The sequence below is a fragment of the Polypterus senegalus genome, chromosome 4 (genome assembly GCF_016835505.1).
Source record: "Polypterus senegalus isolate Bchr_013 chromosome 4, ASM1683550v1, whole genome shotgun sequence".
Lineage (NCBI taxonomy): Eukaryota > Metazoa > Chordata > Cladistia > Polypteriformes > Polypteridae > Polypterus > Polypterus senegalus.
Window position 1 is genome coordinate 144,290,282 of NC_053157.1, and position 288,358 is coordinate 144,578,639.

Here is a 288,358-nt window from a genome sequence, read left to right on the forward strand (position 1 = left end):
TGACCACCCTAACCCACTCTCACCTTGGAGTACTGCATCCTCCAATTATCCTTCTACTGATACTAGCATAGGAGAGACATCCCCACCCACAATTACAGTAGCGCAAGTGAGCAGAGAGCTGAGGAGACTTCGTGCCAGCAAAGCAGTGGGTCCAGATGGGGTATCACCATGACTGCTGAAGGCCTGTGCGCTGGAGCTGGGGAGTCCTCTACAGCACATCTTCAACCTAAAGCCTGGAACAGCGGAGAGTCCCAAGGCTTTGGAAAACATCTTGTATCACCCCAGTCCCAAAGGTATCATGTCCTAGTGAGTTGAATGACTTCCGGCCTGTCTCTCTGACGTCACATGTGATGAAGCCCACGGAGCGGCTGCTGCTTCACCACTTGAGGCCACAGGTCCGCCGCGTCCTCGACCCTCTGCAGTTCGCATGCCAGGAGAAGGTGGGAGTGGAGGATGCCATCATCTATATGCTACATCGATCCCTCTCCCACCTGGACAAAGGCAGTGGAGCTGTAAGAATTATGTTTTTGGACTTCTCTAGTGCCTTCAACACCATCCAACCTCTGCTCCTTAGGGACAAGCTTACAGAGATGGGAGTAGATTCACACCTGGTGGCATGGATCATGGACTATCTTACAGACAGACCTCAGTATGTGCATCTCAGGAACATTATTCAAAGTTATTGTCTGTTTTTACCTGCATTTTTATTACTCTTTAATTTTATATTGTTTTTTGTATCAGTATGCTGCTGCAGGATTATGTGAATTTCCCCTTGGGATTAATAAAGTATCTATCTATCTATCTTCTGGTGCTAGTCCCACATGATCCCTCCTCTTCCTGTTTCCTCGTCTATAAATCTGCCATATTACTTATGACATTCAGTTCCATCTTGAACTCAAGTCTGTAAAGACCTTTATTAATTTGCCTAATTTTAGAGTATATGGGGTAAAACTACCCAAACCTTTATGATTATTTTTGAGTCCTTTTACAATGGATAGGCATTACAATAACCAGCCTGTAATGCCCAACAAAATCTATGAAATTAAATACATTCTGTGATAAGACTTTGTTTTATTGTGCTGCAATGTCCCTTTCAAAGTTACTTCCAACCAACTGATATATTTAGCTCTACTTTCCTTTTTCAAGTTTACCGTCAAAGTGCGCTACAAGTTTTGAACACCCGCATAAAGTATCACTGTCAGTGGGGCCTACAGGACCTATGAGGTCACTCACTGGTCCTTGTGCTGTTTTCTAAGGACTTCTTCCAATGTGGTGTCTAGAATCTCCCATCACCACTCCATTATTCCATCAACATCCAGCCTGTGCATTCTCAATTTTCATTTTTAATCACTTATTAGTGCTTTTTCCCATGCTTTTTAGTATCTTCACTTTCTGCATGAATTTCAAAACTGACGTTAATATTGATATTATGCAGGCAGAGGAGCAGCTTCAGCAACAGACTGCTGTCACTGTCTTGCTCCACTGACAGACTGAGGAGATTGTTCTTCCCCCCACACTATGTGACTCTTCAATTCCACCCGGGGGAGTAAATGCTAACATTATTCAAAGTTATTGTCTGCTTTAACATGCATTTTTATTACTCTTTAATTTATTTTTTTTTTTTGTATCATTATACTGCTATTGGATTATGTGAATTTCCCCTTGGGATTAATAAAGTATCTATCTATCTATCTATCTAATAAAATAGTGAAAAGCATTCCGGCAAAATATAAAATTGCTAAAACATCCATCCATTATCCAACCCACAATATCCTAACTACAGGGTCATGGGGGTCTGCTGGAGCCAATCCCATCCAACACAGGGCGCAAGGCAGGAAACAAACCCCGGGCAGGGCGTGCGCACACACACAATTAATCTTTCATTGAGGAAAAATTATTTTTTCTTTGATTAACAAGCTAGGGCACTGTCACCTACAGTAAATCACTACATCAAACTTTTATAAATAAAAACTATTAAAAGAAAAGGCAGATAAAGGCATCAATGTGAAGAAAATGCAGATAACATCTTAAATGTACGTTAGACCCTATTTTATTATTAGCAGTATAGACAAATCTAGCAAAAAAAAGACATCCAAGAACAATAACTTTTAACACTGTACTTTTAATTTTCAACAGATTCTTAATTGCTGCAAATATTTAGAATGATCTGCTTCTGACAAACAGTCACCTAACTTGAAAAAGTCCAATTTCATTAAGTACTATTTCACAGAGACATGTTTAAGTAAACACTAAATAAAAATGTCTTCTGCTGGTATTACTGTATTTGTATGCTTCAACAACATTGCAGGCATGTGACACTGCTACTGAGTAATTGCTAGAAACACACCAGAGTTTTACAGTAAATACTGCACTCTGAAGGTAGGATCCACTTCTATTATTCAAATTTTACATTACTAGCAACATCAAAAGGACTGAATTAAATAAATGGCTGTAACAGCCAGCACAATTCCACAAACTGGCACCATAATGTATTTTTGATACTTCTGCCAAAAGGTCTCCTCAGTTTCAGTATCATCCCTCCTCTTGTTCTTCTTGCGCCGTCCTTTAAATCTCTTTTCAAAAGCTTCCAATTCCGCCTGTATGACAGAGCACATGAAACAAAGTCAGACTCTTGTTTTACTACTTTTAGCTTTTAAGATTTGGTATGTTTAGTTTTAAATTACCACAGTAAAAGAGAAATTGTTTTTATAAAAATCTGTAAAGTACAAAACACAATGCAGTAATGGAAGGCACTTTCTTAAAAGTGTTAAACATGCATAATTACTGTTAGGACAAATGTCATAGCCATCAACTACCATGTGGTCTCAACTCCTGGAAACAGTAAAATATGATACATTTCAATAGCTATTAGGGTTTACTCATCTAGCATTTCATCAGTAGCTGCAAAGTTAGCCGTGATGTACCACAGAATTACAGAAGCAAATAACTCTACCTCAGCTTCATTTTGTTACTTCATTTTGCTCATTTTGATTGGTTATTTTATACCAAAAGTGATTACCAGCGCTGTCTTTATAAAGGGCACATTGTGCTGTAAAGTCTGTTTTAACAGGCTGAATGAAAAACTGATCAGTCTGAGAAGTACAAACCATTATAGAATATTGCGATTATATAGCTCAAATATAACACTGTAACATTTTGGCACTTTGAAGTCAATGATTAAATTTTGGACTACGTGATCAGAGGAATACTGGGTACAAGAGGAATCCGCGTGTTTTTTTTTTGTTTGATTTTTTTAATTCTATGCTCTGTATAATGCAAATTCAAATCACACATATTTATAATAATTAATAACAAAACTGATGTTTACAACATGAAATAATGACTAAAACTATGAGATTAAAGTGGAAATTTTTGAGCATTCTAATGCTGTTATGACAGTGCAGAAAAAAACAATGGTGTCATTACAATGGGGAATTATGCGATGCTTGAAAAACATCATGAATACATTTGTATGTCAGCATTCTGCTTCACCACATCAAACCATTCCTCAAACATCGAAGCACACACATTGATCCTGTAGGATCTGCAAAGAGGCTTGCTGTCACTTTGATAGTAAACAGGGACTCTGATGTCACGTTCCAACTTGAAAACACTGCGTCCTTCTGAATTTTTGCTGATATCGCAACATGCACATGTATCAATCTCTGAGGACGTGCTCAAATGAATGCTAGGAACGCGTGGCAGCCATGATGTGTGCACATATGCATTCTGAGCATGAAGTATAAACCAGTTCTAAGACCATATATAAATTTTCATGAAACTGACCTGAAACTCAGCCAAATTTTATAATTTTCTTGTGTTTTACAATATGTTTAGTCATTCATGTGCTGTGAAGTAAACGATATCCATCCTTTTTTGCTATCCCAATGAGAGCCCAAAAGATTCATGGTATAAATACTGGCTGCTGAGCCACAAGATAACACATTTATTGCAAACAGATAGATAACTAACCAAAGTGATACTTATAGTAATGGGTTGCTGGATTGCATGAAGTGCACCATTTTATTTCTGGCTGTGCGATTATGTCCTGCAAAGGACTGGCTTACCATCTACCACATTTGCTTCTTGACTTATAAGCAGTAGTGCTGTGATAGTCAATGGCTCCCTGTGACCCTAAACTGGGCAGATTAAATTTGCCTCTCAACACATGCAGGATTAGTTATTTTCACTTGACTGCAGGCTACGCATATGCTTAACCTCCTCTTCACTTGCTGTCATCAGACACCAGAGGCATGCTTATATTAAATCTAGAGCAGTAGGCAATATCTTTGTGAAAAAAGGCAATACTTTCACAAAATACTGCAGTAATTTATTTTGTTGGAGTGGCAGAAATAAGGTTCAGCAGTAATGCATCATTTTTATTTTTTGATGGATGGAAATAGCACAGGTATTTTTGCTTCAATTAAATTTTAGGTTACTCGTTACTTTAAAAAGTATTCTGACCACATAATACATGTTACTTTTAACACATTACGCACAACACTGCTTGGATATATTCTTTGACGATATTAGCCTTGCTAATTTATTACATCAATAAATAGATAGTGAGTTTGTGGAGTTTTCACCAAGAAGCAAAGGCAATGATAAAAGAACTGTGTCATCTTAAAAATGAGAAAAATGGGGTTTCATGTAGACAATTTGAAAGTGTATCTTGCAGAAATTAAGAAAATGTTATAAATACAACATGGGCAAAACTGACATACATGGAATATATATATATATATATATATATATATATATATATATATATATATATATATATATATGTTAAAAATGTATATTTTATTAGTGAGGTACTATTCAGAGCACTGTGTCTGTTCAGCAGGGTATAAAAAAAAAAAAAGACTCAGTAGCACTAGAAGCAACCAGCTGGACAGAGTCATGGAGCTGAAGCAAAGACCTTGTGAATCAATTTGGCTGTTATTTAAGTAAATGTGCCCGACAGACTGAATGGCCTACATTTGTTTGTAAAAGATTTTATGGTATTATTGACAAACAATACTGAGTTTTAATGTAAAGCTCATTAATACTGCATATGCCTGTACTATTTCCATTCTCCTTGTACTCAGTGCTGAAGGTTAAACTGGAACACTTGATGCTAATTACTCTCTATATAGAAATTTACCCATTTTTTTAAACCCAGACTTTTATAATTATGCATTATATGTTTACAGTAATCCCTCCCTATATCGCGCTTTCGCTCTATCGCAGATTTTATATGAAAGCATAACTAAATATATAACGCGGATTTTTCGCTGCTTCGCGGGTTCTGCGGACAATGTGTCTTTTTACTTCCAGTACAGTACATGCTTCCTCAGTTGGTTTGCCCAGTTGATTTCATACAAGGGACGCTATTGGCGGATGACTGAGAAGCTAACCAATCAGAGCACGCAGTTAAGTTCCTTATTGATGAATGCAGTGTTAACCAGGAAGTCTCGTCTCGCTCATTCAGCATCAACGTGTTTCGCTGTGTAAAGAGTTGTGCTCTTTTATGTTTATCTTTGTGCATAGTCAAGCCCATCATTATGGCTCCAAAACGATCTGCTACTGCTTCAGGGGCCGTGCCCAAGCGCAAACGGAAGATGTTAACGATTGCTGAAAAGGTAAACGTTTTGGATTTGTTGAAGGCTAAAATTCTTTTTATTTAAAAAGTAGGAAAGGAATATAAGATCTACGGCCGCAGTGTCCTTTTAAAACAAGTGCAAAACAAATTGTAAGTGGATGTAATAAGGCAATAGTCTGGATGGAATCTGCTTTAGGGATTTGGATTGAAGACTGCCAGAAGAAGAACAACGGCAGTGCTACATAATCGCCTGAAGTGGCTCCTTTAAGGGCTGTAACGCTCTCCTTTGTTGTGCAGTAAAATAAAACTCATTGTTATCGGACAAGTCATCGTGTCATTGTTGGTGAGTAACCATAATTAATTTTCTACTTACATTACTTAGTACATGTACATACGTCTAGTGTCACTGTACACACACATTTACTGTATACTATTTTTGTTGCATTGTACGTATTTATTGCTGGTGGCATGTCTATCGTAATGGCTGTAACGTGATATCGGAGACACTCAATATCTTTAAAATAATATTTAGGTTTTACTGTATATAAACAGTGTGTTTATATACATAATTTCAATGAATCTTACCTAATATCTAAGAGAATACAAAGGGATTATGCTGTATAACTCTGCGGGGAATATTTATAAACAGTGTGGGAGAGTTTATAAGGGCTTAAAATATATAAAAGTAACCATAGAAACATATGGTTTCTACTTCGCGGATTTTCACCTATCGTGGGGGGGTCTGGAATGCAACCCCCGTGATCGAGGAGGGATTACTGTATACTGTGTCCACATCACCTGCTGTTTTTGTTTTTCTTCTTCAAGCGCTGCTCTTTCTTCTGCTTCTTTAATCTAAGTGAAAACACACAATAAGTAAAACATGAGCAGTGTTGTTTTAGTAATTACATAATCATTACAAAACTAGATCTTTTTTTAATTATATGAGCAAGTTATTGATTGACAATTAGTAAATAACTTGAAATAACTAGAGATTTATTTTGTATTTAATATGTTACAGACTTTAATGTTTTTCTCTCTCTGGCCTTAATAAGATATAGTCATCCGCCATGTTTTGAAGCCAATTAATGCTAATTTTTATTGGTTCACAGGTAGCCAAAGTGTTTCTGCTATATTTGCCGTGAGAAAAGGCAAACTTGAAAGAAATGGGGGTGACCTGGAGCTATCTAAAAAGGTCAAACTCTAACAACCAATACTCCATTATTACAGATATTAGGAGTTGGTAAAATTATTACCTAGCATCCATGGAATGAAAATGCTGGAATGTTTGTGGGCTAAAACATTAAGGTGGCCTGGGATTACGAGGTTTTTCGTAGGCTTCAGGGATTCTAGTGTTAAAAGGAACTGTCGTTTAGGAAGTTGACTGACTCTCTTTAAATTTGCTAGTTTTTGGAGTTACGTGGTTGACTATATTAATTAAGTTTACTTTTATGAAAACCTAAAACAGACTATAGATTGTCATTAAAAAAAGGTCTCAAAATTTGGAGAAAACATATCATTTACAAGAGGGTAGTGTAAACAAACTTTTCTAAAAACAAAAATAACATTACCTCGGCTGCTTTCTTTTTTATTTCATTGCAGACATCATCACACTCTACTAGTATCTGACCATCACTTGCTTTTAAGCAAGGAACCTCCTGGATGTTAAAAAAAAAAAATGTTTAAAGAAAAAAAAAAATCTGGCATAAAAAAACAAACTATGCACATCCTGGCATCAATCATTGACATATATTTATATATTTCTTGAATTTTGAACTAGTGCAGAACTGTGCTTATTATGGTTGTTTCTCAATTTCAGTTCTGGATCAAATCCAGGCCCAAATGTTCTCATTTTATACATGTGTTATGTGACTTTAATTAAACACTTTAAACTGACACTGTATGACTGAGTGTGCCCCAATGTGAACTACCCTGTACCTTTAAAAGCCTGATACACTAGCATAGGCTCCTGGCCCTTGTGTTCTTTATTGCAATATGTGGTTTAAAAAAAGAAAAATCAACAATAAGAAGCAGATGTACATGTCTACTCTGACTACTTCAGGCATGTAATTAGACAAAGAAATTAGACAAGCACGGAGTTAAAATAATGCTGTGTCACCCATATAAACCACAGTATTTTAAGGTGCTTATACAGTATGTAGTTAAATATATTTATTGTGATTATGTGTTTTATTCCATTTAAAATGTGTTGTTTGTGTGCACTGTAATCTAGAAAAGGACATTATTGCAATGAAAAATTGCAAAAATTATATATTAGTGCACAGAGTAAAAATGTTATACATGCACACACACACACACATATACATACATATATATATACATATATATAAAACATACAAAATACAGTGCATTTTAAAATATATGTAAATTAAAGTGACCAAGCACAAATACAGTACTTAATGACAGTGCATTACTGACTCTGACACAAGATGTGTTTTTTTTAACATTTCTGCTTGTTGATCAGGTATTTTCAGTATGGCCCAGCTTCCATCAATCCACCCATGTACTACACCCACTTAATATAATTCAGCATTGCAAAAGTCAGTATCTGCTCCAGCACCATCAAAAGTAAAGTAGGAGTTGACCCTGAGTGGGACAACAGTTCATTTGGAGCAAACATGTAAACGTCCACACCCACTCATATATGCATCCAATTTAGAGTCACCAATTAACATAACATGTGTGCCTTTGCAAAGTGGCAGAAAAACCTTAGTATTCAGGGAAAAGAAACCCACTGAGAAAATGTGCTTGCTCTACACTATGACAGGGCCAATTTTTGAATCTAAGACTCTGGAGTTGTGTGGCTAGAGCACAGAAAATGCTAACTATACACAGTTCTCTGAGGGAAAAGGAGAAAGAATCACTTCATGCAAGCTAAATATCACTTATTTTCATCATGTACACTTTTAATCCACTTTTAAATGAATGACATTGAAAATAAAATTGAAAAGAATACATTGCAATTTCTACAAATAAAATGAATTGATTACCTTTTTAATTCTTTTGCATGGACATTTAAGTTTCACCTTTTGATTGCAACTGATCTGACAGATACCCGGGTGGCATATTTCTTTACATCGATGACCACAAGGCAACTAAAGAAAACAAATTGAAAATGAAATTTCTAAATTATACTTTGCTTACCATTTTTGAGTTGCCTTTTAGTTATTTTAATCATTTGAGTTGAGCAATATAAATACATTTTTTAAACCTTATTTGCAATATAAAAAGAAGTATACTGCACTATATTACATTATCAAAATACACTATGTAAATTGTTGCAAAAACTAAAATCTTCCATGGGATCCTTTAAAATACATTTCCTAAGTGGCTGTAGTCTTACTGCATCGAGAAACTTTAAGTAGTGACCTTTCTTTTTTCAGAATGGAGCTTTACAATAGACATTTTTACTGCGTTTCTCTGCAACTACTGCCTCAATAGTAGAACAAACAGGGCCGCATCCATTCTCTCTCATTTTTGTAATAATGAAACATTACCAAAATGCAGCCAATGGGTTTCTGTCCTTATCTAAGCATTTCTCAGATGTTCAAAATCACACTTTACACATCGACAGTTGTCTCAAATGAGGGACCTTCAGAAATAAACACCTTATTTCTGATGAACCGCAGCACAAGCTACTTAACTTTGACCTTTTTCTAGCTAATTTCTAAAAATATTTATATATGACGATGATAATTTTCTCTTTAGTCACTCCACGAATTCCTGTGTGTAGATTATAATTTTCTTTAACACCATTAGGTCCTAGCTAAATGATGCAGTATAAGCTTATTAGGTACCCAAGAAAATGGATCCATGAAAACAATTTAAAGTTGATGCCCTCTGCCTGACCACACACACAACAAATAGACAATACAAGGTTTGTTAATAGTGAACTTAATACATAGTACAGAACATACTTCCAGGACCCACTGAAGGAATGCATTACAGCATTGATTGTTTTTCAGATTTGTCTGATCTTTTTTTTTTATCAACGGAGTTAAAGGCTGTGACTGACTATGACATTTTTCAGTGATAATATCCATCCTAGTTATCTACAGAGCAGAGACAGAAATTCACATCAGCAAATTAACATTCAATTATGTCAGTAATAACACTTGCAAATGAGTTTTTGAGGTGAAAAGTATATACTGGAGGAAACCGTTGATGGGGCAAAAAGGCTGCCAAGGAAGGAGACAAAAAGAGTGCTGATGTGTACAGTCTGAGTTTTACCTTAAAATGGCAAAATCTCACAAAAATGTTTTTTTTTTTCTTCCTAAAATGACATAGATATGCTGTTTTACAATATGCATACAATCTCAAGATGCGGATCAAATGCTCTTTAACACTCAGCTTGAAAAATGGAAATATGTTGTAAGTTTTAACGCTTTTGTTTTCACGTACCCCTTGAAACCCACCTTAAACTGAAAGGCATGTTTTTTTTTTTTTTAAATTAAAAAAAAAAAATGCTTCACTTTAAGACACAACGTCATGCGACAAATTAACTTATATTATGATTATGAATAAATGACTTTGGCTTAAAAAATACCAGACTTATTCTTTATGGTCCAGAAGTAACAACCAGTATCAAAGACAAATTTGAGCTCTTATTTATTTTTAATCATTTAAGTAAAAATAAACAAACAAAAATATAAAATGGAGATCAGAATATAAAAAAATCACCACAACAAAGCAGACTTTACACAAATGTACGCAGAGAATGCATTCTGGAAAAGCATAAAAATCACATTTTACACAATGTTTTTACATAAGAGTACATAGAAAAAGAAGGTATACCATATTGATCTATTAAATCGAGAGTTTGAGGTAATTAGTTCAGCATGATGTTTGAGATCACCTGAGGCATAAACACATTTTTAAAATACCTTCTCCAGGACATATATACAAAGTTTCAAGTGAATTTGGCTTAATGCAGGGCATACACTGTGTGAGATCATAGTCAAGTGACTACTCACACTGCATGACAGAATCACCAGTCTTATACATGCACAAACAATATGAACACTTTTGATCTGATTAACATATAGCAATGTGAGTACTAACACTATACGTGTACATGGCCTGTAAGAACAGTTTTACCCTTTGAAAAAAAAAATGATATTCACAGGCTTCACTAAATATCAGCAAAGAAAAGTCTTTCATATTTCATGTGAAACAATGGTCGATGATGCTGAAATATGGACCAACTTAGAAAATCTATTGGTGACTGCAAATCGGACTTAAAATTGTGCCAAAATCATACAGTGTATGCCCAACATAAGGGTTCTCAATCATAAATAACGAAGGACACTAATGCAGCAAACCTAATAGGAGAACAATGTTTGGCATGACACATCTCCACAAACATAATAGCAACATGAATCTATAGCTCTCCAGAAGGTGTGATGGTATGCCAAGGGAAAAGTATCAGTTTTTATTTTCTCATAAAAAAAGTTCCAAAAAACTAAAAGAATATGACAGTAGTGTAACATGGCAGAAACTGATCATTAACTCCTATTGAGCATCACCTTATGATTATTTTCATTGGTGCTTCAAATAGTGTTCTTCTTTACTTAATCTCAAATATGACTCATGCATATACAGTATCTTGAATTGTACACTTTATTGATTCATAAAATGTAATACTGAGTGCCCTATTGATGCAGAAATACAATAAAGGACAATATTAGACCAACAGCTTTTTATTGATCTAATAAATGGCTTACCAGCTTGGGGCACTGATTTTTACAAGATCCAAGAAGTTTTTTAGTATCTTCATCAGCAGCAGACATTTTTCTAAAAAATTAAGGAAAAAATTCATACCGAGAGAAAACATCCCATATCATTCTTCTCAATGTTCTCTAAATGATTTATTTTCCAGCTCAGCTGTTTTTACAATTTACTTGCTAGATAAGTGCATTTAATAATGGCATTTAATAATGCGTAAATTGTTTTTCATGGTTAAGAAAGTGTTATAAAACATCTTTGTAAACAAGTTTAAATACTTCAAGAAAAGAAAGTTGTTCCAGGTGAAAATCTCCAGATCACTTACATGCACTCAATGAAGAGGGATGTAATCTTGCAGTGGCATTTAACTCTTATCATTTGTGTGCATGGGGGGCAGTCTCCAGGGTGACAGGGCAGTAGGCAGGGATGGGAGCAGCCTTGGAGACGCTCTTTAGAACAGCTTTCTTCACATTGCTGGCACTCTCTTCCGGCCTGCAGTTAACAATTAGAACAGAGAGAGGTAAATAAAGAAAATTATGCAAAAATACCAAACAAGTATAATGATACAATTTAAAAACTGTATGTAAATGATTTGGCTTTGTTTATATGAAGTTAAATGAAATCCAAGTAAAGATATTAGGAGCTTCAACATATAACAAATTTGGGAAAAGTAAAGTACTTCTTAGCTTATTATATGAGTCGAAGTCCAGTATAACATACTATTCAGGGAGTTGGGTAAAGATTACTCTTTCTTTGAAAGTATATTATAACAAAAGGGTTTGCTCTAATAGCTAATCTACCTGAAGCATTTGCTTGATTTTCCACTGCCTGTTGAGTAAAAATCCACTCATTAAAAACTTGTTTATGATAATTCTGCTTGAACTGTAATGAAGGAGGAAAAAAAACTGCCACCAATACAGATATACTGTAGTGAGACACAAATGATTTACTGTCAGATTTTGGTAGCCTGTAGAACTCTTTTAGGAGTATGACACAGCAGACATGCTGTACACAGCCACAAAGTGTGGTTAATGTTTTTGTTTTTCAACACTACATTAGAGAGATTAATATATATTACAGATATCTAGGAGAGAGCATATAATGTCATGCACAAAGCCGTCCCAAAATAACAATAACTTAATTTTTAATAACAGCTTTGATTGTTTAAGAAGTTTTTTCTCTTTTTCCTAAAGGATATAATTAAACCAGATGGCATTACTGGTACTTGCATCCCACATCTGCACTCTCAGAACCCCCAACCATGCACACACACAATATTAAATTGATTGTAGCTATGTGTTTTTTGATATTGTTTGTATGCAGCATTATCGGTTAAATATGTAATTATTAACTGTTTGTGGTATGTATTTAATAATATGAATATGTGATTTTACTTTCCTGACATAAATTTGCTTTCCCTGAGTACAAAAGCAAATTATACCACGTTCTGGCCTTGAAAGTGCCTTGCTGCATTAAATGCCATACTCTAAAATGTTCAAACTAAGACATGCATTAATCAAAATTTTCAACACAACCACTTCAGGCATTAGAAAACACTATTAAAACCCCCCACAATAATCAGATTAGTAATGCAAAAGTCGCCAGTCATGGCCTGAGATTTACATATGGCTTTTAATTTAATCAATTTCTTAATCAACAGACAAGGACTTTATCTGGATGTTTAATCCTATTATAATATTACTGTATTTACAACTTAAGTATTCATGTATAGTTCATTTTTAACACCATCTCACTATATTCTTTCACAAAACACCAAGGACAGACTTCTGGGTCTTATAACCCGTGGCCCAGGAGAACAGATTAAGAAGTAAGTAAAATAAATTCTGACAGGCACCTCACTGTGGTTTATGATACAAATATACCACATTAAATAATTGAAATAATTATGATGCACAAGTAAACACACTCTAAATATAATCTAGTCTTAATCTATTAAATAAATACATTCAATGAATGTAGATTCAGATGGTTTTTGAGCCAAAACTGACCAAATTTACATTTTTTCCATTACAGGGTAATGACTTCATTGTGAAGGATAAATGGCACATTAAAAACCACAAATCTTGTAAACTTCTTTAAGATGACTATTTATACAGTACAACAAGATGCATTAGCCACATTCTATTGAAAGTAAGCACATTCAGATCTACTACAAATAAATATGTAATATACTTAAAGCACACTTTAAAAAGTTAACACTGCTACTAAACCTTTGAAGCTCTCCTGATGAAAATAGGAGTAGTAGTCTGCCAAGAATGTTGTATTTTTTTTTCTTTACTACAGTACTCATTTATTTGACTTAGATGGGCATCTTACTTTGAACCAGTCAGTATTTTTTGTGCTGTGTATCTATGTCAGCTACTATTAAATTTGCCATGTTGCCATCCATCTTCACATCTGTAACATTCATTTTAAATAAATGAATAGAAAAATAATAGCTGTGCACAAAATGAAAAAGTGAGTTGGCTCTAAAAATGGTAGAGCAAGGGAATTGGAACTCAGTGCAACTGATGATAATTTCTCTGAGCTCAAGGCCCACAGGATGTGTTTCTAAATGCTGAGTATGTATTTTGACTAAGTTGAGGAAGAGGATGTGGAGGATTTCAGTGTTTAGTTAATTGGAGGCCTCCAAACAAAATTCATATCCACCCTATGGATCTTTGCTCTGCCCCTGCACATCAAGATAATACAGTCCTCATCTGTATTCCACAAAAAAAGATTGCATTTCCACTGTTGGCTTAGTAACACACCATTAAAGAAACATTTTCTGACCACACGCCTATGCCAAGCACCAGTTTTATATGAGTCTAGAGTTTATTTGGCTTTTATAAGTAATACATGTTTGTGCTTATTTTAGAAAATCTCAAAAAGCAAATGTTCAGGGAAGATATCCTACTCAAATGTATGCCAAAAGAATTCCTCCATGTGTAATTACAGGTAGGATTTTTACATGATAAAATTGACAAAATGTACAAGCTTTAAAGTAATAGTGCAGAACGTAATAGTGTAGAACAATTTCTTTCATTAAAATATAGACAATTGATGAAAGCATTTGTAACTTTATAACATTATTAAATAATTCTTGGAAATGTATATTAAAAAGTGCTTAGCAAGAATAAAAGTAAATTAAAGTATAAAAATATACTAAGTATATTAAAGTAAAAATATATAATTTAATATCTGTATGTACTGTATTATAATACATAACACAAGCACTTTAAGCTATTTAAAAGAAATTTCACTTTATTTATGTCCTCTATATATTTGTTAATATATAATATTGTGAACACTATAGTAACCGTAATTTTCATAGTGTAATAAATACTAGACTCTCGATTAAGAGTAACAAGTTAATCAAAGCAAGATTTCCACTTATATATTTTTGTACTTTCATTTCTCCAGTAACCTCTTAATAAAGAAATACAAAAACTCATTCACCATCTCAGTTGGCTAATTTTAAGGCTTAATGCACAGTGTTAAAAATGTAACTTAACTGTGCTCTACTGGAATTTTAAAGTCTTGAGTAAAATGCTGAGGAACTGTTCATCATTTGGTAGCACTAAGGGCCGCTTTATACTTCAATCTCAGAATGCTCACGCACATGCATCATGGGGCGTCCTTTGACCACATAATCAGAAATTAACGTGACACAAGTTGCATTACCAGCAAAAATATGGGTGGCGTGTTTTTTCAATTTTTGGTATTTGACGTCAGCATTATTGTTTACTATCAACATGTGATGGCAAGCCGCATTTCAGCTCTAACAGGATCAACCTGCGCGCTTCGATGTTTGATGAACAGTTCGATGTGCTAAAGCAAATCATCAAACTTAAATGCTAAAATGAAAATGTGCTTTTCTTCATCTATTTCTTGCATAGGCAAAACAAGTGTTGCATATCCCCCATCATAATGACACGATACATTTAAAGGTCTCACATACCATCTATATCGCTGTTGCCATTTTTTTTTTGCACCTTAACAGCAGCATTAAAATGCAAACAATTTTTATTTTTAACATCTTTTGTCTCTCAACTCAGAGCACAGCAAAACTGGATGTTGTTTTCTCACCCATGATGATGTCTCAAAACACCACCTGCTGGAATACTCCAGATTCACTTAAACTATGAGTGCAAGTATACACAGTACATTGCTTGTGTAGTAGCATTGTCATCAAGAGCAAATGTCTCGTAAAGTATATTTCCCAGCCTAAGGTGAACGATAAGACAAAAACAACATTCTAAATTTCACATGGCTCACTTAAACATTTTGCCTTTCTCCCTAGTAGCAATAGAAGCTAAAAAGAGAACACCAAATGGATTCATCTCATACTGAAAGATACAAGCTATTTTGACTAGCTAAGAAGTGTTAATATCCTAAATCCTGAATAAAGAAGGCAAGTGGGGACCTAGGTCTTGAAAACTGTAACAAATGCATTGACAAAGCACTAACTAATTTTTGGGGTTCCATGGTGAAGCAAGTGGGTGTCATTGTGTGTTTATTTTTAAAAACAAATCAGTGCAGCTCAGCTTTGCTGAGTGTGGGTGGATATTACAGTGAAGCTGAACGGCCCCTGGAGATTAATGGGGAAACTGGCTGATCACTCATGACGTGATCTGTTTCGCTGATTTCTTTATTGATACTCCCTGTGTCATTACTGGAAACGCCTGCAACTATAAGTACAAAGTAAGCCAGAGCAGGATACAGTAGTAGGGATGATGAATTGGGAAGGAATCGAGAAAGCAAAATTGCTGATGAAAAGGATAGAATAGGGTTGGAAGCCAGCTTTGCAAAGGGGGTGAATTGGTCAAGTAAGCCCCACAAAATAGCCAAGTGAGTGAAGCTCCCGGGGTGGACAGGCTCAATCCTGCTACACTGTAGAGAGCAGGAGCAATCAAGGGACACCTAGGGATCCTGTGGATGCTCAGGCATAGGGAAGATGGAATCGAGCTTAGTCAAGGGATGGTGACTGGCAAGTGAGTTGAGGAAAGCTGCTTTCGCCAGGGTCGCATCCCCACTGAGCACACCTGGAACTTGCATGAGTGGGGAGAAATAACAGAAAGCATACATGTGCACTGGACAAAGAATTTAAAAGCAATTCTGGTTTTGTTTTATCTTTGTATTTATGGAATAGTTATTGGTTTGAACTTCCTTACAAACTGTTTTTATTATGGATTATTTAATAAACACGACTGATTCCTGAAGTTAGATTGCCAAAAACCATGGGTTTAAGGGTGTTAGGAACAGGAACCACTGAACCCTTATGATAGAGAACAACTGATGTGGTTAATGGATGGAAGACTTTGAAGGAGTAGAAGTAAGGAGGGAACAAGTGATGCAGTGAGAAACTGTAGCTGTTTAATAATAAGACTTCTTAGCAACTAACTTTTTAAGCACCATTTAGCAAGTCATGGTATATTTTACCTCAGTTTATTAATTAATTTATTATTCATCCAATCATGTATGTTATAATCCAGTCATATAAAAACTTTTATATTAACCTAAGCTCTCTAAGTTGGCTGGTAAGTTGTTTAGTTTCATCTTTTCTGCAGAAATAAAGAATTCTGACTCTGAACTACCGGTTATATCTTGGTATACTAAACCATCGCAAATCAAGGTTAAAAGCACTTGCAGATCATTTCACGGAACCCCAAAATAGGAAACCAAGCACTAAGTGACAAAAACAGAAATAAAGTATTCAAAATAAAAACTTGAAAGCCATGCTCCATAAAAAGGATTATGAAACTCTAGAATAAGTTACCCAGTCATATAAAGCATTTACAATAATGTCCTAGTATTTCACTCAGACAGTACAGCTACTGGGTTATCAAATGAACGTAATGTATTGAAGGGAAAATTACTCCTAAGTAAAATTCTGATTAAGCCACATTGATGGAAAACTATCTAAACTATCTATAAAACAGAATATGATTAAAATATTAATTTAAAATATGATTGCATCATTTGTATTTCATAACAGTTTTTGGAAACATTGCTAGCATTAACATATGCTTTTGGGAGATTACTTACTTTGATAAACACTGTGGCCTTATATTGGAAATAAGGAAAGGAACTTTATAAAAATGTACGACAACATGAATACCTTTTCTTTGCTTTCACAGTTATCCATTACTGTGACAATATGACACTCTCTCATGCAAGTGTGATTGCCACAGTTTAGAAGACGTCCACATGGTCTTTTGCAGGAGAAGGGAACAGCTATATGACAAGGCAAAGGGCTGATCTAAAAATAAATAAAATACATAAATATGTGACTTAAAATTTCATAATAAATGACTTCTTCACACAACAAATTTAGAATAACTTAGTACATATTTACAAAGTATTAATAACTGACTTCTATACAAATGAGAGAATAAAGCAAAAATATTCAGTTAATTAACAGGAAAAAAAGAAAATTCTCAAACCTGTTTAATTTAATTTAGGGTTATGGGAGGTCAGCACCCATCCCGGCACCATCAGGTACAGGGTTAGAACCAGTTCTGGAAAGCACTATTTATGTATATTCATATTTAAATTGTAAATTTAGAATTGCCAATTAAACTAACATACATGTCTTGTGGAAGAAAAACCCATACAGACAGAGAAGAATATGCAAAAGATAAAGATAAGGCGTCAGACTCAGGATACTGGATTTGTGAGGCACTACCACTAATCATTGTACTTGGTAAATACTGTAATACAATATAAAGTAATACATAAAATTAAGTTCCTTTCAACACAGGCATATTAATTACAATATACAAATTTTCATATTTTGAGCTAAGTCTAAAGAATGTTGGTTGCTAGTTGAGGCAAGGGGACCACTTCTGAAAAGAAGTCTGCTACATTAACATTTCCTGATTCGTTTTCACCACTCAGACTTGTTATTTGCTGATATCATCTCTTCTTATTTTTGTTTTAAAAAATCTGTGTGCAATATGTCCCACACAAAAAATCGCTTACACACATTTTGTAGCAAATAATGCCAGCAGGTGACAAGTGAAAATCAGCTGTATAAGCAGACCTCACAACCAAAGTCAAATAAAACACTGACTTTGAACTGTTTCAGATGTTCTTATTTTCTTTATATAAATCTAAATATATTTTATATAAATCTGTAAAAGGCATTCTAAATTATTAAAAACAATTAGCTTACTGTAAAACAATTTTTCAATATAAAACAAAAGAAGTGACCCATACAATGTTTTTTATGTTATTGTATTGTATTTGCAAATAAATGCCAATAAGGCACTTTAACTTGTAAAGTAAACCTACAGCATGTAAGCAATGGGAAAAACCTTATACAACTTATGCAGCTGAGAAATTCTGAAGAACAGATGCACAAGAATACAGATAATTTAAGATCAGATACAAAGTTGTATGCTTTATTGTTCAGAAAGATGCAATTTTGAGTACAAATACAGTAATTTAAAGTTGAATCAGTATATATGTCAGTACATTTCAACACAACAGAATCATATTGTTACATGAGCATCTTTTCTGTTGTGCAATGAACACAGAAAGCAGAAAATCTATATTGCTTTAATAACACTTAAACAAACCCATTTTATTTAGTTTGAAAACATGTTTGGCAGCTAGTAGTAAATTATTTAATATATATTTCCTTTTCACCATTAGCTGTATCACTAGCTACATCGATTTAGGTATAATCAAAATGGTGCTGAAAATACTTAATACAAGAATGTAGGCAGCAATGAAGTTCAATATTCCATATGTCACTGAGTTCTGTGCATTTAACAAGATTTGCAGTCACAAAATATATTTAAAATACATTCAGCCCCTAACCTATTGCATTCTAATATCTCAGATTATAAACTTAAACAATATATTAAGCTAAGAATTGTTCCAGTTCATCTACAAAACTGTGTACTATCATGCCAATTAAAAGAAACTAATTGAAAACATTTCACTTTGCTAAAAAGGAAAAAATCTAAATTGTTATATTTAAAAAGTATTCATATATTTTGTGAATATATGCCTAACTTTGCTCAGGTGCAATGTATTACCTTACCATTTCATCCAGTTTATTGACAGTCTCTACCAATGTAGCAAATGTTGTCAATTTATGAGGATAAATATCCCTTTTCTCAAACAGGTCCAAAATTATAGTAGAGGCATTCCACAAACCATTCAAACAGTTAACATTTTATACTAAGTCAGGCATATAATTATACAGTGGCACAGGTTTAGGGAAGATGCAAGACCATCTTAAAGGCACTGAACATACCTTGGAGCTCAATGCCATCCATCCATACTACCTATGTCAGCCATTCTCAGAGAGGCTATTGACACATCACTCTGAGTCGCAGAAATCACACCTCAACAATCTCCAAGTCACTAAATAAAAATGGCCTTCACAGAACAGCAGCTGGGAAGAAGCCTTGACAAAAAAGTGACCTTGCCTATAAGAAACTGTAAAAATTGTTACTTGGATGATGCTGCAAAGATATGCCAGGAAGCATTGTGGTCTGATGAGACTAAAGTGAATCTTTTTGGCATGCATTGTGTAAATCTAACACTGCACATCAGCCAGGTGACAGCATTACCACTGTAAAATGTGGTGGGGATACTTTTCACCAGCAGGGACTGGCAGTCTGGGCAGTTCTGATTAGAAGATAACTGCTGTTGAATTCAGACTGTTCCTTGAGGAAATTCTGCTTCTCTCTGCCAGAAAACTAGCTGTGGAGGAGGTTTGTCATTCCACAGGATAATGACCAAAGCACACTACCACAGGGACAATGGAGTGTCTTAAACTGTGCAAAAATAGATGTTTTCAGATGGCTCAGTCATAGCCCTGATCTCAACATTTGTAGAAAAACCTAAAAACTTCTGTCCTTTGCTGCTTCCCAACTAACGAAGTACAGCTTAAGAGATTTTATGAGGGGGAATAGCAAATCTTTCTCCATAACATTGCAAAGGTAAAATCTATTTATCCAAATAAAAAACAACTAATTTTTGCAAGAGGAGGTTCAACCAAGTTTTAAAGGAAGCAGTGAACACTTACAGTTTGTAGAAATTCTAGTTTTTGGAATTTAATACTTTAATGGTGTATAATGTCCTTTCTCTTTTTGGGCAACACTGTGAAAGAGTGTCTGATTCACAAATACAAATTCCAGGTCAAATGTGTGTATGTGTGTGTAAAAAAATTTCAAGGTACTGTATAGATAACATTTTTATGAAATATTACTCTTTCATATATTACATTTTATGTTTACCTATTGTTATTGTTGTTATGTTACACTGCTTGCGTGTTTATGTATTCATTATTATAATGTATCAGTCTGAGAAAGTATTTTGTTGGCTCAGCCAGGAGAAACATAGAAAAACTTCTGTCCAGCAAAAGGGAGGCAAGGTCCTATTTAAGAACTGATTGGTTTACTACACCAAAACAATATTAGTTTTAAAAGGCTCTAACACACCCTGACACTCTACCACCGACATGCTGTACCCATGAACTGTAGACATGTGGCCCTTTGTAATTTTTCACTCTTCACACTTCTGTATGTTCTAACAACACCTACAGAATATACTGTAACAGCTCGATCACTGACATCATCTTGAATAACAGAGAAAATAATGAAAGTGAGAGAGTGTCTCCCCTAATTAATTTTCAAATGGAGTGTTGCAGAGAGAACTGGCTGCCATTTATACTATAGTCTAACAGATAATTACATGATTTCTTGCAGCATAGAACATTTCAGTCAGATGTGCTGTAGCAAGTTCACTACAAAATTATTATGTGTTGTAAGATCTTAAAAAATACTTTCAGAACCTCAAGTTTAAGCTTAGTTCATGCTTTGGTACAGACATAATTTCTGTACAGGACTAAAATTGGCATTTTCTTCTTGTGGAGATAGATTTTTAATAAGAAAATGTATGTTAAATGTTAAGCTGTTATTTTTGAAGTAATACAAAAATTTTAACTCCAGTATTGTGGCTTTATATTATACATTTTTTAAAAATTTGAAAGGGCTGATTTGAATTGCCTTATATTTTCTAAACACAGATAGCCATGAAGCACAGTTACCTAAAATTGTTACACACAATTCACACAAGTAGTCTACTCTAGGACTTTACCAAGAAAATTTAATGTGTTAAATCTAGTCATAGTACAAATATGAGAAATGCTCTGTTTGTGCTGTTTCAATAAAACAATAAAATTGCCAGGAAAAAACATAATACCTTTATGTATGATGTTATTGTTAGTTAACCAATTATAAGACAATCAGCAAATGATATATATAGGTCTACAACTAGCTTGAAAGCCCACAAAAACATAAAATTTTATTAGTTTGCAATGCATGGTTATATAAAATAACTGAAAATATTGAAAATTCTGAAATAAGGACACTGCTTTAATTCTAAGCTAAAGAAAACACTGTAAGGCAAGCAGAGTTAAAGCACCCCATACAAAGAAAGGCACCAATTGAATGTTTGAAATGTTATAAAGATGATTAAAATCACTTAGATGTGATTTAAAACTGCCATCAGAAAACTCGCTTAAAAAATGCCGATGTTTGAATGACAGCCAATCAGAGCTAGACAATCATAATCAAGGCTTAGAAAAATAACTAATAGCCAGAAAAGCATTCATCCATTATCAAATCTTATTAAAACAACAAGGCAATTGGGTGCTACCATCAATCTTGTACATAAAAAATAATCAAAGTAAACATGTCTGCAAACCTGCTGATCAAAATCATTTAGCTACTTTTTGCAGAGGATAACGATAGACCTCACACCAGAACACCATGTAATTTAAACTGTTACAGCAGCTTTCCACCATACATATGTACACCCCTAAAGTAACTTCTGCCAGATTCATGGAGCATTTTTCAAATAAGACATTAGCTTTTTTCAGTATTTTATTTATTTTTTTGCTTCAATGCAGAGTAGTTTTTATAATAATAACTGTGACCACATACCTCATTTGCGTGTTTGATGTTTGCCATGATGAACTGGTGCCCTTATAAGGATTGTTCTTGCCTTGTGCCCAGTGCTGCCAAGATGTAACCACCCAAACCCCCCATCTCACCCCCAAAAACCGGAACTGGATTAAGGGGGTTAGAGAATGTTGTGTTTCACTTCAGATCTCTTCTGAATTTGTTATGCTGCTAAAAGTTGTAGTCAATACAAAGATTTATATGGCAGCTACTACACATTTCCACCACAAATGCAACTATCAGATTTAAGGACAATCCTGTCTACTGTATTCATTCAAATCCAAACATGAGGAACTAATAGCAGATCACAGCAAAGCTACAAATTAGGAAAAATAGATGTTTTCTTTAAAATGTAATTCAGCAAACCAAAAACAACTCATATAAAAGTACAGCATCTCAAGATATTAAAGCCTGTACATAATAACCAAATAATGAATATTCCAATATTTGAAGAGTTTACAAAACAAAGAAATATAACTTTTACACTTCTCATTAAGACTGCAAATGAAAACAAAACAAAGGATCACATCTTTTACTAATCCATACACAGTCATGTATTTTGTCTCTGAATGTTCAATAACAAAAATAACATAAAAAGAAAAAAGGTATTAAAAATTCATACAAAACAAGTAATACTTAGCAAGGAAAAACCATCATTCAACTGTGCACTACATTAAGTAACTCTAATTCAGTCTTTGATCTTTTTTCAGAAGAAACATGAAATGTTTGGTATAATCTAACTGTTAAGCTTCAGAGTATTACATTTAATGGCATGTTACTCTTCTCAGCACATGTTACAGTTCAATATTAACAATATGTCATGTAATTGGAAAAAAAAATCATGTGAAGCCTTGCACAAATTAGCAGGTTGTAAAAAATACCAAGAAGAAGCTGTTGAAAATATTATGGAAACTCAAGATAGCTACTACTCTAAACATTTTTGAAAATAGTGTCTCTCAGCTATAATTTTTATTTTACTACATTATACACCTTGAGGATAACCCAGAATAGCCTGGACTTCAGCTTGATAACATTAAAATACCATAGCAGCTCTGTAAAATTTCTGTTGTGTTTAATAACTGGTGTTTACTTTAATAGCAAAGCATGGCTCCAGTATTATTAATAAAATAAACTGATCAAAAAAACATGTCTACAGCACTTGTTCATTGAAGTATGAATAACACAATTCTATATAAGAACACGGCTCTTTTAAGAAGAATATAGTCTAAAGCAAACATTTTACCAGGAAAAACACATTAGTAGAAATCTAAATTCTAAATCAAATCTAAAATACACTGCAACATCATGCTTGAAAACATGTGCACTGACTGAAAAAACATACTTCATTTACACCCTATTTAATTTTAACTGTCTCATACAATTACTAGTACAGAAATGTGATTAAGGTAAGGCTTTGTATAAACAACAAAATTGTCAGCTTAAATTTAATCATATGTTAGTATGTACAATAAATAACATACAGCTTAAAAATACACTAAAGGGTAATGGAATACTAAAATTATAATAATGTGGAAACATATATACAGTATATCTATAGACTGAAAAGTAAAGTCCATGAAAAGAGCAGCTGGTGAGAAAAAGCAATAGAGATTGAAAGCATTTTGCTTCAAGAATGTTGGAATGTATTGGTATCACTCACAAGGCACAGGGCCAAACATTTGTTGTACGTGCGTTTAATATGCCATAGAGCGACTGTGAAGTTTAAAAATAAAAATAAGCCATAAAAACAACTTTCTTAATATATGTAAAGAAGTGAAAAATAATTTATTTTAAAGAGTATGCTGTAAAGACTAACAGTTTACTAAAATAATTATTACTCATATTATTTGCAAAGGCTGGAATAGGTAGGAAATATTTCAGAACAAGCCATTTTCACAAAATGTGTTTTGTCTCTACTAGACATTTTATTTTTTCAGTGCTGAAGTATAAAAAATATGAAAACTTGAAACTTGTTATTAATTGCAATAATTATAACTACAATATAAATGTATCAATACTGTCATCTGTTATGATGTTTAATAAGGTAAATTAAATGTGAAATATTTATGTCCACGCTCTTGCAATGTAAGATATTCTGCTCTTTTATCAGCACTTTGTCATGGCACACCGGAGGGCAAAAAGTATAAACCACCCAAGCTTTTATAAGCCTTCTAGATTACAAACACTGTCTGACTCAAAAGGATATTTTAAGGAACAGTACAGGCAGTATACATGGAATGAAATTTCAAATATCTGGGTGGGACAATTATTCACTGAATATTACTTTATTAATAATAGCCTCAATGATCATGGAAAGAATGTTGTTAAGAGTGGGTATAAACAAAAAGGACACAAGCATAATAAAACCTTTCATAAAAAAAAAAAAACCCGGAAACTGTGAAAACTTGAATATTGCTACCTGGATATTACTCTGAATCAAATAAGCAAACTAAAAGAGTGAAACGAGACCAAGAAATTTACTTGAGTTCTTAGTTTTCTCTTTGCATAATTATTGGAGCTACAGTAGCTGTTGCTATATGCCTAATTTGACAAAAATATGCCGAAGAATTCTTTAGCAAGTATCTACCCTTTTGAATGAGTTTGTGGGTTTAAACAAAATCCAATCAATTCTTTCTTGCATCCAATTTCTACTATAGTCTCCAAAGAAAAGTAACAAATATTAAATCAACAGGAGTTACAAAGTGCAGTAAACTGAAAAAAGCACCTACTCAGTACATTATTAATCCAAGCAGTTTTAAGTTAGGTTATAGCAAAAACCCTACATATTTATTAAACATACTATAATTAATTTTGGATAACAGAGGCATAACCAGTTAGCTGTATTATCAATATACTTTTTTGGCTGTTTTTTTCCAGGCAGTTTATGCATCTAGATAGAGCAGAGGCATAAAAGAGACCCATCAATTGCGTTGTCAACTTAGGTTATAGTTCAATGTTGCTCAGACACAGCAGACGGAACGCTAAATAGCATTAAAACATAAGAGAGCAATAATGTGTCTTCCACTGCTCCTTTGGTAGGTCGTTCCCATGCTTACTGCACACTGCTGAGACATGGAAACTAAATTTTCACTTTGCCACAGTCATATTTGAAAAAAGCAACTTATAAGAATTTGACTTCAAATTTAAATAAACATGTTGAAGTAAGCATTTTTTTTCTCCTCTTAAGTGGTCTTATATGGAGTCCCTGAAGTCCCAAAAAGCAGTGTCTTTTTAAACTTGTTCAAGCATAAATGCTTGCTTCCCCATGCCTCCAACACACCTTTTTCACTTCCTTAAAGGTAAAGCCATTTTATTCTTTATGTCTTGGTACCAACTAAAAAAAGATTTTCACCTTGTCTCAGATGACATGGGACTTCGGACTCCTTTAGATATGTGGTCTATCATTTTTCTCTCCTCTTCTTTCTCATCCACTTTGTCTTTTCTCATTATTCTTATCATAGAAAATAAAACAGCTGCCACTTTATCTGCTGCACTAAGCAAAGCCACCTACAAGCCCATATCCTTGTATTCGGTTTGGCAATGTGATCTCCCATCCTCCATTGCCATGTAATGGAACACTAACTTTAAAAATATCACTCTGTCTTCCAGGAACCCCAACCATCAGCATACTCAGTTTAATTTTGTCTAGCATTTATATCTTACTCACATATTTTTTTTTTTTTTGCTATGAGCTTATCCACTTTTGTCACTTTTCCTCCTTAAAGATCCCTGGAATTTTCCTCCACACATTTAGAAACTGCCCACTGTTACTCCCTATTGGTTTGATGTTTCAAATTCCCGTTCTTCAATGGTCTCTGTCTAGATTCCTTCGTCACCTCATATGTACCTCTTCATGGACTTTTCCATACACTCTTTCAGCCTGATCCAGCTTCACTCTCTGTACCTTGCTCTGCTAAATTTGCTATGGTCTCTTCATGGAATTCACCCTGTTCTGCCTCTTTTGATTCTTGAAGATGTTCTTTCTATAACTATCTTTTCCTGAACTCTTTGTATTGAGGATTAACCAAGCAGCTGATTCCAACATCAGGGAGTGGCATTTGTGACTTTTGGTCTCCAGACTTATGGGTGAATAGCTATCTGGTGGCTGGCAATGATCAGAACATATCCTCTCTTCTGCCTTTCCTTTTCAATCTGGCTGTACACATCTGCCCTTACTGATATAGTCATGTACAACACAACTTCATTGACATTATCTGTTTTTGTTTATTTGCTTGCTGACAAGGTTGGGGAGGAAAATGTTTTATTTCTCTTTATTGCAATTGCATATGTTTTGTTTCTTCCTGCATTTTATTTATTTTCTTTAATACAAATGTTGCAGACAAAAATTGTGGATAGATTAATCATTTACAAAATAATCATTTTTGGCTGCAATAACATAGTTATACAGGTAGGAAAAACGAAGTGCTAAAAGAAAACTGTTAAGCTGTTCTACCAGTACCATAGAGGTAGAGAGAGAAAAGTGATAGTATGGACTAGGAAATGAAACACAGGTTTCATTTAAAACAAAAAAGAATCAAGAATTAAAGTTAAAAGAGTGAAGATAAAGATCATTTGCCAAAAAATTACTGAGAAAGAATGCAGTCAACTATTAGGTTCTATCCCAAAACTTGGGACGATAAGAAATGTGGAATACTGGTTTAAATACCATTGAGTCACATCATTGCTCCAACTTCCAGGATTATGCCCCTTAACAAACCAATGCTGTGTCTTAGAAGTAATTGAACAAAATGTGGGCTACTGCCAAAATGTCATTATGGTAAAATAATAAAACCATGAAAGCAACTTTTTCTGGTCTTAGAGAATTGAAGAATTCTTAGAGGTTGGAGGGTGTCAATGTAGGTAATTTGCTAAAAGGTACAGCTGGTACCCAAACTTCTTAAAGTCACATTTCAAAATCAAATACTTTTTTAGAACACTACTGATGTGAAATATATTACTGTACTATAATAAATTGACATGAAATAAGAAAATTAAAAGAAAAATGCACTGAGGACAAAGTTAAGCATAAAGTTAATAAAGAATTAAAATAAAGAGTAAAGTAAGATGATCCAAACACACTGAACCGGATTATGCAGTGTATGCAAGATAATTTAACCTTTTTATTTGACAGGTTTCATGTAAAAGACCTAAGCATGAGAGTCTTATCATGCTGAACAGGAGTGAAGTATATTCTGTGACAGGTGAAAGACATAGTAGGGTTTAGAGTATTTTACATAGTTAAAAAGTGAAGCAGGACCTTAGAATGTTTTCTATAGCTAATCTATTAGAAACTGCAAACAGCTTTTCATTCCTATGTACATCACCCTGGAGCTTGTATGATAATGATTTACTAACATTTCTGTGTTTTGAGAAAGTTTTCATCCTGCTAGTAAAAGTATTCACACAGATTTTGGGTAAGAAGGTGAGGAAATTGGTTACCTTTTTATTAGAAATTTTCTTTCTCTTATTATTTTTTCAACAAGACACCCCTCTCAGTTCAGTTGCTTCTTGTTGCAAAAATGGAGCTTTCTCTCCTGTTCAGTTGCTGCTTTTCAAACACTACTGTAAAGAGCTCAGCTCTCAGTCGCTGCATGGGAAAAATGGCCACTTTGGGGAAAAAACATTTCTCTAGCTAAAATGGACACTTAAATTGACTTTTCTATCTGCTGTTCTTTAGCTGCTACACATTTTAATGGAGCTCTCACTCCAGCAAGAAATCATTCTTGTGATTTTTAATTAAGGATAAGTAATCTATAATTAAGGAAGTGGACCATCTGGAGTGTCCTGCTGATATGAAGACTGAACCCAATCTGGTTTTATAACTATTTGTATTGCTTATTGTTGCTGCTATTGGTTTTGATGCAAATAAACACAATATTTAAGTAAAAGCTTAATCTCAATGTCTACTAATGTGACTGAGAGCTAGATTATCAATTCCTTGTCTAGATGATTGGCTGGCTGTCAAAGTGCGGATTCCACCTGATAAGATAATCAACACAGCCTGAAGCAAACCATCTAAACTATTGTTTTCAAAATTGCAGATCTGGTACACCAGGACACTATCTAAAGATTGTTGCAGACCACGTATACCCTACCATGGCAAAGATATTCCCTTTCAGAAGAATAATGTGCTCAGCAGCACTGTAAGAATTGCTCAGGAATGGTTTGTGGAACACAACAAAGAGTTCAAGGTGTTAACTTGGCCACCAAATTTCACCAAATCTCAATTAGATAGAGCCTCTGTAGGAAATCACAAAAAAAAGGCTGATCCATGGAGGCATCACCTTTCAACTTACAGGATTTAAAAGATCTGTTGCTAATGTATTGGTCCTGGATACCACAAGAAACCTTCAGAGGTCTTGTGGAGTCCAGTTTTGGTGGCCAGAGGGAAGCCTATACAATATTAGGCAAGTGGTTTTAATGTTGTGGCTGACTGGTGCACATTTTAATAGTTTTTTTTTTTTTAAGTTCTTAAATATAAAAAATCCACCCATCTATGCATTTTCTGAATCTAAAATATCAGTCTTAGAATTCTGTAAATCATCCTGCTAGTTTCTACTGGCTTCATCCAACACCTATCACTCCAGAGCAACTCCACATAAGAGACACAAAATTTGTGAAAAAACAAATAAATATGGCTTTAAATAACTCATAAACAGAAAAATTACACAAACTACAAAATATCATTTAGGAATATAGAATTTGGCTCACCTCATGCTGCCCAAGACACATCCTACAAAGAGAAAACAACAAACACATTTAGTCAATGAGTACAACAACAATGCTAAATAAAATATTTAAAATAGATATTTATGTCAGTATGGAAACATTGACCTCACAAGTATAATTATAGACAGTTATGCTCAGTTTTGAAATGGAAAAAAAAACCTGAGGAAAACAAAAATGTTTTACCACTCCAAGCCTTTCACAGCAGTTCCTGACCTCAGGTCTTTCCAGTGGAGTGGCTCACCCATTTAACTACCTTAAAGTAACACTAAAGAACTCACTTTTTAACTAATATTTTTATCTTGTTATCCTGCCAATGCAACCTCTGCACCAACTCACCTGTTAAATGCCATCTTAAATGGACCTTGACCATGAAGTTGCTTTATAACTCCAAATAGGGTCACTTTCAGGCAAATGCTGGAATTAGGTCAGGGGTGCCTTCTATATGAACACATGATTAGCACACCCATGAACAGTCTTTCTGCATCTCAGTTGCTATTTAAGTGCTGGTTATCCGGAGCAGATGAGTTCTGGCCTAGCACCATTTGTCAACAATATTAGCCTTGAAAAAGAACTTTGGCCTATGCTGGAGCCATCTGCTGGTATTTGTCGGCCAAGATATCTTTCAGCCTCTTCTCTTTTCTTTTTAACCTCTCTTTTTCAAGCACCTGGTAACCCAATCCATCCCACACACACACCCACTGGGCAACCCATTGCTCTTTTGGACTGGTATACTTCTGTCTATGTTACATCTCTCTCTATCTTCTGCTGGTACCTTTGACTATCATCCCTTTTGTACCTCTTCACATAAGCTTGAACTAAGTAATGCTAAATTTATTTTAACACAAGTAAATAGATACTATAATGTATTTTGCTTTCTTTGCCTTTACATTTATAAGTGTTGCTCAATCTAGCAGGGGCCAATACATGGAACTGGAATAAAAGAGAAGACATGCATTCAATATGCTTCTGACTACAGGATGACAAACCATATGCTGATAGTAGTGCTGTGTTGCTTGAAACAAGAAGCATTACGAAAAGTGTATGAAGTAAGGGGACGTATTAGATTCCTTTTTTCCACTAATACAAATCAAGAATAGCTTTCACAGAAAATCAGAAATTTTCTTTTTACTGCAATTGACTGCTAAATCACAGTTACGTAAGTATTTTGATTATGAGTAAACAATAGAAATAAAAATTAAAAAAAAAAAAATTTTTGGTATTTGTACTTAACAAACAATCTACTATAGAAGAGAACAATTAATTTAGAAATCTGCATAATTTGCTACTTAAACCATACTGTTATTGTCTTTCTTGTGCATTAACTAAATTTTGACATTGACACTTCTGCCAATGAAATGTCACTAAGTGGTGATCAGAAAGTTTTGTGGCTGACCTATTAAGAAAGACACAGATGAAACCAAAGAAGTTATATTTATCAACATAACCCCTATGAACACGAATACAGTACACCCCCACAATTCGCGGGGGTTGCATTCCTAGAGCACCCGCGAATTGTGAAAAACCGCAACTTTTGGAAGTGGTTAAAAAATGCCTTTTAAATGCCTATTTTTATATTTTAAACCCTAAATACAGTACGCCCCCAAAGCACTTTAATTTCGTTTGTAAACTCAGCTTAATACATTAATACAGTACATTACCTAAAAAATGACCTTAATACATTACCTAAATACAGAATGTAAAAGTAAACCCATATACTGTACAGTACTGTACTGCTATACTGCTAGAATGTAAAATACTGATGTTACCGTTATACGCACTGTAATTCATGCAAGCGCGTTTTCTTTGGTATGCACTGTCGTTTTCTTAGTTATAAGTAGAGTAAATACATAATAATTTAATTAAAATACAGTAAAATGTACATGTACTCACCAATGATGAATAATATTGATGATGATGAAAACGATCAAACCATCCCTTATTGACTTGAAAGTCTTCAGGCTCCGGTGCTGTTGATGGTCCTGGTTGTGGTTCTTTGGTACCTTCTACATTGTCTCCTGTAGTGAACTGCTGGTACAATTTCCGTGCTTTCTCACGGATGATGTTACCGTCCAAGGGGTTGTTCTTCTTCCTGCAGTCGGTGATCCACAATGCCTAGGCAGATTCCATCCTGACAATATTTTTATGCCTTACAGTTATTACCTTTTTTGCATTATCACAAAAACGTACAGATACGGTACTCTGGATCGCTGCTTTGTTCTTCTTTATGTAGCATACGGTGCTTTCATTAATGCCATAGTGCCACACTACTGCAGCATAACTTTTTAGTTCCCGGAGCAAATCCAGTAGTTCAACCTTCTTCTGGAGTGTTTTAAACTTCTTCTGGCACTTAGGCTCAGTCCCGGAAGCCTTAGAAGGTGCAGGGCGTTGCGGCGACATCTTGTGCATTTAAGAATAACAAAATGAATACAGTAACAAAATGGAAAACACGAGAACACTCAGCTGGAGACGTGTCACAGGGCAGCAGTCAATCAGCAGCAAGGAGAAATGAATAACGCTCTCAGATTGGCTACTTTCACCATCCCAAACCGCGTTTCCTTCAGTGGTTGCTTCCTGTTTTCTCAATAGCACAGTATTGCTATGAAAAAAGCCAACAAAAATTGCGGAGGATATCGCTGCATTCCACTAACAATTAATACTTAGGTTCTAAGGAAAAATCCACAAACGACTGAGTCTGCGAACCCTGAACCGCATCTTTGCGTGGGTCTACTGTACACTTGTTATAATATTCACAATGTTTCTTGTGCTGCTTAACGGTTGCTTGTGTAATCACTCTGTATCATTCTGTAGCTAATCTGAACTCTTCACTATTGGCACAGGATGTTTCTTGTAGATGCCCATCAGAGTGAGAAACAGGGTGAGTGTGGCATCAGCTATAATGTACAGTTTCACAGAGCAGTCTTTACTACCTGTGTAGTGTGTTTGTGTATGGATAAAGGGAGTAATGGGGGTACTGCCAATCAGCAATATATTGCCTGGTTATGAGAGTTTTTTCAGCCATGTAATACATATAGACTATACCCTGATTGTTATAAAAAAAAATAGGCACAGTATATTTGCAGCACTAGCATGAAGTTATGGGAAAGAGTAGTGGAAGCTAGGTTAAGAAGGGAGATGATGATTAGTGAACAGCGGTATGGTTTCATGCCAGGAAAGAGCACCACAGAGGCAATGTTTTCTCTGAGGGTGTTGATGGAGAAGTATAGAGAAGCCCAGAAGAAGTTGTATTGCGTGTTTGTGGACCTGGAGAAAGCATATGATAGGGTGCCTCGAGAGAAGCTGTGGTATTGTATGAGGAAGTCAGGAGTGGCAGAGAAGTACATGAGAGTTGTACAAGATATGTACGAGGGAAGTGTGACAGTGGTGAGAACTGCAGTAGGAGTGACAGATGCATTCAACGTGGAGGTGGGATTACATCAGGGATTGGCTCTGAGCCCTTTCTTATTTGCAATGGTGACGGACAGGTTCACAGATAAGTTTAGACGGGAGTACCCTTGGACTATGATGTTTGCTGATGACATTGTGATCTGTAGCAAGAGTAGGGAGGAGATCAATGAGACCCTGGAGAGTTGGACGTTTGCTCTAAAGAGGAGAGTAATGAAGGTTAGTAAGAACAAGACAGATTGTATGTGTGTGTCTTGAGGGGAGGGGAGGTCAGAGGAATGATGAGGATGCAGGGAGTTGAGTTGATGAAGGTGGATGAGTTTAAATACTTGGAATCGCAATTCAGAGTATCAAGGATTGTGGAAGAGAGGTGAAAAAGAGAGTGCAGGGAGGGCAGAATGGGTGGAGAAGAGTGTCAGGAGTAATTTGTGAAAGAAGGGTATTAGCAAGAGTGAAAGGGAAGGTCTACAGGACGGTAGTGAGACCAGCTATGTTATATGGGTTGGAGTCAGTGGCACTGACCAGAAAGCAGGAGACAGAGCTGGAGTTGGCAGAGTTAAAGATGTTAAGATTTGCACTGGGTGTGACGAGGATGGACAGGATCAGATTTGAGTACATTAGAGGGTCAGCACAAGTTGGATGGTTGGGAGATAAAGTCAGAGAGGTAAGATTGCATTGGGAAAATGATGTTAATGATAGAGTTGTCAGGCAAGAGGAAAAGAGGAAGGCCTAAGAGAAGGTTTATGGATGTGTTGAGAGAGGACATGCAGGTAGTGGGTGTAACAGAGCAAGATGCAGAAGACAGGAAGATATGGAAGAAGATGACCCGCTGTGGCGAACCCTAACAGGATCAGCCGAAAGAAGAAGAAAAAGGTATTTGTGGTACTAGCGTGGACCTAGGAAGACATTCGACTTCATTACTATAACTGTCGTTTGGACTTTGGGTTATAGTTAAGCATCCATTTCATTACAGTTATAAAATGTTATTTACATTTCTTTTAGTCTGAACTCATTAGCTTGAGAATATCCTTAGAACACTGGACATGGCAATACTTTGCTTCAAAAGTCAACATTCTAGGCACACACTGTACAGAGAACCTGCCTTTGTTAAATTGTTTATTAGACATTTAATCAACTGATCCATAATTAATCCTATACTGACTATTATCTCATGAATCATCAACCTATAATTCACAACTTAATCTTCTCTATGGCTGCAAAATTTTTTTCTATTGGTGATGATGAAGATTGACTAGACCTTGGGTCATCCTCAACAGACCCCCACCATTACAACAGAATTCTGCAGCCCATCTTCTATCCCTGGCATATAACGTAGGCTGGCCCTACTATATGCTCACAAGTCAAGAACAAATCTCCCAAGGAATATTTTTCTATAGTTTTAGAAATGCTGCCATAGGATGATATATCACTTTGTAGCTTTCGGCATTAGTGTTTATCTTGGTTCTTAAGCAAGAAGTATATAAACCACAAGTGCAAAAACTTTTTATTCACAAGTTAATATTTTAACACTTACAAAATCAGAATACCCCCCCCTCATACAAGGGGTCAACATTTTTTGTATGTAAACAGAAACAAAAATGAAATGCTGTAAAATCTACAACATTTGGCAGCTGATCTAATCTTCACCTGACATTAGCTGGGAGATTTAACATTGATTAAATTAATATTTTACTAAAACATTTAGCAGTAGGGTGTTGCACCGTGTTAGCCATGATGGATGCAGTGAGAAGTCAACCAAAATGTTCTCAAAAATCTGCTTCCCTTGGTCAGATGTTGTGGCTAGGTTTTCTATTTAACATTAATGGACTAAATCTTTACCTACCTATCAAACAGTCTTCGATTACTATAAATCCTCATCTATTAGTATGTTTTAAGGATATCACAGAATAGAGCAGCAGTTTAAGGATAACTCTGTCCATTTGCTATATTACTTGTGTGCCACTTTATATCTGCCATGCTGGAAGTGACCAAAAATTCGCAAAGGAAAAATCATGCCCTCAAAATTACTTAAAATCAGATAAAATTAGATTTATATTACAAATAATAAGTGAGCAATATTTCAGGCTATAATAGTCCCTCAATATCATTCTCAGCTAAGACTTTAAAATATGATAGCTTTTGCCATATTCTAAGTATTCTTTTGCTTCTTTTCTTTTCATGTGGTCTCTCTTGTTTTTGGGGAAGGGGGATCTGAATACTTAAAGTACTATGCTTGTCTTAATTGTTAAAAGTATCTAATCATATTAAAACTGATTCAATAAATTAGTGGCATAAGTTGTATAAATATATGGTACACTTTTACTACCTAAATATGACTATATATAATATGAATAACTAGTACAACTACAAGTATTAGTTGCACCAAGCATAAAAAAAATACATTTTATTAAATAATAATACTATACTTCATTAGTTTCTGGTGCAGCAGTACAGTGGTTAGTGCTGTTCTTTCACAGATTATCCATACTGGGCTTGAATCCTTTACACATCTGTTAATTGTAAAATGTGTGCTTTCATCCCATATCTACGTGGTTCTTCTTCCATGTACTCCAGTTTTTCTAACACACTCTTAAAGACATGCATGTTAAGTTAGTTGACAACTGTAAACAGCCCCTCCAAAAACCAACTGTCCACCTCCATGTCAAAAGATCAGTGTTGCAATAAAGTTGGAAATAAAGGTGGTTTATCAAGTTTTTAATTCAATCTTGCTAAATAAAATTCTATTTCAAATTTACCTAACAATCTTTATATGAAGTATTCAATTATATATGAACTATGCATTTATACTGTATAAAATCATAAACAACACTGAATTCAAAATGTATACACAGTAACAATATTAGCTCATTAATACACACCACTATATACTATTTAAACTTAACAAATACTTAAATAATCATCGGGCAAGCTACATGCCTAAATAAATCACCCATCACATTTTGTTAACAAAGCTCTCATGATACTCTTTGCCTACTCATTTGCTGTCAGCTCTGCTTCAGCAGTCACTGAATTTGGCCTTTCTCCATGACATGCCAATTAGCCTGTGTGAATCTTTCATCCTTGCCATTTTTTACATTTTCCAATCCACTTGAAGCAGAGTTTTCTGAATCCTTAGAGGTCTCAGCTCAGCCAAGCAATTTCATTGAAAAGACCAGATTCAATTATGCACCAATAGTTTGGTTTTATTCAGTGCATTTCCCCTCTCCCTATCCCACAAAACTTTTGGCTGCACCTCTGAACTCCACTGTCAGCCCCCTTTCCACATATATTTCTCTAAACTTTCATTTTATCCCTCCTAGAACAAGCACAACACTGAAGCACATCAAACTGATACAATTTAACTACAAACTAATCAGACACTCTTACTGATACTTTCCTTTTTTCTATTTTACTCAAACTGCATAAATGAAATAACATTCTTTCAAGTGAGAGATTGAAATTAAAGTTGATAAGACACAGGCAAGTGCCCAACATGTAGAGTGAGATGAGGAAGATGGACACTGAAACATCATCTAACCAAGGAAAAATAGGGAAGCCTTACTAAAATATTTGTTAGCATTTCTGTAAATTAATAATTGACCATATTCACTTCTTCTCATACAGTGCAAAAACAAAAAAAGTTGTACAGTATTGATGAAAGAGAAGTTCAGTAGAACCATAATCTGCAATTACTAAATCGAAACAAACCATTTATGTTTACTTCCTTTTCGGAGTGCCAAAAAAATCATTAACAATCCCAGCAGCTTTCTGTCTAGTGACATCAAGTGATTTTTACATGGCTAATCCTATCCTCACCCAGAACCCCAAGTCTAACTCACAGGAACCTAAAGTCTCCCCTTCTTGAGTGACATTTGTGTTTCCTACAAGGTTTACTAGTCTTAAGAGACAAACCCAGCTTTTACTCAAACCTTATCAAAGAACAACCCCCAAAGTCTGCTATAATATGCATAAACCAGGCTGCACATATCAAGCGTGGACTCTTACAGATTAAATTATTGTAAATAAATTGACTAAAACAGGAGAAAAAAGTGAATTATAGCACAAGTGATTAAAAACTACCACCCAATTAGACTATTTCTATAGTGGAAATCAAATATTTAATAGTTAAAATAAATTATGTAACCACTACAACCTGTGAAATTCATCCTTGACTACAGATTAGTCCCTTTCGTGATGTGCAACAATGTGTGGTGTTTATCCAGCTGCAAATATGCTTTTATTGTGGGCTGTTGGTGAAAGGGATTGACCTTTTTTTACTGTATTACATTCATTCTACTGCTAGATTCACAATATATGTTACCCCATATCTATTCTGTATCATTTATGAGCTCTTCACCTTATATTCGTGAAATTGCTAAAAACTAACAGTTTATGCTAGCAACAGCTTGTGTGCGATACTGGCCTTGAAAACCTTCTCTGTAGACTTTGTCAAAGAAAAGCTAGCTGTTGTAGATGTTTAACGCTACACACATTTTACAAATGTAAATTAATGGTTTCCATTATAAGAAGTAAACTATAATGTGTCACATTGAAATGGTTGAATAATTCTCTGGACCTCAGAATTATGGCTCGCCCACACGGATGTTACGCAGGCCCATGCTAATTACAGATTCTAGCTCTGCACCCTTTTCTACTTCTAATATATAGTAAATGAGCATTCAGTCAATCTTCTTAAGAAGCAATAGTGTTTTCATGCCTTTCTCTAAGATATATTTTGGGCTAAATAGTAGCCACTACAACCACTAAATTATAGCTGGACTACACATTGAAGACTAACAATTAGGCTCATTCTTAATGGCAGGTACCTTAAGCTAGAGTCAAAATTTTTTACACAGCTTATGTCATGTCATTTATTCATGTCTGCTGATTGCCAAGAAAGCACACCACACTGAAAGGGCAGAGAGCAATCATCTAGTATTAAAGAGTGTTATTCCTTTTGATTTTATGTTGTATTTAAACAATTACATGAATGGATCATTTGCAAACAAGAATAAGAAGAATGACAAGGTGAGATACACCACAGCATACTCAATGCTACTTCCTGAATCACAGGAATTTCCTGGGCTAAACTTGGAAGCTGTACTTATCACCAAGGAATTAAAGGTGGTCAGATTAGCTGGTTTGTTATCATATATATTTAATATATTCACCAGAACATTAGAATATCGTGTTGTAAGAAGAAAATAAAATTTCTAAACACCAAGATTTAATTTAAGAATACAACAAAATTCATTTTAATGAAATAAGACTATAATGAACTTTCAAGCAAAAGCATAAGCATGGGAACCATAGCAATATGATTATGTAAAAAATCAATTTAGGCTTTGGCAGTCACCATTGTATTGATGCTTTAAATATATTTTATTTATTAAAACAAGCGCCAATTAAGGGAAAATTTTTAGTCTTCTTTTTGTAGCATCTACAAAACTAGCAAAACCAGTATCCCAAAGAGTCACAGTTATTAACAATCACACTAAACCGAAGTAATGTGATTAATTTGAATTTATAAAAGTGGAATTTTATGCCATAAGTCATGCAGGAGTCGATTTGTACATTTTCAGCAGAAGTTGAGGGTCCAAGAAATTAACCTTCAATGTCATAAAGCACCCTATTGTTAGTATGACTTGAGAAGGTAACTGAGGAGTAAGATAAACTTCCTTAGTGTCAACAACTGGACTGTTTACCAAACCTTTCTTTTCTGGAACCATAGTGAGGCATGTTATATCCATTATTTCTGTATGTAGTGGATTTTTTTGTGCCTACTGCCCACTCATACAAAAAAAAAACAACAGCATCTGGTGTATTTAAGTTGCAAAAATGTAATCACCTTTACATCTACACAGATACTCTACATATATTTTTGATACTGAATGTTTTCTAAAAGTAACGTCATGTTCTCATACAACTCTTTCAAGTTAATAGTATGTGATATAGGTAGAGAAGAGAATTTATTTCTTTTATGAAGAAGGACTGCTTTAAGGCTTTTGAAGAGTCAATGAACAAGCAAGACTCATTAATATTGTGTTTGTGACCAACAGTCACTATAACAGAATCAACAACAAATTTACTTTTAATGTAAAAAGTATAACATTTGAATATATATTTGTTAATATTTTTACATTACGATTATACTAAATGATGAAATACAAGTGCAATGTCACAAGAAAGCTTAACCTTTCAGAAAAAAGTGAGTTCATATTTAAATTCATTATTGTAATGCAGTGTTTCCCAAACTCGGTCCTGGGGACCCCCTGTGGCTGCAGGTTTTTGTTCCAACCGGATTCTTAATCAGTGACAACACCTGATAACACTGATTTCATTTAATTAGCTGGTATTTTTTTCTTTTATTCGACATTGAGAAAAGCACAGCAGCATGATATTTACATTTATAAGACATTTATAAATATTTGTGCTTTTGCTATAGATTTAAATGCTTAACTCTCTTTTGTTGATTTCATTATACTTTGCCCTTTCTCTGTGCAGTTTTTCTCCATTCGTTGTATCTTAATAATGACAATTTAAAACAAGCAGATCAGACACCCAGGCAAACAACACTGAATAATCAAAGGCTACAACTACTTTAGAGTCAGACCCACTAATTAGTAAATAATGGATTAATTAAACAATTAGAACACCTAGAAAAGTAGAATGAAAATCAAGATGAAAATACTGTTAAAAAGAAAACAAAAAACATTCCTATATAACTACTTGGTACATTAATATTTTTTTTTCGCAAACTTAGTTTTCTAATTTCTATATTAGTTCCCTAAACACAGAACTTGGGAAATATCAGTTCACTTAATTAGCCCAGGAGTTCAAATAAAAAAAGAAGCTGGTTGGATCAAAAACCTGCAGCCACAGGGGTCCCCAGGACCGAGTTTGGGAAACACTGTTGTAATGCATGCTTAGAACACCCATCACAGTATTAGGACAAAATTGTCATTGTCCAGTGTTATTAGAAGCCTGAGAAACACGTGAAAACTGACATTTAACACAAGATTGTCAAACTTGCCTAATCAATTCATTGTCATTATTATTATTTGATGTGTCAATCAAATAATAAACCAATTAAATGGTATGCTAAGTGAGCCAGTTTCCCCGGCAATTAATTACTTTTAAAGATGTCAGAAAGCAATCGAGTGACTGAGGGAAGCATTATATTATTTATACTGTGAGTTAGGATTTTAAAAAAGCAAATGAAATCAACAGCTTCATATAGTTCATAAACCCTTTTTCCAGAAATACATACTAATTTCCTTAGTTTAAGAAACGTCTATATTCTAACCCAGCCACAGGGGATGCACAAACCAGTGTGTTTCTTTGTGATGGTCCCAAGCCCTGATAAATGGAGATGGTTACGTACGGAAAGGCATTCGGTGTAAAATTTTGCCAGATCAATATATGAACAATAATACATATTTCATACCGGATTGGTCAAGGCCCGGGTTAACAACGGCTGCCACCAGTACTGTTAGCCAACAGGGTGCTAGTGAAAACTGGGCTACTGTTGGCCGAAGAAGGAGAAGACATGCCCGAGGCAGGAGGAGAGGTACTTTGAATGTTGGCAGATGACCAGTATTGGGAGAGAGCTAGCTCAAGTTATGGAGAGAAGGAAGGTTGATATATTGTGTGTGCAAGAGACTAAGAAGAGGAGTAAGGCCAGGTGGATAGGACGTGGATTCAAATTGTTCTATCATGGTGTGGATGGGAGGAGAAATAGGGAAGGGATTATTCTGAAGGAACAGTATGTCTGGAGTATGTTTGGAGGTGAAAAGAGTGTCAGACAGAGTGATTATTATGAAGCTGGAAACTGAAGGTGTGATGATGAATGTTGTTAGTTCATATGTCACGCAAATTGGGTGTGCGATGGATGAGAAAGAAGATTTCTGGAGTAAGTTGGATGAAGTGATTGACATTGTACTTAAGGGACAGAGAATTGTGATTGGAGCGGATTTCAATGGACATATTGCTGAAAGGGAACATAGGGGATGAGGAGGTGATGGGTAGGTATGGTGTCATGGAAAGGAATGAAGGTCAGATGACAGTGGATTTTGCAAAATGGCTACAGAGAATATGAATTTTAAGAAGAAAGAGGAACATAGGATGACGTACAAGAGTAGAGGAAGATGAACACAGGTAGATTATATCCTATACAGGAAGGTCAATCTGAAAAAGACTGAAGACTGCAAAGTGGTGGCAGGGGAAAATGTAGTTAGGCAGCATAGGATGGTGGTCTGTAGGATGACACTGGAGATCAAGAAGAGTAGGAGAGTGAGGGCAGAGCCAATAATCAAATTGTGGAACTTGAAAAAGATAGACTGCAAGGTTGAGTTCAGGGAGGAGGTAAGACAGGCACTGGGTGGCAGTGAAGAACAGCCAGAAAGCTGGGCAACTACAGCAGAAGTCATAAGGGTGACAGCAAGAAGGTTGCTTGGTGTGACATTAGGACAGATGAAGGAGGAAAAGGCAACCTGGTGATGGAATGGAAAAGTACATGAGAGTATACAGAGGAAAACATTGGTGAAGAAGAAATGCCGATAGTCAGAGAGATGCAGAAAGTAGACAAGAGAACAAGGAGATAAGGCGTAAGGTGAAGAGAGAGGTGGCGAAGGCTAAAGAAAAGGCATATGATGAGTTGTGTAAAAGGTTGGACACTAAGGAGGGAGAAAAGGACTTTTATCAATTGGCTAGACAGAGGGGCCGAGCTGAGAAAGATGTGCAGCAGGTTAGGGTGATAAAGGATAAAGATGGAAATGTACTCACAAGTGAGGAGAATGTGTTGAGCAGGAGGAAAGAGTACTTTAAGAGGCTGATGAACGAGGGAGAGAGAGAGAGAAATCTAGAAGATGTGGTGATAGTGAATTAGGAAGTTCAATGGATTAGCAAGGAGGATGTGAGGACAGCTATGAAGAGGATGAGAAATGGAAAGGCCGTTGGTGCAGATGACATACCTGTGGAAGCATAGAGGTGTTTAGGAGAGATGGCAATGGAGTTTTTGGCAGTTTAATGGAATCTTGGAAAGTGAGAGGATACCTGAGGATGGGAGAAGAAGTGTAATGGAAGCGATTTTTAAGAATAAGGGGGGTGTGCGTTGTTGTAATAACTACAGGGGGATAAAATCGATGAACCACAGCATGAAGTTATAGGAAAGAGTAGTGGAAGCTAGGTTAAGAAGGGAGGTGATGATTAGTGAGCAACAGTATGGTTTCATGCCAGGAAAGAGCACCACAGTATTATTTGCTCTGAGGGTGTTGATGGAGAAATATAGAGAAGGCCAGAAGGAGTTGCATTGGGTCTTTGTGGACCTGGAAAAAGCATATGACAGGGTGCCTCAAGAGGAGTTATGGTATTATATGAGGAAGTCGGGAGTGTCAGAGAATTATGTAAGAGTGGTACAGGATATGTATGAGGGGAGTGATGGATGCATTCAAAGTGGAGGTGGGATTACATCAGGGATGGGCTCTGAGCCCTTTCTGATTTGTAATGGTGATGGACAGGTTGACAGATGAGATTAGACAGGAGTTCCCATGGATTATGAAGGTTTGCTGATGACATTGTGATCTGCAGTGAAAGTAAGAAGCAGGTTGAGAAAACCCTGGAGAGGTGGAGATATGCTTTTGAGAGGAGAGGAACAAAACAATACATGTGTGCAAATGAGAGTGAGGTCAGTGGAATGGTGAGGATGCAGGGAGTAGAGTTGGTGAAGGTGGATGAATTTAAATACTTGGGATCACAGCATAGAGTAATGGGAATTTTGGAAGACAGGTGAAAAAGAGTGCAGCCAGGGTGTAATGGGTGGACAAGAGTGTCAGAAGTAATTTGTGACAGATGGGTATCAGAAAGAGTGAAAGAGAAGGTCTACAAGACAGTAGTGAGACCAGCTATATTATATGGGTTGGAGATGATGGCACTGACCAAAAAATAGGAGACAGAGCTGGAGGTGGCAGAGTTAAAGATGTTAAGATTTGCACTGGGTGTGACGAGGATGGAAAGGATTAGAAATGAGTTCATTAGAGGGTCAGCTCAGGTTGGACGGTTTGGAAACAAAGTCAGAGAGGCGAGATGGTGTTGGTTTGGACAAGTATAGATATATTGGGGAAAGGGTGCTAAAGACAGAGTTGCCAGGAAAGAGCAAGGCCTAAGAGAATGTTTATGTATGCGATGAGAGATGATGTGCAGGTGATTGGTATAAAAGAGCAAGATACAGTGGACAGATAGATATGGAAAAAGATAATCTGCTGTTGCAATCCCTAATGGGAGCAGGCGAAAGAAGAAGAAATGTCTATATTCTGACTCTCACATCCTGTAACTGCTAAATATATTTGTATTTGTGTGAAAATCTGGTTAATGGTGAACTACTAAATTTCTGACACTATGTCAATGTATAAAATATGCTTATAACTTGATCCTAACACAACCTGAAAAGCAGTGAAATATCTTCTGAGCTAGATACACAAACAAACACTTAAATGATATGTAGGAGTGTTACACCCAGAGTAGTGGCAAGGTTGTCACAAGACTACACACGGGCCCGTCTTGTTGTTTGGGACTGACTGGGATCAGACTTCAAAGATGTCAGACATGGGGACACAGACACAAAAGGACGGTATTTCTAAGAAAAATAGTGTTTTTTATTTACAGGTGCACAAATCACAAAAGAAATGTCCCAGAAATACTGAATAATATTTACAATTATTACTGCCAGTCCAAAAATGAAAATACTCAAACACAAAAAAAAAATATATACACACAAAAACCGTAGTCTTCCTAATTAAAAATGACAAGAAAAACTACACAAAATAAAGTTCTTACTGTATAAATACCTCCACCAACAATACTACAACTAGGAGATATCTATATCTACAGTATACATATAATAAAAATAAAATGCATACAAATAAGGCACAAGCTACTATGCTTGGTATATTGATAGAAACTGCTATACCAAGCTTACTCTCACAATGACTGAGTCAAAATAGACAACCCCTATAGGCAGGAAGTGCCTTTTATTCCTGGGATCAAAACCTTCAGAAAATCCTGTGTTACGCTGCTGTCTTCTACCTGTAGCAGCTGACACAGGTGCATTCTACATATGTGCTACACTCAACTACTTTAAGGAACATAATAAAAAGCACTGCAACTTCGCATACATGCGAGTACAAGCACACCTATGATGGGTTTCTGCCAAACCAGCCAATATACTCTCTGGAAAGTAAGTTACTTCCCTGTAACTTTACCAAAGGACTTTGTTTGGGAATTTAATCTGGGCTTCTTTTCTCAGAAGTAAGGCATGCATGTCTAAAATTATCTAAACTAAACTCTCTGTATTTATAACTTCTTTTTACTTTACCAAAAGTCAGTCGTTTGTATACTGTTCATAAGACATTTTCCTTAAAATTCTTAATTCCAGGGAGGCAGATTACCACAAGGAGCTGAAAATGAATTTAAGCATTCAAATGCTTTATATGCTACTTAGTAAGTATGACCTATTCACAGTAGCTAAAGTGTAAACAAAAATACAAAATAATATTACTTAAAATGGTTAAAATCATTACATACGTGGCAATTGGAACTTTACAAGGTGCACATGGCAAAGCTGTCAACACAGAAGTCGGTTCAGAGGGCTGCTCCCATGGGCCTGCAAGTTGAGGCTAAGGAAAAACAAGATAAACAAGAAATTATCAAACCTAAAAGTTGTAACATATAAATAAATGTCATCAGCCACCATGAATCTGATAACAAGCAAGAAGCCTGTGGTAATTTCTTGTGTTTTAAAAATATGTTTATTCCTTCATGTCCTGTAAGGTACATGACACCCATTCCCCCCTTTACATTTCCGACGTGAGGCTTCAGAGATTTGACAAATGAACACAGAATAAACCAATCAAACTGTTTCAACATATCTATAACAAATAGCTTGATTAAAACTAAACTAACACTTTATTTATATGTTTATGTTAGTGGACAGCACACAGCACACTCTTTTCTGCTCGTCTACATAATTTATCCCTGAAAAGGATTGCCATGCCTGTATATGTGCTTCTTCCCTTACACCCAAGTACTGCTGGGATAACAACAATGCAGGTCTTTTTACTTCAGTAAAATAAGATATTAGGTTAGGTTACTCATTACTTTGAAAAGTAATTGGACTATGTAATGCATGTTACTTTTAATGTGTTACTCTTCTGCTCCCAAAGATTGTGCTGCTGAACTTAGCACTGTATGTTCAGCTCATCAAAATAAATATAGCAATTTCTGAAATATTGAGATAGATTATTTCAAACTGGAGAAGGAATAATGCAATTGCCCGAGTACTTACCTCAGGAAATTTATATTGTGGATGCCTGTATCTGTGGTTGGTGATAGTGTGTTTTAAGCAAAGACGTGACCAGGTGAACAGATGCAACAAACATGCACATCCTACAAAATCCTTAAGTATACCCTTAAGGGTATACATTGCTAAGAAGCAGGTTTACTCAAAGAGAAATCTATGTGTGTTAACCTGGTTTCTTAGTTACCAATATCCCAGTCTCTCTAACCACAATAAAGGTTCACATGGCATTTTAGAAATGATGTTTCTGTGAGTACATGGGTTATTAAAGAACAAGTAAACAAACAATATCAGTTTAGCAGTAGCTAGTCTAAAATATTATGTAATCATGGTAAATATTCTTTATTAAATGGACCACTGCTTTAACAGATTACTTTTCAGACTATGAATATTTTATTTAACCTTTATTTTGATCCTGCTTTATCTATTATAGGGTCTTGTACAGAGAAACAGCCTACCCAGGCAACACTGGGTACAAATAGAAAACAGACTTATTTAATCTGGCCAATTTATATTTAGATATTAACATAACTTATGCATCTTTAATATCTTCAAGTGAATTTGAGTATCATGAATAAACAGATGCAAAGTAAACCAAACTCAACAGACATTGACCAGGCTGGGAACTGAACGTAGCTGTGTGTAACTGTACTGTAGCAGGACAAACAACTGCAAATCAATAGCATTAACTAAAAATGACCCTGTATGTTCTTTACTGACAAGAGATCTCAAGACTGTTCTCCAGTATATACACTTACTGTTCAAACTGTGTAAAGGAGAACGTTCAGTACAAAACAAAAACAAAAGCAAGACTGCTATGATTCCTTCTACTAAAATTATCTTTTAAAATCTGCAGGATATTATTTTTTAAAAAGTAGTACTACTTGGAGCAATTGTAAAAATGTAATTCCTTAGCATTCCTGATGAAAATAACATTTTCTTTTAATCAATGCTACATTTAAAAAAAAAAATCATGTACTCTCCTTTCAACAAGATTAATTCCAGTTTCTCCCATATTAAATGTGCCGAGCTCACTTTTAAATATAGCAGTTGAAGTACATAGGCACTACAGAAAGTAAATAAAGCAACCTTTCTTACCCCTTTTAGTAAATTAGCTGGCAGAAAAAAACATTAATGTGTGTAAATGAAAATGTATATGTTGCACCCATAAAGTAATTTCGAGTGGTTTTCTTTACCTTTTCAGTCTGCTTAATCATTACTTCATCATGGCATAAGGCTGGACAGATATGCCCACATTTACTCAATACTTTCTGACAAATTTGTCGACATGGTGGACAGGTGCCAAAGTGGCAGCGATGGCTCTCTCGCTTTGGGTGATGGCAAGTTGGAGAATTCCTGCACATAAACAGAAAGACTGTATTGGAGAAAACGTTTCTGACATTTTAAAATGTCTCCATTTATTTTTATGCAAGGTATCTTCTTTCAATATTTAGTACAAGTGATTAGTAAAAATCAAAACCATTTTCGAAAACAAAATGCAGATAGTACAGATGTATTTACTTGATTCACTTTAAAATACTTACCAATAAGAATAGCATTTTCATTTAGACAGTATGTTCAAGTTCAGTGAAATGAAATAGTTCAGAACAGTTGAAATGAACAATCATAATAAAATAAAATGTGGTATAGGTAACTGACTAACAGTTAGCACCAGCAGGACAAAAAGTAGAAAACCAGGACCAACACCTAAATATAATTCTGTATTTGTAGCACTGCTCTACCTATGTGGATGTAATATTTATGACAGTATAATTATATGAAAGAAGTGGTGTTTAAAATCTATCAAGCATACCTGTAGGGTCATCCTTGTTTCTGTCAGTGCAACATTTATTGGCTGCATTAAATCATTATGTGAATTTCATACAGTGCTGTAATCCTGTTAGTCCTAAAAACCATGACCACTTAATCATACAGGCTATATGGCCTACTGCCATGCAAGTCCTGGGAGTTTTCGCAACAACTGCCTAAGCTGGATTGTTCACCTTTTCTACAGTTTGGATACATGTCATAAAGCTTCTTTTCGTCTATTCTGCCCACCTATATGTATGATACACCTTTTCATGTATCATTCAGTCATGTTGAATCTCAACAGAGATGTCTCCTGGTAAAATTTGAGAATAGAGTTGGCAAATGAAACTGCAAGAAGAGGAAAAAATCCAGAACTAATACAATGACTGAAAGAAGGAAAAAAACTTAAATAAATTGCATATTTTGGAAGTGGTCAACGGGGTAAAATAGGAAACTAGTATGCAAACAGAAGCAGGACACTGACCAAAGAAGAGCTACCTTAAAGCACTCTAACCAAGGGTAACCAGCAATGATGTTTCTTTTGTAGGGCAGTCAGAGGAGTTGGAAGATATGTTAGTTACAGCAAGGAGTGGAGCATCATTGCAGAGGAGGGGGCAACCAAACCTGTATCAATTCAGGCTATAGTGTCATTGGATGAAAATAACATCAAATGATATTGTCTGCTGTGGAGCCACAGATGAAGAGTTATGAATGTACTGGGGTAGCAACAGAATAAAGGCATCCTTAATATGTCAGAATTTCACATGCATTAGTGTATTTATAAGGACTCAGAAGAGGCAGTGCAGATACTTTCATGAAAACCTGTTTTTGTCTTCTATAAGAAAGGGATCAGAAATGAAGAGAAGGCAGAGGAAGAGTGGGTAGTTAATTCCTCGTCAACTATATTAGACTACTATTCCTTACCAAAATGTGTCATTAATTTTGCCAACATAAAAGCTGATCATTAATTAACTGAGTGATATCAATCGATCCATTGACTTTCCCCAGTGTAGTTGAAGATACAAGTCCCCCCTGAGTTCATTGTAAAGTTCCTTCCATCTCTGTATGTTGCTGGGATAGGATCTGGATCCCTGTGAGCTTGTAACAATTATTAGGTTCAGAAAATTGAATTATTGGTATTAGCAGAAATGTGTGGAAAAAGTGCCAAGATAATTTTTACAGGAATCACTATATTATTGAATTAAAATCTAAAAATACAAAACCCTTTTTTAAACTGAGCAATATCACAATGCTCTTCACAAAGGAATTAGAGGAATTGTACATACAGCAGATATTCACATGTTTTCACAATGCAGCATCATAGATATATAGATAGACAGAACAGCTCCATCTGAACGGCTGACTTCCTCAAAGTTTAAAGAGTGACTAAAAGCCATACTGTTGTGTGAACATCTGTCAGATTGTTAATGAATGTTTTTGTGCTATGTGGATAGCTGTCATATTTCTAATTGATCATTTTTGTTTACAATTAACTGAAAAACAACAATATACAGTGCATCCGGATAGTATTCACAGCACATCACTTATTCCACATTTTGTTATGCTACAGCCTTATTCCAAAATGGATTAAATTCATTTTTTCCCTCAGAATTCTACACACAACACCCCATAAGGACAACGTGAACAAAGTTTACTTGATGTTTTTGCAAATTTATTAAAAATAAAAAAACTGAGAAATCACATGTACTTAAGCATTCACAGCCTTCGCTCAATACTTTGTCAATGCACCTTTGGCAGCAATTACAGCCTCAAGTCTTTTTGAATATGATGCCACAAGCTTGGCACACCTATCCTTGGCCAGTTTCACCCATTCCTCTTTGCAGCACCTCTCAAGCTCCATCAGGTTGGATGGGAAGCGTTGGTGCACAGCCATTTTAAAATCTCTCCAGAGATGTTCAATCGGATTCAAGTTTGGGCTCTGGCTGGGCCACTCAAGGACATTCACAGAGTTGTCCTGAAGCCACTCCTTTGATATCTTGGCTGTGTGCTTAGGTGGCACACCTATCCTTGACCAGTTTCGCCTATTCCTCTTTGCAGCACCTCTCAAGCTCTATCAGGTTGGATGGGAAGTGTCGGTGCACAGCCATTTTAAGATCTCTCCAGAGATGTTCAATCAGATTCAAGTCTGGGCCACTCAAGTACATTCACAGAGATGTCCTGAAGCCACTCCTTTGATATCTTGGCTGTGTGCTTAGGGTCGTTGTCCTGCTGTGAAAGATGAACCGTCGCCCCAGTCTGAGGTCAAGAGTGCTCTGGAGCAGGTTTTCATCCAGGATGTCTCTGTACATTGCTGCAGTCATCTTTCCCTTTATCCTGATTAGCCTCCCAGTTCCTGCCGCTGAAAAGCATCCCCATAGCATGATGCTGCCACAACCATTGGTATTGGCCTGGTGCTGAGCAGTGCCTGGTTTCCTCCAAACGTAAGGCCTGGCATTCACACCAAAGAGTTCAATCTTTGTCTCATCAGACCAGAGAATTTTGTTTCTCATGGTCTGAGAGTCCTTCAGGTTTCTTTTGGCAAACTCCAGGCAGGCTGCCATGTGCCTTTTACTAAAAGGAGTGGCTTCCGTCTGGACACTCTACCATACAGGCCTGATTGGTGGATTGCTGCAGAGATGGTTGTCCTTCTGGACCTCTGACAGAGTGACAATCGGGTTCTTGGTCACCTCCCTGACTAAGGCTCTTCTCCCCTGATCGCTCAGTTTAGATGGCCAACCACCTCTAGGAAGAGTCCTGGTTGTTTTGAACTTCTTCCACTTACAGATGATGGAGGCCACTGTGCTCATTGGGACCTTCAAAGCAGCAGAAATTTTTCTATAACCTTCCCCAGATTTGTGCCTCGAGACAATTCCTTTGACTTCATGCTTGGTTTGTGCTCTGATATGAACTGTCAACTGTGGGACCTTATATAGACAGGTGTGTGCCTTTCCAAATCATGTCCAATCAACTGAATTTACCACAGGTGGACTCCAATTAAGCTGCAGAAACGTCTCAAGGATGATCAGGGGAAACAGGGTGCACCTGAGCTCAATTTTGAACTTCATGACAAAGGCTGTGAATACTTATGTACATGTGATTTCTCAGCTTTTTATTTTTTAATAAATTTGCAAAAATCTCCAAGTAAACTTTTTTCACTTTATCATTATGGGGTGTTGTGTGTAGAATTCTGAGGAAAAAAATGAATTTAATCAATTTTGGAATAAGGCTGTAACATAACAAAATGTGGAAAAAGTGATGCGCTGTGAATACTTTCCAGATGCACTGTACCATGTCTACTTTGGACGAAATCTGAATAAGGTATAAGAAATCGAAGAATTTCAGTCCATGTCATCTGCTCTTTAGCTGCTTGGACATGGGTTGCGTCTGCACCATGCTGTTTCAGGTCAGATATCCCTCCATGGGCGACTGAAAAGGCTTGACGCTGACGGCAAGTGCATTTGTCACCAGGGAAAGGGCTGACCCATTGACATTCTGTCTCCCATTCAGAGCTATACCTCAACAGCCTCTTGCATTTCACAGACATCATCAGACATAACTGCATGTAGCATCTTGATCAGGAAGTTCCACTATACTGCATGAAGCGACTGCTTTAATTTTTTTTTTGCCATCATTTAATGAACACAGCATAATGGCCAGGATCATGGATTGTTCAGGGCTTGTCTGTCTGCAATATTACCACAACATGAAAATTCACTCTGCTTATATAACTGGTTTGATTTAACTGTTGTGCACTTAAATATGGAACAAATATAGGAAATTATCAAGTTAGGGGCTGCGTTAATATGTATAAGGTACAATAAGCTAATATGTGACAGGGCACAGCAGGTATGCACTAATATTATCATGGTAATGTTTGGTAAGGCTACTGTTTATTTGAGAGTAATAATGGCGGCATTTTTTGTGCTGTTTTTAGTCACCTGTAGTATTTGAGAGGCTGTGTATTCATTTTTCATTATTCCACTACGCAGTCCTCAACATTTTATTATTGCCCTTATTATTTTCTAAGTACATCTTAGGGAGAATCAAAAATTTCCTAAGCAAGCGTCACTAAACATCTTTATCCAGCCTTGCTGTAAAGTGTCTTAGAACATGAAAAGATTGACAAAAATAGATGAGACCATTCAGTCCATCAGGCTCATTTGGTTACCAAATACTGTAGTTCTGTTGTACCAATATCTCATTGAAAAAGTTTTCATAAGTTTTTAAGGTTTCTGCTTCAATGACATGTTCCAGATTCACATAACTCATTATTTTGTCTTGGTAGAGTAATATATTGCTCTACTTTCCCCTTTTGTATTATTAATAAGTAGCCTTTATCAGAAAACCTCAAGTCTCCCAGACTTACCACTGTTTATAAGGTATTATAGTATATAACTTCTCCCCACCTTCCCTTCTATATCTATAACCTCAGGCAATTAGGTGTAGTAAAAGACAAGCAGGAGTTAAGCTACAATTTAAACAATGTATTATCGGTAATATTCATAAATAATAACAATATGCAAAGTACATTTGAATATTGGCAACCATACAACCTGATTAAATGGTGGCACACAGACTTGTTTGTTATTTAAAATGTCTCTAGTTAAGGCATCTTTGGTGGTCAGCTTTCTTCAGAACAGGCCGCATGCCTGTTTCAATATGGCTGCCGAGCTGTGCTCTCCATTGTGTTGTCCTTTCAGGTCATCAATTTGGTAAGAGAGAGAGATACTCCTTCATCAGATGTTAGTAAGAGAGAGAGTGAGGTTAATCAAGCAAATTTTATAGATGTCCTGTCCAACCCCTACAGCCAATAGGGCGTCGTGGTACTTAAAGGTTTCTGATGCAAGCCAATTCCAAACAGCCATATTTCAGACCAATGGGGAAATAGAACATCTTAACACCTGCCATCACTCAAAACCATTTGTAGAGGTAAAGCTTGGCAGTTAGGCAACATGGCTTTGTGTGGGGGATGAGAGAGAGACTCTAGCAAAGAACATTTGTTTCAAGCACTTCTCCCAACTCGGTCGTAAAATTCACTTTCCTGAGTTAGTTTTGCATAAATTACAAATAAAGATTTACAAAATACAGTATTTATCAACTTATATGCAAAATCTCACATCAAAAAATTCATATAATGTATGCTTTATATAAAGACTTGGAACCTGGCTTCACTCTAAAACACAATTACCCTTAATTTCCATCGGTGTCCTCAAGTGTGTGATTTAATGGAAAGAAATTTGTTTGATAATCTTTATTGATGTATTTGACAAAAAGTCCCGATGCAGCATTCGCTGCTGAAGACTGACGAGGGTTAATCTTAGTACACTCCCATTTTGCCTGGGTTGTGCTTGTTTGCTTTCTTCTGCATGGCTTCAATTGCTGCTGTGCCTTTTTTTGCAGTGTGGTAAATAGAACTGAACACTGTATTCCAGATGTGGTACAGTCTTAATATAAACCATTAACATTACATAAAATAATATTTGGGAGAGAGATTGCATAAAAGTAGATATACAGCTAAAAATAGTAGACTTTGTGAGATCGTGAGTCTCATGGAGACACAGATAACGAGTCTCCTGGTGCCGTGGGTGAGGTTGGAGGAAAAGCCAGTGTATGCATTGTGCGACACGTATTTGCCTGCTTCATGTAACTATCTGCATTTTCAATATCATGCACCACGACGAGGAGGTGCAAGATCGGAAATAAAAAAAAACATATTCAAATGACAGCTCATGCTCAAGTGACATAGCATTTTCAGACAGTGATATTTTCATATATGAATGTGTGTGCGTGTGCACGAGAAACACAGAGACAGATTCAATCTCATTCAAGTGGTTACTGGAATATAAAATAAACACTTTCGCAAAGGTATAGTGAAGCAAGTGTGCTTTTATTCAGTGTTTGTGTGTCTGCTTATGCCCATTCAGCAATAGCTTTTACAGGTAGCAAAACTTTACACCGACTGTTACAGACTAAAATCAAACGTTTCTTCTTTTGGGCATATACACCATCAGCATGGCAATGCCAGATCTAAACACTAGCGTGGCAAATTGCTTGAGTACTAAAGTGACTATAGCTGTAGGTGGATGTCCCATTTTACGTTATGGTGCCAAGCGGAGTTGTGCTGCAATGCAGCAGCCTATTAGCCAGCAAAAGTGCTGTGAAGAAGCTGTCTGTTGTTATGGTCCTGCCTTTGTCCAGAAACGGCTCCATAAGCTTTATGACTTGGAAAGTCTTTGCCTTGGGTTGTAACTTAAACCACAGTTCTCAAGAAAATGTTGCCAGATGTCCGAAAAATTTTTATTTTCCAAACGTTCTGCTCAGGTATCTTTGTTGTCAAAGGACAAATGCCGGATGGTAGTCTGATAACGGTCAATGGCCACCAAATCTTTGACTGCCAGTACAACAAATAGTTCTGAACAGGCATCAACCACAGCACCAACTGTGGTCATCGCTGCTCTTGTGAAAAGAAAGGAAATAAATGCCATCAACTCAGAGAAGGAGAGGCAAGTTTGTTGTACCATGTGAATGTCACTGAGAAAATAAAACTGAATAATAAAAAAACAAGTACTAACTTTTACAAATAGCCAACATTTACATTGGGTGTTACAGACTCAAAACAAATGTATGTTTTTATTATATTATAGTAATAACAATAACATCATTAATAACATTAAACCATTTAAATTTCAATTTAAATGGGATGCTTGGAGATTCAAATTTGTTACGATAAATAACAGTAACCCAATGATGCTTATGAACAGTTAAAATTAAATGCAAAAATTAAGAAAGAAAGACAGGTAAAAGGTTGAAAAAGAAAAAGCTACTAACTGCACTTTTGCTTCTGAGCATTTATCATGAATTTACAGTAGCTACAGTTTAATGAGTCACATTAATTAACATTTTGATTTGGTGTGTTTCATGGCTACTATTGTTTTACCTGCTGTTAATTATCAAAAACTCATGCTCTGTACATTTTTACTGTTGTTATTTTGGTTGTTATAAATTCTTATTATTTTATTGACATTGCCATGTTTTTGTTGGCAAATGTGCCTGTTGCCAGCAATGATGACCAATATTCATGTGAACCATTATGGTAGTGACCCCAACAAACAGAAGACCGATTCTTTGACTTTCAAAACAATACCAGCAAAGAAAAACATTAGTTAAGATATGACACTCACTTTGGCTTTTGTTTAGGAATTCAATTTAGGAGTATTGTTGAGGTATTGAGCTCTTGGGACTACTCCTTTGGCTTATTCTAAAAGCAAACAGCTCTTTATTTCTGCTGCACAAACCTCTCAGAAGTCCTTTTGAAACAACACACTTAATAATAGTGCACAATAATCATCTTTTATCTGTATCTTTAAGCACGCTGCACACTGGCGCCTGTTATATGCACAGGAAGGTAAACATGCAGCCTCATCTACTCTTTCAGGGTGTATATACAAAGTTTATAGTTATAATTATCATTTGCGTGTGGCAAAAGTAACAGTTTAAATCTACTTACATTAGTAGTGGTTAAGCACATAATTAAAACTGTTTTTGTTCCTTAGTCTACTACAACTGCACAATTATTTATTTATTTTATTATTTTTACACTGGAGTGGAACTCAGATGGATTATCAGTTGTGATACTTTCATCCAGGATGACATACAATATGATAAGCCTCCTATGGTACCACTAATGAATTCTACTGTTAACTCACTGAGTGTAGCATATTTGTTACTCTGTATAAGTTGGGTCATTTACCATTCATTAAAGGTATTTTTAATACCTCGGAAACCATTGAAGGATAAGTGGATTTTTAAGTGACGGCTCATTCTCGACACACCCATAACACTGCTATGTGTGAAAACATCAACAAATTTACCGTGCTTGATAAATACATGCTGGCATATTTAGCACCCACTTTAATATTTTTTAAATTATTAGCTGTGACTGTTCTCCCTCAGACTTGTTCACATAGAATCAAGACAAAAAAAGATTAATGCTGCTATATAAAGTATTTTACACATAAGTCAAAAATAATAAAGTAAATAATTGTAACAAATACAACACATCTTTATATTCAGCTAAATTGACTATTAAAATTTTGTTAATTTCTGTTTCTGCAATCCATTAAAATTATCCAACCAAGCCAATTAGGCTGTTTTTAAAAATGCGTCAAGAAAATAAATAAAGAGTTTTTCTGCTCCAATCATATACCATTTCACTTTGCCACTTGTGTAGCTGTTTTGGTAAGCTTTCACTGTTATATTTTAGGCAGGTCAAAAATAGGTAAACAAAAAATCCCTACTAAAGAAAAGATGTATCTGAGAGATATCATGAATGTTTCAGAATGTCTTTATGCTTTGGTACTAGTGCTGTTACTGCAACCACATTAGGAACATTTAACACATAGATAAAAAATATAGTTAAGAAGTTTTGAAGTTTAGCACAATCTTAATAGTTACACTGTGTCTTGCATTATTGTAAACTGTTATAAATGCTGTTATAAAATGCACCACTGACAGAAAGTTAATCATAATGTCCTATAAACACATAAAACAAGCCAGGCTCTTTTTTACCTTACTTTTCTGATTACTAAAAATTGTCAGTTCATTCCCATGATTACTGTGAACGAAATGTTCCCTATATGTTACAAATATAAAATTTTTACATGTTTCTAACCCTGCTCTTGTGATGACGACAGTGCCTGGCACAGAACACCTTCAATTCCATCAATACCTCTTTTTCCATTTATAATTGTCTTATTATACGTTAAATGACTTTAGCAAGGCACAAATTTGACAACAGACCTGCAAGGTTCTTTACATTTGGGTGGTTTTGTTGTCTTCTCCCTTCCACAAGGAACAGAAAGTACAGTGCCACCACAGTTACATTTCACGTTAATCATCTCTGGGCAAGGATAACAACTCCCTTGAAAACAAAAGCAAAAACATTTAAAGGACAAATGCATATTTAGGCAAAATAAAGGATCATACCATAAAATGTCATAAAAATCAGGTCAGGAAAAGAATAAGCAGTTTTTTCGGGCAGCAGAGTTACACATGCAATGTGAAATATACTCACAGAGTTGATTAATCTTGCTTTAATTATCTAGTTAAGTATCTGCTGGAACTAAATCTGTATTGTTTTGATGCATATAGACAAAGCATGCTAAGTGTAGATAAAATATGACAAATACAATTTTTATTTGAAATCTTCACAGGAACATACAATTTTAATTAAATGGTTGGTGGAGACCATACTCTGGTTCATCTCTTCCTATTTAATTTCTCACTCCAACCTTCTAGGCAAATGGTAGATGTCTATTTGCACTCACATTATTAGATTCAGAGTCATTTCTTATTCATATATACTGTGTGTGTGTGTGTATATATATATATATATATATATATATATATATACTGCTCAAAAGAATTAAAGGAACACTTTTTAATCAAAGTATAGCATGAAGTCAATGAACCTAATGGGATATTAATCTGGTCAGTTAAGTAGCAGAGGGCAGCTCGATTGGCATTCGCCATAGAATACCAGAATTGGCAGATGCACCACTGGTGCCCTGTGCTTTTTACAGATGAGAGCAGGTTCACCCTGAGCACGTGACAGAAGTGAAAGGGTCTGGAGAAGCCATGGAGAACACTATGCTGCCTGTAACATCATTCAGCATGAGCAGTTTGGCGGTGGGTTAATGATTGTCTGGGGAGGCATATCCACGGAGGGTCACACAGACCGCTACAGGCTTGACAAAGGCACCTTGGCTGCCATTAGGTATCAGGATGAAATCCTTGAACCCATTGTCAGACCCTATGCTGGTACAGTGGCTCCTGGTGCACGACAATTCCTGGCCTCATGTGGTGAGAGTATGCAGGCAGTTCCTGGAGGATGAAGGAATTGATACCATTGACTGGCCACCACACTTTCCTGACCTAAATCCAATAGAACACCTCTGGGACATTATGTTTTGGTCCATCCAATGCCACCAGGTTGCACCTCAGACTGTCTAGGAGCTCAGTGATGCCCTGGTCCAGATCTGGGAGGAGATCCCCCACAACACCATCTGTCATCTCATTAGATGCATGCACCGATGTCGTCAGTCATGTATACAAGAAGTGCTGCGTACAATTTTGAGTTGCTGCAATTTAATTTTGGCAAAATGGACTAGCCTGTCACAATTTTTTCACTCTGATTTTTGGGGCATCTTTGATTTTAGGGCTCTGTAGGTTGATCATTTTCATTTCCATCAAACGATGTGGCATCCTTTCGTTCCTAACACATTACCCAGTCTATATCTGTATAGATATCCAGGAGGATTTCTTTTTCCCATTGAGATCTGATGTGTTTTCAAAGTGTTCCTTTAATTTTTTTGAGCAGTTTATATATTGTGACAGGCGCCTGGAGTCCACGCCCAGTCGGGACGCCCCTGCACACTGTATTCAGGGGGAGCAGCCCTGGACAGTGCAATACCTCCCCCTGGACGTTAGATGGCTGCCCCCCTGGCCTGGTGAAGTGCCTCAGTTTCCCACAGGGCTCCCTGGGAATTGGAGTTGGGGGTAGCCCTGTTGGGTCCCGCACGTACCGCCAGGGGGTGCTGTGTTTGTGACTCCTGAGCCCGTATGGGCAGCAGCTTCATCACACCTGGAAGTGCCGCCAGATCTTGGTGATCTAACACCTGGAGCACTTCCAGGTGACCTATAAAAGGAGCCAGTAACCACCACTTATCAGCCAGAGTCGGGTGGAGGAAGACAAGGTTGCGAAGGAGGAGTGGTGGTGCCAGAGAACAGAGTTTGTGTTTGTGCTTTACTGGTGTTTGGGACTGTGTTGTGGCTTGGGGGTGGGGGAGGATGAGTACGGGGAAACGTGCCCTCCAGCTGAAGAAGAATAAAAAGCCTTTTATTTTACAGGTGCCTCCCGTGTCCAATCTGTGTCGGGTCAGGCGCTATATAGTGCCGTTTACTCTATATATATATATATATATATATATATATATATATATATACACACACACATACACATATATATATATATATATATACATATACATACATATATACACTCACCTAAAGGATTATTAGAAACACCATACTAATACGGTGTTTGACCCCCTTTCGCCTTCAGAACTGCCTTAATTCTACGTGGCATTGATTCAACAAGGTGCTGAAAGCATTCTTTAGAAATGTTGGCCCATATTGATAGGATAGCATCTTGCAGTTGATGGAGATTTGTGGGATGCACATCCAGGGCACGGCTCCGTTCCACCACATCCCAAAGATGCTCTATTGGGTTGAGATCTGGTGACTGTGGGGGCCATTTTAGTACAGTGAACTCATTGTCATGTTCAAGAAACCGATTTGAAATGATTGAGCTTTGTGACATGGTGCATTATCCTTCTGGAAGTAGCCATCAGAGGATGGGTACATGGTGGTCATGAAGGGATGGACATGGTCAGAAACAATGCTCAGGTAGCCTGTGGCATTTAAATGATGCCCAATTGGCACTAAGGGGCCTAAAGTGTGCCAAGAAAACATCCCCCACACCATTACACCACCACCACCAGCCTGCACAGTGGTAACAAGGCATGATGGATCCATGTTCTCATTCTGTTTACGCCAAATTCTGACTCTACCATTTGAATGTCTCAACAGAAATCGAGACTCATCAGACCAGGCAACATTTTTCCAGTCTTCAACTGTCCAATTTTGGTGAGCTCGTGCAAATTGTAGCCTCTTTTTCCTATTTGTAGTGGAGATGAGTGGTACCCGGTGGGGTCTTCTGCTGTTGTAGCCCATCCGCCTCAAGGTTGTGCGTGTTGTGGCTTCACAAATGCTTTACTGCATACCTCGGTTGTAACGAGTGGTTATTTCAGTCAAAGTTGCTCTTCTATCAGCTTGAATCAGTTGGCCCATTCTCCTCTGACCTCTAGCATCAACAAGGCATTTTCGCCCACAGGACTGCCGCATACTGGATGTTTTTCCCTTTTCACACCATTCTTTGTAAACCCTAGAAATGGTTGTGCGTGAAAATCCCAGTAACTGAGCAGATTGTGAAATACTCAGACCGGCCCGTCTGGCACCAACAACCATGCCACGCTCAAAATTGCTTAAATCACATTTCTTTCCCATTCTGACGTTCAGTTTGGACTTCAGGAGATTGTCTTGACCAGGACCACACCCCTAAATGCATTGAAGCAACTGCCATGTGATTGGTTGATTAGATAATTGCATTAATGAGAAATTGAGCAGGTGTTCCTAATAATCCTTTAGGTGAGTGTATACACACACACACATACACAGTATATATATATATATATATATACATACACACACACACATATATATATATACATATACAGTATATATAGTGTATTTTCATTTATTATTTATATACAGTATATGTTGCATTCAGTGCAAGCTCTTGCCTTTTTTGGTTTCTTAATTGGAGTTATACCACTGTTACTATTCTGAACAGAAGTGCAGGTCAGTTCAATGTATTACCTAAAAGAAACTGAACATAAAACAATGTTCTCTACATTGAAATCTTCATGACATTCTGCCTTCTCAATAGGAGTGTATAAAAGCTATGTGGAGTGTAACACAATTGTTGGTATATCCTAAATGTTTCAACCAAACAATGAATATGAGATTAAAACTGCAAGTATATTTAATAATACAAAGCCACTCTGCTATCTATACAGTGTTTACATTTCTAAGTAATTCAACTTTTTGATCTGTACATTTTACTTCATATTAAATGATGTATAGTCTTTGCAGGACGGAATAGCTTTATGATACACATTCCTCTAAAAAGATATAATTTACAACAATAACTTTCTGAATACTGCATGTCAAATATGCTTTCAGCAAAAGTAAACAGATTTTTTTTTCTAAGAAATTTAGCATCATTAGTAACACCCTTTTGCATTACAGTTAACCTGCTCCAAAATTTCACCTCTCTTAATTGCTTCTGTTAAACCTTATGGGAATTGTTTGTCCTATTGCGCTACATGTTCATCATCATTAGAAGTGATGTTTGAAACTTTGCATTATTGGAACATTCTTTCCATGACATTTTATTACCAGGATTCTTTTAATTTCATTAACACTTCTAATAATACCCGATATATTACATTATTTTCATTGCCTTTTTGGGGATATAAGCATTTCAAATGTATTTACCATTCACTTTAATATGGCTACATCTTTTAAAAGAGATAAAAGAGGAAATTTTTAAATAACTACAGTACTAGTTAATGATTTAATTATTGAAAAACAACGCATTTTGCTTTAGTGCATTAGAAAATTACACATTGAGCTTTTTGTTTAGAATAATTTTGATGAGTACAGGCCAGTCACCCAATGTGCTCATCACTCTTATTTTCCTAGAATAACTAGGATAACATTTAATCAAGTTTTGAAGGTCCCTAAAGTCCTATTCTCTACCATACTACCTGGAAATTTACTGAACGTGTTTGCGCTTAAATGTGTGAAGAAAGCTTTCTAACATTCGTGAGAAATTTGCTTGTAAATTTCCCACTGTATTTTCGTGTTCATGTTGGAATGTATTGTAAAGTAACAACAAGGATCCACTGAAATAATTCCCTTCATAATTTTAAAAAATTCAGTCTTGTCACCTCTTAAACTCCATTTGCTTAAACTAAAAAGGTTTAACTCCTTCAATCTTTTCTCATAGCTCACACCTCTCAGTACTAAAATTAGCTTAATTGCTCTCCTCTGGACTTAGTACTGCTCCATCTTTTTTGTAATATGGAGACCAAAACTGCACACATGTACATAATATTCCACAGATCGCATTCATTCAGCTTGCATACAAACAAGAAATAGGCTTGAAATGTGCATATGCAGCTTCCCATGCAAATGTTGGGATTTATTGAAGAAAATTTGACAAAAAAGCTTTTGTATATTTATGGTAATTCTGCCTCATGCATAAATAACATTCCAGACAAAACTGGGATAATATAATATTCTTGATCAAGCTGGAAAATTCAGTCAAACCAACAAAATGATGACTAGCATGCATAATGATTCATATAATTGAACTGTTATTATAATGTGTGTTGATGTGACAAATATATTACACCTGAAAATTGATGAATGTAATGTACAGACTGTATTTTAGTTTCCTTCTAAAAGGGTCAATGCTGCATATTTGCACTGAAGATTTTATTTTTTTTTTTTTATTTATTTCAACTATCTGTTGTCACTTCTCTGTGAACTGGCTGCCGGGTCAGGAATATCTTCATCAAGCCTTCTGTGCTGGAAGTAATTAAAAGACCAGTGACGCACTAAATCCAGTTTTCATAAAGTGAGGGTGCAAATACATTAAAAAAAATCCAGTATCCCCAAAGTAATCAGAGCACTTTATTGCACTCATGTTGCAATAAAGGCACCTAGAAAGAATGAAGCTTCTTTTATTTAACCATAAGTAGTTACAGTCCATCAATGAACAAGTCATTCAAAATGTGACTGGCAACCATTGTGTCAATGGCCTGGGTCAACCCTGTGACTCATTTATTTTTGAGATACAGTAGCTTTGACAGACATGATGGTGTTGTCCATGATATCAGTGTTTCATGTGACCTGTACTGTTCATTGTAACAGCAATCATGTCATTAGTTGAGGCAGAGATGATTATGTACATATGTGTGTTACATTCGGTAACTGGGCATTCTCAACTTTTCCATGGACACTGTGTTAAGGTACCTGAATTCCATTTCAGCGATAAGGATACTATTTCTGTTTTTTTTACTTCAGTCAAACAAAAAGTAATAATATTCTGCATATTGATTCACATAAATGATTAACAATCCATTATACATTTCAGAAAATATCACAACACATTATATATTTTAATTACTTTAAAACCTTAAACTTCTGAAAGAATGCATCTATGGCTCTGAATATAAATAATCTATGTAAATTTTGCACTATGTGAACTCCAGCTGCTCTCTCTCTGACACATTCAATTGTAGTTAAAGGTGTTGATCATAGCACTTTTTATTAGTATGACCAAAACAATATTTCTAAAGGTCAATGGGAGAGTGGCTACTGAGTGCATGTTTATGGGAGAAAACCAATGGTGAGATGTTGTAGAAAGCAATGGTCAAAATACAGCAATTGTTAATCTCAAACAAGTGTTTCCAATGGCAAAGCCAAAGTCATAGCTTCTTTAAAATTGAAAGCCTTTCCTAAATTCTGTCACCCCCTTTTAAAGTTCAATCATGCCAAAAAATAAAATAAAATACAAATAAAAGCAACAAGAAAGAAAAATAAAAAATTTACTGAAAAAAAAATGAAAATACCTAAAAATCAAACAGTAATGTGTTTCTGACAATGAAACTGGCAAGCAAAATACATTTTAACATATGGCATTCATTCAATAAAAGAAACATCACTGTTATTCAACAGGATGCGATTCAGTGTTAAGATTTTCCAGCCACAGTTTTTAAAACGTGAAAAAAGAAAGCATTTTATCTGTTCATTTAAAATGCTTTTAACCCGACTTGCTAAATAGACAACACTGAATTGTGAAGGTCTAGGTGACATTTACTCCTGCTGCCATTTCAATTTGCTGCACATTATTCTACATATTATAAAAATTCACAAATTCTGATAACTGACAATGGTGCTTATCAAGCAACCTTTTCACTTTTGATAGCATTTCATCACCACCTCATTATTCATAAATCTACAGGAAAAAGGTTAATGAATTAATCAAATAGCATAAGCGTAAGTAAACAAGATTACAGTCTAAAAATGTCTATTATCCCCCAATGAAGTTTATTACACAATGCAAAATTTGCTTATGTTCAAAAGGTAACTATTTAAAAATGTGTAAATCATACAATATTACTCATTTGTTCTAAATCCAAAACTGCAAAATAAGTAGTGTTCCGATTAATTTTCCATTTGTGTTTAGAAATCTTGCAGACAGAATGCCTATCAGAATGAGAGGCAGGATTCCACACCTGGTAGACAACTAGCTACTCGACAAACATCTGCGCATGGCTCTCAGTTTTTTTGTTAATGTTGGTCTATTTTATCTATTATTTTTGTTTCCCTGAGCAGTAAATGGCCAAGCAAATTTACTAAAACTATAAGCTCTACTAGATTTTACAAAAAAGTAACATTGTTGATATTTATTGTTTATCTTCCTTGTTTAAATTACCAAACCTAAAAGGATGTTACTGCTGCAAAATAAGTTTTCTCTCCATTATGTTGGGAGAAAAAACTCAAGAAATGTGTTTTTGTCACTTTTGTTGACTTTTTTCAAACAGACTGGAAATATGGGAGGCAAATATAAAGGCCTCAGTGCTGGTAAGCCAGATGGACCTAGGTACGGTCACAGAAGCACATCATTGATTAACTTAGGGTGTGAAGTTATTGCTTGCAAAAATAGTGGATAAATGTCCAGCTAGAAAGTAGCCTGGTGTATGTTATTTCCAAAGTTGGGGGAATACAAAGATTTTTCCATTGTTACTTAGTCGACTAGCCCATCCAGGCTTTAGTTGGTGTGCTAAATTTTCAAGCTATCTAATATTTTCTTTCAAGAATGATCCTGAGTGGCCTCAAGCCCTCACTGACTGACTGACTGACTGACTCACTACTAATTCTCCAACTTCCTGTGTAGGTAGAAGGCTGACATTTGGCAGGCTTATTCCTTACAGCTTACTTACAAAAGTTAAGCAGGTTTCATTTTGAAATTCTACACGTAACGGTCATAACGGTCGACAACGTCCGGCATGTTGAACTTTCTTATTTATGGTCCCATCTTCACGAAATCTGATAGACAGCTTCCCTGTGCTAACCGAAACTGATATACGTATTTATTTTGGTGGTATGACGCCACTGCCGGCGGCATACCGAACATTCCAACATCAATAATTCTCCAACTTCCCGTGTAGGTAGAAGGCTGACCCCATCTTCACGAAATTTGGTAGGCGGCTTCCCTGTGCTAACCGAAACACGTACTTATTTTGATGGTATGACGCCACTGTCGGCCGCCATATTGAACTTTCCGACGTCACTAATTCTCCAACTTCCCGTGTAGGTAGCAGGCTGAAATTTGGCAGGCTTCTTCCTTACAGCTTACTTACAAAAGTTAAGCAGGTTTCACTTCGAAATTCCACACGTAATGGTCATAACGGTCGAAACCGATGTACGTCCTTATTTCGGTGGTATGACGCCACTGTCGGCCGCCATGTTGAACTTTCCAACGTCACTAATTCTCCAACTCCCTGTGTAGGTAGAAGGCTGACCCCATCTTCACAAAATTTTGGTAAGCGGCTTCCCTGTGCTAACTGAAACTGATGTACGTACTTATTTCAGTGGTATGACGCCACTGTCGGCCGCCATATTGAACTTGCTAACGTCACTAATTCTCCAACTTCCCGTGTAGGTAGAAGGCTGAAATTTGGCAGGCTCATTCTTGACAGCTTACTTACAAAAGTTAAGCAGGTTTCATTTCGAAATTCTACTCGTAACGGTCATAATGGTCGACAACATCCATCATGTTGAACTTTCTTATTTATGGCCCCATCTTCATGAAATTTGGTAGGCAGCTTCCCTGCGCTAACCGAAACCAATGTACGTACTTATTTCGGTGGTATGACGCCACTATCGGCCGCCATATTGAACTTTCCAACGGTCTTTGTTACTTATGGGCCCATCTTCAAGAAATTTGGTACACTGATTCCCAACGCTAACTGAATCGTACTTACGTACATATATACATCCATAGCCTGCAGCTCGGTCACCGTGTGAGGCGGCGTTGGGTCCCCCATCCCAATGTCTCCAACGTTGTTGGCTGCCTGCCTATATAAGGCCGTCCGTCGCTCCGGTCTCTCCATTGCTTTCCTTGTTTCGCCACAGGATTCACGTCTCCCTGCTGATAACTACAGCCTTTTTATTTAATCTACGGCTTCTCCACGGTTTTATTGTTTGTTGATTACAATTATAGCTATTGTGTAGGTATTTTAGACTTACTTTACATTGTTCAGGTACTCATTTGCTTTATTGTTCCAACCGTACCCCCATTAACATGTCTATCGAGGTGATCACCATCGATCAAAGAACTGTCACTTACCGAGTGGTTTCCATGCCCGGAGATGACACCTGCGTTTTCCATTCTCTTTGTTACATATTGCATGTCCATACCAGGCTCACTCTTGATATCCGGAGGAATGTTGTGTCTCATGTATTGAATGACTGGGACAGGTTCAAGGTGTGGACTGATGACGGTACAGAAGATAATTATACTACACAGGAGCACTATAAGAGTGAAATGCTTAAGCCCTTCACCTATCCTTCTGCATGTGAGTTGATGGCTGCTGCTGAATTGTTCGGTTGTCGCTTTCAAGTGTACCGAAATGGCCAAATATTTTACACCTTTCGACAACCACCAATGCCTCTTAAACATCTTAAGATTCACAGGTGACAATTTCAGTAGTGGACGCTTTGATGTTTATGAATGTTTAAAATCTCAAAAGCTGAATGTGAAGTTATCGATGAAACCGGTTGTATGCTTAGACAACGCTTGACAGATGCCAAATGTCACTTCAATACAAGTCCTGCAAATACTGTCATAATTGAAACAAACCATGAAACTCAAACCGATTATGACAGCAGCAATCCAAGCTGTCAAAGTGGTATACAAAGAAATCCTTAAATAATTATTGGTATATTTTCCCTCAGTTTAAAAAGGTTTCATTCTCTTCTTAATAAAAATTTTAAGGCAGTACTTCGCCGCTGCAAAGCGCAGGTATTTTGCTAGTTATTTTAATAAATGCTATTGTTGACCGACTGTAACCATGTGCTCCGCCAATGAATGATGGAGTGTCACCTCTCTCTGACCTTATTATTTCTACTTTATTTTCCATGATGATGGTTTTTCTCTTCTTTACTGTATAACCAGCACTTGCATCAGATATGTGTTTCAGAGACACTGTTGAAGGGTGACGACAAAAGATTAAGATGAGCTCTTCTGCATAGCACTGTACACAATATCACAGCAGGAAGGCACCCCTCACCTGCACGTCTGTTTTACTGACAAGAGAAAACTTCCTGCTATGTATATAATAGTACAAGCAGGCTTGCTATTGAGAACGAATGGGGGCGGTGAGGGGTAGTGAATCGCCCACCATCATTCAACAGGCAGCCAGCCGAGGCACACTATACAATGCTGCCGCCCACTGCCCCATTCATACTCAACTGCCTCCGTTCAGTCACAACCAGGTCACCACTTGCAGCATCACCAGCCACCCACCAAGAATAAACGGGGAATTCAGGAGCAGTAGCTGTGACGGCGTGGTGGGCGGTCAGCGAACTGCCTCATCAAGCCTCCATCCTGCACATGAGTGGTAGCTCTGGCCCCGGCAACTACGGACCCTGGGTCACTGCTTGCCACCCACCCAGCTGCCCACCAAGAATGAATGGGGTGCAGCTCCCACCGCCCCATTCATCAACCGGAGCCGCTCGAGGGACACTACACTGCACGAGCAGCGAAATTGCCCCCTCCAGCCACTGCTTGCAGCGTCCCCAAGCTGAAGATGACGGAGCGCCAGTTACTGAGAAGCCTGCATCGCGTCCCCCAGACAGATGAAGGAGCTGCTACGGCCCTTTTCATAAGTCATATGTCAGAGGTCCATACTTGGGGACTACCTGTATATGTAACTTTTGTGTTTAAATGCTTGATGTGTACATAGATGTGTGATTATGTAATTCCTTATTGAATTAAATTATATATCTAGGCAGAAATACTTTTTTATAAATAATATTATAAGTAAACACTTGGTTTGCTTTGGAAATCTGTTTTCCTTGATTTTATGGATCTATAACTTTTATTTTAATCTGTGCTCTCAAGTTTGTGTAAGAAAAAGCAGTATATACTTGGACACGTAAATACTTGTAATTTAAAATAAATACCAAAAAATTCATAAATCTGCCAAGTAATGTGCACACTGAAATTTAACACAAAAATGAATGCAATAATACAGTTATAAATACACACCTTTGCATCAGCCTTAAAATTTGTATAATTTACATAGGTTGTCCAAATAGGAGTTTCTGGTCTCGGTTCACTACTATCTAAAAATTCACTGCATTCTTTTACACATGCTGCATAACTTACACTGCTTGACAACATACATGCAAGATAAAAACTTGCAAAATCTAAAGTGTCACCCATGAGCTGTATATAGATACAGTATTAGGATTTAGAATTGACTTCTGTAGTTCCTTTGTGATTTATTGTTGATTTGTGCCTTTATTCAAAAGCAACTGGAATAAATAAAGAATAAGTCAAAATCTTCAAAAATATTAAAAGCATTAATGTATTTAAATTGTCAATACTCAAGCCACCAAGTAAAACAACTGCAAATTGTGTGGAAAAAAAACAGCTCAGCAGTAAAGAAAAACTAAAATGGCTGACAGCTAAATTACTAACAAACTTCACAGAATAAAGTGAAGGTATTAATACCAGAAAATAAAGTTCACAGATGACATTGGGAGCAGAAAAATGAGCACAACACAATTTGAGATGAAAAATATATTTATAATAAGACCACCAGTTAAAAATGTTTTAAACAGCACAAAGTTATGCAATGAGAGTTAAGTAATGTCAAAGACAAACTAGAACAACAAATGCAAGGTGAAAGTATGGAGACAAGAATGAAATGCAGATTGTTCAAATTATACCACTTCACCATTTTATGAAGGGAAGGGTACACTATCATGAAATAGGTTTCTATGTTCATATGTTATTGATTCTCTTTTACTTTAGGGGTTGTTTGTTTTTGTCAATTTAATTTTCTCTAATATCACAAAAAAGATATCCTTTTCACACTGGGTTATGTCATGAGGATTGATGATTCATTCAACACAGCAAGATAAAACAGCGTTCCTCCTGTTTATATGTAAGGATCAAAGGATATGGATATAGACATTATATAAATCTCTTAATTCCATAAGTCTATTAGTGTGTCTTTTATGGATGGTGAAAATATACAGTATTATTAGCTTGTAAAGGTGCAAATGGCAGTAATATCTCCTTCAAGTGTCTTTTTCACTAGTGTCATATTACTACTGAATATTCAATCACTTCATGTTGGATGTAATTATTGATAACACAGAGGAAAGCAAAAAGAGTAATTAGTACATAATTTATAAATCTATACTAATAAAAGGCAAAGCCCTCACTCACTCACTCACTCACTCACCACTAATTCTCCAACTTCCCGTGTGGGTGGAAGGCTGAAATTTGGCAGGTTCATTCCTTACAACTTCCTTACAAAAGTTGGGCAGGTTTTATATCGAAATTCTATGCGTAATGGTCATAACTGGAAGCTGTTTTTCTCCATTTACTGTAATGGAGATGAGCTTGAATGCCATGATGGCGGAGTTTCGTGTGACATCATCACGCCTCCCACGTAATCACGCAGTACATAGAAAACCAGGAAGACCTCAAAAAGCGCTGAAGAAAACATGCATTATATAATTGAGAAGGCAGTGAAACAATAAGAAGCGAGCAAGTGACATATACAACCATATTCATGAGTTCTGCTACTTCGGAAACAAAGCACGATGTAAACCTACACTTTAAATTAAGTTCATAGACAGGCTGCGCTGGCGCTTGTAATTTAGTGCCTGCCCATATAAGGCCGTCCGTCAGCGGAATCCAATAGCAAACTGCCACTGGTAAATATTCACGGGTGAAGGACTGTGCTTATGGAGAGGAAGATGAGATGGTCAGGGTGGTGTTTGACACAAACTCAGCGAAACTGCGAGAGAAAGTTTTAAGTGCCAGGACTAAGGTAACATTAAATACAGCCATGGACATAGCAGGAGATGGCACCAGCACAGCTGGGAACCTTCGATGCATGTACACCGAGTGGCTCACGTGAACTGACGCAGTGCACAGATAAAAGGCAACAGTTCCAAAGAGCGCTGAACAAAAACCGAATTACACAATTGAAAAGGCAGCAAAAAATATGAAGCGCCTCATACATACAAGCATATTCATAAATCCAACTACTGCGGAAACAAAGCACACGTTGGAAAAGTCAATGTCCCGCTAAAGGAAGACAGTGTAAAAACCCGTGCATGCAGTGTGTCAGGTCTCAGATAAAGAAGAAGACGAGCTGTTTATTGATGCAGTAAGAAACGAATCGATGAATGAAACCTGTCATCTTTACAACGATTGACAAACACGGAATGTAACTTGAACACAACACATCCTACAAATACGAACCTGATTGAAAGAAATAATGATAATCAAATCCTTGATGACAGCAACACTCAGTAACACTCACAAAACAAATACTGTATATTGACAGTCATGTTACGTTATTTTTAAAATGTTCCCTTTTCTTTTTCTAGCTTTTTTAACACACTACTTCTCCGCTGCGATACGCGGGTATATATATATGTATATATATATAACCCGATCTACATATTCGAATAATGGATACTTTATTCGCCATCAATGATTGTTTTGGTAAAGCCATACTCAGTGTATTCATTAGATGAACGGTAAAAAGTAAGAGCGAGGGAGGATGACTTATTGAGGCATGCAGGCTGTAGTGCGTCAACTCTATCTGAATTGCGCGATCACATTTGAAAAAATATATCTTTTCAAGTTCTATTTAGTCCATATGTGTCAAACTCAAGGGCGCGGGCCACATCCGCCCGGCGTAATTATATCCGCCCGAGATCATTTTATATACTGTATTATTGTTATTAAAGCCCGGGTATATGAAGCGCTGGTAACACAATAAACTACAGATCCCATAATGCAGCGCTTCAGCTGCCTTGCCGAACACTTACGCGCTAATCAAGTCTACCTTATGATGCTGCAAGTTATTGCGAAGCTAGCTCACATGATGCTGAAGAGAAAAGTTGATTCTGAAAATAGAGCCTTTAAAAACCGATGGGAGGCTGAGTATATGTTTACTGAACCCGTGTGTCTCATTTGTGGAGCTAATGTGGCTGTAATTACAGAATTTAATCTAAGACGGCACTATAAAACAAAACATCAGGCCAAGTAATGTTGAACCAAGTCGTCACTACGGTGTTCCCAAATACGCACTTTGCTGATAAACTGAGCGCACTGAGTTTGCACGGCGCTTTGGTGACTTTGAAGAACAAAAAAAGTCCGCCTACATGCGGCTCGAACCTTGTGCATGTTTGGTAGCACATATCTGTGTGAGAAGCTCTTCTCAGTGATAAAGACTAACAAAACAGCACACAGGAGTCGCCTCACTGATGAGCACCTGCAATCCATCCTGAGAATCTCCACAACACAGAACCTCACACCAAACAGAAACAAACTTGTTGCCAAAAAAAAGATGCCAGGCGTCCAGCTCTAAAATGACATATGAGCAAAGAAAACTGAATGATTTGATTTGTTATTGCTGAAAGGAACAAATTTTATTTATATTTCTAGGTTTTGTTATGCAGCATGTTCATATTTGAATTTGTATAATTTTGACAGGATATATTTTTATGGAGAGCAAAATCTTTTGGGATATTTAAAATCTAAGTTTATTTTTTATATAAAATTACATAAGAGTAAAGAAATTTGAATGTTTGTTCTTTTAATGTTTACTTTATTTCTAACTTGTATAATTTAGACAGGATATATTTTTATGGAGAGCAAAATATTATAAGTTGTTTAAGGTTTGAGTTGATTTATTCAGGAATAATATTCCTGTCTGTTTTTACCATTCCTACCAAAGATATTTCTGTCGACTAAATAAAAATTCCTTCTATTTAAAATTTAAATAGAACTTGAACAAATACGATAGTTCATAATATCCACGCAGACTTGCACGAAGAGCGGAGTTATCCGTTTTAACAAGCAGTGTATTGCACTGATACGAAATAGTTGTGTGTGTATATATGTAGATATGTATGTATATGTATATATATGTTTATATATGTGTGTGTGTATATATATATGTGTATATGTATAGATATGTATATATATATGTTTGTGTGTGTGTGTAAATATATATATATATTTATATTTATATATATATATATACAGTCATGTGAAAACATTAGGACACCCTTTGAAAGCATGTGGTTTTTGTAACATTTTTAATAAATGGTTATTTCATCTCCGTTTCAACAATACAGAGAGATTAAAGTAATCCAACTAAACAAAGAAAACTGAGGAAAAGTCTTTTCAAGATCTTCTGTAAATGTCATTCTACAAAAATGCCTATTCTAACTGAGGAAAAGATAGGACACCCTTGCCCCTAATAGCGAGTGTTACCTCCTTTGGCTGAAATAACTGCAGTGAGACGGTTCTTGTAGCCATCTACCAGTCTTCGACATCGGTCTGAGGAAATTTTACCCCACTCCTCAATGCAGAACTTTTTCAGCTGTGAGATGTTTGAGGGTTTCTTGCACGCATACAGCCCTTTTCAAGTCACCCCACAGCATCTCAATGGGATTCAAATCTGGACTTTGACTTGGCCATTCCAGGACTCTCCATTTCTTCTTTTTCAGCCAATCTTTGGTTGATTTACTAGTATGTTTTGGGTCATTGTCATGTTGCATGGTCCAGTTCCGCTTCAGCTTTAATTTTCTAACTGATGGTCTCACATGTTCTTCAAGCACCTTCTGATACACAGTAGAATTCATCGTGGATTCTATGATGGTGAGCTGACCAGGTCCTGCTGCAGCAAAGCAGCCCCAAACCATGACACTTCCACCTCCATGCTTCACAGTTGGTATGAGGTTCTTTTCTTGGAATGCTGTGTTTGGTTTACGCCAAACATGTCCTCTGCTGTTGTGTCCAAATAATTCAATTTTGGACTCATCTGTCCAAAGAACATTATTCCAGAAGTCCTGGTCTTTGTCAACTTTATCTCTGGCAAATGTCAGTCTGGCCTCGATGTTTCTCTTGGAAAGCAAAGGTTTCCTCCTTGCACACCTCCCATGCAAGTTAAACTTGTACAGTCTCTTTCTGATTGTAGAGGCATGTACTTCTACATCAACAGTAGCCAGAGCCTGCTGTAGTTCTCGAGATGACACTTTAGGGTTTTGGAGACCTCTTTTAGCATCTTGCGGTCTGCTCTTGGGGTGAACTTGCTGGGGCGACCAGTCCTGGGCATGTTGGCAGTTGTTTTGAAAGCCCTCCACTTGTAGACTATCTTCCGGACAGTGGAATGGCTGATTTCAAAATCTTTTGAGATCTTTTTAAATCCCTTCCCAGACTCATAGGCTGCTACAATCTTTTCTGAAGTCCTCTGACAGCTCTTTTGTTCTCACCATGGTGCTCACTCTCACTTCAACAGTCAGGAGCACACCAAACTAAATGTCTGAGGTTTAAATAGGGCAAGCCTCATTCAACATGCAGAGTAACGATCTACTAATTATGTGCACCTGGTGTGATATACCTGTGTGAGATCTGAGCCAATTTAAGAGGGAATACATGTGAGGGTGTCCTATCTTTTCCTCAGTTAGAATAGGCATTTTGTAGAATGACATTTACAGAAGATCTTGAAAAGACTTTTCTTCAGTTTTCTTTGTTTAGTTGGATTACTTTAATCTCTCTGTATTGTTGAAACGGAGATGAAATAACCATTTATTAAAAATGTTACAAAAACCACATGCTTTCAAAGGGTGTCCTAATGTTTTCACATGACTGTATATATATATATGACAGCAACACTCATCACTCACAACAGTGACAAAACAATTACATTGACAATCATGTTACGTCATTTTCAAAATGTTTCCTTTTCTTTTTCATTGCTTCTTTAACACACTACTTCTCCATGTAAGCTGGTATTTTGCTAGTGTATATATATATATATATATATATATATATATATATATATATATATATATATATATATATATATACACACACACACATATATACACTGTATCTCCATATATGCATATATACATATAAATAAATACATACACATACTGTATATACATACTAGGGGACTTTGCTCGCCAATCCCTGTGCTTGGTTAATCGACCATATAATTTTAATTTTTTTTTTCTTTGGAATTGTTTCAATTTCATTATTTGCACTTGTACTTTCAAGTTTCATTAAAAATAATATTTTTTGGAGACACATTGTGACAACACAATGTATAACTGCCCATGAGTGAATATTGTTTCTGTTTCTCTAATAAATAATCCGACTTTTTCTAATGTTTACCCCTGTGATTTATTGATTGTCATAGCAAAACCTATTCTCACGGTAGACTGTAAACATTTTAATACAAATGGCATATCATGATCTCCTTTGGTGTGTAATGTTATTCACGGAATATATACATTACCTTTCTTTTTGCCTGTTAAAATTTGCATCGCTTCTTCATGATCATAAATATACACCTGACCGAATTGTGTATTCTTTAAAATTCAACTTGTCATTGCCCTAAATTTTTTAGGGACCACAAATTCTCATAGCGTATGGTCTATTATTTTGTAAATCCACATTTTGTGCATTGAATGATGCGAATGCGAAGAGACTTTGTTGTCTACTCTTTGCCTTTTATTTCTGACTTCGATTTGTCCTGCTATTTTTTCAATTACACCTGGTTCAGATGATTAATCACCTTTTGTTTTGCGCTACTGGGATCTTTTCTATGATACTCTAACGACTGACTTCGTAACTCCAAACACAACTTTCTAGCACCCTCTCCAATCCCTCATCCCCCGCGTCTGTCCACCCCCCCTTACCGCATCAAACAGTACCCTGCTATCAGTCTTCCGTGCTGTACTCCGCCCTACATCAATCGGACCGAACAGTCACTTAAAACCAAAAGGGCCTCAACCTGACTGGGACGCTACAATACTTTCGAATTTTACTGCTTTCATATTATGTATTTTTCTATGCATGTGTATCGTGCCATCGTTTGTTTGAGCCTTTTGAATTCGACTACTTTCATAATCTCTTATATGCCTTTTTTTCTCTCCAATGCCTTTGGGTCTCTATTCTCCGTATTGTCCTTATACGCTTTATATGTGTTGAGAGCACAGGTTCTGTGTGTACTATGTGCTTTTACTGCGACTGACTGTTTTTTGATGGGTGTGTTCTTATATGATATCTTTTGTAAGTAGAGCATGTCTTTCAAGAAATTCATGTTCCACGTCCCCACGAGATGGCCCTGGGACAATCTCTTGGCACCAAGTCTCATGTTTACGGTCCCCACGAGACGCTCCGTGGCAAGTTTCTTTTGTCTTGCAGGTCTTTTAAATGTCTACCGAGAACTTCCGTGAAGATCACGTATCGTCACCTCACTTTTGCTATCCCGAATTTCTTTTTATAATACACATATATATATATACACATATACACACTGTATATATATATATATATACATACACATATATACAGTTTAAGATTTTTACAGTTAAAGATTAATGTGCTTTTTATTAAATAAATAACAAAATTAAACATATATCCAAAGCAAAACAGTGGACTCATTATTCATTAATATAAGAAAGTAACTAGACAAATATCAAATAAAGCATATATATACAGTGGTGTGAAAAACTATTTGCCCCCTTCCTGATGTCTTATTCTTTTGCATGTTTGTCACACAAAATGTTTCTAATCAAACACATTTAACCATTAGTCAAATATAACACACGTAAACACAAAATGCAGTTTTTAAATGATGGTTTTTATTATTTAGGGAGAAAAAAAATCCAAACCTACATGGCCCTGTGTGAAAAAGTAATTGCCCCGTGAACCTAATAACTGGTTGGGCCACCCTTAGCAGCAATAACTGCAATCAAGCATTTGCGATAACTTGCAATGAGTCTTTTACACCGCTCTGGAGGAATTTTGGCCCACTCATCTTTGCAGAATTGTTGTAATTTAGCTTTATTTGAGGGTTTTCTAGCATGAACCGCCTTTTTAAGGTCATGCCATAGCATCTCAATTGGATTCAGGTCAGGACTTTGACTAGGCCACTGCAAAGTCTTCATTTTGTTTTTCTTCAGCCATTCAGAGGTGGATTTGCTGGTGTGTTTTGGGTCATTGTCCTGTTGCAGCACCCAAGATCGTTTCAGCTTGAGTTGACGAACAGATGGCCGGACATTCTCCTTCAGGATTTTTGGTAGACAGTAGAATTCATGGTTCCATCTATCACAGCAAGCCTTCTAGGTCCTGAAGCAGCAAAACAACCCCAGACCATCACACTACCACCACCATATTTAACTGTTGGTATGATGTTCTTTTTCTGAAATGCTGTGTTCCTTTTACGCCAGATGTAACGGGACATTTGCCTTCCAAAAAGTTCAACTTTTGTCTCATCTGTCCACAAGGTATTTTCCCAAAAGTCTTGGCAATCATTGAGATGTTTCTTAGCAAAATTGAGACGAGCCCTAATGTTCTTTTGCTTAACAGTGGTTTGCGTCTTGGAAATCTGCCATGCAGGCCGTTTTTGCCCAGTCTCTTGCTTATGGTGGAGTCGTGAACACTGACCTTAATTGAGGCAAGTGAGGCCTGCAGTTCTTTAGACGTTGTCCTGGGGTCTTTTGTGACCTCTCGGATGAGTTGTCTCTGCGCTCTTGGGGTAATTTTGGTCGGCCGGCCACTCCTGGGAAAGTTCACCACTGTTCCATGTTTTTGCCATTTGTGGATAATGGCTCTCACTGTGGTTCGCTGGAGTCCCAAAGCTTTAGAAATGGCTTTATCACCTTTACCAGACCGATAGATCTCAATTACTTCTGTTCTCATTTGTTCCTGAATTTCTTTGGATCTTGGCATGATGTCTAGCTTTTGAGGTGCTTTTGGTCTACTTCTCTGTGTCAGGCAGCTCCTATTTAAGTGATTTCTTGATTGAAACAGGTGTGGCAGTAATCAGGCCTGGGGTGGCTACGGAAATTGAACTCAGGTGTGATACACCACAGTTAGGTTATTTTTTAACAAGGGGGCAATTACTTTTTCACATAGGACCATGTAGGTTTGGATTTTTTTTCTCCCTAAATAATACAAACCATCATTTAAAAACTGCATTTTGTGTTTACTTGTGTTATATTTGACTAATGGTTAAATGTGTTTGATGATCAGAAACATTTTGTGTGACAAACATGCAAAAGAATAAGAAATCAGGAAGGGGGCAAATAGTTTTTCACACCACTGTATATACATATAGGAGGGCTTGTACCTCCTCCAGACCGTGAGGGGGCGTCCGTCCTGGTTACGCTGGTGGCCTCGGGTAGAGGGCATGAAAGCCCAGCCCTGTAGGGGCCCGTGGTCACCGCCAGGCGGCGCCCCACTTCCAGACCATCATCTGCCACACCCGGCCGAGGCAGGAGCCCGGCCGGGACGCCCAGGAGGACAGGAGGAGGGCCTGTACCTCCACCAGACCACGAGGGGGTGTCCGCCCTGGTTATGTTGGTGGCCTCGGGTAAGGGGCATGGAAGCACAGCCCTGTAGGGGCCCGTGGCCACCGCCAGGCGGCGCCCCGCTGCCTGAACAGCCCTGGAGCCCAGCACTTACGCCACACCAGGAAGTGCTGGGGGGAAGACGACAAGGGATACCCGGACGGCTTCCGGGTGCGCAGCCGGCACTTCCGCCACACAAGGGCGTGTCTGCGGAGGAGTGCCGGAAAGCAGCTGGAGCCCATCCGGGTTCCCATAAAAGGGGCCGCTTCCCTCCAGTCATAGGCGAGAGTCGGGAGGAAGGAGGACGGAGCTGGAGTGAGGACGGGAGGCAGCCAGAAGAGAAAGACAAAAGGACTGTGTGGCCTGGACTTTGGGGGATCGGTGCAGGAGGCACTGGGGTTGATAGTGCACAAAGTTTGTAAATATTGTATATAATAAAGGGTGTGTGGTGAAACTATGTTGTCCGTCTGCCTGTGTCCGGGCCAGCGTTCACAATATATATACACACACATATATATATATATATACACACACACATATATATATATATATATATATATATATATATATGTGTGTATATATATATATATACACATATATATATATACACACATACATACATATACACATACACATACTGTACATATATATACAGTATGTATACATACATATATATTCATATATATGTATTTTATTTTTAATTTTTTTTTACAGAAGCCTTTTTGTACAGCAGTGAACTTTATGTGCCTCATGTTAGCCAACTGTGGTTTCAGACAGTTAATTTAAAAAAATACTTAACCAAAATGAAACATAACATAATATCAAAGCCACTCCATGTAAATCGGCACTCATCACCTAGTTTCACTGTGTCAGATACATAACATATATGTCTGCTGACAACCTTGAATAAATTTTACTTAAAAATGGGTGGAAACAATAATAACACTAAGTATTACATTTCTAAAGCAATCCAATGCCGATGAAGGTGGTGCTCAAAGAAGGAGAAGTGATTTTGTGCTGCAAAAGAGCAACGGTACTCTTGTTAACTTGATCTGACGTAGAACAAGCTTCTGATTATGATAAATTGTCTACATCTAAAATGTCTCCTAAAAAGACTGATTAAAGAGGTGTGTGTTGTGTTACATGTGTTAAAAATAAATATAACATGTTACAAGGGAAAATCCTTTCTGAACACTCAGATTATAATCCAAAGACATCAATGGATTAGTAGTAAAAGTAAATGACATTTTGATAGAGGTGCTATGTCTACTTTCTGTTGTTCAGTTACGATGATAGTATCGGAGTCAATGTAAGGATGAAATAATGGGCTGCCATGTTCCTAAAAATACAAATTGCAAAAATTGCATTCGGCATTAATGATATGTGACACTCCATCAAAAGGAGGTGAAAAGGACTACCGTTGAACAATGTGATCTTTGGCCGGCTTGTCATCCCGGCCAATACCCCCAGGCCGCCAGATGGAGCCCTCCCTGCAGTATGGAGGTGCCCCGAAGACCAGCAGGGAGTCATGGACTATGTAGTTTTTATACAAGACCCTGCTGGATACCACAGGGGCCGCAAGAGGGAGCTGCAGGGAGGACCAAAGACTTATTTGTGCCCTATAACCCGGACGTTTGTCAAAGGAAGAGCGACGGGCTTCCAGGGTGAAGAAAAGAACTTTTACCTGACCCGGAAGTGATACAGGATCACATGGACTGGGATTGGGAACACTTCTGGGTCAGGGAATATAAAAGGACTGTGAAAGCTCCCAGACGGCGAGCTGAGCTAGGTGGAAGGGTGGCAATGTGTCTGGGAGTTGGAGGATTGATTTATTGTGTATTTGTTATTGGTTTATGAATATAGTGGAGGACAGGGTGCTTTGTGCACTGTGGCGATTTAATAAAGTCAAAGTTTGGACTTTTACCTGGTGTCTGGAGTCATGGACAGGAGTTCAAGGGGGTGATAGCGCCCACTATCTGTCACAACAAGTTAATAACGAACAGTCACAGGAGATGCAGATTTCAAACTCAAAACATCCAAGTCAACACATCTGGCTAACAAGAAGAAGAAGCAGCACAACAAGGTACCACCTTCTGACTGCACGTCTAAAGAAATAACTAAAGAAAGTTAACATTACTGTGTAACTGTAAATGCAAATGTGCCATGATAGAATAAAGTCAGCACTTTAACACACAGTATATGCATAAACCAAAATGCTTAGCCAGACTTTGTTCAATATTATACCATAAAGTGATGCAACAGTCAGAAAGACAGATAGTTACTGTAGCAAACAGAAACACTTGGTGCATGGAGCCAAGCAGCCGTCTCTTCTATCACAGAACTCATTAAACTGTATACATTTATCATTAAGCTTCATTTACATTGTGCTACTGAATTAATAACATTAAATGTTAGTTTTTTTTTTACATTTTTTGTCAACGTCAAGGCTTTTGTTGAGTTTCTTTTGCTCCTCCTGTGAACCCTGATGGTTTATGTACTGTTTTCAATTTGTTTTGATTTACTGTTCATTATTGTGGCAGCATATTCCAGTGTTACAAGTATTCCATGAAAGTATAAGCCTGGAGGTAGTGCAGTGGTTAGTATAGTTACCTCACATTTCAAGGACACTGGATTAGCAACTGCACAAACTTTTTTTTCATTAGAATCCCTGTCCCATATACCAAAAATAAACATGTTAAATTAAAAGGCAACTGCCAAATGGCACAGTATTGGTCAGTGGGCCTTGGGAACAAAATTTATGAGCATGCACACACATACAAACACATACCCACTCACACACACAACAGAAGCAAAAGTACTGAGCAGGACTACAAGTTCATAGAAATAATTTTCTTTCAAGTTTAAATATTCATTGTTCCTTAAAACTGTATACTTAACATAATAAACCAAAATGGCATTGATAAAGCTGCACCTTTCTGCAAAAATAGCCTGATGAGTAAAGTAAGATGCATGTAATTTAGCGTTAAACTGCAAATGATGATGTTTTTTAATTATATTGAAATAATTGTATTATTCTAGTGATCTTCATTAGCCATAGGAATAGAATAGAGGCAGCTAGAACAGTGGCTGTCAACATTGGGGTAACAAAATGACCCCTTGCAGTGATAATGCACAAACAAACTTGATGGCTCCTTTTCTGGGTGTGAACATGACAGAATCAATGCAATGCATATTTTAAATGCATAGCTATTGGAAAAAAGATACTTTAAAGGGCCATCAAAATACTCACAAAATGCATGAGTGGTAAGAAGGTCAAGCTCTAGAGCCTCTTCAGGAGCTCCTACGGAACTTGCATCCTATTCATACTAGCCATTCGAAGGCTATACTTCTTGATCAGTTGTTTATTTTATTCAACAAAGTCAAAAATAAATCCATATTTCAAAATGTGAAACAAGTGAAACAAACCCAACCATTGCCCCACACTCACAGCTGTGAAGGCCATACTTAATAAATATTAATGTATTTATTCCAAGTGTTTCTACCTATTCATCTTTCAACATGAGAAGGTACTTTGAACTTAGTATGGTTATCTTTCAGCATTTTGCTGTATTGTGAAAATACTGTATTCTTGTTTAATCTGTTAACGTTTGCTATCTGTGTTTCATGACTAGAATATAGTCTTAGTTTTTCTGTTTTCTTTACAAATAACATTACTTTAATTCTGAGGAGAAAAAAGGACAGGTTAGCTTTCATGAATTTGTGTTTACAAATTTAAAGTTGAAGAACTTCAACTCCAGTTCTGTTATAATATTACATTATTCTATACATAGTTTATGCATGTCACTGTGAAAATTCACGAGGGCCATTCCTACTGTCATTGAATCCTCTTATTTGGAGCCTGTAGTACAAAATAAAGGAGAGTAGGGTTGTTTTTTTGTCGTAAATTACCTGTGTGTATATATAGTGTATATAAAAAACAACTTTAAAACAAATGAGTCAAATTAACTTCCAAAACATCTTCTGGGAGACATATGGCACCTAAATAATGTAAGACCACAATGTAATCAGCTGCAGGACACCAATTCACTGCTGTCATATTGATATACACCCACACCTGGCAAACTTGCTGTCACCAGTCTTTGTAAAGACATGCTTTACCATCTTACTTATAAGTAGCAATTTGTTTCACAGTAACATTCTAACCTGGATTGTAGCTCATCTAAGTAATGTAATTGCTTCACTTTTCATGAAAACAACATAGCTCTCTTTTGGTCCATGCAAACGCTACAAAAGACATACCCAGCAGAATAAAAGAACAAAATATATTACAGTAAAAATAACAAATAATTAAATGTATTGACTGTTTCCTGGACCCAATAGTTTTACTTAAGTCTAATTATATAGGAAGATAAGATGTTGAAGCCCTGAAATCCTGAACGTGTCATTCACCTCTTTTTATGTAACAGTCCAATTAATTAATTAATTAATTTAAATTAATTAATTAATTAATGGGAGGAGTACTTCGAAGACCTCCTCAATCCCACTAACATGCCTTCCAATGAGGAAGCAGAGCCTGGGGACTCTGAGGTGGGCTCTCCCATCTCTGGGACTGAAGTCACCGAGGTGGTCAAAAAACTCCTTGGTGGCAGGGCCCCGGGGTGGATGAGATACCCGAGTTCCTTAAGGCTCTGGATGTTGTAGGACTGTCTTGGTTGACACGTCTCTGCAACATCGCATGGACATCGGGACAGTGCCTCTGGATTGGCAGAGGGGTGGTGGTCCCCCTCTTTAAAAAGGGGGACCGGAGGGTGTGTTCCAACTATAGAGGGATCACACTCCTCAGCCTACCTGGAAAAGTCTATTCAGGGGTTCTGGAGAGGAGGGTCCGTCAGATAGTCGAACCTCGGATTCAGGAGGAACAGTGTGGTTTTCGTCCTGGTCGCGGAACAGTGGACCAGCTCTTCACCCTTAGCAGAGTCCTGGAGGGTGCATGGGAGTTTGCCCGACCGGTCTACATGTGTTTTGTGGACTTGGAAAAGGCATTCGACCGTGTCCCTCGGGGAATCCTGTGGGGGTGCTCGGGAATATGGGGTACCGGACCCCTGATAAGAGCTGTTCGGTCTCTGTACAACCGTGTCAGAGCTTGGTCCGCATTGCCGGCAGTAAGTCGAGCCCGTTTCCAGTGAGAGTTGGACTCCGCCAGGGCTGCCCTTTGTCACCGATTCTGTTCATAACTTTTATGGACAGAATTTCTAGGCGCAGCCAGGGTGTTGAAGGGGTCCGGTTTGGTGGACTCAGGATTGGGTCACTGCTTTTGCAGATGATGTTGTCCTGTTTGCTTCATCAGGCCGTGATCTTCAGCTCTCTGGATCGGTTCGCAGCTGAGTGTGAAGCGGCTGGGATGAGAATCAGCACCTCCAAATCCGAGAGCATGGTCCTCAGCCGGAAAAGGGTGGAGTGCCCTCTCAGGGTTGGGGGAGAGATCCTGCCCCAAGTAGAGGAGTTCAAGTATCTCGGGGTCTTTTTCACGAGTGAGGGAAGAATGGAGCGTGAGATCGACAGGCGGATCGGTGCGGCATCCGCAGTGATGCGGGCTCTGCATCGGTCTGTCGTGGTGAAAAGGAGCTGAGCCGTAAGGCAAAGCTCTCAATTTACCAGTCGATCTACCTTCCTACCCTCACCTATGGTCATGAGCTATGGGTAGTGACCGAAAGAACGAGATCGCGAATACAAGCGGCTGAAATGAGTTTCCTCCGCAGGGTGTCTGGGCTTTCCCTTAAAGATAGGGTGAGAAGCTCAGTCATCCGGGAGGGGCTCAGAGTAGAGCCGCTGCTCCTCCGATCGAGAGGAGTCAGATGAGGTGGCTCGGGCATCTGATCAGGATGCCTCCTGGACGCCTCCCTGGTGAGGTGTTCCGGGCACGTCCAACCGGGAGGAGGCCCGGGAAGACCCAGGACACGCTGGAGGGACTATGTCTCCGGCTGGCCTGGGAACGCCTTTGGGATTCTCCCGGAAGAGCTGGAAGAAGTGGCGGGGAGAGGGAAGTCTGGGCCTCTCTGCTTAAGCTGCTGCCCCCGCGACCCGACCTCGGATAAGCGGAAGAGAATGGATGGATGGATGGATTAATTAATTAATTAATTAATTAATTAAAAGGATGCACTGGTGCATGTTTATTTATGAAGCAAGAATGCAAATGTCCCCTGAAGCTGAAGATGGCACTCATGCATTTAACACATTTTGTATATTTACTTTATTTATTTATTTATAAGTTATTAAATATTTATTCAAATGATTTTACGTAAACTAAAATAACCAGCAGTTTCTGTACAGATTCCAGTGGTATCCCATTTATAAAATAAAGAAATAAATAGGGCATAGAGAACAGATGGACTTAAAATTAAAAAATGAATGTGTGGCTATGTTGCTGCATAGACAAAAAAAATGATCCTTCAACACCTCAGGTGAATGTTGATCTATGCATTGCTGAAATCTGACGTATGACCTTCTTCTATCTGTTATCACTATGAAGATGGAAAATGAAATTTACCAAAGCTATATAATTGCTACATATTCAGTAATTTAATTAAGTAATTCTGACCTTTATAGTACATGATATAGAAGAAAAAGGCAGTAAAGGTCAAGTTATATAAGGAACCACGCAAACCCCTAATAAAGTTAATTATATAGAAGTTTTACTAGCAAAATACCCGCGCTTCGCAGCGGCGAAGTACTGCCTTAAAATTTTTATTAAGAAGAAAATTAAACCTTTTTAAACTGAGGGAAAATATACCAATAATTATTTGTTGAAGATCTCTTTGTATACCACATTTTGAGTTCGGCCCTCCGGTTGTAATATGACCAAGCTGTGCGCTGAGCTTACTCTTGAGCATGCAATGTACAGTTGGCCATTTGAACAGTAATCTTGTCTCAAATCTCACAGCTTGGATTGCTGCTGTAATAATCGGTTTGAGTTTCATGGTTTGTTTCAATTACGACAGTATTTGTAGGACTTGTGTTGAAGAGACATTCGGCATCTGTCAAGCGTTGTAAGTATATAACCGGTTTCATCGATAACGTCACATCCAGCTTTTGAGAGTTTAAACATTCATAAACATCAAAGTGTCCACTACTGAAATCGTCACCTGTGAGTCTAAGATGTTTAAGAGGCACTGGCAGTTGTCGAAAGGTGTAAAATATTTGGCCATTTTGGTACACTTGAAAGCGACAACCGAACAATTCAGCGGCAGCCATCAACTCACATGCAGAACCATAGGTGAAGGGCTTAAGCATTTCACTCTTCTAGTGCTCCTCTGTAGTATAATTATCTCCTGTACCGTCATCAGTCCACACCTTGAACCTGTCCCAGTCATTCAATACATAAGACACAATGTTTCTCCAGATATCAAGAGTGAGCCTGATATGGCCATGCAATATGTAACACAGAGAATGGAAAAGATAGGTGCCATCTCCGGATATGGAAACCACTCAGTAAGTGACAGTTCTTTGATCGATGGTGATCACCTCGATAGACATGTTAATGCGGGTACGGTTGGAATGATAAAGGAAATGGGTACCTGAACAATGTAAAGTAAGTCTAAAATACCTAAACAATAACTATAATCATAATAAACGAACAATAAAACAGCGGAGAAGCCGTGGATTAAATAAAAAGGCTGTAGTTATCAGCAGGGAGACGTAAATCCCATGGCAAAGCAAGGAAAGGAATGTAGAAACCGGAGCGACGGATGGCCTTATATAGGCAGGCAGCCAACAACGTGGGAGGCGTTGGGATGGGGGACCGAGCTGCAGGCTATGGATGTATATATGAACATAAGTAGGATTCAGTTAGCGTTGGGAACCCGTGTACCAAATTTCTTGAAGATGGGCCCATAAGTAACAAAGACCGTTGAAAAGTTCAATATGGCGGCCGACAGTGGCATCATACCACCGAAATAAGTACGTACATTGGTTTCGGTTAGCGCAGGGAAGCCGCCTACCAAATTTCGTGAAGATGGGGCCATAAATAAGAAAGTTCATCATGGCCGACGTTGTCGACCGTTGTGACCGTTACGTGTAGAATTTCTAAATGAAACCTGCTTAAGTTTTGTAAGTAAGCTGTAAGGAATGAGCCTGCCAAATTTCAGCATTCTACCTACACGGGAAGTTGGAGAATTAGTGATGAGTGAGTGAGTGAGGGCTTTGCCTTTTATTAGTATAGATTTTAGTCTTATTTTTTCTTGGTTATATTTTATTTACATAGTTACTGTTGTCTTTCATGAAATGGACACAAAACCAATTAAAATATAAAAATGACAGGATACTTGAGTTTTATTTGTTGGGAATGCAGAATTTTAGGTAAAGTAGGCTAGAGCATTAAGATCAGACTTATAGATAATGATATCAGTAAGTTAGGAGCTTGAACACAAATGGGTAAATCAAGAACAAAAGGTTTTGAAAAATCTATAAATAGTGTAGTAGCTGAGGATTAAACAAGAATGAATATATCAAGATACAGAAAAGATAAAAAAAAAAAATAGGTTGTACACAAATCTCTGGCTTTTGAGGTTAGATAATCCTTTGTTTAATCAATTACTTTTGATACTGAACACAAGAAAAGTTATTAAAGAAAAGTAGTGATTAGCAATAAGCTGCATCTTGATCAAAGGGATTGTTAAATAAATTGAGTCATTTTATGTACAAACCGGATTCCAAAAAAGTTGGGACACTAAACAAATTGTGAATAAAAACTGAATGCAATGATGTGGAGATGGCAAATGTCAATATTTTGTTTGTAATAGAACGTAGATGACAGATCAAACGTTTAATCCAAGTAAATGTATCATTTTAAAGGAAAAATATGTTGATTCAAAATTTCACGGTGTCAACAAATCCCAAAAAAGTTGGGACAAGTAGCAATAAGAGGCTGGAAAAAGTAAATTTGAGCATAACGAAGAGCTGGAAGACCAATGAACACTAATTAGGTCAATTGGCAACCTGATTGGGTATAAAAAGAGCTTCTCAGAGTGGCAGTGTCTCTCAGAAGCCAAGATGGGTATAGGATCACCAATTCCCACAATGTTGCGCAGAAAGATAGTAGAGCAATATCAGAAAGGTGTTACCCAGCAAAAAATTGCAAAGACTTTGCATCTATCATCATCAACTGTGCATAACATCATCTGAAGATTCAGAGAATCTGGAACAATCTCTGTGCGTAAGGGTCAAGGCCGTAAAGCCATACTGGATGCCCGTGATCTCTGGGCCCTTAAACGACACTGCACCACAAACAGGAATGCTACTGTAAAGGAAATCACAGAATGGGCTCAGGAATACTTCCAGAAACCATTGTCAGTGAACACAATCCACCGTGCCATCCGCCGTTGCCAGCTGAAACTACAGTGCAAAGAAGAAGCCATTTCTAAGCAAGATCCACAAGCTCAGGCGTTGTCACTGGGCCAGGGATCATTTAAAATGGAGTGTGGCAAAATGGAAGACTGTTCTGTGGTCAGACGAGTCACGATTCAAGTTCTTTTGGAAATCTGGGACGCCATGTCATCCGGACCAAAGAGGACAAGGACAACCCAAGTTGTTATCAACGCTCAGTTCAGAAGCCTGCATCTCTGATGGTATGGGGTTGCATGAGTGCGTGTGGCATGGGCAGCTTGCATGTCTGGAAAGGCACCATCAATGCAGAAAAATATATTCAGGTTCTAGAACAACATATGTTCCCATCCAGACGTCATCTCTTTCAGGGAAGACCCTGCATTTTTCAACAAGATAATGCCAGACCACATTCTGCATCAATCACAACATCATGGCTGCGTAGGAGAAGGATCCGGGTACTGAAATGGCCAGTCTGCAGTCCAGATCTTTCACCTATAGAGAACATTTGGCGCATGATAAAGAGGAAGGTGCGACAAAGAAGGCCCAAGACGATTGAACAGTTAGAGGCCTGTATTAGACAAGAATGGGAGAGCATTCCTATTTCTAAACTTGAGAAACTGGTCTCCTCGGTCCCCAGACGTCTGTTGAGTGTTGTAAGAAGAAGGGGAGATGCCACACAGTGGTGAAAATGGCCTTGTCCCAACTTTTTTGGGATTTGTTGACACCATGAAATTCTGAATCAACATATTTTTCCCTTAAAATGATACATTTTCTCAGTTTAAACTTTTGTTCCGTGATTTATGTTCTATTCTGAATAAAATATTAGAAGTTGGCACCTGCACATCATTGCATTCAGTTTTTATTCACGATTTGTATAATGTCCCAACTTTTTTGGAATCCGGTTTGTATATGTTGTACACAAAAAAGTCGTGCAAGCATCATTTTGACTATTAATCCAAATAATAATCTGAAAGTTAAAATGTATATCCTATTAAGCATAAAAAGATAACCTAACACACATCTCAGTCAGAATTCTGGAAAACTGTGCCACTCTCAGTCATTTATTTTCTTTCATAGGTGCATGGAAAGAAGAAAGCATGTGCAACAGGGTACACTAACAGACTGGGATTACTGCAGGATTCCCAACTACAGGACACATGTGGAAATGGTATTTGCTAATGTTATAAAAGATTAAGATTAGGAAAATTATTTTAAAATTAGCTTAAAATTGGTATAAATCACAACTCTTTTCAACATCAAAGCCTAAAACCCAAAATTGCCTCATCATAACATGAACAACTTTCTACCGTTAAGAAACACTTGAAGTTACTAGCTTCTTTTATTAATTTATACACACCATGCTCAACTGTTCTGCTTCTCCCACCTGTATTCACAAGATGACAATCTCAGCATGGACTACAAAATACATACATACATAAACAAACAGGTAATTGGCTTGTGGAGCTACGTTCAGTTATAGAAACATCACATAATCTTTTTTGTTTCCTATGCACTGCTCTTGTTATACAACCACATGCCACACCACATTAATCCCATTGCATGCAGGTAATCAATGCTGTCGGCTTCTTCAAAAATCGTTTTCATTTCACAAACAATATGAAATTCAGCTCAGATTTAATTGCCACATATAGAGATTGCAATGGAATTCTCATTTGTATGCTTGAATGAAACACAACATACCACTAATCTTGCTCCACAGGTTATGTAAAATATACAGTAATATGAAAAACCAGAATGTTTGGAGGAAAACCAATGCAGACAAAATAACATACAAACTTCACACAAACAATGTGATGTGTTATGGGATTCAAACCTAGGACACTAGATACAGTGCAAGTTAAAGAGTTATGAATGAAACTGGCCCCTTCAAACAGACATAAATGGTTGTAAAAGTAAAAAAAAAAAAAACGCACAAAGCCACCCTAACCAAATTAACTGAATCAGTCTCATTTGTTTCAAAATGGATCCTCACTTGTGTGTCCTGAGCTACTGAGGCAAACTTTCACACAAGCTAAGATTCTCCCCACCTTCAAGAATGTATAATCTTCTGAGGAGGCAATTTTTACACCAAACATATACTCAGATGGTGGAAAACAAGCAATACACCGACTGGAGACAGTTCTATCCTACAAAATCTCCACTTCACCTTCTTCTCCTTCCATTCCTTTATCATAATGTCTTCTTATTATCATGCAGGAAGTGAGTTGCTGTGGCAACACTGAAACATAAAGATCTTCGCCTGGATGTTTTATTGTATGTAGCACTACCATGAGTCATCGACTCGCACATCTACATTCACACAGATGACAACCCTGCTTAATGCATGTGCACAGAACTGGCATAATACTGAAATAACAATTCACAGAAACCAGAAATAAATTACTGTGATGGAGTTACAATTTACAATGCATTTGACTGGTGATTTTCAATTGGCCTTAAATGGGATAGCAAGGGTCAACAAAGTGGCACCCATTTATGGTTAGTGCCTGTCTTATGCCCAATGATGCTGTACCACTGTAAATGAATTCAGAAAATCCAAAGACATGCAGGTTAGGTGGATTGGCGATTCCAAATTGGCCCTAGTGTGTGCTTGGTGTGTGGGTGTGTTTGTGTGTGTCCTGTGGTGGGTTGGCACCCTGCCCAGGATTGGTTCCTGCCTTGTGCCCTGTGTTGGCTGGGATTGGCTCCAGCAGACCCCCGTGACCCTGTGTTCAGATTCAGCGGGTTGGAAAATGGATGGATGGATGAAAAGATAGTTTATATTGGGTTATGCTTTCTTTTCTTCTTCTTGCCATAAAGTGGTCCGACTATCTCACAGTTCTCACATTGAGGTAATCATCATAAATACATAACATGCAGATTTTTCAGAGAAATGGTCATCATTTTTGGATTGTCAGAGTACAAATTGTATATAGTACTTAAAAAACACATACACCTGCCAAGAATTTACAGATACAAATCCTCACTGGATTAAAAAAAAAAAAAAAATTAAAAAAAAAATCATACACTGATTTTTGAAGTCATAAATGTACAAATGCCTGCATTAGCAAAGAACAGTAATTCAGTAAGTAGTATAATCATAATGGCCAACTTCATTATTGCTTAGTTGTGAAACGTGAAATCATCTCAGATAAAGAAATTCTAACTAATCTGATGCTCTATGAATACACTAAGTAAAACACCATAGAAAACTGATAAATTAAAATTTGCCATTCTCAACCAAATCCAAATCACACAATGTAATCTTAACTTTAAAGGTGTATCTTGCAAAACACACTCCAGCAAAGATGAACAAGCTTATCAGCATCCTCAAATGTTTACTTTGTATATAAATCATTAATCTTTAACTTTTAGAAAGACAATTGCTTCTTACATAAAGATTGAGTTTTGTGTTTTCTTTGTTTGAGCTGTCTGAATCAAAAAGTCTGCCCATGGTATAATTTTTAATATTGACTGGAAATCCCTACTCAACCAAATGGTGTCTTAGATTAAACAATGTAAAAGGTATCCTGCTTTTGACCCATCAAATAATTAAGTTCACTTCAAACTTCTTCCCTGCCACCTGATTACAGGCTTAAATATTGATATGTCTGGATATATACCAATCCCCTATTCTGCTATTGTGACAATAATATTGAATACACATGCTTGCAAATTTACAAATGAATTAAAGATTCTTTCACTCCGATTATTAATAGACATTTATTTGTTTTTGCATGGTCATCATTCATATGGTTTAGCATTCAAATTTGTGAACTCATACCAACATTCTTTAAATGGTACATTTTATAATATGAAATACTTGTTTAATCAAAATTAGACTTGTAAAAAGAAAATTTAAATATACAAATTCAATGATAATCACAGACTTTGATTACATCTTGCCTGAACAAGGGGCCTGAGTTGCCTCGAAAGCTTGCATATTGTAATCTTTTTAGTTAGCCAATAAAAGGTGTCATTTTGCTTGGCTTTTCTCTACATTCACAATGGCTAACACGGTACAACAACCTAGTACTAATGATAATCACAGAAATTTAATAGAATTATTTCTCTAACCAAATTGTGGGTAGATTATGTGATTTATCAATCATCAATAGTTACTTATATAATAGTTTAATCTTTTTTCCCCAGTAACGTGTAAAAGAACTTTCCCAGCTATATCTGTAATAAAAGAATGCAAATTATTTAGTTAGAAACATAGTGTCTCTGGTAAAAGCATGTACAGTACTGTTAAATGTGCTTGAAAATAGAATACCATGGCATATAGTTTTCTGACTGCATGATTTGTATGTTTAGATTAGAGATTTTTACTGTCACAAAGACAGCGACAGTATAATGAAATCACAGTTTCTGTGATGTATAAATACAGTAAATAAAAATTGAATAAAAAGTATAAGTAAATAAGATAAATAGTTAAGAGGTAACATACAGTACAATTACACATAAACCAGAAGGTGGGTACAGTGCACAGTGCATAGAAGGTAGGATCAGGTTTGTGAGAGTTCAGTAATTTTATGGCCTGAGTGGTGGGGCAGAAGTGAAAAGTGAAGTTTGTATTTATGGAAAAATAAAAGGAGCAAAAGAAGATTGAATAATAAATTGTTAATAGATCCAAATTATAGTAATGTTTCAAATAACTTTCATAATTATTTTAAGGTGCATTTTTACTTTACACTCCATTTCAGATACTGTAAATGTTATTAAATTAAAATTGTCCTTATCTAGTGATATGATTACAAAAGAAATCTTATGTTAGCTCAACTTTAAATAAAGTGCTGATTGCTACATTTATTATCATTTTAAACTTGGGATTGTTTATTAAATTTAACCCCAAATGAAAAGAAAATGCATTATTTAATTTAATTAAATTAAACTACTCAAAAAATCTCAGAAAATGTTAAGTTGTGCTGCCCTTCAGTCAGGCTAATTCTCAGATTTTAGCCCTTGGTGTACACAAACTTGAGTAGCACTGCTCTAGTGCCTAATGTGATAAATTCAGCTGGTGGATAAAGGGGGTCCAGTAAGATGTGTCGGGGGAGGATAGGCAGCATTATCAAAAACAAATCTATTTAAAAAAAAAAAAAAAGATGAAATGGACTTTGACTTTGTTGGGGCTTACTCAGCTATTTCATTAATGTATGCTTGCTTTACTGGGTATGGTTTGTAAATAAGGCCTGCATTTGCTACCCTTAGTCTGCAAGGGTAAACAGGACTAAATTTGGCTTGGCCTAAGTAACTAGGATGGTTTCACACATCCAAAAATGACACTAGGCAGAACCAAGCCCCACTATAAGGATTGTGTACAGAATTGTATGTTACCTGTTTGTCCAAAAGCAGAGTAAATACTTAAAATATATCCATACCATAGCATTAAATTCAAATGCAAAATTGGCATGAGCCTCTGAAGAGCTAAAATCAGAGGAGAAATCTGGCCTTTTGGATCACTGGTGTGTATTTTAGCATGAGTGAAACAAACCATTCATTTTTCTGATATAACAGAAATTAACAGCACATTTATTTACTGTATTTACAGTATTTATTTTATTACTTAGCATTATTTTTTATTTTTATTAATGGGTTAGTAATTGATTGACTGTGGTGCCTGGGACTGTCCCCTTTTTTTTTTTTTACACTACTGGGTTAATCAATGCATCTGTTTGTGTTTGTGGTTTGATGCATCACGTGGAGATCAATGGGTGATACAAACACAAAGTGAGATAGCTGACAGATACAAAAGCTTTAATTACAATACAGTATGAAATATCTTTATTATAGCTCATTTCTTCTTACATACACTTACCCCTGTGGCAGAGAGATGGACATTTGTGGTTTCTGCATCCAAGACTACGATTACAGTGTTGATCACATGGCAGACAGTTTCCAGAACAGCACTGTTAAATCAAAGTAAAATCATTTTAGTAAATCAGTAAGCATTTTCTTGTGCAGAAATATCATATGCAGGTAAATTGAAATAAAATGAAAACGAGTTTGTTTAAATGGAGCAAAAGACATTTGAATTAAGAAGAAGACCTTTTATGCTTTAAATAAGAGATACTAGAGTTATCGCCGGTATAGTTACTAACTTAAAGAAGCATAATTTATATAAAATTTACATTTAAATCGAGGTGACACCAAAGTTCTACCCTTTGAAGACTAATAACAATACATTTATTTTATAATAGGCCACTCTACCTAAAATAGCTTCTTAAGAATATTCATCCAAAAGAATGCAAAATACAAGGTTATCCAAAAAGAAGTACCACATTTCAAACATTTATTCTACAAAAATGCTAAAAGATAAAATAAATTTCATTACGACACAAGAAAGCGTACACAAAATTGATTTTTTCACTGTGTTTTAAAAATGATGTCTTCAAGGTGGTGGCCATCATTAGAAATACACTCTTCGAGACAATTTCTGAATGCTCGCATGACTCATTCAAGGTTTTAAGGTCGGTATGTTTATATCTTCAATTTGAGATAGGCTCACAAGAAGAAACAGCATAGAGCGAGATCAGGCGAATGTGAAGGCCAGCACTGCACAGGAAGATCAGCTTCCCTGGAAACATCTCCCGCAAAATTTGCATGGATCTCCACACCATATGAGCTGTTGCTTCAGGCATCCATAACATCTATTTCTTCCAGTTGGGGACGCAAAAAGTTAGCATTTCAATGTAATGTTCTGAAGTGACGGTGACCATTGCTTCCCCCCCCCATCACAAAAAAGTAAGGGCCTACAATGGCAAATTCTGCAACGGTGCAACTTTAACATGCTCACTGTGCAGGGGTCTCTAATGAAGTTCACGAGGGTTGGTTTCAGCCCAACAGGAAAGTTTTGCTTATTTATGCAACCATTCAAATGGAAATGTGCCTCGTCGCTCCACATGACAATAGCATCTTGATGAACGGTTTGCAGAATGTTAACACACAATTTTCTACAGCTCTCCCAGTCTCTCTCAGTGAGTTCCTGCACTACCATGATTTTGTATGGATGGAAATTAAGGTCCTCAAACAAAATCCTCCCCAAAGATGTGTTGGAATTGCCTAAGGCATAAGCATGTTTGTGCGCTGACTGTCTAGATAGATAGATAGATACTTTATTAATCCCAAGGGGAAATTCACATAAAAACTGCTAAATTGATGCCCTTACATCTTGGATGATTTCAGGTGTTCGTACAGTCCGAGGACGGCCTGGACATTTACTGTTCAAAGTTGTACTCGTCTCGTCATTCACTGAAGAATTGTTTTCTGGTTTGGGACGTCATTGATAGAAAGAATGCTGAAATGAGTTTGGAAGGTGTGTTGCGTAGTGATGATTGATTCATCGTTTTTGAAGAACACTTCGACAGTGAAAGCATGGTGCTCAAGTGATCAAGGCATGTTGCCGACTGAAAACTACAAGGGATCACCTATTAAAAGACACCCACCCCAACCCACTCGGTTGCCAATACCTCACACAATGACCATGAGAATTGTGGTACTTCATTTTGGCTCACCCTGTATAACAAAAATTTGAAACACACCATGGTGTCATATTTAATTACTATGAAAAAAACATTTTTTACATGTCTACAATTCTCCAAATAAAGAAAACATCTAATATTTATGTGAAGTAAAGACTCCAAACAGATAGCTAAAACCATACATTGTATAAATACTTGCACCTTGTGTAAATCTTTATACTTTCATACTTTTATCCTATAGTTCAGAAATTAGGCCACTACATTTTTCTCTAGTTTCTCCAGATGTTATTTGCTTACAATACTGAATCTGTTATCTGCACATCTCTAAGCACATATTTACGTAGGATATCACAAGAGTACATAGTACTGCATTAACAGGCATGAGTGCTTAGCACTATCAAAACACATATTATTTCCATTTTCTGTTACTTTAATGCCACACATACATTTAAGACTTTTGGCTAACAGACCACAGATTAGTTACATGTGCTGCAATTGTCACCTAATGAAGAAGATTACTTTTGTTTTCAAAAATGCTTAAATAAATTATACTGATTTCAACAGAACCTTTCGCTTGCATTGATGTCGTTCACAATTTCTCATTTTAGGGCACTTTGATTCACAAATGTACTCCTTGTGGCATGGCATGTGTCTTGAATATTTACCACATCTACATTGTTTTTCCACCTCCTGGAAAAGCAAAAGCAAATTCAAAAGATTAATATAAACTGAAAGATATTAACACCTAATTATAATACAAAAGTGATTAGCATATGAACACCATAACATTATTAGCATTGATTTTGCAAAATTTATATAGTTTAACCCGCTAAAAAACTGAAAAAAAAATCAAAAATGTTTAATGTTCAAAATAAGAAAAAAAAAAAAAAGTGAAAATTTACAATATTTCATACTAACTCTTATGAAAGCTCATAATTATAAACATAACTAGTAACACTTAAACCACTGCTCTTCAAAGAATGCTGGGTACATGCATCTGTCACAAAATATAACACACTAGATCACTCCACTGAGGTTACTACAATTTCCTTCACTGTCATCCAATGTCGTTGAAGCTCTTTTTCTGACAGAAATGCCACATGCTTGATGGACTTGAGGCTCAGTAACATGGTGGAGGAATCCTGCACCTCCAACTGTTTGGTTGTGTAGGACTTTCTTTTGCACTTGAGGTACATGACCAGTGCTTGAGATGAAAATGAAAAGTCAGCCTGTGCAATGAACTTCACTGTCACCAAAGTTCACCACAGTTCTTTTCCTGTATGCCACAGCTAGCAGCCATGATAACTGCTAGCTGTGAGAAGCCCTGAAGCCCAATTTAATGGACTGAGGTACCTTGCACATTAAAATCATGACTCATGTTGTGTATATCATGGCATTTGATGCTGATTGAGACCAAGAACGACATTCAAGATCTATCTATACAGTGCATCCGGAAATTATTCACAGTGCATCACTTTTTACACATTTTGTTATGTTACAGTCTTATTCCAAAATGGATTAAATTCATTTTTTTCCTCTGAATTCTACACACAACACCCCATAATGACAACGTGAAAAAAGTTTACTTGAGGTTTTTGCAAATTTATTAAAAATAAAAACTGAGAAATCACATGTACTTAAGTATTCACAGCCTTTGCTCAATACTTTGTCGATGTACCTTTGGCAGTAATTACAGCCTCAAGTCTTTTTGAATATAATGTCACACGCTTGGCACACCTATCCTTGGCCATCATTCATTGGCAGAGCACTTGGTTACAGTTGGTCAGCAATAGCATTTATTAAAATAATGTACCTGTTCCGACTTACATACAAATTCAACTTAAGTACAAACCTACAGTCCCTATCTCGTACGTAACCCGGGGACAGCCTGAATATATATATGTATACTGTGTATATATATATATATATATATATATATATATATATATATATATTTTTTTTAAATAATTGAGTGATTACAATGATTTACTTGGAACACAACATTTTCATATAAACACCACAGCAGATGGAGAATTAATTGTAAGTTTAAATTAAAGGGTTGTTTAAATCTTCCATGATCTTCCACACAGCTCTGCACTCAGATTTGCTGTGCCACATGCCAGTATATTCAGGCCACTGACTCTTCCTCACATCTTATTTTGTGTCAGAGGTAACATCTTTTGTCCCACTTTCTCCAACTCCATGAGCCAATTTCAGCCTCCTAAGCAGTTATAGGTACAGTGAGTGCAACCTATATGCACCCTCTCTTGTACATTCTACAATGGCTCCTTTTAAGGCCAGCCTCAATGATTCTGCGATCTGGCACTTCTTCTCTCCAGCCTCTACCCAATTTATCATCTGCATTTTAGTTAAGAAATATACAGTGTGTATATTTCAGTGTGAAAAACTATTTGCCCCCTTCCTGATTTCTTATTCTTTTGCATGTTTGTCACACAAAATGTTTCTGATCATCAAACACATTAACCATTAGTCAAATTGAACACAAGTAAGCAGAAAATGTAGTTTTTAAATGATGGCTTTTATTATTTAGGGAGAAAAAAAATCCAAACCTACATGGCCCTGTGTGAAAAAGTAATTGCCCCCTGAATCTAATAACTGGTTGGGCCACCCTTAGCAGCAATAACTGCAATCAAGCATTTGCGATAACTTGCAATGAGTCTTTTACAGCGCTCTGAAGGAATTTTGGCCCACTCATCTTTGCAGAATTGTTGTAATTCAGCTTTATTTGATGGTTTTCTAGCATGAACTGCCTTTTTAAGGTCATGCCATAGCATCTTAATTGGATTCAGGTCAGGACTTTGACTAGGCCACTCCAAAGTCTTCATTTTGTTTTTCTTCAGCCATTCAGAGGTGGATTTGCTGGTGTGTTTTGGGTCATTGTCCTGTTGCAGCACCCAAGATCGCTTCAGCTTGAGTTGACGAACAGATGGCCGAACATTCTCCTTCAGGATTTTTTGGTAGACAGTAGAATTCATGGTTCCATCTATCACAGCAAGCCTTCCAGGTCCTGAAGCAGCAAAACAACCCCAGACCATCACACTACTACCACCATATTTTACTGTTGGTATGATGTTCTTTTTCTGAAATGCTGTGTTCCTTTTACGCCAGATGTAATGGGACATTTGCCTTCCAAAAAGTTCAACTTTTGTCTCATCAGTCCACAAGGTATTTTCCCAAAAGTCTTGGCAATCATTGGGATGTTTCTTAGCAAAATTGAGACGAGCCTAATGTTCTTTTGCTTAGCAGTGGTTTGCGTCTTGGAAATCTGCCATGCAGGCCATTTTTGCCCAGTCTCTTTCTTATGGTGGAGTCGTGAACACTGATCTTAATTGAGGCAAGTGAGGCCTGCAGTTCTTTAGACGTTGTCCTGGGGTCTTTGTGACCTCTCGGATGAGTCGCTCTCGCTCTTGGGGTAATTTTGGTCGGCCGCCACTCCTGGGAAGGTTCACCACTGTTCCATGTTTTTGCCATTTGTGGATAATGGCTCTCACTGTGGTTCACTGGAGTCCCAAAGCTTTACAAATGGCTTTATAACCTTTACCAGACTGATAGATCTCAATTACTTCTGTTCTCATTTGTTCCTGAATTTCTTTGGATCTTGGCATGATGTCTAGCTTTTGAGGTGCTTTTGGTCTACTTCTCTGTGTCAGGCAGCTCCTATTTAAGTGATTTCTTGATTGAAACAGGTGTGGCAATTATCAGGCCTGGGGTGGCTACGGAAATTGAACTCAGGTGTGATACACCACAGTTAGGTTATTTTTTAACAAGGAGGCAATTACTTTTTCACACAGGGCCATGTAGGTTTGGATTTTTTCTCCTAAATAATAAAACCATCATTTAAAAACTGCATTTTGTGTTTACTTGTGTTATATTTGACTAATGGTTAAATGTGTTTGATGATCAGAAACATTTTGTGTGACAAACATGCAAAAGAATAAGAAATCAGGAAGGGGCAAATAGTTTTTTACACCACTGTATGTGTGTATATATATATATATATATATATATATATATGACGACAACACTCATAACAGTGACAAAACAATTACATTGACAATCATGTTAGGTTATTTTTAAAATGTTTCCTTTTCTTTTTCATATCTTCTTTAACACACTACTTCTCCGCTGCGAAGCACGGGTATTTTGCTAGTCTAAATATATATCACGGATTTTTCGCTGGTTTGCAGATTTATGCGGACAATGGGTCTTTTAATTTATGGTACATGCTTCCTCAGTTTGTTTGCCCAGTTGATTTCATACAAGGGGCGCTATTGGCAGATGGCTTAGAAGCTACCCAATCAGAGCATGTATTACGTATTAAATAAAACTCCTCAATGATATTCGATATGCTTCCTGTGCGGTGCTTGATTGTTTGCTTTTCTCTGTCTCTCTCACTCTCTCTGCGCCTGACGGAGGGGGTGTGAGCAGAGGGGCTGTTTGCACAGAGGATACGGACACTCCTCTAAAAAATGCCGCTTTATCCCGGTGCTTTGGCATACTTAAAAGCCCAACAGCCCTATTGAATTTTGATTGTTTACTTCTCTCTCTCTCTCGGTCTCTCTCTCTCTGACATTCTCTGCTCCTGACACGCATTATTTGAAGAGGAAGATATGTTTGCATTCTTTTAATTGTGAGAAAGAACTGTCATCTCTGTCTTGTCATGAAGCACAGTTTAAACTTTTGACTAAAGGGTGTTATTTCATGTCTAGAGGGCTCTAATAATGTTAACAGTGTGGGAGAGTTTATAAGGGCTTAAAATATATAAAAATAACCATACAAACATATGGTTTCTACTTCGCGGATTTTCATCCATTGCTTTGGGGCTATGGGGGTTTAGGGTTCTGGAATGCAGCCCCCGCGATTGAGGAGGGATTACTGTACACAATAAAAACAAGATACAGAGGCCAAATTTATGGAAGGTAGGTAAATTACTGATCACAATGTCATGAATATACAAAAGCATTTTGCCCTGCTTCTTGACATGGCTATCAACTCTGTGCTTCAATGGAACAATAATTTCTGTAATAATACTGATTTCACTGGTCAGTTTTCATCTGAGTTTTGAATTCAGATATACTTAATGTGAATAGTTGTGTTTTTAAGATATTTAGATCTTTTTGCTCAAGATAATTAATCATCTACATTGACTGGTAACATGTCTACTTCAATAAGTACACACATACGCTATATGATCCCGACTTCTGGTCAGCAGATTTTTTTCCTTGCTAGTGCTGCAGTCTGATCTCACAAACATTATGCTCGTTTTGTACTTGGTAATGAACTGCAGAAATGATTCTTTGTTATTTATTCAAAATACTAGCAGAATACCCGCGTTTCGCAGTGAGAAGTAGTGTGTTAAAGAAGCTATGAAAAAGAAAAGGAAAATTTTTAAAAATAACGTAACATGATTGTTAATGTAATTGTTTTGTCACTGTTGTGAGTGATGAGTGTTGTTGTCATATATATATATATACACACACACACATAAACATATATATATATACATATCTATACATATACACATATATACATACATATATATATCTACATATATACACACACATATATACACACACATACATACATACACACACATATATACACACAAATACATATATACTGTATATATACATACATATCTACATATATACACACACAGCTATTTCGTATCAGTGCAATACGCTGTTTGTTAAAACGGTTGACTCCCGCTCTTACATGCAATAACAAATCAAACCATTCAGTTGTCTTTGCTCATATGTCATTTTAGAGCTGGACGCTTGGCATCTTTTTTTGGCCACAAGTTCGTTTCTGTTTGCTGTGAGGTTCTGTGTTGTGGAGATTCTCAGGATGGATTGCAGGTGCTCATCAGTGAGGCGACTCCTGTGTGCTGTTTTGTTAGTCTTTATCACTGAGAAGAGCTTCTCACACAGATATGTGCTACCAAACATGCACAAGGTTCGAGCCGCATGTAGACGGACTTTTTTTGTTCTTCAAAGTCACCAAAGCGCCGTGCAAACTCAGTGCTAATAACTCTAACTAGCTGCGCTGCATTATGGGATCTGTAGTTTATTGTGTTACCAGCGCTTCATATACCGGGCCATTAATAACAATAATACAGTATATAAAATGATCTCGGGCGGATATAATTACACGCCGGGCCGGATGTGGCCCGCGGCCCTTGAGTTTGACACTAATGGACTAAATAGAACTTGAAAAGATATATTTTTCAAATGTGATCGCGCAATTCAGATAGAGTTGACGCGCACTACAGCCTGCATGCCTCAATAAGTCATCCTCCCCTTGCCCTTACTTTTTTACCGTTCATCTAATGAATACACTGAGTATGGCTTTACCAAAACAATCATTGATGGCGAATAAAGTATCCATTATTTGAGTATGTAGATCGGGATATATATATACATATATATACCCGCGTATCGCAGCGGAGAAGTAGTGTGTTAAAAAAGCTAGAAAAAGAAAAGGGAACATTTTAAAATAACGTAACATGACTGTCAATATACAGTATTTGTTTTGTGAGTGTTACTGAGTGTTGCTGTCATCAAGGATTTGATTATCATTATTTCTTTCAATCAGGTTTGTATTTGTAGGATGTGTTGTGTTCAACTTACATTCCGTGTTTGTCAATCGTTGTAAAGATGACAGGTTTCATTCATCGATTCGCTTCTTACTGCATCAATAAACAGCTCGTTCTTCTTTATCTGAGACCTGACACACTGCATGCACAGGTTTTTACACTGTCTTCCTTTAGCGGGACATTGACTTTTTCCAACGTGTGCTTTGTTTCCGCAGTAGTTGGATTTATGAATATGCTTGTATGTATGAGACGCTTCATATTTTTGCTGCCTTTTCAATTGTGTAATTCGGTTTTGTTCAGCTCTTTGGAACTGTTGCTTTTATCTGTGCACTCGCCAGTTCACGTGAGCGCTTCGGTGTACATGCATCGAAGGTTCCCAGCTGTGCTGGTGCCATCTCGTGCTATGTCCATGGCTGTATTTAATGTTACCTTAGTCCTGGCACTTAAAACTTTCTCTCGCAGATTCGCTGAGTTTGTGTCAAACACCACCCTGACCATCTCATCTTCCTCTCCATAAGCACAGTCCTTCACCCGTGAATATTTAGTGGGAGTTTGCTATTGGATTGCCGCTGATGGACGGCCTTATATGGGCAGGCACTAAATTACAAACGCCAGCCTGTCTATGAACTTAATTTAAAGTGTAGGTTTACATCGTGCTTTGTTTCCGAAGTAGCAGAACTCATGAATATGGTTGTATATGTCACTCGCTCGCTTCTTATTGTTTCGCTGCCTTCTCAATTATATAATGCATGTTTTCTTCAGCGCTTTTTGAGGTCTTCCTGGTTTTCTATGTACTGCGTGATTACGTGAGAGGCGTGATGATGTCACACGAAACTCCGCCCCCACGGCGTTAAAGCTCATCTCCATTACAGTAAATGGAGAAAAACTGCTTCCAGTTATGACCATTACGCGTAGAATTTCAATATAAAACCTGCCCAACTTTTGAAAGGAAGCTGTAAGGAATGAACCTGCCAAATTTCAGCCTTCCACCCACACGGGAAGTTGGAGAATTAGTGATGAGTCAGTGAGTGAGTGAGTGAGTGAGTGAGTGAGGGCTTTGCCTTTTATTAGTATAGATCTATATCTATATCTATATCTATATATATATATATATATATATATATATATATATATATATATATATATATATATATTTAGCAAAATACCCGGAATATATAAAGTCAAAACCTAATTATATAAAGTCAGCGTCGGAGTATATAAACTCACTCCTGAATATATAAAGTCAAAGTCAAAATCTATTGATTGAAAAGACCCTGAACTGAACTAAGTTAACAAAAACGTATTCAGAAAAATAAATTAAAAAAACACTGTTCAGTTAATGTTTTAAAAATGATGCATGTGCCCTGCCCAGGATTGGTTCCTGCCTTGTGCCCAGTGTTAGCTGGGATTGGCTCCAGCAGACCCCCGTGACCCTGTGGTCGGATTCAACAGGTTGGTATATGGATGGATATTCCAGCGCTGACTTTGTATATTCCGACGCTAACTTTATATATTGAAGTTTTGACTTTATATATTGCAGCGCTTACTTTATATATTCCGACGCTGAGTTTATATATTTAAGTTTTGACTTTATATATTCCAGCACTTACTTTATATATTCTGAAATATTCCAACGCCATCTTTATATACTCAGGTTTTGAATTTATATATTTGGGGATGACATTATATATTCAAGTTTTGAATTTATATATTCCAGTGCTGACTTTATATATTCAAGTTTTGACTTTATTTATTCCGACAGTGACTTTATATAATCAAGTCTTGACTTTATATATTCGGGAATGACTTTATATATACAAATTTTGACTTTATATAGTTAAATTTAGTCATCATTGCATAACTTTTTCTTTACCATAGAAATTTAAAGACTAAATTCAACTTCCATTCCTAACAAAGATATTTCTGGCGACTAAATAGAACCTACTCATATCCAAATTCGAGCTATTGAGCTGTTGCCTGCCTGCCTGCCTGAATAAGTCACCCTCGCTTCATTCTTACTTTTTTACCGTTCATTTAATCATGGCTAGTGGTGGAAAAATTATAAAATGGAAGGAGGATTACACTGAGTATGGCTTTACCAAAACAATTATTGATGGCGAATCGATTATTCATAAAGCTTCCATTAGTGATTTGTTTTTCTGTGTTAACCTCATATTTTTTCATACTTCTTCTCAAACCAAGGGGGTGTGAGGGTAAAATGAATCGGGAAGCGCTGATCAATGTAATCGGTGTACCAGGAAATCATGCATTGACAGAAGTTCCCCTTTGTTTGTAATGCAAAGTGTGATTAAATGCGTGATTTTTTAACGCGTTATGGATAACATGCATCGAAGCTTCTCAGCTGTGCTTGTGCTAAGAAAAGGAAACATTTTAAAAATAACGTAACACTATTGTCAATGTAACCTTTTGTAAGTAGTGCCTGGAGGATTCAATGTGGAGAAACTGTAGAGACAGCGTGTGTATTAACTTGTGGATTTTTCTGTGAGTATTTGGTGGCAGCGTCACAAAGTCGCTTCCGTAACACTGTGTTAGCTGCGGAGCTCAGAGCGAAATGAGGTGAATGGGAGGGGAGATGATGACGTGACTTCCCCACCCGCCTTAACTGTCAATCCCCCACAAACACAGTCTCTCGGAATTTGCATAAGCACACCCCTTCACCTGCAATTTTAACTTAGTTTCAAAGTGATTAAAACTCTTGTTTATATCCTGCGTCCTCTCATTAAACTTGTATCCCGCATTACCCGTGGGCATGACAAACGCCAGCGGCAGCCTGTCTATGAACTTAATTTAAACTTTAGGTTTACACCGTGCTTTGTTTCCGAAGTAGCAGCACTGATGAATATGGTTGTATATGTCACTCGCTCGCTTCTTATTGTTTCGCTGCCTTCTCAATTATACAATGCATGTTTACTTCAGCGGTTTTTGGAGCTCTTCCTGGTTTTCTACGTACTGCGTTGACAGTCAGTTCACGTGATTACATGGGAGGAGTGATGATGTCACACGAAACTCCGCCCCCCACGGATTTCGAGCTCAACTCCATTACAGTATATGGATAAAAATAGCTTCCAGTTATGACCATTACGTGTAGAATTTTGAAATGAAACCTGCCCAACGTTTGTAAGGAAGCTGTAAGGAATGAGCTTGCCAAATTTCAGCCTTCTATCTACACGGGAACTTGGAGAATTAACGATGAGTCAGTGAGTGAGTGAGTGAGGGCTTTGCCTTTTATTAGTATAGATTACACAGTTGGCAGTGAACCTTGTCATCCATTCTCTTAAAATGTTTCTGATCATTGCTACATTAAACATGTTTCACCTATCTATTCTTCTCCTGGATGTAAAACAATCTGATATATACACCTTATATACTGCCATCTTGTGTATATGTAAATCAACAACAAGTCTCAAGTCTGTAGCAGGCTTTGTAGTGCAGCAAAGAAATTCAATTTCCCAAGAAAATTTAACTTAATTGTGTAATCAATCAGTCACATTGTTTCATTTTAACTGTTACTATTAGATAAAAAGCCTCGTTTATTAACAAAGAAAAGCTAATGTAAAGATTAAGTTCTCTTGTGGCTTGACACCACCAGCACAGCAAGTGCTACTAAAAGAGTTTTTTCTGCTGATAGAGCACAGTACAAATACTTTAAACAGAAGCAAACATTCACTTGCCTGGGAAAAGCTAAATTTCACCTTTGCAAGTGATTAGCATCGTCTTGCACTTTCATTCAGAACAGGGGTTTTCAAACTCAGTCCTGGGGACCCACTGCAGGTTTTTGTTCGAACCAGCTCCTGTTTTTAATTAGACTCCTGGGCTAATTAAGTAAAATGTTATTTCCCTGATATGTGTTTTGGGAACAATATAGAAATTAGAAAACTAAGTTTGGTAAAAATAAGTAAATATTTTTTTATATATTTAAGCAGGTATATGGAAATAATGTATTCTTTTTAACATTTTCATTTTGATTTTCATTCTACTTTTCCAGGTGTACTGATTGTTGAATTAACTCATTTACTAATTAGTGGGGATGACACAAAAGCAGTTGCAGTTTTTCACAATTCTGTGTTGTTTGCCTGGATGTCTGTTATGCTAGTTTTTAATTGTCATAATTAAGACACAATGAAGGGAGCAAAGTGCACAGAGAAAGGGCAAAATATAATGAAATCAACAAAAGAGAGTTAACCATTTAAATCTATAGCAAATAGTCTGAATGGTGGATAAACAGCCTCAATCAACTTCAAAACAAATTCAAGCTGTTCTGCAGACTCAGTGTGCAACAGTGTCAGCTTGAAACTATCCGTCGACATCTGAACGAAATGAAACACTATGGCAGGAGAGCCAGGAGGACCCCAATGCTGACACAGAAACATAAAAAAGCCAGAATGGAGTTTGCCAAAATATAATTGAGGAAGCAAAAATCCTTCTGGGCGAACATCTTGTGGACAGATGAGACCAAGGTAGAGCTTTATGGTAAAGCTCATCCTTCTACTGTTTACAGAAAATGGAATGAGGCCTACGAAGAAAAGAACACAGTACCTACAGTCAAACATGGTGGAGGTTCTAAGATGTTTTGGGGATGTTTTGCTGCCTGTGACACTGGATGCCTTGAATGTGTGCAAGGCATCATGAAATCTGAAGACTACCATAAGATATTAGGGCACAATGTAGGGCCCAGTGTCAGAAAGCTGGGTCTACGTCAGAAGTCATGGGTGTTCCAGCAGGACAATGACCCCAAACATACCTTTAAAAGCACCCAGAAATGGTTGAAGACAAAGCGCTGGAGAGTTTTGAAGTGGCCAGCAATGAGTCCAGATCTAAATCCAATTGGTCACTTATGGAGAGATCTCAAAATTGCTGTTGGGACGAGGCGCCCTTCAAATCTGAGAGACCTTGAGCAGTATGCAAAAGAAGAGTGGTCGGAAATTCCAGTTGAGAGGTGTAACAAGCTTGTTGATGGTTATAGGAAGTGCTTGATTTCAGTTATTTTTTCCAAAGGGTGTGCAACCAAATATTAAGTTGAGGGTACCAATAATTTTGTCCAGCCCGATGTTTGAGTTTTGTGTGAAATGATGTCATTTTTGGCTTTTTTTCTCTGTTTTTTGTGTTGTTCCAATGCACATAAAGGAAATAAACATGTGTATACCAAAACATTTGTTATCAAAACTATTTTCTGGGAGAAATGGTGCATTTTATGGGAAAATTCCAGGGGTGTTGATAATTTCGGCCATGACTGTATATAATAGTACAAGCAGGCTTGCTATTGACAATGAATGGGGGCAGCGAGGGGCGGTTCACCACCCGCCCACCACACAGTCACCTCCACTACAGTATGCTGCCTGCAGCGTCTCCCCACCGAGAACGAACACGGTACAGCCAAAGGGAGGTAGGGAATCGCCCACCACCGCCCCCATTCAACAGGCAGCCACCCGAGGCACACTACAATGCTGCCCCCCACCGCCCTATTCACCCTCGATGGCTTCCGTTCAGCCACAATCGGGTCACTGCTTGCAGCATCACCAGCACACACGGCTGCCCCGTTCGTTCTCGGTGGGCGGGCAGTGAAATGCACCATCCAGCCTCTGTCCAGTTAGGAGCAGTAGCTGCGGCGGCATGGTGAGCAGGCAGCGAACCGCACCATCAAGCCTCCGTCCTGCACACAAGCGGTAGCTGTGGCCCTGGGGCCTATGGACCCCAGGTCACCGCTTGCCGCCCACTGAGAATGAATGGGGTGTGCCCAAGGGACAATACACTGTGCGAGCGGCAAAATCACCCCCTCCAGCCTCCGTCCAGCCATCTCTTGCAGTGTCCCCAGGCCGAAGATGACAGAGCGGCAGTTACTGAGGCGCATGCGTCGCGTTTCCCAGGAAGATGCAGCAGCTGCGGTCCCGTTCGTAAGTTGTATGTCGTATGTCCGTAACTTTGCTGTTGTGATATTGCATCAGTGTATGGAGGAGATACTAGCTAGTTAATAACCCTGATGAGTAATATTTAAAGGACAGGTCAAATTAACTCCATTTTCAAATGTCACCAACCCATAATGTTTTCATTTTACAAATCTTTTCCTCCTTTTTAGATCTGTTGCAACTTTAAGAATACCTTTTTTAATAAAATCTATTATTACTTTTATTAAATTAATCTTGGCAATTTAGAATATCTATAATTTGGCAATTGTTCTGTTGTTTTGAAGCTGCCTTACATATCTGATGAGCCTTTGCTATTATTTTTGAAAAGTTCCATCCTTCGCTCCCATACCATCTAATTATGTGTTGCTTGTACTTTCATCACGTTTGGCACATTTTAGTTGTTATAGTAATGATCATTACTTTGATATGAAAATGACTGAAATAAATGTTTGCAGATTCAATTTAAGCAATTAAGGTACTATGTTTTGCCTGCCCTGTTAGCAATAATGAATGCAATACATGGAAATCTAACTTAGATAAGTTACCTACAAAATTCATTAAAATCAGGGCTATGTATGGTGATCAATCTGGCAATATTTTTAACTCCCTCATTCAAATGTACAACACTACAAGTTAAAATGACTGCAGCTGATAGCTGATTCCTCTCAAAGCAAGCACAAACAGAGTATTCTTTGTTCCTGAATTAATTCCATAAACGGACAACAGCATTAATAATGAAAGCTTTCTATTGTCTCAAAAATATAGCAGGGTTGTATGCATTTGGAGGTGTAACTGAAACTGCAGCAGCTTCTCTCTCTTACACACAGTGAGGTTGGTTCCCCCTCTCTGTATCTTCCTGGCCCATCCCCCAACTCATCCCACACTTGCTGTGCTTTCTCGTGCCAACCCACAAATCCCTGAGGTGCACGTACAACAGGTTGAGAAACACTAACCTAATATATTACTACTATCTTGTTTTAAATTATACTACCTAATTTAATCAACCCTCTACCACTATATACCTTTCATCATTAACTGAAAAAGAAATATTTTTCAAAAGCATATATGATTCTAACATGAACATTTTTTCCTAAATTTTTTAATGACCATATAAAGTTTTCATCAAACAGTATCTGTCAATGACATTTACTGCATCTACGGCTACCAAGCACTTAATACTATATATGTAGTATATCGGTATGTGTGTTCACTGCAGTATTCCTGCTAACAGAATTGAAAAAAAAGTCACCTGTCTGCAGGTTTCACATGGACCACGATGGCAACGCATTGAGCATTTATGAAGTCCACAGTCCAGAAGTTTATCACAAGTATCACCACATGTTGGGATATCATCTGTGCAAGGAAGATAATATTCTGAAAAAAGAAATAAATAATATGCATTGGCAGAGTTCCTTACATATGACAGGTTTCCATAAAGGAAGAAGGAAAAAAAAGAAACAACAACAAAGTTCAGAGAAGAGCATATAACTATTATAAGGGTTTCCAGCTAGTAACCTGATTTAAGGCGTGTTACAAAGAGCTTTAATGTATAGTGTTTAAAACGCCAAGTAGGCCCTGCTGTCTGATCTGACCAAGATACCACTTGTGTACAGTGGCCTCCAGCTTTTGGTGACAATGCTTTAAAAATACATTGGCCTCTAGAATGTTTGAGACAAAGATACATTTTTCCTTGATTTACTCCTGTGCTCCACAGTTTAAAATTACAAATCAAACAATTCAGATGTGATTAAAGGGCATATTGCAGACTTTCATTTAGGGCTATTTTTATCAAACCATGTAGAAATTACAACACTTTTCAGGCCCTTATAATGTTTGGGAAATAGCAATGGTAGGTATATTAATTTATTCTTATTTAGTACTTTGTTACACTTCCGTTGCATGCAATGCACTGCTTGAAATCTGCGATTCGTGGACATCACCAGGTACTCAGTATCTTCTCTGGTGATGCTCCATCAAGCCTCAAATGCCATCTTCAGCTCCTGTTTGTTTCGGGGTTTTGTCCTCTTAAGTTTTCTCTTCAGCATATGGAAGGTATGCTCAACTGGATTTAATTCTTGTGACTGGTTTGGTCATACAAGAATTTTCCATTTTTGTTAGCTTTGAAAAACTCTTGTGTTGCCTTAGCAGTATGTAGAATTCATTGTGCAACTGCCGTCAGCAGTTACATTATCAATGAGAGAAGTGTGTCGATACCTGTGGCCATACATGCCCTAGGCATAACACCCCAATGTTTAACAGATGAGGTGGAATGTTTTGGATCTTGGGTACTTCCTTTTCATCTTCACACTTTGCTCATGACATCACTCTGATACAGGTTAATCTTTGTCTTGTCTGCCCACAAGACCTTTATCCAGAATACTGCAGCCTCTTTTAAGTACTTTATTACAAACTGTAATCTGACCCATCCTATTTTTGTGGCTAACTAGCAATTGGCATTTTGCAGTGTGGCATCGCTGTATTTCTGTTCATGAAGTCTTCTGCTGATAGTAGTGTCTGGCACATACACACCTGCCTCTTAAGGCTTTTTCTGTTCTGTTGGACAGGCTTTTCATGCTTTTTCATTATCATCAGTATCACTATCTTACTATTGTTAACAGTGGAGGTCTTCCTTGGCCTACCAATCCCTTTGTGATTACTGAGCTCACCAGTGTATTTCTTCTTAATGATATTCCAGACAGTTGATTTAGGTAATCTTTAGGTTTTTCCAATGTATCTAATGGCTTTACTCTTGTTTTTCAGCATCATAATGGCTTCTTTGACTTTCACTGGTACAGCTTTTGCCCTCAACCTGAACAGTGGTAACTTCAGACTCCAAAGGAAATCTGTAGGTAGAAGCAAGCCTAGTTATCTTATGTCTGTACTAATGAAGCAATGAAACACACCTGAGAAATCACCAACAGTTGTGACGCCAATTGTCCTAAACATTGTGGTGCCCTGAAATGGGGGGATCATATAAAAAAGATGTCATTTCTATGGTGTGACCAAAATGTATGCAAATACTGCTAAATTAAAATCTGCAATGTGCAGTTTACTCACGTATGAATTGTCTGATTGTAATTTTAAACTGTGGTGCAGAGGGATAAATCAAGGTAAAATGTCTCTTTGTCCTTTCTAGAGGAACTGTTTATTAGTGCTGGGCCTAGAAGGGTTTGAGGCTACAAAAAAACTCAGAATAATGAGACTAGGGTATTCTGTTAAACAGCTCCTTGCATGAATAAGATGAAGGTAAATTTACATTTCCCAAAGTTCCTAGACCTTACACTTTTGGCACCTGTCATACCAAAAACCCCAGAAAATGGCATTGAGAACGATTCATTTTAAATACAGTACATGCTATCAATACTAAGCCCAATGATGCAATAAGTCACACTGTAGGGCTGGAAACTCACATATCATGCTCTACTTTGTCATTTAACTAATAGTTTTCTATACCAATCAAAGCTTCTCATAAATTTTACCAAGTTTAGGCTTAAAGCAAAACTTCTTCAACTGAAAATGCAACAATAATGTCTAACGCACTCCACGTGAAGTAGAAGAGGGAGAGAGAATTTCACCACATTCTGACTTTAGATCTGTATCTTGATGGCGAGTTTTTTTGTGTAGTTTGTGCTCTCTTCATATTCACAGACTCTTTCTATGGCAACTCTAGCTTCATCCAACATTCCACAGAAATTCTGATACACTGATTAGCAAGACAGAATTGGCCTATTTGTGTATATGAGGAAGGGGAAAAGAGGGAGTGCACCCTTTCAAGGTTTTGGTAATACACTGTGCTGCCAATACCAATATAGGCTACCATTTCTTGTTTTCCCATGCTGAAATCTTGTACACAAAAATGGATAACTGGAAGAAAAATAACACAAGTAATGAGCATAAGCAAAAAAGATTCTCTAATGAAAAAGCAGGCAAGTAGTAAATGCTAGAGCCAAGTACTCCATGGTATATCTGAAGGTATACAGATGAACCAAGCAATATTCATCAGGATGAGATATTTGAACAGCTTAACTATTAGCTAAGCAAACTGGCTTGATAGACTGAATGGTCTCCTCTCATTTGTCAAACTTGTGTATGTTTCTGAACGTGCAAGATTCTCTGTAAAATGCATGTAAGGGACATGAAACAAATACAGATAGGCCTGTATACAATATACATTATCAGCATTAAATATTAAAACAGGCATCATATTTTAACTATAAAAACATTATTTTACTGTGCTCAAAACTCATGAGTGTAAGCATTACTTTTCAATAACCAGTACAGTTTTTTTGTTTGGAAAAAACATCGTCTAGATTACTGATAAATTGAAATTTCATCATTAATAATAAAATCGGGTATCTTGCGGGCTTAAATTAGCTTTTTTTTTTTTTATATATACCTGAAATATTTCAAATTTTACATTTCAAAATGAATACAAATTTACTCACTTGATTTACCGCATGGACAGACCCTATTTCCTGACCGAGGACAATCTCCACAAGAACCAGAATGGCATACAATTTCACATGTGTGGTATCCACAAGGAAAAACTTTTCCACAAACCTTGCATAGGAAGAAAGAAAAAAAAAAACAGGAACATTTTCTGAAGGAAAAAAACTCAACATTCAGGAAAGATTTCAATAGCATTACCGAGTTATGGCAATCATAGTGCCTATAAAAATTATTCACCCTCTTGGAAGTTTCACTTTTAATTGTTATAAAACATTGTTATACAACATAAACAACACAGTGGATTTTATTTGACTTGTTTGACACTGAACGGAAAAACACTCTTTAAAGTGAAAACAGATCTCTGGAAAGTGGTCTTATTTAATTACAAATGTGAAACACAAAATAACTGATTGTATATGCATTCATCTGCTTCAAGTCAGTATTTAGTAGGTACACATTTGGCAGCCATGACAACCTCCAGTCTGTGTGCACAGGTATCTCACTCTCATCAGCTTTGCACATTTGAACCTTACAATTATTTCCCAATCTTCTTTGTAATACTGCTCTGTCAGAATGCATGTTGATGGTGAGTAACCAGACCTTTTCAAGTCCAGCAAAAAATTTTCAATTAGACTGAAATCTGGATTATTATGTATACCAGCCAGCTTCTCCCCTCCAGGTGACAGGTGTAATTTTTTACACTAAGGGGCCCCTTGCAAAGTTTACAAGTATAGTATATATATTTGTAGCTTAGTAAGACGAGACAAAGTTAGGCAGTGCCAGGCAATATTCTTCTTTAGGTCTCTGAAGAGACATTTTCAATGCATTATTAATCTGCACAGATAAAGTTTATAAAAAAAAGAAGACAGATAATTATATACAGTATATGAATGTTCTGAAAAACATCCCTTTAAGTTTCAGGTATCTGAATCATTCCAAGACAATTAATGAAAGGATATCTAGTTTAATCTGAATTGAATGGATTAAGAACAGTCTTATTTAAATTGATTTTGAACCCAGTGATCTTATGAAATTCACCTAACAAATTTATTGTGAACAGCAACAACAAATGTTGGTCCACATTAAGGAGCATAATATCAATACAAGGAGATATTTTTATTCCTTACTAGTCTTTCTTTGACTGCATCTGAAAATGAATAGTTAGGGGATTCAATAGCAACTGCAAAAAGCACTGCTAATATGATAATGAGAAACCCTGTCTGGCTTTGCACTCTTATTTGAAATGGTCAGAATTTATATTTTTTGAAAACAAAGCTTCCAGAGTAGAATAATTTAATTCAGACACATATATTAGAACAAACCCCAAATCTCCATAATTCAATATGCCGATAACCCCATTAGACTTGATCAAAAGCCCTTTTTCTGTGTCCAAAAATAGTGGAACTTGATTACTAAGCACCAGTCTCACTGGATCACGATCTGGGAATTATCCACAGTTAAACATTATCGGAATAATATTTTTGCTTTTTTGTCAAACATTTTTAGATTCACAATAACGTCTAACAGCTCTGTTTTCTAGTAACAGTGAATGGGAAGTCACTGCTTAATGAACGATGCATTTAGATAGCTTACACTACATCGATGGCAAAATGTTTCATCGTACTCAAAAGGAAGAATATCAACCTACCAACTAGCATGGGAAAAGCATAAAATATTAAAATTACAAAATAAAATCAAATGCAGTTTACAAGGAAATTTCCAAATGTTATTGAGAATTTGCTATTTAACAATGGTGTCCTTAAATAACTAAGCATGCTGAACTTTAGAACAGCTCAACTTAACACCTTTGATTATCTGTTACTAAATCTTCCAATTTTTTTTCCTATGTAAACACATATTGGAGGGCAAGTCAGATTTAATTTAAAGATAAAACAAATAAACAATAAATAAATAAAGTGTTAAACTAACACTTAAAACACAAAATCAAAATCAATAAAGTAACTTTACACAAAATAACATACCCTGTCACATTGCCAAGCTGGGCTTGCACAAAGTCTTTCAGACACACTTGCTCCACACAGGCATTTCTGCTTGCTCACTCTTGGACAAAGCGGACATTCACCTTAAAAAGAATATAAATAATTTACAGTTAACTATAAGCAAAAATTTGGTGTAATTACTAAAACTATCCTTATTCATTAGATCTTCCCAAAGTGCTCAAAAAAACACTCAACTTAGGGGAAACACTCCAAACAATAACAATATTCACGAATAATTTCTTTGAGGACAAATAGAGTACTATCTATCTATTTGTATGCTGTGTTTTTGAAATATACCTAGTTTAAAAACCACACAGCATGAAAGTAGACACTCCAAAGTACACACTAGCAAACAGACCATGTTCATAAAGTTGAACTATGAGACCCTTTTGATTATAATGAAGAGATAATTGTAGCATGGCACTGCCAGATGTAAACATTAGTGTTGTGAATTGCTCGCATACGTGACTTTAGCTGTAGGTGGAAGTCCCATTTTACTCATGGTGCCAAGCAGAGTTTTGTTGCGGTGCAGCAGTCTATTAACTAGCAAAAGCACAGTGAAGAAGCCGTCTGTTGTTACGGTTCTGCCTTTATCCAGAAACGGCTCCATAAGCTTTAGAACTACAGACTGGGAAATTATTTGCCCTGGGTTGTAAATCAAAATACAGTTCTCTCAAAAACTTTCCCATATCCCCAAACTTTCAGCAAATCTGTCGTTTTTCACACATTCCGCAAGGGAGTCTTTGTTGTCAAAGTGCAAATGCCACATGGTAGTCTGATAGTGGTCATGGGACATTGTATCTTTGATTACCGGTATAACAAATAGTTCTGAGCAGGCATCAACCACAGCACCAACTGTGGTCATCGCTGCTCTTGTGAAAAGAATGGAGATAAATGCCATTAACTCAGAGGGGGAGAGGCAAGTTCATTGTACCACGTGAACGTCACTGACAGAATAAAACTAAATAATAAAAAAGCACCAACTACAAATAGCCAAATGGCTTACAAATAGCCAAAATTTATACCGGGTGTTACAGACTGAAATCAAATGTATGTTTTTATTATATTATAGTAATAATAAATAACACAGTGCCTGGCCCTGAACCTGGAACCCTTTGGTTATAAGGCAGCAGTTCCTTCCTCTGCACAACCCAAGAAAATATATTGACTAAAGTCTTCATACATGATACACTTTATGTCATTATTAGTATATCATGGAAAAAGTTTCTGCTGTGTTCAGCATTTCGTTTCATTCTACATATACACAGATCTTTGTAGACAGGTAACACACAAGAAATGTATGTATTCCAAATAACGATATATTATTTACCCTATACAACTCCAGGCACCTCAAACCATGATAAAGAGACTTGAGCTGGGAGAAGTTTGCGACTGACTTCAGCTCCATCGGGGGTTGGGAATGGGGCGGATGGAGATAGGATAGTAGGCTGCTTGCGTTCATTGACACATTTCCAAAACAAAAAACACTGATGGAGAGGTGCAAAGGAATTTAAGGTGGCCCAGGATTACGAGTTTTTTTTCGTAGGCTTCAGGGATTCTGATGTTAATGTATGTGTACCACTGCATACCATAAGCATGAACCACATTAGCAACTCTTATTTATAACAACAACATGTCAGTTCATAATTCCAAGGGGGACCACAAACCTCTCTCCTTATGTTTCAATAAAAAGAGTGGATATCAGAGCGCCTTGAGACCATGGAGAGAATACCCCATCCCACCATTAATCAGCATGCACAACAAGGAGCACTGGTGGCCGTTTTTCCCTTCAGGAACTGGGTAAAGTAATTACTACTGGAGGACCTCTATAATATTAACCATGTCAAAATTACTTAAATGATGTTGATTTGCAAAGGACTAGTTTAACCTGGGGTTATTATTTTATGTATTTATTTTTTTTTAAATAGAAAGCAAAAGTCTCTGTAATCTTTACTAAGACATGAATGTGCAGTCCATAAAAACATACCATCATGTGCAATTCAGAAGGGACTAAAATGACATTGGTCCTCAGGTACTAATTACTTCACCCACCTCCTGGTAAAAAATTATTCCTATCCGAACAGGGCTTTACTTGCCTAACCCATTATTTTAAACATTTACAGTAAATGCTACTCAGGGCCAAAAAAACCTTGTGTACCAGTTTACCAAGTATAATACTTCTGTTTAAAACTACTTTATTTTAGCATTTTTGCTTTTTTATCAGGTTCATTACTTTAATAAGAGGCCTATTATTGTCATCTCAGCTACTGGAATTATTGTTACTGCTGCTACTGAATAACCACGACTAGAATACTGAAGGAGCACAATGGCTGGGAGAAAGGTGAAGCAGAATAACAGGTGCTTTTCAGAGTGCTCCCTTATACTATCCCAGGATTAATATGGGACTCAGACAGTTTTGTAAAGATGCAAGAACATCTTCATAACATTTAAATTTTTTACAAAAAAAAAAAATGTGCAAAACATACCGGCATGGCAAGGCCTGTCACATTTATGCTGCCCACAAAGAAGCATGTTCCCACATGTCTTCTGACAAGACCAGGCTTTTGAGCTGCATCGTCTTGGAATAGGTTTGGCCCTTTTACAGAAGCATGTCACAGTGACCATCTTTGGGCATGGCGGACACGGACCTGTCAATAAAATAAAGGCAAAACGAGTTAAAAAACTAAAAGGCAGACTTGTTTTATAAAATAGATTTAACAACAGTTGTATTATACCTGGATGGCAAAGCAGCAAACAGCTATGTCCACAAGAAGGCCTAAAATCCTTTTCACACACCTGACCACAGGAGTGCGGCACGAGCCAAGGATCTAATGGCGGGTCCTCCACTTTTCCACAGTAGCAGGTGTATCGTGTAGGAGTCTCAAAGTTCTTATACTCATGTCTACATTTTGGACTGAAACAAAAAAGTAGGAAACCAAATGAACCTGTACAATCTGAGAATAAGGTGAATTTACAGTACAATTTTAAAGTATTAAAAATAATAAAGAAAAGGTAACATTACACAAATTTTAAGTGAATTGTTCAAAGTGATCTCTTTTTAGCACTTAGTAACTTTCATAGAAACTTTCATAGAATCTAACATTAAAAAGAAGAAGCAGATTCATTAAAACATTACGTTGCCATGTTCAATAACCTTTGCCTGTATAGCTACACTAAAATCCTAAAATATCTAAAAGCTTGATTTTATTGATCAGTTCATCACTTTCTTTGTAAAATTAAGATAGTTTTATTACGTAAAGCAGCAATAAATCTTTTAGCACACAATAACAATTTATAGAATGTGAAACTTTACAATATTAATAATTCATAACTTACACTAATTGACAAGATGTATGCATATTTTTCCAAACGGGATTAGAATAGTTTAAACATTTATTAAAACAGAGGTTCACTCTCTAGTAAACTAAATTATACTACAGTATACTAGCTTCTTAGGTTGCAAACACAGCATGTTTTTAATAAATATAGCACATTGTACATTGACCGATGAAACAGATCTAAATATGAAAAAGAAAACGATGCAACTGTGATCAGAGTCATATAGTGGGGTAAAAATAAACATTATACTATACTAATAAAGGGTTTGGTGTTTGACTGGAAATTACCTTTGACCTGCATAACTTTTTTTACAGTGGATATTTATTACAAGACTTCACATCCACCGGATGATCAAGTAAAGCTCCACAGCTAAATCCAACACCAGGAAACAGTAATGAGCTATCATTGATATAAAACATGTCCATATGATGATTTACTGGCATCCTCTCATGAGTGTTTATTTTGTAAATAAACATAACAAAATAATATCAAAGAACTACAGTTTAATTTTTAGGAAATTAAAAAAATATTAGTCAAACTGATGAATACATTGTACCTTTTGAAATTTGAGAATGTGTATGTGTATACAGTACATTACTGTAAAGATGTGATGTTGGATCTATCTTGATATGATGCAAATATTTTCTTTAAAAAAAGGTTTAACTGCTAATTACCCATATATACTCTTGGATAAGTTCTCCCCGGATAAGTCGGGAGTTGATTTTAACATATAATTTCTGGCATTTTATAATGTTGGTCATATAAATCGAATGCAGAAAACTCACGCTATTGGTCCAAGAGATTATGATATTCTAATGCCCACCTGAGAGAGTAACCACAGAGTACACTGCCTTTTTTTTTTGTTCTATGGATTGTGCCTACGTGACCACATGGTAATACCAGAACTATTCCGAAGCGACGTTTGCACTTTTTTGTGTTTTCTGTATCTCACACCCTCATACACCTTTATCATAAGAGCATCCTTTATCTATGATGGAGCGTACAATCAGAAGAAAATATGAAGCTGGTTTTAAATTAAACATTGTTGAAGTAGCGAAAGAAACTGGTAACTGTGTTGCTGCAAAAAACTTTGATGCGCCTGAGAAACTGATGAGAGATTGGACGAGGCAAGAAGATGTAAAGAAAATAAATAAATAAATAAATAAAAATGAAGCTTTGCATTTTTGAACGGGCACATAAGTCTGAGTCTGATTTTATGATCGGTTTTTCGGGTTTCAAGACCTGACTTATACATGAGTATATAAAATAAAAGGATGATAATTCTAAAATTTCTGTTCCTAACTTGCACTAAGACCACTCACAATTAAAGGGGAAGAGGTGGTGTAGAACTACAAGTACCTGAGGTTTCACATAAACAATAAACTAGATGGGTCTGACAACAGTGGCGCTGTACAAGAAGGGCCAGAGCAGACTGTGCTAGCTAAGCAGACTCAGTTCTTTTGATTTGTGCAGCAAGCTGCTGGAAGTAGTCAACCAGTCAGTAGCCAAAGTGGTGTTCTATGCTGTGGTCTCCAGGGGGAGCAATCTTAGCACAAAAGAAGCACAATTCCTGAACAAACTTATCATGAAAATCTGATCTATCACAGGGCAAACCCTGGACACACTGGAAGCTGTTTGGAAAAGAGGATGATGGCAGAATTCGATACCATCAAGAAAAATCCCCTTCACCCCATACAGGAGGTGATCTCTTGGGGCTCTTTTAGTCACATTCTCATTCAACCACGGTGTGCTAAGAAGCGCCTCTGGGGGTCTTTTCTGCCCACTGTTATCAGGCAATTTGATGTTTCCACCCAATGTACTTGTTAAGTTGATTTTTATTTATTTATTTAAAATTGTATGGATGTGTTATTTGTCTTGTGAGTCTATATTCTTGTTTTGTATGTTTCTGCTGCTGTATGAACTTGAATTTCCCCATTGGATTAATAAAGTTTATCTAACCTAATCTACACATACAAGGTATAAAGAAAATATTCAAGCTCTGGATGGATGAAATCCAACTTTTGTAGATGTGCATTGACCTTTATCATTTTACATCTCTTTTTTTTTTTTCTTATTTCATATTTGGATTAGCCTAACTTTAAAACATGATGATTAATTAAAGTCTTTTTAGTATCCTAAATTCCTGAAATGTCTCAATGGTCCTCAATAGCACCTGTAATAAACTCTATCAAATCATATCATCTTCCTCTTTTAATGCCTTTGCTTGTAAATTTTCTTCTGCATAATACAGTTCCAGTCAAATTATTTTATGTACAAATCAGGTGAAACATGTTAATATTAAAAACATCCCAAACTGTTTTAAAGAGTCACCTTCTTTGCAGCTATAAAAATATTCTTTATAATTTGATGTATCCAAAAAATAAATACAAATCTACAACACAGAACACTATAAAATACAGAAGATGGAGCTGGGTGTCTAACTGGCGAGTGTGAGGGGCTTATTTTCTTCAGAATCTGAAAACAGTGAGATTTTTTTCAAGGGTACTTATATACTATTCTGTCTTATGAAAAAAGTAGTTTATTAATTATATCAGTCTTATGAACCTAAAAGAAAAAATGTCTACAAATGTGAAAGATTTTTTTATGTTAGTAATAGTACAGATACCCTTAAATGAGAATGACAGAAGGTAGGGAATAGGTGTAGAATAAAATATACAGTACGTTAACTGACTGATTAAAAAGGATCAGAACAATCCTTACCTGGTTTACTCTGAATTGTACTATTCTAAATTTCCTACTAGTAGCAGTAGTAATGTAAGTGCCTACCAAGCCCAAGGATGCTCCTTTTTACCAAAGTCATCATCAGTAACTGAAGATACAAGAAACACACAATCCTTTGCCCATTTCTGGATACAAGGCAAATGAAATATACAGTAACATCCCTTGCAGCTCCACATCTGTAAAATAAATTACTTCAAATTAAATTAAAATGTTACCACACCGAAAGAAAGAAAGAAAGAAAGAAAGAAAGAAAGAAAGAAAGAAAGAAAGAAAGAAAACACTTTTAAATAATGCTTTCTAAGCTACAGTGCATCCGGAAATTATTCACAGCGCATCACTTATTCCACATTTTTTTATGTTACAGCCTTATTCCAAAATGGATTAAATTCATTTTTATCCTCAGAATTCTACACACAACACCCCATAATGACAACATGAAAAAAGTTTACTTGAGACTTTTGCAAATTTATTAAAAATAAAAAAAACTGAGAAAGCACAAGTACATAAGTATTCACAGCCTTTGCCATGAAGCTCAAAATTGAGCTCAGGTGCATTCTGTCTCTCCTTGAGATGTTTCTGCAGCTTAATTGGAGTCCATCTGAGGTAAATTCAGTTGATTGGACAGGATTTGGGAAGGCACACACCTGTCTATATAAGAACCCACAGTTGACTGTTCATGTCAGAGCACAAACCAAGCATGAAGTCAAAGGAATTGCCTGTAGACCTCAAAGACAGGATTGTCTCGAGGCACAAATCTGGGAAAGGTTACAGAAAAATTTCTGCTGCTTTGAAGGATCCAATGTATACAGTGGCCTCCATGATCCGTAAGTGGAAGAAGTTCGAAACCACCGGACTCTTCCTAGAGCTGGCCGGCCATCTAAACTGAGCGGTCGCAGGAGAAGGGCCTTAGTCAGGGAGGTGACCAAGAACCCGATGGTCACTCTGTCAGAGCTCTAGAGGTCCGCTGTAGAGAGAGGAGAACCTTCCAGGAGGACAACCATCTCTGCAGAAATCCACCAATCAGGCCTGTATGGCCAGATGGAAGCCACTCCTTAGTAAAAGGCACAGGGGAGCCCGCCTGGAGTTTGCCAAAAGGCACCTGAAGGACTCTCACACCATGACAAACAAAATTCACTGGTCTGATGAGACAAAGATTGAACTCTTTGGTGTGAATGCCAGGTCTCACGTTTGGAGGAAACCAGGCACCGCTCATCACCAGGCCAAAACCATCCCTACAGTGAAGCATGGTGGTGGCAGCATCATGCTGTGGGGATATTTTTCAGCGGCAGGAACTGGGAGACTAGTCAGGATAAAGGGAAAGATGACTGCAGCAAGGTACAGAGACATCCTGGATGAAAACCTGCTCCAGAGCGCTCCTGACCTCAGACTGGGGCGACAGCCAAGATATCAAAGGAGTGGCTTCAGGGCAACTCTGTGAATGTCCTTGAGTGGCCCAGCCAGAGCCCAGACTTGAATCCAGTTGAACATCTCTGGAGAGATCTTAAAATGGTTGTGCACCGACACTTCCCATCCAACCTGATGGAGCTTGAGAGGTGCTGCAAAGAATAATAGGCGAAACTGGCAAAGGATAGGTGTGCCAAGCATGTGGCATCATATTCAAAAAGACTTGAGGCTGTAATTGCTGCCAAAGATGCATCGACAAAGTATTGCGCAAAGGCTGTGAATATTTATGTACATGTGATTTCTCAGTTTTTTTATCTATACTAATAAAAGGCAAAGCCCTCACTCACTCACTCACTCACTCACTCACTCACTCACTCACTCACTCACTCACTCACTCACTAACTCATCACTAATTCTCCAACTTCCCGTGTAGGTGGAAGGCTGAAATTTGGCAGGTTGATTCCTTACAGCTTCCTTACAAAAGTTGGACAGGTTTTATATCGAAATTCTACGCGTAATGGTCATAACTGGAAGCAGGTTTTCTCCATTTACTGTAATGGAGATGAGCTTCAACGCCGTGGGGGCGGAGTTTCGTGTGACATCATCACGCCTCCCACGTAATCACGCAGTACATAGAAAACCAGGAAGACCTCAAAAAAGCGCTCAAGAAAACATGCATTATATAATTGAGAAGGCAGCGAAACAATAAGAAGCGAGTTCTGCTACTTCGGAAACAAAGCACGATGTAAACCTACACTTTAAATTAAGTTCATAGACAGGCTGCGCTGGCGTTTGTAATTTAGTGCCTGCCCATATAAGGCCATCCGTCAGCGGCAATCCAATAGCAAACTGCCACGGGTAAATATTCACGGGTGAAGGACTGTGCTTATGGAGAGGAAGATGAGATGGTCAGGGTGGTGTTTGACACAAACTCAGCGAAACTGCCAGAGAAAGTTTTAAGTGCCAGGACTAAGGTAACATTAAATAAAGCTATGGACATAGCACGAGATGGCACCAGCACAGCTGGGAACCTTCGATGCAAGTACACCGAGTGGCTCACGTGAACTGATGCAGTGCACAGATAAAAGCAACAGTTCCAAAGAGCTGAACAAAACCGAATTACACAATTGAAAAGGCAGCAAAAATATGAAGCGCCTGATAAGCATATTCATAAATGCAGCTACTGTGGAAACAAAGCACACGGTGGAAAAAGTCAATGTCCCGCTAAAGGAAGACAGCGTAAAAAAAACCCGTGCATGCAGTTTGTCACATCACAGATAAAAAGGAAGACGAGCTGTTTATTGATGCAGTAAGGAACTAATCGATGAATGAAACCTCTTATCTTTACAACGATTGACAAACACGGAATGTAACTTGAACACATCGTACAAATACGAGCCTGATTGAAAGAAATAATGATAATCAAATCCTTGATGACAGCAACATTCAATAACACTCACAAAACAATTACTGTATATTGACAATCATGTTACGTTATTTTTAAAATGTTCCCTTTTCTTTTCATAACTTCTACTTCTCCACTGCGATACACGGGTATATATATAAATGTATATCTATAGCCCACATCTACAATACATACTTTAGCATAGACAAGCGGTGGCGCAATTGTAGAGTCTTAGCCTCTAACGCGACATTCGAGGTTCGATTCGAGAGGGATGTACTGACTATGTACGCGCTACCGATTCATTTTACCTTCCCATCTCCTTGGTTTGGGACGTATGAAAAATATTAGGTTAACGCAGAATCATGTTACGTTATTTTTAAAATTTTCCCTTTCTTAGCACAAGCACAGTTGAGAAGCTTCGATGCATGTACTCCATAGCGCGTTAAAAATAACGCATTTAATCACACTTTCAATTCCAAGCAAACGGGAACTTTTGTCAATGCATGATTTCCTGGTACATCCATTACACTGATGCACACATCACAGCTACAAAAATGTTAGAGTCGGAATAAAGCGCGTTCCTACGACTGATCATTTCGACTACCCGAGTGAAGCCTTGATAAAAGCATGGTTTTGTGCACACTGAAAAGCAAGCAAAATTAGATGCATTACAGAAAGCGGACTTTGTGGCTCTTACTGGGGATCATTGGACTTCCGTGACCGTTAGTAATTCTAAATACATCTAATTACAAAATGTTCAATGATCACACTGTTTTAGCCTAATGTACAAAATAATTTTGGCTAATGTTACTCAGAGTTTAAAGAGTAAGCTGGTCAAATTACCTTTTATGTTTCTGACTTATTTTTTAAGAAGAAAACTGCACTTTATGGTGAAATTTTGGTTATTATTATTTAAAGACAATACTATTCTGAAAATGTACTTAAAGTACTTAAACTACCACTTTATTTTTAAGTCTGCCCAATTTTAACCAGGGATGATATTTTTGTTTCTGTTTTGAATTCAAATGCAGTTTAAAAGCTTTTTTCAGAAATTAAAACAGCTTCAGTTTACAATATTCATGTCCATGTCTATTATTTGATTCTGTCGCCCACTAAAACCGTTTTAAATAAAAAAAAACATTTGCGATTTGGGGCAAATTCGTGTCGATTACATACGATTAATCAAGATTAATTCTTACACAGCCTCTAATTAATTGGATTAATTTTTTTAATCGAGTCCCACCCCTAATATATATATGTAGATATATATATGTAGATTTGTATATATATGTGTATATACAGTATATATGTAGATATGTATATGTTGTATATACAGTATGTATATATGTGTGTGTGTATATATACAGTATGTGTATATATATGTATATGTATATATGTATGTGTGTATATGTATATATATAACTGTATATATATATATATATATATGCCAGCAACACTCATGACAATTACAAAACAATTACATTGTCAATCATGTTACGTTATTATTAAAATGTTTCCTTTTCTTTTTACTTCTCCGCTGCCAATCGCAGCTATTTTGCTATATATATATATATATATAAATAGATAGATATGACAACAACACTCATATCAATGACAAAACAATTACATTAACAATCATCTTACGTTATTTTTAAAATGTTTGCTTTTCTTTTTCATAACTTCTTTAACACACTACTTCTCCGCTGCGATGCGCGGGTATTCTGCTAGTTTTTAATAAATTTGCAAAAACCTCAAGTAAACTTTTTTCACGTTGTCATTATGGGGTGTTGTGCGGAGAATTCTGAGGAAAAAAATGAATTTAATCCATTTTGGAATAAGGCTGTAACATAACAAAATGTGGAAAAAGTGATGCACTGTGAATACTTTCCAGATGCACTGTATATCACTACACCATATTTTAACTATGACATTCCAAATTCAGTATACTTCATCAAGTTAAATACATCTTTTCATTTCTAAACCCAGTTAATATAATTCTGGGTCTAAGGAGGCTGGAGCCTATCACGGCAGCAGTAAACACATGGTAATAGTTAACCCAGTACAGGATACCATTACACACCCAGGCACACACAAGCAGACACACAAATTCTCACTGGGACAAACTCTGAATCACCATTTAACCAATCTTACCAGGGCTTTGGGAACATGGGAGCAAAACCCACATAAACAAGAGGAAAATGTACAAAATCAACACTGACGATAACTGGATATGACATTCAAACCAAAGTAGATGCACTACCTTCATTGCTACAACTGAAGTAGCAGCATTAACAGGTTTAGTTTACCATTTGTAATCACTTGAAACATATTTCTAGGGTAAAAAAAATCTTAAAGAACGTGCGCCTTATTTGAGTAAAGGTACTGTATTTTTTGCAGGCAAGCAGACCAAAGACTTGAAAAGAGACCTGAAACATCGTAAAAGCAGAATCTCAGACAGACAGACTAAACTTTTGATCTAGAAAAGCAAGATGTGTAATTGTATCAACATCAAAATAAGGAAGCTTGCAACTATTTAGTGCTTCTTTTTTATTGGCACATATGTAAAATCATTAATGGGATCACCACAGATTTGAATTTGAGTTACTGGCAATGAATCTGAGGTGTTTACAATGTATGAAATACTACTCACAATACTTGAATTACATAATTCAAGAAAATAAAAAAAATTCAAATAAATTAAGCAATGGCAATGGTCAGTCATTCATTTCCAACCCACTTAGTCCTGAATACATTCATTGGGGTCTGCTGCAACCTATCCCAGTTAGCATAAGTGCAAGGCAGAAACAAACCCTGGACAAGGCACCATTCCATTGCAGGGTAAACACACATACATACACACACACAAACACCCCAACCACACACTAGGGTTAATGTAGGATCGGCAGTTCACCTAACCTGCATGTCTTTGAAATGCGCAAGAAAACCAGAGCTCCCAGAGGAAACCCATGCAGACATGGAGAGAACATGCAAACACCACACAGGGAGAAACCCAATGGAAATGGTAATTGTCTTTACTATATTAAAAGTATTGGTACAACTTTCATCCATTCTGTTTCAACAGATGCATTGTTTGTCAATACTAATAATTTCATTTTAAAAATAGGCTAGTGCACAGTAGGGGTGCGCAATCTAACGATTTTAGATTGTGATCGATCTTAAATACGTCCACAATCTAATATACAAGTGAACTGTACAGATTGTGATCTTTTATATTCTTCTAATACAGTGCTCAATACTGATGGATGCCAAGTCCAAAAACCAACAGAAAGATTTCCTGTTGTGATTGGCCAAATTATATCACGTGTCCCCACCATGGCTTTCTTGTGTGAAGAAGTTGAAAACAGTTTGTAGCACAAGCAGCATGGCAAATGAGGAGCTTGTGCCAAAGAAGAACTCGACGTCAGTTAGTGTGGCAGTGGTTCAGCTATGCACAGTCGGATACTGAACAAAGCAAAGTTATATGTAAAATTTGTCAGACAGCGGTCGGCACTTCTGGAGGCAATGCGACAAATCTATTTAATCATCTTAAATGGAGACACCCAAAGGAACATGCCGAGATGGTTATAGCCGGGTCAGTACAACCCCACTCAACTGTATCTCACGTAGTCGTGAAGCATAAACAGTTGTCACTGACTGACATCATGCTCGTCTTGCACCTGTTGACACAAGGTGTGCTGAAGAATTGCAGTAACCACCTTGTTTGCTTCCACAACAACTTGATGTACCCCCGTATCATTTTGTTTCAAATGGCCATACACACTACTCCTTACTCAATGCAAAGTTGACAGTCTGTACAAAGCTTTAACTATGTGCTTTCAGATAGGAACTGGTTGTCAGTGGCTAACTTATGGTTCGATAAACAGTCCTATGCAACTACACGGCATTTTAAGTGTTAATCGTAACATGGTAAAATGTTTCTCAATTACAATCTCCCAGATCTTTCTTACGCAAGAACCTCTCCATACATTTGGATGATAGTGAATTACATAGGGCAGTTTCTTATTGGGAGTATCAAATGAGCAATTCCTTCAATTTTGTATTATCATTTTAGGATGTTATTAAATGTGGTGGATAGGCAAGACATAAGAATTACTGAAAACAGACCAATATCAAATCAGCTGTATATGTATTTATCCTGTCCATTTAGTTTTTTCACCCTTATCAATAGAATATAGAAAAGTCACAAAAGGTACATAATTTGCAATAAACATGAAATCTAGGAAGGAAACACTTCAAACAACCTTTTATTGTTTCAGATAACACAAAAATTAACATCCTTACATGAACCATTTAATGTAAGGATGCCAACTGCTAAATCAGTCTAATGGAAACTAGCTGCCAAGACCAGAATACCCCAACAGTTCTTCAACATATTTTCATATTATTGCTTAACAATTCCTCATCCATTAATGGCAACTTACTAAGTGATACCATACAGTGAAAAGTTTTTTTACATTCATTTTGACCATGCAGATCTTGAGAATGAGGAATATCTTAACTGAATTGCAGCTACTCTTAATTCAAATGTTTTACTATTTCCAACTTCTGTTAGCATTGCTTTCCTGTATATCTATATTTTACACAATGACATTTACAAAAAAACCAAACACACATTCACTGATGCATGAGTAAAACAGGTGGAAAAAGGGGCCTTTTATAGAAAAGTATGAATGTTAGACACATACTATAAATATTGCTGTAAGAACAGAATTTTGGCAAGAACATTTCAACCTTTTGACATTTTCTGACCGCTTCATTAATAATTCTCTACTGTGCCACAATGCATGTTAAATCTTACCGCCTGATTCCTTTTTACGGAAGCTATGCATATCAAGCATGTAATAGCCCCAGACTGAAAAGCATCATTTAAGAACTGTCGAGTACGTTCAAGTTCTGTAACATCACCACCTGCAAAAGAAAATCAAAATGTTTGAGAAATTGCTATTATAATATTTAATAGCTAGCTACATTACAGTGAAGTTTATTATCATAAGCAAACACAGTTATAGTGTAGTTTAACACTACTATTACCAAAGCCTACAAAAAAACTTGTAAATCCGGCCCACCTTAAATCCCTTCGCACCTCTCTGTCATCATCTTTTGTCCTGTAAATGTGCCGATAAAGACAAGCACCAAGCAGCAAGTAGCCTACTATTCCATCCCCCTACTGCCGCAGAACGTGCACAAAGTTCTCCCAGCTCATGCCTTGATTACCTGGGAGTGAAGTGCTGGAGTTTTAGAATGGAAATAATAGATCATTGTTTGGAACACATGCATTTCATGTGTGTTCTGTTTCTACAATAATCTGTGTAAACGTATTGTTAAAACAGAAAAGTTTTTCATAAGTAATAAATGACAAAATGTAGGCATAAACTATAAAATGTGTGAAGCCTGAAGGCCAAAAATCAAATAAACACTTTCACAAAAGGTTCAAGAATGTCACAACAGCTTCTGTGGTGTACCGGTAAGATTTCGTCACTCAGAGCGCAGCAGATTTGCTGTACCTCAGAGACCCGAGTTCTGGAGAAAATTTTTTTTTTTTAAACCTTCGCCGTTCTGCCTGCCTGAACTCACGGTCTATCTATATAGTAATAACAGTAATTTTATTATTATATAGCAGCTTCCCTGTTTGCCTATCATATAGTGCCTTTCCTTCCTATCTATCTATATATCTATCCCCTTAGTTTTTTTTTATATATCTATTATGCAGTGCCTTCCCTGTTTATTTATATATCTAGTGTCTTCTCTGCCTGTCTGTCTGTCTGATTGCATACTGCGCTGAACTTACTGCTCTGTCCTATTTTGTCCTCTGCATGTCCACCATACGGCAACACGTGTGGACTGGCAAGATCGGGGGGAAAAAAAGTGGTCACTGATTACAAAGCGCAAGATGAAAGAAAGAGACAATATATGTGAAAACATCATCACACTAATGTAATATTATTTGAAAACGAACAACGTCAGATCAGGTTTGAATATGCGCCCGATCTGACACTGTTCGTTTTCAAATAATATTGCATGTACTGTGCATTGAAACTGCTGCATTGAATAAGCTGATGCCTTCTGTAACAGCGTCAGCATGTATTCAAACCCGATCTGACGCTGTTCGTTTTCAAATAATATTGCATGTTCTGTATTATTTTAGAATAAAAACATACATTTGATTTCAGTCAGTCTGTAAGAGCCAGTGTAAATGCATGATAATAGTAAAGGTAAGCTTTTTTAATAAAGTCTTTTTTTACATAAAGATGCGCTATAGTTCAAATGTTATTTATTTGGAGACGTGCTATAGCTCGAATGTTATTTATGTAAGGAAGAAAGTACAGTGTCAAGTGCTCATTCAGTGTAATAGGAACCATAGCACAGAGAGGTGTGTACACTGCAACAAGTACACATGTCATAAATGTAGGAAGGGTGTGTGGGAACTGTTAATATTTGAATGTGATCATTTTATATAGCACAGATCGGAAATCAGCAGTTCTTAGCACTGCACCACATAAGCTGTCGTATCAACCGCCTACTGTAACTTGCTTTCTTTTTTCTTCGGTTATAGTGTTGAATAGAAGTGCACTAGTTTTGTTATACTTGTACACCAACATATGTTCCTGTGTTTCAGCAACATGGGCATGCTCAAAAAATACACGTGTAATGCCACGAAAAGTGCATGCAGGCACTTCAGTTCGCAAGCATTGGTATGAGAATGCAGTCAAAAGTACACTGCAGAGCTATAGTGCGTCTATGTGAAAACAGCAGTGTCAGATGGGGTTAGGGAAGGATCCTGAACACGATTGAGAGAATGAAAAGTGAAAAGAAAAAAAAACAAAGCTAACCTTTACAATCATCATAAATTACACCGGCTGTTACACACTGAAATCAAATGTATGGTTTTATTGTAAAATAGTGAGAATAAGAGCAGTTTACTTTTTAAAATGAAGTCGTGCGGGATCGAACTTGTGACCTTTTGATTACCAGTCAGCAGCTGATGCCATTACGCTACCATGGCAGTTGTAGAAAATGTGTGTCAAATGTGGCATGCTAAAGTGACTTTTTTTTCCTGCAGTTATATTTTTGAATAAAAGCATACTTGTTCTGTTATATTTGTATCTTTTGTGAAAGTGTTTCTTTGATATTTGGACTTCAGGCTTCATACATTTTATAGTTTATGCCTACATTTTGTCATTTACTACTACAATATGAAAAACATTTCTGTTTTAAAAATGTTCTTACACAGATTACTGTAGAAACGGAACACACATGAAATGCATGTATTCCAAATAGCGATCTATTATTAACACTCTAAAACTCCACTTCACTCCCAGATAATCAATCAAGGCATGAGCTGGGAGAAGTTCGTGCACGTTCTAAGTTGGTGGGGTGATGGAATAGCCGGCTGCTTGCAGCTTGTGTTTATCAGGACATTTAGATTACAAAAGACGCTGGCAGAGAGGTGAGAACAGTTTTAAGAAGTGATTTAAGGTGGGACAGATCTACAAGTTTTTTTGTAGGCTCTGGTAATTCTAGTGTTAATGATGTGTTTACACAGATTATTGAAGAAACGGAACACACATGAAATGCATGTGTTCCAAATAACGATCTATTATTTCCACTCTAAAACTCCAGCACTTCACTCCCAGATAATCAAGGCATGAGCTGGGAGAACTTTGTGCACGTTCTGCGGTGGTGGGGGAATGAAATAGCAGGCTGCCTGCTGCTTGTCTTTATCGGCACATTTACAGGACAAAAGAAGCTGACAGAGAGGTGCGAAGAGATTTAAGGTGAACAGGATTTACAAGTTTTTCTTAGGCTTTGGTAATTCTAGTGTTAATGCTATAAGCAAACACAATACTACAAACCAAAGTATTGTAAAAAGAAATTAAACTGCTACTATCATTGTGTAGACAGTTATACCTGCTTGATCAGTGTATGGTGTAAAGGTAGAAACCAGAATCTTCCCATGTTTTCCAATATTTTCCTCCTCCCATTCATCTTCTGAAGAAGAGAAGTTCTGATCTGCGGTGAGCTTTTGAGCTACTGCCTGATTTGCTTTATGAATTTCTGAAAATCGGTTTTGAGACTCATGAACTAAAAGAAAGAGAACAAGCACACATTTAAAATTAGCTGTAAAAGAACACGTTACATACTATTTTAAAAGATTTCTTTCATTATGAATGTAATTGAAAATGTGTTTTAAGTCGCAAAAATAAACATGCATTTTTACTAACTGGTTTGAATCTAAACTTGGATAACGTCAGTTTGCACACTCTGTTAATGTCTGAGTGGGTTTTCTTCCTACATCCCAAACAAATGCATCCCAGGTTAAATGGTATAACTAATTTGACTCACTTTGGGTGGGTGGGTAAATGGGTGTGTGTGACCTGCAACGGACAATGGTAAGTTATCATCGTGCACCATATTAAGGCTAACAAAATCTCTTCTATTTCATTTCTATTTTAGGACTCAGGGATTATTCTTTAAAAATAGCACACAAAATTACATTTGAAGCTATTTAAATTGACATTGCATTTCTGCTAAAACAGTCTAAAAACTCACACCTACTGGATGTAAAAATAAAATGAAAAAAAAAATATTTACAGTTTCCAAAGATCTCCTTATGATAATTGAAATATCATTAAATTACACCTTTTAAGGCTTAGGATAGACATGAACACCCAAAATAAAGTCCTACAGAAAAGCTGTGTACGAGTTGGGGAAATCAGTTTCCAGGGGTGGCTAACCTACTTAAAACCTAAGAGGAAAAGAACAGGTTTTCCTTATTGTGCATTTCTTAAGCCACTACACTGAAGTCGAATGTGAAGAGGTTGGCAGCATACGCTGATGACAGCACGTTGTTGCAACCACCACACAATGAACCACCTGGCTTGGGATCCAAGTGCAGACATGCAATGGGTGACACCTCAGCACCACAATGTGAAGCATGATGAAAAATAAAGCTGTATAGTATTAGCCATGTAAATTTTGTTTGCTACTAAACAGCATACTGTACAGAAAAGCAGCTGTTCTGTAGAGGGGAACCAAATCACTGACCTTAAGTTTGATTCTTTGTATGCACTCCACACTGTTAACAATCGGTAACTTTTTCCCAACACAAGTGTGGGGTTTTCTCCAAAACTGCTAAAGACATGCAGATAAAGTGAATTGCTGATTATAAATTAGTATGAGTGGAAGAATGAATTGGTGGGTGGGTGTGTGAGTGGGTTTAAAATGATAGCTTACTGTCTGGTTCCTCAGTTATATCTGATCCTAAGTGCCCCAGTCACTCTAAACAAAATGATAATCAACAGCAACATTCAGAAAACAAACTGCAGGAAACCATGTTTCATATTTTAGGGTTGAAAGGTTGCTGCAGAGTAAGTTGGGCAATAAGTCGAAGAATACGGCCGAACTCCCTGTAAAATAGAAAAACCTCATTAAAATATCTGTATATGGATTAATACTCAAAACATTTCTATCTTGAAAATGGAAATACTCAGCAAGATTGAACACCATTTTAAATCATAAGACGGAATACATTTTTTTAATTAATAGAAAATACCTAAGTATACTTTATAACATGTTTTAATCAAGACATTATAACAGAAAATTAAAAATATAAAAAAAAAAAAGTGCCTGATCAATTCATGCCCTCACTTACAAAGCACTTCATGATCTGGCCCTCTCACAATTTTAAAAATCTCCTTAAATATCGTACAACGACCCACTCACTGCGCTCTTCTGCTTCTGGTATTTTTATTGGCCCCTTCAGTCCACCTGTCTTTCAAGTGAAGTTGGGCTTTTAGTTACACTGATCCATGGCTCTGGAAATCCCTCCCTCATTATATCCGGGCTCTTAATTCTCTTTCTTTATTTAAAAAAACACCCTAAAACTCACCTTTTCAAAATTGCCTTCTCAGTACCATGGATTTTATTCTTTAAAATTGTTCAGATTACTTATTTAAGTATATTTTTTTAAACATGTGTGTTTTATTTATTTAATTGTACTGTTTTATGGTTTGATTTTGTAATGTGTACTTGGAGTGTCTATAACTGTAGTCATTTTTTAGTTGAAGTGTGATATAAATGTTTGACCATACTTTCTGTCCCTAACATCTGATTCATTACTGTTTTTCCTTCCCCTACATAAGCCACAGGGGGGTGCCTGTATATTTTTTTTTTCTAATTTTTAAGCACCCTTTAATTTGTTCTATTTGCAAACTTATTTCCTATTGCTATCCCATTGTTTAGCATCAATAGTAAACTTGAAATTTCCTGCATTGCTACATTTACAGTTAATCCCCTCTCAATTATTAATATATAAAAAAATACATAAAATATCCTATTTTGAAGTGAGACTAACTGCTTCAACTCATTATATTTATAAATGAGCAAGCTTTTTAACACACATTGCTTTTTGTTTTTAAATAATGCTAATGATTTAGGCAGGTTTTAAAATTACATAATAGACTTTCTGATGCATTCAACAGTTTATCAAACTGTTTTTACTATACAAAATAATCTTCAAATCTTTAAAATACCTGTTGTGATGTGGGATTTTGCATATAACTTGATAAATGTTTTGTATGTCTTTATTTATAATTCAGGCAAACCAATGCAATTTAGTGGTACTTTGGTGAGAGGTATTCGTGTTGATCCCCCCTTTTTACGACTGTCTCTTTGTAGTTTTACGACAGGATTTGGGGGGATGTGTCTTAAACCAGTTTGATGAGTATTTCTCTGTCTTTGAACCCCCTGCAAGGAAGCCAGGATGTTTAACATATGGTTTTGGGGCAGGAGATAAGATGTTCTATTTCACCCATTGGTCTGAAATATAGCTGTCTGGATTGGCCGTAGGGGTTGGACAGAAAACCTATAAATTTACTTGCTCAACCACATTCTCTATTTCTAACCAACATATGATGAAGCATCATCTCACTTGCTAACCTGTGAGGATGAAGACAACACAATGAAGAGCACAGCTCAGCAGCCAAATTGAACAGACATGTGGCTAAAGCTGAGCACCAACGATGCTTTAACTAGAGACATTTTAAGTAACTACAAGTCTGTGTGCCACCTGAATTACACATCACCATTTTATCAGGTTGTATGGTTGCCAATATTCAAATGTACTTTGCATTTTGTTATTATTTATGAATATTATCAGTAATACATTATTTTATGTGTAACTTAACATCTGCTTGTCTTTTTACTACATCTAATTGCCTGAGGTTATTGATATAGAAGGGAAGGTGGGGAGAAGTTATATAAAATAATATCTTATAAACAGTGGTAAATCTGTGAGATTAGGCATGCTAAGGCTGCATATTAATAATACAATAGGGGAAAGTAGAGCAATATATATATTACTCTACCAAGATAAAACAATACCCTACTACTGAAATATGCCATTAGTGAACAGGAAATACTGAGATTTTGCCTTTGTTTTATGTTTAAACAAATTGATATCTCCTGCTTTCAGTAAGAGGAAGAGAATGACTGAGTTAAAGTGACTTAAGTAAATATACCAATAAGATTCAAACTAAAGTGCATTCCATTCTTCAGGGCTCCAAAATGTTTTTCTAAAGACCATTATAATTTTAGCTATTTCATGTTAATAGGCATGCTTATTTAACCTGTTTAAATGTTACAATATTCAGGTGAAAACATCATACACCTTAAATGTATTTCTTTTCAATCACAGTTTTCTTAGGAAAACTAATACATAAAACTCACCAGCAATATTGGTACAATATGTTTGGCACTAATACTAATAATCCTACAACTGTAGCACTGGAGAGACAGATGCAGCAAAACAAAACAAAATTATCAACACAAAAAAGGGCTGCAGCTTTAGGATTACATTGTGAAATTCAAGGATATATACTTCACAAATCAGCTTACATTAAAACATGTTTTTTAAAAAAATGTGACAATATCATCCTCGATTGTTCACTAACAAGATTGTTAGTGAACCCTCTTAATTTTTACCCCAGGTCTGCTAAAAAGTTCTCCTTAGTTTCTTATTGGAAAACTCCAACATCTTGCATTAATTAAGCAGATGATGATTTTGAGTTTTTTGTTTATGCGAACATGGAAAAAGTCAATAATAAGCAAATATTTAAAGATGATTATTATATTCTGATTTTTTAAATATGTGTGCCAAGTAAAAATAAAATGGAATGGAGTTTTCAGATCAGATTTATACCACTGTGCTTGTTACTTATCTGCAATTAAATGCTTGAATCTGAATTGTCTGCAAATGCACACTCTACAATTGAACATCCCAAATGTCATCTTCTAATGGCAGCTTCAAGTTGGCCAACATTACTGTATGGTGTAAGGTCTATCATTGTTTGTAGGCGAACAAACACAAAGCCACCTTGTTGGTTTGCCTGTATGCAGGCTGTATTCTGTGACTGCTGAATGCCAAATTTTGTGAAGGAAATAGTGCGCCTCAAGAAAATACTTTTGTAAACGATTCTTGTGGACAGATGTTGACATAAATAATTGAACGTCACCCACAACATTCAGAAATTGCCAATCTTCTGTTTTGTGTCAAAGCCTTCCACATTAAGACTTATTACTCTATTACAAATTTCCAGACAGACAGATTCAACAGTGCAACAGCTGCGATCATCTGTTTGCTATTTTCTTTCTTCCCATCATAAGCTGATGAATTTGTAGATGTCCTGAGCTGAAAACTATGTGAAGTAGCACAAGAAGCCTGCATGGTGTTTTTGTTTTTGGCTGTCTAATAGGTTGAATCTGCATGACAATTTACTCATTTAAAACAGTCAAAAAAATGTAGAAAAAAATAATTAAGTCACTTTTATATACGGTGATAACATAACTTTAGTAGCATATATACATGTATAGCATTAAAACGCATTTGGTATTGACTTTTTCAATTCTATTTTAACATTGTCACTTTTTTCCAGCACTGCTCCTATATTTATTTGAAGGGTGGTGCAGTTGGTGGGACAATGTTCCCCTACTTTAGAAATGAGGGAAACATTTGAAACAATGCTCCCCACAACCCCTCCTCCCATCTAGAGCACATATGGTGACAACTACATAATGGATCTTCAGAAGAGTTGGGGATGGTGTTGAAGTCGATAAAAAACTTGGTATTACATACTGTATGTTTGATTATTCTGTATCAAAGCTGTAACTTTCTAAAACTAAGTAAAAGGATGTCATCAATCAGGAAAGACATGGGAAAGAAGGAAAGCTAGAAATCTCAGCTGCAACTGCGCATCACATTTTTGCACAGTGCTTGCAAGCTCCAGTGGATGCTTTGTTTGCATCTGTCCTGACTGACAAATGATCATCTCCACATAAGAAAATGAATAAATGAATTGAAATATATAAAAAGGATTTAAATTTGTAGTCAGTGGTGAAGGATTTAGGTCTAAAACACAAAAAGGAACCAATTCCCAAAATCTCTGCCTGGCTTTGAAATGTCACCAAGTAGGTGCTGATACAAATGTGAATCCCAATAGAATGGCTCTTCTAAAATTACAGAAGTGTAAAAGCAAAGGAACAGCAGGTAAATGTTGCTGTGTTTTTACACACATGGAGACAGTTTCTCAATTTTCTGATCATAGCCTGTATGATCTCTACACACTTAACCAACACCATTTAACAGCCGCACAGTCAGCAGCAGCTCTGCTGCAAGACATCTATCTGCTGGCTAGGGAGTAGTCATTTCTGAAAATGAAACAAGAAAATAAATTGAGGTGATTTTGATATAAAGAAGTTTTGAAAAGTAAGTCATTCACAGTTAGAACAAGTTTCATTGCTGGATGTAGCTGGGCTGGAATCTGTAAAGAGCTTGTCAGGCTCTTCTTGGAAAGACAAGGAATGCTAGGAATAATATGGAGGGGTTACATTAACTGTATGCAAATGAACACAAAAACTGAGGGATGAAAAACGTACACATTACATTAGCTAGACCACCACCTACCCTACCCAGTAACAGAAAGTGGATGTAGCTAATATGATTACATCTTGGATGACATGTATGACATTGCCATTTTTCAATGTTAACATTTTCTGAAATCATAGAGGACAGTTCGGAGGGCTATTTCCCTGTTATAATTCCAACTAAGTTTTAAAATGACTGCATCTACATAATAATTAAAAAAGGAGCTGCACTCATAAACACTGCAAACTTTTACAATTATACATAAAATAAATCATGCTCATTCGTAGAGCAACGTTTTGGTAAAACTTTAAGAGAAATAGACAAAACAGAAGAAGCAAATGCAAATTTTTCAAATCATGAACCCAAGCCTCAATGCAGGACTGGTCTTCCTGCAGCTTCTTTACTTACACTAAACTTAATTTTATCAGTTATGTTTCAGCAAGACCACTGACAGCAAAATATGATGCCTTTTGACTAGCACAGAATTCAAATGGTACCTTTAAGCAGTTACTTCAGCTTTATGGAGGGGTAGTGACCATTGGCATAATTTATCCACAAAAGGATGACTAACAAATTAGGTATTCAAGTTCTTAGATTGGTGAGATAATAGAAACCTAGATATTATCAGCACATATATATATATTTTACATATATATTTCAAGGATAGAATATTATGCTACAATTACACTGTACCTGGCAATATTGTATCTAAAGTAACATTTCTTAATTACTCTGATTACACTACATTTCAAAGTTTTTGTTGCAACAAGATGCCTTTATCTCAGTGAAGGATCCCTATTAATAAACAACAGCTCAAAAACATTTGCAGGAAGGTAACCGAGACCATTTCTGTATAGGTGCAATAAAACAGCTCTACATTGAAATAATTGTGTTCTACAAATATGTGAACTGGTTACATAAATCAATTACTAAGTTTAAGTCACACCAGATCAAATGCCAAAAAAGCCAAGTATTCTTAAAGAAGTGAGTAAAATACAAGTAACACATAGTGGTTTACCAAGATTAGGATTCATAATACTTTTATTAATTTTGCAGGGGTATAATAACTGGATAACACAAATTAAGCAACCCATTTATAAATGTAGCTCATAATTCTCTGTACCTCTGCTGACACCACTTCACTGGCCTTGGCTACAGTAAAATAATTTCAAAATGTAAGAGAACAATGAAATTAAAATTGTGGTGCATTATTCGATATTAACTCCATAGTATTAAAAAATAAAAAAGGCCTCTATTTCACAGAAAAAAAAATAAATAAATAAAAAATACCTCTTTTTACATCAGGTAATGCTCCTGAAGCACTATCAGCCACTCTTCCAAATTGCTCAGCTTGCCCAGTAGAGGTGCCTGGTGGTTTCCTAGCACCTGGGGCCCTGTTGTCTCCAGATGGTCTTGTGTCTCCACCAACAGCTCGACCCCGACCTCTACCTCTCCCTGCCTGACGCCAAGCAGGTTCCATTTCACTTTAGTTGAGAGCTACAATAATAAAAAGGGAAACATAATAATAATGATTTTAAATTTCTATATGTATGAAAAACAGTCACCATACTAACCCATACATAACTGATACATAGCCATAATCTCTTTCAGGGTCATGAGGTCTGGAAATGGATTGGCTGCAACATTCCAGGATGGGACACTTGTCCTTCATAAAGGCACAGTCATCACAAACCCAAATTAAATCCAGTCATGTCAATGAAGAATCATCAATTAACCTCAGAATGTGGAGGAAAACCTCAAAGAAACCCTACAGATTTGGGAACAAGGTGCAAACACCACAATGACAGTGTCTGTTGCAAATCAAACAAGTCTCACAGAGCCGTGAGGCACCAGCAGTAATGTTTATGTCCCATAACGATACTGTGTGTATTTTTCTTAATTATGAGTGATATCAACTTTGGATCAGTCTGAGAGTTAGAACTGTAAGATAACTAGTTCTGTTGGATTATGATGTCTAAAGAAAGTATATATCTACCTTTCTCTCATATATATATATATATATATATATATATATATATTTATATATATATACATATATACTGTAAACGCTGGCCCGGTCACAGACAGACGGACATCTTTGTTTCCCCCAACACACCATTTATTTACAATATATACAAACAAAAGTCACGTGCACAAAACCCCAGTGCCTCTTGCACCAATCCCCCAATTGTCCAGGCCACACAGTCCTTTGTGCCTTTCTCTCTTGACCGCATCCCGTCCTCTCTCCAGCTCTGTCCACTTCCACCCGACATCCACACCTGACTGGAGGGAGGCGGCCCCTTTTATAGGAACCCGGATGGGCTCCAGCTGCTTCCCGGCAATCTCCCGCGGACACACCACCCTGTGGCGGAAGTGCCGGCTGCGCACCCAGAAGCTGTCCGGGTGTCCCCTGTCGTCTTCCCCCCAGCACTTCCTGGTGTGGCGGAAGTGCCGGGCTCCCGGGATAATCAGGCACTGGGGCGCCGCCTGGCGGTGGCCATGGGTCCCTACAGGGCTGGGCTTCCAAGTCCTTCACCCGAGGCCCCCAACATAACCAGGACGGACGCCCCCTCACGGTCTGGAGGAGGCACAAGCCCTCCTCTGGCCCTCCTGAGCCCAGGCGGGGACCACAATATATATATATATACATATATATATATATATATATATATATATATATATATATATATATATATATATATATATATATATATATATATATATATATATATACACATACAGTACAAGCCAAAAGTTTGGACACACCTCCTCATTCAATGTGTTTTCTTTATTTTCATGACCATTTACATTGGTAGATTCTCACTGAAGGCATCAAAACTATGAATGAACACATGTGGAGTTATGTACTTAACAAAAAAAGGTGAAATAACTGAAAAAATGTTTTATATTCTAGTTTCTTCAAAATAGCCACCCTTTGCTCTGATTATTGCTTTGCACACTCTTGGCATTCTCTCGATGATTTCAGGTGACTACCTGTTGAAGCTCATCGAGAGAATTCCAAGAGTATATGTGTACCAAATTTCAGGGCAATAGGTCAAACAATTTGCGAGCTACAGGTGATTTAAAATCCTGGACAGAGAAACGAATAGCTACAATAGCGTATTATATAAGAAGATATAGATATATATATTTATAGATATATATATGCATACATATGTACTGCATACACACCGTATATTGAGGGCAGTTGTAAGCAAATGCAAGCAGGATCAGTCGGGCACCTCATTCACTCCTCAGAGTGGAAAGAAGGTCGCACTTGCACCCAGTCAGCCAGGATATATATATAAGGGAGGCTACACAGCAATGTGGGGGATCATAAAAAGAAAAAGAACAGTGAAAGGAATAAGGAGCAAGGCAGAAGCAGGATCATCATATCAGAGCAGGATGAGGAAGCAGACAGTTGGTATAGTCTCGTGATGGAGCGAGCAATTGTCACTACAGGGGCAGTTCGGCCCCCATTGAGCATTTGAGAAGGAGCAGGTGAAGAACCATCCTATGGATCCGGTAGATGCTATAAAGAGCATGTGGAAGACAGAGGGACCAACTCAGAGCATTGCGGCAGAGGCCAATGGAGGCACTTGTGATGAGAGCCAGAAGAGGACCACAACTGCTGGAGGTTCTGCAAGTTGCAAGACCCATTGGGTGAGCTGGGAATACAAGTATTGAAAGATGCGTTGGGTTTGAGAAGGACAAAAGAAAGAACCCACTGACCGTATAGATTTACTCTGCTTTTTTGCTGAGATTACTTATGGAATTTTCACTCATGGAATTGCACAGATTTTAATGATAATTTGTTTACTGACTTTTGGAAGCACTGCACTTTAGGAACACTTAATTTTTAATAAAATAATTTGACACTTTTGTACCCATTTCTTTCTGAATGTGCGAGTTCTCATTTGCCCGGCTCATCTCGGTACATGAATATCGACGATTATGGGTTTGTGAGGCTTCTGGAAGCAGCAGAGAGCATGGAGCCAACCACACCATTACATGAACACAGACCACATCTTTCTCTTTATTTTTTTTTTCCTAATTATCTTGAAGTTATCTTGATCACAAATTCACATGGTATCAAGCGATACCTTGACAAAAATGGGACTTGGCAGTAGGGCTGGGTATTGGCACTGATGTCACGATTTGATTTTGATTCACAATGTCCCAATTCAATTTAATATCGATTTTAGAACATCTTTATACAATATTGCACCCAGTAGTAGTAGTTTTTATTTTATTATTATTTTCTATATTAGTACTAGTAGTAGTTGAATTTTATTACCTTAATTATTACAGCAGTAGTAGTAGTGGTACTGTTAGTATGAAAATTGTTTTTGTTGTTGTATCACATCACAAGTGATACTATTGACTATATCAAGTAATAAAGCCCATTGATACCCTGGACCATTATTATTATTACTAATTAGGCCTTTGTTTACAAATGAAGCAAATCAATTGATACATCATTGCCATCCAAATATTGGTTACACTGTGGATTGCAGCAGCCCTTCAGATTACTAGTTTGTTTAAACTTAAGCTCATATCTAAGGTCATCCATGTCAAAAGAACATATTACCGATACCTTCAAATGTATTTAACCCACTTTTGTCATCTCAACATCTATTGCAACATTACATTATTAATGCGTATCTAAAAGTCGCAGCTAATGGTCTCCCCTTTATTAAATCGAATCAAGAAAAACGTAGAATGGAACTTTTGCAAGGTCTCATTGATCACGTTCAAAATTCAAATATTAATAGTTCAGACAAATTCAAAATAGGTAAAGCAGTAATATTACCATCATCATATCAAGGAAGGCCAAGAACATTGCAATAGTTATATCATGATGCAATGGCGATATCCCGAATTATCAGTCAGCCAGATTTATTTATTATAATGACGTGCAATCCACAATGGCCAGAAATACGCAGATTCTTGAGAACAATGCCACCAACTACATCGGCTCTGGACATTTCCTCTTTTGTAAGTAGATGTTTTATCAGAAAGTCTTATTTTTATTGAAAGAACTCTAAACGGTGTTTGGTCAAATCAGAACATACAGTGAATACTTATGTACATGTGATTTCTCAGTTTTTTTATTTTTTACAAATTTGCAAAAACCTCAAGTACGCTTTTTTCATGCTGTTATTATGGGGTGTTGTGTGTAGAATTCTGAGAAAAGAAATTAATTTAATCCATTTTGGAATAAGGCTGTAACATAAAAAAATGTGGAAAAAGTGATGTGCGTTGAATACTTTCCGGATGCACTGTACATTGACACGATCGAATTTCAAAAACGGGGTTTACCTCACATGCATTTATTGGTTACTTTGCAAAATAAATTAATAACTGCTGATGATGATGTAGATCGGTTTGTCTGTGCTGAAATTCCAAACAGAGAAACCTATCCTGAATTATGGTATTCAGTTATTAAACACATGTCTCACAGACCACATTTAAAAGATTCAGTATGTCCAGACTCAAAAGAAAAAAAGTGTTTAAAGAAATTTCCAGAAGTGTTCGTTCAAACAACAGATATGACTAAGGCTAGTTTTCCTGATTATAACTAAAGAGATAATCGTCATGAACAACACAATTATCACGGAAAGATGGTAAAATTGTGATGCTTCATTATTCAATGATTGTACCATATAACCCGTATTTGCTCAAACGATTTGATTGTCATATTAATCTCGAGTATTGTGCATCGGTTATGAGTATTAAGTACATCTACAAGTACATTCATAAAGGAAACGATAGAGTACACATAACTGTACCAAAAGAACAGTCTCAGCACGTAGTTCAAGCATATTTAGATATTTGGTATGTCAGTACAATGGAAAGCGGAAAATGGAAAGTCAAAGACATTCTGTTAAATTATTACCGATTTATTTACCAGGTCTGAATATGATTCAGTTTAAAGAGGGCAAAGAAGCAGAAGCTTTAGTGGTAGCAAAAAACAGAAATGCAAAATTATTGGCTTATTTTGAACTTAATAAAACAGATGTAAATGCAAAAGCATATACGTATGCACAAACTCCTTAACATTAAACATGGCAGAAACAAAAAAGAGTGTGGAATCCAAGAAAAATGAATTGCAAAAGTGTTGCTCGCTTAAATATTGTCTCACCAAAAGATATCAAAAGGTTTCATTTCAAACTGTTGTTATGTGAATCGAAAGGTGCAATGTTGTATAAAGATGTTCTAACTATAGATGGAACCAAGTACAGTACCTTTCAAGAAGTGGCATGAGCAGCTGGGTTATGTAAATCGGGCGACTATATGTTTGAAATGATGACTGATGCCACTTCTGTAATGATGCCTGACAAATTAAGATACTTCTTTGTGTATTAATTATGACGGGTGAAGTTGATGCTTTACAATTATCTGAAAAGTCGAATGAACAAACGGCTCTTTTGATCAGCAAATAATTGTTAGAAGCAGAAGATTTAATGATGCAGCAATTTGGACATCCACAAGAAATTAACAAATCAGAGGTAAAGAAAGAGATAGCAGCAGACGAAAATTTAACAGTGGAAGACCATAACAAATATCAGGAAATGTAGTCACAATTAAACGATGATCAAAGATCAATTTTCGACACAATTCAAAAATGTCTTCTCTGAGAAATGTGGCAGCAGTTATTCTTCATAGATGGACTGGGCGGAACAGGAAAAACATTTTGTTTAAATGTTTAGTCCATTATTGCAAACATTTATGCAAAAATATTATATCGATAGCGTAGACAGGTATAGCAGCAATTCTTCTTCCATACGGTAAAACAGCTCACAAAAAGTTAAACCTACCTTCAAATATCACAGAAGAAATGGAAAAAAAATGAAAAAGAAATGCAACAGAATGAGGAGGCTGAAGGCAGATTTACTATGCATGAAAAAAGAGTGGGCCTTTATGGTCCTTGTTCCAACAATTCAAATTAAACAAAAACATGCGAGCAAATCAAAATTTGGATTATTTTGCTCACTGGCTACTAGACATTGGCAACTTTAAAATTCAAAATCTCCCAATAAAAGAAGACTTAAGTAAAAATGCGATTGAAGAATTTTATCCCAAAGAGATTATCAACAGAAAAAATGAGTACACAGGCAATCCTAGCAGTGAGAAATGATTAAGTCAAACGAACTAATGTGAAAATTGTCTATCGGTTACACAGCAAATTGATTAAATGCACATCAATAGACTATGCTGAAGCAGTTCATGGTGATACTGCGAAAAATGAAAACATCAATTTACAATATCCCATAGAATACCTACAAGCGTTAACACTATTCAGTTTCCCATCGGCTGAATTACTGTTGAAAGAAGGATGTATCGTGATATTATTGCGTAATTTATGCATGAGTGATGGGCTATGCATTGGGACAAGATTAGTTGTATTGAAAATTGGTAGACCAATGTTAACATGTAAAATTTTAACAGGCAACAAGAAAGGTAATGTAGTACATATTCCGCGAATGACCTTAGACATCACAGTTTCCCGTGAAAATAGCTTTTGCAATTACAATTAATAAATCACAAAGGCAAACATTTGAAAAAGTTGGTTTATTTATAAGAGAGAAAGAAACGATATTCACTCACGGGCAGTCATACGTTGCTTTATCACAATGTAAGCCCAAACAAGGAATAAAAATTTAATACGATCTTGAAGAAAAGTTAATTCCAAATATTGTTTTAACTGAAGTTTTAAAGTAAAAGTGAACATAATGCATAATTAACAATTCCCATGAAAAAACAAACAATCTCTTTAAATTGTATTTATGGTTAACCAAACCCGGGGGTTGGCGAGCGAAGCCCCCTAACTTTTTCATAAGAATAAAAAAAAAATTCACATTCAAGAACTGAATTTCACAAATCAAAGTTATCATGTCCTCATCCCTACCACTGAGGCACCAAAATCAAACTGACTAATCAGACTGCTTGTAGGGACCAGACACACACACACACACACTCAGAGAAGTGCTAATTATGTAAAAAGATGGCTTTTATTCATCTGCTAACTATAGATAGTTTAATGAGCTTCATTAATCCTGCTGCAAGTAGCAACTTATTTTTATTTCTTGTTAAGATTTGTTCTTTTTATGATTGCTATTAAAACATAACATTCTAAAATCCTCTTAATCAAATTCAGGGTTGTATGGTCACTGAAATCTAGCAGGACTGGGAACAAAAAATGAAACAGACTTGAACATGGCCCCAGTCCATCAAACCAATTTAGAGTGAACCATTAACCTAACCTGCACATCTCTGGGGATACGGGAACTTGGCTGGAGTACTCAAAAAGAAAACCCATGCACAACTGGGGGAGGATACAATATTTCCAAATGTAGAAAGACCAGATTCAAAAACAGAGTGATGGATTTGTGAAGCAGCTCTACCATTATTGTTTTTACTAAGCAGCTCACGCTGCATTTGCATGTATGTTTGCCTCAACACTAAAGCTAGCAGTTTACTGGAGTAACATGATGTGTAATAGTTTTGATATTGAGTGTTTAACAAATATTATCTTATGTAACAGTAAATAAGTGACACATAGTTGAGGATTATTTATTACCACAATATAGATTTAAAGACTTACACATGTTTTTAAAGGCTGCTAACATTAGTCAACACATTAAATGCTCGGAATGTTGTTGTACTGAGGACACATTTGTAAATTTCACCAACATACAAGCTCTCTTATTTACTAGTTAGTTATTGGCAGAATCATGGAAAAGCACCATGGAAGTAACTCTGACATAAAAAAAGAACAATTAGCTCAGGTTAACTTAAACTGTTAGTAAATGTTATTGCCAGATAACATCCATCCATCCATCCATCCATCATCCAACCCACTATATCCTAACTACAGGGTCACGGAGGTCTGCTGGAGCCAATCCCAGCCAACACAGGGCGCAAGGCAGGAAACAAACCTCAGGCAGGGTGCCAGCCCACCACCGGGTGTGCACACACACACACACCAAGCACACACTAGGGACAATTTTGAATCGCCAGTGCACCTAACCTGCATGTATTTGGACTGTAGGAGGAAACCAGAGCACCAGAAGGAAAAACACGCAAACACGGGGAGAACATGCAAACTCCACGCAGGGAGGACCAGGGAAGCGAAACCCAATCTCTTAACTGCGAGGCAACAGTGCTACCACTGTGCCACCCCTAGATAACATGATTTAGTTAATATGCTATTGTTATCTTTTGTTTTTGGAAGGGCAAAAAAAAGTTTATATAAATTAATAAGCATAGGTGACAGATTCACATGTTCATTTTTTAAATATCTAAATAATCTGCTTCATTATGACCGCAGCACGGTCAGTAGTAGTAGTAGTTTTTATTTTATTATTATTTTATATATTAGTAGTAGTAGTTGAATTTTATTACCTTAATTATTACAGCAGTAGTTGTAGTGGTGGTACTGTTAGTATGAAAATTGTTTTTGTTGCATCACATCACAAGTGATACTATTGACTATATCAAGTAATAAAGCACATTGATACCCTGCACCATTATTATTATTACTAATTAGGCCTTTGTTTACAAATGAAACAAATCAATTGATACATCATTGCCATCCAAATATTGGTTACACTCTGGACTGCAGCAGCCCTTCCAGTTACTAGTTAAAACTTAAGCTCATATCTAAGGTCATCCATGTCAAAAGAAAATATTAGCATCTTAGCTATTACTGGCATCAACTCTGACCTTGTACAGAAGCTGTCATGTGATGACTTAACAGATGACTTTGAAACTCCTAAACATTCCATTTAAGACTAAAAAAAATATTATTTCATGTTAAATGTTATTGTTAAGTTTGTGATGTGTGATTTTTTTGTTTATTTATATATTTATTGTTCAAATTAAGGTTGTTATAACAAATACTAATGTAACGGATCCTTTGGTGGGGATGGAGAGGGCAAGAAGGTCACTTAGGGCCCCAGTTTGGCTAGGAGGACAGCACTGCAGCTAACATTTTTTTTTAAATCTGTACAGGTAGTCTAAACCTGCACTTGGTGAAAAGAATAAACTGAACTAAATGCGTAATAAGGAATCACATTAAGTTATTAAGACATTGAAAAGTTATAAAGTACGTCAAGATATGATCACAAGTCCTAAAATGCTACCCAGTAGAAAAACCTGTCAGTTTTTAGACCTCAAAGTGCTAATGTTTACGTAGGGTGAACCCTTTAAAGTCCAATAAACGAAAAAGACTAAACACTGTAGAACCAAAAAAAGCTTATTATCTGTTATCATGGAAGGGGCAGGGGATTTCTGAATGGAACCTCCCCTGAAATTTATTTTGGGACAGTTCCAAGTGATTGATCATGGACTGAATCAGGATTCATGTGCTTTCTCATGCCGCTCCAACGTGCCTACTCTTAATGTTTTTTTTCTTCCTATGAATATCCTCTGACAACTGCTTTTAAAGAGATACAAAGTCAAGGAGGAAATATCTGCTTCATTGTCTTGGTCAGCATTGCTACTAGAACAACATATTAAGTGGATCATATTAAATAATTAAAATCAATGACGAACGACTGAGGATCACAACCAAATACTATGAGTGAGTGACTAAATGTTTCGGTGGATTAAGCAGAAATAATAATACTGGAGGCCATTTTTATGAATATGTAAATGTATATTTAATCAATGAATTACTTTTTGCAACTAATATTTATTCCATTCAAACACATAATTCTTCAAAAATTCATGATTCTTTCCACATATCGAATGATGAACATTAACCATCACTTTAAAGCTAGTACTGTTCGTTTCGGTAATGAAAGTCAAGTGATTAAGATGTACCTATTTAAACAAAAAAAAATCCCTTTCTCGTATTTAACAGGTGAAATAGATTTCCTTTTTAAACTGGGTTGAATAACACAAAACCCTTTACAGTCTGTTCTGAAAATTTTCTAAAATACTAAACACAAATAACACCGGGTGGCTTTATGCGACGGCGCATTTATGTATTTGTCTGTGGATAAACTAAGAATTGAATACTTAGAGACATTACAATAATTGAAACCACTCTCGCGTTTTAATTAATGAGAAAACAAACTCGGGACCATGACCAAAAATTACATTTTCGCGCTTGTATGAAATCAATTTCAAGCATTCGCCTTCCAACTCACCCAAAGAGCTTCATCAGTAGTCTTAAGCTGAATGCGCAAGTACAATGTCCGGCGCGTTGCTTTTTGGGAATAGTAGTCTTTACGTGCCTGCTGCGCTCAGATTGTCAGTATAACTAAACTACATTTCCTATCAGGTATCACAGTGGTTGCCTGTGATAGGACTGAGAGTGCAACGTGTCAATGGAAGCGTTACATACACGCGAAAATTTGAAGAAATAACGGGAGAATTGTGTTATAAAGTTTTTAGTCCTCTGTTTATTCTCTGTTTTTAATGCAACTGAATTTATCGACTGTAATAAAAATGGTAAAACGTATAGTAATTGGATGGTCAGTGTTTTAAATTAGATTTTGTATTAAGTCATTTTACAAATAAGTTTCCAAACCAATTCACTTTAAAGTACAAAATGAAATATGGCAGATAAACGTCATTTAATGCATCTGTATATTCAGTGAGGACTGTTTGTAATATTTTGTGTAGACGATGCATTTTAGTCTATGACTTAGCTCGACATTCTTTTAGTGGTCTCTGTGAGTGTAAAATGTGGAAGACATAAACCTTTGAACTCCGCGAGGTTGTCTATCAACAGCACAGTACCAGTGAACAGTATAGCTATTGCTTGTCCCATTCCTATTCTAAGGACCTGCTCCACTTCATTTACTGGAACGTTATTTGGATTACAAAAGTGTTGTCACATAGACAGTTATGTAACAACAAGCATGAAACAAAAGGAAGACATCAAGTGGCACCTAATGTCCAAATGCATAATGGACGACAGATGGTGGTATGAAGTTCTTTTCCATATAAGTACTCCCGGAATATCATGATGCCATACGGTTAAAATCAATTATTGTATTTATTGCTCTTTCTGAGTATTTTTACCATGCATTGAATGATTCAGGTGTGCTAGGCAGATGACCTTGGACAATAGTGAACAAAAGCACATATTGTTAGGTTGAAATTTGGCATTTAACCCACTAAAGAGATTAATCAGTTAATGATGATACACTTTGAAGGTCAGGAAGGGGTAAAGGTAAACCTTTTGTCAAAAATATATTGTTAGTGGGAGGATATTTTAGGAGTTATGTTAAGAATGAGAAATGTCTGACTTGGAGTTTAATAAATATTTGGGTACTGCAAAATGTTTATTTTTATACTGTATTGAGAATTTGTTCTGTTCTATGTATTGTATTCATCCCCTTCTTTTTGACACCCACTGCATGCCCAACCAACCTGGAAAGGGGTCTCTTTTTAAACTGCCTTTCCCAAGGTTTCTTCCATTTTATCCCTACAAGGGTTTTTTTGGGAGTTTTTCCTTGTCTTCTTAGAGAGTCAAGGCTGGGTGGCTGTCAGGAGGCAGAGCCCATTGCAGCACTTCTTGTGTGATTTTGGGCTTTGCAAAAATAAATTGTATTGTATTGTATTGCATTTAAATATATCTCCATTAAGGTAATGCTAAACAGTCTGTCAAATGCTTCAATTTGATTGATTTTACACCAGTGACAAAAGCTGATATTATTTTTTATTTACATATGCATGGAATGTCAATGGCTGTAAGCAGGCACCATATCCCTATTAAGAATCAGAAAGAATGCACAAACTGCTAGCATTTTTTCTCCTCCTGTCTATTTACACTGTATCACAAAGCTAATTAAAAAAAAAATCAAATGCTAATTTTTCCAGTGAGATAACAAATTAGGTCATATCTCAAATAAGAGATGCAAAAAAAAAAAGCTTTTAGTACTGTACCATGCTACAAACAGTTGTTGTCTGGGTTTCTCAAAGTCTGAATGGAGTTTTTCTCTGGCTACTCTAGTTCTTCTCCCGCAACCAAAAAACATGTTTGTTGTGACCATCAGTGACTCTGAACTGGACTTGTGACACTTGGCTGTTTGTGTGCCCCATAATGGATTGGTCTCATTCAGGGATAAGTGCTGTCTTGATTACAATCAATGCATAGAATAATGGAATGTGTGATAGCAATACTGCTCTTACATTTGTAATAAACACCCACAACTGTTGAAATAAAGGTGGCAGACTTCCATAATGTAAGGTGTGACACATAATCATGCCATAAGGAAGATATGAGGAACTTCTGTAAAGTTGCATTGCTTTGAGCAAATCGAATCTGACTACAAACCATTAAGCAATATTTGAGCAGGTTAATATTGTTTTACATATCTGTATTTATTAGTGTACAATAATTAATGGGTGCTGTTTATTTTGTAGCAATAATAATCTTTCTTCAAGAAAAAATGTAAGTATTCCTACATATATAACATTGTGTATTATTTTGTTGTTTTTACTTTCTTGTATACAAAGTATAGGTAAAGTATTGTAATCGTCCGAAAATTTGACCTTAAGATATTTATGAATCTCGACATTTTTAAACCTCTCCGAAAGTCCGAAAATACCATTTTTGTAATTATATCTATTATATGTGTGTGTGTGTCTGTCTGCGTGTGTGTATTTAAACACAAAAACTCGACTACGCAAATTTTACATACAAGTATTAGGTACAAAAAGTAGATTTCTATCAACGTTTAGGCTATTTCTATTAACTGGAAGTGGTACTTTTTTATCATGCAGCTGATTCTGATTTATTCAACTTTTATAATAATTGTTCAATATATTATTCATTTGAATTGATTTGTTGCTGATGGGTCTTTAATGTACATGATGTAAAAATCATTGTCTTGTGGTTTACTCCTTAAATATCCATCCTCATATCTGAGTATACAAGAAAGTCTAGGGGAGACAACTCCCGATATTTTTACTGTTGTGTTCTGTTATTTTTCGCACCATTCTGATGACATAATTTTCTTTTCGGGTGCCATCTTGGTGTTATGATGTAGTTTGTTTTAAAACATTTTCCTTTAATTCTTGTAAGGTATTTTCTGTTAATGCTGTTTTTATGCTGGAAAACCCATTGTTATCATCTGTTTACTTCAAGACAGGTGAAATTATAGAATGTCTTCATGTGACAACACTTTGTTTTTAATGGGTGACATCATTTTATTTGCAGTTGGTAATGCATTACCATTTACTTATGAGTTTAAGTGTGCAATACTTGGTATCACTGTTGCAATAGTATAAAGGTCAGTATCATGCTATACTGCCACAGAAGAAACATGGCAGAAAAACTAAATAAATGCAAGAAAGAACAGCTAGCAATTCAGGAGATCAGGAAATGAATTGTAGCATTAAACATTGCAAATGTCAAAACCAGGAGATCATGAGAACCAGGCACCACCACCAGTACCGAGCGAAATTCATAGTCAAAAAAGGATTGCTCCAGTTCCTAAACCAAAGATAACTAGAAGAGGCAAACACACTGGAACTACTAATGTTATGTATTAATCTGGATTAATTTGTTATATTGTTGATGTCGACATATTGTTTGTCATATTTTTTACAAAGTACATAGTTTCTGACCTTCTGTAGCTTCATACCATCTACTTCACCACATGTCTGCAGAAAGCTGAATCCATCATCTCTGAAGACAGCCACCCAGCTCATTTCCTGTTTTCACTTCTGCCTTCTGGTAAGCGGTGAACACTGCTGGAAACTCACCACTTGCTCCACCCTCTCTAAGGACAGATTCTTTCCTTAGCTCATACTTTCACACTTGGTAATGTAATTTTATAGGCCTTTGCTGTACCCACCTGCTGGTTTATATCTAATTCTTCTGTATGTTACATATGCACTTCCATCTACATTTTTTTTCTGCTGTTCAATACAATCTACATGTCTGTACAGTTTTTTTCCACTAGGTACATTAGGGCATTCTTCTCCTATTCATATTTATTTACTGTATTTTTTATACATCATCGTCTTACTATCTTTATAGCTGTGCCACCTTTTGAAGATGGGATGAGGTCTAATTAATTAACAGAGACCTCATCATTAACAGGTGGCGCAGTGGTAGCTCTGCTGCCTCGTAGTTAGGAGACCAGAGTTCGCTTCCCGGGTCCTCCCTGCGTGGAGTTTGCATGTTCTCCCTGTGTCTGCGTGGGTTTCCTCCCACAGTCCAAAGACATGCTGGTTAGGTGCATTGGCGATTCTAAATTGTCCCTAGTATGTGCTTTGTGTGTGTGTCAGTGCGTGCCCTGCCCAGGGTTTGTTTCCTGCCCTGTGTTGGCTGGGATTGGCTCCAGCAGACCCACATGACCCTATAGTTAGAATATAGCGGGCTGGATAATGGATGGATCATTATTAATATTTGCAGTGCACCAAAGATGCATTAAAACAGTGTTAAAAGCAATGTTTGTGATGTGTCATCTATTATAATGACAAATGCAATGCATTATATTACTAAAAATGTTTGTGATGTGTCATCTTTTGGAATGACAGAGACATGCAATTGAATGGACACACACAGACACTTACTCTTTTATTGAGGTGGATTTCTTTCTTTTCTTTGTATTTTTCAGTTTTTGTTAAATACTGTAAATATTTAACCTATTAGGGAGTCCTTTTCACTTTAATACCAACTGTGTGTTTAAAGTTATCCTTCCTTTTGTAAGGCTTTTGGTTATATAATTTGAAACATTTGAGTTAATTTTGAGGATAAAATCCCTTTTTGGCCTGTGAAGTCTAATGCAAGCTACTGGAGCTGGGATCAAGCCTTTGAGATGAGGCCATTTTTAGGCAGGCAAAGGGGGCCTAGCCTGGCCAATGAAATCTTTTGTGAAGTATTTGGAGATTTCACACCTTTTGTCTTGGAGGAAATTCCATATCATAACAGCTAACAATAATCTCATATGTCTCAGAGTATATGGTACTGGCTTTTAAAGTGTTACACTGATGATGTCACCTGATGCAATATCTGGGGGCATGGCCTAGAAATGAGGACCTGAGCAACAGCTACTCAAAATTGTGGCATCTATGCATAAACAAAATGACATTGTAGTAAATCAAACAATAATGGTAATAATTAACAAATGCCTAGAGACGATAACTCCTAAAAGTAATTTTACAGGGAGAATTTTTGTCTATATCATAACACATGCACCTCCTAGTTGTCCAAGATTATGGATTCATCCAAAACTTTTTACAGTTTTTTTGTGTCATTTTGAAGTTCTGGCTGTTAACGTTGCTTGCTTTTTCTATAGCTATGATTTTGTTTTCTCTGAACTAGTATGGTGCTGAGGTATCACCCGTTGCATGGCTGCACTCGGGTCCTAATCTGGATCCTGAGTTGGTTTGTTGTGTGGTGGGAGCGGCAATGCACTGTATCAGTGTGTGCTCCTAACCGTGATGCTGTGAGTTTTGTTCAGATGCCCTGAGTATTAATCTTTTTTGCTATGAAATTTGGCCAGTTCAAAGATAACATTTTGATTATCTGGTCTCTTATTAAAAAAAAAACAAAACTGCCTAATCATTATCATTTGTAGAACAATTGGTTGAGGCTTGATCAGCTGTTTTCAAATATATACAAATGATGATGGCACAGCTCTCTGGTTATCCTAAGCTTGTGATGTTTCTGAAAGAATTATGGTTGCTTTGTAAATGTTTTGCTACTTTGATTTGTGGCATTTTGACTTTTGCTTAGCTTTTTTTGTGCTGTTTGATAATTGCTTTGGCTTGTATTTTGGACCATTTTTTTGGCTTAATGGTTAGATTTTCAATTGCTTTTTTAAGGACAGTCGTTTAAAAAATGTCAAGCACCAGTCTCAAAAAAATCTTAGTACTGCAAACTGCATCAGGACAGATTGCAATTTGACATGATTGGAAAAGGAGAAGGCAGTCTGGGCACCATTAAATCATGCCACAGTCACCTGGCATCAAAACAAAATGAATATTATAATACATATTGTAAACAAGAAAGATGGTTAGACTTACTGCTCATCCTGTCTCAACTCCACCTGAGTTCAAGGCACATATCTTGCACTCTCAGCCCATGGGGGACCAGATGTAGAAGAAATCAACCCAAACATGGTAAAGAGGATTTTCTTTAAACTAGATGGCTTTTGTCATTGACAGCTGTAGGTTAAATGATGTCACTGCACCATAACCAGTTCATACGGTCAAGTTTGCTCATTCTACTCAGCTTAAATTCACATTCTAGTGGAAAAAACTTATAAATGTAGAATGTGGCTTATTCACTCTCTGTGGCTGAATTCCTGCCGTCATTCTCTCAGTCTCACCATAGTGACTTAACAAGCTGAGATACAAAGAGACTATTGTAGCCTCGCTAGCTGATACTGATGTTATCTACAAGAGTGATGTCACCCCTACACAGTAACAGAAAATACTTTTAATATTTGCATGTCTACCTATTTTACTGTGTAAGCTTAACACCTACAAGAACACACTGCACAATGATGGACCAACTCCATGGGCATGTTTTGTCTCTGTATCTTCCCTATAGCTTTTATAACCACTTTTGTCTAGACCACTGCATTTTAAGTTCTGTCCTGGGACAATCTCATTGCTGAAGTTTTTTTTTATTTCAACTAAAACTACAACCAGTGTGCCATTCTTACTTTTAATTGTTCTTATTTTTAGTTATCTAGCCCACAAATATGTATAAGAAATTCATAAATATGTGTATTCTTTGTCATACTTGTAAATGCCTGTGTCTCCTTTACCATTTTCTTCTTAATTTATTATTTTTTTTTGTAGAGTTTACAGTCTTAATAGTACCCAGAAGCTGATGATTAACAATGAGCAGTGCAGACACAAGTGAAAACAGCACTGAATGCGAAGGGAGAGCAACTACTTCACAGCAGACAAGGAAGTAAGTGAAACAGAAAAGGATTAATAATAAGTAAAATGTCAAAAGGATTTTAAAGTTTTGGCAAAAATAAAAAATTTAAAAATTTCCTACAACAAAAAAATAAATAAGACAGACAGCTAAACAATAAGGTTATAAGGTTAAAATAAGGTTAAAAGTTAAAAGTAAGAATAAATGTATGGAGTCATTACTGTCACCTCTACAAAGTCCAGTGAAATTCTTAATTTGTGCAAATCAACATGCCATACATAACTCAGCACTGTGATTAGTGAGTATAACTACCTTTCTTTGAAACTTCTGTCTTCCTTATCTGAAAAATCTTTAATAATAATTTGCCCCAAAACTAAATGGTTAGGTGTAATAAGGCATTCTTTCTACTTCGGCCTAAGTGTAGTATTATTACCTTTTGTAGTAATATAAATAATAATAATAATTCAGCTTTACATACAGAGTAAAATATATATATATATATATATATATATATATATATATATATATATATATATATATATATATATATATATACACTCACCTAAAGGATTATTAGGAACACCTGTTCAATTTCTCATTAATGCAATTATCTAATCAACCAATCACATGGCAGTTGCTTCAGTGCATTTAGGGGTGTGGTCCTGGTCAAGACAATCTCCTGAACTCCAAACTGAATGTCAGAATGGGAAAGAAAGGTGATTTAAGCAATTTTGAGCGTGGCATGGTTGTTGGTGCCAGACGGGCCGGTCTGAGTATTTTCACAATCTGCCCAGTTACTGGGATTTTCACGCACAGCCATTTCTAGGGTTTACAAAGAATGGTGGGAAAAGGGAAAAACATCCAGTATGTGGCAGTCCTGTGGGCAAAAATGCCTTGTTAATGCTAGAGGTCAGAGGAGAATGGGCTGACTGATTCAAGCTGATAGAAGAGCAACTTTGACTGAAATAACCACTCATTACAACCGAGGTATGCAGCAAAGCATTTGTGAAGCCACAACACGCACAACCTTAAGGCAGATGGGCTACAACAGCAGAACACCCCACCGGGTACCACTCATCTCCACTACAAATAGGAAAAAGAGGCTACAATTTGCACGAGCTCACCAAAATTGGACAGTTGAAGACTGGAAAAATGTTGCCTGGTCTGATGAGTCTCAATTTCTGTTGAGACATTCAAATGGTAGAGTCAGAATTTGGCGTAAACAGAATGAGAACATGGATCCATCATGCCTTGTTACCACTGTGCAGGCTGGTGGTGGTGGTGTAATGGTGTGGGGGATGTTTTCTTGGCACACTTTAGGCCCCTTAGTGCCAATTGGGCATCGTTTAAATGCCACAGGCTACCTGAGCATTGTTTCTGACCATGTCCATCCCTTCATGACCACCATGTACCTATCCTCTGATGGCTACTTCCAGCAGGATAATGCACCATGTCACAAAGCTCGAATCATTTCAAATTGGTTTCTTGAACATGACAATGAGTTCACTGTACTAAAATGGCCCCCACAGTCACCAGATCTCAACCCAATAGAGCATCTTTAGGATGTGGTGGAACGGGAGCTTCGTGCCCTGGATGTGCATCCCACAAATCTCCATCAACTGCAAGATGCTATCCTATCAATATGGGCCAACATTTCTAAAGAATGTTTTCAGCACCTTGTTGAATAAATGCCACGTAGAATTAAGGCAGTTCTGAAGGCGAAAGGGGGTCAAACACCGTATTAGTATGGTGTTCCTAATAATCCTTTAGGTGAGTGTATATATATGACTGAGAATTGCTCGTCAGTTTAGCTTATTACAAATGAATGTACAGACATGTTGTTTTTAACAAAGTTAGCAAAGAAAGCTAGGTTATCAACATGCAAAGTACAACATAACTTATCCAACCCCCCTTAACCTAGGCTGGCAGGGGGCCTGAGCCTATCTCAACAGGACCAGTTGCAAATCAGAAATGAACCGCAGGCATCAGTTCATTGCATTGCCCCCCCACAAAACTCCCACTGTACCATTTGGGAGTCACCAATTAACCTAACATGGCTGTCACTGGGTATGTGGGAGGAAAAGGAGAACTGGTGTAGCAGCAGGAGATTCCATGCAGACACAGGGAGAACATGCAAACTCCACATGACTGGGCAAGGGATCTGTGGGACAGCAGAGCTAAACAATGCATCCCATTGCCACCCTTATCTGTACATATACATTCATTATATGCCCATTAATACCAATCAAAAGGGTTTTTCCATTTCTCAATCAATGCTACACACACTGTCATGTTCAATACTGACCTTGCTGCACTGTTAGGATGATGCACCGATGGTGACATTGGTTGAAATAAAAACCCACAACCACGCACCACCAAGCATCCATCATGAATGAATTTGGGAACCATTCGTCTAGACTACAAATCTTCATTGAGCTGTACAGCATTGAATATCTTGTAACAAACATTCCTTAAAAATGAATTTAAATTAAATGTACTTAAATATTTTCAATTTACCTATCCAAATGTGTTCACAGCCTGGTGCTAAAGAGTGTATGCTGTCATTAGGATTGTCCCTAATACCTCCAATTAATTAAACACCACAAGTCTTTGGGAAATAGGAGTACAGTATATACTTGCAAAAATAAATGCAACACAGGACGTACATGCAAACTTCTCTCATACAGTGACTTGGCTGAGATTCAAATACAGTACAAGCACCAGCAGGTGTGATGCAGCAGTATACTACTGTGCAATCCACCAGGACCCATAAGTGATTCAATTTAAACTTATTACGAAATTGCAAAGGAAGTTCCTCGCAAACCATAATTTTACTTGATATATTAACACATAGTGCTCCTACTGGTAATAATGTCAGTTTGCTTATTTTTTTTGCCCATTAGGACAGCTTGATGGAAAAACATTAGAACAATCTAGACAAGCACAGGCCATTTAGCCCAGCAAAGCTCGCCAGTCCTTGTCAGTTAATTCATCTAAAAAAACGTCAAGTCTAGTTTTGAAAGTCCTTAAAGTCCTATTGTCTACCACACTACTTGGTAGCTTACTCCAAGTGTCTTTGGTTCTCTATGTGACAAAAAAACTTCCAAATATTATTGCAGAATTTACCCTTAACAAGTTTCCAACTGTGCCCCCATGTTTTTAATGACCTCATTTTAAAGTAATAGTCTCGATCCACTGTACTAATTTCCTTCATAATTTTAAACACTGCAATCATGTCTCCTCTTAATCTTCTTTTGCTTAAACTGAAAAGGCTCAGCTCTTTTAATTTTTATTCATAATTCATCCCCTGTAGCCATGAAATCAGCCTAGTCGCTTTTCTCTGGACTTTTTCAAGCGCTACTATGTCCTTTTTATTGTCTGGAGGTCAAAACTGCGCACAGCACTCCAGGTGAGGTGAAAAGCACCACTAACAATTCTTATTTTCTTAAATTATTTTAAGAATGATTTAATTATTAAAAATAATTCATCAAGTGGATGGAAACTTTACTGCTACCAGGCAGCTTAAGCCCAGTCGTTCTACAGCTGAACAAAAGGCAGCACTGTGTTGTAATTTTACAGCAGCATTGCAAAACTTGAGCCAACAAGGTCGATGTTCACTACCTGCTACCAACTAGTGCAAAGGTGGATAAATTTAAAACCTTTGTGATTTTTGTTAAAAAAAATGACAGCAATGTCAATCTGAGCTGCCCACGCACAACTTTAAAACTTTCATGATTTTTTTTTTATTTTTTTATTAATTTTATTGTAATCATTCCATACAAATCAATCAATTTTTACAAAAAGTAGGATTGAGAACAAGTCGAACTCCACCCCTGACAGGAAGAGCATGGCCAATGGAGTAAAACTTAAGACTTGTAAAAATACCTAAATTGATAAGTTTGATAAGGCAATAGAGATGAAAGGAGAAGAAAAAGAAATGCAGAAATAATTGCTTCCTCTGTGCTTTAAGAACTTATTCTAAAATCTTATTGATTAGATCCTGCCAGGTTTTGAAAAAGTTTTGTACAGATCCTCTAAGTGCAAATTATATTTTTTCCAGTTTCAAATATTATAAAACATCAGTTAACAACTGACTTAGAATAGGAGAGTTAGGATTCTTCCAATTGAGCAAGATCACTCTACGTGCCAATAGTGTAGTAAAGGCACTTACAGTTAGTTTGTCCTTCTCCACTTTAAGCCCATCTGGAAGAACCCCAAACACAGCTGTTAATGGGTTAGGAGGGATTGTGAGACCATGATTTTATTCACGAAAATGTCAAATTAAATACATAACCGGTACGTGTTTTGGAACGTGTGAACAAATGAGCATACTTGTTTATAATGTTACATGTGTACAAGCATAAGCTTGTTTTTACTGTATAAGTGGACTTTGTACGTATACACAGATGTTTCAATCAAGCGTAGTCAGAAGACCGGTTGCCATGCATTGTCGCGCATATGTTTGGATCGCTCGGATAAATTCGGCCGTTGCCGTCCAAGGGATGTCTTGTATTTCAAAATTTGTTATCCTTTAACAGGGGTGTCATAGAGGTGGGGAAAAACAGTAATGATTACACAGGGCACATGGTGGGGGTCATGGTGGTTGGGGGGGGTCAAAGCCTGGAATGAAATGTTTGTTTTCGAGAGGAAGGGGCCCACAAAGACTGCTTATGTATAGGGCCCAGAGTTCTGTGCTAATCCCCTGATCCCTAACAATGAGTGTTACTATGACAAAACGTAAAATTGAAGATGACTGCTGTGTGTTTAACAAGGCATTGACACACAAGTATTATTTTACAAATTCTGAAAGTAAGGCAGTATGTCTAATATGCCTTGAGAGTGTTGCTGTTTTTAAGGAGTTCAATCTGAAGAGATATTTTTAATCTAGGCACAGTAAGTTTGGAAATAATTTATCAGAAAGTGAATTAGAGTAAAAAGCTAAAAACCATACCATACCATATAAGAAGCTTCCACAAAGGCCAGTTTTGTACTTGTTTATAAATTTGCTAAACATAACAAAACATTTTCTGAAGAAGAATTTTTAAAGGACTGTATGCTTTATGCTCTTGATATTGTCTGCCCTGAAATCAAATCAAAAACTGAAGCTGTATCTTTGTCAAGGAGAACTATAGTGAGTTGTGTTGATGCCATTTCTCACAATGTGTCAGAAAAGCTACTTGAGGCTGGCAAGTCATTTGAATGGTACTCATTGGCACTAGATGAGAGCATTAACATAAAAGACACCGCACAACTGCTTGGGTTTAGCAGAGGATTTTATTGTAATTTTGAAATTACTGAAGAGTTGCTATCAGTTGAACCACAGAAGGACACCACAACTGGCCAAGATTTATATGAATGTGTTGAAAACTGCTTGGATAGACCTGGCTTACCTTGGAATAAGTTGGCAAGTATTACAACAGCTGGTGCACCTTCATTAACAGGAAAGCAAGTTGGCCTCATATAGCCGCTTAATGGTAAAGTGAAAGGATTGCATCTGCTTCATACTGTATTATCATTTCATTGCATTATTCACCAGGAATGTTTGTGTAAGTCATGTGATTGATTCTGTGGTGCGTACCCAGGGGGCTAAATCACAGGCAGTTCAAACATTTGTTGGATGGCACGGATTGCCAAAATTCAGATGTGCTCTCTCAGAGCAATGTATTGTATGTTGGTTAAGCCTTGAGAATGTTTTGAGAAGAATATGGAATCTGAGACAAGAAATTGTGCTCTTTTGTGAAATAAAGGGCATTAGTTGTGAATTTTCAATTAACATGAAAAACACAGAAGGGGTGTGTGATTTTAGCATTCACTGTTGACATTTTCAACAAACTAAATGAAGTGAACATTACATGGGAAGGGTGTTTTTGCAGATGATTGTGGAAATTAAATCATCCATCCATTTTCCAACCTGCTATATCTTAACTACAGGGTCACGGGGTTCTGCTGGAGCCAGTCCCAGCCAACACAGGGCACGGCACACACACACCCACAGCACACATTAAGGACAATTTAGAATCGCCATTGCACCTAACCTGCATGTCTTTGGACTGTGGGAGGAAACCCACGCAGACACGGGGAGAACATGCAAACTCCACACAGGGAGGACCTGGGAAGCGAACCCAGGTCTCCTTACTGAGAGGCAGCAGCGCTAACACTGCGCCACCGTGCCACCAAATTAAATCAATTAAACTGAAACTAGTGCTCTTATTAAAACAACTGAGTGAGCAAATCTTTGTGCATTTTCCCATGTTCCCAGACACAGATTTTCAAACAAGCATGTTCAGTAAAATACAGTCAGCAGGTATCTGCTTTAAAAGAAAGATCTCCAGTTTGAATGAATTAATCTTCAAGCAAACAATGCTCTAAAGGAGACTTTTAAGAATGTGAAACTTACTGTATTTTATGCATCACCACAGTACAGAAAAGTTTGGTATTTTGGAAATGTTTGCCAGAAAAATATTTGTGTTCTTTGCTTCAAACTATAATTGTGAACAAACTTTTTCATGCATGATTATTAACAAATCAAAGAACAGGTCTCTTTTAACAGACTCAAATGTGCACAGTGTCTTGAGGATTAGTACAAGCAAGCTACAACACACTTGTGCAGGATTGTGGACAATTGTACACACATTAATAATTAACTGAATAATAGTTTGAGTACTTATTAAATAACATTTAGGCTAAGAAGCAACATGAGTACATGACATATTTAATTTTATTCGATATGACATGTTACATTTTATTTACTGCTTTGTTTGTGTAACAAAGGTATATAGTTATATGACTAATAAATATATTTAAAATAACATTCATTATTTAGTAAATTTAGATTTTTGTCACATGTGGCCCGGTAAAGACCTTATGGATGTCTGTGTGGCCCTCACTCGGGGAGAAAAATTTGCCCACCTCTGATCTAGTGGCTATTTATTATACTGAAAATGGACTGTTAGCCTTCAACCCACTTAGTCAATTAATCAGAGGGGCAAACCTGTATCCTGGCATTACTAGTTACAAGGCAGTAGACTACACCAGACAGGTCCTACTCTCTCTGCCTCACACACATACACACACACACACACAAAAGGACAATTTTTAATGCAAATTAAAAAAAAACAAACTTTCAGTTCTGCTGTCTCACACCTCAAGAGTTAGATACTTTCCTGTACACTATACGGCCAAAAATATGTAGACCCCCCTCGAAATGTTTGCGTTTAGGTGTTCCACCCGTATGTACCCCCTGTTGACAGGTCATAAAATCATGTGCATAGCCAGGCAACCTCCACTGACTAACATTTCCAGTAGAATGGGTCTTATTGAAGAGCTCAGTAATAGGATGTCTGCTACCTATACCAATTAGTGGAGTTCCAAGCTCTCTGCTCAGGTCTTGATAAATATTAAATAAAGTAAACATACAAGTTAACAAATAATAAAAAAAAACCAGTATTTTCAATTTAAAAAAAGTTTCTCTGAATCAGTAATGATTAAATTGTAGCTGCCATGATGCACAACAGATCTGAATGCAGCTACATATCCAAAAGACACTCATTCTTTTCAGGTAAGTCATGTCTTTTGTTCTTTCTTGTTACAAACACATGTCATGTACTATAAATACATCTCCAGCATCCATCCATCCTCCAACCCGCTGAATCCATACACAGGGTCACGGGGGTCTGCTGGAGCCAATCCCAGCCAAGACAGGGCACAAGGCAGGGTGCCAACCCACCGCAGGACACACTAAGGCCAATTTGGAAACGCCAATCCACCTAACTGGCATGTCTTTGGACTGTGGGAGGAAACTGGAGTGCCTGGAGGAAACCCACGTAGACACGGGGAGAACATGCAAACTCCACGCAGGAAGTGAACCTGGGTCTCCTAACTGCGAGGCAGCAGCGCTACCACTGTGCCACCATGCCGCCCCATCTCCAGCATTTTAATGAGTACAAAGGAAATGTAAAGATGAAACAACGAAACAGAGTTACAGTGGGACTGTGTTAATAAAATATACAGTATGCTATAAATCTAAACTTGTGTGTTATAAAGTGCTAGTTTCCAGAACGCCTGCAAGAAACCATTTTGTCATGACAAAGTTTCAGTTGTGTTGCTATCTGACCACGAAACGGGGATGCAATTTAAATGCCTGCATGTCAATCGTGTACTGTGTGTCAGACTCAAGGTGTCTATGTTTGTGTTTTATACAGTTCCACACTCTCAGTCCAATCCCAACAAATTCTGGCACAAGTATCCCACTTTGTCAGGAGGAGGCCACAGGCTACTTTGGAACCCAAAATGGGTACCCTGGGAGGATCTTTGGCAAGGGACGGTGGGGGCTTCCTTTTTACTACAGTGAGTTTTAAGGACAGTGCTTTCTCCCAGATTTTGAGCCATTAAATACATTTAATTAATTCAATTTCCCTGGGAGGGCACAGTGTAGGAAACATCTGGGGGTACCTTGGGTTTTTTTTGTTTTTTTTTTAAAGTGTGGGTTTTAAGGACAGTGCCTATTTCTAGTTTTTGAGCTCACATTTGTGCACATATCCCATTTTGTCAGGTACAAAAAGTAGAATACTTTGGAACCCAAAATTGTGACACAGGGGTGTAGATTTGTGCCTTTTCCTGGAGTTGGAGTCCATAAATAATGTAAATGAATTTAATTTGTCTCTGGGAGGGTGCACTTCAAGGAACAAAATGCACTGAAGTTACATAGCTCTCTCTTCAAATTACAGTACTTACCATGCTACTAGTATAAAGTAAAAAAAATGTAAACAGTTCTCACTAAAAGTATATATGTTGGGTTACTATATTCTGACCACTCTTATGCGGTACAGGATCACAGGAACAACTAAATGTAACAATTTTCAAGAAGTACAATGAGAGCAAAACACATAGAAGAACGCTGGCTATCTATAGCTATTAGGTTCTCCTTGGGAACAAACAAAGTGCTACCTATCTAAACAAAAATATCTGGTTAAATAACTTATCATTACATGTTTCCTGTTAAGTTCAGTTTTTTTCTTTGACTGCATTTTTGAAATCTTACTTTCTTTGTTCTTTCAGTAAACAAAATACAGTAGTCTAAAATAAAATAATGAAAGACAAAGGTTTCTGCAAAAGCATGCAATATGTAGAATTTAAGAATATCATATGTGCAAATTTCTTTAACCAACCGGAACATATTATGGTTAAAGTTGAGAAACAGAACTGGTGTGAATGTTCTCAGCTCTGTTATAATATGTCTGCATTTGCCCTAATCTTTACAGTCAGATCTATAAAGGTCCTGTTTCTCATATGTCAGTTGTGAGAGAGTCCGTAGACTCATCTGAAGCAATCTTTGTCCTCTTTGCAACACAGAAAAACTGTAAGATAAAGGTAACAGTCATGTGGTTGACAGAGAACAAGTAGAGCATCTCATCTTTCAGGCCGAAAAAATAATACAATTAAATCCTGAAGAGACAGCAAAGATAAAGAGCAAAACTCAGTTTAAAAACTGGATGGAGATATTTAAGTGACTGGGCATTTAAAGCTCTGATTGTCTCATTACCTGAAAGGATGATGGAAGTAGCTGAGAGAGTAATCCCCTCAGTTCGAATTGGAAGTATAATACAAGGTATCTTACATACGTCAAAAGGTGTATTTACTACTACGAGTCATGTCGACTCGAGCAGTGTGCAATGGTACTAGCAAGGAATGAAAGAAGCATACAAAAGACTGAATATGTGAAAAATTACTGACCATCACATACTAGAATATAAAATTAAGGAAGGAATGTGATTTAATTATTAACATTACTGATTTTCCAACAGAAAGTAAGCAATAAATCTAAAAATAAGGGTGCATAAACTATTATCCCTGTGGCAGGATTACTCAAGCAACAAGTTATATTTTTTATGCCTTTTATTCTTTTTTGTTTAGGTCTGGTATATAATACCTGATAGTAACATTTCAGAATAAGTGTATCTTTTAGTCGGCTACTGCTTTATGACAAGACCCGGAAAAACACTTCACTTGATTTTAGTAAAACTTACAAAGCACCAATAATAACATTTTACAATGCAGCTGTCTACAGATCATCATTTATTCATTTACATTTTAAGTATGTATAACAAAAGCTTCAGAAAGGCTTTGTTTACGTATATTTCAGAATAATATGTGACTAATACAGTTAGGTCCATAAATATTTGGACAGAGACAACTTTTTTCTAATTTTGGTTCTGTACATTACCACAATGAATTTTAAATGAAACAACTCAGATGAAGTTGAAGTGCAGACTTTCAGCTTTAATTCAGTGGGTTGAACAAAAAGATTGCATAAAAATGTGAAGGAAAACAAAACCATTTTTTAACACAATCCCTTCATTTCAGGGGCTGAAAAGTAATTGGACAAATTAAATAACTGGAAATAAAATGTTCATTTCTAATACTTGGTCGAAAACCCTTTGCTGGCAATGACAGCCTGAAGTCTTAAACTCATGGACATCACCAGATGCTGGGTTTCTCCCTTTTTAATGCTCTGCCAGGCCTTTACTGCAGCGGCTTTCAGTTGCTGTTTGTTTGTGGGCCTTTCTGTCCAAAGTTTAGTCTTCAACAAGTGAAATGCAAGCTCAGTTGGGTTAAGATCAGGTGACTGACTTGGCCATTCAAGAATTTTCCACTTCTTTGCTTTAATAAACACCTGGGTTGCTTTGGCTGTATGTTTTGGATCATTGTCCATCTGTATCATGAAATGCCACCCAATCAATATGACTGCATTTAGCTGGATTTGAGCAAATAGTATGTCTCTGAACACCTCAGAATTCGTTTGGCTGCTTCTGTTCTGTGTCACAACATCAATAAACACTAGTGTCTCAGTGCCACTGGCAGCCATGCACGCCCAAGCCATCACACTGCCTCCACCGTGTTTTACAGATGATGTGGTATGCTTTGGATAATGAGCTGTTCCACGCCTCCTCCATACTTTTTTCTTGCCATCATTCTGGTAGTGGTTGATCTTGGTTTCATCTGTCCAAAGAATGTTTTTCCAAAACTGTGCTGGCTTTTTTGGATGTTCTTTAGCAAAATCCAATCTTGAGGCTTATGAGTGGCTTGCACCTTATAGTGCACTTATGTATTTAGTTTCATGCAGTCTTCTCTTTCTGGTAGACTTGGATATCGATACGCCTACCCCCTGGAGAGTGTTGTTCACTTGGTTGGCTGTTGTAAAGGGGTTTCTCTTCACCATGTAAATGATTCTGCGATCATCCACCACTGTTGTCTTCCGTGGATGTCCAGGTCTTTTTGCGTTGCTGAGTTCACCAGTGCTTGCTTTCTTTCTCAGGATGTACCAAACTGTAGATTTTGCCACTCATAATATTGTAGCAATTTCTCAGACCTTTTTTTCCTGTTTTCGCAGCTTAAGGATAGCTTCTTTCACCTGCAAGAGAGCTCCTTTGACCCCATGTTGTCTGTTCACAGCAAAATCTTCCACATGCAAGCACCACACCTGAAATCAACGCCAGGCCTTTTATCTGCTTAATTGACAATGACATAACGACGGACTTGCCCGCACCTGCCCATGAAATAGCCTTTGAGTCAATTGTCCAATTACTTTTGAGTCCCTGAAATGAAGGGATTGTGTTAAAAAATGCTTTGGTTGCCTCGCATTTTTATGCAATCGTTTTGTTCACCTACTGAATTAAAGCTGAAAGTCTGCACTTCAACTGCATCTGAGTTGTTTCATTTAAAATTCATTGTGGTAATGTACAGAACCAAAATCAGAAAAAAAGTTGTCTCTGTCCAAACATTTATGGACCTAACTGTATATCACTAATGCAAGTGCCTAAAAATCACATTCTAAATTGCTACCAAAAATGCTTTGTCAAAAGGCTTGAAATAAAAAACAAAATGCATAATAAAGCAGAAATACACATTATAAATACATGTATTTGAAATACTTCCCCTTTCTAGTTTTTTGAATTCTGCTAAAGGCTGCAATCTAGGCATTACCTTTAACACTAGCATATCATTTAAAGCGCACATTATAAAACTTTCCCAAACCCGCTCCGTAAGCCCCTATGACGTCACACCTGAAGTTCTGCCCCTGATGATGCAATACCGGAAAGTTCTGGCCCCGCCCCACCACGTGACACAGCCCCCACTGCCCCCTCCACGTTACCCCGGCCCCACCCCAGCTGTGGATTGGTGAAGGACACCCTGTCCCCACCCAGACTCTGCCTTGAACCCGCCCCCTGCACCTGATTGGCTAAACAAACTGTCAAGAGCCATTTGATGGATGTCTGTCCCCTCCTTGAAACCGCCCCCCGGCACCTGATTGGTTAAGGAAACTGTCAAGGGCCGTTTGATGGATGTCTACCCCCTTCTTGAACCTGCCCCCTGCATCTGATTGGTTAAACAAACTGTCAAAAGCCATTTGATGGATGTCTACCCCCTTTTTGAACTCGGCCCCAGAACCTGATTAGTTAAACAAACTGTCAAGGGCAGTTTGATGGATGTCTCTTATTCAGGTCTGTGAAGGGTACTTCTGCATAAAAAACCTAAGGTCTCGGGAGTATGGTCACTGTGAATAGTTAATACAGAAAAGAGAATACAGAACATACGCCGTACTCGTCCTATCTCTTTTGAAAAACCCAAGGTGAATTTTGAACATCATGTCCCATGACTGGTTAACACTGCGGACACAGGCGCTAGATCTCCGATATATGGACCATTACAGTGTAAAGATTATAGAATCTTTTGCACTCTTCATTACAAGATCCATAGCACCCACAGGAAGTTTGACAATTAAGTGAAGACCCTTTAGTTTGTCAGAATCATGGGGTTAGCGCCCAGGTCCATATTCTAAAATATCTTAGATTATATCTATTTAGTTAGCATGTCAGGACTGTTCATTTTCAATATATGTGGTATATTTCCTTGACCAGGGCTTCTTGTCAAAAGGGTAAAATAAAACAGAGATCCGAGATACTCCTATTGGAAGAGCAACATTTGTTATAGAGTGTAGAGGTTTGTCTTGCATTCTATTCTTAAAGCCAACAATCATTTTGTTTATAACTAAACCTTATAAACCTTATAAATAGATCCCGGTGCTTGATAATACTTAACACTAATTGATATCATTAAATGATACTTCTGTGTTTTATTCAAGTTTAATATTTAATATTTTTAATTTGCCTTTTTAAGTTTAATTTAAAAATGAATTCTTTAAGACATATTCAGACTATTCCAGACAGTGCATGTCAAAAAGTTTATTATTTATTTCAAAAGGTTTTCTTTTCATGCTGTTTTTTATACATCATGGCAGTTTTTCAAATTGTAATAACTCCTTTATAACTTCACTTTTTCATCTGGTTATTTACTTCATAATTAACTTCATTTATTTAATTATTTTGGCACAAATGTCCTTACCATCTAGACTACCAGTCTGGTTCATATTCTAAACTCCAATATTTAATGTTCTTCTTGAATCTGGAGGAACACAAGCCTCACTTTTAGTGTCAGATAAGGTTCTAACAATAACCGGCTAGTGTTAATTAGCCTCATACTAGCAGATGTTAAATAATGTTTTCCCCAACTCTTTGCAACCCTGTGGAACTGCCTAAACAGATGACAGTTTAGCTGATAATACACCATAGAACACTTAGGATCTGTTGCAGTGTGCTGTGAGCGTGGAGTGATCCCTTGTTGATCCGATCTTAGTATGTCTTTTAATCCCTTCTGTGACAGTATTTGTAAATTTTAGTTTTTACTGTGTTATCTTTGTGATATGGGCGAGTAAATGTTTCATTTTGGAATAATAATGTCTAGCTTAACTCTGCCCCTGACTATGATCCCTGCACAAACCCTGGTCCTTTGACTCGTATTCAAGAAGACTGCAGACACTTGTTGACTCTTAGAATCACAGTTCAAATTTACATCCCATTCACCCTGAATTCTACTAAAACAAAGGATGCTTTTTCACAAACAGAGGGGAAAAGCAGTTTTCAATGATAGATGTCCTATGTACCCTGGACTACCTAAAAGAAAGAATAAAACCTCACAGTTTTAGTAAAATTTTAATTCTTGTGCTAACAAATATAATAGATATGATGTAACTATTCACTAAAACATTTTCCATCCTGATTGGCCTAACGTGTCCAAAATAAGCCTAATCATCATCAGCCCTGTAGTGTATAGGCTCCTATAACATTCTATAACCATTCTTATTTTTCAGGGGCTGATAACTGATGTAAAATGGAAGGCTATTACCAAGCATTAACAGAATTTCTAAAACTTTGTATTATACAAAGCTCCCTGAGTACCATAGTGGTTATAACCTGTTGATGAAAATGCTGTTTTAAATTAAAGCCTGAACAAGATAACTGTTTTCTAATCTATACTAATAAAAGGCAAAGCCCTCACTCACTCACTCACTCACTCACTCATCACTAATTCTCCAACTTCCTGTTTAGGTAGAAGGCTGAAATTTGGCAGGCTCATTCCTTACAGCTTACTTACAAAAGTTGGGCAGGTTTCATTTCGAAATTCTACGCCTAATGGTCATAACTGAAAGGTATTTTTCTCCATTAACTGTAATGGAGTTGAGCTGGAAAGACGTGGGGGGGCGGAGTTTCGTGTGACATCATCACGCCTCCCACGTAATCACGTGAACTGACTGTCAACGCAGTGTGTAGAAAACCAGGAAGACCTCCAAAAAGCGCTTAAGAAAACATGCATTATATAATTGAGAAGGCAGCGAAACAATAAGAAGCGAGCGAATGACATATACTACCATATTCATGAGTGCAGCTACCTCGGAAAGAAAGCAAGGTGTAAACCTAAACTTTAAATTAAGTTCATAGACAGGCTACCGCTGGCGTTTCACATACCCACAGGTAATGCGGGATACAAGTTTAATGAGAGGACGAGGATATAAACGAGTTTTGATCACTTTGTAACTAAGTTAAAATTGTAGGTGAAGGGGTGTGCTTATGCAAATTCCGAGACTGTGTTTGTGGGGATTGACAGTTAAAGGCGGTGGGGAGTCACGTCATCATCTCCCTCCCATTCATCTCATTTCGCTCTGAGCTGAGCTCAGCTAACGCTGTCTTCAAGCAACTTGTCAGACTGCCACCAAATACTCACAGAAAAATCCACAAGTTAATACACACGCTGTCTCTAGAGTTTCTCCACACTGAATCCTCCAGGCACTACTTACAAAAGGTTACATTGACAATCGTGTTACGCTATTTTTAAAATCTTTCCTTTTCTTAGCACAAGCACAGCTGAGAAGCTTCATGCATGTGCTCCATAACGCGTTAAAAAATAATGCATTTAATCACACTTTGCATTACAAGCAAAGGGGAGCTTTTGTCAATGCATGATTTCCTGGTACACGATTACATTGATCAGCGCATCCCGATTCATTTTACCCTCGCACCACCTTAGTTTGAGAAGAAGTATGAAAAATATGAGGTTAACACAGAAAAACAGATCACCAATTCAAGCTTTATGAATAATCGATTCGCCATCAATAATTGTTTTGGTAAAGCCATCCTCCTTCCATTTTATAATTTTTCCGCCACTAGCCATGATTAAATGAACGGTAAAAAGTAAGAGCAAAGCGAGGGTGACTTATTTAGGCAGGCATATATATGACAGCAACACTCATGACAATGTCAATCATGTTACGTTATTATTAAAATGTTTCCTTTTCTTTTCATTACTTCTTTAACACACTACTCTCGCTGCGGCCGGGTATTTTGCTATATATATAATATATGAATGACCTCCAAAGAGCGCTGAGACTTTTGATATCATGAACGTGTCTGCAAAACTGGGGTCTCCTGCCCAGCAAAGTCGAGCAGCCAGCGCGTGCATAGCTGTGCCGGCCTTTGAGACGCTGACTGCTCTTCTGCCTTAAGTCAAAGTGAGCACTTTTAATTTTTTTCATCCTCCCCCTGCGCTATAGCCCAGACAAGTGCAAACACGGGACCCCTTTTCTACACCACGGCAAAATAATATTAAGGCGATTCACACTTTCTTTTGCACGTATACGATTATGAGGTCCTCAGCTCGGATTATGAAGACACGCACGAGTGGAGGACTGACAGTGCCATCACAGCCGATTAATGGCGGGACGCCTCACCAGTCTACACAAGACCCACCGCGACTGTCCCCAAAAGGCGATCATAACGCCAGCGAACACATCTCTATACTATATAAAAGAAAAGGCAACTTTCCTTTCTTTACACCTTTTTCCTTTTATCCCAAACCAAAGCCTTTCTCTCTTAACACTGCAGAGGACACAAAACTAATTTTCTTTAAATGCCGGTAAGGCACATTACCAGAGGCACAAATTTGAACGTTCACATAGAAAATGTAATTTCTATACCACAGCCGTCGTGTAGCGCCTTTCAAAAGGGATCTACTACCGAGAGATGATCCATATACATTTTAGCTGCTGTTAGTTACTTACCTGTTGTGTTACACAGTCTTTAAAATGTAGTTTGCCCGCAACCACTCCAGTAGTGCTCAATGTACCTGTACTTCTTAAAACGTTAATGTTTTACTGTTTAATAACTTATAGACTATATTTTATTATTTTTCCCTTGCACTCAGTGACCAAAGCTATACACACACATATAGACACATACAAACATACACACAAGTATATGTATGTGTATATATATGTATGTATGTGTATATATATATATACACACACACACACAACAACAACAACATTTATTTATATAGCACATTTTCATACAAACAGTAGCTCAAAGTGCTTTACATATTAAAGAATAAAAAAATGAAAGACATAATTATAAAACAAAATAAATCAACATTAATTAACATCGAATAAGAGTAAGGTTCAATGGCCAGGGGACAGAAAAAACAAAACTCCAGACGGCTGGAGAAAAATAAAATCTGTAGGGATTCCAGACCATGATACCGCCCAGTCCCCTCTGGGCATTCTACCTAACATAAATGAAACAGTCCTCTTTGGATTTAGGATTCTCACGGAAGGGCTTGATGATGATGATGGTCACGTAGACTTCTTCCTTTTAATCCGTCCATCATTGTTGGAGCATCATGAAGCTTTGAGTAGGTGGTGGTGGCGCAGGCCACCACCACAAAGAAACCGGAAAAAGAAACAGAAAAGAGAGTAGGGGTCAGTACCGATTTTAGAGCCACCATGAATAGTTGTTATGATGAAACCCACATACATACATACATACATACACACATATATATAATTTGTGTGTGTGTATGTATGTATGTGTGTGTATATATGATGTAGATAGGTATGTGTATATATATATATATATATATATATATATATATATATATATATGTGTATATCTAGATATGTATATAGATATGTAGATATGAAGATATGTATGTGTATATATGTATATATATATATATATATGTATGTGTGTGTGTGTGTGTATATATATGACAGCAGCAATCCAAGCTGTGAGAAAACAGTAAAAGGAGGCGTGTCAGACGTCGTGGTACATTTTCTGATGCAGCTACGAAAACAACTTCGTGACGCTGCCGCCAAATACACAAAACAATTACTTTGACAATCATGTTACATTATTTTTAAAATGTTTCCTTTTCTTTTTCATAACTTCTTTAACACATGACATCGCTGCGAAGCACGGGTATTTTGCTATATATATATATCACAGCGACACTCATAACAGTAACAAAACAATTACATTGACAATCATGTTACGTTATTTTCAAAATGTTTCCTTTTCTTTCTCTTTCCTTCTTTAACACACTACTTCTCCACTGCCAAGCGCGGGTATATATATATATATAGATAGATAGAGATATATATATATAGATAGATATGAGAACCACATATATATAGATAGATAGATAGATAGATAGATAGATAGATAGATAGATAGATAGATAGATAGATAGATATATACTGTATATATAGATAGATAGATATGAGAACAACACTCATATCAATGACAAAACAATTACATTAACAATCATGTCATGTTATTTTTAAAATTTTTCCTTTTCTTTTTCGTACCTTCTGCTAGTCATCATATAAAATGTTTAGTAAATAGAGAGACTAAATACAATTTATAACACAAAATGGAACACCAATGGACAGCTGAATAACCAAGGGAATCTGATTTAGCTTGAAATGCCACAGAGTGTTTTACAAATACATTGATCCCTTGCTATATCGCGCTTCGACTTTTGTGGCTTCACTCCATTGCGGATTTTAAATGTAAGCATATCTAAATATATATCACGGATTTTTCACTGGTTTGCGGATTTCTGCGGACAATGGGTCTATTAATTTATGGTACATGCTTCCTCAGTTTGTTTGCCCAGTTGATTTCATACAAGGGACGCTATTGGCAGATGGCTTAGAAGCTACCCAATCAGAGCATGTATTACGTGTTAAATAAAACTCCTCAATGATATTCGATATGCTTCCCGCGCAGTGCTTGATTGTTTGCTTTTCTCTGTCTCTCTCACTCTCTCTGCGCCTGACGGAGGGGGTGTGAGCACAGAGGCTGTTTGCTTAGAAGATACGGACGCTCCTCTAAAAATGCCGCTTTATCGCACACTTAAAAGCCCAAAAGCACGTATTGATTTTTTGATTGTTTGCTTTTATCTCTCTCTCTCTCTCTGACATTCTCTGCTCCTGACACGCATTCTTTGAAGAGGAAGATATGTTTGCATTCTTTTAATTGTGAGAAAGACCTGTCACCTCTGTCTTGTCATGGAGCACAATTTAAACTTTTGACTAAAGGGTGTTATTTCATGTCTAGAGGGCTCTAATAATGTTAACAGTGTGGGAGAGTTTACAAGGGCTTAAAATATATAAAAATAACCATACAAACATATGGTTTCTACTTTGCGGATTTTCATCTATCGCGAGAGGTTCTGGAACGTAACCCCCGTGATCCAGGAGGGATTACTGTAATTCCCTAAACAGTGGTTCTCAAACTGTGGGCTGACCCCACTAGGAGGGCGTGAAGTGACAAAAAGGGGGCGCGAAGATGTGAAAAAAGAAAACAAGAATCGAAAATATGAAAAATACGTCTATTGAACCCAAAACAAATTAACTTAAACTACATTCTGATACTAGAAAAATAAATATAGAGATAGATAAATGTTGATAAAAGTTAGGTAGGTATAATAAAATATGCAAATAAAGTGTAATGAGAATAAAATCTGATTTTTTTATTTATTTCTTTATTTTTTCATGATTAGCAGGCTAAAGATTTGGCCATTTGAGAAAAAATAATCGTACATTTGTGTTGTAAGCAGAATCTGACTTACTTGGGCTGGCAAGAAAAGATATATGACAGAAGATATCTGATGTCTCCAGTTCCTTTAGGGCTTTATACTGGCTATTATCATTTAAAATGAGTACAAAATACAGAATATTCTATGCTATGTTTGGGGTGGATGTGATCAGAAAGGCACTGATGCTTCCAAAGATCAGTCAAGAAAACTGTTGGAAAAATGGGCAGAACTCTTTTGGAAACAAGGATTTTTCTTATAATGTTTTAAAATCGGACCTTTATAAAGATGCTTTTAGATGCTTTATTTTCTAAAGATGCTTTATTTTCATGTTAAAGCAATTGGTCATTTTACTTGGCTACTGAAAATGTATTTTTGTTCACTAATGCTTAAGTGTTTAATTAAGAATTACCTGAATATTTGATCATTAGTTTAAGCAGAAATAGTAATTAGCTCTGCTATTTTGTGAACTATACAAGAGTGCTGAGCTGTTGGGGCCCTTCTGTAAGTAGTTCAGAATACTTTTATTATGTCAGACCTAATGCACAACCTGCCTGCGCTTTTAAACCCTGCCTCTAGTTAAACCAGCACACCTCACTATAGCGTCCTGTGCTTTCTTATAAATCTCCGTTTAAATGCACAAGTGTATTTACAGCGTTTTCCTTTGTCTAAAGGCTCCTATGTTATAGAAATGAGCTTAGCAAAAAATCATCACTGGCCACAGCAAATCCAAAAACACACATGGAATCTGGCTGTCTTGTGCAGTGTGGTGTTACTTTTAAAAACAACTTAATTATATTATACTTACAAAAAGAGTAACCAAACATGTTATATAGTGTAAAGGATGGCAGGCATAGTTCATTACTCAGCCAGGAGGACAATATAATTAAGGAAATTAGGGTTTTGCTCTTTTTTAGTAACTGTCTTTTGTCTGATTTTAGACAGACCCCTGAAAATAAGCCCTAAGGTTAAGCTCTGCATATATGTGAACATTTTTGGTATCAGCCACCAATCAGCCCAGGCTAGATTTTTTATACGTCTCAAACATGATTTAAAAGGGAATTGTGGCATACGTCTGTGTGATTTTTACAAGGCTTATATCAAACTAGTTATCTCATGCATTACCTTGAAAAGTGAAGTACATTCCATGGACAGATGTTCTGGGTGCTCACGAACAGGCTGGGGCCGGAGGAAGGGAACTTGCAGACAGCAAGTTGATAGTTGAGCAATCGGTCTAAAATAATTGGAGTGGAGATGGCTCTCTAAAACTGCTTCTCAGGTGGGGGCGATGGTGGGTTCAAGGAGGGGGCAGACATCCATCAAACTGCCCTTGACAGTTTGTTTAACCAATCAGGTGCCGGGGGCAGGTTCAAGGAGGGGACAGACATTCATCAAACGACCCTTGACGGTTTATTTAAACAATCAGGTGCAGGGGCGGGCTCAAGGAGGGGGCAGACATAGCAGGTCTCGGTGTGTCTGATTTCTTTCTCTCTCGATGTGCCTATTGCTGCGGCAAACTGACAAAAGAATCTGTCTGTGAGATGGAAAAAAGCCTGGAGCTGCAAGCCATAAAGCAAAGATTAGATATATATTTTAATTTTGTGTTAATATTAAAATCATAGAAAGAACCGAAGAAGATGCTTTGCTTTTTATACAGCACTTTCAGAAGGGCTTTCAGCAGGGAGCACACATCCTCCGGAGAGAGGACTGGGAAGCGTGGGGAGGCCGACCGTCAGGTGCTGCCTGACCCGGGGGCTGAGGCAGGCCCTTTAGGCCGTCAGGTACGGATTGGAATGTGCTCGGACTTGTTGAGGGCCGACCTTGGGCATATCTGGATTTGTCGAGGTAAAGGCTGTAAAATGCTTGGGCTTGTTTTTCGGGAGAGGGGGGCTGGGAAGTGGGGGGCAGGCGGTGGTGATTTCAAGGAGGGGGCAGACATCAATCAAATGGCTCTTGACAGTTTGTTTAACCGATCAGATGCAGGGGGCAGGTTCAAGGTGGGGTAGACATCCATCAAACGGCTCTTGACAGTTTGTTTAACCAATCAGGTGCCGGGGGCGGGTTCAAGGAGGGGACAGACATCCATCAAACGGCTCTTGACAGTTTGTTTAACCAATCATGTGCAGTTGGCGGGTTCAAGGCAGAGTCTGGGCGGGGACACGGTGTCCTTCACCAATCCACCGCCAGATGGCGGGGCGGGTCACATGGAGGGGACGGGGCCGGGACTCTACAGTATTGTATCATCATGGGCGGAACTTCCGGTGTGACGCAATAGGGCAGGGCTTCAGCTATGACATCATCCGCGGGTGGGGTTTAAGGTCATTAATTATTTTGATTGACAGTTTGACAGAAGGTCCCTGCCTAATACTACTCCTAATCCATTCCCTATCCCATCTGTCCACAAAGACACCTGATGCTCCATTAAAGCTGAAGCATTTTCTAGACTGTGAGATAGCATGACTGAGTGGTCTAAAGCGCTGGATTTAGGGTCCAGTCTCTTTGGGTGTGCGGGTTTGAATCCCACTGCTGCAAAGCAATTCATTTATTGTGAATTGATTTATAAAGTTTACCTAATGTAATCTAAACTAATTATATATATTCAACACTAAAGGTGTTTGAATGTTAGATCATAAAAGACTGGAATTGTTTGTGTATGGCATAAAGCAGTATCTGCGGTGGGCTAGCGCCCTGCCTGGGGTTAGTTTGCTGCCTTGCGCCCTGTGTCGGCTGGGATTGGCTCCAGCAGACCCCTGTGACCCTATAGTTAGGATATAGCAGATTGGATAATGGAATGATGGATAAAGTGGTATAGGCAATAATGGAAATGCTGAAAAAAGCGTTATGTAAGAAGAGAGTGGGTGAATGCATCATGAATCTGCTTCATTAGAAATCGTCACAATTTACTGCCAGGCACCAGAAAAATCCATCAGATAAACCATATCTGGTAGACTTTGATATCAAGTGGGTATAGATGTGTGGCTTTCATTAGAGTCCATGGTGTCAGTGTTTGGTAGATCTTTCATGGATCTGCTTTACAATCAGCAATTTCAAATCCCTTTCATGATCATTTTAAGAGAGTAGATACACAACTATCACAAATCCAAGGTTGCCATACAGACCAGAGACAGCAGCCAAGATGCCTACTTAAATTGTATAATCAGATGACTGTCAATATCCATTTCAGCATTTTTCCTTAATGCATTAATGCACAATAATGTTCTGCAATTATTTGATGGCTATTACGAATACATCACTATTTATGTACGTTATCTGTAAAGGGGAAAACCTCAAATTTGTGTATAATTTATATTTTAGTTGATTAAGTAATCAGTTCAAATTTTCTGCAAGAAAAACTGAACAACGCAATACATTCTTCTTGTGCTGATTAATATGTGATAAATCTAAAACAATATATTGCAGCATCAAGTCAAAATAATAACCAAAATTTAAAAACTCAACTGAACTCATCTGAGGAGCTATCAGATTATTCATTCCAGCCCTTGACCGATCTTTAGATCCTTTGAAGTACTGTGTGCTAGCCATCTGTTGGACAGTAGCTCATTTGCAAACACAGTGATCTCAGACACACCTGGAGTAATGTTGATAAGACTTACTAGATGAGCATAAATACACCAAAAACTCAATCAGGGTGGCCAGGAAGATACACAGAACAGTTATTGTTACAATGTAGACCTTAAAAAGGAAGGCGCATCCCTAGTAATGTTATACTCAGAAATGAAACCATTATACAAAATTATTCTCCCTAGACAGGAAAAGGGCATGGAATTTTTACTATAAAGAACAAACGCCTCATTGATTATGAAATACAGTACATTTTCATATTGTGGCTTATTTCAGTACATGATCAAGTCCTATATTACAACCTCCATAGCAGCTGTTTCCAAAGGCAGCTAATTAAACCTGATGTGCTGACGTCACAGTCCAGGACTCTAACATATGCAGTATGTAAATGTTTTCCCAGATGCAGGCAAGGTTGGCATAAAAACCATGTCCCAGAGGAAGAGATACGCAAAGCACCTGAGATGAACTTTCATGTCAAGTTGTCATAGAACAACATCTCCCATGAGGGACTTGGAAATCAGGTAAATAGAAATGCATGGATGGATAATTAGCATTAATTGCAAATAGGAGGAGTGAAATTACTTTCGATTCCTTTTTACTCTGCAGTAAAGTACAGTGCATCCAGAAAGTATTCACAGTACATCACTTTTTCCACATTTTGTTATGTTACAGCTTTATTCCAAAATGGATTCAATTCATTTTTTTCCTCAGTATTCTACACACAACACCCCAAAATGAAAATGTGAAAAGGTTTACTTAAGATTTTTGCAAATTTATTAAAAATAAAAAAATTGAGAAAGCACATGTACATAAGTATTCAAAGCCTTTGCCATGGAGCTCCAAATTGAGCTCAGGTGCGTCCTGTTTCCCCTGATCATCCTTGAGATGTTTCTGCAGCTTAATTGAAGTCCACCTGTGGTACATTCACTTGATTGGACATGATTTGGAAAGGCACACACCTGTCTCTATAAGGTCCCACAGTTGACAGTTCATGTCAGAGCACAAACCAAGCATGAAGTCAAAGAAATTGTCTGTAGATCTCCGAGACAGGATTGTCTTGAGGCACAAATCTGGGGAAGGTTACAGAAACATTTCTGCTGCTTTGAAGGTCCCAATGAGCACAGTGGCCTCCATCATCCATAAGTGGAAGAAGTTTGAATCCACCAGGACTCTTCCTAGAGCTGGCCGGCCATCTAAACCGAGCGATAGGGGGAGGAGGGCCTTAGTCAGGGAGGTGACCAAGAACCTGATGGTCACTCTGTCAGAGCTCATCTGTGGAGAGAGGAGAACCTTCCAGAAGGACAACCATCTCTGCAGCAATCTACCAATCAGGCCTGTATGGTAGTGTGGCCAGACAGAAGCCACTCCTTAGTAAAAGGCACATGGCAGCCCGCCTGGAGTTTGCCAAAAGGCACCTGAAGGACTTTCAGACCATGAGAAACAAAATTCTCTGGTCTGATGAGACAAAGATTGAACTCTTTGGTGTGAATGCCAGGTGTCACATTTGGAGGAAACCAGGCACCGCTCATCACCAGGCCAATACCATCCCTACAGTGAAGCATGGTGGTGGCAGCATCATGCTGTGGGGATGTTTTTCAGCGGCAGGAACTGGGAGACTAGTCAGGATAAAGGGAAAGATGACTGCAGCAATGTGCAGAGACATCCTGGATGAAAACCTGCTCCAGAGCGCTCTTGACCTCAGACTGGGGCGACGGTTCATCTTTCAGCTGGACAACGACCCTAAGCACACAGCCAAGATATCAAAGGAGTGGCTTCAGGACAACTCTGTGAATGTCCTTGAGTGGTTCCACCAGAGCCCAGACTTGAATCCGATTGAACATCTCTGGAGAGATCTTAAAATGGCTGTACACCGACGCTTCCCATCCAACCTGATGGAGCTTGAGAGGTGCTGCAAAGAGGAATGGGCCAAACTGGCCAAGGATAGGTGTGCCAAGCTTGTGGCATCATATTCAAAAAGACTTGAGGCTGTAATTGCTGCAAAAGGTGCATCGACAAAGTATTGAGCAAAGGCTGTGAATACTTATGTACATGTGATTTCGCAGTTTTTTTATTTTTAATAAATTTGCAAAAATCTAAAGTAAACTTTTTTCACATTGTAATTATGGGCTGTTGTGTGTAAAATTCTGAGGAAAGAAATGAATTTAATCCATTTTGGAATAAGGCTGTAACATAACAAAATGTGGAAAAAGTGATGCGCTGTGAATACTTTCCGGATGCACTGTATATATTTACATTAAAGTTTAAATTGTAATGTCAAGAATTAATAAAAATGAACATCAGAAAGAAGGCTTAGGGAAGAAACCACTAGGGGAGGAGCAGTTTGGTTTTATGCCAGAGAGAGGAACAACTGATACAGTCTTTGCATTGAGACAGCTCATAGAGAAGCTTTAAGACAAACAGAAAGTTTTGCATGTTGTGGTTATTGATTTAGAGGAGGTTTATGATATAGTGTCACATCAAGAGGTCTGGGGGTGCATGAGAGACAAAGGAGTATCAGAGAAGTATGCGTGGATTTTCCAGGATATGTATGAGGGAGTGAGGACTCGGGTAAAAAGCAGTGTTGGGGTAACAGACAAGATAGAAGCTGGAGTAGGTCTGTACCAGGGATCTTCTTTACGTTCTTGCCTCTTTGATCTGGTTATGGATTTGTTGAGTCATCTGATAAAAGACCAGTCCCTCTTGTGCGTGCTTTTTGCTGATGACATTGTGTTGTGTAGCACCAGAAAAGAGGAAGTGGAGAGAAAGTTGGAAGAATAGATTAGATTAGACAAAACTGTATGAATCAATTGTAAAACAAAACACTATTGCATCTAGTAATTATAATGGCTTATAATTATTTCTTTAAACAAATGACAAAAAGCAAGATAGTGAAACTTTATTAAATGTAATCATACAGACACTAAGGAGTTTAATATTTACAAAGGTAATAAACAATATTATTATTGGTGTTAAAGTACTTAACATATGTGTGTCAAAGTAGTATATTCTCTTGAGTCAGCACAGATATAATTTTTTTGATTGTAATACATAACAGTAAAAAAATAACCACTTTGGTGTATGTAAAATAAATAACAGAGCAGACAAAACTAATCTCAAATGCTACACTGAGACTTATTTCAACAATTACCATATTTACACATTTTTTTATGCTGTAGTAGAGCTTGTGAAATAATACATATGTGCCTGGCATACCTGCTTGGCTTAATGTATCTTCAAGCATGTAAGTCATTTACCTGGATCAGATGCAAAATATTATTCAAAGTTTATCTGAACACCCAAAATTCATATGGAGGGTTTCAGTGCAACCATTCACCTATCAATTTACTAAACCCATTTAATTCAGTTTTACAGTCGCAAGGAGCCATAGCTTATTCCAGCAGCAGACCTTACCCCGGATTTGACACTTAGTCCATCACTGAACATACCCATTCATATTAGGCCAGTTTACAGTTAATTAACTGATTTATGTTTTTAGGCTGAGGGATGAAACCACAATACCCATAGAAAAATCCAATGTAGACATATTGGAAATATGCAAACACCACACAAACCGTGGCTATGCCAAACTGAATTCCTTGACCCTGGGGGGCAGCAGCCCTGATTACTGCATCGCCATGCTGACTGGTTTCAGTACAAATAAGCCTTATTCCTCTTGCTTTTCAGCTTGGCCAGGATCTGCCTCCTGGTCTGCCAATTCTGACACAAGTTCCTCCCTAGATGACAACACTTTTTTTTCAATCCTGGTTACTCTTTGTTTTAACTTCTGTTGGCCTGCATCATACTCAGCCAGCAACCTGGCAAATTTAGTTTGAAGATTTTCCACAGATGAATACATCCTATTTACTTTTTCTTCCATATCCTTAGGGTCTGGTCCTAGCTGGGCCTGCTCTAAATCTAAGAGTCCATCTTTCATTAAGATTTGCTTTCCTTTCTCCTCTAGCATAGCCTTGGCATCTGGATACTCAACAAGAGCTTCCATAAGATCATCCTTAGACAAGCAAAACAAGTCAGAATAACCTATACTTCGAATATTGGCTGTTCTACGATTTCCAGCTTTGCTTCCCTTGATGTTCAAGATGCTGATCTCACCAAAATAACTACCATCACTAAGAACTACAAACTGAGTAATTCCATCATCTGCAACAACAGCCAGTTTCCCTTCCTTGATGATGTACATTTCTCTCCCAATGTCTCCTTTCCGACAAATATAATCACCAGGACTATAGACCTGTGGCCTTAGTTTTAGTACCAGCTCAATTAGGAGCCCTGCTTCACAATCTGCAAAAATACGCACCTTCTTAAGGGTGTCAAGGTGAACATTAATGGCAATTTCTGCACGCAGTTTGTCTGGGAGGTACCTGAGCACTTCTCTTTCATCCACAGCCTTTTTGTTGGTCCACAGATAGTCAAACCATTTGATAACCCTTTTTTCCAGGTCTTTGCTGACCTTTCGAAAGTGCATATACTGCTTAATGGCATCAATTCTTCCTTGAAATTCTGCTCTTGCAGCATTCATGTTAGAAATCATCGAGCCAACATTACCAACAATGGTAGCAAAAATCAGCACACCGACTAGAAAGTCAATAACAACAAAAAAATATTCAGAGTCTTGAACTGGGGGAGGTGTTTCTCCAATAGTAGTTAGAGTCAGAGTGGACCAGTACAGGCTATAAGCATATTTCCGTGCAAGACGTCCAAACTCGGGATGTGATACGTTAGGGTAGACCCAAGTATCTGCTCCAAAACCAATTGCTTTGGAAAACGAGAAGTAAAGACAAGCATTCCAGTGTATAATAATGACAATATACATAACAAGATTAGAGATCCTGAATATGTTGGGATAATTGGTTCTTGTTTCTGTTCTTTGAAAGAACTCAAACATGCGAGCAACACGAAAGAGCTTGTTTAATCTTAGTTCAGGATAGTTCAGTCCCATCTTAAAATAGAAGATATCTGTGGGAATCATTGATAGAACATCCAGCTTAAACTGCAGGGTCTTCATGTATCGTTCACGCAACTTTAGTTCATCTTTCACCAGCAAACCTTGCTCAAGGTATCCTAAAACGAGCTCATTAAAAAAAAAAATCAGAAATCAGTTTTTTGTTAATTACTTTATAGTGCATATTCCTAAAACAACAGGGTGGGTATAAAGTGATTTTATCATAAATACAAGGAGCAGCATATCAAGTTATTCTGTGAGCTATGTACCACTAGGATGAGACGACTTCTGACTCTGTGTGTATATATTTAGTTCTTTTCAGCACTAGGGTCATTTTCTTTTTACCCGAATATACTGTAGCTCTTTCATGATTTGTTGTAAATGTCTACTTATGGAGGCTAGCCTGAGCCAGAATCAAATTGCCTCAGTAAGCACAGTGCTTTACAATTTAAAAAGCCTTTATTTATTTCCTAATTTCCAGTTTATTTTTGTCTTCTCTGTTATCTCACATCTTCTTTATCATCTCTGAGGCTTTCACCAGTGAAAAAAAATCTATCATAATCTGATCAGCTACAATTGAAGAAAAAAAGCTAAACAAATGTTAAGATAGAATGTTAATGAAAGACATATTACAGGTAAGAATTGCTCTATTGGGGTACCTATAAAACAGGAAATCACAGCATGGCCCCTAGCTCCATGGAACGATGAAAAAACTTGCATTAAAACTACCTTCAGAATTTTCTACAAGAATAATACAGAATTTACTGAAACTTCTAATGCACGCACCTGTTCTTGTCCTGACAAACATATCACCTAAGTAAATTACATCAGAAAGGTAGTCCATGATAAACCATGCGCTCAGGTAGTCTTGTTGTAGTTCTTCAAAGCAAGCCCTAAAAAAGACAACAGCCATTATATATGACAAACTGTTTTACAATATATCAACTAATGAATCTTTATTTTTTTGAAGCCACCTAACACTACCGTAAAGCATCCTCAAGATTTGCCTAGATATATGTCATATGACCAGGCAAATTGATTTTTCCCTGCAAAGAAACCCCACATATTATTTGATTTTCATGCCTTATATTTCAGTCAGATTAGTTCCAAAAGAGTGACATGTGTATATGCATATTTCATTTCCCAACCTATAGTTACAACAACATTTTAGGAGTTCTGCCATTTTTGTAGATGCATCATTCTCAAAGAATTAGTGTATCAACAGAGTCAATACAGTGGTTCTGCAGCTACCACTGCTGTATCAGAGCTCTGGGTACCTGAGATCACTTCCCGACCAGGTCACCATCTTTTTAGAGTTAGCATGGTCTTCTGATAGTTTAATTAGTTTTTGAGTATTCTGGTGTTTCTTTCCACAAAAGTGTGTATTTTAGTTTAACTGTCCAATATAATTTAGCTCTGTGTGGAACTGTGAGCACAAGGATTTAGCTTTAGGGCTTCTGAGCTGCCTGAAGTAGAGAGGGTTCCTCATTAGTCTCAGTACTTATGTATGTTCAGCTTGGAGACTGTCTACTTTAGTTTAGCACACCCTGGTGAGAGATGTGAATTGTGTTAGTTATTGTTTGAATAAATAAATAAATGATTGACACACTAATATTTATAAACAAATTCCACTTCATGAAATAAGACAACAAAATAATTGGGAACATTAGGATTCAATGACTACTGTTAAAACAGCAGACCACAGTATTTTATTACAGATTTTGTATTTTAACATATGCACATGAAACTACTGAATGTCCAGAAAAAGAAAAGATTGCTCAGTGGGCAAAGACCATCAGAACTGCGAGTTTAGATGTTATAACCCCTCCAAGGGGTTTATTTTCCATACGAATGTTGTTAACTAGAGTTTTTATTTTCCATTGCTATATTGTTAACTGTACTAACCTCAGCTTTTACTGTTTGTTAATGAAACTTTAAATTCCCATAACTTAGTTTATATTTAACCAGGGAGATTAATTTTTATTTTTCTGTTTGTTTACCTTGATACAATATGTGTGTTTATGTGCTGTACATCAATTATACAATTATGTACTTTACTTTAAATTTGCATATGTGTTTTAAGCCTGTACCAATGTTAAAATAAAATATTGCAGTGTATGTCTGCCTCACCAACTCGAAAAAGTACAAACATCAAGTTACGTTACCTGGCTATGATGATTGTCCAGTTGTACATCACTGGCATTGTAATAACAAAAAGCCAATTGTAATACAAATTGCCTGCCGGATCAATTATTAAAATTTCCTTCTTTGGCCTGCCAAAGGAAAGAATAAAATGGTGTATTTCAGATATTATTAAACATGCAGAAATATGCTAATAAAATACTTAAAGAAACATATTTGAACTTGACTTCAGCTTCAGGCAGATTTTGTTTAATACAGTGGCTATAAAAGGTACTCACTTTGATTTTTTCATGTTTTTTAAAGCATGGAAACATAAAATATTTAGTGTCAAAGTGAAAAACAATCCAGACGTTTTTATAAATTAATTAAAAACAAAAAACAAAAAATAATTCATGGCATAAGTATTCACTAATTCCTCTGATACACCTTAATTACCTCAGAAATAATCAACTCTCTTATTCAAGTCAAGCAGTTGAATTGAACTGCTTCACATACTTTCAGGATACACACACTTGTGTTGGGGAGCTTCTCTACACTATGAACACCAAGGAACACTCTAAACAAATCTGAGACACGGTTCTTAAAAAATACCAGTCAAGGCCAAAGATATAAAAACATTTCCAAGGCACTGAGCATAAATCAAAGCACAGTGAAGTCCATCGTTAAAAAGGTGATGAAGTGTGGAACAAATATGAATCTGCCCAGAACTTTAAAACTAACCATCCAGACAGGAAGGTCACCCAGAGGCTTTTGCCAACTCTAAAGAACTTACAGAGATGGAGCAAAAACACATATATCAGGCTTGAACAGAAAGATTGCACAAAGAAAGCCTTTACTGAAATCACATTTCAGCTGGAGTTTTGCCTCATTTGCCTGTACAAGCTGAAAGAAGATTCTCTTGTTTGATGAGACCAGTGCTAAGAGTTATGCTTGGCCAAAGAATAAAAGGGTACTGAGAACAACCACCAACACAGTGAAGTGTTCTAGTTGTGGTATTTTACTGTGTGGATGCTTCTCTGCAGCAAGGGATGTAAACCTGACAATGATATGAGGAAAAAGTGATGGAGCTAACTGCAGAAAAATCTTGAAAGAAAACCTAATGCAATTCACAAGATAACTGGGACATGGAATTCATCTTCCAACAAGACCATATCTTGAAAAATACAGCAAGGAGCCTGGAGAAACAAGTTCAATTGAATAGCTATGAAATGTCTAAAAAAATAGCCTTTTCACAAACAGTTCCCATCAGACTTGGGGGAACTTGAGCAAATTTGCCAAAAACGGTGGGTTTAAGTTTTAATGTGCACAGCTATAATTTTGACTAAGGCCAAAGGTGGTCATATTAAGTATTACCTCCAGGTAAGGAAAGAAGCAGTTTAGAAAAATGTCTGATTTTATTTTTAAACGGCAACAAATCTTAGTTGAATACATTATGGTCCCATGCTGTAACACAATTAAATGTGAAAAAGCCCAACGGGGTGAATACATTTATAGTACCAAGCAAGTATAAGTGTAGTTTTGATTAAACATACACTCTTAAAGCAATGTGCAACTTCCATAAAGACTGGTATACACAACAGGTGATTAGTAAAAATTATTCCAAAACCAGACCAATGAATTGATTCTGAATACAACTTCATGTGGGAGTTGTATGTATCAGCTGAATTATGCATGATGTGGGATGGTCCTTTAGTACATTAAACCAAGCTCTGTGAAACAGCTTCTCTGGAGAGGTAACAGCATGCTAAACTTATGGAGTATTCCTGAATGGTATGGAATTCCATATGCTGTACTCATTGCCAGTGTTAGGTTATTTTGCACCCTAGGCCAAGCTTATTAGTGCACTTACTGACTGTTCAGTAGCTAACCCATGCAGCTGGCTCTGCTAAACAACCATGGAAGGTCTAATTCGCCTTAATGGTGGTGCCAGCTTTGGCTGCATCTGAGACACATTTGGCAACACAACTACCCTTGGACAGCTGTGCATTCCCTAGAGTATAACTTACTGCACAGGGAAGTTCAAGTTGGGGAGCATGCACTGGTACCCACTACACAATGAAACAACTCGGGATTCCGGTTTGTAACCCTCCAGGCAGACACGCGGTCCAGTCCCACCCTCCGGAAATGACCCTCTATCTGCCGCAGCCAGGTGTTACGTGGGCGACCCCTTGGCCTGGTCCAGCCACTCGGGTCCCCAACAATGAGGATCTTACGTACTGGATCACCCTCGGGGAAACGTGCCACATATCCATAGTGCCGTAAATTATGCTCCCTCACAATGCAGGTAATGTGCCTCATTCGGGACTCCATGAGCAACCGCTCATTCGACTCAAAGTCAAACCAACGGTGCCCAAGGATTTTTCGGAGAGACACAGTACCAAAGGAGTCCAGACTTCGTCTCAGGTCACTGGATAGTGTCCATGTCTCGCAACCATATAGCAAGATAGGAAGCATCAGGACTCTAAAGACTTGGGCCTTCGTCCTTTTGCATAGATATCGGGAGCACCACACACCCCTTTCCAGCGACCTCATGACCCCCCACGCTCTCCCAATCCACCTGCTGATTTCATAGGAAGACCCCTCAACAAGGTTGACACTCTCACCACAAGCAGACACACTGCTGATGGCTTTGCCAAAGAGGTCATTAAAGGCCTGGATCTTGTTTTTTTTCCAGGGCACTCGCAAGCCCAGACACTCAGACTCCTCACTCAGTCTCTCGAGCTCCCCGATCAGAGCCTCTATTGACTCCGCGAAGATCACAGCATCATCAGCAAAGTCAAGATCCGTGAATCTTTCTTCACCAACAGATGCCCCACAGCCACTGGACCCCACGACACTGCCCAACACCCAGTCCATGCAAGCATTGAACAGAGAAGGAGGAAGAACACACCCCTAACGAACCCCAGAATCATTTGGGAAAAAAAACAGAGGTTCTGCCTCCACTCTGCACAGCACTCACAGTACCAGTGTATATGCCGGCCATGATATCCAGCAACCTCGAGGGGATCCCGCGAACACTCAGGATGTCCCACAGGGCAGCTTGATCAACTGAGTCGAACGCTTTACGAAAATCAACAAAGGCTGCAAAGAAACTCTGCCAGTATTTGCGTTTGCTCTATGAGAATCCTCAGTGCCAGGATGCGGCCGATGGTAGACCTCTTAAGTGTAAAACCAGACTGCTCCGGTCACTGGTAGATGAGTGTTAACAGATCCTATTGAGGACGACCCTAGCATGGACCTTACCCGACACTGAGAGCAGTATTATGCCCCTGTAGTTGCCGCAATCGAAACGATCACCCTTCTGTTCCCAGATAGGGATGACAAGCCCCGTTTTCCAGTCAGTTGGGATGACGCCAGTCTCCCAAAAGGAAGCAAAGATTGCTTGAAATGCCAGGAGGACAGCCTTACCACCAGCCTGGAGAAGTTCACCCCAGATACCACAGATCCCTGCAGCCTTCCCCTCCCTCAGCTGGTTCACAACCTATTCAATCTCAGTGAGATTGGGTGGTTCACAGCTAATTGGAGGATCAGCCTCAAGAACCGTAAACCCGGAGATATCCAACGTCCTAGCCTGAAGATCAGCTTTGAACAGCTGCTCAAAGTAGTCAGCCCAGTGGGTCACAACTGCAGTGTCATCCGTAAGGACCGTTCCATCAACCGCCCTGACTGCGACTCTCCAAGGAAAAGATCTGCATATGCATAATGCTTCAGTTCCTCTGTAAGCAGGACGTGGGTTGCTAGACCACAGATGGTATGTCACTTGCTCACAGAATCTTCTAACAAATGCCTCTTTATCTGCCCTCAGACCCCTTGCAGCCATCCTTTTCAGTTCCCGGTACAGACCAGAGTTGCCATCAAGCCGTGCACTGTGACTTCTCTTGATAATATCCAGAGTACCCTGCAAGATGAAACACCTATGTCTGGGAACACCGGTAACACCAACACAACCCTCAGCAACCTTCAGAGTCTTGTCACGGAAGGTCTCTCACATCAGATTAGGATCGGCAGTCGCATCCAATTCTGCAAGTTCCTCACACAAACTGCTTGCAGACTCATTAGAAACAGCCTGATATTGGAGTCTGGCCACGTACAGCCTCATTTTCCTAGTAGGTGGTAACCTACATGACCTAAGCTGGATCTTCTGAGTAGCAACAACAAGTTTGTGGCCAAAATTCACAAACTGGACACTTCTGTAGACCATGCAGTTTTGCAAGAGCCTCCAGCATCTGCCCACAAGGATGTGATTGATCTCCTTCACCGCACCACCAGTATTGGAGTACCAAGCCCAACTATGTGGTTCAGGGCACTGGAACCAGGATCCAGCGATTCGCAGCACCTGAACCTTTGCAAAGTCAAGGAACATGGAGCCACTTTCACCATGGTCACCAGATCCATGTCGACCGAGACAATCCTCAGAGCCAGGCCTGTCAGTCCCAGTAGTTGCATTCAAGTCACCCATGACCAGAGGAGTGTCACCTCGTGGGCACCCATCAACCACCAAGCGAAGCTGAGAATAAAATGTCTCCCTCGCTGAGACATCAGTCACCGCGGTCGGAACATACACTGAGACAATAGACAAGGCACCCAGGGAGTGTCGTAATCTGAGTCCCATAATACGCTCGTTGAAAGGAGTGACATCGGACCCCATCGGAAGAAGCCAATCCACTACAGCAACAGCTACTCCCTGAGTATGACAGCCATCAGACTGACCAGACCAATAAAAGGTATATCCAGCTACAGAGATTTGGCCAGTCCCCAATATGCGCACCTCGGAGAGTGCCGCCACTGAAATGCGTTTACGCAGCCCCTCTGACAGCAGAAGAAGGTGATCGTCTTGCCGGAAAGACAAGACGTTCCATGCGCCCACCTGTATGGGACACCTCATCTTGGGACCTAAGTGATGCAGTGCAGCGGCACAGGGATGGCAACAGTAATAATGGAAATTGGAATTGGGAATCAGTCACAGTCTTAATGGCAAGCCAAAACTCCCAACCAAGAAGTCAAAAAAAGCCCAGGTATATGTAACAATAATAAGGTAGTCAAATAATGGGGAAGAAAGTCAAGAAAATGATTAAAAAGCCAAACTGTTAGTCTTAAACTGTAGTTAAAAATGGAATTTTTAAACTGTCAAATGTCTGGTAATTCTACAATCTTGGAAAAAGTGTCCTAGTGCACAGCAGGAATAAATACAGTCATGCAACTTCTGGGACATGCCTCCTGAATACCAGCCTGTTTCATGGCAATGACCCCATAAGAAAGATAAATGGTATTGTGGGAGAATTTGATTTTTATATAGTTAAAATAACTCAGATTGAAAAATGAAAGTCACCAATGAATACCTTGGGTTCTAAATCCTAAGTCTACATGTATAGTTTTTGTGCAAAGTTGAAGAAACAGTCAGAAAAAACTAAATTTAGACATCTGATCATAGCCATGAATTTTCCCAAATTAAGGAGTAGGCCTCATCACTGACAACAAAGAGTTTAGAGCCACTTGTGAATGTAATGGAAATGATCTACAAAGCATACATGTTAGTATCCATCCAAAGAAGATCACTGCTTCTAGATGTAACAATTTTTTGTTCATTGGGTGTGCTTTTAAAAATTAATTCTTTATATTTTAAATTCCTTTTTCTTATTTTTCATAAATATATTAATTCATGACAGATTGGGAAAAATTCAATAAGTGTATGCTCTTTACATACTATACCAATTTTACCAGTATAGAAAATTACATATTAAAGAAAAATAGTATTAAAGGGAGGTGTGATTTCAAATGCCTCAGGTTATCTAGATCATGACAATTTATAATGATCACATTTTATAATTTATTAGTCTCTTCAATAAAATGTCATTTTATAAGTATGTTAAAAAAGAAAACATCATTCCAAGATATAGCACCATACAGTATATACTACATGTTGAAATTCTAGGTCTGTTTCTGTTTTAGAAATCCAATTAAAATGAAAAGTATCAAAAAAGGAGAAAGAAAAAACATACTCTTCTTTTTTATCTTTGTCTTTGTTGTCATTGTCATTTATTCCTTTTTCCTTTGCTTTCTTCTCCTTCTTTTTTTCATTTTTGTCCTCAGTTTTACTGAAACAGACATAAAACCTGACAATTAAAGCTCATATTTTGAATTTTCATAAATGTAAACAAGTTAAAGTGAGAATCATTGATTTAAACAAATGGAATATCTTACCCCTTTTTTTCTTTCTTCTTTTTCTTTTTTTCTTCACTAAGAAATAGAGATCTATAATCAGACCTTTGCAGTGGGTGAGTTTACATTTTTCATACATAATCTAAATACCATGACTTTTAAATGTACTTTTAAGACAGGGAGTATAATTCCAATCACGCTATAGCAATTATAGTATATTAACATATGTTAATTTTCTTACATTATTCTCTCTATAAACTATACTGGTAGCAATGGTACCTAGCTGGAGAACACTACACTAAGACACTTGACTTTTTAGAGAGTATCTTACACAGTCTCAAGGGTCTAATTTAGACTTCACACTTGACCTCACAACATGGAAGGAAAACACAATTGCAACAGGAACCCCATGTAAACAAGTGGACACACCATTCATGTCAACAGCATCCTTGTTAGGAATTAAATCAGAATCTCTGAAGCTGCAACTTTAGAACTTAAATGGTATGCGAATATATACTTTATTTGGACAAAACCATAATATGTAGTAAGGAAGTTGCTTTTTTAAGGGCAAAATGGCCAATAGATGCTGACAGCTGACTTGCATTAAGAAACTAAACAGTAAAAATGGTAATGACTAGTAAGAAGGTACTGCATACTGGTACCAGAGTATGCAAGCCAACTCCATCAATCTACTTTGGCTATCACTCTTCATTAAAATGGAAGAAGGTGACACTAATGACAGGAGAAACAGTAACTATAAACTCTTAAGGTTCATGGTAAAATTATGGCCTTTGACATGAGTTACATGACTTTTAAATGATTTCAAGTTTGGTACAGTATGAGAAATAATATATTGTCAACTACAAGGTAACTGCACACTTACTTTGTCAGATAGTCTTCTTGAACCTGTATGACGAGCAAACTATAATATACAGTATGGGCATTTACTGGAAGAAAGAGATAAAGAGACAAAGTGTCCTGTATTTTAATACTAGGTATAGGAAATAGTATCCATGCTGATCTAGTCAAGAATGGAAGGAACAGAGTGATGTTTTTTTGGGAGTCTGGGAGCGAATGTGACTGAGAAAATAAAACTGAATTAAAAAAAAAACAAATGCTAACCTTTACAAGTACTATAAATTTACACCAGCTGTTACAGACTCAAATGTATGTTTTTACTGTATAATAGTAACAATAAGTGCTGCTCACTACTGAAAATGGTAATTCTGGGAAGTGCCTGGAATCAATCCTGCGACCTCTTGATTATGAGTCAGCAGTTCTTACCGCTGTACCACCTAAGGGATCGTGTCAGCTTTGGTTATATTCTAGAATAAAAGCACATTTGTTTTCCTATATGTGTACCTATTGTGAAAGTGTTTATTTGATATTTGGACTTCATTTTTGACACATTATACACTTCATGTCAAAATTTTGTCGTTAGTATTTTAACATGAAAAAAGTTTGTTTTAGGTATGTGTTCAACATTTCATGTATTTCTCGCATATTCTGTCATCCTACATTTACATAGATCGTTGTAGACACAGAACATACATGAAATGCATGTGTTCCAAATAACGATTTATTATTTACCCTATACAACTCTAGGCACTTCACACACAGATAAAGAAGACTTGAGCTGGGAGAACTTTGTGCCCGAGCTGAGCTCCGTTGGTGGGGGGGATGGGATAGCAGGCTGCTTTCTGCTTGTGCTGATCAACACATTTATAAAACAAAAGACAGACGGAAAGGTGCGAAGGAATTTAAGATTAGGATTACAAGTTTTTCGTAGGCTTCCTGGATTCTAGTGCTAATAATGTGAAGGACCCATTCTGTAGAAGACCTTTTGTTCTACAGTATTTATCAAACAACCAAGTAAATTAGAACCATTGGACACGCAGATTGTTATATAAATGAGCAAGCATCTTTTACATATCATAACCTTGCACTCTTCAAGCATAATATAACAAACATAGATGCTCAATATTGTATGTACTTACTTCTCTTTATTACTGTTATTGTTAGTATTACTTGGTGCCACATAACCAGGGAGCCTATGAATTCTGCAAAATAATGAAAACATTCAAATTACAATTAATACTTAATTGTTATACACTAGCCTGTAATTTAAAATCTATAATTATTTTACCTTTCAACAATATATACCTTTAATTTATCACATTTCCTTTATAATGTTGAAAAACATTTTCAGTAAAATGGACTAAGTTGCATATGTATTGTACATTTATTTACAATAAATAACACCAAACAATTACACATGTCTGACATTAAGTTTCTAGCTTCAGTTTCGGCTCTTTATTTACATTAAGAAGGTCATGAGACTTGTGGTGTAGGGCTGTATGCTGCTTAAATGTTTCTGCTGTCATTGTGCTTCTGAACAAAGAAAATAAATAAATAATTAAAAATTTACAGTTATCCCAAATAGGACACATTTTCTGGGATACTATTTGACACATAGGGCTTGAAGTATCTCTAACCTGAGCTGAGCTTGTCTAACATGTAAGGGTACATCTTATTTTGCATAATTTGCATTATTTAGTTAGTTTTAATTATTTTGGAAGGAAATTTAATTCTCCAACTGTTGACAAGAATCAATGCATTGAATCTTCTAGGAGAAAAGATAAAAAATAATAAGAAACTGCTTAAACACATTTACTTGCCATTTTTTTCATCCCTGGAACCCCTTAAATGTTTTTTCTTTTTATGCATAATAGCTGTTGGGCGTGTGGCACGGTGGCACAGTGGTAGCGCTGCTGCCTTGCATTAAAGAGACCTGGGTTTGCTTTCCGGGTCCTCCACGCGTGGAGTTTGCATGTTCTCCCCATGTCTGTGTGGGTTTCCTCCCACAGTCCAAAGACATGCAGGTTAGGTGCATTCTAAATTGTCCCTAGTGTGTGCTTGGTGTGGGTGTGTGTGTGTGTGTGCTCTGCAGTGGGCTGGCGCCCTGCCCGGGGTTTGTTTCCTACCTTGTGCCCTGTGTTGGCTGGGATTGGCTCCAGCAGACCCCCGTGACCCTGTAGTTAGGATATAGTGGGTTGGATAATGGATGGATGGATGGATAGTTGTTGGGCTGACTGACTTTATGTGGCTCTCACTCTAAACAATATAGACTGCAATAGCACTTGTAACTCATGACTGTCTTTTGACCTATTACTTTTCACAGTTTATTAATCCCATTAGAAAAGGTTATTTAAATGCTCCATTTACATAGCAATGGGTGGCCCGGGCCAAAAGGAGAACCACATGCCTAAAATGGTGGCAATTTTCTCAATAAATGCTGTTAATTGGGGGTTTTGTTTTCCTTTCTTCCTTTACCAGATGGCCATATCTAAATTATAATGGTAATAGGACTACACAGTTATGATTTGTTTCTTTCAACAGGTAAAATATTGAATGTACATGTGGTAATAAAGAAAATTATTAACTAAAATATACTATAAAAATGTCACTTGATTCTATTTGATCTTTTTTCTACGTCTTCAAATATTTTCACAATTTTATTTTAAAAAGTACTTAATGGAGAATTTAAAAATAAAAACAAAAAATGCACAATTGGTCAAAAACATTTTCAGGCAAACTATCACTATATTGTCTTAACAAAAATATTGTGATTTTTCAGATAGATTCAATCTCACCTGGACTCAGCACCATCAGACTCCCTTGAGTCACTGTCCATTACTTGTATTACTATCCTGGGAGGTTCAGCACTTGTGTGAATGGTTTTGACAACACTTGCCATTTTGAAGGTTTAATTCATTTCCTTCTGAAAAAAAAAACAATTAGCATTTCTCTTTAGGTTTATGATTAAATAGATGGATGGATGGATGGATGAATGGAAGAATGAATGAATGGACTGTATCATAGAATAAAACATTTCTTCTCAGCACCACAATCACCCCACAATTACTAAACAAACCATTATTAGATTCATACTAGCTACTGTCACTAGTTCTGAGGAAGACAGGCAAATAAGATTTTTATTGTAAAGTTTACACATGACAGTAAGCTTGAATTTGAACTTTGTGCTTGAATTTTTTACATGACTTCACTACACTTAACAATGCCATATTTCTTTTCTCTCTTTCTTACTCACATCAGTGAAAAATAAGGAAATTTTGATTACCACGCAGCCATGTTTTTGTCTCGCATACTTATCTTAATTAAATCAGTCCATCCTTGTTCTAGATTGTGACATTCACGTATCTTATTAAATTCCTACTTGTTTTTATATGTCTCTGCATTTCAGTTGTGGGATCTCCAAATGGTAAGTTATAGGTGCTAACTGATTTAAGTCAGTGTTGCATATAACCAAGTAAATCCAGGGTTAATGCTACAGACATTTAGCTCCCAAGCTTGCTTGTCGTTAGACACATTAGTCACATTACCAGCCATTACTGTCTACCTTAACAAATGAATTTCAATGCCTACTTTTGGGTCTTCCTTTACACTTGCATTTTTAAAGACTTTTGATAAAATTTTTGAAGGCATTAAAATAAATGAATAAACTGAACCACTGAACCATTAACTTTTCTAAGATCAGCATTCAAAGTGCAAATGAAAATATTTTGAACTATATTATACACAGAAAAATAGTTTTTAACAGTCCTGCCTTTTTCCTCTATTAATGACAACTGAAGTTTACTTACATTTCCTGAACCTTTTGGTGAAACGACTGCTGGAAATATTTCAGAGATTTTCATAACTTAGCATCATCCTGGAATCCACATTAAGGAGTCTTGGTGGCTTTAAGAGACAGGATCCCATAATTCTGTAAACAAAAATCATAACATTTAAACACATTTGCTTGTGGGCTTGAGCATGGCCCTGTTAATGTGTTAGAGGATTTCTTCAACCCAGCATAGGATTTGGGGATTTAGAGATTGATGAAAATGACAGTGACAAAGTCAATCCGGCATCTGAACACATGCTATGAACACCAAGTTAAATTCAATCTAATTTATTCTAACACATTAACAGACTTATTATAGTTAAAATAAAGCATAAAATTTGCCTGCAACAACCAAAACATTTGCACAGACAGCACTTATAAATATTTATTACAACTTCCTGGTCATTTTATACCTTTCTTCCTCAGTATCCCAGAAAAGTAAGACGTTTGGCAAACAATTGACAGGAATTAGGATGATTGCTTGATGGCAAAACCTTTATTTTATGTATTCATTTTTGTACAGTTTATGATTTGTAGGAATGAGATTGCTGGCATCTTCAATTAATAATGTTTTTCACAATCATTTAGACTTTCATCTCTCCGTATGAGTTTTTCCTTATCCATGGTGGCCATCTCCTCATTACACCCATCCTCCTGCATATCTTTCACCCCACATCATTCGATCTTGATGTTGTTCTCCTTCTCATTCTTTCTCCTTGTTTCTCTATCTCTTATACCCTTCTTATTCTTGTCACATGGATTTAAAAAAATACTATAATTCTTTGGAGTGAAAATACATTCTGAAAATAAATTTCACATATGTTCTGGTTCTTGTTTCTCTTCATCTTTATGTAAATCTGGATCAAAGACAAAATACATAAACATGCATAATGTATTTTTATTGTAACTGCATTTCTTTTAAGGGAAGAGCTTTCTTTGGGCACAATAGCCAAGGCAATTCCTAAACATCCTGACCTAATCCAGATTTAGGGATTCAGAGGTTATGCCAGCATCCAGGAAAATGTTGAGACCCCATGGTAGTGTTCCCCTTGATCCAGCCTGATCTTAAGGTTGCATTGTATTCAGGAATGACTCATCTCAGTTACAAGAAAATGGTTAGAGAATATTTTCCAGGGGGCTACTTGACTTTGAGTGACTGTAGATTATGCAGTATGTAGTTACAAAGCAAAGGGAGGCAAGCTGTGCAGCATTGTGGCTAAACCCTGGCAATCTTAATAAAATTCCCATGACTGAATTTACGAGTGACCCTATTTAACTAAACTTTAACCTAAACCCAGTAGTGCTCCTACTATAAAAATAAATAAAATATATTCTTGATGGTAGATCACATTTTATTTAAAAAATTATTTAGTGTTGTTATTTAAATTTGGATGTTGCTGGGAAATTTAAGTGCTTGATAACATATACTGGATACTATCATTTCTGAACAGTATTAATCTTAACTGCACACAATATATCATCTTCATTTATTTATTTTTATATAATATTAGTAAAACAGTGGCATTCAAAGGTGGAAACAATTTGATTTCACTCTTTCTGTGCTTTCTGATATGCATCAAATGTGTTCTGTAAGTAAAAATAATGCTAAGTCCATTAGCAACAAATAGTAAATTGAGGTGACAATTTAAATACCATTAGTTTAGAAATGTAGTGGTCTTCGTTTCTCATGTCATAATAGGATATCTATTTTCTGCTAGTCTTTACATTGTGGATTTTATAACCTTGAATGAGCAATGAAAACTGTGCCAGCATGGATTAGTCTCAATAGGCCATATGTAATCTTTCTCTCCACGACTGCCATGTCAGCTTTCTATAATTCCGCTAAATCTTATTAAAGCTTGCTTTGTATGTTAATCAAGGCAGGTACAAAATACAGAACCATTTTATAATGCTGCTTTAGTGTCAGTCTGTGGTTCACACATGTCCATACTAAATTTTTCTGGACTATGAAAATTATGCACATAATTAAGTTGGATAAATGTGTGCAAAATTACAAGTCAAGTCAAGTCAAGTCAAGTTGGGGAGCATGCACTGGTACAGTGCATTGCTGCACCCACTACATGATGAAACAACTCGGGATCCCGGTTTGCAACCCCCCAGGAAGACACGCAGTCCAGTCCCACCCTCCAGAAATGACCCTCTATCTGCTGCATCCAGGTGTTACGTGGGCGACCCCTTGGCCTGGTCCAGCCACTCGGGTCCCCAACAATGAGGATCTTACAAGCTGGATCACCCTCTGGGAAATGCGCCACTTGGCCGTAGTGTTGTAACTGACACTCCCTCACAATGCAGGTAATGTGCCTTATTTGGGACTCCATGAGCAACTGCTCATTCGACACAAACTCAAACCAGCAGTACCCAAGGATTCTCCGAAGAGATATAGTACCAAAGGAGTCCAGTCTTCGTTTCAGGTCACTGGATAGCGTCCTTGTCTCGCAACCATATAGCAAGTCAGGAAGCACCAGAACTCTAAAGACTTGGACATTCGTTCTTTTGCATAGATATTGGGAGCACCACACACCCCTTTCCAGTGACCTCACATGCTCTCCCAATCTGTTTACTGACTTCATAGGAAACTGACACACTGCTGATGGGTGTGCCCAAGAGGTCATTAAAGGCCTGGATCTTGGTTTTTATCCAGGACACTCTCAAGTCCAGACACTCAGACTCCTCACTCGGTGTCTCGAGTGCCCCGATCAAAGCCTCCATTGACTCCGCAAAGATCACAGCATCGTCAGCAAAGTCAAGATCCATGAATCTTTCTTCTTTGCGCTCCATGAGAACCCTCAGTGCCAGGATGTGGTCGATGGTAGACTTCTTAGGCATAAAACCAGACTGTTCCGGTCACTGGTAGGTGAGCAAGTGATCACGGATCCTATTGAGGACGACCCTAGCAAGGACTTTACCTGGCACCAAGAGCAGATTTATCACCCTGTAGTTGCTGCAATCCAGGCGATCACTCTTCCCTTTCCAGTTAGGGACGACAAGTCCCATTTTCCAGTCAGTTGGGATGATGCTGGTCTCCCAAATGGAAGCAAAGATTGCTTGTAATGCCAGGAGGACAGCCTTACCACCAGCCTGGAGAAGTTCACCGCGGATACCACAGATCCCTGCAGCTTCCCACCCCTCAGCTGGTTCACCACCTGTGCAATCTCAGTGAGACTGGGTGCTTCACAGTTTATTGGAGGATCAGCCTCAAGAACCGTAAACCCAGAGATATCCAACGTCTTAGCCTGAAGATCAGCTTTAAACAGCTGCTCAAAGTAGTCAGCCCAGCGTGTCACAACTGCAGTGTCATCCGTAAGGACCGTTCCATCAGCCACCCTGACTGCGATTCTCTGAGGATCAGATTCAGATGTGCGTAATGCTTCGATTCCTCTGTAAGCAGGACGTGGGTCGCTAGACCACAGATGGTGTGTCACTTGCTCACAGATTCCTCTAACAAATGGCTCTTTATCTGCCTTCAGAGCCCTCGCAGCCGTCCTTCTCAGATCCTGGTACAGACCAGAGTTGCCACTGAGCCGTGCCCTGCGACTCCTCTTGATGATATCCAGGGTGCCCTGCGAGATGAAACACCTCCTTCTGGGAACACTCATTAGAAACAGCCTGGTCTTGGAGTCTGGCCAAGTCCAGGCTCATTTTCCTAGTAGGTGGTAAGCTGGATCCTAAGAGTTGCAACAACAAGTCTGTGGTCAGAATTCATAAACTGGGCACTTTTGTAGACCCTGCAGTTTAGCAAGAGCCTCCAGTGTCTGCCCACGAGGATGTGATCGATCTCCTTCACCGCACCACCAATATTGGAGCACCAAGTCCAACGATGCAGTTCAAAGCGCTGGCACCAGGATCCTGGGTATGATGTTAAAATGCATCCAGCCCTGAAAGTGGTCCTTCAACTTGCAGGGAAATCATGGGGGTTGGTGGCAGGATTGGCACTTAAGCCACCATAAAAAAAACTTCACAAAGCTCTGAAACTACATAAAGGACTCATTTTTGCTCTCCAAGGGATTAGCTCTGCTGCAGCCGGCCATAGGAAGGCTGCTAGCATCATAAAGGGAATGGCACCAAGAGCAGTGTTATCACCCTGTAGTTGCTGCAATCCAGGCGATCACCCTTCCCTTTCCAGATAGGGACGACAAGTCCCATTTTCCAGTCAGTTGGGATGATGCTGGTCTCCCAAATGGAAGCAAAGATTGCTTGTAATGCCAGGAGGACAGCCTTACCACCAGCCTGGAGAAGTTCACCGCAGATACCACAGATCCCTGCAGCTTCCCACCCCTCAGCTGGTTCACCACCTGTGCAATCTCAGTGAGAATGGGTGCTTCACAGTTTATTGGAGGATCAGCCTCAAGAACCGTAAACCCAGAGATATCCAACGTCCTAACCTGAAGATCAGCTTTAAACAGCTGCTCAAAGTAGTCAGCCCAGCGTATCACAACTGCAGTGTCATCCGTAAGGACCGTTCCATCAGCCACCCTGACTGCGATTCTCTGAGGATCAGATTCAGATGTGCGTAATGCTTCGATTCCTCTGTAAGCAGGACGTGGGTCGCTAGACCACAGATGGTGTGTCATTTGCTCACAGAATCCTTTAACAAATGCCTCTTTATCTGCCTTCAGAGCCCTCGCAGCCGTCCTTCTCAGATCCTGGTACAGACCAGAGTTGCCACTGAGCCGTGCCCTGCGACTCCTTTTGATGATATCCAGGGTGCCCTGCGAGATGAAACACCTCCTTCTGGGAACACTCATTAGAAACAGCCTGGTCTTGGAGTCTGGCCAAGTCCAGGCTCATTTTCCTAGTAGGTGGTAAGCTGGATCCTAAGAGTTGCAACAACAAGTCTGTGGTCAGAATTCATAAACTGGGCACTTTTGTAGACCCTGCAGTTTAGCAAGAGCCTCCAGTGTCTGCCCACGAGGATGTGATCGATCTCCTTCACCGCACCACCAATATTGGAGCACCAAGTCCAACGATGCAGTTCAAAGCGCTGGCACCAGGATCCTGGGTATGATGTTAAAATGCATCCAGCCCTGAAAGTGGTCCTTCAACTTGCAGGGAAATCATGGGGGTTGGTGGCAGGATTGGCACTCCAGCCACCATAAAAAAAACTTCACAAAGCTCTGAAACTACATAAAGGACTCATTTTTGCTCTCCAAGGGATTAGCTCTGCTGCAGCCGGCCATAGGAAGGCTGCTAGCATCATGAAGGGAATGGGGGAAAGCCCTTTTTGAACCCCCATCCCCGGAAGAGTTGAAACCGTTGGAGAGCCAATAGGGTCAGGTCTGTTGGGGACTGGAACTGGTGTGGTGCTGAAGCGTTGCCTGCTGCATGGCAGCACTCGGGTCCCAATTGGAGGCGATCCATACGGGTAGGCGCATGGAACGTCTTGTCTCTCAGGCAAGATGATCATCTTCCTCTTCTGTCGGAGGAGCTGCGTAAACTCCGCATTTCTGTGGCGGCACTCTCTGTGGTGCGCAGACCGGGGACAGGCCTTTTATTGGTCTGGTCGGTCTGATGGCTGTCATACTTAGGAGGTAGCTGTTGCTGTAGGGGATTGGCTTCTTCCGATGGTGTCCGATGACACTGCTTTCAATGAGCGAGGGAAACATTTTATTAGCAGCTCTGCTTGGAGGTTGATGGGTGCCCAAGAGGTGACACCTCTCTGGTCATGAGTGACTTCAATGCAACCACTGGCATTGATAGGGCTGGCTATGAGGATTGTCTCGATCCCCATGGGTCTGGTGACTGTGGTGAAAGTGGCTTCATGTTCCTTGACTTTGCAAAAGGTCAGGGGCAAAATTACTAACAGAAAAAATTAATGGTTGTAACAGGGGTGGTATATTATTGCTGAACTTGGTATACACAGACAGTCTGAACACAGAACTATTCCTTTACTGTTGATCAATTCAGGTGTGAGTACCAGTAGGCTTTGCACCCTAGGATCAAAGTTACCCAAACTATTCTATAACATTTATTTACCACTCTGATGCTGATCTTTCTGATGATAAAATAAGTCATTACGATAGCAATTGATGAGAAGAATTCATAATTAATTGCAGAATTATGGTATTTGAGGGTTCCTCTAGAGTGCCTCTTTCTTTTGCACGATTTGGCTCAAAATCTAATCAGCACATCGTCATCTAATAACAGACTTAATTTCGAGTTTGGTATTATCCCGTCCAGCCATTTTAGCACTAGACTGTCCTCAAGAAGCTGTGACACACAGACACACACATAGACAGACACAGGCACACCCGCATCATCAAGATATCAATGTTTTAGGTATCAGGGGACCCTAAAATGTCGAGAACTGTTGAAAACCAGAGATCAAAATTTTAAAGAATCTAAAGGATTTGCTCTTCTTCCCATAAATAATAGGTTATGGTGGGAGAGGGCGCAAAGCAAAAATAAGAAAAATTATTTTACTACTTATTCACCAATCAATATTTCAACTAAACTAATATAGTTAAGGATGTTAATGTCTAAAACTCAAACTGGCAGCATCTGGCACAAAACAGAAACCACACCTAGACGGTGTCTCATTCAGCCAAAGGATAGATTTACACATATTTACACAGCAACAGCACACATGCATTAACTAAAATAATACTCAAAATGTAAGGATGTGGGAGGAAAATTAGAAATAGCTAGAGAAAAAAAATATGCTGACTGAGGAAGAATGTGTAAACTCCACAGAAGTGACCAGACCTCTGGAGCTGTGAGGCATGAACACTGGCCCCTGCACAACCCAAACATCAGAGAAAAAGAGAATATAAATAATAGAATGGTGCCCTCAATTACCATGTTTCAGGAATATAATCTGAGCAGATTTTTTTTTTCTTAAAACAAGGAGGCAAGCACATTTAACAAGATAGTGTTGCTGTAGTACTAAGCAAGTAGCTAGAGGTAATTTAACTATTTAAAACAACACATTGGACAAACAGGATAAGTTCTCCATATTCTATAAAGACACAGCTAGTGCAAGTAAAGTTAAGGCATGTTACCACTAATCTGGATGCTAATGAAATGCTAAACCAGAACAAATTTACACAACAGACTTCCAGCACAATATCAGCACCAGAAATTTTCAGATGACTCATCAATCATAGGCTTCATTAATAATGGAGACGAATGTGAATAGAGGGAGGTGGTGGAGGACTTTGTCTTGTGGTGCAGGGACGACAACCGAGTATTGGAAGGTTCTGGAGGATTTTGTCTCGTGGTGCATGGTGAACTACCTGCAACTCAACATCAGCAAGACTAAAGAGCTGGTGGTGGACTTCTGCAATGCCAAGGAGCCTCTGAGACCAGTCACCATTTAGGGGGAGGACGTGGAAGTGGTGCAGAGCTACCTGAGAGCTCGCATAAACAACAAACTGGACAGGTCTGACAACACAGTGGTGCTGTATACAGTAAGTAGGGTCAAAGCAACTGTACCTGTTAAGGAGACATGCTAGAAGTTGCTACACAGTCCACAGTAGTCAGTGTATCTTTCCATGGTGCTGTCACCTGGGGAAAAAACTTGAGCACAAAAGAAGCACAATGCCTGAACAAACTTATCAAGAAAGTTGCTCCATCATGGGACAAACCGTCAGCACACTGGAAGCTGTTTGGAAAAAGAGGATGGGTCATGAAAAATCCTCTCCATCCCTTCCAGGAGGCGCTGTCTTGGAGCACTTTAAGCCACATTCCACTATGGCGTGCTAAGAAGCACCTCTGGGACTTTTTTGCACACCACTATTCAGTGCTTCTACCCAATGTACTCATTAAGTTTATTTTTATTTATTTACTTATCGACTGATTGATTGATCAGCTGTATTATTTGTCCTTTGAGTCTATATTCTTGTTTTTTATGTTTCTTCTGCTCTACGCATCTAAACTTCCCAGTGGGATTAATACTTTATCTAATCTAATGTAATTTAATCTAAAATAATTGCAATTCACTATGATACATCTTTATTGATGCATATCCACCTTGAGCAAACCAGAAGACAATTAGACCTGATCTTTTGGGTTCCCTCTTCAAAACAGTATATGGTTTAACCTGAAATGAACTGCTTATGATGCACAATTTTATAGCCTAATGCGTTCAAATTATACTCTACTAGAAACATGGCTTCTTGCCATGCACAGAGTTTGCCATCCTGTTAATGTGTGAATAACATATATATCACAGAGTGCATTTTGCACAGCCTGTATTCTATCTTATAATCATCCTACATCTGTTATCTGCCAAGAAGTCTTGTTCTCTCCCCAGTGCACAAAAATGATGTTGTCTTTCATTAGAGCTAAAGAAAATCAGTCTAGATGTGACACTCAAAGCTCAAAATGTTAAAACCCTATTGATATTGATGAAAATCAGTAAACAGTTTAGTGAACAGGACTCCATTTATTTGTTTCAATTCTCTAACATTTTTGAGCAAATGAAGACATGATTAAATCACCAGCAAGAAGAGCTCACTGTTCTTCATTTGCACATGATGTGACTGCATGTGCAGTCTGAGATTTTTTATCAATATGAAACAGGAGTGCAGGCATACTTTTTCCTGCATGGTGATCAAATGGCACTGGTAAAAACAGAGAATCAACTGAAGCCATGACCATGTTTTGAAATGACAAGTAACTGTTGTGGCAAGCGGCTGGGGGTTGTACCCATCTGGGACGCCCAAGAGGACCAGAGGAGCGCTTGCGCCTCCTCCAGACTACAAGGGGGCAACCGCCCTGGTTACATTGGGGACCACGGGTGCAGAGCTTTGAAGCTCAACCCTGTAGGGGCCTATGGTCACCACCAGGGGGCGCCATGGTGCCTGGAGAGCCCTGGACCTCAGCTCTTCCACAACACCTGAGTGCGCTGCCGGTACTTCCGCCACACAGGGGAGTGTCGGCAGAGGAGTGTCGGGAAGCACCTGGCGCCCATCCGGGCATGTATAAATGGGGTCGCCTCCCTTGATGTGAGGGCTGGAGTCGAGTGAGGAGTGGACAAAGTCTTACTAGAGAGGAGTGGAGGCGGCCTGAAGAAGAGAGGCACTGAAGAGAGAGGCCTGGCTTTGGGGTAATTGGTGCTGGAACACTGGGTTGTGCACTTAACTGTAAATATATTAGTGTAAATAAATGTGTATGTTGAGTGACAAAACGATATCCGTCTGTCTGTGTCCGGAGCTCGTTCCACACTGTTTATGTCTTTGGCTTTTGGAAGCTGCAATAATGCTGAAATTGCATCATTTTCTTACAGAATATATATGAAGCATTTCAACTTGCAAATTCAGTCAGATGGTGCCTAACAGGCCTGCATCATTAGTGACTAAGACCGATAAATCTGAATTTATACAGTGTGTATAAAACAGAAGCTCAATCAGGTGTTATTGCTGCATATAAACTGAATGGTTGCTTCAGAATGGATAATATGCCTGCTTTAAAACATGTAGTTCACAGGTTTTAAGCCAAACACTGTTGTTTTTGTCAGGGTTTTGCATATAATTTTACAAATTTACAAGTTTCCATCAGGTAATCTGATATCCATATCTACTTCAGGTCAAAAGATATCATATCAGCTTAATTGCCCAAACCAATTTGACAAAAACTGAATATAAGTGACCACTAATGACCTGACATACAGTTCAGGGTGAGATCCTCTTTATTTCTCATGTTCATCTTTCTTGCATCCCCTCACAATATGTAGGGTTGAAAAGTATTAACTATTAACACTGCTTTTCCTTCAATAACTAAAAAACACAAAAAATAATTATCTTGTATACAAATAATTTCCAAATTTGTTTATCAGTTCATTTTAATGAGTGTTTATTTTATTAATCACTAATCAATTGTGCTAGGATAATGATAAAATTAGATATTTTATTCTGTATCATACTGGGGTGGTTGGATTAGAAGGATTAGTTTGTGATAAAGACAGAGTCTTAGATATAACGTATAATCCCATAAAGAGGATTTATGCACAGCAACTCAATAGAAAGCAGCACAAAACAATTTTAACAATTATGACTACTGTGAGATGAACATCCAGCTTCAAAGTCCAGTATTCAGTGTTTTAAAATGATGGGGATAAAACTAAATGTTTTATGAATATCCCACAAAACCTATGTAAGTGTTGAAGAGGACTACTTTCTGACAATGCCAAGGGAACACTGTGTGGTTTTCTATGTATAGGTGTAACTTGTGTGTTACAAGGACTAAATTGTAGTGTATTCATTTCTTGCCATTATTTGAATAATATTGAGAGTTTCATGTTTTACAATGTTTTAATTAAATTGAATTAAATCCATAAGACACTGTTCATAGAACATATTCTGCTCAGTGAGAGGAGTTTTGTTTGAAGGCATTAGTATCTTATGAGATCATTAGACAGTAAATGTTTTGTTGTGAAATTACAGTAAGATGACAGAGCTCCTTTAGCTTTTTCAAAATGTAGAAGAATGGAGTTTAAATTTGTGTTGTAATGTGCAACATACAGTATGTGCGATGAGATTTTATATTCTCTTGACTGGGATCCCAACATTAGGAAGGTCTTTCATTTATGAAAGTATGAATAATAATTGTACAAGGACATTTTACATAAGGATACTGTATAAAAATCAAAATATAATATTTAATAGCTTAGTGATAAATTATATCAGAAATTTGCATGCATTTGCAACTATAATCTCCTCTGATATGTAATTGTGTATTTTAATGTGGTTTTATTTCTGTGGGTTAGTGTTTAAGAGGTTGGACTTTAACAAACATTGCAGAGATTGAGATGATACAGTGTAATTGTGAATTATTAATTTATTAGTGGTTTTAATAAGAAAGTGTACTTTACCTGCCATCTTATGTGTGCTAAGTTATTTGGCAGCTCCATATTGTCCTTTTATCATGAGAATGAGTGTGTACTATATGTGGACCAATGCTCTGTCCAGATTTGGTTTAAGACTTTCTTTGGAATATTGCTAGCCCTAAACTGGAATAAATGGGATTTGCTCATTGTCTTTAATGTGGGAAGATAAATAAACTGTAATATACTTTTTTTTCAGAAATATAAAAATAATCTGAAATCATCAGATGTTCTAACTTTGCACTTATTTTTTCTAAATAATTTTTTAAAGATGCCCTGTTTGTAAAGATAGATTGTTAACTAGAATTAATCAATAATTTTCAAACACCAGTCTACTACAGAAGACAGAACCAAAAGTGGAATTCTGTAATGTTATAAAGATGACTAAATATCATTCAAATCAGTTTAAAATTGCTACGAATCGCAGTTTTGTTTTGGTTTAAAACTGTAAAAGCAGTAGCTGTCGTCTCATGTTATGGACTTCAATAAATGTCTGCCAACAGGAAACAGGTAAAAGTTACTAATTACCCACTCAAGTAATGCATCCTCAGTCATTCTGCTTGTCAATACTATACTCTCAACAAAAGTGACTATGCATGTACTTTCAATAAAATACTCAGTAGTTGCTTTGCGATGCTTCATTTCATCACTTAGCTTAGTTATATATATTGCATTATCTGTCTAGTTTCCTTTGCATTTCTCTTATCGTATATGTGCACACCACACCACAGAAAGCATGTAATGCTGAGTGTTAACTAGTATTGTGAACTTAGTAACTACATGCAGGTGGAAAATGGCATTGGCTCTTCAAAAAAAACAAATGTTTTGGTTTGACAAAATGTAATGAAATGTAACCATTCTTCTTATTTGCCTGCTTGTCCAACACATCTCACTGCAGAGGTTATGTAAACTATAACAATACAAATACAAATACAAAACAAATAGACCAAAGATAACCTGCTAGGCCAGGTAGATCCAGGTACAGTATAACTGGAGCCAAATTATTGGCTTTGCCTTTTTATGCTACCACTATTTGATCAAAGCGCTGTGCAGCAGTCTGTGGTGTCTGAATAAAAGCGGATGCTCCAGCTTATCACAAAAATCCACTAAGATAAAGCCTCGAAAAACTAATAAAAATCTACTTAACAAACATTTATGTTAGGTATTATAACCAGTGGGGTCTGTACTGTGTTTTGGCCAGGAACCCCTGCAGATTATGTTTTTTTTGTCCATCTTAACTAGAATTATTTTTATATGACCACCCTGGCTATCAGACCTTATCATCAGAGTGTCATTTAGTAACTTAAAAAAACAAATTCTGTATTTAAGGACTATTCTTCTCTTAATGATATATCTTTCATATGTTAATTGTGCATCATTTATTTCTCTTTTGCATACGATGTATTCATTATTATTCTTATCTAAATTTAATTTGCTTTTCTTTGCAAATAACTACTACTTTGACATGTTGTAAAGCACTTTGTATGAAAATGTGCTGTAGAAATAAATGTTGTTGTTGTTCTTGTTATTTGTGTGTTGGAACTAATGCTTGACTGGCGGTTTTGTTGTCAGACTGGACATAAAAGTTGGAACGAGTTTGGGATGGTGAGTCAGAGATGTCTGGTACATGTTTTTACATTCTGCATGATGTGCAAGAGGGCGAGCCACCGTACCTTATAGTTAAGGGCAGTTAGTGGCCAGAACTAGCCTGGTTAGACCCAGTGAGGTAGACAGCACTTCTGTTGATTTCTATGCTACCTTGTATTCTCCCTTTAATCATCCCTTGTATGTTTTGCATAATAAATTAATATTTTTGTTATAAAGATTTGAACTTTTGTCCTTTATTAGGTTTTACAGTTACAGTTTACAGTTTTACATAACACCTTCTACAGAGTATGCCACCCTAAATGACCATACATATACTGTATAATTGTTTACAAGGGTCAGTTGTTGAAAAATATCTGTACGGACAAGTTTTCCATTTTCTAGTGATATTCTTAAGATAAGAAAACAAAAGTGCCCTACCGGCAGACACATGGATGCCCCATTTGTGTGAGCTATTAAAAGTTATTATCCTTCTCCTTCTTGCACCAACAGAGTCTTTCTTTGGTATCTGCCTGTTTGCCGATCTGTTATTGGTATGAAGTATTTGTGCTCTAGTGAGATGAGATGCATGTTTTTCAAACTCCTTTCACTTAGAAGACACAATTGCTATAAATAATGCAGAGAATCACATTACCCCTTCGGCATGAGGCTTCATCGCAGCTCCCCTGTTAAATCAAGTGCTTTCCCATACCCATGTAATCACACTATTGAAACTATGAGGATTGAAGTGTTATTGTTCTTGATTACGCAGAAATATGGTATGAAAATGTTCATTATTTCAAATAACAGCATCATACAATAATACTAACTGTAGTCAGAAACAAACATTGCACATATTGTTAATTAGTTTATTAAATGTGATCAGATAAGTTTGAGAATGATGTTTCCAAAGAACTATTTATTGAAGTAAAAAAATTTCTATTATTTCTACCATGTTTCAAAGTTATATTAACAGGTGCAATGTTTATATTTTGTAATTGTGCTGACTTTAGTTCTATTAGAATGGACAATTGAAACATAAGTGACTAATTGACAGTGAGACCTTATTCAGGTATTATAAGCATAAGGCTGTATTTACTTTCACAAAACATAAGTCTTACTCAATATCTACTTGTTACAAAACTCTCATATGCGTGCTTAATCTGGTTAGAAGTATTTAAATCTCAGCACACTAATATTTGCACAAAAAAACATCAATGTTAAATTTTCTGACATGTAGTCTGGTATCCAAGCCTGAATTACAGTATTTCCTACAGATTGACTACTGCTATTGAATGATTACTGCATATAAAATCTCTGTACAATGTAATTCAAGTTCACAAAATTGACTACATTTAATTGACCAGCTTGTTTTGTTTGGTAACATTGTTGGAAGCTAATTATAAATATATTCTAAGCAGTAAATAGTGGATTCAAATAAGATTTTCTCCTATTTAAAAGTGATTCTTTATTCAAATGTTTAAATAGATTGTTATTCTACATTTGTTCTACTTGGAATTCTGGCTCCAGCAAGGCATTATGCTCTTCCTGCGGTGACTGTGCTACATTCAAACAGAATAAGAGATTAAGAATTCAAACGCAGTGTATTTCACAGTAGTGAGGAGCATGATTGAAGGTGCAATTGGCAAAGATGACACCAAATCAAAGCAATAGGTAAATAGTGTGCCTAATTGAAACTGGTCGGAAGGAATAGAACTTTATTTTTTTAGAATCTGCTCTATGTATCATATCTTTTATTTTATAATTATTCTTATTGTTTTATAATTGAACTTTTGTCTCAATCAATTATTTGTGTCAGTGAGATAAAGTAGTGGACAGATGAGAATTACTTATCTCTAAATATAGAAAAAACAGAAATGTTACTCATTGAGGGGAATGATGCCAACTAAAACAACATTCTGCAATTTTATTCACCTTAAAAAAGGACGCATGAGTATCTATCTGTGTCTGTGTGTGTGGTTGCTATTTCTCTGTCATTCCTAAAGATAGCGCAATACAAACATTTTAGTAATAAAATGCATTGCATTTCTCATTCCAATAAATGGCGCATACATATAACAGAAACAAATGCACTGCACTGTGCATTGCAAAGGTCAATGATGAGGTCTATATGTTGAGTACGTGGATTTCAATCAGTCTTAGATAGGTAGCACATCTAGTAAAATATAAAGCCTTAAATGATCAAGATCCTTCTTACTTACCTGAATATATCATACAACCAGAGTGCACATGAAGACCTCAAGATGCTGGCCTACTTAAGATTTCAAGGATTAATAAAATAACAGTGAGAGGTCAACCTTTTAGATACATAGCCCCAAAGCAGTGGAATGAGCTGCCTGCTTATGTAAGAGATGCCCCTTCAGTCTTGGACTCTTATGTCCTGTCAGAAGACTCAAAACTTTAGTCTAGCATACCCTGACTAGAGCTGCTGATTAGCTGTGCATGCTGCATCTTTGTTTGTTAGCCTTTTTTACAAAAATATAAGTAATATAATATTGATAAAACATTACTAACTCTTTCCTTTTTTGCTTTTTCACTTTTCTGCATCTTGATGTGGCACTTGATGCCATTGCTCTACTGCCAAGCTGCTCTCCTGCCTACGACAAACCATCTTACAATGGAATCATTGAATAGAAAGATTCTTTCATCAGATTGGATGCCTACACATTCAGTTTTTGATGAATGAAAAGGGTCATACTCAGTTTTTTCACCAACTTGTGGTGAGATCCTTGCTTGAATTGGAGTAACAAAGGGTTTTTGAGATGGTGGTAGTGAAAGGGGATGGACACTTTGTGGGGATTCATCAAGAGTGCTGCTCAGGGAAGAAAAGGAGGAGTGCAACCCTGTTAGGTTCCAATGGGGGCCACCAGGGGGACATGAAGGGATTCACAGTCCCTACTTTTTCGGACTTCTGGTTGATCTGGGAGTACTTCCATCTGACTATGCCCTTGCACCAGAAGTACTCCTGGGTCCAAGATAAACGGAGCTGCTCAACCTCAACCTGGCAAATCAGAGTCGAGTGAAAGAGGACAAAGCTTTCCTGGAGGAGTGGAAGGAGAGAAAGTGAGAAGAAGAATTGTGCTTAGTTTGTGCCCTTTTTGAAGCCTTTATGCAAGGTATTTGTAAAAATAAGCTTTTTACTTACACCGGGACTTGTGTCTGTGAGGTTGTGTCTAGGGTTAGGGGTGCTGCAATGCTCCATGGTGGTCGCAATACAGTACATAGCACTCATAGGTTGTAAATGGGAACTGTGAGAAAGAAAAATCAAATTAAGATAAAAATGACAATTTAAATATTACAAACAGCAACTAATGATTCATTTATTTCAGTAAATATGAAGTTTTAACTATTAGGAAAAGTATGTGGGTCATACACAAATGTAGTCTTAAACATCTACTGCTATACTACATTTCTTATTTCCTTTAAAACATTTTATCCATCAATTTACTGAATGTAAAGTGAATAATTGCTAGCCTAACTAGTGTTTAGCAGGGTCACAGGGCAGGAGCCAGTTCCACAATAAACCTCTAAGATAAAAGTAAAGAATAAATCTAGCAGAGAGAAAGTTAGTAGATAAATCAGGAGATAATCTGGATAACTGATGCTGTAATTAAGAGTGAGAGTACCAAAGAGGGCTGGAAAAAACAGTAAGATCTTCTGGGTGCCTGAATGGTAGGTGGCAGTGAATAAAGGGACAAAGATACCATCACAGAGAGGAAACACAGGGAACCCAGCGCTCTGGTAGGTCTGAACTGCTAGAAAGGCACAAGGTCCTTGAGAACAGAAATGGTAATATGCCATTTCTTTAAAAGAACAGGGACTGCAAACACTGCTTCACAGAGCAGACCCTCACAGGCTACAGAATGCTCAGTGGTAGAAGGGCTGCTAAGAGTTTGCTAGCGAAAGAAGGGCTACCCTAACCTTGAACAAAGAAGAATTAAGCCGAAGTTTGGAGGAGAAATTAGGCTCAGTGGTGAGATGAATGTACCAGTGTCATGAGAGAGACAGAAAGCAATGAGAGATGACATCGGAAGGGCCTTTCATACCATTGAAGAGATGTGCAAGTTAGTGTGCCATATCAACATTGACATAAGGGTTCAAAAGTCAGTGTAGGAAATGCCCATTTGGACAGTAGGAGTTAACATTTGCTTCTGTTTTACTTTACATTTTGCAGCTTGGCTAGTATAACCATTGCAAAAGTCTTGGCAACTGGAACGTCTGTTCTGTGTGAACCAAAATTCTCTGGACTTTAACAAGTACTGTAAGTAAGATGCAAGAATTACCTCTGGGGTAAAATAACCTGAATAAATAATTATCCCAGGGCCCTTCCCCACAAACAGTCTACTTTCAGTTTACTTGTTAATTTCACAGATCTGTCCATTCATTTTCTGATTTTGCTTTTTCCATTAAAGGCTCTAAGGGTGCTGGTGTCTATTCCATGTGTATCAGGCACAAGATGGGAACCAGAGCTGGATGAAATGCCATTCCATTACAGGGCACACCTATGAACACACTCACTCATGTAGTGCCAACCTGATTCTCTATGCACATCTGTAGAGAAAACAAGAGGAACCAGAGAAAATCTATGCAAAACAAACAGAAACAATAAACCAACAGTATTTTCATATGTAAATTCATTCCAAGTCCTTGGAGCTATAGGCCAACAGTGCTAACAACTGGTCCAGCTGGTGATGCCAATTTAATAATATGCTGCCCAATATTAAATGCCTTTTAAATGCCCAGTATTTAAATGCCTTTTTATGCCATTTGGATTTCAGTCAAGGTTAGTTAATGAGAATCATGCCTTCATCAATCCATTGTTCAACCCGCTATATCCTAACTATAGGGTCACAGGGGTCTGCTGGATCCAATCCCAGCCAACACAGGGCACAAGGCAGAAAACAAACCCCGGGCAGGGCGCCAACCCACCGCAGGGCGCACACACCCCCCCACACACCAATCACACACTAGAGACAATTTCTGATCGCCAATGCACCTAACCTGTATGTCTTTGGACTGTTGGAGGAAACTGGAGCACCCGGAGGAAACCCACACAGACATGGGGAGAACATGCAAACTCCATGCAGGAAGGACCCGGAAAGCGAATCCAGGTCTCTTTACTGTGAGGCAGCAGCGCTACCACTGTGCCACCGTGCCGCCAGAATCATGCTTTCTACCATAAATTTTATTTTTTCCTTACCAGCAGTGTACGACATGCCCCATATTATTTGGGGGCACTTTTAGTGCTCCAGTGTTGGCTGAACACTGCAGTCTTATTCTGTACATATATAATGCATTAACTATAGCTAATGCTACCAACTTAGGATATGCCTATCTTAGGTAAACAAATCAGATACATTTTGCAAACAAAAGGCACACCACCTTGTCCTTCAGACCAGCATCACACATCACTCTTCATGACACATACACACTTTGATGTTGTGTGTGAAAAACTGCTGTTGTTCTGCTCTGATCCCTTCCATAGTACCCTGCGCCCTACTGATGACTACTGCAAATTAAAGTTTTCTTGGTTACACTGCCACAGGTTTATCTCAATAATGGGCTTCTTTAATTCACAGCAATAAACAACAACATCTTGTCCTAATAGTTTAACCAGACTAATAACTTCACTTTCCCATTTTTACAGACCGTGGGAACTGCCTGCAAAACAAAAATTTGTACTAGGAATAAGGCATGGCTAATCTCACATATTTTTTAATCTATGCACTGTCAGCATCACGATATCAGCAGTTAGTATCACACTGTTTACCATCACTGAGGCAATGACCCAAGCAGAAAACCACTACCACCTACATGGGGCTCTGATTTACTGTATAGATTTATTATGAAAGTTGGTTCCAAAAGGTATTATTGCCAGGGTGTGGTGATGGGGACAAGCTCCCACCATCTACAAATGCTTCCAATGTATGCATCTCATATAGCCTCTGACAACTAAGTCCAGCTCCTGGCCTTCACGTGTGGCTTAGTTTCTAAGCTTGGCAGAACTGTTTCTACTAGCAGGAGAAGGTGTGATGGTGTGTTACTGGGTCCATAACCAGTTGATTCAGGCAGTCCGGGAGGACCATTCATCTAGAAGAAGGAAAACTCTAGCAATACCCAGTCATGGGAAAGACATTGGGAGATGATATCCATCAGGAAAAATCCGGAGTCACAAAGGTAGTTGGATGTCAATATTAAACTTTCTTACGGAAACTCCAACAGCCAAGTCGGTTCCAAATGTAATGTTTTGCATTCCTATAGGTTTAGTTGGCATGGCCGAAAAGGGGGCCCTGTTGTCTGGGCAGCACAAAGACCTCATATACTGTTCCCCAGGCCTGCACCCTGGAGAGGTCACGCCATTCTCACCTCATATTGTGAGCACAACATGGAGGATAGCAGTTACAGGATATAAGTCCCTGCTCATCTGGCATAGAGCTAGACGCCACAAGCTTTCTTCGACAGTGGGAGGGATCTTCGTGTCCCATTGGTCAACTATCACCCACTTCAATTTAGGCAGCCCCTGGCCAGTAAGGTGTTGACCTGCCATGGTCTGCCTGCTTCACTGGGTGCCTGAAGCTCAGAGTTTTCTTCAACAAGCTGACTGTTAACCATGCACCAGGAAAATACCACTGGTAAAAGTTTAAGACCTGTTTTTCATATCTCAAGCTGGAATGTGTGAACAATGTGCACTGAACTGTCTGATAACGTGAAAAAAATTGAAGGTGCTCGAAAGACTGCACTAATTGTTTGAGAACTGCACAGACTATGTTGACATAGCAGCACTGCAGGAAACAAGGCTACCAGTGGATCATTATACCTTCTTCAGGCAGAGGAAAGGTATTGTGGAAACAAAGGAACAAGGAGTTGGTTTTGCTGTCAGGAACACCCCGCTCCGTATAACTGAATCTCCAATGGGTGGTACAGAAAAAGTTCTCATCCTACGCCTCTTCACATCAGCAGAAATTTTAAACCTTGTGTGCATCTATGCACCAACCCTAAAAGCCACTTCGAAGTCAAAACCAGTTCTATGAACATCTAGATAGCGTTGTTAACAGAATCCCAATGTCAGAGCACATTTACCTCTTGGAAGAGCTCAACGCTAGGGTGGGTGCATTTCGAGAATCCTAGCCGAGCGTATTAGGTCATAATGGCATAGGAAAAATGAATGAAAATGGACAGAGGTTACTTCAATTCTGCTGCCATCACAGTCGGTGTATCACAAATACTTATTTTCAGAACAAGGCTTGTCGTAAAGCTTCCTGAAGACACCCAAGGTCAAAACACTGGAACCAGCTGGACTTAGTCATCACCAAAAAGGACTTCCTAAACAGCATATGCAATACCAGAGTTTATCACCATGCAGACTGTTATACTAACTGCTCCCTGAATGTCACAAAGGAAAAGCCCAAACCAAAGAAACTGCATTTTTCCAAGAGGAAATTTCAACAAAGAATTAACAACAGTAAGACCACCTACACAGACAAAAACAGAGCTAGCGACCAACAGCAGAGCACAGAAGCAAGATGAAATTCACTTCGAAACACTATATACAGTGTTGCCATCATGACTTAAGGCAAAAAAGAGCGCCATAATGCAGACTGGTTTGATGATGGTATATCGGTGTTAGAGCCAGTCATTTACGCTAAGTGAAATGCGTTTATTACTTACAAGTGCGACCCAAGCCAGAAAAATCTACAGAAACTGAAAGACGCCTGTCGCATGGGCCAACAATCTGTTGATCGCTGCACAAATGACTATTGGCTTCAACTGTCAGGCAATATTCAGCTTGCATCAGACACTGGTAACATCAGGAGCATGTATGAAGGCATTAAACAAGCAATAGGTAAGCAAATGAAGACATATGTACCTCTAAAGTCTAAGACAGGAGAGGTAATCACAAACAAAAACAAACAAATGGGTCAATAGGTTGAACACTTTCTAGATCTGTACTCCACAGAAAACTCAAGTAGTGTTAGATGTTATCGAAGACCTGCCTGTCCTAGAAGACCTACATGCACAACCAACTGTGGCTGAACATAACAAAGCCATCAATGCCCTAATATGTGGAAAGGCATAAGGAGAGGACAGCATACCACCAGAGATCATTAAATGTGGAAAGCCAGCCTTACTAAAGCACTTTATGAGCTTCTGTGCCTCTGCTGGAGGGAAGGCAAGGTACCACAGGACAAACGTAATGTCAAGATAGTCACCCTGTATAAAAATAAGGGTGATCGCAGTGACTGTAAGTTACCGAGGCAACACCTTGCAGAACATTGTAGGCAAGGTCTTCACTCGTGTGGGTCCAACTCGATTGCAAGTCCTCACTGATCGCATTTATCCAGAATCACAGTAAGGCTTTAGGGCTGAAAGATCCACAGTTGACATGATCTTCTCTATACGTCAGCTACAAGAGAAATGCTGAAAACAAGGCAAACCGTTATACATTGCATTTATCGATCTGACCAAGGCTTTTGACCTTGTGAGTAGGGCAGGTATGTTTCAGCTGCTAAAGAAAATCGGCTGCCTCCCCCCAAACTGCTTAGTATTCTAACCTCCTTTCATGAGGATACGCATTGTTCGGTCAGCTATGATGGGGACATTTCTGACCCCTTCACGATCAAGAGCGGTGTGAAACAAAGATGTGTCCCTGCATTGACTCTGTTTGGCATTTTCTTCTCCATACTACTGAACTTTGCATTCAAGAGCTCTGTTGAAGGCAACGCCCTACATACAGTACCAGAAGCAACAGGAAGTTGTTCAACTTAGTTCGCCTAAAGGCAAATACCAAGATTCGCACAATCCTCATTAGAACATTGCTGTTCGCTGATGATGTGGCCCTGACTTCACGTACTGAAGCGGCTCTCCAGCAGCTGATCAAGCATTTTGTATATGCTTGCTGGGAGTTTGGACTGGGTATTAGCGGTAAGAAGACCAATGTCATAGGCCGGGATGTCCCTACTTCACCTTCGATTAGCAGTGACGGCACAGTGCTTGAAATCATCAACCACTTTACTTCCCTGGATTTCATCAGCCACAGCAACCCATCACTCAATAATGAAATCGACAGGCAGATTGTCAGAACTGCTGGTGTGATGGCCAAACTGAGCAAGAGAGTGTGGACCAACAATCAGCTGATGCTGAACACCAAACTGAAGGTATACCAGGCATGCGTCCTCAGCACTTTGCTGTATGGCAGTGAATCCTGGACTACTTGTGCCAGGCAGGAAAATTGCATAGAGAGCTTACACCATCGCTGCCTAAGATGCATCCTCAGCATCACATGGTAAGACAAAGTTACCAAAACCGCCGTAATGGAGCAAGCCGATTCACTGAGCATGCATCTTCTCCTTAGCCAGAGACAACTGTGCTGACTGGGACATGTACATCAAATGCTAAATGGTCACATTCCCAAGGATGTCATGTATGGAAAGCTGGCCACAGGACATTGCCCAGTGTGCCGGCCAGCACTGCGATATAAAGGCATCTGCAAGCATAACTTAGAACTGACAGTCATCGACCCAGAGAACTGAGAACAGCACGCAGGCAACTGAAGTGGCTGGCAGCAAGTCATTCAAAAAGGCATCAAGAGAGGCAAAGAAAGGCGCAATCAACAGCTAGAGGACAGAAGACAACCCAGGAGGCAGAGACAACAAACTCAGGCTCCAGTTTCAGTATCCATCCTCACATGCAGTACTTGCGGAAGGGACTTCCATGCAAGGATCAGATTGCTGAGCCACTCCAGATGTATTTAACAGCACTAAGACAGACAGTGCAACCATCATTTTCTGAGATGAACAGATGCCTACTACTATATTATGAAAAAGTCTTTCACCATTCTTCTGATTTTAAAGATATGCTTTCTTTCCTTTCTGTACAGAGTGCAGTCCCATCCAGCCCATGAACTACTCACTGACCACAGTCTTCCAGTCTTCTCTAGGAAGTGCTTTCCGCATGCTGCCACAAAATTTTCTTGCAAACTATGTAATTGGCAGTGAGTGATTTATAACATTATAACATTTTATTTTAATTTTTTTTTACTTTCTTGTATACAAAGTATAGGGAAAGTATTGGAATCCTCCAAAAATTCCATTTCGAGATTTTGATGAATCTCAATGTTTTAGACCTCCAAAAATACCATTTTTGGAATTATGTGTGTGTGTGTATATTGTCACAAAACGAGACAAAGACAGATAAAGGTTTGGGGCAGCCACCCATATAATTTGGTATCCTGGCTGCAAAAGTCGTTTTCAAAGCAACTAGCACTGAAGTGCATACAATGGAGTCCAAAACCAGACTGCGGGAAAAGGGTAGGCTTTTAAAGGGGAAGACAGGAAGTGAGGTCATAAGGATCGGGCACGTGTTCATTATTCATTGGATCAGGCCCGGATGTGACATCAGTGGGGCCGGAGCTGGTAAGGTCTGTTTCCATTGGTTCGGTCCCAGAAGTGATGTCAAGAGAGCCAGGTGGAGCCTCCCGGGTTTGGTCTACAGGGAAGTGAGAAAGAGAGTTAGTGCACTCTGCCACATCCCGGCATGCCTCAGAACTGCCTTCACTCGAGCCCTTTAGCTGCCTCCCATGTGCGCGTGCGTGACAAGGGCCTCCCCTCAGCCCAGACCCGTCGGGTCGGGCGACCCTAACAGAGAGGTCGTGAACCCGAGAAAGAGCATCAGCGTTGGCATGGAGAGCACCCTGACGATGAACAAGTGAAAACTTGTACGGCTGCAGTTCAAGAAACCACCGTGTGACCCGCGGATTCGACTCCTTGTGCAGGGCCATCCACTGTAGAGGTGCATGGTCCGTGACAAGGGTGAATTCCCGGCCCAACAGGTAGTACCTCAGCTGAGTAATCGCCCATTTAATCGCCAAAGCCTCCCTTTCCACCGCTGCATACCTGGTCTCCCGGTCCAACAGTTTCCGGCTCAGGAACATGACAGGGTGTTCCACACCATCGACACTTTGGCTCAGCACGGCGCCCAGGCCTGTGTCCGAAGCATCCGTCTGGAGGATGAAAGGCAAAGAAAAGTTAGGTGCCATCAAAATAGGTGCGAACGTAAGGGCCTGCTTTAAGTCACCAAATGCAGTGCCTGTCTTTTCAGTCCATACCACAATGTTCGGGGCCCTCTTCTTTGTTAAATCAGTCAAGGGTGCCGCTCTCTCCGAGAACCGGGGTACAAACTGGCGGTAGTACCCGGCTAACCCAAGAAAGGCTTGGACCTGCCGCTTGGTTCGCGGACGGGGCCATTTCAAAATGGCATCAATTTTGGAGCACTGTGGCCTTACGGTACCCGACCCACCAGGTAGCCTAAATATTTGGCCTCGCTTAATCCAAAGAAACATTTCTTGGGATTAATCTGGAGCCCGGCCTCACCAAGTGTCCGTAATACCGCTTGGACATGCTGTAGGTGTTCCTTCCATGTGCTGGAATAGATGACCACGTCATCCAGGTAGGCAGCACTATATGAGTTATGAGGCTTTAGCACTTTGTCCACCAGACGCTGGAAGGACACGATACTGCCAGTGTCTGCTAGGGGTACTAAGCGCGTTTTTCCTTCACGGAGTCCGTTAAAGGGACCCTGCCAGTACCCTTTTGTCATGTCAAGCGTGGTCAGATATTGAGCCTGTCCAAGCCTCTCGAGGAGGTCGTCCACGCGTGGCATTGGATAGGCATCAAATTGGGAGACTTGATTAAGCTGACGGAAGTCATTGCAGAACCTCCAACTCCCGTCAGGCTTACCGACGAGCACAATGGGGCTGGACCAGGGACTATAACTTTCTTCAATCACACCTAGTTCCAGCATGCGCTTGATCTCAAGCTCCACTTCAGCCTTTTTTGCCTCGGGAAGATGGTACGGACGTTCTCGGACAACAACCCCAGGCTCTGTCACGATGTTGTGCTCAATCAGAGAGGTCCTTCCGGGGTGTTCACTGACTACCTCCCGAACGGTCCGGATAACTGTTTCCAGCTCCTGCCTTGTCTGGGACTCAAGTCCGTGCCGAAGTTAAGGTCGTGTGTGTGGCGAAGAGTGGCGGGCTGGCCGGAGGAGGGAGCGGGTCCCTGTCCTTCCACGGTTTCAGCAGGTTCACATGATAAACCGCTCCTTTGGCCGGCGATTGGGTTGACTCACCAAATAGTCGACCAGTCCCTTCCTCTCCTTAACTTCGTAGGGGCCCTGCCAGTGGGCAAGCAACTTAGAGTGGGAGGTAGGCACTAGGACCATGACTCGATCTCCCGGGCGGAACTCCCGAAGAGACGTGCCGCGGTTGTAGTGACGGGCCTGTGCTGCTTGAGCCTCCTCCATGTGACTTTTAAGGACAGGCGAATCTTTCCAAATCTATCGCATAACTGCGCGATATATTCTAGTATATTTGTAGAGGGAAGAGCCTCTTCTTCCCACCCTTCTTTCAAAATATCTAATATGCCCGAGGTTGTCGCCCATACAGTAGTTCAAAGGGGAGAACCCGTGGAGGCTTGTGGGACTTCCCGATAGGCAAAAAGGACGAGGGGGAGGAGCTGATCCCAGTTCCTTCCATCCTCGCTGACCACCTTACGCAGCATTTGCTTGAGAGTTTGATTAAACCTCTCTACTAATCCGTCGGTTTGAGGATGATACACGAGGTCTTTAAATGCTTTATTTTCAGTAATCTGGCAGTCTCCTTGAACGTCTCTGAGGTGAAGGGGTCCCCTGGTCTGTCAAGACTTCTTTGGGGATCCCCACACGCGCAAATACCCCTAGTAATTCCCGTGCGATGGCTTTAGAGGTAGCTGAGGCAATGGAACAGCTTCGGGTATCGTGTAGCATAATCCACGAGGACTAAAATGTACTTGTGTCCTTGGGCTGAGGGCTCCAGGGGTCCCACCAGGTCGACCCCGATTCTGTGGAAGGGAACATCAATCAAGGGAATAGGAACGAGAGGAGCACGGTTCTTCCTAGGAATCTGTCACAGTTGACACTCCGGGCAGGAAGCGCAAAAGCGACGAACCTCCTCGTTGATTCCCGGCCAGTAGAAACGGAGCTTGATCCGCTCCAGTGTTTTCTCAGTGCCCAGGTGGCCACCTAGGAGGTGGGCGTGTGCTAGCATGCAGACTTGCCTCCGGAAGGTACGCGGCACTAGCAGCAGCCTCGTCTCCTGACCGTCATGCATTGCTACACGGTAAAGGAGGTCATTATCTAACACAAAGTAGGGGCCCTGTGGCATCAACTGATCAGTGCGCTGGCCATCGACAAAGGACCACTGCATTTTTTGCAACTTCAGGGAGTCGTCGTTCCATTGCTCCCTTCTAAAAGAAGCCGGCGTCCTTTTAAATTGAAACCGCAACACGGAGAGAGGGTCAACGTCGACCTCAATGGGCGTGGTTTCCTCCCGCTCCGCCGCGGCGTTGGTGGATGACGTGTCAGCCTGCGATGGCCCGGGAGTTGCCACATCACTTAGGACAGCCACTTCGTCTCTCTCTGCCGGCTAATTACACGGCGTGGAGGCAGCTTGAGACGGTTCATCTCCATCCATAACGAGACCCAAATTAACCCCGGGAGTGGTATGTGCCTTACCGCTTTTAATTTGAGACCAGTCCCGCCCCAGTATTACCGGGTGTGGAGGATCAGGAAGAATTGCCACGGTTACTTTCTGGACCGATCCTCCATGGCTGATGACACAAGCGGCGGTCCTGTACCAGCGGGTTTCCCCGTGGACACAGGTTATACTGGTCTTGAACTTTAGCCATTGTCACGGTAGCACAAAACGGCAGGCAACAATGGAAATGTTGCTGCCGGAATCGAGCACAGCGGAAGTTTTAAACCCGTTAACGATCACCACGTCTGTGTGCGGGACCGTCAACGCGCTTGTCAGAGCACACCAACCCCTCCTCCCCCTCCACCTGCATTCCTTGTTGTCTCGAAGCGGGTTGCGCCGATACGAGCTCCGGGTTGTACAGGGAGGGGCTAGGTCTTGGGACGTACCCCGGCTGAGTTTGACAGAAGGGCGGTTCTGCTCTCCCAGAGTGTGAGGCCGCCCTCTGTGTCTCCAGAAGCTCTATGAGCCCTGACATGTTCGTAAACTGCTTGCCCCAGACCGGCTGGGTGAAGCCATGGGGAAGCGCTTTCAGGAGCAGATAGCAAGCTACCTGCTCTATTACCTGGTAGGGCTTGTATGGCGTTATTTCAGTGCCACTATTCTGAGCGCACGTAAAAAAATATTGCAAGTGCAAGTGTTGCATTTTGAGGAGAAATTTATTTTGAGCGTACAAAAGCTGAATTTGAGTGAACAAAATTCATTGCTGCGTGCAAAAAATGTATTTCAGTGTTTGCACTTATCCATATACACACACACAATAGCACCCCCTCTCGCTCAGTTTTTTCATTTGCGCTTGCTCGCAATGTGTTGCTTGCGCTCACAACATTCTCTGCTGCGGCGCCAACTCTCTGTACACCGTTATAAGTGTGCACAAAACCAACCAATCACAGACTTGGTTTCAAAAATTCTGATTGGCTCTTACGGTCTCCAATCAGCTCGCTAGCTGCTGCATTCCGGAAACAGTCGAAATGTAGCTAAATCAACTAAACTCAATTAAACCCCAATTTTAAAATAAAATAATTAAAGACATTATCCGCAAATTGGGGTTTAATTGAGTTTAGCTGGATTTAGCTACATTTCGGACTGTTGCCAGTCTGGGGCACCCCTAGGTGGTAAATGGGGCTTTGGTTTCACTGGGAGGCAGGCACTCTCCCCCAAGAGAGCATACTGAGTCCCTCTTGCCTCCCCCCTCCAGGGCAGCCCAACTCTGTGAGCCCCACCCGCACACTCCCTGGCCTCTCTAGGTGGCCTAGTTCTGCATGCCGGGAGCGGAGCCTGCACCGGGACTCGCCGAACCACGGGGCACCCTCCCCGCCTGAATACTCAGCCCCGGTACGCTCCCACCTGGGTGTATTGCAGGTCCTGTCCCCTTCTCTTCTGGGACTTCCCCATCCTGCCGGCTATGCCACTGTCACAAAACGAGACAAAGACAGATAAAGGTTTGGGGCAGCCACCCATATAATTTGGTATCCTGGCTGCAAAAGTCGTTTTCAAAGCAACTAGCACTGAAGTGCATACAATGGAGTCCAAAACCAGACTGCGGGAGAAGGGAAAAGGGTAGGCTTTTAAAGGGGAAGACAGGAAGTAAGATCATAAGGATCGGGCACGTGTTCATTATTCATTGGATCAGGCCCGGATGTGACATCAGGGGGGCCGGAGCTGGTAAGGTCTGTTTCCATTGGTTCGGTCCCAGAAGTGATGTCAAGAGAGCCAGGTGGAGTCCCGGGTTTGGTCTACAGGGAAGTGAGAAAGAGAGTTAGTGCACTCTGCCACATCCCGGCATGCCTCAGAACTGCCTTCACTCGAGCCCTTTAGCTGCCTGCCATGCGCGCGTGCGTGACAATATGTAAACACAATAACCTGAGTACACTTTCACTTAGGTCAACCAAATTTTGCATACAAGTATTAGGTACAAAATGTAGATTTCTATCAACTTTTGGGTTATTTCCACTAACCAGAAGTGGTACTTTACCTTTTATTCATGCAGCTGCAGAGTTTGATTTATTCAACTTTACTTTTTTAATAATTGTTCAACATATTATTAATTTGATTTGATTTGTTGCTGATGCTTCTGTAATGTACATAATATAAAAATATAATCATTGCGTTTATGGTTTACTCCTCAAATATCTATCCCCATATCTGAGTATATAAGAAAGTCTAGGGGAGACCACTATTTTTTTCAGAGGCTCCCCACAATTTTGATTTCTAGGCTTTTTGAGGATCCACTTGGTTAATTACGGGATCCCCTTTATTTCACACCTTGCATACAAATTCTTTACTGTTTCTGAGAAACACTAATGAGAGCAATTTTCTTGTTATATGCAAGCTCAATAGATGCTCCCAGTACTCAGCTAAAGGATGTTAACCTTAACTTAGTAGATGAGAGGGAAGGTGAAAAGCTTTATACATTTTATAAATGAGACCTTAGAGCATAAGCAAAAACAATCCAAAAGATTGTGTTTTTGGCAGTTTCTATAAAAGCCTTTCAAAGAAGGCAGGGGTGCCACACAGGCAGTTGAATATGTTTGATTCTTCATGTATTGAAAATCATAGGACATCCAGTTTGTATAAAAAAATCTGATTTTGTGTCTCAATGCTTTTTATTCAATGAAGAGGACAATCCCCTATTACAAATATACAAAAATCCATCCATCAAGAACATCATGGTCAAGAGGGCTCAAGTTCCATAGACCCAGACTCCTGGACAAACCCTGTAAATGGTCTACACAGACTGTTCTCTTTGTATTTGTTTTCTTTCCACTTTCTCACAACATACAAGTTAAGATTTACTGGAGGCTCTACATTGATCCAATATGAGCAGGTATGGGTCTGTGCCTAAATGAGTTTACCTAAGAATGGACTGGCTCCCTGTCTGTGGTTTGCTCGTGTCTTAAACCTTATGCTGCTTATGGCCAATTATGCAAGATTTATAAAAGATGAATAGATAAACATTAGAACACTTCTTCCACTTGATAAATTATTAAGGAGCTATAGCTATAACTAAAATTCCTCAACACTTTTGAATCAAGAACCTATACAAAAGATAAATGTACTCTGTACATTATGCTTAACATAAATACCCAAAGCATTAAACATAATCCTAATAGAATGGTAGTAAATTACTGAAATGTTTGTCACAGGGTGTGACTTCACCCTGCCCTTCAAGTGTGTCAGTGACATAAACAGTCAAGTACTTCTAAGAACTGAAAGCATATTTATTAAATAACAATAGGCACAAGGGGGGAGCGATTGAGGAGTGACAGAAAAACATTGACAATGACAAAATGATGAACGCCTAGCAGCCATGTCTTAGCTTAACCAACTAGGTGTTATGTTACATTTTGCCTACTCCTTATACTCTCAGTTTCTCACATACTAAACTGTAACGTCTTTCTGACTTTGATAGCCTGGAACTCTTCATTAATGCCATAAAGCTGATTTGTTCATTCTTTTAACTGTATTTAGAAACACATCTGAGCTTCAATCCATTTTAAAGAAGGTGATCACTTTCCTGAGTGACAGAGAAGGCTCTACAAAATATTGGGGAACTACACCACAGAAACCTGACATCTGACACCTTTACATGTCTACGCTTTAAAGGAAAGGGTACTCTCCCTGGGCTCTGTCTTTCTGTTAGTTAAAAAGGTCATAATAACTTCCTTCTGCCCCCCCAGCTGCCACTTAGTGTCCAGAAGACTTTTTGTGATCTTGCCAGAGGCGTTCATTAGCTTCATGTAACTTCTCTGACTTGAGGCACAAGGATGTAGTTTTGTGACACCCTGGGGGTACAGGGAATCTATTCTTTTCCATCATTGTTTCTCTCTCTCATTTCTTTGGATATTATAGCATGGTTTTGTTCTCTACTGGTACTACTACTGGACACAGTTTTTGGGTTATGCACCACATGATAGTTTCCTACATATTTCTTCTGCTCTGTGTTAATATAGTCTTTGCTGTTCTTGGGGTGAGAAGGGTCCCAGCTCGGATTAATGCAAAGCAGACTGAAGTTCTTTTACCTACCACATCAATGACCAATTTTATGCAGCTCATTTCCTGATTTTTACCCTAACAAATTGTTTTAAAAGGCAAAGAGGAACAAAATACAAGGCCAAACAAAAACAGATGGTTAGAATTTGTAAGATGAAGAGTTTAAAAGATTTAAAATTCTTGTTTGGTTTTGACTAGTGATTTTGATTAGCATATTGATAATGGTTTTAAAAGAAATCTGGGTAACAGAACCATACTTTGACTTACACTACTCTTTTTCTGCTCATCTCTGACACTCCGGAAAATGCCATCCATCGGCCTATTTAAATTAAGAGTAGAATCTACATAAAGACCTTTGGAAGGAGGCTCTGCAGAGCAGGAGCCACAAAGGCAAATTATTATTTACAGATATAGGGGCTGACAGATTCTCAAAGACTGTCCTGCTCCACGTCAAGTGCCTTACTCTTTTAGGACTCAATATATTTTTGACTTATCTATACTAATAAAAGGCAAAGCCCTCACTCACTCACTCACTCACTCATCACTAATTCTCCAACTTCCCGTGTGGGTGGAAGGCTGAAATTTGGCAGGTTCATTCCTTACAGCTTCCTTACAAAAGTTGGGCAGGTTTTATATCAAAATTCTACGCGTAATGGTCATAACTGGAAGCAGTTTTTCTCCATTTACTGTAATGGAGATGAGCTTCAACGCCGTGGGGGCGGAGTTTCGTGTGACATCATCACGCCTCCCACGTAATCACGCAGTACATAGAAAACCAGGAAGACCTCAAAAAAGCGCTGAAGAAAACATGCATTATATAATTGAGAAGGCAGTGAAACAATAAGAAGCGAGCGAGTGACATATACAACCATATTCATGAGTTCTGCTACTTCGGAAACAAAGCACGATGTAAACCTACACTTTAAATTAAGTTCATAGACAGGCTGCCGCTGGCGTTTGTAATTTAGTGCCTGCCCATATAAGGCCGTCCGTCAGCGGCAATCCAATAGCAAACTGCCACGGGTAAATATTCACGGGTGAAGGACTGTGCTTATGGAGAGGAAGATGAGATGGTCAGGGTGGTGTTTGACACAAACTCAGCGAAACTGCGAGAGAAAGTTTTAAGTGCCAGGACTAAGGTAACATTAAATACAGCCATGGACATAGCACGAGATGGCACCAGCACAGCTGGGAACCTTCGATGCATGTACACCGAGTGGCTCACGTGAACTGACGCAGTGCACAGATAAAAGCAACAGTTCCAAAGAGCTGAACAAAACCAAATTACACAATTGAAAAGGCAGCAAAAATATGAAGCGCCTGATACATACAAGCATATTCATAAATCCAAAACAAAGCACACGTTGGAAAAAGTCAATGTCCCGCTAAAGGAAGACAGTGTAAAAAAAACCCGTGCATGCAGTGTGTCAGGTCTCAGATAAAGAAGAAGACGAGCTGTTTATTGATGCAGTAAGAAACGAATCGATGAATGAAACCTGTCATCTTTACAACGATTGACAAACACGGAATGTAACTTGAACACAACACATCCGGCAATTTGCCCCACTTTCCCTGTTGCCAAGTAATGTTAAACCAAGTTGTCACTACGGTGTTCCCAAATACGCACTTTGCTGATAAACTGAGCGCACTGAGTTTGCACGGCGCTTTGGTGACTTTGAAGAACAAAAAAAGTCCGTCTACATGCGGCTCGAACCTTGTGCATGTTTGGTAGCACATATCTGTGTGAGAAGCTCTTCTCAGTGATAAAGACTAACAAAACAGCACACAGGAGTCGCCTCACTGATGAGCACCTGCAGTCCATCCTGAGAATCTCCACAACACAGAACCTCACACCAAACAGAAACGAACCTGTGGCCAAAAAAAGATGCCAGGCGTCCAGCTCTAAAATGACATACGAGCAAAGACAACTGAATGATTTGATTTGTTATTGCTGAAAGGAACACATTTTATTTATATTTCTAGGTTTTGTTATGCAGCATGTTCATATTTGAATTTGTATAATTTTGACAGGATATATTTTTATGGAGAGCAAAATCTTTTGGGATATTTAAAATCTAAGTTTATTTTTATATAAAATTACATAAGAGTAAAGAAATTTGAATGTTTGTTCTTTTAACGTTTACTTTATTTCTAACTTGTATAATTTAGACAGGATATATTTTTATGGAGAGCAAAATATTATAAGTTGTTTAAGGTTTGAGTTGATTTATTCACGAATAATATTCCTGTCTGTTTTTACCATTCCTACCAAAGATATTTCTGTCGACTAAATAAAAATTCCTTCTATTTAAAATTTAAATAGAACTTGAACAAATCTGATAGTTCATAATATCCACGCAGACTTGCACGTAAGAGTTATCCGTTTTAACAAGCAGAGTATTGCACTGATACGAAATAGCTGTGTGTGTATATATGTAGATATGTATGTATATGTATATATATATGTTTATATATGTGTGTGTGTATGTATATATATATATGTATTTGTGTGTATATATGTGTGTTTATGTATTTATGTGTGTGTATATATGTAGATATATATATGTATGTATATATGTGTATATGTATAGATATGTATATATATATGTTTATGTGTGTGTGTGTAAATATATATATATATATATGACAACAACACTCATCACTCACAACAGTAACAAAACAATTACATTGACAATCATGTTACGTTATTTTCAAAATGTTTCCTTTTCTTTTTCATTGCTTCTTTAACACACTACTTCTCCGCTGCGAAGCGCGGGTATTTTGCTAGTCTTTAATATTTTAACTATGTTTTTGCCTCTTAGGTTTACAATCTTACCAGCTTAGGTTTGTATGAGAGTATTTAAAGGATGAGTTCAGTATTTTTTACGTCAAAATCTTTTTTTCATAATCATGGTATATATTCATTTGCCACATGAAATTGCATTCTAAAGTTAAACATATTTTATAAATTTTAAAGCTTATCTAGCTTGCTCTTTCTGATAATGGGAATCAAATCCCATTGTGGGAAAAAAGCCCTGAAACATAATGAATATGTCTATTTTTCAAGGTAAAATGTTATCAAGCATTGATCCCTGTCTAGAGATTGCACACTTATTGCAAAATAGCATGTCCGTGTTACTAAGTAAGATTATTGACATTATTGAATGCTGATGCCCAGATATGAACTGCTGTCTCTGTTCTGTAGAAAACTTTAAAATAATAACTGAAAAAGGTCACACTTATCGGTCACTTATACTCTTTCACTGTATGTTGAATTGCAACACTAAAGTGGTCTTAGTTTGTGTGTGTGTTCAGCCTGCAATGGACTGGTGTCCTGTTTAGGGCTTGTTCTTGCCTTGTTGCTCTACGCTAGATGTGATAGGCTCCAGCCCCCTGTGACCCTAATCTGGATTAAGTGGGTTACAAAATGACATATACATAAATTTACCATATTTCATTATTTTGCAAAGTTATTGTCTGCTGCCACTTGATTGATAATGCATGCATGTGCTCTGGTGAAAGAAAATATTTACCATGTGCATAGCATGCAACCAAGTGACAAGAAGTGAATAGACAATATTGGCAAACATTCATCTTCCTAACCTGCTTATTTAGGGCAGAGTCATGGGGCAGCTGTATCCAGTCCCAAGGCAGGCCCATCACAGTGCAAACACACACACACGGGCCGATGTAGAAATGTCAACTCACCTACGTATAATCAGTTTGAAGATTAGTAAGTTGAATGCAGGTGTTTCCGCAATGCACAGTGGTAGTGCAGAGCTGTCATTCCTGTCTCACAGTGGCAGGTTCTACATGGAGTCTGCATGTTCTCCCCCCCTACTTACAGATTGATTGATATCAGAGAGTGTCAGTAAGTTTACTCACTCAAGAATTACCTCTGTTATTTTATTACCATATCTACAGCAAGAGCAATTCATCAGGCATTAAAAATGTTAATAATTGGTTTGTGGCACTTCAATCAGCTCTATTGTACACTCTGCCTTTTTCATTTTCTGAGTATTTTTGTTATTGTGCATGCACATGCCACGGATACTGCAACATGCAAGTGGCTTGGCTCTTTCAAATATCTAAGGAGAAAACAGTACCAGGAATCTTTGATAAAACTGATTTTTACCAGTTTACTTCTGTTGTGACAAGAATGACTCAGAAATGTGGAAGGTACATTTTCCTAAACTGAAACCTTTGCTACTTCAGAGTAGACATATTTGGGAAGTCTTTAAGACTTTTTTTTACAACCGGACCCTAGTACCTGTAAGCTCCACAATAAACTGCAAGAGTGGTCTAGTTATTTTTTTAAATTTATAAAACATGCTTCACTTTAGAACACAGTTTATATGTCAAATTAATATATACCATGACTGAAGAAATAACTTTGACTTAAAAAAAAAATCCAAAATTTACCCTTTAAACATAATATACTCTCACCTGCTCCATTAATACTTGTAAAGAGAGACAAAGGAAAAAAATGTCTGGGGGTTCCACCCAGTATATTGTAGGTTTCTCAGAAGAAAGAAAAAAAAAAAGGCTGTATGATACTCTGTATGATAGTCTGTGAAGGCTGACTTTTACTGGCTTTTTTAGTGGAGGGACAGGAAGAGGCGGGTCATCTGGAGGGAAGGCGGATGTGAGGTCATCATGGGGATGTGGTCTGAAGCCAGAAGAGGAAGGAGATTAATTCTTACTGCTCCTGTAAGAATGGGAGAAAAGGCATTAGCACACTTGATCACCCCCTATACCTGCGTTTCAGCATTCGTTAGACCCCCGTGCTGTCTCCCATGTGCATGTGTGTGACACACTGTTTAACTCTAACTGGCTAATTCACCCTGTGTTAACCTGAACATGCCTTTTTGCTCTACATTTGCAAGAATCCAGCCTTAAATAATATTGCCTGCTGCTTTTAATCAAGATGTCCACATAAAAATATGACCTCCCCAGCTAAAGAGAAGTTAACTTTAACTGCCAGAGAACAGTTGTGGCCTGGACTGAGTCTGTAGTGATATTACATTATTGAAATCAGGAAGTAAGTTGGTTTTATAAGTGTTAAAAATATACATTACCACTTGTTAACTCTGTACACACTGTAAACATCTTTTTGTTATTACTCAATATCAAAGACATTACCAGGTAAAGTGTGGCCTTCAGGCCATTACAAGGCACAGTAGTAATCACATAAGAAAAAAAACTGAAAACAGTAAGAAACTGAATGCCCTTTTTCAATGGCAGCAATGGTGAATGCATGGCCAACCAAAGTAGCCAGAGGTACAGTACCTAAATTAATCCAGAGCAAAGAGTTAAAATGGTTATTTTTCAATTAAAAATTGATGTTAAGGCACAAACTTAGTTCAAAATCAGTCACCCTATGTAAGAACTACAATCTTCCGACTGTTTGTTCACTTTAGTAGAATGAACACTTTCACCATAATCTAAAGTCTTATTCTACCCTTGTGTAGTCCTTAAAGCCCACTGCAATTAAAAATAAATTCTCTCATTTCTAGTCCAATCATAAGGCTGGAAGTTTATAACTTGGTAATTAATGTGTAACAGAAGACACCTATCACGTCAAATCTTGATTCTCATCAAACTTCAAAACTATGCCTGGGGATATTTAGGAAAGATCAAGTAGCTTCAAATTTTGTTCAGCAAACTACAAAGATCAGAGAGAGATGATACACACTAGGAAATGGAAAGTCCTCCTGTATACCAGTGAGAAAAGGAAGAGACAAACAAGTGGAGGTGGACATTATCTATGCAGGGCTTTTGACAGAATGAAATACTTGGGAAAAACTGTCCAAGACAGGTTAATGCAGTAAGGGATGAAGCAGAATATCCATCTGGTATATTAAAGGAGAAGGACATTTGATTGAAATTGACGGTACAGGTGACTAAATGATGATTACATTTCTGTCAAACCAAACGGCAGCAGGAGTGGCATACCTCTTGGGGTACGTTGGAACTTCCTAAACTAACTCAGTGACTCCTTGCAGATCACTGCCTTCCAAAAGCTGCCCAAGTCGTTCACTGTGAGGTAACAACTTGACAACTGCCCTTAACCGAAATGTAATTGTAAGCATTGACCTGGGTGCAGCCTCATAATGGGATTGTTAGTTTTACATGACTGCCAGACCACCAGTGAGATTTGAGTCTGGTGGTATGCTGCGCAAAGACTTACCTACAGAAACACAGGCATTTGAAAGAGTAATGGAAAACAATAAGTAAGTTTTTTTTTTTTATCGTCCTGCATGTGTCAATCTTTTTAAAACTCTTTCTTTTGCAATTCGTGTGCCGCCTACAGCAGTTTGTATATCTGCCACATCTTATCATGACGGTTTCGTACTAATCAGGTGCCCCTTAACATTCTTCGTTGACATAAATGTCGTTGTTCCGTGACTCACGGAGCTGTTGCACCTGTTGGAGCCGCTCACGCTCAGCCGCACCCTCCTGGCCTCGCCTCCACCGGGACAGCGCACCTTTGACTGTGTGTTGCCATTACAAAACAGCACCCCACGTGAAGCGCGGCCAGTGCCGCAGCGGCGCAGTTGCTAGGCGTGATAGCCGAAGAGAACAGCCATGTGTGACGCGCTTCTGGGAGCTCCGTTCAAAGCAACGATGCTTTAGTCAATCAGGCAGAACAGACAAGCCGCAGTTAAGAAGAGGAAACTGTACAAAAGCAAAGCGAAGTAAGAAGTGACTGCAAGTACCGGGAGTTAAAGGACGCTAAGAATCCGAGATGGGTGAGCCTCTGCAGGTCCCAGCCGAAACATCATGCGCGCCAGGTAAGAGCTTTCCTGAAAGGATTGACGTCAGGGAGCGGGGACCCGACCACCTGTCACTTCATACATGTATAGCGCCTTTTAATGAGATGTGACCACATAAAGAGCCAAGAGGCCGTATGTGGCAAAGAAAACACCTGGTTAGGTTTGTTTTATCGTCCAATGAATGTAAGCGCCTTTAACGCAGTGTGGAAATCGGTCTAACGAAAATGAATACGATTTAGATCAGCGAACTGTTGATCAAAGTTAACATTTTAAGGATTTTATAATATTGGGAGTAAAAGCAAGCGTTTTAAAATGTTTTAGTTTATTCAAGGCAAGACACTTTTTTCGGTATACTTCAACGTCTTAGAGATTGTGTTCACATAATATAGCGTCTTTCACAACGAGTACAAGCTGAAATCGATACAAAGAATCTATACCACAAAGTCAAGAAAGAAGCTGAACATGCATCGAAATTGAAATACTAAAAAAAAGTGTTACTTTTTTAACTAGCTTTCATCGCACACACACACAGAGTAAAAAAAGTAAGTGTAACAACACCGTTAAGCGGAAACTGATAAATGAGTAAGTGGGAATGCACTGTGGCACAGTGGCGTTTTAAATTGCAAGGCTGCTAGTTCAAAGCCCACTTCTGATTCATTGTGTGGCCATGAGCATATCGCTTCACCTCACTCTTCTCAATTGTACCTGTACCTAAACAACAGTACTGTATTGTTTCCTGAACTTGCATATAACCATGAAGACTTCAATATCCAGTTACATCTATTCTTTCAACATACTCTAGCTTTTGTTTAGGAAAGATTTAGTAAGTTCTGCGGTGTTTCTCTTTTTCATAGTTCAGCTTCAAAACATTTACACTCCTTGTGACCCTGAACCTAATAAGATATTTATGCCAATGGATTTATAGATGAGAAGATAAATACAACCATAGGTGCAATAAATGCAAAGTATACTTTTGATCAGACCTGTATACATGGTTTCTACCTTTTTGCCTGAATAAAGCACTTCTTAGATTTTACTTAATCACTCTTTTTTATATAACTGCTTATGGGGTGCCAGGGAGGAATAGCCTCTTCTGGCAGCAATGAGTAAAGTTTGTGAACAAACTATGAATATGTGCCAGTCAGTCAGTCATGCTGGGTCAACTTACATTCTGTAATCAAACTAACACACATTTTAGGGCTTTAAAGAAATTCATTTAAATGTAGTGTCCCTGGAGCTGTTAGGCAGTAATTCAAACTATTGCCTCCTATAAATCTTACTTCAGAAACTCCTTTTTAATACAGAGGAATACAAACCCAGCTCTTCTATGATGCAGAACTGACTTCATTTGCTATGAATGTAAAGCAGTAAGTGTATGACAATTTAGGGCCTAATCTGTCCATTTGGAATTTTGTGAAGTGTTTTTCTTTGTAAAAAGGCCTTTTTTTCTTTTGAAAATATATTAAACTATACTTTTAACTTGCATTTCTTTGCTTCAGAAATTATCAGGTGATTTCAGTATGTCATCTTTCAAACAAAACATTTATCTACAAATGTTTGACTTACTGCATTTACTTATTTTAAAATCAGCTATTATATATGAAAGTTAGATATTCAGTAGATTTAGAAAGTAAATAGACTCCTTCACTTTCTACACTTTATTGTATTGTAGATTTATTTTAAATGGATACATCTGCAAATTTTAACCATCAATCTACCCTCAGTAACATATAATGACAAACTGAAAACATTTTCAGAAAGGTTTGCCAATTTATTAAAAATCAAAAACCCAGATTTTTCATTTGTACAATTTATTCAGACTGTTTGCTTCGGCACACCAAATTGTGCTCAAGAGCATCCCTTTTGTAATTACCCATGAGATGTGTCTAAAGCAGGGGTCTCCAACCTTTTTTCACCTGAGAGCTACTTTTACAAAATGAAAATGGCTGAGAGCTACTCATGTTTTATAAAGTTAATTCTCATAGCTTATTTCAACCCAGTTCCCTCCTCACTCACTCGCCAGCTTTGGGGCGTGTACCTTAACAAGACAACAATTGAATTCAACTTTGTTTGATATTTAAACTAAAGTGTTACTTAGGTCTTGATGAGTTTGAGTCCAGATATTCTCTTAAGTGTATGCCACATTGAAAAGACAAATTGCAATTCAGATTGTAGATAGTGATATAATTTTTTGGAAAGATTGCCCACCGCTAATTTCACTAGTCAAGTTTTCAAATTTATGTAGGACTCATTAACCCTTTGGCGAGCTACTTGGAAAGGGGTTGCGAGCTACTGGTAGCTCACGAGTGACGTATTGGAGACCCCTGGTCTAGAGTGTCATTGGAATTTACCTGTGAACATTGTTTAGCAAGGCCCATAACATCTGTAAAGCAGAATTCGTTTGGAACCACCAGGATTCTTCCTAGAGTCTGCCATCTGGTCAAATTATCTAGCTGTGCAAGAAAAGCCTTGGCCAGAGAGGTGCCTAAGAACCCAATGGTCACTCTTACAGAGCCTGAGGTGTCCTCTGATGAGTTGGGAGAACCTGCAAGATGAACAGCCATCTCAGCAGTACTCTAGGCACTTATGATAGAGTGGCTAGACAAAAGCCACTCTTGAGTAAAAGGCATTTGACAGTTTGGAACATGAGGATAAAGATTGTCTGGCCTGATAAAACAAAAATGGAACTCCTTGGGCAGAGCTCCAAGCACTATGTCTGGCAAAAACTACCCATTGCTCATCACCTACCTAATGCCATCCCTACAATGAAGCACAGTGGTGGAAGCATCATGCTAAAAGGGTATGGTTGACAGCAACAGGGACCAGGAGACTGACCAGAATTGAAGAAAACTTGAAGGCAGTGAAATACAGAGAGGTCTTTGAAGAAAACCTGCTTCAGAGTGCATGTGGCCTCAGACTGAGGCAAATGTTCACCTTTCAGCACAACAATGACCCAAAATATACAGTCAAGACAGTGCTGGAGTGACTTTGGGGCAATCTGTAACTGGGTCCGAGTGGTCCCAGCCAAATATAAACTTAAGCCCCATAGATCATCTGTAGATGATAGACACCTGATGAGATCATAGACCACAGATCATAGATATAGACAGTACAGTCTAACGAAGTCGAGGGCATCTGCCAGGGAGAATGGGACAAACTGCTCATAATCCAGCTGTGTAAAGCTTGTAGAGACATAGAGTTCACATGCAGCTCCGACCCCCGTTGACTGTTAATAGAGGCATGTTTCTCGCGGAGGTAAATCGCCATATGCGGCGTGTAAAACTGTTTGCGAGGGGTATCCCATGGGATCCTTAAAACATTCCTTTACAACTGAGGTTAAAACACAATGAAGTGAGCAGTCTTTAAAAAACAAGTTTTCGGTTATGACGCACGACCGCGTGCACTATAGCAAACTGTTTTACACGCTACATAGAGCAATTCGCATCCGCGACAAACATGCGTCTTCTTAGATACTCCTGCACTTTGTACACACCCCCCTCCCACCGTGGTCGGGTGTCTTGGTGGATTATATATAGAAAGGCAGTCAAAACCGCACAGAGCAATGAAAAGTCTACATGAGTCACAGGTGCATCTGGACTGTACAAAGACGGCAACGGCTCGAGTGACGAGTTGGAGGTGGGGACATGAGCAGGCAGTGTATACTGAACGAGAAATCAGCAGACTAGCATGACGGAGGGAGCGGAGTGGATGTCCTTCTCCTCTCCTCCCATTCCACCCTGAGCGCCGCACGGACGATTGTGTGTTGGTTCGTTCCATGCATTGGTTAAAACCCAATGAAGGAAGCAGTCTTTAAAAACCAATAAGCCCTGTGCCTCTGTTTCATTACCGTCTCACCTGCTTCACCAATGCAGGTCCCGCAACAGGCAGCCAACCGGGTAACCAAAGTCTTTGGGTTCAGGGGGGAGTATGGTTACAAAGCTGAAACTTAAAGGAATTGACGGAAGGGCACCACCAGGTGTGGAGCCTTTCGCTTCATTTGACTCAACGCAGGAAACCACTCAGCCCGGACACGGACAGGATTGACAGATTGATAGCTCTTTCTCGATTCTGTGGGTGGTGGTGCATGGCAGTTCTTAGTTGGTGGAGCGATTTGGCTGGTTATTTCCGAAAACAAACGAGACTCCCGCCTGCTAAATAGTTACACGACCCTACAGCGGTCGGCGTCCAAATTCTTAGAGGGACAAGTGGCTTTCAGCCACGTGAGATTGAGCATTAACAGGTCTGTGATGCACTTGTATGTCCGGTACTGCACACGCGCTACACTGAATGGATCAATGTATGTCTACCTGGCGCGGGGAGGCATGGGTAAGCCGTTGAACCCCATTCGTGATGGAGACCGTGGCTTCCAATTGTTCCCCACGAACGAGAAATTCCCAGTATGTGCGAGTCATACGCTCACACTGATTACGTCCCTGCCCTTTGTAAAGACCCCCATGGTCGGGTGACTTGGTGGATTATATATATATAAAAAAAAGCATCCAGAACCGCAGAGAACAATGAAAAATCAACGTGGAAACTGACTGAGGCGGTGTTTGGAAAATTAACAGTCAACGTGACTCACAGGTGCGTGTGGACTGTACACAGACGAAAGCGACTCAGGTAGGGAGTTGGGGGCGGGCACATAAGCGGGCAGTGTGTACTGAACGAGCACCGTTCAACCCCGTCCTTCGCTTTGGAAGGAGAAAGCGCGATGGCGCTCCTCCAGTTTTCAGTCACGGACAATTGTATGTTGGTTCGTAGTGTGCATTGTTGCAATGTTACTTTTCTTGGTGGTTTATTAAATTACGGATTTTTCAAATGTTTATTTTTTCCTCTGTGCTTAAAAATCATTTAAAAAGCGGCCTGATTATGCTACGCCGCGGGTTGGCTAGTATACAGTATTAGCTGTGAGGAAAATTAAGAAGTTGATAGGCGCTTACCATTTCTGAATTAGTAAAGATTTTTTTTATTACTTTTTCCTTATGGACCTCAGGAAAATTCAGACTTCTTAAGAACACATTTTGTGTCCATCTGCACATTTTGTATTGGACTGAATTTAATACAGTTGTGCAATTCAGTATCATATTGAAGGCCTGTGTTGTACCATTATCACAAAACATATTCTTAACACTCAAGGGAAAGTGTAGGATGTAAGAATATCTCATATTGTATCTTATATTTGTGACTTTGTAATTGTGTCCTTGCCATCACTTTTCACAAAAAAGGGAATACAACAATCTCTTTAATCAAAAAATCATTATGATTATTTTTAGATTTCATAATATAAAAGTGTATAGGTAAGTGTAAGTATTATACCCAACATGCTAGATTAGGGGGATTGCTAGGTGGTGGTGGAGCAATGTCAGGTTATTGTTAGTTCCTGTTAGTTACATACAGTAGCACAAAAAGAGTGAACATTCATTTTCTCTGTTTGCTTTGAAAAGCTTTTAGGATGTGTAGATACACTGAAATCATCACATACACGCCACACTTCATGTCCTTACATATTTTAAGGTCCTGAAGGCTTTTCTGAATTTGTGTACTTATATATGTGTTCAAAATGTAAGCAAACAAATTTAATGAATTGTTACTTTGCTATGTAAGAGTAGGATAGAAAAATGCCAGCTTAGGCTGTGTCCTGGGTAGCTTGCTAGCTCCTCTATAATTAACTAACAATTTGATTATTTGCTTTTGAAAGAAGACTCCTCAGACACAAACAGAACAAGAATAATTTTTTGTTTTGCATACATTTGCAGTGTGATATGGTGACAGTTGTTAGCTTTAGTATTTTAAGGCTCAATCGGGAACCATGTAATCTATTATGGTTAAGGGTAGGTCAAAGGAAAAGTGTTGCATTACACTCACAGCACTTTTGCCTAAACATTGTTCCTGGTCTGTTTACAAAACAGTTTCAGTTCATAAATAAAAACATTCTACACAATAACTAAATTAAATATAAATAAAAACCATTAATGTTGTTTAATTTGCCTCATGATTTTACTTTAACTTAAATGTCATCACATTTTCTTAACAGTCAAAATCTGTTTCTAACATTTTTAAATACATACATACATGCATGCCATATACATGTTTGTATCACTACTACTATAACTACTACTACTAATAATAATATTTTGATATTTTTAAACTCATTGGGGAATATTTTAAATTTGTTGCCAATATTATGTTTTTATTATACAGTATGTCTTGTTTTGCAATAATACTTTTGGTTAAATAAGACTGATAATCTTTGAGTTTATTTTTTTTTAATTATGATTACCAAGGTTGTGTGTTGGTAGAACTGACCAGGCCAGTAAAGACATGCATAAGTGATTTCAACTATAGACCATAATTTCTACCCAAAGATTTTTTTACTTTGTCTGAAGTGCACTGGCAGCTCAGCCATTGTTGCTTCCTGCGTTGCACTTGTTCTAGGAAAAAACTGCTTAAAAAGAATAAGTGATTCTTCATTTTTAGGCATAAGTTCCTAAATAAATGCTGTACATCAGTGGTTTCCAAATTCAGTACTGGGGGACCCCATGACCACAGGACAGAGTAGAGTTTCTATTCAAATGCTGATGAGTAGCAATGAGCAGTGCAAACACAGGTGCAAACACAACTGAATGCTAAAACGGAGCAACTACTTCACTGCTTTTGTCACTTTTTTGCTAATTAAGAAATGTTTCTTATAAATGAACTGACAAATGAATAAGGCACTGAAGTAATTGCTTTTCTTGCATTTAGTGGTGTGTATTTGGACAATACGAAGGAAGTAAACTCTATAGAAAAGGGTGAATTAAAAATAAAATATCAAAGACAATTTAGGCTTTTAAAATTCTGTAATAAATGCAAATATTTTAGTTTTTTTAGAGTAAGAGATTAAAAAAGGCCAGGCAATTAAACCATGAGATCATTTAAAAGTAAAAATGAATGCACTGAATGTGAAATTAGTCCAGGACTGAATGTGGGATCCACTGCCAAATGTATAGTGAAAGTATTAGGAAATGCATCCTTGTAGCATGTCTCAATGCCCTGAAAAGAATATCCTAAGGAAGAAATATTTGTTAAACTTTGTGCATTTTTTAAAAGGTTAAAAAAATAACACTGAAAGGGGCACACAGAGGAGGGACACAAAATTCAAGTGAATAGAAGCATAATATAAACAGTGTTGCCATTTTTGGCTTGACTTCAAGGTTGTTAAGTATCTGTCCAACCTAGTGCCCACCTCTCACATTAGTACAGTCTCTCCCTTCATTTACAACTCACTCTTTGGAATTTGGCCTCCTCTTGCCAACTTTAGAACAAATCTGCCCTCTACTGTAAAGTAGCTTTAAGCCACTTTTTAGATTCACTCTTGGCTTTTTGTGCAGCTTTTCTCTTAATACAAGAACACCAGGATAGGACTCCTTAAAGCGTTTCCTCTGCAACCCTGTGATTTCAGAAGCCCTTAAACAGGCCAGATCTCTAAAAAGAACTTCTCATCCTTCCATTCCTTTTTCTTCCAGTCTTCACTGACCTCACCCACAAGCGAGCAAACTACCTTGCTTCCCCAGCTAAGGTCTTTTTGCCTGTAGCCATTTATTTATCCCTGATGCAAGTGCTGTCTTATATCAACAATTCTGAGTGGATTAAAAAAGATCCACTTTGCATATCAGCAAGTTACTTCCAGGAACTGCAGGGCAGAATAATGGAAAATACCTGCACATGTGCTGTCTTTCCATTTGCATTCAGGCACCACATGTTGAAGAGTATTTATTCTGGAGAATCCATGTTTAGTATGTTAATTGTTTAAGTACTGTACAGATCCAGATAACTGGAAATGCTAGTGGTCCTATGTGAATGAGTGGCTCTTTCAGCAGACAAATGTCCTTTTAAGGATTGGTTCCTTAGAATGTATATTATGTTAATTATTAGAATTTTCAAGCTGCATTGCTTCCGCATAAAGTTGCATTCAGTTTTTCATTTTTTATCCAGCTTGATCTTTTTAAGGTATACTTTCATCTAAAGTTAAGATACAATAAATGCACTGTCTAGTTATCACTAAAGAAATATTTTTAGATTCTTTACAGATTCCCAGGAGAAAGTAGCAAATTCTACTATTTTGATAAATGGTTATGAAATTTCCAGATTGTTAAATTGTATAAAAGATTGCATATTTAAATAAACAATTATTTAATATAAGATACGTTTTTGGTTTTGTTTTCACTTGATCTATAAAAATGTTGAATTATTTTTTAAGTAACTGTGTTTTACATAGGGGCATAATTTGAGCAAATTTAAACTCCGATTAGTGTGGCATGGTGAGGCAGAGGGTAGTGCTGTCACCTCACAGATCCAGTGATGTTGATTCAAATACTGCACCATGTTGCTGTTCATGTGGTGTTTGCACATGCTGCACTTCCTTTGTCTGTTCTCCTGGGCACTCTCAGGTTTTCCTACCATCTCACATCCCCAAGGATGTGTTGGTTAGGTCAATTAGTGATTCCAAATTTTCACCCCATGTGAATATGTGTGTGTGTGTGTGCATAATTGAGTCCTATGATAGACTTTGTCCACTACTACTGGAATAAGCTCCAGCCTCTGTGACCCTGAATTAGAATAAGCATGTCTGATAATGGTTAAAGTGTGACTAACTGTGATCAACAGTTAAGAACAAGTTTTCTAATTAACTAGTTATTCTGTGAAATAGACTGTTATACCTGCCTCACACTCTCCACCTTGCATTTTTTTTAAGTTGCACTGCTTTTTTATTGCTCTTTAATTAATATTGGTTTTATCAGTATGCTGCTGCTGGAATATGTGAATTTCCCCTTGGGGATTAATAAAGTATCTATCTATCTATCTATCTATCTATCTATCTATCTATCTAAATAAACTGGCAGTACTAAATCATCATTTTTGTCAATGCAATGAATAAGCTGACAAAACCTGCACAGAGACGACATTTTTACAGAGAATTATCAATTATTCTAATAAGATAACAAAACAGAACAGAATTGATTCAAATTACTCCAGTAAAGCAAACTGAGTGTAGCAATAACTACAAAACTATTTATTCAAAAAAGTAATGAGGATAGCGGGGTGACCGAATTTGGATCAAATGTATGACCGTAAAAAAACTCTTTGCTGGTTCATCAGTCATGAAATTTAGTGCACATTTTGACCTAACAGTAAAACTAATAAAACCAATTAAAGACAAGGAATTGATCACACTGTCTGGCTTTTTTAATGCTTAAGTTTATTGTTATTTGTATGCAGTGAAATGATATTCTTACTTGTATATCCTCCATTTAAACTGAGTTCAGAAAATATGCTATACCAAAGATGGTTGAATACAAAATTACCATTTTTTAATTTATATATTTATACTTTATACAGGTAAAAGTCCATTACAACGAACTCCCAGGGACCTAAAAAATATTTTGTTGTAACGAAAATTTAGTTGTAATGAGATTCTGTATTTGTCACTATAGTGCTTTCTTTAACTTGCATCCAGGTGTTCGCAATCATTTCAATAGCTTCTTTCACGTTAATTTTAATCTCCTCCTGTTTACAAATTATGCTGACGAGAATTTTCTCAGCATTTCCTTGCCATAATACACTTTCAGGGTGCTAATGATGCCCAAATCCAATGGCTGAAGCACTGCTGTGCAATTGGGTGGGAAGAATTCAACGCGAACATTATCTAAATGTGGAAGCATGTTGTGTGCAGCACAATTATCAATCAGAAGCCGAATCATCCTTTTCTTCTTCTTCATATTGTGAGGTTTCTGAACACATTTAGGATCCTAACCTTACATCACCCATCGAGATCTTTTCTGTTTATTTTTGCGGAGAGATGCAGCATAGCTGTGAGCCTGCTGTTGCCCCGTACAGATGCGGAGATTACACTTCAGGATGCTCTTCGGCGTGCTGTCTAGTTGGGGGAGGTCCCAAGAGAGTTTACAAACCTCACATTAATGCCGCATCAATAGGAATGTTTCTTGAACGAGCATCACTGAACCACATAAAAACTGCTTTTTCGACGTCTTCAAATGCAGCAGTTCACATATGTTTGCAACCTAAGATTTTTCTTTTTTTTTTTGCTCGGTCTTTCAAGAAAGTTGGCAGTGTTGATGGCGAAATTCCGAATTCACTGGCAGTGTCTTTTTTCTTTTTGCCGCAATCGAGAGCTGCAAAAATGTAAAAAAAAAATTTTCTAATATGAACTGTTACCATTTTTTCGTGTCTGCCATTTCTATAGGAGGGTGACAATGAGTTAAATTCCAATGGATGTTTTTCAAATGTTGACGAGCAATAAGCAAAAGGTATCACTGAAAACCACAGAAAACAGGAAAGTTCGAGGAAAGACATTTTTTTTTTTTTTACAATGTTTCTGTTTGGGGATCGTTGTGCACAACTGAGCTACGGCCACAGAACCAACTGCTCTGCGGATGATTTATTCAGGCATTTCAAGGTCTTTTGTGCACTTCGTTGTAATGAAAGTATCTGCTGAATGTATTTCATAGTAATGAGATTTCTATAGACTCGTTTCATATGGGAAATCTGTCTGGACCATAAAAATACTTGGTTGTAATGAAAATTTCGCTATAAAGATATTCGTTGTAATGGAATTTTACCTGTATATATAATATATATATATTGTGACAGTTTATGGGCTTCCTCGCACCCCTGTACCCTTAGACCACACGTCAGACACCAGATAAAAAGTCCAATTATTATTTATTATAATAATAATGTGTACAAAGCACGCTCCTCTCCACAATTCTCCAATAAACAAATCACAATAACAATCCTCCTCTCCCAGACGCTTAGCCACCCTGCTTCCCAACTCAGCTCATCTGTCTGGGATTTCCCACAGTCCTTTATAGTCCTTGACCTGGAAGCGTTTCACCCTCTCTGTCCATGTGACCTGGAACACTTCCAGGTCTGAAAAAAATCCATCTTCACCCAGGAAGCACATTGTTCCCTTTGTCCACGTGACTATGACATACTTCCTGGGCGTGATATAAATAGTCTCTGGGCCTCCCTGCAGCGACTCCTGTCGGCCCCCATGGTATCCAGCAGGGCTGTGCATTAAAAGTCCATTGTCCATAATTCCCTGCTGGCATTTGGGGCACCTCTATGCTGCAAGGAGGGCTCCATCTGGTGGCCTGGGGGTACTGGCCGGGATGAACGGCCGGCCATGTACCACAATATATATATATATATGTTAACTGCTAAAAAAACAAAAATATAATCAGAGATATGAAAAAGGATGGGGTGCTATCCTTAACTATGTCTGCTGCTGATGGTGTTACAAAACTTAGATTTTCTGTCAAAGAGGATATAGCGCACCTCTGGAAAGAAATGTATGTCTAGCTCCTTTTCTTGGTCACAATGGTTCTTTCTATTGATGGTTGGGTTAGGCTGAAGATGGACCAGAAGAGGTCAGAGCAGAGGTAGAATCTGGTGACTTTTGACATCTACAGATTATTTTTATATTTTAATGCCTATCCTAAGTCTTAGTCTTAAAAGTAAACTTTCCAAAAAAGAAATCCCTAATAGTATATTTATTATTCCAATAAACCTTTGAAATGTTGTGTTTGTTTCTATGTCCATTAAATGAATTATTCTCATTTAACTAGAGCTGACAATTAAACTCTTTTATACAGCGCTGTTTAGAGTGAGTATGTGTTAAAAAGTGGTCCAGATTACCTTAAGAGAAGAAAACTATGCACTGCCTATGTAGGCCTAAGAAGCTAGGACTTGTGAAAATTCCATATATGGAATTTCAGATAGTATGCAAGATGTGGCTTGCTTGACTGAATTTTAATTTTGTGACAGAGTTTTGCATGCAGACCAGAAAAGAAGGTTTACATACAACCAAACTGAATTCATATCTGTTGAGGGTAGCCTGTGAGCTGTTGTTATAATGGGAAAGTTAATATCAGAAATTAAATTCAGTCTTTAAACCTTACACCTACGAAGAGTGGTAAAAAGCATTAAAAGCCTAAGGACAATTTTTTTCTGTGGACAGCCACAAGTTCCTTTGACAAATAGGAAGTTGTGGTTATAAATTTTGTAACCTTTTCATGTAGCACTTCTTCCTAAATTGTCCCCCAGCCTGAAGTTTACTCAATTATGTTGTCCTTTTTTGTAAGTCAAATTGTCTGCTAAGCAAATAAATCTAAGTTCCAGAAGCTAGTCATGCAGTAGCTTGTGAGAACTCAATTTATGATATGTTGAGCTTGGTGGCAAATAAAATGTGTGAGAGAGTGTTAATGAACAACAGGTAAATTTGACAAAAATAGAGGAGTTCTCAATTACAGTGTCAGGAGCATAATTGTAAAAACTGGAAACAGATAGAAGGCTATATAACAGAAGAAAAGATGCCTGTATTTTGGTAAAAAAAAACGAGATGAAATTCAAAAATATAAAAGTAGTTGAAGGTTCAAGATTTTCTTCCAGGGAAGATGGTAGACAAAGTAGATGAAGAGTGAGCATGATATAGTTTTAAAGAGAAAGGATGTAATAAAAATCAGGAGATGAGTTTAGTTGTAGGTGATATCTGGAGCTGTGCAAGAAAAAAATATAGTGGTGCTTTGAAAGGTTTGAGGATTTTCACAGGGGCTTTGGATTTAGTATGATGAGCATTAAGAAGTTTGGGAATTCAGTGATGTAAGGAAAAGGCAAAAAGGCATATGTACAACACTTTGTTGAGAAAAGCAAGAAAAAAAATGTAATTTAAATTTGTTGGTGAACGTTAGATTTATCAAAGAAAATCAGGAGTTTTTTTCATCAGAGAAATAAGGGGAAGTATGAAAATGTATGTACCAAGGACAAAAGTTTCCATCGATTGGGGTTGTTGAGTTAAAAGTGATGGGCTGAGCCTGATATAAACTTGAGAGTTTCCAAGCATAAAGTCCTGAGGAATTCCAAAAATGCCCACTAAATTGGGAAACCATCAACACCCATCTAGTAGCAAATACAAAAAACACAGGATCTTTATAAAGAATATTTTTATTATTACAAAAATGCTCTTGAACAAAAAGTAAGTTGTGTGGACCACAACGAAGCAAAAGGTGTTGCCTGAAACAATAAAGGCAATCCAAGCAGTGCCCACATGAAATTGAAGGCATATTCAAAAGTATGGAACAATTGTAAAAATTCCCAATAAATCACAAAGCACAATAACAGTAATCACTCGCCAACTCCCAAACACATTTGAATAACCCATAAGGAGAGTGGGTTGTTCCTGCTTTTATAGGGCTGATGGCGGTCCCTTGTGGTGATGGACAGGTGGCCCTGCCTCTTTGGGAACCACCCACAAAACACAAGGAACATAACACTGACACAGGGAAAAAAACAAGATATTAATAAAAGTAATAGTAACCGAAATAAAAAAACACAAAAATGAACGCAAATGACATAAAACAAAAATATGAACTACCTGAAATATAACAGTACTTATTCCAGTAGTATTGGCCAAAAGATAAATTAATTTTGGATGGGATGCCAGCCTACTGTGTGACATTGTCACTTATTTCTTCTTACAGTTTCAATCTGCCAGTTATCCTAATACACTCACATTTGGTATTTGGGAACAAACTCAAAGTACCTGAAAAAAAACTTATGGAGAAAAGAAAGAATGGAAATGGGCTAGAAACAGCTCATCATTATGCCTCTAATATTTTTAGTGTTGAGGAAAAAGGGGACAGGAAAAAATTAAAACATGGTGAGCCACATAATATGCTCTGAATCTGGAATGTAGGTATTAGTGAGTTCTGTAAAGGCAGACTAGGCCATTCAAATCTTTATAAACCTTAAGTTTCTTTAAAATTATAGGAACAAGTTATAATTAAAGACTTTAAGACTAGGCTTCTCCCCATGTTGGCATAAAGCATTTCTTTCTACAGCACAAAATTGATAACCAAGGTAACTGTTGTTTGACAGGTGATAGATTTGATAAGCTGAACTGAGGAAACAGATCAAGTTTGTTCAAGGCCATCTCAAAAATAGATAGTATGTTTTAAATATAAAGAAATAGTAACAAACTTAGGTATGCCAAAGGTATGAACAATGATCAATCATTTGCTGCGGTGAGTTGACTTGGCAATGTATGGCTTCAACTAATTGCATATACTTTTTTTTTGGCAACTCTATAGATATTAGGAAGTGTCAAGGGATCTGTGCTGTTCTTTAACAATTTGTTCATTCATTATTTTCAAGGAATGGACACTACATGATCCAACAGGGCTACTGAAAGCAAAGCAACTTTTTACACATCGAATGTTACTACAAACCACACTATGAAAATTATCTTTACAAGTACCAAACCAACCGAACCAAACTTCCAGTTTTTAAAATGAATATTTCTGTTTTACTGGCAGATCCTCAATAACACAACATTTTCTAATTTTAACATCTTAATAGTAAAAGAAGGAATATTATAAAAACAATAAAGAAGTCAAATGCAATAAATTGAGATGTGCAATTGAATCTACAGTACTGTATTTAATGTTACTCTTTGCTACTTTATATAGAATATATATACACATGCTGGCATGACCAATATCAGAAATTTACAATGAACTTTCTTTCTAATCATTATTTTTGCTGGCAGTTTAAATGCTGTACATAGTACATGATGACAGGATCGCACCATCCTTGGTCCTGGAAGGTCTTGAAGTGTGGCATTTTTATTGTGTATTATCTACTTTAGTGTTAATAGTTTTACTGACTTCAAATTGATACTTTTTATAATTGATGATGTTAGCATTATGGAATACATCTTTTAAATATATGTTTTACTAATCTTTTCCTTTTGTCTTTCACTGACAAAAGAAGTAATGGAGACATAATATAATTTAAATGCAATAAACTGTGTCAGGGATGCCAGGGGCAACGACCCGGCCGGGACGCCGTGAGGGACCGGATGTGGGTCTGCGCCCACCCTGGATCACGTGGGGGCCACCATCCTGGTTGCTTTGGGAGCCACGGGTTGAGGGCATGGAAGCCCCACCCTGTAGGGGCCCGTGGTCACCGCCAGGAGGCGCCCCAATGCCTTGGGGACCTGTTACCTCAGCACTTCCTCCACACCAGGAAGTGCTTGGGGGAAGATTTAAGAGGACACCCGGAGAGCTGCCGGGAGAACAGCCGGCACTTCCGCCACGCTGGGGCGTGGCCAACGAAGGAGTGTCGGGAATCACCTGGAGCTCATCCAGGAGAATATAAAAGGGGCCGTCTCCCTTCATTCAGGGCTGGAGTCGGGTGGAAGAAGGACAAGGCACTAGAGAGAGTGGAGGCGGCCCGAAGAAAGGCATTGTGTGGCCAGGACTGTGTGTGTTGGGGGTTTGTGCACGGGACTGGGTCTTAGTGACCATAAATATTGTAAATATTTGTAAATAATAAACGTGTGGTGATGAGTAACAACATGTACGTCTGTCTGTGTCCGGGTCGGCTCCACAACTGTTAATTCTTATCTTTTCAATAGATGGTATAGCTTTTAATGTTTTACCATTTTGCAGATGAATTTAAATGACAATGTAACTAAGAATGCTGCAACATTAGATATGTTACAAAATCCTGTCACTCACACAAAAAAGGTGATATATGATACGATTTAAATGTAATTATTTTAAATGGATAGTTTAGGTTATTATGCTTTACAATTTGTAATAAACATGTAAGATTACAGTAACTTAAACAAGAAAGCAGCAACATCAGATATGCTAAAAAAAAAGCCTTGGAACCGTTCTCCGAGATTATGTTTCTCATCGATACTGAATTTCAATCCACAACCTTCCACTAAGCTTTATATCTTGGTGTGGAGCAGGTTAAAAGATTATGCTTAACTGCCTCAGTTACTAAGTGCACCATGCCCTAATATTCTTTGGTGGAAAACATCTAAAGATAGAAAAATTGCTATACCATCATTTTTTAAGCCCCAGTACCAAAATCTACAAAAAGGAAATAAGTGCCCCCTGTTCCCTAAGATCACTACTTTCTAAGCTTTAGTTGTACATCTTTGGATCCATTCAAAAAGCACAAACAGGAGAGAAGAAAATAAACATATTATTCAGTGAGATTCTGCTCTCACCAATTTAACTTAATACCAAGGGTGTGCCTCACACAACACATTTTATAACAGGTAATATTCCCATTCATTCAATATTAAATGTAGACATGATTTTGAAGCTGTCATGATTAGTCAAATATTTTTATCCAACCTTCTGTCATTGGCTTCCTGAGTGAGGCATAAGCAATTGAAACTTCTCCAAATCATGGAAAATGACGGCTAACCATTTTAGTATTGATACTGAACTGCTGAATTAACAAAGACAGCTTACAGTATCTAAAACACTCAGTATTTTTGATTAAATGTTATTAATCTGTGCAGTCTTCTTCCTTCAAAGTGTCTCAGCCTCAGAATGGAAAAAGTCACCACTTGCTTCTGGGAATATACTTTCCTTTTGAATTACTCTAAATACTCCTTCTGTTTTCTGTCCACACTTACAGATAACAGCCAGGAAGGTATCCTGCCAGATTTTTATGGTGTTATCAGAAACACTGTATTACAAATTACTATTATAATACAAATGCTATATCATATATTAAAAAATAACCTTTCTGAATAGGTACTTTGAACAAAGGTTAGTGTTAGACTCAGTGCTGGACTATCTATACATAGAGATGGGCATGTCACAAGTTTATAGCAAGCTGCTATATGCTTTTAAACATTCCACTGTAAAGCTGAATCAGTTTAGGTGCAAAATGTTAATATATATATATGCTTTATTTGATATTTGTCTAGTTACTTTCTTATATTAATGAATAATGAGTCCACTGTTTTGCTTTGGATATATGTTTAATTTTGTTATTTATTTAATAAAAAGCACATTAATCTTTGTAAATATGCTATAAAACATGGAGTTTTAGTAACATTTCTAGTGGAAGTACTAGCATAAAATGCTTTGTCAAGGTCTAATACATTATAAGATATAAGCTACATTGTTTTCAACAAGAAAAGGTTATCCAAAGACTTTAATCAACTATATGTTATCATAAATTTTTAAAAATTGTTTGTGCTTCTCCCTTTACTGCATTTTAATTGCTTATTTATAGTTGGTTTATTTCTAAAATTTCACAAAGCAAGTTTCATAATTTCCAGTAAGTGTTCTAGTTGGAGAAAAATCAAATTGGTTAATATCAGTATTTAAAAAATGTCATGCAATAATTAAATGACCTGTCTGCTTAAAGGTAGAATATATATACTCTACTCATGACACTGCCTGCAAGCTCCTGTATTTTTTCATATGTAAACATTTAAACAGCCAGGGCTGTCTGGACAACCTGGTTTCACAAAGCTAAAATTTAATTCCATGTTGTTAATACTAGTAAAACAGGAAATGTCATATTGTGTGGTAGCCTGTTCTAATAATTAGTGCTACTTAACGTAATGCCTTAGAACACGAGAGTATCTGTTGAGATGAATGTTTCCAGGAAACCTTAATGTGCATAAAGAAATATAAAGTAAACAAATATTATCAACGCAGAAAGGTTCTTACATGAAAGATTAATGAAACTGTCATATGATTTTTTATTTAAGTAATAGTTGTCCTTCTTTGTATGGCAACATACATCTATTTGTTAATCAATACTGACATGTTAGAGACAGAAAGCTGTCTTGGGAGAAGCCAATGTATGAGTAATATGTTAAAAAAATTCAGACATGAGCGTGAGTAGGCATTGTCCCCTAGGAACCAACACTACACTAGTCTATAACATTTCAGCAAGTATTTACCACTCTGATGCTGATCTTTATGATCATAAAGAAGGTCATTACAATAGCAATTGATGAAAAGAATTAACTGCTCAGTTACAATATTTGAGGGTTCCTCTAGAGTGCCTCTTTCCCTTGCACAATCTGGCTCAAAAACTAATCAGCACATCATCATCTCATAACAGGCTTAAGTTTCAAACATGGTATTTTTCTGTCCAGCCATTTAAGCTCTAGACCGTTCTCCAGAAACTGTGGCACACAGACACAGACAGAGACACACCCATCATCAAGATATAGGCATTTTAAAGAAAATCAAGAAATTAAAATACTGAAGAAGTAAATAATTTTAATCAGCACATGTCATGGGGAAAAAAATCTAAATGTTTAAAAAAAGAAAGACATTATTGCTGCATTCAACAATCAGGAATAACCAGGATGGGTAGAGAAACTAACTGCCATCAATGACAGAAAAGTTCTCAAAAACATGAAGGAAAAATATAAACCACCTTTTTTCAAAACTTTCAAAAACCTCCACAGTACGGGAATTAAATCAATATAATCTATTAGTAGGGCAGCACGGTGGCGCAGTGATCGCACTGCTGCCTCACAGTAAGGAGAACTGAGTTTGCTTCTCAGGTCCTCCCTGCGTGGAGTTTGCATGTTCTCTCCGTGTCTGCATGGGTTTCCTCCGGGTGCTCCGGTTTCCTTCCACAGTCCAAAGACATGCAGGATAGGTACATTGGTGATCCTAAATTGTCTCTAGTGTGTGGTTGGTATGTGGGGGTGGGGGTGTGCCCTGCGGTGGGCTGGTGCCCTGCCCAGGATTTGTTCCTGCCTTGCACCCTGTGTTGGCTGGGGTTGGCTCCAGCAGACCCCTGTGACCTTGTGTTAGGATATTGCGGGTTGGAAATGACTGACTGACTGAATCTATTAGTAAATAACTTAATTGATTTATTTAAATCTATTTTTCCAGAACAGACTCCAGATGAAAATTGGAATGTAATGTAAATTTTATCAGTTTTGAACATAAAATAAAACAGTGCTCTGAATTTAATGCAATATATCCTATAGCTTCTTTAAATTAAATATTTAGTTTTCACTACTTTTGTGTATAAGCATATAAGCCATTTGTGTTCTCTAGGCAGTTGCAACATATATGTGAATACATAGACATGTATATTATATGTAATAATGTATGTATTCTTTTTCATTTATTCTTCAGGAGCTGTGTTTCAGGTTGCTTGTCCAGCTTCCCATATTCAAGCTCTGTGTCAAGTTTTTAATGTATCACTAGTTAAAGAAATAATTGTCCCAAAGGATGTAAACATTTCAAGTCAGAGCAGCCTGGAAAAAATGTTGCTAGTAAGTGAAAGATACAGTATTTACATCGGCTTGGCTCTGGCTGTAAGCTCCAGTTTATTTATTGGCTATAGTTTCATACTGAAGAAGAAAGGCTTACTGCAGTTGTCAAAAAAAGGATCCACCAGAGCTGGTAAGCATCACATTTAGTACTGTTTTAATATATCACAATTACATTTAAATATATTATTTTATTAAGAAATAAAGCACTCATTGTTTTTGTGTGTATTTGCCATTCTTTTGTGAGAAATTTAAGCAAGGAGAGAATTCTACAGAGAATAGTGAATAAAAAAGTACATTAAATAGACACTTCTATATTAAGATAATATGTACTGTATATTAAGGCTAATATAAAGTGGAAACAAATAAGGAAGATAACATGACATTTTGAAATTGTATTAATTCAACCAGGCATCATTAATTGTGTCCAGCAGGGAACTGGATTCAAATTCTGGCCCTAATGAAGTTGAGTAAGCATGTGCAAACAATACAGTGCTTGTAATAATGCGGACTGGGTTAGCCTTGTAGGTGTTACTGTGCTTTATATGACTGTCTAAATAGGAGAATTCACTAACTGAAGAAAGGTGGCTGCTCGGATGAATCCATCCTGCAACTAGTTGATTTTATCTTTTAAGGGCAGCATTTTAAACTATTCACAAGCTTTTTCTTCTTATAACTATTATGTAATAGAGAATGAATAGGGAAAAGTACTGACACCGCATTGATAAGGAACTTAAGCCTGGTAATTTTTTTTATTTTGCACACATTTTATATATACACATACAGTATATGTGTGGGTACATCATTAAATTAAAGTTAAATGATTCTTAACTTACCTGCACCTGTGGGAAGTATTGACAAAAAGCACAACCATTGTCAAATGATTTGCATGGCTTTATAGGCTTTTCCTCATTTATTTATTTATATTTACTTATTTATTTACTTATTGATTGATTGATCGGATGCATTATCTGTCCTGTGACTCTGTATCCTTGTTTTTTTGTTTCTACTGCTGTATACATGTAAATTTGGGATTAATAATGTTTAGCTAATCTTGAGCAATCTAATATTGCTTCCATTGTTTCATTGTCATATCATATTGCCAACAATCTCTAAACAAATGGCCACTTGAAGACAAACATTTGATCCCAATTAAAGTCAATCAGCTGCTTGTACTTCTAATGACTGTGTCATCAATGTGTTTCTGGCATCTTTTAGTGATAGTACAAGGGTCTATTTAGGTCACTATGATCTGACCTTGTCTGGTCATTGCATTTCAGTAATGACTAACCATTTCCATACCCTGTTATTCCCATCCCAAGGTTTATTTTTTTTTAATCGGGAGCACAGCACCTGGATGCAGGCATTTTGTTGTTACATTTTTGCTTGTGAGTTTTTTCTCATGCATTTTAGCATAACACAGCATAATTTTTCATATTTTACAAACAAACCTTTTCCAAGATTAATGGTTAAAACATAAAATTTAAGCAGTGGTGCAATTATTTAAACTATGAGTACAGTAATTAGTTCACGTTGTCATCTTTTCCCCCCTTTTTTTGGTCTGTTTAATTAAATGAAATAGGAATAGCCAGAATGTGCACATGTATTTAAGCAAACCTCTAAAACCACAACTTGTATACTAAACATAAAGAACATTTTAAATTTCTGAGCATAGCACAGTACAGTATCTCCAAACAACATTAAGCACTGCAGGGTGCTTTGTACATTTAATATATAATTTATACCAGGCACAGAAGTATTATTTAGCATTTGCCAAATCAGAATTATTCCACTTGAAAGGTCAGAGGATGATGTCAGCAATATTGTACCCTACACTCTCTAGTTTCATATGGAAACTTTATTTCATAAAACGATGGTTAGATTAACAAAAATAATGCTGCCTACTTCAGCAGTACTTATACTGTACACAAAATTCGCTTTAAGGATGATGTGTAGAGATTTGAGACTGATAACATGAGACCATTCTAAATGTCAAGAACAACCAACAAAGTAATGTACTGAAAACATTTTAACCATCACTTAGAAAAGTTACTGTGTCTTCTTTCTCATAAATGTTTATTAATGTAAGAGAACAATTGTAACATTTTAAATTTTATGTGAACCATTCTTTATTAGGTAGATTTCTGGTGCAGTGTTTGGCATTGCTACCTTTTAGGTCCTGGCTCATGGGTTCTAATCCCACCCTATTACTGTCTGTGTGGAACTTTCAGATTTCCCTCCTGATTCTCTGAGGCCTTTGTTCTGCATCCCAAATACATGCATCTGAGGCTAACTGACTATTCACAACCGGTTTAGTAAATTGAGAATTGCGGATCTGTGTATGAGATGTGCCTTGTGATCAACTGTCATTGCATCCAGGGGTGTTACCTGCCTTGTACCTTGAAACTGTTGGGATGAGCTCTGGCCCTTGTGATCCTGAACCGGGGTAAAGAGTTTCAATAATAAATGACAATTGCTTCCAGATTCATCCTAAACCTAAGAAAAATTGCTTTGACCAATTACCACTGACAAGGAATCTCATTAAGATGACAGTCATCATGTCATGTGACTCATAATACCATCCTGATTACTACTGTCTAACTCTTTTGCAGGCCAGGGAGGACACGCTTACCTGAAGGAATGGATATGGTGGGCTGGCCTAATTTCAAGTATGTTCAGAAGCTTGTATACTTTTTTACACCAAATTATGTACAAATAACCCACTCTGTATTTATGATGTTTTAATTCTGAAAAACACAAGATGTCCTACATTCTGATGGGCAATATAACCTTTTATAATTGAAGGGAAATATTTAGCCAAGGTGCAAGAGAAATTTTGTGTTGTATTTGATGTTGCTGGCAAAGCTAAGATATGGTGCCCCATGAAAATGAAGACGAAAGGGATGTTTTCAGGTGTTTGGTAATTTAATTGACAGCACTGAATTAAATCAATTGTTTTACCTAATTCTGTTGATTTTGTTTACAGTGGCAGCAGGGGAAGCAGCTAACTTTGCAGCCTATACATTTGCTCCAGCAACACTAGTGACTCCTTTGGGTGCTCTGAGTGTTCTAATCAGGTATGAAGAAATGTGAAGTCTTGGTGCTCAATTCTCCAATTGGACAGCAGAACATACCTTAAAATTACATAATGAAACAGGAGATACGAAATCCTACAAACAGAAAACATAATAAACTACAAAAAAGCCATAGCAGAAGAAAATGTTTGTTATAGCTAGGTCTTTTTTTGTCTGTGAAGAGCATTTTATTATTAAAATATCAATGAGATGTATCTCTTATAAAGTATGCTCTGTTTGTTTGATGAAGGTAAAAAAAATCATGTCTAATGGACTACGTTCATTTTTACACTCATATTTACTCTGTTGTAGGTTGAAAAGCAGTTTTATTCCAACCCACACACATTTAGCTTAATGGTAAATGCAGTTGCTATACAGCCTTCACATTCTAAGAGCAGTACCTTCAAAATGCATTCACTGAAACTTAGCAAAATATAAAATTATTTCTATAAGGTATTTTGTTTTGCACATACCTCCACATACAGTAAATGAAAAATATCAGTAAGAGGTGTCTCTAAACTAGCATGTAAAATGCTCTGGATGCTACTGTATGATAGCTAATATATGCATATTTTTGCAAGGGGCTGGTGCAAAGACAAACATGTAATATTTTCTAACATACAAAAATAGCTAACTTAAAAGGTAAATGCCCTAAATGGAGCAACGTTTTTGCACAGTGGACTACACTGCTTTCTCACAGCTAATGAGTCCTGGGTCCCTAACACATCAATACAATGTGTTTATAGATATAAGTTGGGAGAGTGAATGCTATAACTAAATTCTTTACATGAAGCACTTTTGTACAATTATTGCAAAATATTAGATGCATCAATAGATCAGTAGAGTTAAGCTTGAAGACTGATTTTACTAAAGAACAAGCACCGTATAAATTCATAAATATTTTTTTACTTTTGTATCAGCCTTTCTTGAAAACATACATATATTTTGATTTCTGATAGTGCAGTGCTGTCATCCTACTGTCTGAATGAGCATCTAAACATTCATGGAAAACTTGGCTGCATGCTTAGCATTCTAGGATCTACTATAATGGTGATACATGCCCCCCACGAAGAAGAAGTGAAAACACTGCATGAGATGGGAATAAAACTGAAGGACACAGGTGAGCGTGAGACAGCATATGTTATTTCAACAACCACGATATGCAGCATTTGTACTTTGTGTTGTGTATGTTTATTTTTTAAATAGATGTAATATGACAAGCCAGGATTAAACAATGTAAATTGTACTTTACATATTTATTTGAGCTATAATGAGAAAAAGTATGTCTTTTTTTAATCAACCACCAAAGTGCTGGGAATATTTGAATTAATTATGTTTAACAATGATATTTGGTTTCAGATATGACAGTGCTATTTTGAAGGTGTTGTTTGATGGCCATTGCTATCTTGTTTATAATTCTGTTACATTGGTGGACATATAACAGAATTTCTGTGTGACATTTAATGTCACTTGTGCTCAGTACTGAAACCTGCAGCATGCATATTGTAGCTAAGTCTATGATGAGTCCTTATAGTTAGGGAAAGGAATATTTACTCATGGTTATTATCTTTACTTCACTTTTTGACTTTTAATTCCTAATCAAGGGTTTGGTTTTTCTTGTCAGAAAATTTAAACCTTTTTGGCAGTGATGTACTGTAATTTTTAGATAATTCTTTTGGTTTTCCCTTTGACTCTTTATTCACTGGTTCTTGCTTCTTTTTTGCCCAGTTTTTGACTGTTCCTTTCATTTCCAACCTTAATTGCCTTGTTGGCAAATATCATGCTGATAGCATTTTACAATTTCTGCTATTAATATACAGTATAAAAATACTGGTAAGATGTCCTTTTCCAGGAAATGATGGCCCAAAATAAAATACAATAAAGGTTACATTTTTGTGTTTTTTATTTGAATAGCTTTAGAGATATGGACACAGAATGTTTCATGGTTTCTACCTCTCATGATGGGCTACTTATGGAGCAGCTAATGGTGCCTTTGATGCAGCACATTATTTGGGCCTCTGACTGGTTCTCCATGACCAGAACAAAAAAAAAAAAAACACCTGCATTATTTGACAATTTTGAAAAAAGAAAGAAAAATAATATTTCCACTCTTTCTAATGTTTTCATTGTTCATCTTACCTAGTACAATGCTGTCCTCAACAAAAGCAAATTATATATGGTGATGCTGATTTCTGAATAATAAGTTTGTATGCTTTAGCTCCGACTTGTGTGGACATTTTCTGACCGTTAGTTGAAATCAATAAGAAACAACCTAATTCCACATAAGACATGCTCTTCTGGAGTTTACATCTGATTGTTCTCAGTGTTTTTAGAACAAAAGTAATTCAATAACAATTAAACAGAAAGCATCAAACACAAACAAATTAATGTACCCTATACCCCCTTGCAAGATTAACTTGCAAAAACTCTTCTAGTGCTATTTGTAATGGAAATGGTGTTTTAATTATCACATTCTCTTTATTTACCTAATTTCACCTTATGAAATACCAAAAAATTCACACCAAAGACAGGATTGATGTCCAATTAAAGCCATGGATAAAAAGTGAGCTGCAGGTTATGAAATAAGAAAAGGAAGTGTGCTCGTGGAAAGTCATCAGAGGCATTTCTAAGAAGTTATAATATTGGAAAATGCATTAATAGGGTGTATAGTTTTTAGTTACTACTTAATATTCGAGTCCCTGACAGAAGACTTTGTAGATTTTGCAGCACAGTGATAGTTGGCACTGCTGCCTGATATGTTCAGAGTCCTAGGCTCAGAACTCAGCTAGGTTATTAAGGCCCTGTAGCCTTAAATTGGGCTAAGCAGATTCAGTAAATGAATAGATAAAAACTCAGCATCTTCTTAAATTTCATTTTGTACTGCAGGTAGGAAAAACAACAGATGGAAGATAAAGAAAAAAACAACCGTTGTTTTTATTTCTAACTTAATAAATATGCACCCAGCTTGTCCACTCACACAACTTGCATTAATAAGACCCCCACCAAAATAATGCTCTTTATCTGTAATAGTAACATTTTGTTCCCCTTCTCAACTCATAACTCTGTGCTTGTTCTCCCTAAATATGTTACTACTGTACCATATGGTTTTATGTGACAGGCAATGATCATTGATTAGGCAAGGATACCATAGTAATTTCAAAGATGCTGTAAAACTACAAAGATTAACCATTTTCTGAACCAATTAATGGGTTACAGAAGGCTAGATTGCATCCTAACAGGACAGGACATAAGATAGGAATGTCAGGATGCCAGTCCTTCACAAAGCATACTCACACAGGGCAGTTTAGAGTTGCCAGTTAACCTAACCTGCAAGTGTTCTGAATGTGCATAGAAGGGAGTTGCCTGCAAAGTAAACAGGGAAGACACTGAGAGAACATCCAATCTCCATAGCCTCAGTCCCTGGAGTGTTGAGTCAGCAGAGCTTACTATTATTCCACTTAAGTGAAAGGTTTTAGCTCAAACAAGTCTTAGTTTTACAGGGACAAAGCACACAATAAACTATAAGTGGTCAATGGCATGTAGTTTAACCTAGCAGCTAAAGATTTGCCTGTAAGTCACAAGGTTGCAGGCACTCAGTACTTGAATGTGATAAAGTCATTTAACCTGTCTAGTCTCAAATCATAAACCTACCTAAACAATCATATTATAGAACTATATACAATTATCTGTTTCTCTGTATTTTAAGCATTACCTAGGTTTAAGCTTCTGCTGAAATGAAGTAAGACGATATGAAAGCAAATGTTTAAGAACGCAGGTACTAGGAATTATTTTTAGTACTGAGCATTGATAACACCAAGAACTCAAAACGGAATTATGTTTCTTTGATTTCAAATTGTTTGAAAAAAAATAATAGTAGGATTCAACAGAAAGTCAGTCATTGGCTAACATTTAAAACTAATTGAGCCTATGTCTGGTTGAATTTACACTAAAAACAAACCACATCTGAACCATTGTACTGTATATAATATAAATCACATAGATAATGCATATATTGAATTAATAAAATGCATATTATTTTTTTTCAGGTTTTATAGTATTTGCTGTTTCTGTAATCACAATATCACTACTGCTCATCTTCATTGCTGCACCACGAAAAGGGCAAACCAATGTCCTTGTTTTTATCTCCATATGCTCTTTGATAGGAGCATTCTCTGTATCTTCAGTAAAGGGCCTGGGCCTTGTCATCAAAGATCTTCTGGAAAACAAGCCAGTTTACAAAGACCCACTGGCCTATATCCTTCTGCTTATTTTAATCATCTCTGTTAGTATCCAGATAAACTACCTCAACAAAGCATTAGACACATTTAACACCTCTATAGTGACCCCTTTGTATTATGTATTTTTTACTACTGTTGTGGTCACTTGCTCAGTCATTCTCTTCAAGGAATGGAACAACATGAAGGTGGATGACATTATTGGAAGTCTCAGTGGATTCTGCACTGTCATCATTGGAATTTTTCTTTTACATGCATTTAAAGACTTGAATTTAACTTGGGACCAGTTGCTCAATTTAACAAAGAAAAGTAGCTATCAGTCTGCAAAGAATGGATCCGATGACCAGAACACTCTTTTAGAGGACATTGAAAATCAGTAAAGAATAAAGGATGAAATTGAATCTTTAAAGAAAAAGTATTTTCATACTATTTATAGAAATGATGGAGAGACAAAACAATGTGTATAAACCAGCTGCATCATTTTATTAAATGACTAAACTATTTTTTAACATTTCCCTGGAATTTCAAGAGCATTTATAGCCTGGAAACATTACACCACATTTTAAAGTTATGCAGTGTGTTGAGGGAGTACTATTGTGTCTGCCAACATCCAGTTTCAGGTGTTTACTTGATAAACTGCCTATGTGCATTGAAAAATAACAAACAGCTACCTAGAAAAAGTTTAATTTTATTACATTCTGTGTTTCATTTTCTAAGATATTCTTGATTTCTGCTGTTGGTGGCTGCCTTTACTAGCTTTGAATATTACTTTTGGTACAGAAATGGCAAATTACAGTTATATTTAAGACTGAAAGAATGAACTCCAGGTTTTGGTGAACATTGGAAGAGCAATGTCCAGATAGAATTGTCTTTTTCAAAGTAAACCTGGTCAGAACAAACTCAAACCATCAATAGAAAGTATGCACAATTGGTTATGGAAAAGCATGGCCAATTTTTAAACATGGCCTATCACCAATAAAACATCACAGAAGACGTTACTTCTTGTGTACTTATGGCCATGCCTAAATCAATTACTTTGTCAGATCTTCCTCATTATAAAGAGAAGAAAATGGGGGTGAGTTAAATATTTACTTTTGAGAGAAATTTTTTAATTTCAGACTAAAAAAAAGTAAAAATTTAGAAAGGATGAGCTACACAAATATTTTGAATTTGAAATTTATACTGAAAGAAATACATGTTTAAAGGGTATCTACTATACTGTAATTGTTTAAAACAAAAAGTTTTTATAGTACTGTTCCTTGTTCCTGTGTGTATAACCAGACAGACTTCTTAACTTTTTCTAGTCTAAGTGCTAAGGTTTAGTACAAAGGGGAGCATACATCCCCTTGCATCTGTTTTTCAAAATGAATAAATAAGTTGCAAAGTAAAAACATTGCACAAGGTCAGTTTTACAGCACAATTGTAGTAAAAGGATGTCCTTAGCGTACTTAGTGCTTTACAATATGCAAGCTTTCGAGGCAACTCAGGCCCCTTCTTCAGGCAAGATGTAATACAGAAACTGAAGTTTCCTGTGTTTATATCCACACACTAGGACAAGAAACAACAATGTTGGATATAAACAACTTACATCTTGCCTGAAGAAGGGGCCTGAGTTGCCTCGAAAGCTTGCATATTGTAATCTTTTTAGTTAGCCAAAAAAAGGGGTCATTTTGCTTGGCTTTTCTCTACATTCATAATGGCTAACACGGTTCAACACCCTAGTTCTTAGTACTTGAAAAAGAAAATCACTAGTGCAAAACAATATTGTTTTTCTTTTTTTATTTTGTTTTGTCCTTTGCGGTAAAGGGTTTTGGTACCAGTTTGACTCATGATAGAGGAACAGCCTATAAACAGTCACATGAGAGGAGAAGGTTTGACAATGATAATCTGCATGCTAATAAGGACCAGCGCACAATGACAGCTGAATCAACCCTATAGATAAACTGAGTGCCATGAAAGTGTTGTGAAAGTGGCTGTCAGTCTAGGGGATGTTGCAGTCCTGGTAAGGCTGACTTAAAAAAAAACAACCTAATTTTAAATATTGTTTTTAAATTACTCCACATACCTTTTAGATTAGATTAGATTTAAATAAGCATAACTCAAATTGTTATTCAACTGCTGCACAAAACTAGTCCTAAATTAATGCAGTTATTGACTAGATCTGCAGATCTCAACCTTTGTGGTGTGCAAGCAGCTGCCCAATGATACATGAGTGAACACAATTAATAAATGAATAAAAAGTATCTTTTAAAATGACCATTGCTAACAAAAATTTGTAGCTTGAAGCATTTTTCTTGTATTTCTTTCTAAATGTTTTATTAAAATAATTAAGTCATGATGAATAAACACAAGTTAGATGGTGAACCGCTTGTTCTCACCATTAACTGGGAGCTAGTTAAGAAATCAAGAAGCAATATGAAAAACTAGGAAAGCAGATCTTTAAAAGTAAAGTAAAAGCATCAAAGTCTGAAAATACCATAAGCCTGTTAAGGTTCCTGAAATTATTAGTAGAATTAAGTTGCCAGACACTATAGGGACTGAAAAAAAATATTGTTGACCCATTAGTATAGAGCTTTGTAGGAGACAGATGTAAGGCGTTCTTGGGAAGGTCATGAATGAGTGCATAAGTAATTGTAAAAACTTTAAAATATGACTACTTAATAAGTAATTATTGTTAACCATTATTTATCCAAACAAGTATGTTAGTGTCCAGACACAGGAAAACCTCTGTATCAAATCTCAACTTGCTGAAACTGGCTGTTGTGTTATGCTACAAGCCTCTCTTCTGCTGAAGTAAAGAATTCTAAACTACTGGTTGTGTCTCGGTATACTTCAATAACTACATAAATGGGCTAAAAACACCTACACCTCACTTCAAGGGACCCCAACATTTGTTAGACAGGAGGATGGTAGAAACCCAAAATCTGAAAAGAACCTAAGCGAGAGGAGTATATTAAATTGCTACCATAGTTTGGGGTAGTCATTTTGTGTTTTGATTCTGCTATCAAAAGAAGCATGGTGAAGGGATCACCACCAGGATCCAGTTAAAAGAACATATAATGTTCATCTACTGTTTACTTGTTGAACCTATACATTTGGATACTGCAGTAAGGCCAGTCAAACTTATGGCAGTGAGCACTCTGCTGCTTTAAGCCACCTTGCCAGGTAAGTATGAAAATGCTATGTTTAGTCAGGTGTAAAACAGCTGACAAGTGCATTGCAGATTTAAGTGTCTGGCTAGGGATGAACATTAAAAGCTACTTGGAGGCACTGTGTTAAGTACTGAGTTCAAAGACACTCATAGGGGTACACCGACATCCTGCAACGGTGTGAATAAGGGGCACAAGCATCACTATGCTGAAGAAATGCACTAATAATGCTGTATTGCATTGTGACTACTGAGCAGTTACCCACAGTAAATTGCTAAGTGCATTCAGCATGGTGACTCACAAATACGCTTTGATCTGCTGTGTTTGACTTGCTGGGACACTCAGGCAATACTAGCCACTCTGCTCTGTGGCAACCTGAAGTACTGCATTGTAAACCTTTGTAAAACAGCAGTTCATCAAGAGTGTTGTGTGTTACAATTAAAATACTAACATAAATATACATGATTCACTGTGATGTCAATGAAAAAAACCCTGGACATCAGCACAGTTGATTGCCAGAATGTGCAATAGTATGCATGTGTACTGGACAGCACAAAATATTGAGACTGTGTTGGTTTCTTAGTTAAAAACTATAATATACCAGAATGAATAGAACAAAAGATAAGGATTTTAGATGTCTATATGCAATTACAAACAGACACCCTTTAAAAGCTTGCAAAGATTATAAAAATATTGGTTTAATAAGTCTGCAGCACTAATCATAGAAAACGATTCTGAAGCAGTGCAGTTACCCTTTGATGGGAGGGAGAAAAAGGATCAAAAAGAAACACTTATGTTCATTGTGACAGAATAAAACACAAACAATGTTGAAACGCTCTCCACAGTGATATATGTAGAGCCATATGTACACAGTGAGGGCCGAGGCTTGCTGCTGCTACAAATAAAGAAAACTCTGCTACCAGAAAAGAGAATAAGCACCTTGAGCACGGGAAAGGCCCTATATAATTAAAATGTATTATTATTAGTTTTTGTTTAATTTTTTGCACTTTGAGCTGCATTATTTATATGAAAATGTACTATATAAATAAATGTTGTTGTAGGTGAACTGCATTATTGTAATAAAGAAAAAGCTGGCATGGAATTTGTGACAACAGTTTGGCCTTCTAAAGAGGTAGTTCAGAAACATTTTTGAGGGGATATTTCTCACAAATAGCAGAACACACTGCGATACACTGTTAAGTGTGACTTACTGTACACAGACAACCAATACACATTTTGGACAGTTCATGATTGCAAACCCACAGGGGGCAGAAGAAGCTTTGAAGCAGCAACTGCTGAAGCAGTTAAACATCAGGAATTAGTAAGACAAATGTGGGATATGGTCATTTATCAGTATCAGCATTTACATTCACACAAAGCGTCTCTCACAGTTACAGCTGCTGTAGTGGCACAGAAAGTGTCTGTGGTTGAAAGGCAAGGTCACATCAGGTTGGAGAGCATGCATTGGTACTGCACGTTGCTGCACCCACCACAAGGTCCAGCCCCACCCTCCGGAAATGACCCTCTATCTCCCGCAGCCAGGTGTTACTTGGACGTCCCCTTGGCATGGTCCAGCCACTCAGTTCCTCAACAATGAGGATCCCGCAAGCTGAATCACCCTTGGGGAATCGTGCCACATGGCCATAGTGCTATAACTGATACTGCCTCACAATGCAGGTAATGTGCCTCATTTGGTACTCCATGAGCAACTGCTCATTCGACACAAACTCAAACCAGCAGTACCCAAGGATTCTCCGAAGAGACATAGTACCGAAGGAGTCCAGTCTTCATCTCAGGTCACTGGACATCGTTCATGTCTCGCAACCATATAGCAAGACAGGAAGCACCAGGACTCTAAAGACTTGGACCTTCGTCCCTTTGCAAAGATATCGGGAACGCCACACACCCCTTTCCAGCGACCTCTTGACCCCCCCATGCTCTCCCAATCCTTCTAATGATTTCATAGGAAGAGTCACCAGAGACATGAATGTCACTGCCGAGGTAAGTAAACCTCTCAACGACACTCTCTCCACAGACAGACACACTGTTGATGTCTGTGCCCAAGATGTCATTAAAGGCCTGGATCTTGGTTTTTATAGAGGACACTCGCAAGCCCGGACACTCAGACTCCTCGTTCAGTCTATTGAGAGCCCTAATCAGAGCCTCCTTTGACTCCACGAAGATCACAGCATCATCAGCAAAGTCAAGATCAGTGAATCTTTCTTCACCAACAGATGCCCCACAGCCACTGGACCCCACGACACTGCCCAACACCCAGTCCATGCAAGCATTGAACAGAGAAGGAGGAAGAACACACCCCTAACGAACCCCAGAATCATTTGGGAAAAAAAACAGAGGTTCTGCCTCCACTCTGCACAGCACTCACAGTACCAGTGTATATGCCGGCCATGATATCCAGCAACCTCGAGGGGATCCCGCGAACACTCAGGATGTCCCACAGGGCAGCTTGATCAACTGAGTCGAACGCTTTACGAAAATCAACAAAGGCTGCAAAGAAACTCTGCCAGTATTTGCGTTTGCTCTATGAGAATCCTCAGTGCCAGGATGCGGCCGATGGTAGACCTCTTAAGTGTAAAACCAGACTGCTCCGGTCACTGGTAGATGAGTGTTAACAGATCCTATTGAGGACGACCCTAGCATGGACCTTACCCGACACTGAGAGCAGTATTATGCCCCTGTAGTTGCCGCAATCGAAACGATCACCCTTCTGTTCCCAGATAGGGATGACAAGCCCCGTTTTCCAGTCAGTTGGGATGACGCCAGTCTCCCAAAAGGAAGCAAAGATTGCTTGAAATGCCAGGAGGACAGCCTTACCACCAGCCTGGAGAAGTTAACCCCAGATACCACAGATCCCTGCAGCCTTCCCCTCTCTCAGCTGGTTCACAACCTATGCAATCTCAGTGAGATTGTGTGGTTCACAGCTAAATGGAGGATCAGCCTCAAGAACTGTGAACCCAGTGATATCCAACGTCCTAGCCTGAAGATCAGCTTTGAACAGCTGCTCAAAGTAGTCAGCCCAGCGGGTCACAACTGCAGTGTCATCCATAAGGACCGTTCCATCAACCGCCCTGACTGCGACTCTCCAAGGAAAAGATCTGCATGTGCATAATGCTTCAGTTCCTCTGTAAGCAGGACGTGGGTTGCTAGACCACAGATGGTATGTCACTTGCTCACAGATTCCTTTAACAAATGCCTCTTTATCTGCCCTCAGAGCCCTTGCAGCCTTCCTGTTCAGTTCCCGGTACAGACCAGAGTTGCCATCAAGCCGTGCACTAAGACTTCCCTTTATGATATCCAGGGTACCCTGCAAGATGAAACACCTCCTTCTGGGAACACCGGTAACACCAACACAACCCTCAGTAACCTTCATGGTCTTATCACAGAAGGTCTCCCACATCAGATTAGGATCGGCAGTCGCACCCAAATCCGCATGTTCCTCACACAAACTGCTTGCAAACTCATTAGAAACAGCCTGATATTGGAGTCTGGCCAAGTACAGCCTCATTTTCCTAGTAGTTGGTAACCTACTGGACCTAAGCTGCATCTTCAGAGTAGCAACAACAAGTTTGTTGCCAAAATTCACAAACTGGGCACTTCTGTAGATCATGCAGTTTTGCAAGAGCCTCCAGTGTCTGCCCACAAGGATGTGATCGATCTGCTTCACCGCACCACCAGTATTGGAGTACAAAGGCCAACTATGTAGTTCAGGGAACTGGAACCAGGATCCAGCGATTCGCAGCCCCTGAACCTTTCCTCAGAGCCAGCCCTGTCAGTGCCAGTGGTTGCATTGAAGTCACCCAGTTAAACCAGAGTTGACCAGAGGAGTGTCACCTTGTGGGCACTCATCAACCACAGAGTGAAGTTGTGAATAAAGTATCTCCCTCACCGAGACATCGCTCACCACGGTTGGAGCATACACTGAGACAACAGACAAGGCACCCATGGAGTGCCATAATCCGAGTCTCATAATACATTAATTGAAAAGAGTGTCATCAGACATCATCAGAAGAAGCCAATCTGCTACAGCAACAGCTGCACCTTGAGTATGACAGCCATCAAAGCGACCAGACCAATAAAAGGTGTATCCACCCACAGAGATCTGGCCAGTCCCAAGTCTGCACACCTCAGAGAGTGCTGCCACTGAAATGCAGAGTTTATGCAGCTCTTCCTATTGCAGAGGAGGATGATCATCATGCTGGAGAGACAAGATGTTCCACGTGCTTACCCGGATGGGCCGTCTCAAATTGGGACCCAAGTGCTGCCATGAAGCAGGCGATGCCTTAGCACCACACCAGTTCCGATCCCCAACAGGCCTGACCCCATTGGCTCTACAACGGTTTCGACTCTTCTGGGAATGGGGCTCCAGAGGGCTTTCCCCCCATCCCCTTCATGATGCAAGCAGCCTTCCTATGGGTGGCTACAGCAAAGCTACTCCTGCAGAGAGTAAAAAGGACTCCTTTCTGTCGTCTCATAGCTATGTGAAGTTTTTTTTATGGTGGCTGGAGTGCCAATCCTGCAGCCAACTCCCATGATTTCCCTGCAAGTTGTAGGACTGATGGCAGGGCCAGATGTAATTTAGCATCATACCCAGCAGGGTAAAGGCAAGAGGAATTAAAAAAGTGAAGAAGAAAACTTAAGAAATGCAAGCTGCAATATAAATCAGGCCGGCATTGGTTTCAGAATAAACCATAAGCCAACCCGAAATTGTATGCTCATTGCTTAGACAGGTTCTGGTTTCAGAAAAACATAAGTTAGGTCATCCAAGTCTAAGGAGATCTTAGATCACAAAAAATCTGCCCATGCAGGGAATGAGCAGAGACACAGAAACATTTTCCAACAATATATCCACTTTCAAGAAATAAATACTGGAAATCCAATGAAAGTTTGAATCAAAGATGGTTTGCAGCTCAGGTGGGACATATAAAGTTTGACAACACTGGTTCCCTACCAAAGGTTAATGGCTTGTTTGGTCACAGTGGACAAATTTACTATAAGACCTGTAGCATATTCATGCAGATGCTGCTGTGGAATCAGTGGCTAAAAATCTTTTAATTATGGAGTATCCCTCTGTAAATTAATTCAGACCAGGGAACATTTTATTTGTACAATTATCAAAGTGTACCAGATGTTACATATTAAGCAGACATTCCAAATTCACAACCATCCTCAAAGCAGTGGATTTTTGGAAAGGGAAAAAATATCAAATCAAAGACCCAGTCTCAAAATGTATTTTAGAGACTGGCAAGAAATGGACAAAGGTGCTTCCTCGTGTCCTTCTGCATATAAGGAGAATCTGGGCTAAGCCCTTATAAAATAATGATTGTTATAAGTCTTGCAGTTTCCTATAATGTCTATTATAAGATGTCCTGATGAGTGAAAAGCAACGTGGCGTGCTGTGATTAAAATAGCTTGTGCAAACAGACAAAAATATGCTCATATGCTGAGGTAAGGAAAAATGAATGAGTAAGTAAAGGAGATCAACCATGGGAATAAATGATAAGAGCTGTTCCTGGAAAAAAAAGATTTAGTCTCACAGGGACAGATCCTTACCTATCATTTAATGACTGTTGGAATGGCATAAGTCATTCAAATGAGCAGTACAGTAAAGTGGGAGCATGAAGTGAACTATATCCAAGTTTGCATTTACATTAAAAATCCAAGTTCTGATTTTTCTACAGATTCAAATAAAGAATGAGAAAAGCCTGCGACTTACATATCCATCCTCATTGCATAATTATTAAATGAATTCTATGCATTACAATATTTGATGTTACCAAAAGGAGTTATAGTTCTATGGTGAAGGAAAACAAATATTGCATTGCAATCAAATGAGGTCAATGGTGCATGGAATGTAGTGGAAGAGGAGACCTTGGCTTTCCTGAAATATTCAGTTTTTTACATTATACCTATCCACCATCAGGTAAGTGAAATATTTTCTTATGTCTTTGTATTTAAAAAAATGACACCCAGTCTCAGTCTCATGATCAAAGTTGCCAATCAAAAAAATCATAAATGTATAACAATTATAAGGAAGGTGAATCTACTATAACAACAATATGATAAGAATATACACCAATGATTTTGAAACTAAACACAAGTTGGTGAGAATATTTGGAGCAGACCACTTGCTACATTTGCTATATCACACCCCCATGATTCCCTTTGAGACATGGTTGGAGGCTATGCAAGAGAATTGTTCCAAGTCGAGTGATTATTTATGATTAAGTACACAAATTAAAATATTAATTACAGACTTTAAAACAAGAATTGCAAGCAAATATCATTTAAAAGAGAAAAAGGGCAAAGGGGACTGATGGTCAGATTTTTTGGAAGTAAGAACTCTATCATGATTTCCTACAATGTACCTATGCATGATATTTACACCATACAGGTATTCAAAATTACTGGCAATGGGGTTCTTTTAAGCTTAAATGACAATGAAAAGGTTTTAGACCCATTACAAAAATGATCTGTTGCATATTGGGAAGTTACCAAAAAATTCAAATGGTATGACTGAAATTGCTAGATTTTTGAAGAAAGATGAGCTTGTGAGATTCTTGCTCTAATCTAGTCAAATCAACTCAAATCTTGTCAAAAAATAACAATTAGGTTTCATACTGCACCATAACATTTCTTTCAAGAGTTACCAAGGGCCACAGCAAAATACTGAGAAGAGAGAGAATAGAGGAAGTTTACTAACTGTGCAGAATTATTGCAAATTTTATATTTTTGTACAAATGAGTAACAAACAGGAATCCAATATGCACAGCTAATCAGTGGTTCTAGTTAGGATATGCTGTACTGAGGCAGTAAGTCTTCAGTCTGGATTTAAAAGCTGAGATTGACGAGTACCTCTTATAAAAGCAGGCAGATCATTCTACAGCTGTGGGACCCTGTAACTAAGGGTTGACCTCCCAATCTTTGAAGACTTTATTAGGTCAAAATCATAAGACCTTAATTTGCACTCTGGCTTGTAAGTAATGATATGGTCAGATAAGTAAGAAAGGCCTTGGCCATTAAGGCTTTAAATATACAGTAAGGAGGATGATTTTGAAATCAGCCCTAGGTTTTACTGGAAGCCAGAACAGGAGTGATGTGGTTGCACATTCTAGTTCTTGTAATTATTCTTGCTGCAGCATTTTGAATCAATGGAAAGCTGAAAATACACCCTGTGAATAATGTATTGCTGTAGTCAATCCTACTAAAAATAAATGCATGAATAATTATTTAGTATCCATCATTTTTAACATTTTTTCAACTTTTTTAAGAATGATCAATGGTGTCAAATGCCAACAACATAATTACTGTTGACTTTATATCATCAGAGGTTATTGGAATGTCATTTACAACACAGGTTAGTGCCATTTCTGTACTGTGAATGGTGTGGAAACCAGACTGGAATTTCTCAAAACACTTATGATTTGTAAGGTGAATAGAATAAAATTAAATAGAATTATAAGGTTGGAACTGTGTGGCCAAAACTTTTTCATGTATTTTGGAAAGAAGCTGAATTTGAATTTGGTCTATAATTGTTTGGCATATTTGGGTCTATCTGTGATTTTTTAAATAATAGTCTGATAATTCACACTTTGTACCTCATAAACGGAGCCATTCAGTAATGAACTACTGATAATAGTTAAGAACGGGTACTACCAGAAAAGCCATTGAGCTCTTCTATAGTTTTGCTGGCACTGGGTCTAAGGGGTAGTTAGTAAATTTCATTTTAGAAATTAAAGTTATGACCTCTTTTACTGTTATCAAATTAAAATTAATAAAGTGGTGTATGTAATGGCGAGACAGGGATTACCAAAGTAATATTTTTATTTTGTGAGGTAACAGTGGAATCTGTAATGTTCTGTTGTTAAAGAAGAAGTCCATAAAGTCTGCACTGCTAGTGTCTATAGGTATTTTGCATTATATTTTAGAATTACTATTTTTTAAATTAGCAACAGTTGTAAACAGTACACAAATTTTTATTTCAGTTTTCATCTGTTATTTTAGAATAGTAGTTAGAATTTCTGGAGAAATATTTTGGAAAAAATATAATAAATATGAAAATAAATAAAATGAGTCACAGAATATGTGATTGTTTTTGTGCTTATTTAGTTAATATTCTCCCAAATGCAACATGAAATATGGCTTGAATTTAAAACTGTCACTTGCATTTGTCAGAGTTGAGAGGTTGGGTTCCAGTGAGTACTGTTTATTGATTGAAAAAGAACTTTTTATATATTGTTTAACATTGCCTGTCCATGCAGTATTGAAGATTTTGATTTTTCAGTCAATAGTCAGTCTACAGGGTCACATTTCACTTTTCCACAAACAAAATATTAAACTTTTACATATTCCATATTTCCCAGTAGCTAATGTTGCCTTCATTTCGTGATGGCATTAGGGCGTTTTTATATTGAAGTGCCTGGCAAAATATGGAAGTGGCCTTCATATTGGAGAACAGAATGAAATGAATGCCTTTAAACTCCACCCCACTGACACAGTAAGAAGCCAGCCTTATGTAAAATTTGCTCACTTCAGTATCAGAGAGAGAAGAGAGAAAAAAGTCGTTACAGAAAATAGCAATGCATCATTATTGTATTATATAGTTTTTGCCCATCTTCATTTTTAAAATTCTGTGACACACCTCAACCTGAACAATACTGCTAATGCCCTCATTTTTGAAGGTATCTGGCCCCATGCAGCAGCACCAGGCACAAGTCAGGAACGACTCTGGAGAGGGTGCCAGTCCTTTGTCTTGGTAGTGTTCAGAGTGCTATAAACATAACGTAAAGCATGACATCACCTGCACTTCCAATTATACAATCCTGTCAGATATAGAATAGAATTCTTTATTATCATTATGCATACACATAACAATTTTTTTTTGCTAGGACTTGGCTTCAAGGCAGAATACTTAAAATACACAATACACTATAAATAATAACATAAACATAATAAATATAAAAGGCAGCAGCAATAAAATATCAAGTCCAGACTTTTCCTGAGGTAGTACGCCTGCAGAGACCAGTGATCTGTGTGTGTGGGTCTGCATGGGGAGGAATTCGAGTGTGTGTGTTTGATTACGAGGGAAAGTGCATGTGCATGTCTTCAGGGGGGGCAGGTTAAGGGTAGATGTAGATGTATGTATGTGTATCAGCAGGGGCAGATGGACTTCACAGCTCTAGGGAAAAAGCTATCTTTCAGTCTGCTGGTGCATATTCTTATGTTTCTGTACCGCTTTCCAGAAGGCAGTGGTACAAACAGTCCATTTCCCAGATGGGTGAGATCCGCAGCTATACATTTGACCCTCTTCTGCACCCTTCCAGCATATACAGAGTCCAGGTCTAGGCGAGGACTTCCCACGATCCCCTGTGCTGTTCTCACCACCTGTGCCATTTCCTTCCTGTCCTGTGCAACTGCCGTACCACACTGTCATACTGTGACAGAGAATACTTTCTATAGCGGATCTGTAGAAGTTTGTGAGCAGCTGAGAGAAGAATCCAGCACGTCTCATCTTCCTGAGGAAGAAGAGTCTTTGTTGTGCCTTCTTTACCAGGTGAGATGTGTTCAAAGACCAGGTCAGATCCGATGTGATGTGATGTGGATACCCAAGAACTTGATATTGTCCACACGCATTACAGCCTCCTCATGCATAAATACAGGAGCATGTTCTGTTCTTCAAGACCTCCTATAGTCCACAATGCCCTCTTTGATCTTGCTGGTGTTCAAGATGAGGTTGTTGGCTGAGCACCATAGTGCTAGTTGTTGTGTCTCTTCTCTGTAGTGAGTCTCATCATTGTCTGATATGAGACCCACCACGGTCGTATCATCCGCAAACTTCACAACCATATTTGTGGCATGGATGGCAGAGCAATCGTGCGTAAATAACGTGAAGAGTGCAAGGCTGAGCACGCAACCCTGTGGAGTTCCTGTGTTCAGAATCAGTGTGGCTGATGTACGATCTTTAATTCTAACCACCTGAGGCCTGTTGGTGAGAAAGTCCCTGATCCAGAGACACAATGATGTGGATAGACCCAGATTATGAAGCTTTGTACCAGCTTGTCTGGGATTACAGTGTTAAACCCTGAACTAAAATTGATGAATAGCATCCTAACATAAGTGTTAGGGCACTGCAGATGAGTCAGGGCTGTGTGAAGTACTTTTGAGACGGCATCCTCTGTCGATCTGTTCCTCGTGTAGGCGAACTGATGATTGTCAGTATATACCCAGACATTAGACAAGAAATGAACTGAGCTCTACTTCAGACTTTCACAAATGGGAAGTTGGAACAAACACAGGTAGCAACAAACAGGAAGCCATTCCGGAACTGTAAACAACTCATTTATAATAAGGAAACTTAGGATATGTAGATTGACAAGGGTTTAGATTGCTGTGGGAAACCAAAGGAACAAGAATTCTGGTAGAATATTGAAACTTTCTACAGAAAGCCCTTCATCTCAGGCAAGCTGGGGCTCAGTCACACAAGCTATTGCAAGTTTGATACATTCCTATCCTGAATTTAAATCTTTCTCAAAAGGATTAAGCCCATTGCTTGAGGTTACAAAGAGCTGGGAAACAGCCTAGGCAGCCACAGTGACAGAGCTTTGTACCCAGCAGTAGAATTACACAATCCAGTAAAGGTGTGGCATTATGTTAACAGTTAATGATTACAACAAATGATCTGTCAATGACCTTGGCTACCAATTTATCGTAAACACTGCACCCTGAGCTACTCTGCAGCTGCTATTGTCATACCAAAATCCACCTTTTTCACATACAAAAAAGAGTAATTCCCAGTTGCAAGCTCATATTTCTGAAATTTGTACAGCCTTTTGTTGTGGCACGCCATGCTGCTTTCCAAATAGAGATGCTGCAAATGTCCCTGACAAAAGGATGGCCAGCTATAAAGTAGTGAGTCATCGTACAGCTTATTGATTGCAGGCCAGGAGCTCCAAGGAGAGAGCAGGCAGAATTTTTGCAATCCAGTTTCCTGGCAACCGGTAGATACTGTATTTCTTCCAGTGCCGACAAATACTTTAGAAATACAGGTCTTGTAGGAAATATGGAAGAGTGTGAGGATCTGAAAATATAAGAACATAAAAAATATGCCAAACAAGAGGACACCATTCAGTCTATGAAGTTTGTTTGATTATCTAATAGGTAAGTGGTCCCAATATCTCCATGAACGTGTCTTGAAAAAAAAAACATGATTAGACACAAGTAAAAACATGTATTGCAAAACAACTGTTAAAGTTCACAATTATTATATTATATTAGTTCATAAAATGACATAGTACTTTATACATTATGTAGATATACAGTATATATTTGGCATGACATGAAATAGTGAACTCCCAATTTGTGGCATCATTAAAAAATAACTACATAACATAAAAGAACATAGAACTTAAAAGAACTTAATGCAACTCAGGGTCACAAAGGCTGGAGGATATTTTGGCAGCACTGGGCACATGGGAGGAAATGGTCTTAAACAGGATGCCAGTTTATCACAGGGCTCCTTCACACCAGGCAAATCTGGAACTACCAACTAATCTAAATTGTAGGCCATTGGAGATATGAGAGGAAAATCTACATACACAAGGGAAGAATGTGCAAACTCCACAATGACAATATCTGGACAAAGTGTTTTAGCCCACTGTACTCCTTTAAACAATGAGTAGCTAATCCAAAAACCACCTCTTTATAAAACAGGCAGCAGTATGAAAGAGGTAGTTCTTCAACTAATGGATTTAAAGTGTACAATTCTTGAAACATTTTACACCTACAGACAATTTATTATTCTAACCAAGTTATTTAAACTTTTTAAAGACCATTTTATTCATGACATAACAAATTAAAGAATTTACTGGATGCATAATGCACACATTAAACTGGCCTAGGATAATTCAGTGCATATGTAATTGTGTCCTCTGCTGAACTGGGATCCCATCCAGGTGTGTCTCTAATGTTAAAGGTAAACTCCTAGTCAATCAACAGAAACAGGAGATTTAAAAAAAAAAATTATGTCTTCCATCTAACAATGGGGAAAGCTGTGGTCACAACAGTGGCATTTTTAGAATTACAATCCTGAAGGGACAACAAAGACCTAGATCAAACATGCTACCAAACAGAACCTAGCCATCCTGAGAAGACATGAATGAGGTGAGTGTGTGTGTTTGTGACACAGAGAGAGAGAGAGAGAAAGAGATTATCTAGCACTTAAAAGGGCAGTACATAGGAGAGCTGCTTCTCTGCTTTAATCCATTGGCCTATGCATACAGGACTCTTCAGTCTTGGGATTAATTAGTGTGAGGTGGAGATAGTGACATGAATGCAGTGGAAATGGCAGAGAAGAGATCATTGGAGCTGCATTGAATATCAGAGTGGCACCAGCAAGTGTTGAAGTGTAGCCAAAACAAATTAACACACCCTCTAGTAAATCTTGTATGAGGGTGCAATGTATTAGGCTACCAGCACCAGCAAAGATAAAATGTCAGACAAATAAAATCATAAAAGTCACACAAAATGAAGATTTATCTATGTATTGTCATACTGCACAACCACCAAATGACAGTATTAAACAATATTTCAATGTTAAAAACTCAACACTAGAAAATGAGAATTCATAAAATTTCCAATTTTTGTTCGGGGGAAAGTGCTAAATTGTACAGTATATAGGTAATTGATTTGATTCACGTTGATAATGATGACAAATGCCTCAAAAGAGCAAAATATAAAAGATCACATACATTTTAAATTATGTCACAAAGAAAAATAATATAAACCAATGGGTCACTTATAAAGGCTGCAGCATTCAAGCCCCACAACAGAACTGAAAGGTTAAAGTTGTATATGCACATGAACAAGCCACCGCATGCCGAGAACACTGCAGAGCTGAAAGCCCTGTCCCAGCAACCTGGAAACAGTCTAGCAGCGCCAGATAACAACAAAATTCACATAGACAACAAAGAGATATTTTTCCAGATAAAAAGTTGCACTGATCATATCATGGAAAATTGGAAAACATTGAGTATGATGACCAAGTTGTTACAAATATTTTAATAATACAATTACCTATGTGCTTTTACAATTTGTATAAGTTTTGCACAATGCCATCTGATTAGGGGATGGAAGGTTAGTGCTCCACTTGTCTTTAATGTAGAGGTACCACTGATCAACAGATGGAATTTAACAGGGTAATGTATACTCTTTACACCTTATCACTTCCTTATTCATTACAAGCCTGAGGGTTAAGGTCATGATCAGTCGAGATATCACCTGAGATGCCTTTTCTGATAGACATTTCTGTACTTTTTAACTACATTATGAGTACTACGTGAGTATGTTTAAATTTACAGCATTCAGTAGAAACATTAGAAACATTTTCAACTTAGCATGAAAAATGCAATTTCATAAATCATTACACCAACATGCTGCTTTAGAATGAAACACAACATCAACTTTACTGACAGTAAAGTTTACTGCTGTAACTATTATACAGCATATACTGTGCACAAATATACCTACACATGCACATTTACATGCAAAAATGACCATTCACAAAAACAGTATGCTCTTAAGAGTGCTAAAGGCAAATAAAACTCAAAAGTCTGTGAATTTATGCTCATTAAACATTCTGTGAAATACAGTATTATACTCAAAATTAGTTCAAATAAAGTGTTGTAGGCTGAGGTGTTTGGTTTATTGTGGCCTATAAGCTAAAACAAGAATTTATGAAAGAGTCGGTGCAACACAAGCAAAAGAGACACTTATCACATTTATTGTCAGATGGATGCTGTATATTTAATCATAGTTTCCTGTTTTAAAGGTTCTCTCTGTCTGAAATCCTTGTTGATGAAGATGGCTATCTGTGTCTCTCTCTCATAATAGTTTTGAATTCCTGCCAAACAATAGGTAACAGCATTAACTAAAAGCTGGGACTGGATGCTGTGTCCTACTACTGTATACAGTATATAAATTGTTAACTACAGCATTCATCCATTTAATTTGCAGTGCTTTCAAAGTACTGCATGTAAGAGGAAGTAGCAACTCTGACAATGGTCAGTAATGGAAAGAATGAAAAAACAGAGATAAATAATAACAACACAAAAGTAATTACTGTAAAGCAAAATTAACCACAGTCTCAGAAAGTATACTGAAGGCAAGTACAATCCATCTCTGTACTTATAATGACATTGAAGTGGCTAGAGTTATAAAAGGGCATGAAGAGCAGAACTTGACGTCAAACTTTACTATCTTCAGAATGAGAATTGAAGGAAATGTTTAAAAACGTGGCTCAAAAATCTACTCCATGGCTCTCAATGTGAACCTTATTAAAATAACATGTGCCTCTGTTTTAATTCCCCTGAAACAAATTACCATATTTGGTACAAAATGGGGTAGTTCCATTTGATGGTCTGTTTAGCACTCTCAGCAATGTAATCATGTGAAAAGTCAAACACAATATGGAGTCACACAAATCGATCAATCAAGTAAGAGAAATTAACTAGCCTATCAAGTTTTCCCAGAAACTTATATTCTGTCTCTCTGACAAAGTGTTGTGCACAGCAGCAAAGATTCTCAATACAATGAGAACTGCTAAAATAAACATAGCCCCCACGCATCAAGTGTCCTTTTGGTAGGAAAGAGTATGGCTTTCATAGGCCAGCAGATTTCAATCTAATGACACAAAATTCTATATGTTATCTTGAAAAGAGATATTTAAAAAGTTAAGACCAGCAGTATAACTGATTAAGTAACTAGTTCTGCCACACTACTGCTTACAATGTCTGTCCATCCAAGCATCCATCCATCCATTTTCAATCTTGCTCAGGTTTGCAGTGTTGCAATGTTAGTGTAGAGCATTTTCTATGCAATGTTACTTGAAACGACTGCTTTGATTAATCATCTCAATCCTTGGTTGACAGCAGGTACAATCAGTCTCCTAATCAAAGGAGAATGTGTCTTTCTTATTGGATTTATCTTTGCTGATGAAATGTCTCTATTTACTATGTTCTCTTTGCTTTTGTTTTTCACAAATATCGGTCATATGCCGGAATGAGTTTTAATCCTGTGATGTTGTTGTCACCTCATAGTGGTGTCAACAGCTATTTACCAAAATGGCCAAGTCATAAATCAGTCTACACTTTCTTTGCCTGTGGTTCAGACATGGCTACAGCCTACTTTTTAACAAATAACCTAAGCACACTCACTGTAGTAAAATATAATTTCACTTATTGTATAAGAACAATAGAAGACAGATGTTTAGTATGCATGTATATCTGTGTGTGTACAGGAGGAACTTTGAATAATGATAAGAGGCCTTTTGCTTCTACTCTGAAGTCTTGTCAAGCAAATCAGAATTGCTATGAATACTGGTAATGTTGGAAAATGAAACAGGAATTTATCTTTTTTTTATGTTAAACTTCTGCTTACCTAAGTAGGAATCTCAGAGAACCAACCTTGAGCTTTCAGATAATGATGTCTAAAGCATACACTGGGCTGTGAGAAAATGCAAAAGATAAAGTCAACATGTTCTAGTATGAGTGTGTATTTTCACTGTTTAGGTGAGGAGGATGGGGCTGATGCTGGAGGCCCAACCCCAATTTATTATTATGCCTTAATAAGTGTTCTGGTCTTTTAGCCTGGTAATTCTTTTATTGATTTAAAAGTTTCTCAGTTCCTGCATGTTTTAACATCCTTGGTATTAACCCTGTGGCTTTCTCAGGCTCGGAATTCTGTTTAAAAACAGTTAAGCCTCAATGTTTCTCAGGATAAGCTATTATGATCCAATGTAAAGTGTTAAGCCTGAATAACACTAGGAACAGTATTCTGCTGCTGTCTAGTGGATAAAATAACATCATACTTTGCAGTCTGATAGGCTAGAATAACACAAACGGTATGTGGATCAGGTTTATCAGGCACTGACAAGTGCAAACAATTAAAAATATAAGAAAAGTGTGCAAAGAAACACACTTCTACTATCCTGATTACAATGCTGTGCATTGGTAAGTGTTTCATAACATCACACGAAGGACGTATATTAACTCTAGTTCAATGTAGCAGTGAACACTAGACATTCCTTTTCTACTGTATTTATGGACCTTTGGTATTTACATGTTTCTGTTACAGTTATTTATTAATTTAAAAAAAAAAATCAGTGTGGTTCATTTTCTGGGGGTAAACATAAAACTAAGGTGGTTAATACTGTGCCATTGTTTTTGTCACAGCTCATGTTTAGGGGTTTCACACACTGTTTGAAGCTGCATCACGTCAATGTTTGCTTCCTGCCTTCCATATTTCTAGTGCTGATGAGGAAGGATGAACTGGACAGATTTTGTTCTCATCATCTCATATTTTCCTTATGATTGATGGGATAGTTTACTGGGGGCATGGTGTTTCAATTATTGGCTTTGCTATTGTCTCAGTTGCATTGGTAGGATTCCTGGTGGTGTTTCAGATGCAATGAATGGTTACCAGGCGGCAAGGCGGCAATGACCTGTTGCAGTGGATGATGGTAGGACCCAGACAAAATACCCATCTGCTGCCACTGTTCAATGTGCTCAATAGTTTTCCCTCACTTGCAAACTTATGTTCTAATGTAAAGCATGCCTGATAAGGGAAGTCCATACTGATGGACTAGCACCTTGTACAGGATTTATTTCTGACAGGCAACTGCTTTTTCTAGAATTAGCACAAGTACTGCATGACTAAGTCCCAGCAGCCATTGTGCACTAATGAAAAAGTTGCAAGTTTGATTTTCCTGTTCATTTTAGGAGGAGAAACTTACAAAAGCTAAAGATTTATCATTTAAACAGGCTATTACTTTAAGTTGCACTAGAACCAAAGTAATAAGCAAAGGTATTCAGGTATGTCCAGTGTCTATAGTGTCCCTGGCAATGTTTGACTCTGAAGTCTTCACTCTTCAGGCTTACTGGGAAATTTTTACTGACACACATGAAATGAAAATGAGTGAGCTCGGTCTTCTTTATCGTGGAATGCATTACTCTCTCTTGGGTTTTTTAGTACCTTATAGCATAGATAGATAGATAGATAGATAGATAGATAGATAGATAGATAGATAGATAGATGAAAGTTAAATCATTTGGCAACATGAAAGTATTTCTTGTACAGTATGTGCGGTTTCTCCTGCTTATGCACTTTGCTGTCCATAATCTAGGTTCTACTCAATCCAACATTCAGGCCAAACTCTGTTATACTGTATGCTGTCTTTCGCTGCTAAAAATCCTGTAATTGATTACCCCTTTGAAGCAGGAGGATTGCTCCATTACTGTGTTGTAGGCAAAACCCTAAGAAATATGGCGTACTCCTAGGAAGCAGAAGTTAATCTCAAGGTTTCATTGATGCAGAGAGCAAATGGTGACTCTGGACCATAAGGAAAGGAGTGGAAATTTTGCTATTTGATTCTTGTATGCACATAAGCCAAAACTTTTAGTTAATAATTTTAAACATTTTGTCAATAAGGTTTGATAAAGTTTGAATTATGATCACTTTTGAGCTAGCTAAGCCTGGATACACCACCACAAATTTCATTCAACTGCGGTTGATTCAGTCTTATCTGATGGAAATCTAGATACTGTATACCAAAGAGGCTACTGTGGCACTTTGGCTGAGGTAGATATTTGCTGTTAAGCATCAGTAAAGAGGGACTACAGCGCAGGTATTGAGCTGCAGTTGACATCTCATGTAATGTGCCAAATAAGGCAATGGAACTTTGTCCTTCAAACAGAATTTAACGTTTTCTCTGTCTGATTTTTTTTTTGTTATTGATTTAAATCATACATGACAAAACTTAATTCCCATTTAGAGATAACAAGTTTCACTTACACCTTGACAATTTTGTTGTCTGCAAAAATGAAAGCAAGCTACATAAAAAAAGATTGATATAATAGTAACATGAACAGCACACTTTATCACAAGACACTGTACAGACATTGCCAGATTATACTACAAAATCAAAATATACAAACTCAGCAGTAGAAGAACATCAACACAATAAATATGAATAAAAATGGCAGAAACTTGGATTATCTTTGGCAGTTAAAAATTTACTTTTGTTGCTTGTATTCACCACCAAGCCAGTATCCAGTTGTAGCTGAATATATTTCATTGCTATCTTAGAGAAGGAATCCATCCATTATCCAACCCGGTACATCCGAACTACAGGGTCATGGGGGTCTGCTGGAGCCAAACCCAGCCAACTCAAGATGCAAGGCAGGAAACAAACCCCGGGCAGGGCACCAGTGCACACACACACACACACACACACCAAGCACACACTAGGGACAGTTTAGAATCAGCAGTGCACCTAACCTGCATGTCTTTGGACTGTGGGACGAAACCCACGTAGACACAGGGAGAAAATGCAAACTCCACACAGGGAGGACCCAGGAAGCAAACCCAGGTCTCCTTACTGCGAGGCAGCAGCGCTACCCACTGTGCCACCGTGCTGCCCTCCCTCAAGATATAGCATACTAAAATACGTGTCTCACATGTCAAAGTGTTCAAGGACCAGTGAGGGAGGGCTAGAGAAATGGCACTATTCACTGAACAGATAATTACATGATGTATGACGTGCATATAGCATTGAGAATGGACTCTACAGATGCAGTGAGTTCAATGCTGGTAAATATACCATTAAAAACACGTTCCAGTTACAGTACTGCCTTAAAACTGCAATAACAACATTATAAGCACATCATCACAAATCAATGAAGACAAAAGTAATTTTACACTTAGCTTGTTTTAAAGAATCTTGGATCCTACAAATCCACAATTAGGCCCTGCCAGGAGAATTCTGATAAAAGGTGAGAAAGATGAATGTAGCAGTTAATTAGTTGTGGCCCTCATCTTCTTCAGATGCTGTGAGAGCATGCAGACGTTAAAAGCATTGAGTTTTAAGCGGGGCTGATATATTAAAAGTTCTCAGAATTGAGCAAGTCAGCAGCTGTGGTGGTCCAGTGTATTTCGGGTTTAGCAGCTTATTAATAGAACAAAAGCAAGAATGCATAATATTAAAGAAAAAAAAAAGAAATGTAGCAAAATAATAAAGTAGAAACTAACTTCATGTCAGTCTAGTCTGGACAGTCAGTTCTGAAAAGAGTTTTGGGTGCGAGTCATTATTAGAGTTTCAAGATGCTTAAGGGCCACAGAGCTGCCACTAGGTGACATTCACTCAGGCATAATGTTGTTCTTAAGGTATGCTGGTACAACAGACAGGGACACCAAAGTTTAAAATGTCCGTAAATGCTGAGCTTAGCTCCTCTCAAAGGCTTTATGGATAGAAGGGAAATGTGATCCAGGTCATGTGCTGTCTGGTTCTTTCTTCAAGGTGCTATGAATTGTTTGTCAAGTTATAATACACACTCCCCTGTATAACAAAAGTTGTTTTATTCAGATGCCTGCTAGCATTAATTCAAGATGTTTAACAGAGTCATTAGGCAATTACAGTATTTCATTGATGGCATAGTATTGTTTGTATGATTACAGATTAGCTGTAAAGCCAGACAGCGCTAGTATGTTCAATTTAGTGCCGGTTATTGGAATTTATTTCATTGTTTCAAGTTGCAGGTTATTGTCATGTGTACAGTGAAATGCTTATTTTCATGTATAACTAATATACAACCCAACACCACCTGAGCATGGGAAAGTCACTATATAAATAAAATGTGTTATTATTATAATCAGAAACATAACTAGCAAGTATTTTTTGTTAAATGTGGATCTTACCTTAAGCCCTTTTTAATTTCAATGTTTCATGGAAGCAGTAGCTACACTTCTGCTTCACAATTCCAGGAAATAAGGAGATACAGATCTCAGCCTGGCCCCTCAATCTGTGGAGTTGGCGCGTTCTCATGTTTGAATGGTCCTGCATGAGTAAGCATACTTAGTGGAGGAACTTCACATCAATATTTGGTCCAGCCTTCCATGTTCCCAGTGCTGATTGGGAAGGATGAACTAGACAGATTATTTTCTCATCATTATTTATTTTCCCGATGAGGGAAGGGATAGTTTAGTGGGGTTTAGCATTTCACTTGAGGAACATATTTTTGGTCATGGGCTTTGCTGTTGTCTCAGTTGTGTTGGTAGGTTTCCTGGTGGCATTTCAGTTGTGATGGATGGTTACCTGGTGGCAGTAATTGGTTGCAATGGATGACCCAGATCAAACACTGATTTGCTGCCTCTGCTCTTACATAAAGTTACCTAATAAGGGAAGTCCATACTGATGCGCTAGCACCCTGTACAGGATTTATTCCTGCCATTCAACTTATTTTTCTAGAATAAGCACAAGTTTCTTACGACTTTCTCTGTGATTAAGTAAGATGGATCATACATCCACGGATGTTTCAACCGGTTTAACGACATAAAAATATAACCTTTTCAGTGTACCACAGAACTAGTAATGTGGTGGCAAACTTGATAGATAGATAGATACTTTAATAATTACAAGGGGAAATTCACATACTCCAGCAGCAGCATACTGATAAAAAACGATATTAATGAGGAATAGTGGAAAATTTAAATAATTGGTTTAAACAGTTCCATTACCAACAATATTTTTCAATGTGTCGCTTTTCTTTAGTAAATGCTAATTAAAGAGTGGTACATTTCTGTCCACGTATTGTTCAAAGCGGGTCTGTGGCCATTTATACGACTTGGTCAGGGTCACGGGCCATGTGAGTGACAAAAACTTAACCGGCAGCCTTCAGATCTGCTGCTCAACTCTTTCAGCACTGCCAGTCCCTCACAATGGACAATTATTAATGTTAAATATAACTTTATATTGCCAGTGCAGCCTCAAATACAAGGATATAAACTGTAGCTCTGTGAAAACCAAGGACGTTTTGAACGTCGCTCATGTTTGTGAAGAGACACGTGCCCCGTCAACTCGGGTCGCACCACATTAGCAATAAGTTTTCAACATCCCATATTACAATATATGCTTTCATTTAGAGAAAGAAATCGACAATTGATGCCACATAAAATCTTACTTGAACTGCTTTCAACGTGAACTGACCCCATGTTTTGCTTAGAGAAAAACAATCTATGGTAGATTTCTGCAATATCTCCCCAGTTTACTCCCGAGCCTCAGCCGACGACGGTTTGAGTGAACGCGCCTCCCGCGCTCGCCTTTCAGTTCGGTGCCGTGCCGGTGACGTCATTCTGAGCAGGTGCTGGACATTCACATCAGCCTCCGTCTCCCTCCGCCACCGCACCACAACAGCGAGATCTGCTGCCTCTCACTGGAGGAGCACAAGCATGTAGGCTTGTACGAGTTGAAAAGCAAGCATCGCATTTTAATGCGGTAAAAATGTTCACCGGCGTACCTGAAATTTAGCCGCCTCGGAGCTCTTTACCTTAAGGGCAAATTGGAGTCTACCGTCTAACGGGAGAGGTAAGAAGACGACAGCCGCCTTTTCTTCATTGTCTTGCGCTTCACGTGTCATGTTAGCATATTTACGACAAGAAGCCATCCAACAGCTAAATGAAATCACTTTAAAAATTCATTATTACTAGGAATCAATGGCACCTATCAAATTGCGCTCAGGTGACGGCCATGAAGGACTAGGGCAGGGACGTTAGCGACACCGGCCAGCGGTCTGATCGGTATTTTCACAGAGACTAGAGCCACGGATCTTTCAGTGTGGGTAGTCGCCACTGCCAACGCGTAATTCTGATATCAATTCGAAATAGATTTCAAGTTGAAAACAACAGCTAAAATGATGTACAAATTGCAAAGACTTCCTTCAGGACAAGAAAGGCAGAAAAAAATGCAGCCCTCATTATTACCTTTGTTGTAATGCCATGAAAATATTTTGTTAATGTCATTTTTAAAATTGATAGGAATATGTATAGGGCACACTGCTGCCCCACATATCCAGTGTTCAGGATTTGAATCCTGCCCCAGGTCTCATTCAGTGTGGAGTTTCCACTTTCTCTCTGTGCTCCTGTAAATTGTTCTCCCAGCTGAAAAGATGTACACGTTAGATTATATGTTAATTCTGAATTGGCTCTGTGATGATCTGATACCCCATCTAGGACTGGTTCCTGTCTCCTCCCCAGTGTTGAAAGGATGGCATCGTTCCAGTGAGATCCAGAATTAGAATAAACAGGTTTGAGAATGTTATGTTATTGTGATGATCCTGAATGAATTTTTGCTTGTTTATGGAACACCCAGGGCTGGCACCACCATTAAGGGGAATTAGGAAATCGCTTCGGTGCAGATCATAAGGGGGGGCCCAGCTGCACAGGTTTGCTATCGAACAGTCAGTTGGCACACTAATAAGGTTGACCTAAGGTGCAAAATAACCTAGTACTGGCACTGTGAACACGTGTGCAATTCTCAAGTGCAAACAGTTCAATGTATGATCTGTGGACGTATCTCTTTTTCGGGCACATTTGCTCAGGTGTGTAGACTTGCAGCCTTGTACTGAAGTATACCCTGAACTGGATTAATCAGGTTCATGGGTGGATGGATGCACAGACAGACTTTAATCCCAAGCATTTTTTTACAACCTAATTTAAGGCTCTATACGATAGCAACATTGGGCAATGCATTGTGGTCCAAACGTAAGGCTTTGGCCAGAAGGTTAGCAACTTAGATCACTGTCATGGTTTGCAGCATGATCTTGATTAAGTCACTTTAACATTCTTGTGCTCCAACTGATAAAAAAAAGGACCTCAACTGTACAGTAAAGAAAAATATTTTAATTAAAAAAAGCTGAATTTTTAATGCCACTTTTCTAATAAGTCTCTGCACAGTTTTGATTTCACACCTTTGCTTGAACTGGAATCCTTCAATATGACACTGAGCTTTCAGTCCGTAAAAAGAACAGCACCACTAGTGCCAGATTACATATGTTTATTTTTATTGAGTTTTGTCAGTTGTGTCTCCATATCATGGAGAAGTGCTGAGCGTGAGGGTTAAAGTTTGATCAAAAGGTTTAATGTGTTCTGAGAACGAGCTCAGTTTTGTCCATGATGAAATTAATCTGTCCATCTATTTATTCATCCATTAACAAACTGGCTTAATCTACATCAATGTTATAGGGGCAGTCTGCAGCCTATCCAGGTAGATCTGTGGGAAGGACAGAGACCAGTCCCTAAGAAGGTGACAGTTGTGACATAACATTTTCAGATCTTCCTCCCATATCCCAAAGATGTGTGTTAAGTCAATAGGAGACTCTAAAGTGGACTTTGCATTTATATGTGTTCTGTATTTCAGGCAAATGTGAGCCTGAATTAGATTGAGCAGCTTTAAAAACAGATGGATAATGATTAGGAGTAACCTTGGATGGAAACTCGCCCAAAGAAGAGTGTCATCTGTCAGCACAGTTATAAAGAAAAACATATCCTATAAGATATCTCGGAGAAGACATTGGTTAATGCAGTAATTTCACAGTATCAGCAGCATTATGTGAGCAGAACTATTTTAATGCTTAGCCTCTAGGCAGCTGTTAATAACTGTCCCACACATTCGGTATTAGCTTGTATATTCCTTAAATTGAGTGCATCTGTGTGCAGTAAGTGCACAGTCAACAGGTTGCATTTTCTGTCGCTTTGGCAACCAGCAGCTTAATAGCAGTCTCCAGCATCCATGCTGTGGTAAAGTGCAAGGCACCATGGCAGTAGAGAGGGAGCACTGAGAGGAAAAATAAGTGATTGCATCCAAGGAGAAGGGGGATATAGACACAAATGACTAAGCAAAAGAATACTCATAAAGGCAAAACACAACAACGAGGTTCCATTATCAAACGCTGCATCTGATCTTCATTTACAGAGTTCTCACTTCTAATTCTCTCATTGGTTCAAAGCCGTGTGGCCAACGCTGCAGCTTCCCAGCTCCAGGGACACAGGGTCAGCTCAAGCCTTGGTCAGTGCTGTGGAGTTGGAAGCAGTTATTGGGTTACCAACTCCATCTCCAACTAAATGTAAATTGTAATATAATGAGTTAAAATTTCCAATTTCACATACTCAATTTCAAATCAACTGTTTTTTTCTTCTAGCCTTTTGATAAAAAACAATGTCTTTTGTCATTTTATAGATTTTGTCTTTTGCTTACTGTTACTCAGTGTTTGTAACCTCTTCAATAAAGCCTGAATGGCATGTCTGTTTAAACCCAAACTTTAACGGGTTAGGGTGAAAAAAAGTAGCTTGATGATTCATGTTGGAAGTAATAAATTGCTTTGTATATTGTATGTTGTATGCTTTCAGTTAATAAAGTAACTACACTACCGTTCAAACATTTGGGGTCACCCAGAAATGTTCATGTTTTTGGTAGAAATGTACAGGTATACCTTTTTCACGTAGATACAATTAAATTGATTTCAAGATTTAACCAAGGCATTACTAGTGTATTTAATAGCTATTATTGCACGAAATGACTTATTTTTAATTTATTATTCACATAATGCTGCAAAGCCCCATTTTCAGCAGTGATTCCTTCAATATCCTAATGGTAAACTCCCTTTGCTTATCCTTAATTAGTCATGTGTTAGTGATAATTGGTTATTAGAGAAACCCTTCTAACTGTAATAGCACCACTGAAGCCTGTTATTTGGTACACTTGTGTTTCAAGGTACTGCCTTTCATAAGTTTTGGTTCAGGATTATAAAATGGCAGAAATAAAACAGCTTTCTCAAGAAACATGTCAGTCTATTTTTTGTTTTCTTTTTTGCAGACTGAAGGCTATTCCATGTGGGAGATTGCCAAGAAAGTGCAGATTTCATACAAATGTTTATATAGCTGTCTTGAGAGAAGAGGGAGAACTTAATCTAACCAGTTTAGAAAAAGAAGAAAAGGTGGAGGTGGACAACTGCATAAGAGGATAAGAATAGCAGTCTCTCCAGTGTAAGAAAGAAATGTCTTTCTGGACTTCAGTTGACTTCTTTAAATACCCACCAAATACCAGTGTCATCTGCAACAGTAAAAAGACGATTCCAGGATGCTGGGCTTAGAGGCAGAGTTTCAAAGAAAAAGCCATATGGGAAACTGGTGAATAAAAAGAAAAACATAAAATGGGAAAAAGAATACAGACATTTGGACAGGAGATGACTGGAAACCTGTATTATGCTTATCATCTTTTCATCGGGACCGTCTTTTCACCGTTGTGGATGACGCTGGTGTTTGGTGTATATTTAGTAAAGAAGACAGCCAAGGACGTTCAAGGTGTTTGTTTCTCAAACTACAGACTTTATTGTCCATCTTTTATGCCGTTGCCTGTCTAGGACTTACCCATCCTTTTCTATCCTGGTTGGATCCATCTCCTCCTCTTCTTTCAAGATAGCAATAGACACCTTTGTATGAAATCTTCAGTTTCTTGGGAATCTGTCACATGAAAGACATACATGTTCTGTTATCTGGTGACTCTAAATTGGGTCTGTGATGATCTGATACTCCATCTAGGGCTGGTTCCTGCCTCATCCCAAAGTTGCCAGGATAGCATCATTTCACTGAGATTTAGAATTAGATTAAACAGTTTTAGGAATTTTATGTTATTGTGGTAATCATGAACACATTTTTTTGAAAAATAAGTAATTTCAAACAGTAATAGCCCTTACACACACTATTAATACCTTGGCTATATTTTATATCGATTTAATGGTATTTTGATAGAAAGGTATTAATTTCTATCAAAAACATGAAAATTTCTGGGTGACCCCAAAACATTTGAAGTCAAAGTTGAAGGTTTTGCTTACCGACCCCCCAGCACTGGTCCTGGTCACTGTCTTTGTGGAGTTTGTATGTTCTACTTGAGCCGGATTGCATTTCCTCCTGGTAGTCTATTTTACACTTTAGTTTAAGTACATTTCCTTGATGTTCTAATTATTTCATCATACTTGAATTAACAATGACAGTTCTGTTTTTCTCCCACACCTCAAAGACATGAAGGTTAGGTTGATTTGCCTTGTGTTGGTCAGTGAGGACTGCTGGGCCATCTACAGTTGGTTCCTGCCTTGTGCCAGAGGCAACTAGGGTAGCATCAGGCCACATACAACCCTGTGAAGGAAAAATAATACTTTCAGAAAGTGGATGGGTAAAGAGACCAAACACCATTTGCTAATCATTCATCCATTTTTCCAAACACGTAAATGCAGTATTTAGGAAGTGGAAAGAAACCTATGCAGATGGAGGGAACAAACATTTTGTAATCGTAAGTAATCATGGTTTTACTGTGAAAGATAGTGTCACCTGAATGAATACATGTTACGTTCAGCTTATGTTATGGCGAAACATAATGAAGCAAACTCAAATCTGTAAAGTGCACTTTGTTTCCATCCAGCTCTGTGCAGAAGTCTGAAAGGCCCATCAGCTACTGCTGTGCACTACTAGCTGGTGCTGCCTCATGATGCCTCCAGCGCACATTACATCACTGAGCCCTTTTAAAGGGCTATGCCATTTATCAACTACTGTAACTGTGTGGAATGGCCCTGTAATTCTTTACAAAAAGGAAGTAGAAAGTTCAGAAAAATGTAGAGTTACACTCTCTCAGCACATATTCAAGGTAAGGGTCTCCTGATCCTTTTACTTTTGGGTTAGTCTTTCTTGTCACGCCAGAATGACAGGATCAGTTAACCATTCAATTCTGGATCTGTGTTCCACTTCACAGAGCTACTTACTTTTAGTAAGTCAAAGAGCAGTATCCTTACCTTGATGCCTCATTCTCCACTCTTCTGGAGCCTCCTCTTTTACTCTAAGGGTTTACAACTTACAGTACATTTTAACTTTTCATTAGTAATGGTTAATCAAGTTGTATGGTAATAGCTCAACCTTTCCTTTTTTAACAATACCCAGTTTTGCCTAACTATTCTTATTGTGTCCCTTTCATTTTAAGGAATTTTTTCAATCCAAATGATGAACCTGGAAATCAAGAACATATCCTTCACCTCAGCATCTGTATCCTGGTCCCATGATCCATACAGCTGTCCTGAAAACTTGTACAGACTAATGTACCGACCAAACTGGAACAGCATATTGTCAGGATTCTCAAGGCAAAATTTCCACAGAGAGGAAGCTGTGCCACTGGGCCGCAGTTCTTTAAAGCTACAGAGGCTCACCCCATCAACCAACTACATTCTCTGCGTCACCTGCCAGGGATCCCAGCCTTCCAGGGATCAGTGTTCTATTTTCCACACTCTGGCCAAGGATGCCATGGTGCTGAATAGCAGAACATTGGATCTAGCTACAGTTGTGTGGCTGACAAGCAGCATCCTCCTCATAATCACAGCGATTGTGTTGCTCCACGGTTGTTTTAAGCTGTGGTGCAGAAAATGTAAACGGAAGCGTTACAGTTCTGCAGAAACAGTTCGCATTCAAGGTGGGGGCAGTCAGGCTTGGAATATTGTAAATGCTGAGACTGCACTTGGAGACGAGCAGAGCAGCCTACAGACTCTTTCTATGTTGGAAAAAAAAGCAGAAGACAAGCCAGCTTTTTTAAACGACAATGGGAAAAGTGGAATAAACAACCTGAGAACTTGCTACAGAACAAAAGAAAGAACAGTCATCCTACCACAGAGTGTCCATGAATAGGAGGCTCCTTGGCTTTCCAGTAAATGGGAATGTTGGATGGATGATTAATACTGTTTAAACATGAATAGTGTCAGTAATGGAGTTCATTCTTGACATTTCTTTTTCAAATGATCATAAATGCTAGAGATGAGGCCATGAGTAAGATAAGTAATTAAGAGTCTATCAAGCTTGCAGGTATGCTACCCTCAGACCAATCTGAGGATCTTCTCAAGGATAATCCTGAAGGTGAATAATGTGTTATTTAACATGACTTGCTAGTTTCTTCCATACTTACATTGCTCTCACTGTCAGCACCTGCATCCTCTTTTGAAAGTGCTTGCTACTGATGGTGTGTCCTATCTGTACTTTCATCTTGCTATTTGCTAAACATGATTGTGCAGTACAGGATCAATGGAAACTGGAGACTGCCCCAACAACAATAGCAAGTAGCACACAGATGGCATACTTCTTCGTCACTCTTATCCTTTTTTTTATTGTGGAACACATTTTTCCCCTTATAAGAGCTTGGGAATGGGGAGTCTAACCATTAACAGTATGTGTAAATCAGGAGATAATTGTTGAAGGCATGCTAGTCCATCAGAGGATACATTCACATACACTCTACAGTTTTAAAGTTCACAACCTAATTACAATTGTTGGGAAGTGGGAGGAAAACTGGTGTCTGCAGAGAAGCATCCAAGCAGGCAAAGGGAGAATGTGCAAACTCCACATAGACAGTGACCAGGGCAGGAGACATAAAGAATTCCACACGAACAGTGAGGCAGCACTGCAAATCACACTGCCACCAATTATTATTAGTATTATTATTATGCTAATTTTATTTTATTTTTTTCCAATGCTGCTTATACAGTACACACCAAAGCAAGCTAAAGATGATGGCGGGATCCAGTTCTAGATGTGATGCAAGTTCATCTTTGGGTACACTTGTATTTAAGTTTCAAGTGAACGATTGTCACTTAATAAAAAAGGACAGACTGACATTTTACCCAGTCAGTTAATCCCTGCTTTGTACCTGAAACTGCCCAGAAGTGGCTTAAGCAGGTTTTAAAACCAGATGGATGAATTGGTAAAAGGGACAGTCTCACAGTAATGAAAAAGGACAGCTACATGTAACGCCTTACCCAATTTG

General features: G+C 37.9%; 4 protein-coding genes across 4 annotated transcripts in view; 2 read left to right on the plus strand and 2 right to left on the minus strand.

The window, feature by feature from the left end:
* Positions 1–2,034: 2,034 nt before the first annotated feature.
* On the minus strand, positions 2,035–145,863 carry nfxl1 (nuclear transcription factor, X-box binding-like 1). Its single transcript, XM_039751397.1, has 23 exons — positions 145,798–145,863; positions 135,929–136,135; positions 128,626–128,799; positions 125,516–125,625; positions 117,933–118,063; positions 114,542–114,720; positions 114,293–114,454; positions 111,789–111,889; positions 109,803–109,917; positions 106,607–106,731; positions 93,385–93,507; positions 91,155–91,245; positions 55,403–55,523; positions 45,991–46,150; positions 44,023–44,114; positions 29,023–29,044; positions 17,448–17,588; positions 11,652–11,818; positions 11,326–11,395; positions 8,593–8,697; positions 7,153–7,239; positions 6,383–6,436; positions 2,035–2,597 (listed from the first exon to the last, which is right to left on the minus strand). Exons 2-23 carry the CDS (start codon positions 136,116–136,118, stop codon positions 2,424–2,426), a joined length of 2,694 nt encoding a protein of 897 aa, XP_039607331.1. The 5' UTR covers positions 136,119–136,135; positions 145,798–145,863; the 3' UTR covers positions 2,035–2,423.
* Positions 145,864–179,016: 33,153 nt separating this feature from the next.
* On the minus strand, positions 179,017–192,370 carry cnga1b (cyclic nucleotide gated channel subunit alpha 1b). The gene is made up of 7 exons (XM_039752897.1): positions 192,267–192,370; positions 190,611–190,673; positions 188,656–188,691; positions 188,454–188,549; positions 182,478–182,585; positions 181,099–181,205; positions 179,017–180,431 (listed from the first exon to the last, which is right to left on the minus strand). Exons 1-7 carry the CDS (start codon positions 192,368–192,370, stop codon positions 179,017–179,019), a joined length of 1,929 nt encoding a protein of 642 aa, XP_039608831.1.
* A 37,362-nt stretch (positions 192,371–229,732) lies between these two features.
* Positions 229,733–258,016, plus strand: LOC120527693 (magnesium transporter NIPA3-like). The gene is made up of 6 exons (XM_039751398.1): positions 229,733–230,102; positions 249,071–249,340; positions 251,820–251,876; positions 252,194–252,284; positions 253,241–253,401; positions 256,328–258,016. The coding sequence occupies exons 1-6, from the start codon at positions 230,057–230,059 to the stop codon at positions 256,894–256,896; spliced, it is 1,194 nt and encodes a 397-aa protein (XP_039607332.1). The 5' UTR covers positions 229,733–230,056; the 3' UTR covers positions 256,897–258,016.
* Positions 258,017–280,866: 22,850 nt separating this feature from the next.
* Positions 280,867–288,358, plus strand: part of LOC120528613 (fibronectin type III domain-containing protein 9-like) — a 7,897-nt gene continuing 405 nt past the window's right edge. The window contains exons 1-2 of the mRNA XM_039752784.1: positions 280,867–281,095; positions 286,535–288,358. The exon at positions 286,535–288,358 is cut by the window's right edge and continues 405 nt beyond it. Coding sequence (XP_039608718.1) covers positions 286,552–287,229 — 678 coding nt within the window. The 5' untranslated portion in view covers positions 280,867–281,095; positions 286,535–286,551 and the 3' untranslated portion in view covers positions 287,230–288,358. The remainder of the gene's footprint in view (positions 281,096–286,534) is intronic.

Bases quoted from the DNA above. Each gene is read 5' to 3' on its own strand.
- nfxl1 (XM_039751397.1), bottom strand. From the start codon at position 136,118: ATGGAACCTGCTTGGCGTCAGGCAGGGAGAGGTAGAGGTCGGGGTCGA. The intron at 118,064-125,515 runs GTAAGATTTAAC...TTTATTTTACAG, and splicing joins CCGTAAAAAGGAATCAGGCG to ATGTGGAGCTGCAAGGGATG. The intron at 114,455-114,541 runs GTATAATACAAC...TTTTATTGACAG, and splicing joins TTTGCTGCTTTGCCATCCAG to GTCCGTGTCCGCCATGCCCA.
- cnga1b (XM_039752897.1), bottom strand. From the start codon at position 192,370: ATGGCAAGTGTTGTCAAAACCATTCACACAAGTGCTGAACCTCCCAGG. The intron at 190,674-192,266 runs GTGAGATTGAAT...ATTATTTTGCAG, and splicing joins TCTGATGGTGCTGAGTCCAG to AATTCATAGGCTCCCTGGTT. The intron at 188,692-190,610 runs GTAAGTACATAC...TCTATTTCTTAG, and splicing joins AATAACAGTAATAAAGAGAA to TGAAGAAAAAAAGAAAAAGA.
- LOC120527693 (XM_039751398.1), top strand. From the start codon at position 230,057: ATGGGTGAGCCTCTGCAGGTCCCAGCCGAAACATCATGCGCGCCAG. The intron at 252,285-253,240 runs GTATGAAGAAAT...GATTTCTGATAG, and splicing joins GCTCTGAGTGTTCTAATCAG to TGCAGTGCTGTCATCCTACT. The intron at 253,402-256,327 runs GTGAGCGTGAGA...ATTTTTTTTCAG, and splicing joins AATAAAACTGAAGGACACAG to GTTTTATAGTATTTGCTGTT.